This window comes from Lissotriton helveticus, chromosome 1_1 (genome assembly GCF_964261635.1).
Source record: "Lissotriton helveticus chromosome 1_1, aLisHel1.1, whole genome shotgun sequence".
In the NCBI taxonomy this organism is placed as follows: domain Eukaryota; kingdom Metazoa; phylum Chordata; class Amphibia; order Caudata; family Salamandridae; genus Lissotriton; species Lissotriton helveticus.
In genome coordinates, this window is record NC_136057.1 from 10,332,081 (window position 1) to 10,620,438 (window position 288,358).

Here is a 288,358-nt window from a genome sequence, read left to right on the forward strand (position 1 = left end):
AAATCACCTTGCACATTTATATGATGCATTGGACTTGATACTTTCTAGTGACAACCATGTTATGAATATTAAGTGTAACTTTTTACAATGTCAACAAAATTGCACTATTAAACCAAACAAAATCCTTAATCCCATGACGGTGTAAATGACAACACAAAGCAACAGTTAGAGCAGAGAGGCCTGTGATAATTGTTTTAAGATTGTGTGTTCTTGAAGGATCATTTAAATGTGACTTTTTGTTTTTTACAGAGAATACACACAACTGATAGAAAGGACCAGTCAGTGGACAACTTACAGATCACCAAAGAAAGGTGGGTAGAACTGCTTCAGACGCTGTGCCTATGGGTACCAGACAGGCCTGCGTAGATGTTCAGAATCTTTATCTGGCAGTGCCTATAAAGCCACCTGAGATACACCGCTTACTTTGAAAGCTTATCCTGCGACTATCATCCCGAACATTTAATCTTGCTACAGTGAAGCATATATTTTGTTTATTTCTATTCCAGCGCCTATCTGCCCACCCACGCCCACTATGAACTTTAACCTGAAATGACATGGTATTGATTTAAACATCAAGGGAAGGATGGATTGAAGTTTAGTCTGGAATCTCCTGTGGGTGCCAAGTCCATATAAGCATTGAGCCTTGTGTGAATACTGATATTTTGTCAGGCGCACAGCTTGGTTGTTTGCGGACAATGGGCTGTCTGACTGGCTGAAAAGGAAACAAGCATTGACAAAGCCAACAGGCCTGTCCTTAGCCACATAGCAACTGACTTTAGCAATAATTGTTTTCTTGGCCATGGTATATGTCGAAGCAGCTGGCGCCGGCTGAAGATAAGCTGTGAAAGGTTTATGGCGGTCTTCCATGTTGAGACACTCTTCGATGGCAAAGGATGCCCCCAACGAAGTACAGTTGACGTTGAAGCGACCACAGAGGTCACGATCAATGTCAAAGACCACATCTTAGAGAAAATAGAGGCCAAGAAGCCATTCCCACTCATCGGAGGTGCAGATTTTTCCATTGGAATCAGTAAAGCCAGGGTGTCGAGCACCAGTTAAACCTCCTGCTGACCCACCCGTGAATCTCTCCCCACATTGGCTGTAAAGTGTGTGCAAGTGGAGTGATTGTCCTCATGCTCAGACTTTTTACAGACCTACTCTCCTTACAGGGTCACTCTGCATGCACCATCACCAAAACGCACTCCACCTCTGCCATCCATCCTTCCAAAGAGACGTGTGCCAAGAGCCAGGTCAGGTACCAGACCTTGATGATCTCATCAGTCCAGATTGTATTATAGCAGGCATAGGATACATTCCTGGTCACCACGTTTCGTTCCTCCGTGAGGGATTAGTCGCCAGCACCATCAGAAATTCGAACCTCTCCTTAACATACAATTACGAAACGGATGATACCCCCATCAATACAGAATATATTGTCCCACTAGTTTATTCGATTATTAATCTTTTTATTTTATTTTACAAAATGTTGTTTTTTATTTGTTTCTGTTTATATAATTAAGATCATAACTTAAAAGCGTAATACAAAATCAAGCAGTGTATTTTAAAGCCCAAAGGGAAATGATTTGACTGTCTCACAAATGCACTCACTCGTTACCAGACAACCAACTGACAAACATACCACAACACAATCATACTCATAAAATTGACTCAACATGTAAATACACTTTTTAATTCATGTCATAATTAATTTTGTAATTCATTTAATGAATACATGCTATACAAACAGACCGAGAAAAGCGCTGACGTGCGTTTCGGGGTGAAGTGGATTCCCCACCAATCCTTCGTCAGGGCACAGACATCAATATATCACAAAGTGGTCAAAATAATTCAGGACCATTCAATTGCTTTTTCAGATGCGGAGCAATATGGGCTTTATATGACAACACTAGAATATTTCATATACAACTGTGGGGACAAGGAAAAAAGAATTCATGTAAGTTTTTGTTATCTGGTGTATATAATAAATAAAAAAAGTACGAAGCTTTGGCCAAAAACCTAGAAGAAGAGAGTGTCGCAAGTGATATGAGGAAAGGAAACTTGTGTTTTGAAATAGGTCCCAATTTCCCAACACTGTTTATAAAAAAGATAGTATTGGAATATAACCATAAACCTATATTACAAATAGGAGTACTATGTGGAATTGTTTCAGGGTCCAATAAACCAGAAGTAAATCCGTTCGGTATTCTGTTTATGCGGGTAAAAAATAAGGCAATGGTATAAAAATAATGATATACTTTTGGTTTACTAGCCCTTGAAACAATTCCACGTGAACATCATAGTCCACCCCAGTTGCTGAATAGAACTGGATTATGCCCTGACTCTAACTTCACCCCTACCCTAGACGAAGTGGGCCCTGAGGTGGGCATTTTGGAAAAGATAGTATACACCAAGATACCAAATGCAACCAAATTTGTGCCCACACCTTTGTATAATCTTAACTATGATGAATACATGGCACTCAAAACCCTGTCATCCAACAAAGACATCACAGTCAAACCCTGTGATAAAGGTGGAGGAATTGTGTTAATCAATAGCACTGATTATGAAGACCAAATTTTGGACAAGTTGAAAGTCCCTACTCATTATTGTAAAGTCACCTCTGACCCTTGTAATCGAATTAAGAGTGAGATCCTACTTATAACGCAGGGAGCCCTGGATAGAGGCTCCATTTGCTCACAAGAATTTGAATACCTCAACAAACCCTTTTCTTGTATCCCAGTATTACCAAAAATGCATAAGGATACCATCAAGCCACCGTATAGACCCATAGTATCCACTATTGGATCTATTAGAGAACCACTTTCTAAATACATGGATACGTTTTTGAAACCGATAGTCAGTGGTCTTCCAGCTTTTATTAAAGATACTGGTCACCTTATTGGAAAAATGTAAGGCCTGGCATTTAACCCCAACAATGACTTTTTAGTCTCTTTGGATATAGAGGCGCATTACACGAATATCCCCCAAAGGGGAGCCTTAGAGACAGTTAAAAGCGCATTAGAGAAGAACAACAATCAAGATTACATACTATTTATCCTTGAGTGCTTAACTATTGTACTGCAAGAAAACTATTTTGAATTCAATAAGTCAATCTTCAAACAAGTCCAGTTCGTTAGCTTGGGTGCAGCCTGCGCCCCAAATGTCGCTAATATTTATATGGGGGCTTTTGAATAACATTGCATATTCAACGAAATTGCCCCATTTTTGGAAAATTTACAACATTGGAACAGATTTATTGATGATATTTTCTTCATATGAAGTGGCCCAGAGGAACAATTACAGGAATTCATTCTTTGGCTGAACTTATGTGACTCTTATTTGAAATTTAGTGCCAACATAAGTGGTGAAAAGATTGAATTCTTGGATATATGGGTACAGGCCATTAAAGGAAATATTGAGGTGTCACTTTACACCAAACCTACAGCTAGGAATACCATTCTACAGTACCAATGTTTTCACCCATGCAGCCAAAAACACGTTATGCCTTTTAGTCAATTTTTAAGACTACGTAGGAATTGCACCAACATAGGAAACTTTGAAATACATGCTAACAACCTCAAAAGTAAATTACTCAATAGGGTATACCCACACAGAGTTATAAGAGAGGCTTACAAAAGGGCTAAATATTATAATAGGGATTCCCTATTAAAAGACAACCTCCACATAGAAGACAACAAATTGGTATGGGTGACACGTCACTCAAACTTTGACAACAAATTACGACAAATCATTTGTTCCCAGTGGCACATCCTCAATACGGGTGAACAAAAAAGGAAGAATACCCAAACCTGTATTTGCGTTTCATCACAACAAAAACCTACGCAATTCCTTGGTGAAATCCCAGTTTAGTACCACGAGACAATTCATTTAAAAATCCATTACTGGTGATCACTCGGTGACAGGGACCCACAGATGTGGCAATTTCCATGCCTGTAGCTCAGCCATAGTATCTAGTGAATTGGCATGGGGAAAGAAAAATATCACTTTTAACGAAATGACGGATTGCAGATCAGCCAATGTTGTATACTTAATCCTCTGCCCATGCTCAAAGGATATTTGGGTGAGACAAGCAGAGAATTTAGAATCAGATTAAGTGAACATGAATCCTCGATTAATAATAAACAAAGAGGGCATTCTCTCGTTGAGCATTGGCTTGAAAAACAACATTTGGTCACAGAGATCAAATGGATTATCTTAAAGAAAGTGCATAATCCTAAAGATAATAACATCGATGCCCTAAGAAAAAAAAAGGGAAGTATTTTGGATGTGTATCCTTCAGACAGTAAATTCTGGATTGAATGAGCACTTACCATGGGAAAATGCCTTACTTTAAATTACATCTATGTCTGCAATTATTTCCAAGTATGTTAGGGGAAGGTAGGATTGTTATTCCTTCCTTGTTATTTCAACGCACATTGGTTCAATTTTTAGTGTTATTCTTCTTCTTACCGTGCTTCCTTTCCTTGGTATTTTTGTAATGTACTTGCACCCCCTCAATGCTGGAAGTGCGATGCTTACTATTGTAGTGTCCTGCGGGACACTTTCTAGTGTTCCGCAGGAAGCTGTAATCCCAGCCACTCCCTCGAGGGCTGGACACACTGCACCCCCACACCCATCCATCACGGTGTCACGAGTGACGAGGCCCTGTCAATAAAAGGGCCCGGGTGCACGTGCTTGTGGCCAGTTACTGCACCGAATCTCCTGGTGTCCGTCTCAGTTACTCATGTCATGTGAGCCTGAGGCCCGACACCACAACTATACCTTAGCTTCTTGTATCCCCTTCTTTTACTTGATCATATGCTGTATTCATGCTTCAATACATGAGTCGTTTTTTAGGTACCTATTAGATATTTGTTCACTCTATATCCTTAGCCGGCAATATAGTTGTGTTGTTGCATTTTCAGGGATCGACATTTTAGGCATCGCAATATTTGTGTGTAAAAAAACAAACACATCCCACTTTTGTACCTTAAAAACATAGACTTCATCTTGCAATTATTATCTTTACATGCCTTGCCATGGCGTACCAGTGTATGTAATTTGTCAAGCTTATTCCATTTATATTTTTTATTTTGATATATCCGCACATAGCGTCCGCTCTTATTTTTAAAACCACTTCCAAGATGGTGCCCATAGTTTCTATTACATTCACTTAGACATGGCAGTTTAAAGCACCATTCGTTCTTATTGACGTCTACCGCAAGTCCACGCAATTTACGTCACACCATCTGATACGGATCTTCATGTCCGTTGAGCATTTATTTATACCTGAGGAAGTCAGCCGTGCTCACACTTACACTGGACACCGCACGGTATGGAGGCTACATCCCGCCCATATTGGCGAAATTCTCTACAGGTATGCTATACTTGAAATCTGAGTTGCAACTACTACTTGGGGCACGCTCTGTGTATCTAATTTAATCTAATGCCCCTCTGTTTTCATCATTCCGCAGTGTTTTCTACTTTATCGGTATACTATTCAAAGGTGGAGCGGGACCACATATCTTAAGGATTATTCTTTACATATATTCTTCTACATATGATGTAAGTGAGTATTCTGGCATTGATTGTATAAATGCATCAGACCCTCTGAGGAGGTTAATTTTTAAGTTTAGAAAGCTTTATTGAATAATGTAAACAATGTAAAACATAATGCCCCCAAAATATGGAACGCCATCCCCCCGCACATCAGAACTCTACCGTCCTATGCAGAATTCAAGAGCCAACTTAAATCCTTGTGCCTTATCCGCTCCCTTGGTTATGGATAACTTGGAGCTGCAAACGTCTCAGAATCCATGCGGTATTGTTGAATCCAGTACCGAGAAGCCCTGCTGTCCAAACTTTTCTTCTTTCCAAATTGTCTCTCGCCGATTGCTTTTATTGGGTTTGTTTCATGTTGTTCTCTTTTTCATGCCCTCTACTGTAAAGCGCTCTGATACCTTCGGGTCTTGTTAGCGCTATAGAAAACTTCTAAATAAAAAATAAATAAAATAATAAATAATTACAAAACAAGGAGCATTAAAATAGATTAAATGGAAAAATGCAAATTAACAATGTATAAAAGGATCCCAAAAAGGGATATATAGGCTATACCAAGGGAAAGAGCTTTTAAAGGTATTTTATATTATGGGAGGGAGAGAAGGGGAGGAAATAGAGAGAAGAAGAGAGAAAAAAAAATTTAAGAGTGGAGAGAGAAAAAGGAAAGACAACCTAAAACTCAAATTTTATAAAATAACATATCAGATCAGACACAAGAAACATTATAGATATTAAATACAATTGAAAAAAGGAAAAGGTATAAAAGATGAAATTCATGGAACATGTCTAGGAAGAAAATTAGTTAAAGGCAACCCTAACAAATCTTTTTTGATCAAAAGAGGTACAGTATTAGCAAAAGCACGATCGACTTTATGGTGATGACATAACAAATTCCACCAGGCACTATATGAAATCTTCGAAGTACCTTTCCATTTTGTTGTGATTATCTGCAAATAAATGGCTATACATAGATCTATAAATTTACGAACATTACATTGAACATTCCATATGGGCGATGAGCCTCCCAAAAAAATGTGTACAATAGCAAAGGAGTGATCTGTATTTAAAGTATCACTTAATTTGAACCAAATACGCGACCAAAGGGATTTAACTAACGGGCAGTGGAAAAACATATGAGAAAAATCACTATCAGCACATGACCAACATATTTTAGAGTCTTGTACTTTAAATATATATAAATCAGAGGAAGTAAAAAAAAGCCTGTTATAAAAAAAATATAGAGTCTGTGTGGTGCTAGCAGAGAGAGAAACTTTGTGTAATTTAGACCAAATAGAGTCCCGGACCTGAAGGGAAAATTCCTGAGATAAATCTTTTTCCCAGGAGAGTTCAAGTTTAGACTTGGACCTATCAGCAATAGGACGGGAAAGTAGTTTATAGATAAAAGCAGTTTTAAGAGGAAGGGAAAAGTCTGGTAGTGAGGAGTCAGTCGAGACAACAGTATTCAAAGAGCTATGTTGGGAAATAAAGGCAGTTAAGGCATGTCTAAGCAAGGGATATTGAGAAGAGTATGTGTTAGAAAGGTGAAAGGAGTTACGAATGTCGGAGAAATCCATCAAGGAATTATCCTTGAGAAGATGATCGTACATGATGATGCCTTTATCAATCCATTCTCTCCAGAAAAGTGCCCTGTTATTAATTTTTACGAATTTATTGTACCAGATTGGAGTAAGAAAATGAAAGCCTGCTTGTGACTGAAAAGAGCGAAATATGGAGAGGGCAAGAGCTTTTGAGTGCTTAAATGTGGGAGTGAGAAAACGCTTTGGGCGTTGGGTTAAGCGAGTAGCGGTAAGGAATGAGAAAGGAGAAAGTTGAGCAAGTTCAATCGTACTCCAAGCTGTCAAGGGAAGACAAGACGAATCTGTTAGGAAAGGCCAAATTTGTTTTAAAGTAAAGACAGAATGAAAACGAGTAAGGTTAGGAAAGTTGACCCCACCTGATTCTTTGGGTTGTTGAAGACAAGAAAGAGAAATCCTAGGTTTACGATTATTCCATAGGAATTTAGTAAGAATGCAGTTTATAGTTGTAAAAAAATAAAGAGGAAGAGAAATAGGAAGTATTGAGAGGTAAAAATTGACTATAGGAAGAAGCATCATTTTAATAGTTGCTAATCTCCCTCACAAAAATAAAAACAAAGGGGACCAGCGATCTATGAGCGAAGTGAGCTTTTTAAGGATATCTTTATGATTAAGTTTAATAGTCTCTATAATATTGTTAGTGTAAAGAATGCCTAAACAGTTAAAATGTTTGGGATTCCATTCAAAGCCAGAGCCATGGAACATGTGAGGAAGGCAAAATGTATTGAGGGGTAGGACTTCAGATTTATCTATGTTCAATTTATAGCCAGAGACTAATGAATATTCTTGCAATAAAGAAAAGAGTGCAGGCAGTGAAGAGGTAGGGTTGGAAATATAAATTGTAAAATATCATCTCCATAGGCAGTGAACTTAATATTGGTTTTCTGAAATGAAAAACCAGTATAGGATGGAGAGCGCCGAATTCTTTCTAAGAATGGTTCTAAAGCGAGAATGCAAAGAAGAGGGGAAGGGGTACAACCTTGTCTGGTACCTCTATGAAGAGGAAAATAAGTAGATTGGGATCCATTAACCCAAATAGAAGTAGAAGGAGCAGAATATAACAAATGAATATAATGAAAAATGGGGGGGCTGAAGCCGTGCCACCTAAGCGCTCCAAACATGAAGTCCCAACTAACCCTGTCAAATGCTTTTTCAGCATCTGATGTGATGGCTGCGACTGGAGAATCCATCTTGGAAGCAAGGTGAATGATATTAAGGAGAGTTCTTGAGTTGTCTGTGATGGATCTACCCTCAACAAACCCAGATTGGTAGATATTGGTAAGATCGGGAATAACTTTGTTAATTCGAGTGTCTAAAATTTTTGCATAATTTTTACAATCTGTGTTAATTAATGAGATGGGCCGGTAATTTTTACAAAGGGAGGGGTCCTTATCTTTTTTTGGACGTAAGCATAGCATTGCTTGTGTAAAGGAACCCTTTGATTCACACATGACAAGGAAGCTGTTGATCAGTGAAAATAAGTGTGGTATTAATATGCTCTTAAAGTGAAGATAGAAGCGAACGGTGAAGCCATCTGGATCAGGTGATTTATCCATGGGCAAAAGAATAATGGCATCGAGGATTTCTTTTTCCGGGATGGGAACATCTAGGGAAGAGAGATCTGTAAGATTGTCGGGGGATTTAGGAATAGATTGAAAGAAAGAGTCAATTTGATCAAGAGAAGGAGTTGATTCCGGAGTATATAAGGAAGAGTAATATTGGACAAAGCAGTCAAGAATCTTATCATCAGTAAACTGATGGTTCCCATGAATATCGCGAATGGCTGTGATATTGGATTTTTGCTTTTTAATTTTGAGATAGTTCGTAAGGGATTTGCCAGCTTTGTTACGCCCACCATACATTTTAGCATTACATTTAAGGAGGTTATTACATGCAGCATCCCAAGAGTGTTTGTTGTATTGCATTTTCGCTTTATTGAGAGAGGAAAGCGTGGCAGAAGAGTTTGTAGTGAAAAAAAGGTGTACAAGCTCTTTGCTCTGTTTAAGAATATGTGATGCTTGTGAGAGAGCTTTTTTTTTCTTCCGAGAAACAAAGTCGATAACAAATCCTCTGGCAGTAGCCTTGAAAGCATCTCAGATAAAGTGAAATTGAGTTGTGGAGTGAAGATTGTAATGGAAGAATTCCTCCATGAAAAGTGTGAAGTGTTCAGTGAATTGGGGATCAAGCAAGAGAGAGTTATTGAAGCGCCAATGCCGTGTGGTGGAAATATTCGATGGGCAATCAATATCCACTATAACGGCGGCGTGATCTGAGATAAGGATAGAACCTACTTCTGAGTTAGTCATGAATTGGAAAATGTGGTGAGTGAGGAAAATGTAGTCTATATGGCAGTGTGATGTATGTACAGGTGAAAAAAAAAGAGAATTCTTATGTATTAGGATGAGATATTCTCCAGGAATCTATGAGGCCTCTAGAGGAAATTGCTTTAAAAAAGGATTTTTGCATCCTATTGGGAACATATCTGGTTTTTGATTTTTGGTCTAAAAAGGGGTCCATAAGTTGGTTACAGTCACCCCCCACAATCAAATCATCAGTCGCATATAATGAGAAAAGTGCAGAAAAATCATTCCAAAAAGTTAAGTCTACACCGTTAGGTCCATAAACATTGCAAAGAGAACGTTTTGTATTATTAACAGTAACATCTAAAAACAACCATCTACCATTAGTATCATAAAACTCATTTTGTAATTGAACAGTTAACGACTTGTGAAACAGAATAATAACCCCACTTTTGATGCCCACTGCTGGAGAGCAGAAGGCTTCTCCCACCCAGTGAAGATAAATATTTTAAAGTGAGGTGAGATTCTTGCAGCATTGCAACTTGACATTTCAGTCTCGCCAAGTGAGATAGAACACAGGATTGCGTATACCATTGACATTCTAAGAGAGAATGCGAAGACTATTCATCCTTGGAAATTACATAAGAGTAGGCGGAAAGGTAGAGAGAAAACATTGAAGAGTAGGATAGAAGGAAAAAAGATAAAAAAGGTTGGGAAGATATAGAGAGTAAAGAAATGTCCAAAAGGAAAAAATTTAACCATGTGAACACCACAGAAATGGAAACAGGAACAATTTGGAAGGACAGTAGCAAGTCAGAAACTGAGTGAGAAAGAGAGAGAGATGGAAAAAGTTGCAAGTGATAAAAAGGTTGCCTAAAAGAAAGGGAAAAAAGAAATGAGTAAAGAGGCAGCAAAGAAAAGGAAGGAAGAAGAGAAGGGGGAAGAAAGAGAAGATAGAATAGAGGAAAGAAGAAGAGTAAAGGGGGGCATAGTCCCCCTAAAGAAGACTGCAAAAATAAGATGACAAAAAGCCAAGTGACTTTAGTCAAAGAGTACAACTGACCAAAAAACATTAATGTGGGAGGGGGGCAGCGAAGGACAAGACAACCGCACGAATAAGAGACAAGAATAAGAAGAGAGAGGGGTCAACATACAATAATAATAACAAAAAGTGAAGTGAAAGGGAGGCCCAAACTTACCAAACATTCAGGAAGGAAACAGCAGCGGAATGGGTTGCACATTACAGACATCAGGATAACACGAATGAAAGGGTTGTACAACAAAACTGTAAGGGGGAGACCTGTGAAACAAAGGATAGGAAGGACAAAGAAAATGTTATCATTTAATGAGAAAACATGGAGGTTAAAATTATCAATACAAAACAATAAACATTATCAAAACAACTATGATTTGCTCAGTTCCATAAGTTCTCCTATGTGAGAATGAATGAATTTCCGAAGGTCGGCAGGATCTTCAAAACTAAAAGTTCTTTATTTATAAGTTACTTTAAAAAAACAGGGATGGATTAGGCCATTGCGAGCATTCATTGATCTCAGTGAAGGTCGGAGGTCCAAGAATTCTTTGCGACGGGCAGCAGCTGGTTTAGAGACATCTTGAGTAAAGAACATTTTATGTCCATGTCAGAGGGTCGAGGACTGCAGTCCTGTAACTGACTTTTCCTCTTCCCTACTGGACTGGACTGGCCCCTTTAATTCCTGCTCCGCCTACGAGGCGGCCGGCCCCGCCTCCATGACGGGGAATCCTGTGCTCCAATCAGGAACGGCTTCAGGGAATAGAAGGGCGGATCAGGAAGACGCCGTCTCGCTGGTGTGGAGGGAGACTACCGCTACGGATGGAGGACGAAGAGCAGCAGAGGAGAACGCGGCGAAGGAGGCTTCCGTGAACGGTATCCACCGGGAGGATCTTGGAATTTCAGCGACTGCGTTGAAAGAAGGTCCGGAGGTCCGGAGGAGACACGACAAACCGGAGGAGCAGGAGGTCACCCCCGAGCGAGGACAGCAGCGAGGAAGGGAGCGGGGAAGCCAGGAAGCCAACGATATTGCCTATCGCCCAGCCACGCGCAGGAGGACGCGTGGCTACCACAGGTGCGTAACCGCTTGCGTAACCTGCTCAGCTTCAAGCGGGGAGGGACCGGGTAGGAGGGAGACGTAAGACTGTATGAGGCATCTGTCTACACGGCACTCTCGGGTCTTTTGAGCATTGGTGGTGGTGTCTATGCAATCACGAAACGTACTCCCTCACTTCCCCCACCCCCCATATCAAGTGTTTACAAGTGCTGTGTAGTAACAGCCACGTTTGTTTTCTTTTTGTGCTTTTCGGTTGGTGAGCTGGAAAACGGAATCCCGGGAGGAGCCAAGGAGAGGCCAAAGCCCCAGGACTATTCTCAGGAGAGACACTGTGTGCCCCTTCTTCTTGACTTAAATGGACTGTTGTACTGTGAATAAACAAGCATTGCCCATATAATCGTCTTGGCTCTGTCCGTCCTTGTACCAAAAGGTTACAAGTGGCGAGCCAGATAGGAGTTATCCATCTGCACAGATGGAGGCCATAATCACTAAAATGTCAGAAGGACAGGCCAAGCTTGAATGGGCCGTTGGACAGTCTAGTGAACAGGCAGATAATGACAGGGCCACGTTCACCGCCGCCATTCAACAGCAAGCGGACCACATCACCGAGCTTACAGAAGGACAGAATCAGATCCTCACTCTCCTAGGGCAGCAAAGAGCGGCCGCACCCCAAGGAGCAGTAGTTCCCCTACAGAAATACGTAGCAGGTTACGACCCTGTCTCATTTTTTTTTAACTTCGAGAGGGCAGCCCTTTCTAGTGCCTGGCCAGGTGAAAGGTGGCCCTTTTACTTAGTGCCCCTGTTAACAGGCGAAGCACAGGCAGCTTATCAGCTCGCTAACAAGGACGGTACCGCTGCCTACGGTCACGTGAAACAAATAGTATTAGACAGACTTGGGGTCGACGATGAAAGTCACAGAATAAGGTCTAGACAAGAGAGAGGACTTGCCAATGACACTCCTAAAACGCTCTTTTATAAAATGAAAGAAGCTGCTGACCGTTGGTTGAAACCACAAGATGGCAACCTGGAGGAGGTAATGAACAAGATATATTTAGAGCAGTTCCTTGAAGCACTGCCCTATGGTACACAAAGATGGCTCAGGCAACACGCAGGTTTGACCCTGGAACATGCCATAGAGATGGCTAATTCGTATGCCAGAGCCCAAATCCGTCCCACAGTTAGGGATGGCGAGAAGCCTACCACCAATAAAGTCTTCACAAGAACCGAAAAGAAACCAGTCAAGGGCACTCCTGATCCTCTACCTCCTCTTGTGAAACCCAGACCATTGAGACCTGAACCCCCGGTTATGACAGGACCCCAATGCTACGAATGCGGTGAATGGGGTCATATCGCAAGACTGTGTAGGAAACGAAAGGAGAAAGAAGAAGAGCCGATGGAGGTGGGATATGCTCCTCGTGCCATCCTCTATGCCCAGGAAACCGGACCGGCCTACTACGTAAGTGTTCTCCTTGATGATCACCCTATTAGGGCCCTGTTAGATTCAGGTTGCCGCCACTCGGTAGTAAAAAAAAGTTCCCTGACCGGTTCTTCCTTCCTCTTGAACCGGAACGTCAGGATAAAGTGTGTACATGGTGAAATACGCACGTATTCCCTAGCCAGGGTAAACATCGTAACAGAGAGGGGCACTCACCTACAGTGTGAGGTCGGGGTTCTTCCAGAATTACCAGAAGCTTTGATCATAGGGACCAACAATACATGCTTCCCCACATTGATGGAAGAAGCCTTGTCTAAGAGTAAGTCCACCAAGGCAGTTCCCGGACTACTAACCACAGAACCATGGGCCAATGACTCCAACTTCCTGGCTGCCCAATTGAACGATGCCTCTTTATCTTCGGCCTGACAAAGTGCCCAAGAAGCGCTGGGGCAAGGTACTACATACCCCTGTTTTCTGAAACAGAACAGACTTTTGTACAGGGAAGGTAGCCATACAGCTGCTCCTCAGTTGCTTGTACCAGCAGAATTTCGTGAGCAAGTTATGTTCTACGCTCATGCTCACCTATTAGCAGGTCACTCCGGGTCCGAAAAGACAACTGAGTCCATTGTGCAACACTTTTATTGGCCTGGGGTGCACGCACAAACAAAGAAATACTGTCAGGAGTGTCAAATATGCCAGAAACGCAATCCTTACATTCCACCCAGGGTTCCGCTTGTTCCCCTCCCCATTATTGGGAAACCTTTTGAAAGAATAGGAGTAGACATCATAGGGCCCCTGCCCAAATCACATAGGGGATATCAGTACGTGATGGTAGTGGTGGACTATGCCACTCGCTATCCTGAGGCGTTTTCCTTACGCGCTGCCACCACTAGCGCCATTTCCCAGAAATTGGTAGAACTGTTCTCTACAATGGGATTCCCTAAAGACCTTATCACCGATCAGGGCACCCCTTTCGTCTCCCGACTTATGAAACAGGTCTGCGCTATATTACAGTTGAAACACCTGCGCACGTCCGTTTACCACCCACAAACTGATGGGTTGGTTGAACGATACAACGGCCTGATTAAGACCACCTTAAAAAAACTTCTGTCAGGGGACGGAAAACAGTGGGATCAACTACTCCCCCTAGCCCTCTTCGTGTTACGGAGTCAACACCAGAGTAGCATGGGGGCCTCCCCTTTTGAGCTGTTGTTCAGGAGGAAACCCCGTACCCTACTGGAGATAACAAAAGACAGTTGGGAAAAAGAGGGAGCACAGGATGCGCAAGAGTTGATGGACTATGCCCAACAACTGAAAAACAGGCTGCACAAACTAAGGACCTTGTCCTATGACACCTTAGAAAAGGCACAGGCGAAACAGAAATTCTTCTACGATAAAGGAAAGAAATGGAGAGAACTAGATGTTGGGGATTGGGCTCTTGTTCTTCTTTCCACTTCCACCCACAAACTACGCAAAGAGTGGCAAGGACCTTACTCGATAGTAAGGAAGATAGGGAGAACCACATACGCACTACAGATGACTCCATCTCGGACTCAAATCTATCATATTAACATCCTGAAGAAATGGTTAGGTCCACCTCCCCGACCCTCGGTAGCAGTGTCCCTCGCCGTGTCCGCTCCACACACCATAGACCAAGCCGTGATAAACCCTGATCTGTCGGAGGCACAAAAGAAGGAGTTTGTGGATGAGATGTCCAAACATTCTTCCATATTCTATGATCAACCCGGCAGAACAACACTGGCAGTACATCACATCCACCCAGGCTGGGGTCATTGTCAAACAAAGACCTTATCGGGTACCAGAGGCCCAAAGGCTCTTGCTACAATCGGAAGTAAAGAAAATGCTCGAAGCAGGGATAATAGTGCCTTCCAAAAGTAATTGGTCATCCCCAGTGGTGTTGGTGCCAAAACCCGACGGAAGCACTCGCTTTTGCATTGACTTCCGCGGGGTCAACAGGGTGTCAAAACAAGATGGTTACCCACTGCCAAGGGTTGATGAGATGATCGAGCGCCTTGGTGAGGCCCAGTACATAACAACAATTGACCTCACCAAGGGTTACTGGCAAGTGCCTCTGTCCCCTCAAGACCAAGAAAAAACAGCTTTCATAACACCAGACGGGTTGTTCCACTTCACAGTGTTACCCTTTGGGTTACACGGAGCACCAGCAACGTTTCAACGTCTCATGGACACAGTACTGGCTCCATACACCCAGTTTGCCGCAGCATATTTGGATGACATAGTCATACACAGCCCAGACTGGGAGACCCATTTACAACACCTCGAACAGATACTAGATGCCTTGGAGAAAGCAGGACTTCATATAAACTCAAAAAAATCAAGGATAGCATTCACCCGTGTCAAATATCTTGGGTATGTCCTGGGAAGTGGTCAACTATACCCACAGGAAGAAAAGGTCAGAGCAATACAGGCTCAAACATTTCCTACAACCCGGAGGGATCTAAGGGCATTTCTTGGATTGGTCGGTTATTACCGCCGCTTCATTCCTCGCTTTGCTTCACTGTCAGCCCCTCTAACGGATATGTTAAAGAAAACGGCCACTTCAGTGCAGTTCAAAAACCCCTCTCATCAAGCCACAACTGCTTTCCAACACTTAAAGGATGTTCTCTCTTCAGCCCCCGTATTGGCAACCCCAGACTTTGCCAAACCTTTCTGTTTACAAACGGACGCCTCAGGGGTTGGTTTAGGCGCTGTATTGTCCCAGCCCGATAAGGAGGGTAGGGAAAGACCCATCCTGTATCTGAGTCGGAAACTGTTCCCCCGAGAGACTGTATATCCAACGATAGAGAAGGAGTGCCTGGCCGTGAAATCACCACCCCCTTTTCTGAATCGTTTTTGGCCACTATAGGTGTGGCAGGGTATACTCAGACATGAGTCCCTTGCTCACTGCTCCAACAGGATTCAAGCAAGCCGGGCCGACGAGGCTGAAATGCCAGAAACCGGTCCCCGGTAGCTTGTCTCCTTTCTGGTGAAGAATTGGCTTGGTAGTTTGGTCTGCCCTGTTCCCATGATGCACTGGGCCAGGGAAAGACTAATTTGCATATAGCCAGGTTCTGAGCTGGGATGGGGCAGTGAGCTAAATAACGGTGATGGATCAAGCCCTGATCTTTGGACTGGGTAAGAGTGGTCTGCTTAATTCAGACACTCTGTTCATCACCACCCCCTTTTATGGCCGTGAAATGGAGCATCGAGAAACTCCGTTATTATCTGGAGGGCCGTCACTTCACGTTGATCACTGACCATGCCCCCTTGACATGGCTCCACCAGAACAAAGGACGGAACGATCGTATAATGCGATGGTTCCTTTCCCTGCAGCCATACCATTTCGATGTGTGCCATAGAAAGGGTACCGAGCACTCAAATGCTGATTACTTCTCACGTTACCCTCTTTCCCCCAAACGGGAAAAGCTAGGGGGGGGAGGTTTGTCAGAGGGTCGAGGACTGCAGTCCTGTAACAGACTTTTCCTCTTCCCATCAGGACTGGACTGGCCCCTTTAATTCCTGCTTTGCCTACTGTGGTAAATAAATAATTAAATACCGGTACTATTTTTCTATGCATTAACCAAAACAGATAGCTCAATAAATAAGAGGCAGGATCCGTGATATCTGAGTCAGGATGGGCTTTAATCGGATGGCTCGAGCCTAAAGACCATGAAATGGCATGCAATGGAATGGAATGGCAGCTGCAATGTCTCATTAACATTTCATAGTATATATAGTAAAACAGTAAAGTTACATTACATACAGTAGGCGTAACAAGTGACAAACGTAAGATAAGAACATATGGGCGTACAAAGAAGGCGTGCACAGGGCGTGCACGTAGACATGTGATGAAAACGTCACAGAAGTGTCATAAATGGGTGGATACATGGAGGGGGCTACCTGGGCAGCTGGAACCTTTAACCTACTGGTGCGCGCAAACGGGCCATGACGTGTAACTGGGGAGAGCTGGGGCTCTGACTTCTGCACTAGAAGAGGAGACTAAAGTCTGGGATGTCAGGACGACATTTCTGATATCTCGTGTTTGGAGTACATGTTGATAGAATCTAAATGTCATCAGAGCAAAGGCTACTTGACACTAGGGCTGGTGCATGCATATATTTCTTAGTGTATTGCGTGTGCTATGAATCTTCTATGGATATGAATTCAGTAACTCTCTTGCATGGAGACAGGAAGACTAGACTATAGCTGAAGATGTTTATGCGGTTCGTTAGCTTAGGAATGTGAAGCCGGGGAGCTGAACTGATAACTAGAGGCATAACATATTCTTGGCAGACAGGCAGGCAGGCCAGGCCGGGCGCCGCGCTGCTTGGTAGAAAGTAAGCGAAGGGTCAGGGATGCGGGAGGGGCTGCATCGCTCCTCGGAGTGGTTTCAGGAGACTGAAGCTTGAATCTGGTGTCCGGGCCCCATGAGGCCTAGAAACGGGGACAACTCGATGAATTAACGTGCACAATGTAAAACGTTGGCAACATAGGCCTAATACTCGTTGCTTTCACGAGGACTGGATAACTAGCATACTAACGTTGGACACAACTATAATTGCGTCTTTATTCGGTCAAGGGGGAACATATGCATATTGATCATGCACATTTAACATATAATGGGGAACACGTAGGGACACATGACAAGGCAAAATTCAATTTTCCTCATTCCCTCCTTGTGCCCTACGTTTCCTTCAGGAAACATCAATATTCATGATACCATCTATCTGTTCATATAGCATCATTTGCTCGTCTCGAATCTTCTTGGGACGGGACTTAGGACTAGGAATACAAGAGGTAGCGCACAAGCCGCAAATCGCAGGGCCACATTGTAAACATAGACAACAACTGAATATGACCATTACTACTATTCCTAGGAATGACAATACTTTCCATCCCCAAGCAGATATTATACTCCAGAGCCAACCGGACCATGTCCAGGTGCCTGGATTCTGGTGTAACTGATGGGCTATTTTGTGAAGTCTGGTTATAGCTGAATAAACAGACGGTGCGTTATTAGGAATGAAAATGCAGCAACTAGATCCGATGACTCTACAAGCTCCGCCCCTATCGGCCAGTATGACGTCAAGAACAAGGCGGTTTTGAAGGACAACAAATCTCATAGCAGATTGTTCTTCGGTTAAGTTACCTAGAGCGGAAGTAGTCTCATTCACTACTGCTTCAAGGGTTCTGGTTAGCCTACGTATTAGCTTACTATTCTGGACAGGACCTATGAAGAAGAAGAAACCTTTATTGAAGTCTGTATACTGTTCTAAAGCAGTTTCAGTTTGATCGACAATTGGGGACTCGATCTCCCTTCTATGTCTGACGTGTACTAGATGTGTATCTCTGTGATAATCGGATGGGGCTAGGAAAACTGGTGGCAGTAGGAAGGCAATGTAACTTGTTCCATCCCAATCTAGGGGCAGACTTCATATGCGGTCTGACCACACACAAAATACGAATGACGTGAGGCTTTGAAATTAGATTTCCCACTGTCACTATACTCGACCACAGTAGTACAATCACTGTGTCCTAGATGTACTGAACCATTCTTTCTGACACATAATTCGCCTTTCACTGGTAGGACTGTAATAGCAGGCAAATCTGGAGTAGTCTCGGACTGAACATTCAAAACCATGAAATTCGAGGAATAATTACCTAGATCATATACTTCATTTTCTAGATCTAACCCTGTTCTATGGGAAAGTCCTTCCTTGTCTGGGAAACATGTTCTATTCAGAAGGGACTTATCGTCTGAGGATGATGTTAACGTAAACCATGCTCCACACGAACCATTGTTTGAAAACGGATAGGGAAAGAGTGGCAGTACTCCCTTCGGTGTCTGGAAAGGGGGGAGTCGACCACACACCCAACAATTAGTGGCATTGCTAGTCTGGTGTGAATAGTGTAACATACGGATAAAAGTATTGTTGCGCATGGCAAGTCTGTAGGATAACTCGTGAGGAGGTAGTTCACTAAAGGTGTGCTCTACTGTATCATTAGAAGACAAATGTACATGTGAATTAATAGGAGGAAAATATACATGTAAAACATAACTTATGCATGTAACCGTAAGACTCAGAAATAACATAAACAGTAACGTGATTACGCATCGGCTGCGCACATTTTTACAATAACGTATTTTCTTAGAGTTTCGTCTAACTCTCTCACTATGGGGGTCTATCTCATACATGTCAGGAACCTGTCTAACCGCTTCACCCGAGAGGGACTTAAACAATTAAACTGTCTGACTTGCTAGACCTCAGTTTTAGTTTATACTCCTGCTGCGGAGTTTTCTCTAACATGGGGAGTTTAGAGTCAGTATCTGGGCAGTCCTTGAAAAAAGTCTTTGGACGGAGTCCATGAAAACGTTTAACGTGACTGGAGTGGAGCCAGCCCTTGCGGCACTCCACTTTGACGGCGGTCCTTGTGGTCATCAAAACGAGCTTCGGCTCTTTCCAGCGGGGCTCCAGCGGACTTGAACGATCAAAATTCCGGATCAACACCAAATCACCTGGAACGACCTCGGGCGGTTTCACTTGCGTGTTGTCTGGAAAGGCAGCAGCGACCTGTGAACGACAAGAGAGTAGTGCAGACATCAAGGAAGCCAGGTAATCTGTCAGCATATTACTGTCAACATCAGTTATTTTACGTGGCATCGGGGTACCCCACATATTCGGGGGACGACCGAAAACAACCTCAAAAGGTGACAGACCAGAACGGGAGTGAGCGACCATCCTCATGTAAAAAAGGGCGACTGGCAGAGCTACCATCCAATCTACGCCTTTTTCTGCGCAAACCTTGGCAATGCGGATTTTCAGAGTCTGATTGTGTCTCTCGACGAGGCCAGCTGCCTCGGGGTGTCGCACACAGTGGAACTTCCACTGGTACCCTAACAGGAGAGATACTTGTTTCATGAGTTCGGATGAGAATGGCTGGCCGTTGTCTGAATACACGACCCTGGGCAAACCATAGCGGGGAAAATACTCACGAACCAGCTGCCTGGCAGTGGTCGCGGCAGTGTAATCTGGGACTGGATATGCTTCTGTCCATCTGGACAAAGCGCATACAACTACGAGGACATACTTGAAACCTCGGCATCGATTCATCTGAATATAATCCATCTGGAGGACTTCAAAAGGGTGGTCAGGAGGATGGAATCCACCTTGTTCCACCGGAACACCTTTACCTGGATTGAATTGACAACAGATCATGCAGGTACGCACTTTCTGTTTGGCTGCTGCTCGTAAATGCTTGTTAAACCAAATATTCTGGATGCTGTCTAACATGGCTTTTTCTCCTAAATGTGCTGGACTATGTGCGGTATTAATAATAACTTGAACCATAGAGTCGGGGAGAAACCATGTGGCTTTTCCCTTCGTCAACCATCCCTGATCTGTCTGGACCCCTCCTTGTTCAGACCATTTCTTGATTTCATCGGGAGTAGCATGTGTCTGTATGTCTAGTACATCTCGTGTAGGGTCTTTAACTGTCATACAAGTAGTCTGATCTGGAATAACTGTCTTTACCGTATTAACTGGAATGTCTGGAGTCTGGGCTGTAAGCTTGGCTGTTCGATCTGCTAGATCGTTACCTTGAGAAATGGTGTCAGTAGCTTTCGTATGTGCTTTGCACTTCATAACGGCAATGGCTTTCGGTAAATGTATCGCTTCTAACAGAGCTTGAATGAGGGGGCCATGCTGAATCTTGGCTCCATGAGAGGTCATGAAACCTCTTTCTTGCCAGAGGACTCCAAAGTTGTGTACGACTCCGAATGCATAACGTGAATCTGTGTATATGTTTACTTTCAGGTTCTTAGCTCGTATGCAGGCTTGGGTCAGAGCGATGAGCTCTGCTACTTGAGCAGACAAGGTGTCAATACGATGTATAACTTCAGTTTCAGTAGTCACTGCATACGCGGCTACTAACTCTCCTGTACTTGTTCTCATACATGAACCATCCACATAAAGTGTCAGGTCGGGATCAGGTAATGCAATGTCAGTCAAGTCTTGTCTTGGCTTTGTCATGATGTTAATAACTTCCACACAGTCATGTGTGGCAGGATTCGATGTAATCGAGGGTAACAGTGTAGCAGGATTTAAAATGTTGCAGCGTCTGATTTCTATGTGTGGCTGAAACAGTGTCAGTTCATATCCTGTTAAACGTGCAATTGTCAGGTGCTGAGTCTGTGTTCGGTTTAAAAGAACTTCCACGGAGTGTGGAACTTGTACTGTCAGGGAGTGTCCTAACACTATGGAATCACTTTGTCTGATAGCTAGAGCTGTGGCTGCAACTGACTTGAGGCACGCAGGCAGAGCCTGGGCTACTGGATCTAATGTGCTAGAAAAATAAGCACAAGGCTTGTGTTGTCCTGCTTGATCTTGTGTGAGAACAGATAATGCTGTACCATCACGTTCAGTGACAAAAAGTGTAAAAGGCTTACTGTAGTTTGGTGTCGCTAACACAGGTGCATTACATAAAGCTTTCTTTAATTCATTAAAAACAAGTGTATGTTCCTGGGTCCAAGGGAGGACAGTCGATGTCGCTGCCTCCTGTGTCGTTAACTGTATCAGTGGTTTAGCTAGATATGCGTACTGAGGAATCCATTGTCTGCAGTAAGAAGTGAGGCCGATAAAAGCTCGTACCTCCTTCTGTGTTTTGGGCTGTGGAAGATGTGCTATTAACTGGATACGGTCAGGTGTCAACTGTCTACCCCTCTTGGACAGTAAGTGTCCAAGGTATACCACTTGCTGGACACAGAATTGCAGTTTCGAAGGGGACACCTTGTGCCCCATCTCGGCCAGAAAATACAGGACTGTAAGTGACGCACGTTCGCAGTCACGTTCTGTACGGGCTGTGATCAATAGATCATCGACATACTGGAGTAGGGCAGTGTCAGTTGGCATGTGAATACTGTCTAGTTGTCTTTTAAGTGCTTGACTGTAAATACTAGGACTTTCTGTGAAACCTTGAGGAGCTCGTGTGAATTTATAGCTTCTTCCATTTAAACAGAATCCGAAAAGAAACTGGCTGTCTGGATGAATGGGGACACTAAAGAATGCGTTCTTGAGATCAATAACAGTAAAGAACGTAGCTTCAGAATCAATGGCTGTCAATAGGGAAGAGATATCTGGAACCACAGGGTACTGGGGTATGATACATTTATTAAGTTCCCGGAGATCAATCACTAATCGATATACTGGAGGTGCATTTGGATCAGTACGTTTAAGAATCGGAATGATAGGAGAATTACATACATTGGAGTCAGTTTCTACAACCACTCCCTGAGCAATGAGCTCGTCAATAATTTTCGATAAGGCTGCTACAGCCTCAGGTGGCAATTTGTACTGTCGGATTCGTGGTAATACAACACCTTGTTTCAGAGTGACACGATAGGGTGTAATGTGCATACAACCTACATCAGTTGGACCTTGCGCCCATAAATGCTGTGGTACATTCAATAATCTTGGATCAAAATCACGTAACACATAATGACCTTTAAAATCACGTAAAAACAATCTCACTCCTTCTGGAGAACAACATATTACCGCTCCTAATTCTTTCAATGTTTTAATACCAAGTAAATTCTCAGGACAGGATTTCGTGAGTAACAAGTCTGTAGTTCGGGACAATGGACCAACTTCTAGGGAAACTGGTTTCGATATTTCATTGACAATAGGCTTTCCTGAAAATCCCAGGGAAACGTTTCTTGAGCCTGAGAGTGGAGCCCCTGGAACCTCGTCATGACTGATGGTAGTCCTACTTGCCCCTGTATCAATCAGAAACTTTCTGTCTTTCCCTAATACTTGACTGTGTACATAGGGACCCTCTTGATCTACAGGAATCTCGATGAGAGGCAAGCCAACCTCCCTCTCTAGGCTGTTTCATGAATACTGCTGATATTCTGGATAGTCTGACTGTGCGTACTGGTACATCTGTTGTGTAACGTGTTGTGTGGCAGCTATAGGCTGCGGTACTGCTACTGTCTGTTGTGCGTTCTGCGGGGACTGGGCATTCTGCGGAACATGTTCTTGTCTAGGAGGACGTGGTCTCTCTTTCGTCTTACCTGTAGCTATGTTGTGTTTCAGAACTGCACATTCGTTTATATAATGACCTGGCTGTTTACAGTAATTGCAGGTCCCTTTAACAGGAGCTTCAAAATGACTAGTCTGATTCGGACCCCTCTTCTGACTATCTGGTTGAACAGACTGTGCAACTAGTACTTTCATTTTCGTGTCTTTCATACGTCTCCTTTCGTGTTCTTGCTCTTCCCTGATTCTATTCTGGTGATATTGTAGCATCTGGAGCATTTGAGATGGGGTATTAGCTTGCCAAGTACTCTCGACTTTCAATACTCTATTTTTAACTTGCGGTAAAGAATTCTCAACTAGTTTGGTAACAAAAAGATGTGGATACGATTCACTACTTGTTTTCAGACCGCTATTAATAATGAAACATTTCTCAAATCTGGAATAAAAATCACTAGTGTCTTCGTCTTGTTTCTGTTTACAGGCTGAGATTGCATCCCAATCTTCCTTTTTCGTGGCTAATAATCTTGGTAAGACTTGTATTAACAGTTCGGGCAACTCTTTGGCTTTATCCCCAAGACCAGTACCTGGGACTCGTGCATTATCTTCGGTCTCTAACGCGGTCCAATCTATCCTTTTCTCTCCCACCTCCCATTCTTTTTCTTTAAGTTTTTCATATATGCCCGCAGGCAACAGGACCTTTAACATTTTGATGATATCAGGATACGTGTATTCTCCCATATGGAGCATGTCTTTTAATTCTCGATGGAACCCTGCTGGATCTTTATCGTGACAGGGTATTAACTTTTTTATTTCTAGTAGTTCTATTTTCGTGATAGGGGTGTAAACAAATACTCGTTCGAGGTTACCCCCCGCTCCCTTAACTGGATGCACTTCTCGTAACGGATTCTGTCTGTCTATGTAGAACGGAGGTGAGACAGGAACAAAATGCGGAGTCAGGAATGTTCTGTATTTGTGGCGCTGTTCTAAAATGACGCTAATTAAATCGGTACCTAGACCTTTCCATCTGTTTAGGAGTAACTCGTTCAATACAGTATATAAGGGACCTGGATCAGAATGCTGACTCTCGTATAGTGTGATGAGGTGCTGGATCATGTACGTACCCACCAGTCGCTGCTCGCCTGGGGGCAGTTTCAGAAACATTTGGGCCACCACTGCGTCTGGAAACGTGGCAGAATCACTAACCCATCGGACTGCTGATCGGGCTAGTTCTTGTTCATGCATGGTACTAAGCTCACTGTAACCTATTCGTAGCTTCAGAACTTTATCGGTAGCCTGGAATACTTGTTCAAGAGAACACTGTTCTGGTACAGGAGGAGGAAAAGCTTTCTTGTAATCTAGACGTGTATGTCTATCGGAAAGTCTCGTTCTACCTACATACGCTATTCTGCTGGGATTCTCGGTGTCTACATCTTCGTCTGAAGAGTCATTCTCTTTCTCGGCTACCCTCATTTCTTCCTCCTTTTGGTGTATACTTATAATTTCTTTACGAATCCTTTTGTACATAGATTCTACACAATTTTGTGTTCTGTGTTTTCCTTCTGCTATATTGTCACTCCATCTTGTCAGGACTTTCATATCTTCCTTGTTTTTGTCAGGATAATCCTGTTCTCTTATTAAACAATTTATCAGAAATTGCAAAATCATGCCTTGAATCTCGACTTTCCTGTGTGCCATAGCTTCGTGAATACTTTCTGGATTCTCCCCTGTTTGAATAAAGTGGTATATTCTGTCTAGATGTGGTTCCATATTTGATATGGTAACCAAGAAACTTGCAACTCGTCGTAAACGTATGGAATATATTAACATGCTATCTTCACCTGGCACGGGATCATATCTACAATCAGGTCCGCACTCTGTAAGATACTTTCTGAGGGCGTCATACGTAGCCAACTTTGGCGTACGCTGTAACGCTACATCTCTCAGCGTCCGTCGCCGTGTTTGAGGCGGGGTGGTAGGAGCACCTCCCCCTGCTCCTCCTGAACTGGAATCGTCAATTAATATCGGATGTGCGGCTGCTGGTAACGTGACTGGTACAGTAGGGATACGTAACGTGGGTTGATCCTGGGGGACTGGCGCATGGACAGGACCAACGACTGGAGGCACAGGAATTACATTATTAACAGGGGGCTGGACTTGAACTTGGACTGGCGGAGTAGGATCTGTATTAGCATATTCTGGGACAGTGTCGTCTAAATAGGAAGAAAGAAAAATTTCGGCTGCAGTCGGTTTATGACGCAGCTTAGTCGGAACCAAGGGTGGCGGTAAATTATGGAGTGTTTCCGGGGTCGCCTTCGGCGAACCCTCGGCGAGAAGGGGATACATACCTTTAATAAGGGCATTTCTCTGTCTGTCTGACTGTTCTGCTCTAACTCGTTCACCTTCTTCAATTAATTCCCTTTCTTGGGCTTTTTCTGAGGATTCCCTACCTAATTCTGCTTTTCTGAATTCTTTCTCTGTTCTTTTATGAGATTCTTTACGCCATAACTCTATGGCATCTTTCTGGGATTGTCTGGCTTTCTTTTTCCATAATGCTTCTTCTACTCTCATGATGCACTCGGCATCCCATGTTCCTGAAACAGGCCATCTATATTTCTCTTCGAGATGTTTGGTGTAGTCCACCCATAAATCTAGATACAGTATGGCATCTAAGCCATGCTTATGATACATGAAATGTCCAGGACTGTCCCTGGGAGGGACAGGAACTGATTCTTCGAGTAACCCTTTTCTGGTTTTTATCTGACGTAACTTCGAAAACAGAGGCATATTTGAACCGTACTTGAACTTGAACACAATACACAATGAACACAGTAATGAATAGCAAAACAATCATTCATACCACAACATCAAGAACACATTAATAACAGTTCGAACAGAATACTACCTGATACATTGAAAACACAATACTTGAATTTCTCGAGAACGGACTTACTAGAATTACTGGATGCACTGCTAAAACAGTACAGAACATACCGGTCTCCTAAAGAGACACGTCATACCGTATCCACCTAGGTGAACACGTCGGACCGGATCTGTGTACCCAAACCCGTCGGACCGGGCACAAATTAATGAACACCCGTCTAGATACCCCCAGCAACGGTACTCACCGGGAAGCAAACTGAAGGCCTCGGACTGGACTGGACTGCTACGACGTCTGGTTACTGCTACACACTACGCATGCGCCTCGGGCTTCGGGCTTCGGTTACAGGTGGGCCTCCGGATACCTCGGACCTTGCTCTCTCTCGACTTGGGCTCTGGTCGGAACGACCCGCCTTCCTCACCGCCTCGTCTGGATGCCGGACCGCAGTCTCCGTCTCCTCCGTGGGCCTGAGGGAGACTTGAGCAGAAATATCTGCAGGTGCGCAGTAGAGGTCCGTCACGGCTGTAGAAGGGTCAGGGGGCCTGCGTTACATCGCCGGCGCGTGGGGAAGGGGCTCGTTCCTGTTCGGGCGCCATTTATGTGGTAAATAAATAATTAAATACCGGTACTATTTTTCTATGCATTAACCAAAACAGATAGCTCAATAAATAAGAGGCAGGATCCGTGATATCTGAGTCAGGATGGGCTTTAATCGGATGGCTCGAGCCTAAAGACCATGAAATGGCATGCAATGGAATGGAATGGCAGCTGCAACGTCTCATTAACATTTCATAGTATATATAGTAAAACAGTAAAGTTACATTACATACAGTAGGCGTAACAAGTGACAAACGTAAGATAAGAACATATGGGCGTACAAAGAAGGCGTGCACAGGGCGTGCACGTAGACATGTGATGAAAACGTCACAGAAGTGTCATAAATGGGTGGATACATGGAGGGGGCTACCTGGGCAGCTGGAACCTTTAACCTACTGGTGCGCGCAAACGGGCCATGACGTGTAACTGGGGAGAGCTGGGGCTCTGACTTCTGCACTAGAAGAGGAGACTAAAGTCTGGGATGTCAGGACGACATTTCTGATATCTCGTGTTTGGAGTACATGTTGATAGAATCTAAATGTCATCAGAGCAAAGGCTACTTGACACTAGGGCTGGTGCATGCATATATTTCTTAGTGTATTGCGTGTGCTATGAATCTTCTATGGATATTAATTCAGTAACTCTCTTGCATGGAGACAGGAAGACTAGACTATAGCTGAAGATGTTTATGCGGTTCGTTAGCTTAGGAATGTGAAGCCGGGGAGCTGAACTGATAACTAGAGGCATAACATATTCTTGGCAGACAGGCAGGCAGGCCAGGCCGGGCACCGCGCTGCTTGGTAGAAAGTAAGCGAAGGGTCAGGGATGCGGGAGGGGCTGCATCGCTCCTCGGAGTGGTTTCAGGAGACTGAAGCTTGAATCTGGTGTCCGGGCCCCATGAGGCCTAGAAACGGGGACAACTCGATGAATTAACGTGCACAATGTAAAACATTGGCAACATAGGCCTAATACTCGTTGCTTTCACGAGGACTGGATAACTAGCATACTAACGTTGGACACAACTATAATTGCGTCTTTATTCGGTCAAGGGGGAACATATGCATATTGATCATGCACATATAACATATAATGGGGAACACGTAGGGACACATGACAAGGCAAAATTCAATTTTCCTCACTACGAGGCGGCCGGCCCCGCCTCTATGATGGGGAATCCTGTGCTCCAATCAGGAACGGCTTCAGGGAATAGAAGGGCGGATCAGGAAGACGCCGTCTCGCTGGTGTGGAGGGAGACTACCGCTACGGATGGAGGACGAAGAGCAGCAGAGGAGAACGCGGCGAAGGAGGCTTCTGTGAACGGTATCCACCGGGAGGATCTTGGAATTTCAGCGACTGCGTTGAAAGAAGGTCCGGAGGTCCAGAGGAGCCACGACAAACCGTAGGAGCAGGAGGTCACCCCCGAGCGAGGACAGCAGCGAGGAAGGGAGCCGGGGAAGCCAGGAGGCCAACGATATTGCCTATCGCCCAGCCACGCGCAGGAGGACGCGTGGTACCACAGGTGCGTAACCGCTTGCGTAACCTGCTCAGCTTCAAGCGGGGCGGGACCGGGTAGGAGGGAGACGTAAGACTGTATGAGGCATCTGTCTACACGGCACTCTCGGGTCTTTTGAGCATTGGTGGTGGTGTCTATGCAATCACAAAACGTACTCCCTCACTTCCCCCACCCCCCATATCAAGTGTTTACAAGTGCTGTGTAGTAACAGCCACGTTTGTTTTCTTTTTGTGCTTTTCGGTTGGTGAGCTGGAAAACGGAATCCCGGGAGGAGCCAAGGAGAGACCAAAGCCCCAGGACTATTCTCAGGAGAGACACTGTGTGCCCCTTCTTCTTGACTTAAATGGACTGTTGTACTGTGAATAAACAAGCATTGCTCATATAATCGTCTTGGCTCTGTCCGTCCTTGTACCAAAAGGTTACAGTCCAGAACAGAGCATCTGTTTATGTTGTTTAGCTAAGTTGAGAACCGTCATAAGGTCTGAGTATAAAAGGAAATAAGCAATTATGCCTCTAAGTTTAGAAGTACATGTAGTCTTTGGTCCAAGACGATAAGCTCTTTGGATATTGATATCCATGTGTTTTGGGAGACCAACAATTTGAAGGACTTGAGATTTCAGGAAGTGAATGATGTCAGACCCTTCAGAACCCTCCGGAATACCATAAACGCGCAGGTTATTGCGCCTATTGCAGTTTTCCAAATCTTCTGTGGTCTTTTTAGGCTGACTGACTTCTTTAGTAAGGTTGTCAACTTTGGCCACAACATCCTGAACATCACTAACTTTTTGCTCTACGTCAGTAAGTCTCAGATCAAGACTAGACCATTTATCATCCAACCTCTGAACAGTAGCAGTCTTATCAGACATGAAAGGACGAATGAGGCGCAATTCCTCCATGACATCCTCAAGTGTGATAGGAAGCGGTGATTTCGATGGAGAAGGTGGATCCTTCTTGCAGTGCTTTCCAGAAGATGCGGTTGGTTCTTTATGACCTCCAGTACCGTGAGATTTGGTTGAATGTGGGGAGACCATGTTGAAAAAGATGTGAAAGGAAAGTTGTAGAATAGAGCAAAAATGCAAGTAGAAAAAGAACCAATTGTTGGTGACGTCGACGAGGAACAGCAATGAGAAAATTTAGTGCAAAACAGCACCCTGTTGTAACAAAAGATGACAAAAAAAGAGGAAGTCCGCTCAATGCAGTAACAGGCGAGGGAAAGGAGAGACCAGAAGGAGCGAATTAAAAATACAATAAGTTGTCGAGTAAGCACACCATGAGAGATGCGCCAACAGAGTAAGCAGTCTAAAGAAGATGCTCACATCCTTTGTTCCAGTGCATAGTTGGTGCTTAAACCTTTACTGATGTGTGCATTCCTGAGGTGATTTGAAAAAGGCACAGCAAAGGTGATTTGATGAATTCACCAACCCAGAATGACTAGCACAGGAAAAAGAAACAACAGGTCTCTATAGCACTAATGGAAAACAGCAGTTAAAAAGGCATAGAATAGCATTGCCGCGAGTAAAAAAAAAACGCTGCGAGAGTAAAACAAAAAACAAAATGGCGCCCGTTTTTCAGGAGAAATGAATTTCGTCCATAATATGCTCAAAAAAACGCATTTTTAATTGTTGAACTTGCCATTTGATGCCCGAACACTTCCGAGGACAGAATCCACTGTTTCTGTACAGAAACGCTGCCAGGAAGGCGTCCCTTCGTTCGTGAGCACTGCTCGTCCGAACGGAGATTTTCAAGTAGCGGCCATCTTGAAGCGCCACGCCGCGAACCTCCGGAGGAGATCACATTTAAATGTAAATGTTCTTCTTTCCGGTTTCCACAGAGTTACTCCTTCTGCAACATATCCAAATAGCCACCTTGAGCATTTACCCGAGTATCGATTATATGACAGCTTTATGCTTTTTATCGGTATGTAATGTATGTCTTGTTCTCCAAATAGTGATGTTTATCCTTACCTTTAACCTAAATACCAGTTATTGATGCAAGCCTTATTTTTATAGATTCTCTACACTGGTTACTAGACCCCTGACTTATTGACACGTAGTACTATAGGGATTAACGGTTGCTCTTTCCCTGGTAAGAAAATGTTTACATCATCATCTCTTAGGGGCTAGTACAGGACTATTAGAGTCACTGGCCTAACATAACAGTAGTCTTTTAGCCGCAGTTTGCATTGTTGCGTTAAGATGTTAACTAGGTACCGTGAACTAAGGTTAAAAATAGGATGGCTTAAAGATTTTTCCTGTTCCCTTTATACCAGGGTTGTGACATTAAACTTCAGTTTAGTTACTTAACAGGTTATCATTATTTGTATCCCATTGCCTTGTTTTTTACTAGCATAAACAGAATACCGAATGCATATACTTCTGGTTTATTGGACCTTGAAACAATTCCACGTAGTACTCCTACTGGTAATATAGGTTTATGATTATATTCCTATTATAAACACTTAGGCCCCCATTAGGATGACGGGCGGACTTTGTCCGCCCGTCATCCTACCGGTGAATGGGACCACTCGCCATAAGGGCGGGGGTCCTGTTGTACATATTAGGATGCGCCCACCACAGTGGCGGGTGCTTGCCGCATTTTTAGCATTGCGGCGGGCAGTGCTGAAAGCACCGCCCGCCGCAATGCTAAAAATGCACGTTGTGCATTTCAATGCACAAAATGACAGGCACCGCGAGGTGCCTGTCATGTTGTGCATTGAAATGCAGAGGGGTACCTGGCGGGGGCGATCCGCCCGCCATCCTAATGGGCCCCTTATTTTGGTGTTCGGAAATTGGGACCTATTTCAAAACACAAGTTTCCTTTCCTCATATCACTTGGGACACTCTATTCTTCAAGGGTCTTGGCCAAAGCTTCGTACTTTTTTGATTTATTATATACACCAGATAACAAACGCTTATATGAATAATTTTTTCCTTGTCCCCATTAGTTGTATATGAAATATTCAAGTGTTGTCATATATATTATATTATAATGCACCGCATCTGAAAAATCAATTGAATGGTCCTGAATTATTTTGACAACTTTGTGATATATTGATGTCTACGCCCTGATGAAGGATTGGTGGGGAATCCACTCCATCCCGAAACGCACGTCAGTGCTCTCTTCTGTCTGTTTTTATTGCATGTATTCATGAAATGAATTACCAAATTTATTATGAAATGAATTACAAAGTGTATTTACATGTTGAGTCAATTTTATGAGTATGATTGTGTTGTGGTATGTTTGTCAGTTGGTTGTCTGGTGATGAGTGAGTGCATTTGTGAGACAGTCAAATCATTTCTCTTTGGGCTTTAAAATAAACTGTTTGATTTTGTATTATATTTTGAAGTTATGATCTTAATTATATAAACAGAAACAAATAAAAAACATTTTGTAAAATAAAATAAAAAGATTTATAATCGAATAAACTAGTGGGACAATATATTCTTTATTGATGGAGGTATCACCCGTTTAGTAATTGTATTTTAAGGAGAGGTTTTTGTTTTTAATGTTCAAAATTGATCATACACATTCCAGTCCCTATTACATCGTCCTCAATCATCTTTGAGGCTCAGCACCTCAGAGTGGCATCAAGACCAATCTTACCTCTGGTCCCAGGTCTACCATAACTTGCAATGCAACTCTTCCTGACTCTGACTTCTAAGTGAGTTGCACCTTCACAAATCCTTAAAACATATACGTCTCTGGACGAGGACCTGCTATTCCTAAAGAATGATCCACCACCAGATTCAGTCATCATAGCGGCTGCTCGCAAAATGCATCATTCTTGAAAGTGGCCAGAGCTTCTGCCTTACTAGGGAGGTATGACAGGGCACTCTGGGACTCTCTTTCCCAATTCATGGAAAAGCTACCAAAGGAAGACAGCCAGGACTGCCAAGAAATCCTCCCCAAGGGTGGCCTAGTCTCCAACCAGGTCATCAGTACATCCACTGATGCATCAGACACGGCCGCACATGGACACTCCCACGGCATCTGTGCCAGAAGGTCCTCATGGCTTCACCTCACTGCCCTGAAACCTTAGGGACAATACAGGATTCTCAACCTTCTGTTTACAAGAAACTCTCTGTTTGTATCACGTGGACGATGAAATGGCCAAGAATAAAACTGAGCTGGATATGCTCATAGCTGTGGGCTTTGAAAAACAGAAAGAATTCCGACAAAGATACACCAGGCTCAATTACATTACCATCACTCCAGACCAGTTTGAGGAAGAAGAGCTCTTCGCCAATTTGCATCCTCTTCCAAAACACAAGACAAGCAATGAGCCCTCGTTTCCTCCTTCTACGTTACCTATTCTGGTTCGCAGGAAGTATCATCAAACACCTGGAGGAGTGCCGCTCCATCACAAGCAACAAGTGGGTCTTGAATATTGTTCAAAATGGTTACTCACTTTGATTCAAATCCCCTCCTCCCACTGTCTCACTTGCAAAAATATCATGTCATCAGCGAGTCCTTGTAGGAGGCTGGCTTAGTATATGGTACACACTTATTTAAGTGAAGCACTTTGCACTAATCCAGGCAACCCTTATGGTGATTTTAGTGGTCTTAAACAACCAGAGAAAGCTCTCTAAGTGCTAGCTGTTAAGAGCAGCCTTCAGGCTTAGTTCAGAAAGAGAGTTAAGCATCTTGTTTTACCAGAACTAATCATATAGTGTGGGTTAAAAGAAAAAGAACCACACAGTGTAGTTGTGTATCTGCCCTCTCCCCCACCTTAATGCCAACATGGACGCCTACGACAACCAGGGCAGGGGCGTATATCTCAACACTCTCTTTGTAGGAACTGACCCCCGCCTCCAACTTTTCCCCACTTACATTTATTATTTCCCTTTTTTGGTTCTCCTTCTTTCTCTTTCTCTCTGTTTTGTATGTTGACAGTGCAGCTTTTGACAGGAGGAGGTTGAGTTAATATTTATGCCAGTTACTTACTACAGATATACTGTTGTATAGCGTTTTAGGACCCTAGTGTAATTTTCCCGATTCATGCCCTTATAAATGTATAATTCACACTACCCTTATATAGGCATAGAAATCATACCCATATTTAGACATAGCCCGTGCAGTCCAAATTCAGACATGGATACTTCCACTAGTTCCAAAAAGCCACAACGATTTCTTGGAAAACTCGGCCTCAGCAGTCAGGGGCATCTCCTTTCTTAAATATTGATTTGTCCTAGAAATCATGGCGTTTTCAAAGAACTACCATTCCCTTGGGGTTCTTTGGTGACGTTATTATGTCCGACATTACGTCAAACCAGGCACCTTCAAGATATAAATATGCCCACACTTGCCCTAGCAAACACATGGTGGTTTGGAGCAGTGCGACTATCTACTTGCCCGACGCAGCTCGCTACAGCAAGTGCCGAAGGAAACCGACCCTCCAGCTGACACACTGACAGAGAGGCTGTCAGTGTTTCCAAGCTCCCCTTGCGGGGTGTTGGGAAATCGCGTCCTGAGACAGAGGTACCAGACCTCCTTTATTCTAAACCAAGGTACGGAGCTGATTAGACCCTAAGAGAAATATTGGATAGATTCTTTGCAAAGAATACTAAACCTATGCTACACCTCACTTACTTCTTCCCTCGTACTAGACTTAGGTTAGGTACATCGGGGTAGGCGTATTTTAGAAACACCAGTTCAGTACTTTTAGTCTTTGTTATTTATGTATGTATCTTATGACTTAGAAACCATACCATGCTTTTACAGTATTGTTTCATAATACTCTTCTTGCTGTACGCATTAGACTTTACAGCCAGTATTACGATTGTAGCAGTTCATTTCTTCTGCATGAGAAAGAAGACCATTTAATAAATACTTTTATTGAAAACGCCCGTCTCTCTATTTCTCCGCACCTCTGATGAAACAAAGCATGCACGATTGACTCAGTGAAATATCTATCTATTGTTTCCACGACTCTAGAGATACTTCTTATTCTTGGGAAACAAAGTTGTCATGTTTATGTGGTTGTCAGAAACTAATCCCTTCTTGTTTATTCAAGAAAGTTTCTAGTGACCTCTGAGCTAGCTGGCACTCACAATTAAGTCTAATATATTCGATAGAGACCTAGTCGACCTAAGTCCTACGTCACATCTATAGGATATATTATTCCAATGCGCAGAGCCTATTGGGAATATAGGAACTACACTACATGGCGCCCAACGTTTGGTAAGGCACTAATTTAATGCTAGATACTAGAGTAACTCAGTTGTGCTTTTCACAGAGACCCCTTATTCCCTTAAATACTCCAATAGCCGTCTGGAGTGGGTTAAAAGATAAAATATCCGCCATTACTGAGTAGGACGAAAATCCTATTTTATTAGTTTTTGGTATGTTCAACATTGAAGGATACAGTGTTCCAAAATATTGTGCACCTTATCTTTGTTTCCTTGAAACTTGCTCTGCAAACTTTCATTAAACAATGTCGCTTAACGGTGACAACAACGCAACCGGTGGAACTGCAGCAGCAGCCGACCAGGCTTTGACGTTACAGGGTTTAATGAAGAAAACGCGGATGCTATAATCATCCCGGAAAACTTAAGGAAAACAATCACTATAAAGCTTATAACAAATGGCCTATCATCGAAAGGTGGTAGGGTAATTTTTGTCATAGAGGCACACGAATATCGGCAGACAGTGGTATTCTACTCATGGATTGTCTTCCCAGAAGCAAATCCATTAACACATGTGTTCCATTTCTACAAAGTAGAGGAACCTCCAGTGGAATACATTCCATTCGAGGATATTGAGATTCCATTAACATACCAAGAGCATGCACTCTGGTTTAAAGGCGCCCTACAACATCAAAATCACATTACCAGGCTCGGTCCACTAGGTAGACAGGAGCAACATGGCCGGTACGAGCCAGCTATACACCACATCCTGCCTTTGAACGAATGACAGGTTAAGAACTATTAGTTCAACTAAAACACCTAATCAAAATACATAGACAATTGGTTCAATATGTCATGCAGACTCTAACAGTCCAACCTACTATCATGATCCCACAACAAACCCCTTACCAGGGGAAAACAAATAAAATTACACCACAGACTATACAATCAGGCATTGGTAAATTGCCCGCAAAAAGTGAACAAATTCCATTTTGGTTAGCTCAGAAAATTACTCAAATAGAGGCAGTATTTCCTGATAGTACACCTCATGAGAAACACAGAATTTTAACAATCTATTTACCAATGGGGATCGCACCACACCTGGAGGACTGCGACACTTGGGGTAAAGTCTTTGCTGCAATCTACACAAAAACTCATTGTGTTCCATCTATGGCGGTAATACCAGATGTCCTGAAACAGATTCAAAATGAATACGGGGCAGAGCCTGCTTTAAATCAGGGTATGAAGTTACTTGAAGATTTCAAACAGGTCTCAGCTATAATATTAGCTATTATTAAAGATGAAGCAGCATCCGTGGCGATCCGCCAAAAATTAAAAGAACTTGATGTAACTGAGCAACCATATGAACTGGCCAGAATAATAGAACAATCCTATGAAGAACTAGGTAGAGATAGTTTGGGTGGGAAACCAGTTCAGCCCCAACTAACAGAAAGTCCGTAAAAGGTCTTTATTAAAAACACTCTCACTACTCCTAAAAAGAAGTGAGAAAATAATAGACAGACACTTCCTAAAGAGAAGCGTTCTCATTCCAGAGGTAAGTCTCCTCAAAAGGAGTCCTCTGAAAAGAGGTATAACCTCAGGAATAGGGATAATTTGAGAAAACCTGATAGATATCAAGATACTGATACACGTTCCTCTCGTACCTTTCAAACTTCCTCACAGAAATTGGAAAGAAGAGGACGATCAGAACACAAGGAAGAACGCATGAAGTCCAAAGACGATCAAAACATTCCAAAAAATAAGAAAACCCAGTTCACCAAGAAGAAGGTAGCAGGTCTAAAAATAAGGCATGCCGAGGATCTTGAGGACACAACTCAAGAGAAGGGAAGTGGGCCCTGATAATGCTGGACAGCGCAGCAGAAGTTACCATAGCTCGCAAGATCCTGAAGGATCATCTGGAGACAGTGGACTTGAATGAGTTTATTCAAGTTGAAACTGCCGATACCAGGGTAAGTGTACCCCATAAGTAATATGAAGTAACGCTCCGGATGGATGGGGAGATAACTAGGAAAATAAGAGCACTCTTTTGGGAGAAGCTCTACAATGGTTATGCCATTCTTCTTGCTGAAAAAGACTGGCCACCAAAATTTGTCAGGGAGTGCCCACATGGCGAAGACATCATTATTAACCCTGGGCATAATACTACGCTACGCTACGCTAATTCGCAAATTGCACGTAGTACCACGTAGCTTAGCAGCTAAATCAACAACATACTCAGATGCTGTGAAAAAGCAATTTTACATGCTTAAAAGCATATAGCCAATTCACCAGAGTGAACTTTTACAATTAAAACATTAGGCAATGAGAAAGCTGATGATTTTGGGATCCCCCTAACCTAGGGGGAGGACCAAGCAGATGCCTTGAACACAAAGAGCATAAACAAAAAGCACATCGTGTTGAACTTCGGTGGTGGTCCCATCCTCTTAGGCCCCACCCCAAGCACAGTTATTGGCAAAAAAAATCCCAACCAAAGGCCCTGCAAAGCATTATGGGACGAGATTAGCAGTGGGTGGTGAATATTCAGTATCCAATATCAAAATAATTCTGGAAAGATCTGCAGTTCACCTAGTCATTACTAGATGTCCCTCACGAGTCAAATGCAAAGCATTGAAATTATTCTTACATCAAGCTGCAGTTCCACTAGTCGTTACTAGATGTCCCTCACGAGTCAAATGCAAAGCATTGAAAATATTCTTACATCAAGCTGCAGTTCCACTAGTCATTACTAGATATCCCTCATGAGTCAAATGCAAAACCATTGAAGCCCTTTCATCAAGCATTTGCATTTGACTTGTGAGGGACATCTAGTAACCACCAGTTGAACTGCAGCTCTTTGTAGAATTATTTTGATATTGGATACTATATAATATTCCCTGCCCACTGCTAATCTCATCCCATAATGCTTTGCAGGGCCTTTGGTTGGGAATGTTTTTTTTGCCAATAACTGTGCTTCGGGTGGTCCTAAGAGGATGGGACCACCACCAAATTATTCAATAAGATGTGCTTTTTTGTTTTCAAGGCATCTATTTGGTACTCCCCCTAGGTTAGGGAGGATCCCAAAATCATCACCTCTCTCAGTGCTTGCTAATTTTTTAGTTTCACTTGTGTGAAAGTACTATATGCACTTTAGCATATAAAGATGGAAATACTTATTTTATCAAAACTGGCACTGTGCAGGATACCATTTGCAATTATTTTGCTATTTTTTCACAGTACAGACAAGTACACAGTGTCATCAGCTACGCTACGCAGACTACGTGTACTACGTGAAGTTCAAAGTATACTACGTGAAGCTATGTGTAGTGCTGCTACGCAAACTACGCCCAGGCTTAATCATTATGCCAGCCTTCTCTAATCATATTCCAATTCACTTAAAATACACCTATACCAGAAAATGGGCAGTAGCCCAGGCTCCAGCATTATATAAAAATCATGTAGGATGGAATGATGATTCTCCTCACCATAAAATCCAGTTAAAAACTCAACCAACTGCTCAGAGGCAGTACCCAGTTAAGCCAGAAGCTAAAAAACAGGTCAGGGAGATATTCGATCAACTTGAATATCAAGGGGTGATTGAAACATGCACCTCATCCATGAACAATCCTTTGTTTCCTGTCTCCAAGCCAGACAATACCTATTGTCTAGTTTAGGACTACAGACATTTAAACTCTTGTTGTAAAACGTTTACAGTACAAAATGCACACAGTGCAGCACTAATGAATAACATTGTGCGTAAAAAATATAAAACCACATTAGATATTTCTAACGGTTTCTTCTGTCAAAATATCGCACCTGAAAGCAGGAACTTGACCGCTTTCTCAATGATGGGGAAACGGAGTCACTTCTGTTGTCTCCCCCAGGGATTCAAGAATAGTCCAGCAATATTTTCAGCCAGAGTAACAGAGTTACTACAAACGTATGATGAAGAGGCATTATCTTATGTCGATGACATCAATCTAACAGACGATGACTTGGACAGGCACTTGAACAGAGTGAACACGCATCTGAAGGGTATAAATTAAATTTTAAAAAATCAAGAATTGCCCATCTCAACGTCCTATTCTTAGGATACGAACTTTTAAGTGAAGGCAAAAGCCTGGCAACAATGCACAACCTCCAAAAACGCTGAAAAACTTACAGTCAATTCTAGGTTTCCTGAATTTCGGAAGAACTTACATTCTAAATTACGCTGAAAGGGTTAAATCTCTCTACGAATTAATCAAACCTGATTTTAAAACAACTAATTGGACTCAAAAACACACAGAAATTTTGCGTTTAGTGCACACAGACATGTTAGCAACATCATATTTACAGACACGCGTAAACGTACGCAACCTTGCAATCAGAATAATCCCAAGAAGATGCTGATTCATGTACTTAACCTTTAATGAAGGTGAAAAAGTACCAATTGCTTACAAATCACACTTGTACACACAAGCTGAAATGAATTCCACTTCAACAGAAAAAATTCTGACAGTGTTTCAAACTGCAGTAGCAACAGGGTGGACGCATAATGGTCGTTACTCCTGTACCTGCCTTAGAGGCAGTGACAAAAGCGAGCATTCCAAATGCAAAGGCTTTACATCAGACATGGATACAATGGGTTAACTCTCTTGCTGTAACAGACGTTCAATACATTTTTGACCCCTACTTGAAAACACAAGAATTTTTACAATATGAACAAGAATGTCCTCTGCCCGCTGAGATTCTGCCTCTGGAACAATATGAATGTATAATTTATACAGATGGATCAGCAGAGCCCGCAATTGGGGTTAAACAAGCTTATAGTGCTGCTTGCGTGATTGATAACCCCTCCCATGCTTATGACGTAACCCCTCCGTCACAAGCACAGCCCCCCCGAGGGGCGTGACGGAGCGGTTCCGTCATAAGCGCCGGAGCGCCACGCGCCCTCCCCCGCCCCTTAGCGCTGCGGCGGAATAGCCGCCGCAGCGAAGTGGTTAAAGTTTGCTGGCACGATGGTAAATTCAGACCTATGGTCACAAAAACTCGATGCCTAGGAGACTGTACAGCTCAGCGAGCTGAACTACAGGCTTTCAAGATGGCTCTGGAAAATACCGATCCCGAATTACCTACACTCATATTGTGCTATTCGTATTACTGCGTCCAATCTAACAATGAATACTTGCAGAACTGAGTTCAAAACGGTTTCAAAGATGCAAAAGGTGGCACAATCAAGCATAAGTTGCTTTGGGAACAAGTAGTTTAATTACAAAAAGAACTAGAAAAGACTCACGTGAACCATACACTGAGTCATCAGCGTGATGGCGTGCATGTTGCAGGGAATTCATTGGCTGATGAAGCCGCAAAGGCAGCTGTGCAAACGGCTTCCGTAGCTGCAATCACTCGTTCAAAAACAAAAATAGACAGCGAAATCATGCAGGCTGTTGCCGCTACCAATAAAGACAGCGGTAAAACGTTACCGAAAGGCTTTCCACTGCACACGCAGGTGTTTCCACTTTCCACTGCACAGGCAGGTGTTTCCTCCAAAGTGTCATTATTAAAGCAAAGATACTGGTGGCCGTGCATGAGGAAACAGACCAGAAACTATGTTTTGGAATGGGAAATCCGCCAGAAAATGAAAGTTTCAACAGTGAAACGCCCGGTGCAGACACCCGTTCTAATTTCAGATAAACCATTAGCATGTGTTTACCTGGACCACTGTGGCCCCTTACAAAGGAATGGCAACTATAAATATATCATGGTCGCAGTGGATTCATGCTCAAGATTCATTTGGATGTGGCCTCAGTGCTCGGCTGACTCCCGAACTGTTATAAAAGATTTGTGAGTCTGCATCGGCATATACACAATCGGCACGCTACATTCTGACCAGGGTCTTGCGTTTAGCTCTCGAGCTTAAAAGGAGGCCATGGCCAGCATGGGCGTTGCATTGCGGTACTCAAGTCCATTCCATCCTGAGGGAAATTCTGTAGTGGAAAGAAAAAAACGGGACATAAAGCAATCAATAACAGCTAGGGTATTAAGTTCGGGTGACGGGTGGGTCAAACATCTAATAAGTGTCCAACGTAGTTTAAATAATCTGCCAAGAAATTCTCTGGGTAGAATCACTCCATATGAAATTCTTTTTGGTACTAGAATGATTGTCGAAGACCTCAATCATCATACTATGTGGTAGAACAAAAACCCTTTGATATCAAAGACCGTTTGGCTGTTTTACAGGACTTAAATTAAACAAGAAGAAGCCAAAGCAACACATTACAGAAGCCCACGACCACTGAAGAATAAACACCTGTCCCATGCAGTTTTCCATCCACAATCAGCAGGATTGGTGGAAAGGTATAATGCTACCTTAAAATTGAAGTTGGCAAAAATACTGCCATCTACGTCCCTAAAGTGGCCCGATGCATCGCCTTTAGCACTGTTATCAATAAGATCAGTGCCACATTCACCATCAGGTCTGACACCGTATCAGGTGGTATTTGGAAGACCGATGAACATTTGGGGAGTTCCTAAACCACGTACCTTGTGTGTGAGAGCAGCATTATCCTTCGTAGGGTACGCCTCTATCCATTTTACTAAAGGCACATACCACCACTAGGACATATTTGAAATTATTGCAGCGTTCAAGTTGGATGTAATCCATCTGCAATACTTCAAAAGGTGCGGTTGGTGTAGCAAACCCTCCTATAGGAGTTTGTGTCCCTTTTCCAGGATTGTACTGCAAACGGATCAAACAGGACTGTACCACTCTTTTAGCTGTGCTGGCAATTCCAGGATGCTCCCAAACTTGTTTAAGCAATTTAGTTATTGCTAGAGCTCCAACATGTGCCAGCCATGTGCCATTTGAACCATAGATTGTAAATAGGCTGCAGGCAATTTACACCTGTTCATTTCTTTGTTTCGCCAACAACCCTCATCGTCTAACATTCCTTCTTTAGACCATTGTTCAAGTTCTTTCTCAGAGGCAGATCTCTGTATATCTAGTACTTCTTCTCTGGTATCATGCCAACGCTCAGCATGTGATTTTACTACAAACATAGATGTAGTGCTTCGCTGTATCACAGTTTCACGAGCTACACGATCTGCAAAGGCATTTCCCTGTCCTATTTGGTCAGTGATCTTCTAGTGTGCGCTACACTTCATGATGGCAACTTTCTTTGGGTATGTGAGTGCAGTCAAAAGATTATGTACTAATTCTCCATGCATTATCTGCATCCCGTGGGATGAAAGAAAGCCTCTTTCCTTCCAGAGTAGGCCAAAATTATGAACCACTCCAAAAGCATAGCGGCTACCGTGTAAATGTTCACACATAGATCAGTACTAAGCTCACATGCTCGTGTCAAAGATATTAGTTCAGCTGCTTGAGCCGACTTCTGTGGTATGTGAGCTGTTTCCACTACTGTGTCGAGTGTGGTGATTGCATACGCAGCTGAGGTTGTGCCATCTGGTAACTTCCAACAGGATCCATCAACCCACAGCTCCCCATCTACATCTTGAAGGGGCGTATCTTGTAAATCAATGCGACCCTTTGTCTGTTCCTCAGTAAGGAAAATACAATCATGAGGCTCCTTTGATTGAGGCTGAGTCACAGGATGTGGCAGCAAAGTGGCTGGATTCAATGTCGCACATCTTTTCAATGTGATATGAGGTGCAAACAATGTCAATTCATATCCTGTCAAGAGAGCACTAGTCAAATGCTGAGTCTTAGTCTGATTCAAAAGGGCATCTACTGCCTGGGGTACTAACACCAACAATTTGTGTGACAAACCTATCCCTTCGCTCTGACGTATAGACACAGCTGTTTCTGCAACTGAACGAAAACATCCAGGCAATGCACGAGCAACAGGATCAAGAACTGCAGAAAAATATGCACAGGGACGTTCTTTGTCATCGTGTGTCTGTGCTAAAACTGATAATGCACATCCATCCTTCTAGTGTACATAGAGTGTAAAGGCCTTCTTGTAATCTGGTGTGCCTAACACTGGTGCAGTGCAAAGAGCTTGTTTTAACTGGCGAAAAACATTTTGACATTCATCTGACCAAGGAAGAGGAATCGGAGTGTTCTTAGTCAAAAGTGCTAGCAAAGGTTTAACAATGTGTGAAAAAACCAATATCCATTGCCTACAAAACAAAGTCAAACCAATGAATGCACAGACATCTTTCTGTGTGGAAGGTACTGGAGTGTCTAAAATTGCTTGAATGCGATCTGATGTTAATGCACGTCCCTCCTTAGACAGAAGATGACCTAAGTAGGTCACCTTCGGTCTACAATATTGCAATTTCTTCTGTGATATTTTGTGATGGTGTTTAGCAAGAAAAGAAAGTAGAGACAAGGTAAATTTTTCACACTGCTCAGGTGAATCAGCTGCCAACAAGATGTCATCGACATATTGTATGAGAGCCACTCCTTCAGACAAAATGAAGGAATCGAGTTGTCTTTTTAAGGCCTGACTATAAATACTCGGACTCTCAGTGTACCCTTGAGGAACTCTACAAACTCTGTATGATTTATTATTTAAAGTGAAACTGAACAAATATCGGCTATCAGGATGAATAGGTATCGAGAAGAAAGCATTCTCTTCAAGTCTATTACAGAGAATGTAGTTGCTGTTGGAGGGACCAAGGTAAGTAATGTCATTATGTCAGACACTACAGGGTACTGCGGTACTACAATCTTGTTGACCTCTCTCAAATCAATAATAAATCTATATATCTTAGTGTCAGTATCTTTTTTCAAAATGGGAAGAATCGGACTATTGCAGACATTATACAGAACTTCTTCCACAACCCCCCCTTCAATCAGGTCTTGTACAATACGTGTGAGTGCTTCTTCTCCTTCTCGAGAAGTTTTATACTGAGGCAATCTCTGCAATATAGCACTCTCCTTGACACTAATATGTACTGGTGGAATAACCATTTGTCCTACATCAGTGTCTGAAGTAGCCCACAAAGTACTAGGAAGTGAAGCTAATGCAATATCCTCTTTAACAATACAGGATCTCTCAATCATGGGGTGGTTGTCATTTAAAATACCCGTACTCCTTCCGGAGAACATCGTATCGTGGCCCTGAAATATTTGAGCATGTGTCAAGACCGACAATGTTGTCTGGTGTATTTGGGGAAAGCAAAAATGACATGGAGCAGTGAACTTATCTACATGAAGTACAAATGGCTGTGATAATGGGCTAAGGGAGGATGTTCCATCGAAACCTATTGATGTAATCGTTAAGCCAGACAGGGGAGCCCTAGGAATCAAGTGTTTAGACAAAGCGCTACAAGTAACTCCTGTATCAACCAGAAACTGATCAGTAGAGCCCAAAACATGTGCTGTAACATAGGGACCCCTCTGATCTACTGGAACTTCAACTGATTCCTTACCCCATCCTAGGCAATCCTATGCATAAGCAGAATCTTGTAAATTAGCCGGTTCATAGTCAGACATTTGGTATTGATTCCATCTATCAAATGTATTAGCCCCCTCTTGTCCTCGTGTATTAGCATCAAACCTAGCACGATCATTCGAGTTTCCTCTAGGCCCTGAATATCCTGAATGATTTCTCATTAGCCCCCGACCACGTGAACCCTGCTGAGCACGTAGCACTGGACAATTAGAAATCCAATGTCCGAATTGTCTGCAATACGCACATTGATCAATAGACAAGTCTTCACGAGGATAGGGAGGAAAAGACGAACCATAAGATCCACGCTTACCTCTATTATTATTACCTCTAGTAGGTGGACCATAAGCTTGAACCATCATAACCTTAGTTTTCAATTCTTTAGATTTCTTATCCTGCTTACTTTTTGCTTCTAATTCTTGTCGTTCATAATACTGAGCCATAGTCAAGAGGGAAACCGGAGAAGAGGTAATCCATGAACTTTCGCTTGCCTTTAGGCGACTAGCTATTTCTGGCAGAAGGTGTGTGACATATTTATTGACAAACAGATGCCTACCCATGTCATCTGTCAATGACTGACCACTAAAGTCCAATCTATGTTTTTAGGAGGAATAATCGTTTTTAATTTAACCAAGATAGCTGCTGGAAGATCTAAAATTAGTTGACACGGTTTTCATGCAGGTTCTCTATCTTTATCTGATTGTTCTATATCCGCCCATAATGCCCCAAATACTGCGCGATCGTCAACTTTACGCAGTTTTCCACATATCAGGCAGCAATATTAATCCAAAAAACGAATCAATATCAGACAAAGTCATAGTGCAAGAGCCCTCAATTTCTTCATAAAAAGCTGTCAGATTCTTTCACGGATCAGGCAATGCATTTTTGAGAGCCATAACATCTGCTCTATACAAAGGAGTGTAAACCCAATTATAAATAAAATACCCTTTCGCGTCGACAGAAGTCTTATCATCACTTGTGCCTTTCTCTTTAAGAGGAACATATATAGGTGCGGCTTCCCGCATAGGTTTCAATTTTACAACATTCTTATCTGTTTCATGTGACAGAGCTCGTGCCATGTTCATTCGGGACGTTTGTGCTGCTGCGTCTGCTGCTTTTTTCTCCTCCCATAAACGGACTGCGTCATCAAGTACTTTAACCAAGCGTCTGATCGTGTCAGGCATCTGGGAGGAAACAAAAGTACCTTCACGTAATTGTTTACAATCAGCTGCTACATCACTTGGCTCTACTTTGTCCGAATACTTCCTAAATCGTACAAGAACTTCTGCAGCAAATATCTCGGTAAAATATTTTTGCTCCCTTTCTGACCAATTCTCAATACTCTCTAGAATTTCGGGAGCAGTATTAGTACCACGATCAGCTTTTCGTGCCACAGATCTAACCTGCAAAAACACAGTTGATGGACAGAATGTAGAACAATGTCATACATTCACCCCAGTACAAGGATCTGGGCCTAAATCCATCGTTTTTTTGCACTCCACACCACCCTGGGTTAGACATTGGCTATATGCAAATCAGCTCTGACCCTGTGCCTCATGGGAACAGTCCAGTCCGAACTACCAAGCCATGTCTTTCCCAGACCGGAATCAAGCATCCAAGGACCGGTTTCTGGCTATCAGCCTTCATCAGCCTGGATAGCTTGACTCCAGTGGTGTGGAGAGCCTGGGACTCACGTCTGAGCATACCCAGCCCACTCGGGGTGAAAATTGCAAAAAACACAGTTGATGGACAGAATGTAGAACAATGTCATACATTCACCCCAGTACAAGGATCTGGGCCTAAATCCATCGTTATTTTGCACTCCACACCACCCTGGGTTAGACATTGGCTATATGCAAATCAGCTCTGACCCTGTGCCTCATGGAAACAGTCCAGTCCGAACTACCAAGCCATGTCTTTCCCAGACCGGAATCAAGCATCCAAGGACCGGTTTCTGGCTATCAGCCTTCATCAGCCTGGATAGCTTGACTCCAGTGGTGTGGAGAGCCTGGGACTCACGTCTGAGCATACCCAGCCCACTCGGGGTGAAAATTGCAAAAACACAGTTGATGGACAGAATGTAGAACAATGTCATACATTCACCCCAGTACAAGGATCTGGGCCTAAATCCATCGTTTGTTTGCACTCCGCACCACCCTGGGTTAGACATTGGCGATATGCAAATCAGCTCTGACCCTGTGCCTTATGGGAACAGTCCAGTCCAAACTACCAAGCCATGTCTTTCCCAGACCGGAATAAAGCATCCAAGGACTGGTTTCTGGCTATCAGCCTTCATCAACCTGGATAGCTTGACTCCAGTGGTGTGGAGAGCCTGGGACTCACGTCTGAGCATACCCAGCCCACTCGGGGTGAAAATTGGAAAAAACACAGTTGATGGACAGAACGTAGAACAATGTCATACATTCACCCCAGTACAAGGATCTGGGCCTAAATCCATCGTTTTTTTGCACTCCACACCACCCTGGGTTAGACATTGGCTATATGCAAATCAGCTCTGACCCTGTGCCTCATGGGAACAGTCCAGTCCGAACTACCAAGCCATGTCTTTCCCAGACCGGAATCAAGCATCCAAGGACCGGTTTTTGGCTATCAGCCTTCATCAGCCTGGATAGCTCGACTCCAGTGGTGTGGAGAGCCTGGGACTCACGTCTGAGCATACCCAGCCCACTCGGGGTGAAAATTGCAAAAAACACAGTTGATGGACAGAATGTAGAACAATGTCATACATTCACCCCAGTACAAGGATCTGGGCCTAAATCAATCTTTTTTTTGCACTCCACACCACCCTGGGTTAGACATTGGCTATATGCAAATCAGCTCTGACCCTGTGCCTTATGGGAACAGTCCAGTCCGAACTACCAAGCCATGTCTTTCCCAGACCGGAATCAAGCATCCAAGGACAGGTTTCTGGCTATCAGCCTTCATCAGCCTGGATAGCTTGACTCCGGTGGTGTGGAGAGCCTGGGACTCACGTCTGAGCATACCAAGGCCCACTCGGGGTGAAAATTGCAAAAAACACAGTTGATGGACAGAATATAGAACATGAAATGGACATGATGGACAGAATGTAGAACAATGTCATACATTCACCCCAGTGCAAGGATCTGGGCCTAAATCCATCGTTTTTTTGCACTCAACACCACCCTGGGTTAGACATTGGCTATATGCAAATCAGCTCTGACCCTGTGCCTCATGGGAACAGTCCAGTCCGAACTACCAAGCCATGTCTTTCCCAGACCGGAATCAAGCATCCAAGGACTAGTTTCTGGCTATCAGCCTTCATCAGCCTGGATAGCTTGACTCCAGTGGTGTGGAGAGCCTGGGACTCACGTCTGAGCATACCCAGCCCACTCGGGGTGAAAATTGGAAAAAACACAGTTGATGGACAGAATGTAGAACAATGTCATACATTCACCCCAGTACAAGGATCTGGGCCTAAATCCATCGTTTTTTTGCACTCCACACCACCCTGGGTTAGACATTGGCTATATGCAAATCAGCTCTGACCCTGTGCCTCATGGGAACAGTCCAGTCCGAACTACCAAGCCATGTCTTTCCCAGACCGGAATCAAGCATCCAAGGACCGGTTTTTGGCTATCAGCCTTCATCAGCCTGGATAGCTTGACTCCAGTGGTGTGGAGAGCCTGGGACTCACGTCTGAGCATACCCAGCCCACTCGGGGTGAAAATTGCAAAAAACACAGTTGATGGACAGAATGTAGAACAATGTCATACATTCACCCCAGTACAAGGATCTGGGCCTAAATCCATCGTTTTTTTTGCACACCACCCTGGGTTAGACATTGGCTATATGCAAATCAGCTCTGACCCTGTGCCTCATGGGAACAGTCCAGTCCGAACTACCAAGCCATGTCTTTCCCAGACCGGAATCAAGCATCCAAGGACCGGTTTCTGGCTATCAGCCTTCATCAGCCTGAATAGCTTGACTCCGGTGGTGTGGAGAGCCTGGGACTCACGTCTGAGCATACCAAGGCCCACTCGGGGTGAAATTTGCAAAAAACACCGTTGATGGACAGAATATAGAACATGAAATGGACATGATGGACAGAATGTAGAACAATGTCATACATTCACCCCAGTGCAAGGATCTGGGCCTAAATCCATCGTTTTTTTGCACTCAACACCACCCTGGGTTAGACATTGGCTATATGCAAATCAGCTCTGACCCTGTGCCTCATGGGAACAGTACAGTCCGAACTACCAAGCCATGTATTTCCCAGACCGGAATCAAGCATCCAAGGACCGGTTTCTGGCTATCAGCCTTCATCAGCCTGGATAGCTTGACTCCAGTGGTGTGGAGAGCCTGGGACTCACGTCTGAGCATACCCAGCCCACTCGGGGTGAAAATTGCAAAAAACACAGTTGATGGACAGAATGTAGAACAATGTCATACATTCACCCCAGTACAAGGATCTGGGCCTAAATCCATCGTTTTTTTGCACTCCACACCACCCTGGGTTAGACATTGGCGATATGCAAATCAGCTCTGACCCTGTGCCTCATGGGAACAGTCCAGTCCAAACTACCAAGCCATGTCTTTCCCAGACCGGAATCAAGCATCCAAGGACCGGTTTCTGGCTATCAGCCTTCATCAGCCTGGATATCTTGACTCCAGTGGTGTGGAGAGCCTGGGACTAACGTCTGAGCATACCCAGCCCACTCGGGGTGAAAATTGCAAAAAACACAGTTGATGGACAGAATGTAGAACAATGTCATACATTCACCCCTGTACAAGGATCTGGGCCTAAATCCATCGTTTTTTTGCACTCCACACCACCCTGGGTTAGACATTGGCTATATGCAAATCAGCTCTGACCCTGTGCCTCATGGGAACAGTCCAGTCCGAACTACCAAGCCATGTCGTTCCCAGACCGGAATCAAGCATCCAAGGACCGGTTTCTGGCTATCAGCCTTCATCAGCCTGATAGCTTGACTCCAGTGGTGTGGAGAGCCTGGGACTCACGTCTGAGCATACCCAGCCCACTCTGGGTGAAAATTGCAAAAAACACAGTTGATGGACAGAATGTAGAACAATGTCATACATTCACCCCAGTACAAGGATCTGGGCCTAAATCCATCGTTGTTTTGCACTCCACACCACCCTGGGTTAGACATTGGCAATATGCAAATCAGCTCTTACCCTGTGCCTCATGGGAACAGTCCAGTCCAAACTACCAAGCCATTTCTTTCCCAGACTGGAATCAAGTATCCAAGGAACGGTTTCTGGCTATCAGCCTTCATGAGCCTGGATAGCTTGACTCCAGTGGTGTGGAGAGCCTGGGACTAACGTCTGAGCATACCCAGCCCACTCGGGGTGAAAATTGCAAAAAACACAGTTGATGGACAGAATGTAGAACAATGCCATACATTCACCCCAGTACAAGGATCTGGGCCTAAATCCATCGTTTTCTTTGCACTCCACACCACCCTGGGTTAGACATTGGCTATATGCAAATCAGCTCTGACCCTGTGCCTCATGGGAACAGTCCAGTCCGAACTACCAAGCCATGTCTTTCTCAGACCGGAATCAAGCATCCAAGGACAGGTTTCTGGCCATCAGCCTTCATCAGCCTGGATAGCTTGACTCCAGTGGTGTGGAGAGCCTGGGACTCACGTCTGAGCATACCAAGGCCCACTCGGGGTGAAAATTGCAAAAAACACAGTTTAAGGACAGAATATAGAACATGAAATGGACATGTGGACAGAATGTAGAACAATGTCATACATTCACCCCAGTACAAGGATCTGGGCCTAAATCCATCGTTTTTTTGCACTCCCCACCACCCTGGGTTAGACATTGGCTATATGCAAATCAGCTCTGACCCTGTGCCTCATGGGAACAGTGCAGTCCGAACTACCAAGCCATGTCTTTCCCTGACCGGAATCAAGCATCCAAGGACCGGTTTATGGCTGTCAGCCTTCATCAGCCTGGATAGCTTGACTCCAGTGGTGTGGAGAGCCTGGGACTCACGTCTGAGCATACCCAGCCCACTCGGGGTGAAAATTGCAAAAAACACAGTTGATGGACAGAATGTAGAACAATGTCATACATTCACCCCAGTACAAGGATCTGGGCCTAAATCCATCGTTTTTTTGCACTCCACACAACCCTGGGTTAGACATTGGCTATATGCAAATCAGCTCTGACCCTGTGCCTCATGGGAACAGTCCAGTCCGAACTACCAAGCCATGTCTTTCCCAGACCGGAATCAAGCATCCAAGGACCGGTTTCTGGCTATCAGCCTTCATCAGCCTGGATAGCTTGACTCCAGTGGTGTGGAGAGCCTGGGACTCACGTCTGAGCATACCCAGACCACTCTGGGTGAAAATTGCAAAAAACACAGTTGATGGACAGAATGTAGAACAATGTCATACATTCACCCCAGTACAAGGATCTGGGCCTAAATCCATCGTTTTTTTGAACTCAACACCACCCTGGGTTAGACATTGGCGATATGCAAATCAGCTCTGACCCTGTGCCTCATGGGAACAGTCCAGTCCAAACTACCAAGCCATGTCTTTCCCAGACCGGAATCAAGCATCCAAGGACCGGTTTCTGGCTATCAGCCTTCATCAGCCTGGATAGCTTGACTCCAGTGGTGTGGAGAGCCTGGGACTCACGTCTGAGCATACCCAGCCCACTCGGGGTGAAAATTGCAAAAAACACAGTTGATGGACAGAATGTAGAACAATGTCATACATTCACCCCAGTACAAGGATCTGGGCCTAAATCCATCGTTTTTTTGCACTCCACACCACCCTGGGTTAGACATTGGCTATATGCAAATCAGCTCTGACCCTGTGCCTCATGGGAACAGTCCAGTCCGAACTACCAAGCCATGTCTTTCCCAGACCGGAATCAAGCATCCAAGGACCGGTTTTTGGCTATCAGCCTTTATCAGCCTGGATAGCTTGACTCCAGTGGTGTGGAGAGCCTGGGACTCACGTCTGAGCATACCCAGCCCACTCGGGGTGAAAATTGCAAAAAACACAGTTGATGGACAGAATGTAGAACAATGTCATACATTCACCCCAGTACAAGGATCTGGGCCTAAATCCATCGTTTTTTTTGCACTCCACACCACCCTGGGTTAGACATTGGCTATATGCAAATCAGCTCTGACCCTGTGCCTCATGGGAACAGTCCAGTCCGAACTACCAAGCCATGTCTTTCCCAGACCGGAATCAAGCATCCAAGGACAGGTTTCTGGCTATCAGCCTTCATCAGCCTGGATAGCTTGACTCCGGTGGTGTGGAGAGCCTGGGACTCACGTCTGAGCATACCAAGGCCCACTCGGGGTGAAAATTGCAAAAAACACAGTTGATGGACAGAATATAGAACATGAAATGGACATGATGGACAGAATGTAGAACAATGTCATACATTCACCCCAGTACAAGGATCTGGGCCTAAATCCATCGTTTTTTTGCACTCAACACCACCCTGGGTTAGACATTGGCTATATGCAAATCAGCTCTGACCCTGTGCCTCATGGGAACAGTCCAGTCCGAACTACCAAGCCAAGTCTTTCCCAGACCGGAATCAAGCATCCAAGGACCGGTTTCTGGCTATCAGCCTTCATCAGCCTGGATAGCTTGACTCCAGTGGTGTGGAGAGCCTGGGACTCATGTCTGAGCATACCCAGCCCACTCGGGGTGAAAATTGCAAAAAACACAGTTGATGGACAGAATGTAGAACAATGTCATACATTCACCCCAGTACAAGGATCTGGGCCTAAATCCATCGTTTTTTTGCACTCCACACCACCCTGGGTTAGACATTGGCGATATGCAAATCAGCTCTGACCCTGTGCCTCATGGGAACAGTCCAGTCCAAACTACCAAGCCATGTCTTTCCCAGACCGGAATCAAGCATCCAAGGACCGGTTTCTGGCTATCAGCCTTCATCAGCCTGGATATCTTGACTCCAGTGGTGTGGAGAGCCTGGGACTCACGTCTGAGCATACCCAGCCCACTCGGGGTGAAAATTGCAAAAAACACAGTTGATGGACAGAATGTAGAACAATGTCATACATTCACCCCTGTACAAGGATCTGGGCCTAAATCCATCGTTTTTTGGCACTCCACACCACCCTGGGTTAGACATTGGCTATATGCAAATCAGCTCTGACCCTGTGCCTCATGGGAACAGTCCAGTCCGAACTACCAAGCCATGTCTTTCCCAGACCGGAATCAAGCATCCAAGGACCGGTTTCTGGCTATCAGCCTTCATCAGCCTGATAGCTTGACTCCAGTGGTGTGGAGAGCCTGGGACTCACGTCTGAGCATACCCAGCCCCCTCTGGGTGAAAATTGCAAAAAACACAGTTGATGGACAGAATGTAGAACAATGTCATACATTCACCCCAGTACAAGGATCTGGGCCTAAATCCATCGTTTTTTTGCACTCCACACTACCCTGGGTTAGACATTGGCTATATGCAAATCAGCTCTTACCCTGTGCCTCATGGGAACAGTCCAGTCCAAACTATCAAGCCATGTCTTTCCCAGACTGGAATCAAGTATCCAAGGAACGGTTTCTGGCTATCAGCCTTCATGAGCCTGGATAGCTTGACTCCAGTGGTGTGGAGAGCCTGGGACTAACGTCTGAGCATACCCAGCCCACTCGGGGTGAAAATTGCAAAAAACACAGTTGATGGACAGAATGTAGAACAATGCCATACATTCACCCCAGTACAAGGATCTGGGCCTAAATCCATCGTTTTTTTTGCACTCCACACCACCCTGGGTTAGACATTGGCTATATGCAAATCAGCTCTGACCCTGTGCCTCATGGGAACAGTCCAGTCCGAACTACCAAGCCACGTCTGTCCCAGACCGGAATCAAGCACCCAAGGACAGGTTTCTGGCTATCAGCCTTCATCAGCCTGGATAGCTTGACTCCAGTGGTGTGGAGAGCCTGGGACTCACGTCCGAGCATACCAAGGCCCACTCGGGGTGAAAATTGCAAAAAACACAGTTGATGGACAGAATATAGAACATGAAATGGACATGTGGACAGAATGTAGAACAATGTCATACATTCACCCCAGTACAAGGATCTGGGCCTAAATACATCGTTTTTTTGCACTCCACACCACCCTGGGTTAGACATTGGCTATATGCAAATCAGCTCTGACCCTGTGCCTCATGGGAACAGTCCAGTCCGAACTACCAAGCCATGTCTTTCCCAGACCGGAATCAAGCATCCAAGGACCGGTTTCTGGCTATCAGCCTTCATCAGTCTGTATAGCTTGACTCCAGTGGTGTGGAGAGCCTGGGACTCGCGTCTGAGCATACCCAGCCCACTGGGGGGGAAAATTGCAAAAAACACAGTTGATGGACAGAATGTAGAACAATGCCATACATTCACCCCAGTACAAGGATCTGGGCCTAAATCCATCGTTTTTTTTGCACTCCACACCACCCTGGGTTAGACATTGGCTATATGCAAATCAGCTCTGACCCTGTGCCTCATGGGAACAGTCCAGTCCGAACTACCAAGCCACGTCTGTCCCAGACCGGAATCAAGCACCCAAGGACAGGTTTCTGGCTATCAGCCTTCATCAGCCTGGATAGCTTGACTCCAGTGGTGTGGAGAGCCTGGGACTCACGTCCGAGCATACCAAGGCCCACTCGGGGTGAAAATTGCAAAAAACACAGTTGATGGACAGAATATAGAACATGAAATGGACATGTGGACAGAATGTAGAACAATGTCATACATTCACCCCAGTACAAGGATCTGGGCCTAAATACATTGTTTTTTTGCACTCCACACCACCCTGGGTTAGACATTGGCTATATGCAAATCAGCTCTGACCCTGTGCCTCATGGGAACAGTCCAGTCCGAACTACCAAGCCATGTCTTTCCCAGACCGGAATCAAGCATCCAAGGACCGGTTTCTGGCTATCAGCCTTCATCAGTCTGTATAGCTTGACTCCAGTGGTGTGGAGAGCCTGGGACTCGCGTCTGAGCATACCCAGCCCACTGGGGGGGAAAATTGCAAAAAACACAGTTGATGGACAGAATGTAGAACAATGTCATACATTCACCCCAGTACAATGATCTGGGCCTAAATCCATCGTTTTTTTGCACTCCATACTACCCTGGGTTAGACATTGGCTATATGCAAATCAGCTCTGACCCTGTGCCTCATGGGAACAGTCCAGTCCGAACTACCAAGCCATGTCTTTCCCAGACCGGAATCAAGCATCCAAGGACCGGTTTCTGGCTATCAGCCTTCATCAGCCTGGATAGCTTGACTCCAGTGGTGTGGAGAGCCTGGGACTCACGTCTGAGCATACCCAGCCCACTCTGGGTGAAAATTGCAAAAAACACAGTTGATGGACAGAATGTAGAACAATGTCATACATTCACCCCAGTACAAGGATCTGGGCCTAAATCCATCGTTTTTTTGAACTAAACACCACCCTGGGTTAGACATTGGCGATATGCAAATCAGCTCTGACCCTGTGCCTCATGGGAACAGTCCAGTCCAAACTACCAAGCCATGTCTTTCCCAGACCGGAATCAAGCATCCAAGGAACGGTTTCTGGCTATCAGCCTTCATCAGCCTGGATAGCTTGACTCCAGTGGTGTGGAGAGCCTGGGACTCACGTCTGAGCATACCCAGCCCACTCGGGGTGAAAATTGCAAAAAACACAGTTGATGGACAGAATGTAGAACAATGTCATACATTCACCCCAGTACAAGGATCCGGGCCTAAATCCATCGTTTTTTTTGCACTCCAAACCACCCTGGGTTAGACATTGGCTATATGCAAATCAGCTCTGACCCTGTGCCTCATGGGAACAGTCCAGTCCGAACTACCAAGCCATGTCTTTCCCAGACCGGAATCAAGCATCCAAGGACAGGTTTCTGGCTATCAGCCTTCATCAGCCTGGATAGCTTGACTCCGGTGGTGTGGAGAGCCTGGGACTCACGTCTGAGCATACCAAGGCCCACTCGGGGTGAAAATTGCAAAAAACACAGTTGATGGACAGAATATAGAACATGAAATGGACATGATGGACAGAATGTAGAACAATGTCATACATTCACCCCAGTACAAGAATCTGGGCCTAAATCCATCGTTTTTTTGCACTCAACACTACCCTGGGTTAGACATTGGCTATATGCAAATCAGCTCTGACCCTGTGCCTCATGGGAACAGTCCAGTCCGAACTACCAAGTCATGTCTTTCCCAGACCGGAATCAAGCATCCAAGGACCGGTTTCTGGCTATCAGCCTTCATCAGCCTGGATAGCTTGACTCCAGTGGTGTGGAGAGCCTGGGACTCACGTCTGAGCATACCCAGCCCACTCTGGGTGAAAATTGCAAAAAACACAGTTGATGGACAGAATGTAGAACAATGTCATACATTCACCCCAGTACAAGGATCTGGGCCTAAATCCATTGTTTTTTTGCACTCCACACCACCCTGGGTTAGACATTGGCGATATGCAAATCAGCTCTGACCCTGTGCCTCATGGGAACAGTCCAGTCCAAACTACCAAGCCATGTCTTTCCCAGACCGGAATCAAGCATCCAAGGACCGGTTTCTGGCTATCAGCCTTCATCAGCCTGGATATCTTGACTCCAGTGGTGTGGAGAGCCTGGGACTCACGTCTGAGCATACCCAGCCCACTCGGGGTGAAAATTGCAAAAAACACAGTTGATGGACAGAATGTAGAACAATGTCATACATTCACCCCTGTACAAGGATCTGGGCCTAAATCCATCGTTTTTTGGCACTCCACACCACCCTGGGTTAGACATTGGCTATATGCAAATCAGCTCTGACCCTGTGCCTCATGGGAACAGTCCAGTCCGAACTACCAAGCCATGTCTTTCCCAGACCGGAATCAAGCATCCAAGGACCGGTTTCTGGCTATCAGCCTTCATCAGCCTGATAGCTTAACTCCAGTGGTGTGGAGAGCCTGGGACTCACGTCTGTGCATACCCAGCCCCCTCTGTGTGAAAATTGCAAAAAACACAGTTGATGGACAGAATGTAGAACAATGTCATACATTCACCCCAGTACAAGGATCTGGGCCTAAATCCATCGTTTTTTTGCACTCCACACTACCCTGGGTTAGACATTGGCTATATGCAAATCAGCTCTTACCCTGTGCCTCATGGGAACAGTCCAGTCCAAACTACCAAGCCATGTCTTTCCCAGACTGGAATCAAGTATCCAAGGAACGGTTTCTGGCTATCAGCCTTCATGAGCCTGGATAGCTTGACTCCAGTGGTGTGGAGAGCCTGGGACTAACGTCTGAGCATACCCAGCCCACTCGGGGTGAAAATTGCAAAAAACACAGTTGATGGACAGAATGTAGAACAATGCCATACATTCACCCCAGTACAAGGATCTGGGCCTAAATACATCGTTTTTTTGCACTCCACACCACCCTGGGTTAGACATTGGCTATATGCAAATCAGCTCTGACCCTGTGCCTCATGGGAACAGTCCAGTCCGAACTACCAAGCCATGTCTTTCCCAGACCGCAATCAAGCATCCAAGGACCGGTTTCTGGCTATCAGCCTTCATCAGTCTGTATAGCTTGACTCCAGTTGTGTGGAGAGCCTGGGACTCGCGTCTGAGCATACCCAGCCCACTGGGGGGGAAAATTGCAAAAAACACAGTTGATGGACTGAATGTAGAACAATGTCATACATTCACCCCAGTACAAGGATCGGGGCCTAAATCCATTGTTTTTTTGCACTCCACACCACCCTGGGTAAGACATTGGCTTAATGCAAATCAGCTCTGACCCTGTGCCTCATGGGAACAGTCCAGTCCGAACTACCAAGCCATGTCTTTCCCAGACTGGAATCAAGCATCCAAGGACCGGTTTCTGGCTATCAGCCTTCATCAGCCTGGATAGCTTGACTCCAGTGGTGTGGAGAGCCTGAGACTCACGTCTGAGCATACCCAGCCCACTCTGGGTGAAAATTGCAAAAAACACAGTTGATGGACAGAATGTAGAACAATGTCATACATTCACCCCAGTACAAGGATCTGGGCCTAAATCCATCGTTTTTTGCACTCCACACCACCCTGGGTTAGACATTGGCTATATGCAAATCAGCTCTGACCCTGTGCCTCATGGGAACAGTCCAGTCCGAACTACCAGGCCATGTCTTTCCCAGACCGGAATAAAGCATCCAAGGACCGGTTTTTGGCTATCAGCCTTCATCAGCCTGGATAGCTTGACTCCTGTGGTGTGGAGAGCCTGGGACTCACGTCTGAGCATACCCAGCCCACTCGGGGTGAAAATTGCAAAAAACACAGTTGATGGACAGAATGTAGAACAATGTCATACATTCACCCCAGTACAAGAATCTGGGCCTAAATCGATCGTTTTTTTGCACTCCACACCACCCTGGGTTAGACATTGGCGATATGCAAATCAGCTTTGACCCTGTGCCTCATGGGAACAGTCCAGTCCGAACTACCAAGCCATGTCTTTCCCAGACCGGAATCAAGTATCCAAGGACCGGTTTCTGGCTATCGGCCTTCATCAGCCTGGATAGCTTGACTCCAGTGGTGTGGAGAGCCTGGGACTCACGTCTGAGCATAGCCAGCCCACTTGGGGTGAAAATTGCAAAAAACACAGTTGATGGACAGAATGTAGAACAATGTCATACATTCACCCCAGTACAAGGATCTGGGCCTAAATCCATCGTTTTTTTGCACTCCACACCACCCTGGGTTAGACATTGGCTATATGCAAATCAGCTCTGACCCTGTGCCTCATGGGAACAGTCCAGTCCGAACTATCAAGCCATGTCTTTCCCAGACCGGAATCAAGCATCCAAGGACCGGTTTCTGGCTATCAGCCTTCATCAGCCTGGATAGCTTGACTTCAGTGGTGTAGAGAGCCTGGGACTCACGTCTGAGCATACCCAGCCCACTCGGGGTGAAAATTGCAAAAAACACAGTTGATGGACAGAATGTAGAACAATGTCATACATTCACCCCAGTACAAGAATCTGGGCCTAAATCCATCGTTTTTTGCACTCCACACCACCCTGGGTTAGACATTGGCTATATGCAAATAAGCTCTGACCCTGTGCCTCATGGGAACAGTCCAGTCAGAACTACCAAGCCATGTCTTTCCCAGACCGGAATCAAGCATCCAAGGACCGGTTTCTGGCTATCAGCCTTCATCAGCCTGGATAGCTTGACTCCAGTAGTGTGGAGAGCCTGGGACTCACGTCTGAGCATACCCAGCCCACTCGGGGTGAAAATTGCAAAAAACACAGTTGATGGACAGAATGTAGAACAATGTCATACATTCACCCCAGTACAAGGATCTGGGCCTAAATCCATCGTTTTTTTGCACTCCACACCACCCTGGGTTAGACATTGGCTATATGCAAATCAGCTCTGACCCTGTGCCTCATGGGAACAGTCCAGTCCGAACTACCAAGCCATGTCTTTCCCAGACCGGAATCAAGCATCCAAGGACCGGTTTCTGGCTATCAGCCTTCATCAGCCTGGATAGCTTGACTTCAGTGGTGTAGAGAGCCTGGGACTCACGTCTGAGCATACCCAGCCCACTCGGGGTGAAAATTGTAAAAAACACAGTTGATGGACAGAATGTAGAACAATGTCATACATTCACCCCAGTACAAGGATCTGGGCCTAAATCCATCGTTTTTTTGCACTCCACACCACCCTGGGTTAGACATTGGCTATATGCAAATCAGCTTTGACCCTGTGCCTCATGGGAACAGTCCAGTCCGAACTACCAAGCCATGTCTTTCCCAGACCGGAATCAAGTATCCAAGGACCGGTTTCTGGCTATCGGCCTTCATCAGCCTGGATAGCTTGACTCCAGTGGTGTGGAGAGCCTGGGACTCACGTCTGAGCATAGCCAGCCCACTCGGGGTGAAAATTGCAAAAAACACAGTTGATGGACAGAATGTAGAACAATGTCATACATTCACCCCAGTACAAGGATCTGGGCCTAAATCCATCGTTTTTTTGCACTCCACACCACCCTGGGTTAGACATTGGCTATATGCAAATCAGCTCTGACCCTGTGCCTCATGGGAACAGTCCAGTCCGAACTACCAAGCCATGTCTTTCCCAGACCGGAATCAAGCATCCAAGGACCGGTTTCTGGCTATCAGCCTTCATCAGCCTGGATAGCTTGACTTCAGTGGTGTAGAGAGCCTGGGACTCACGTCTGAGCATACCCAGCCCACTCGGGGTGAAAATTGCAAAAAACACAGTTGATGGACAGAATGTAGAACAATGTCATACATTCACCCCAGTACAAGAATCTGGGCCTAAATCCATCGTTTTTTTGCACTCCACACCACCCTGGGTTAGACATTGGCTATATGCAAATCAGCTTTGACCCTGTGCCTCATGGGAACAGTCTAGTCCGAACTACCAAGCCATGTCTTTCCCAGACCGGAATCAAGTATTCAAGGACCGGTTTCTGGCTATCGGCCTGCATCAGCCTGGATAGCTTGACTCCAGTGGTGTGGAGAGCCTGGGACTCACGTCTGAGCATAGCCAGCCCACTCGGGGTGAAAATTGCAAAAAACACAGTTGATGGACAGAATGTAGAACAATGTCATTCATTCACCCCAGTACAAGGATCTGGGCCTAAATCCATCGTTTTTTTGCACTCCACACCACCCTGGGTTAGACATTGGCTATATGCAAATCAGCTCTGACCCTGTGCCTCATGGGAACAGTCCAGTCCGAACTACCAAGCCATGTCTTTCACAGACCGGAATCAAGCATCCAAGGACCGGTTTCTGGCTATCAGCCTTCATCAGCCTGGATAGCTTGACTTCAGTGGTGTAGAGAGCCTGGGACTCACGTCTGAGCATACCCAGCCCACTCGGGGTGAAAATTGCAAAAAACACAGTTGATGGACAGAATGTAGAACAATGTCATACATTCACCCCAGTACAAGAATCTGGGCCTAAATCCATCGTTTTTTTGCACTCCACACCACCCTGGGTTAGACATTGGCTATATGCAAATCAGCTTTGACCCTGTGCCTCATGGGAACAGTCTAGTCCGAACTACCAAGCCATGTCTTTCCCAGACCGGAATCAAGTATTCAAGGACCGGTTTCTGGCTATCGGCCTGCATCAGCCTGGATAGCTTGACTCCAGTGGTGTGGAGAGCCTGGGACTCACGTCTGAGCATAGCCAGCCCACTCGGGGTGAAAATTGCAAAAAACACAGTTGATGGACAGAATGTAGAACAATGTCATTCATTCACCCCAGTACAAGGATCTGGGCCTAAATCCATCGTTTTTTTGCACTCCACACCACCCTGGGTTAGACATTGGCTATATGCAAATCAGCTCTGACCCTGTGCCTCATGGGAACAGTCCAGTCCGAACTACCAAGCCATGTCTTTCCCAGACCGGAATCAAGCATCCAAGGACCGGTTTCTGGCTATCAGCCTTCATCAGCCTGGATAGCTTGACTTCAGTGGTGTAGAGAGCCTGGGACTCACGTCTGAGCATACCCAGCCCACTCGGGGTGAAAATTGCAAAAAACACAGTTGATGGACAGAATGTAGAACAATGTCATACATTCACCCCAGTACAAGGATCTGGACCTAAATCCATCGTTTTTTGCACTCCACACCACCCTGGGTTAGACATTGGCTATATGCAAATAAGCTCTGAATCTGTGCCTCATGGGAACAGTCCAGTCAGAACTACCAAGCCATGTCTTTCCCAGACCGGAATCAAGCATCCAAGGACCGGTTTCTGGCTATCAGCCTTCATCAGCCTGGATAGCTTGACTCCAGTAGTGTGGAGAGCCTGGGACTCACGTCTGAGCATACCCAGCCCACTCTGGGTGAAAATTGCAAAAAACACAGTTGATGGACAGAATGTAGAACAATGTCATACATTCACCCCAGTACAAGGATCTGGGCCTAAATCCATTGTTTTTTTGCACTCCAGATCTAACCTGGGTGGATTGTTCGGTACTTAACATTGAGCGAGTGCCTCAGGCTTTATCCTGGGCTGTAGGAGATTCCTCATCTGAGTCATCAGGGGCGGAGGGAAGAGTATATGGAGGTGGACAACGATCTAGTAAGAGAGAATCATCTTGAGGTTTATTAAGAATAGGATAAAGAGGCCTACGAATAGCGTATTGGCCATTTACCTGTAGCTGACGCTCCATATCTTCCCTTTCTTTAATTTCTTTAATCTCTTTATCTTTCATCTCTAATGCTTTCGCATGCACACTTTTACACTGTTCTTTTTCAATCAAGGCCTGTTCACGCTTCATTCGCTCACGCACTTCTTTCTCCCACTTTCGTATACAGTCAAACATATCTTGCCTAGCTTTTCGCTTGAACATTCGTTGCACCACATACTGACTCTTCCGCAAATCAAATGACCCATGCAGATTTCAAGAGTAGTTGACAGGAAGGTAGGACAGAGCACATGGCAAACAAAATGGCCGACAGAAATACAAAATGGATTCCGTAAACGGATAAGATAGTCTCTAAATACGAGATGTCTTCTGCTAATGCTTAATCTAATTATTGCTAAATTACCACATATATTGTACTTTCTCACACACTCTCATACCCCAAAGTCCAAGGCAACTGCTACTCTCTTTTGAGTTAAACTCTTTTTAGTCCTTGTACAGTCTGTTATCACTCCGTAGTTCATGGAATGTACATTCAGTTTATATGGAATTTGGATTATCAATTCCTTCTTTTCTTTGAATCCAAAATGCTACTTTTATCACAATATTTTCTGAGCTGAATAATATCTTTAAGCAATCCTCTGTGTGCACATGTAAAAGAAAATGGTCCCTTGCTTTGACGCTGCTTCACTTGAATTGGACTGTCTTATCGAAGATAAACTTCCTTCGTGAGGCGCTCAGTTCTCACACTTTTCACTTGAAGAGATAAATACCTGAACGAGTCTTCAAAAACGAAAGATTTCAAAATATAATCAAGGAAGAGAATTAACTGAGCGCTTGTAAAACTTTGAACTCTTGATTTACTGAAAATACTGACTGAGCAAAAATATTTTGCGCATGCTTTTTAAATGAGCTGCGCTCAAATACTTGTACAGAATAGAAGCGCCACTCCAAAATTCCAGTCAGACGTTACTCAGGAAATGCCTCACAGGAATTCCTTCAAAACGCCAATTCCAAGAAGCGACACTGCGCGCCTGGTGTCACAGTTGAGGTACGCTGTTCTCTACCAGAACAAGCGCATTAGTATCATGTCTCTCGCGCGCTGGAGAAACACTAGAGCGCTGACTCAGGGCTGATATCTAAAGTTTACTGGCAGCCATTAGTACATTTTTTAGACAGCTTGTTAAAACTCTTCGAGCAGGCGAATGCTGACGTTTCCAGTGAGGATACTTGGCTGATTCTTTTGAGTACTTGCTTACTTTTCTGTTCATAACACTCTCACAGCCACAGCCCTGACAGGTAACCCAGGAAAGAAGGGAAACAAAACAAGGAAAGAAGGGGAAGAGATCCCTCATTGCCACTCAGTAGCCACAGAATTTCGTCAGTGTAAAACAAAAGTATGTAGATTAATGGGAATCAATAAACACATTAGGTGGTATAATGGCACCCTCCTATTGTATTGCTCTTGTATGTCTCTGTCTATACCTTAATGTTCCCTTCTTCGTTAACGAGGGAGATAGGTAGAAAATGGTATTTGTAATGCATGTGTCTGGTCCTGGAAGAAAAAATGAGCTATAAATTAATGAAGAAACACTGGAGAAGGGGTTACTATAGCAGGTATTTGTCAGACTATGCCGACCTATGCACCAGACGTAACTTGTAGCAATCTTTTCCAATGCAGAAACAGGTTTATATCCAACAAAATGTGTCCTCAACTTCAGATATTAACAACCTCACTATTCCTGTTAGGCACCCCAAGTACACTGATGGAGCAGATTCCGACAACGCCCAGAGCACAGGATCAGGTAAGTGATAGGTTAAATCAAAATAACAGTAAAACTTTAAAAGTGCAGCGCAACAGCGCTGTTACCGCAACCAGGATAATGCAGGTTTGGTATTTTCTTCTTCTTTGCAGGAACCAGGAAAGAATCATGAGGGGGAGCTGAGGAGAAGTACCAGCCCAGAAAGCTGCCGCCAACGCCGACGAGGCAGTGGAGAATGCAACGAACCGGAGGAGAAACAAGGTAGGAGGAAACAAGTGCAAGAGCTGGAACGCGAAGCGCTGCTGCAGGAGGTCTGTTATCACTCCTTAGTTCATGGAATGTACATTCAGTTTATATGGAATTTGGATTATCAATTCCTTATTTTCTTTGAATCCAAAATGCTACTTTTATCACAATATTTTCTGAGCTGAATAATATCTTTAAGCAATCCTCTGTGTGCACATGTAGAAGAAAATGGTCCCTTGCTTTGACGCTGCTTCATTGAATTGGACTGGCTTATCGAAGATAAACTTCCTTCGTGAGGCGCTCAGTTCTCACACTTTTCACTTGAAGAGATAAATACCTGAACGAGTCTTCAAAAACGAAAGGTTTCTGTGAGAAGTTGGCCTGATGTGCAGTGTTCACTATTCTAGTGATCACTATATATCAGTCCAAACAACCCTTATTGATGATTGGTTGTAAGTCAACCTTATAGACCAGCTATCCTAGTAGCATGGATACGAGCAGTCTAAGGCTAAGACTCTAGAGGGCGTGTTAAGCCAGCTGTTTTACCATCACATTACCCCTTGAACGCCCAGTGAAAGGACACCACACAAGTGTTATGAAAATAAACAGTGTATTTATTAGAATCACAACAACCCTGTACTCTTTATGAGGACAGGGTGCTAGGCACACAACAAAACTCTTACGAAAATACTTAAGTTAGCACAGTATATACAAATGCCCGAGGGGCACGAAAAACCATATACTCTCAAAGTGGAATGCGAAATTACTAGCAGGTAAGTACAGTACTAATAGGCTTTGGAACCGCTAGGACTTGACTATGGAATCGTTAGATTACTTCTAGGAGGCCTAGGGGACTCGGGTGCAGAGTGTGCACTCTCACGCGGGATGCGGGACAAAGTCTATGATAGCTAGCAATGTTAAAGTTAGTGTTCACGGGCGAACCCGACCTGGTAGGGAGAAAACGACAGTGGATCCTGACCCTTGGATAGTGAGGCTATGCTGGGGCACCGAAATGCCGAAGTTACCTAGCCCAGGGGCTGCAGCTGCATAGGTCTCAAAAGACGTCGGGAATCCTCGTAGACGAACCAGGAGCCTGGAAGAAAGATGCTGGCAGGCGACCAGTGAAGAGAGTTCGAGTTGATCCAAGCCTGGATCTTGAAGATGGATGACACCTGAAAGCAGAGGGGACCAAGTTCGTGACTACTAGCCAGTAGTCAGTGGGCACCAGGAGGGCACCGTATGGTAGTCACCTCGACTAGGTGAGTGGGCGACACTGTGCTCTGCAGATCTCACGGACCAGGAGGCGTTGTCGGCGACCAGGATGGAGAGGCGAGCTGTCCCACGATGGATGAAGCTGTCGGCGTCGAAGTACCCAGGATTGGGCAACAAAGCCTTGGCTAATTCAAGCCCACGCGGTGGACTCAAAATGGCTTCTTGAGTGGACCAGGATGGGTCCGGGGTGCTCCTCTTCTGGAGGGGAGCAAGAGCCAGTCTGGAGCAACCAGACCAGCAGCAGTGATGTCGTCGGGCGTCGTTCAGAAGGCCACAAGCCAGCGGGCTAGTAGCCAAACAATGCGGTGAGCAGCAAGAAGCAGAAGGGCCCCGCGCCGATCGTGGAGATGCTGGGGGGCTGCTCTTCGGTGCTGGAGCTGCTCAGGGTTGGGGCTTCTCGGACCCCAAAGCACTCACCAGGAAATTACTCGGCGGGCTTGCTGTGCAGAAGTCGTGCAGTCTTGGCAATAGTCGGTCCCTTGAGGTCTCGTCGCACTCACGGTTCTCAGCTTGGCTGTAGAGGTGAGTAGAGGTCGGAGGTGCCAGGGAAGCCGGGTCTTGTCGAGCTGGGCAGTCGGATTCCGGAGGAAGGACTTACAGCAGACCGCAGTGTTCTTGCGTTGGTGCCTGCGGATGCAGGGTGACTACTCCTTAGTCACAAGGGAGAATCTTGAAGAAGGAAATCTTGAAGTCCTTTCGCAGAAAGTCGTGTCTTGATTCCAAAGATGATCTAATTTGGAAGGGGGCCTGCTCCTACCTTTATCTGGGAAAAGGGGGCTGGCACGCGACTAAGTCCTGCCCTATGGGTGGGACCAGGAGGGGGGTGGTTACACCCACTTCCTTGGCGGGCTTTTCCCCAGCTCAGGGTCTGGAGTGTCCCTGGAACTGGTTCAAGCCGGCCTATGCATAGTGAGCACCGGGGTGCCACTTGCAGTCACCTTCCTCTGAAGCCCTGCCTACCTAGGATACACAAAATCCTGTCTGGGACGGTGCTGGCACCGCCCCTGGCAGGAAACCCTTTGTCCTTATCTCCTGCTCTGGGAGGACTCCCAGCAGCAGGAGGGCAGACTTGTGTCTCGGTGGCAGCATCCATTTTGTGGAGCTGAGGCTCTGTTTGACTTTAACCGGGGTTAGAGGTTACATACATGTCGTGTCCCTCTAGAAGGGTGGAATGCTAACCCCGTCGCCAGAATTGGCGAGGGGTTAGTATTCCAATTCGTATGACACCTTACTCGACATGTTTTGATAAAGCGATACCAGAGTTGGCATATAACCGCGAGGATTATAATGCACTTAAGAGTATATGGTATGCGATATCCTGGAAACGGCTAAGGGATAGATCCCGAAAGCCGCAGACAGGCTCAGCTCATGTCAGAGCACCATCTCACACGATTCCAAGCACTCTGCCTTCAGGATTGTTAAGGCCTGCCATAGGAGTGACTGATAGGAGATCTGTGTGTCCATTTTAGGGTTAGATATAGGTATACTATATCTAAAGCAAAGGGTGAGTACACCACCTTGCCCCAGCTGTCGTGCAGCCAGTTGTGTCAGTTTAGTTAGTCAGTCCAGGGGTGGCACAATACATGCTTCAGCCCCTGGGAGACTTCTGGGTGCACCTCAGCCCTGGGTACAGGGACTTGGAGAGGGCCCAGTGCCAATTCAGTACCTGAGTACAATTTGGATAGAGAGAACAGCTAGGCTGTGGGTCTGATTAGCAGGCCCACAGCCAGGGAAAGTCGTAAACCAGTGCAGCAAAAAAAGCAAAAATCTGGGTGATCATAGGATTGCAGACCCTACTCTCCTACATGACCCCCCCCCCCAAACTTTGGGACAATAAACTAACCTTGACCAGGTGAGTCTTCTTGCTCTAAGTGGAAATACCTGGAGAGCCCATCAGCATTGCTGTGATCAGTACCAGGTCTATGCTCCACTGTAAAATCCATCCCCTGTAGGGAAATGGACCACCTAAGCAGTTTGGGGTTTTCACCCTTCATCTGATTTAGCCACAAGAGGGGCTTATGGTCGGTCTGAATGGTGAAGTGAGTGCCAAACAAGTAGGCCCTCAGCTTCTTCAGGGCCCGAACCACAGCAAAGGCCTCCCTCTCAATAGCTGACCAATTTTTCTCTCTGGGGGTCAACCTCCTACTAATGAAAGCAATAGGCTGATCATTACCATCAAAATTCAGTTGAGACAGAACAGCTCCCACACCCAACTCAGAAGCATCTGTTTGGACAATGAATGGCTTGGAGTAATCTGGACTCTTTAGGATAGGTGCTGTGCACATGGCCTGCTTTAGGCCATTGAATGCTTCCTGACAGCTTGCTGTCCACTGAACTTTCTTTGGCATCTTTTTGCTTGTCAGGTCATTAAGGGGGGTCACTATGGACCCATAATTTCTGACAAACTTTCTGTAGTAACCAGTCAGGCCCAAGAAAGCTCGAACCTGAGTCTGGGTGATTGGAGGAGCCCAGTCCTTGATGGCCTGTATTTTACTCTCCAATGGCTGAACCTGGCCTCCACCTACAAGGTGGCCCAGGTATACAACCTGTGTCTGCCCTATCTGGCACTTTGTGGCCTTGATAGTGAGGCCTGCCTTTTGCAGAGCCTCTAACACTTTCCTCAGGTGGACCAGGTGATCCTCCCAGGTGGAGCTAAAGACAGCATTATCGTCAAGATATGCTGCACAGAAGTCATCCAGCCCAGTGAGGACTTGATTCACCAACCTTTGGAAGGTGGCAGGTGCATTTTTCAGACCAAAGGGCATTACCACAAACTGATAATGCCCACCAGGGGTAGAAAATGCTGTCTTGGGTTTGGCCTCCTCAGCTAACCTGATTTGCCAATACCCAGCTGTCAAATCAAATGTACTTAAGAAGTTGGCAGAAGCCAATTTATCTATAAGTTCATCTGCTCTTGGTATTGGGTGGGCATCAGTCTTAGTGACTGCATTGAGGCCTCTGTAGTCTACGCAAAACCTCATCTCTTTCTTACCACCCTGGGTGTGAGGCTTTGGCACTAGAACTACTGGGCTAGCCCAAGGGCTATCTGAGGGCTCAATGACTCCCAGCTCCAACATTTTCTGCACTTCTGTCTTGATGCAGTCTCTGACATGATCAGGCTGTCTGTAGATTTTACTCTTGACAGGCAGACTGTCTCCAGTGTCAACATCATGGGTACACCAATCAGTTTGGCTGGGTGTCAGAGAGAACATATGTCGAAAGGATTGCAGAACTTGCCTGCAATCCTGTTGCTGATGTTCAGTGAGGCTGCCACAAAAGACAACACCATCTACTGAGCCATCATCAGGATTCTGAGTGAGCAGGTCTGGGAGAGGGTCACTCTCTTCCTCTTGTCCCTCATCTGTGGCCATGAGCAAGCTCATGTCCTTCCTGTCGACATATGCTTTGAGCCTGTTGACATGGAGCACTCTGAGAGGGCTCCTGGGAGTTCCAAGGTCCACCAAGTAGGTAACCTCTCCCTTTTGCTCAATGATGGTGTGGGGCCCAGACCATTTGTCTTTCAGAGCTGCTGGGGCCACTGGCTCCAGCACCCACACCTTCTGTCCTGGCTGGTACACAGTCAGAACAGCCTTTTGGTCATGCCAAGCTTTTTGGAGTTCTTGGCTGGCCTCAAGGTTTTTAGATGCCTTTTCCATATACTCAGCCATCCTGGAGCGGAGACCAAGTACATAGTCCACTATGTTGGTTGCAGGCTTTTTGAGAGGTCTCTCCCATCCTTCCTTCACCAAACACAGGGGTCCTCTCACAGGATGCCCATACAGAAGCTCAAAAGGGCTGTAGCCAACCCCCTTCTGTGGGACCTCTCTGTAAGCAAACAAGAGGCAGGGGATCAGGACATCCCATCTTCTCCTAAGAGTTTCAGGTAGCCCATGAATCATCCCTTTGAGGGTCCTGTTGAATCTCTCAACAAGCCCATTGCATTGTGGGTGGTAGGGTGTGGTGAACTTGTAGTTCACACCACACTCCTTCCACATTGCAGTCAGATATCCTGACATGAAGTTTGTACCTCTGTCAGAAACGACCTCCTTAGGGAAACCCACTCTGGAGAACACTCCAACTAGGGCTCTTGCCACTACAGGTGCTGTAGTGGTCCTAAGTGGAATAGCTTCAGGATACCTGGTGGCATGATCCACTACCACCAGTATAAACTTGTGCCCTGATGCTGTCTGGGGTTCCATTGGACCAACAATGTCAATCCCCACTCTTTCAAAGGGGACCCCCACCACAGGTAGTGGTATGAGGGGGGCCTTTGTTGTGCCACCTGACTTACCACTGGCTTGGCAAGTGACACAGGAGCGACAAAACTCCTTGGTATTCTCATTCATATGGGGCCAGTGAAAGTGTGAGACAAGCCTGTCCCAAGTCTTTGTCTGACCTAAATGACCTGCAAGGGGAATCTCATGGGCCAAGGTGAGAAGGAAACCTCTCAGAGACAAGGGGATGACCAGCCTCCTGGTTGCACCAGGCTTGGGGTCTCTTGACTCAGAGTACAGGAGTCCATCTTCCCAGTATACCCTGTGGGCACCTGTGGCATTCCCTGCAGCCTCAGCAGCAGCCTGCTGTCTGAGGGGTTCAAGGGAAGGGCAGTCTAACTGTGCCTTCCCCAGGTCTGCTCTGGAGGGTCCCCCTGAGCCCAGAAACTCAACTTGATCAAGTTCAAGCTCTTTAGGCTCAGTTTCCCTCAGCTCTCTCAGATCAGCCTCCTCAGAGACTTGATCCTCAACCTGGGGCAAGGGGGAAGGCAAAGCCTTACCCTTACTGCTCTTCTTCTTGGAAGGTGTCTGGTCCATAATTTCAGGATCCAGCACCTGTTCAGTGGGGCATCTTCTGGCCTGTGACCTAGTCACAGCAAGCACATGTGCTGGCAAGCCTAACATTTCCATGTGAGTCCTCTGCTCCACTTCTGACCATAGTGATGACTCCAAATCATTGCCCAACAAACAATCAACTGGGAGGTCTGAACTGACTACAACTTTCTTTTGTCCCTTCACTCCACCCCAGGAGAAAGCCACAATCGCCACACTATGACTAGTAGTGACGTTGCTGGCATTGGTCACCAGGAAATCAGTACCTGGCATGATCTGTCCAGGGTCCACAAAGTTAGGTGTCACCATGGTGACACTGGCACAAGTGTCCCTATAGGCCTGAGCCATTTTGCCATTAATCAAAGGTGTCTGCCTGTATTTGCCCAAAGTATTGGGACTTATGTCAGGGGATATATCCATATCCCCTGTACAGACAAGGACAGCCTGAGTGAGTGTGCCAACTAAGTTGTCAGACCCCTCAGTTCCCAAGGTTAACCCAACTAATGCCTTGGGAGGTACACTACCACTACTGACTGACTGTACTAGGGGGTGCAGTTGCATTAGGGGCTGTAGTGGCAGGAGTTTGTCCTCCTCTTTTGGTGCACTCACTAAACCAGTGAGACTTACTTTTGCAGTACTGGCACCACCTCTTTGACTGGCCTTCTTGAGTCTTCTTCTTCTGGGAAGCCTGACCCCCACCCTCTTTGGTTTGTTGGGGACCTGGTGAAGACTTCTGGTCATTTTGTTCACTCTTAGCATTACCTTTCTGGTCTGCTTTCTTCTGACCACCCTGGTTCTGGTTCTGGTTCTGCTTGATCCTTGTCCTGACCCATTTGTCTGCCTTCTTTCCCAATTCTTGGGGAGAGGTCAGATCTGAATCAACAAGGTGCTGGTGCAACAACTGGTTCTGACAATTGTTTAAAATTTGTTCTCTCATCATAAGATTATACAATCCTGTGTAATCTGTAACCTTGCTACCCAGCAACCAGCCCTCCAAAGCCTTAGTGGCACTATCCACAAAGTCAGACCAGTCCTGAGACTGAGTTTTCTGGGTGTCTCTGAACAGCAACCTGTACTGCTCAGTGGTTAAACCAAACCCATCAATCAGTGCATTTTTCAGGACCTGGTAATCATTAGCATCCTCCACTCTTGTAGTGAGGAGCTTATCTCTACCTTTACCATCAAAGGAGAGCCACAGTATAGCTGCCCACTGACTTCGGGGAATGCACTGCACAGTGCAGGCCCTCTCCAAAGCAGCCATCCATTTCTGGATATCATCCCCTTGCTTAAAGGGGGGCACTATTTTAGTCAGGTGTTTAGTGTCTAAACCCTTCTCTCTATCTCTTGGGAGATTGCTGCCACCAGTGGGAGCTAGCCCACTCATCTGCTGCTCTCTAGCAAAGGCAAGCTTTTCTTTGGCCAGGGCAAGTTCTTCCCTTTCAATCCTCAGAGCAGCCTGTCTCATCCTAGCTTCATGCTCTATTCTCTGAGGGGAAGTCACTCTCCTCTGTGGAGAGTTCCTCCTCCTCTGGGAAGAGGCATTAGAGTGCAGAGATCTATTGGAGTCCCTAGAAAGAGATCTATCTCTCCTAACTCCAAGGTTAGGCCCACTTCGGGTTAGTACTGGGGGTCCCCCCGATCCTAGCCCAAGTAAGTCTAAGTTGGCCCTGGTTAGCCTTCTGACTACCTCAAGACCTTTGTCTACCTCATCCCCAGAGAGTTCCTCCTGATCCTCCTCTCCCTCAACTGCTGTAGCAGTGTTGGGGAGGTCTGGATCCCCAGAGGTTCCCTCTAAGGCTGGCATGTTCTCATGTAACTGAGAAATCTTTCTGGCATCATATGTCTCTAAGAGACCTATCAGAAAGGGAATGGTGGGGTTAGACCCCTGCTTCAGTTTCCTGGAGGTACAGACTTGTCTCATCTCCTGGAAACTGAGAGCTGCATATCTTGAAGTGACCTGTGGAGGGTCAACACTGACCAGGGGAGTCTCAGTAGATTCTCCCTGGGTAGACATGCTTTTCTAGTGAGGTGTAAGTGGTGCACTTACCTACACTATATGTTTGCCTACTGATCCCTTGCTAGAGTTGTAGTTTAGGGTGTGCTAGGCCCTAGGAGCTACAACAGCTGGTTCAGTAGAACTCAGAGTATTCTAAGCTAAGTTATATGTACCTTTAGTACTTATGTGATCTTTCACAAGATATTCTTAGGATATGTGTGGTAAAACAACAGCAAGCTCAAATCCCAACCGCTGCTCACCAATGTGAGAAGTTGGCCTGATGTGCAGTGTTCACTATTCTAGTGATCACTATATATCAGTCCAAACAACCCTTATTGATGATTGGTTGTAAGTCAACCTTATAGACCAGTTATCCTAGTAGCATGGATACGAGCAGTCTAAGGCTAAGACTCTAGAGGGCGTGTTAAGCCAGCTGTTTTACCATCACATTACCCCTTGAACGCCCAGTGAAAGGACACCACACAAGTGTTATGAAAATAAACAGTGTATTTATTAGAATCACAACAACCCTGTAGTCTTTATGAGGACAGGGTGGTAGGCACACAACAAAACTCTTACGAAAATACTTAAGTTAGCACAGTATATACAAATGCCCGAGGGGCACGAAAAACCATATACTCTCAAAGTGGAATGCGAAATTACTAGCAGGTAAGTACAGTACTAATAGGCTTTGGAACCGCTAGGACTTGACTATGGAATCGTTAGATTACTTCTAGGAGGCCTAGGGGACTCGGGTGCAGAGTGTGCACTCTCACGCGGGATGCGGGACAAAGTCTATGATAGCTAGCAATGTTAAAGTTAGTGTTCACGGGCGAACCCGACCTGGTAGGGAGAAAACGACAGTGGATCCTGACCCTTGGATAGTGAGGCTATGCTGGGGCACCGAAATGCCGAAGTTACCTAGCCCAGGGGCTGCAGCTGCATAGGTCTCAAAAGACGTCGGGAATCCTCGTAGACGAACCAGGAGCCTGGAAGAAAGATGCTGGCAGGCGACCAGTGAAGAGAGTTCGAGTTGATCCAAGCCTGGATCTTGAAGATGGATGACACCTGAAAGCAGAGGGGACCAAGTTCGTGACTACTAGCCAGTAGTCAGTGGGCACCAGGAGGGCACCGGATGGTAGTCACCTCGACTAGGTGAGTGGGCGACGCTGTGCTCTGCAGATCTCACGGACCAGGAGGCGTTGTCGGCGACCAGGATGGAGAGGCGAGCTGTCCCACGATGGATGAAGCTGTCGGCGTCGAAGTACCCAGGATTGGGCAACAAAGCCTTGGCTAATTCAAGCCCACGCGGTGGACTCAAAATGGCGTCTTGAGTGGACCAGGAGGGTCCGGGGTGCTCCTCTTCTGGAGGGGAGCAAGAGCCAGTCTGGAGCAACCAGACCAGCAGCAGTGATGTCGTCGGGCGTCGTTCAGAAGGCCACAAGCCAGCGGGCTAGTAGCCAAACAACGCGGTGAGCAGCAAGAAGCAGAAGGGCCCCACGCCGATCGTGGAGATGCTGGGGGGCTGCTCTTCGGTGCTGGAGCTGCTCAGGGTTGGGGCTTCTCGGACCCCAAAGCACTCACCAGGAAATTACTCGGCGGGCTTGCTGTGCAGAAGTCGTGCAGTCTTGGCAATAGTCGGTCCCTTGAGGTCTCGTCGCACTCACGGTTCTCAGCTTGGCTGTAGAGGTGAGTAGAGGTCGGAGGTGCCAGGGAAGCCGGGTCTTGTCGAGCTGGGCAGTCGGATTCCGGAGGAAGGACTTACAGCAGACCGCAGTGTTCTTGCGTTGGTGCCTGCGGATGCAGGGTGACTACTCCTTAGTCACAAGGGAGAATCTTGAAGAAGGAAATCTTGAAGTCCTTTCGCAGAAAGTCGTGTCTTGATTCCAAAGATGATCTAATTTGGAAGGGGGCCTGCTCCTACCTTTATCTGGGAAAAGGGGGCTGGCACGCGACTAAGTCCTGCCCTATGGGTGGGACCAGGAGGGGGGTGGTTACACCCACTTCCTTGGCGGGCTTTTCCCCAGCTCAGGGTCTGGAGTGTCCCTGGAACTGGTTCAAGCCGGCCTATGCATAGTGAGCACCGGGGTGCCACTTGCAGTCACCTTCCTCTGAAGCCCTGCCTACCTAGGATACACAAAATCCTGTCTGGGACGGTGCTGGCACCGCCCCTGGCAGGAAACCCTTTGTCTTTATCTCCTGCTCTGGGAGGACTCCCAGCAGCAGGAGGGCAGACTTGTGTCTCGGTGGCAGCATCCATTTTGTGGAGCTGAGGCTCTGTTTGACTTTAACCGGGGTTAGAGGTTACATACATGTCGTGTCCCTCTAGAAGGGTGGAATGCTAACCCCGTCGCCAGAATTGGCGAGGGGTTAGTATTCCAATTCGTATGACACCTTACTCGACATGTTTTGATAAAGCGATACCAGAGTTGGCATATAACCGCGAGGATTATAATGCACTTAAGAGTATATGGTATGCGATATCCTGGAAACGGCTAAGGGATAGATCCCGAAAGCTGCAGACAGGCTCAGCTCATGTCAGAGCACCATCTCACACGATTCCAAGCACTCTGCCTTCAGGATTGTTAAGGCCTGCCATAGGAGTGACTGATAGGAGATCTGTGTGTCCATTTTAGGGTTAGATATAGGTATACTATATCTAAAGCAAAGGGTGAGTACACCACCTTGCCCCAGCTGTCGTGCAGCCAGTTGTGTCAGTTTAGTTAGTCAGTCCAGGGGTGGCACAATACATGCTTCAGCCCCTGGGAGACTTCTGGGTGCACCTCAGCCCTGGGTACAGGGACTTGGAGAGGGCCCAGTGCCAATTCAGTACCTGAGTACAATTTGGATAGAGAGAACAGCTAGGCTGTGGGTCTGATTAGCAGGCCCACAGCCAGGGAAAGTCGTAAACCAGTGCAGCAAAAAAAAGCAAAAATCTGGGTGATCATAGGATTGCAGACCCTACTCTCCTACAGTTTCAAAATATAATCAAGGAAGAGAATTAACTGAGCGCTTGTAAAACTTTGAACTCTTGATTTACTGAAAATACTGACTGAGCAAAAATATTTTGCGCATGCTTTTTAAATGAGCTGCGCTCAAAGACTTGTACAGAATAGAAGCGCCACTCCAAAATTCCAGTCAGACGTTACTCAGGAAATGCCTCACAGGAATTCCTTCAAAACGCCAATTCCAAGAAGCGACACTGCGCGCCTGGTGTCACAGTTGAGGTACGCTGTTCTCTACCAGAACAAGCGCATTAGTATCATGTCTCTCGCGCGCTGGAGAAACACTAGAGCGCTGACTCAGGGCTGATATCTAAAGTTTACTGGCAGCCATTAGTACATTTTTTAGACAGCTTGTTAAAACTCTTCGAGCAGGCGAATGCTGACGTTTCCAGTGAGGATACTTGGCTGATTCTTTTGAGTACTTGCTTACTTTTCCGTTCATAACACTCTCACAGCCACTCACAGCCACAGCCCTGACAGGTAACCCAGGAAAGAAGGGAAACAAAACAAGGAAAGAAGGGGAAGAGATCCCTCATTGCCACTCAGTAGCCACAGAATTTCGTCAGTGTAAAACAAAAGTATGTAGATTAATGGGAATCAATAAACACATTAGGTGGTATAATGGCACCCTCCTATTGTATTGCTCTTGTATGTCTCTGTCTATACCTTAATGTTCCCTTCTTCGTTAACGAGGGAGATAGGTAGAAAATGGTATTTGTAATGCATGTGTCTGGTCCTGGAAGAAAAAATGAGCTATAAATTAATGAAGAAACACTGGAGAAGGGGTTACTATAGCAGGTATTTGTCAGACTATGCCGACCTATGCACCAGACGTAACTTGTAACCATCTTTTCCAATGCAGAAACAGGTTTATATCCAACAAAATGTGTCCTTAACTTCAGATATTAACAACCTCACTATTCCTGTTAGGCACCCCAAGTACACTGATGGAGCAGATTCTGACAACGCCCAGAGCACAGGATCAGGTAAGTGATAGGTTAAATCAAAATAACAGTAAAACTTTAAAAGTGCAGCGCAACAGCGCTGTTACCGCAACCAGGATAATGCAGGTTTGGTATTTTCTTCTTCTTTGCAGGAACCAGGAAAGAATCATGAGGGGGAGCTGAGGAGAAGTACCAGCCCAGAAAGCTGCCGCCAACGCCGACAAGGCAGTGGAGAATGCAACGAACCGGAAGAGAAACAAGGTAGGAGGAAACAAGTGCAAGAGCTGGAACGCGAAGCGCTGTTGCAGGAGGGAAGCTGGGCTTTAGCTTGCCTGACTTGTCCTCACGCATGCGCGTCTACAGCTGGCGGCCATCTTTGTAGTACTGTGAGCCCGGCCTGGCAGTTGAGACACAAAAACAGGCAGGACAGGTACAGAAAGAGGGAAGACGAGTACAGATGGGGACAACAGGGGTGCAGAAAGAAGAAAATGAGGTGCAAAAAGCGGCAACAGATGTTCAGAAAGAGGGAAGAGAGGTGCAGAAAAAGCCAAGAAATGTGCACAAAGACGCAAAAGGGGTACATAAAGAGACAACAGGGGTGCAGAAAGAAGCAAGACCGGTGCAGAAAGAAGCATGGAAAGTGCAGAAGGAAGCCACAGAGGTGCAGAAAGAGGCACGAGAAGTGTAGAAAGGAGCAAGTGAGGTGCAGAAAGAGGCAAGAGAGGTGCAAAAAGAGGCAAGAGAATTGCAGAAACAGTTTAAAGAAGTGTACAAAGAGGCACGAGAATTGCTGAAAGAAGCAACAGGAGTGTAGAAAGAGGCAGGAAAAGTGCAGAAGAAGGCAAGTGAGATGCAAAAACAGGCAGGAAACAGGCAGGAAAGGTACAGAAAGAGGGAAGACGTGTGCAGAAAGAGACAACAGGGTGCAGAAAGAAGCAAATGAGGTGCAGAAAGAGACATTTTAGACGTGCAAAAAGAAGGAAGAGAGGTGCAGTAAAAGGCAAGAAAAGTGCAGAAAGAGGTAAAAGAGGTACATAAACAGTCAACAAGAGTGCAGAAAGAAGCATCACTCACGTCTTAGCATACCTGTCCCACTCGGGGTGACAAATGCAAAAAGAACAATTGATGGACAGAATGCAGAACAATACCATTAATTCACCCCAGTACAGAGCTCTGGCCCTAAATGCATTGTTTTTTTGCTCACCATGCCATTCCAGTTTGGACCCAACCATATGCAAATCAGTCTTGGCCCTGAGCCCAATGGCAGTTCGGGCTGGACTGTTCCCATGAAGCACAGGGTCAAGACTGATTTGCATATGGTCATGTCTGAACTGGGGTGGAATGGTGAGCAAAATAACGATGGATTAAACCCAGGAATGGGACTTGGGGTGAATGTTTTGTCAATGTGCAATATTCCGGCCATCATCTTGTGTGTTTAAATGAAAGACAACCAGACCAGGTATATATATAAAATATATGTATTTATTTCTAAACACACCCGCCTGGTTTCTTTATGAGGCTAGAGGTCAAAACACATAAGTTACACTTCAAATATTTCAGTAAAATAGCACAAATACACGTCAGGCCCTAGGGGCGAGCTAAACCATATACTAAAATAGTGGTATAAGAACCATGACTTAACTAGACACAAGGCCTAGAGCCTGTAGAATCGCTGGGACCCCAGGAAACCCCCCAAGGTAGTGGCACAGGGGACCCACAGGGGCCTTGTGCAGTGTGAGAACACAGCCGCTAGCTCCTGTTAGCTTCTATGGGGAAAGTTGCGGCTAGAGTTTTAAAGATCAAGGGCACTTAGAGATGAACTAGGACCAAACTCTCTTGGACGTAGGAAGTTCTATGGTCAACGCCCACGGGAGCACCAGAGTACCAGAGTTACCTCACACAGGGAAGCCGGGTGTGTAGGTGTCAAATAGTGTCAGTCGCGTCATCGGTTTCAATGTGAGCTGGGGAAGAAATGCTGCTGCCGGGAAGATGCGAAGTGTCCGAAGAGATCCAAGCCTGGATTGAAGTTGAGAAGAACCTGAAAGCAGAAGGGACAGAGTCTGGGTCACTTGCCAGTGACCAGGGGCACGATAGTCGAATGCCCACCGATGTCAGGTGCTTCAGGTGAGATATCAAGAAGCCTGACTCTTCAGCCACGAGGACCAGGAGGCATCGAGGATGACCAGGAGCTGGATTCAAGCTGTCCCAGAAGGTTGTCGAGTGCTGGAGTGTCAGGGTCCAGATTAAACACACCAAACCTTGTTAACAGCAACCCACGCAGGTAGAAGAAAGATGCTTTGGTGCAGACCAGCAAGGTCTGAGGGACTCACCACGTGGTGGGGAGTCAGGGCACATCTGGAGCAACCTAGAAAGCCTAAGGAAAATCAGTTTTGCCTTCACACGGACCCACCAGTCAACGGACCAGGGATCGCAAAGAAGCCTCAAGCGGAAATGCAGGAAGCAGGCTCACAGAACACTTGTGGAGTGTAGGCCTACAATCTTTGTTGCAGGTGGTGCTCAGGGTGTGGGCTACAAGTAACCCAAAGCACGATGTTGAGAGACATCAGGAAGTTGATGCACTTGCAAATAAGCACGGTGACCAGGGGTTCTGGTTCCACACTACTCACAAGGGCTGCGGGTCTCAGCATTGCTGGGGACTCGGGTCGGTCTCTGAGATGTCTGGAAATCCTCATCATGAGCTACAAATTCTTCAGAGTCTGGCAGAAGCTTCGGAGATGCAGACCGGCAAGATGCTTCGTTGGTGCCTGCCAAGGAAGAGACTCACTACTTGACCCCAAGGGTGATTCTTCAGTCTTCTAGTCTTCAGTAGAAAGTCGAAGTTCCAGGATTCAGCTTACTGAGTTTCGTCCAGGGATATATCTAAAGTCCTGTTACGAGAGGTTCCTTACTTGTACCTAAGGAAGGGGTTGGACTAACTCTAGGGACCCACCTACGGGAGTGTTTGGAAAGAGGGGTGGCTACACCAAATTTCCTTTGTCCAGTTTCACACCAGAGCAGGGGCAGTTAGCCCCTGCAACCGGTTTGAACTGGGCTAGTCACAGGGCACCAAGTGTGCCCCCAGTCCAGGACTTCAAAGCAATCTGAGAGTGCACCCACCCAGCCCCAATACACATCATCCTGTCTGGGAGGTAGTCACACCTCCCTATGACAGGAAACCTATTGACCAGGCCTCCCCTGCCGGAGTTTCGGTCAGCAGAAGGAGGCCAGACTCGTGTCTGTGTCTGCAGCATCCATTTTGTGATGCCAGGGATTTATTAGGTTGACACCCGGCATACCAGTGATTTCATGTCTCTCCCTCTAGAGGGGTGGGATCATACTCCCACACCAGTTACTGGTGGGGAGGTATGATTCCAAGGTGTTTGACACCAAACACAACATGTTCGACAAACTTAGCATTTATTGTGAGGTTATAATGAACTTAAGAGTATATGGTCAGGCTGCACCGTAGACAACCCCGGAGAATAGATTCCAAAGGCTGCAAGGGTGCTCAGCTCATGCATGGGTACCCTCTCACATATAACCAAGAACCCTGCCTTCAGGATTGATAAGACCTGCTATATGGGTGACTGATAGGTTTCTATGTGCAGTGATAGGGGAGATATAGTGAATCTATATCTCAGTAAGGGGTGCATGCACCACCTTACTGAGGCTGCAGTAGCAGTCCTGTGGTGTCATTTTGAAAGGCTTCCCAAGGGTGGCATAATACATGCTTCAGCCCCTGGAGTATCTATGGCCTGGGTACATAGTATAACATATACCAGGGACTCACAAGGTTACCCCAGATTCCAATTTGGAGTGTACCTAATGTACATGGAATCAATCAATGTTAAGGAGAATGCAGATAGGCTGGGGTCCTGTTAGCAGGATCCCAGTCCAACTAAGTCAAAACCCAGCAAAAGACCAGGAAAGAAGTGAGTGCAACCATGCAGTCAGATTCCACCTTCCTACAGACAGGTGGAGAAAGAAGCATGGAAAGAACAGAATTAAATGACAGGGGTGCAGAAAGAGGCACGAGTAGTGCTGAAACAGTCAAGAAAAGTGCAGGAAGAGGCAAAAGAGGTACATAGAGACTACAGGGGTGCCGAAAGAAGCAAGAAAGTTGCAAAAAGAAGCATGGAAGGTGCAGAAAGAGCCAAGAGAGGTGCAAAAAGAGGCAAGAGAGGTGCAGAAAGAGGCAAGAGAATTGCTGAAAGAAGCAACGGGGGTGTAGAAAGAAGCAAAATAAAGTGCAGAAAGAAGCGCGTGAGGTACAGAAAGGGGCAATAAACGTGCTGAAAGGGGTAAGAAAGGTGCATAAAAAGGCAAGAAAATACAGAAAGATGCAAAAGAGGTACATAAAGAGACAACAGCGGTGCAGAAAGAAGCAAGACAGGAGCAGAAAGAAGCATGGAAGGTGCAGAATGAAGCAACAAGAGTGCAGAAAGAGGCAAGAGTAGTGCAGAATCAGGCAACACAAGTGCACACAAAGGCAAGAGAATTGCTGAAAGAAGCAACAGTGGTGCGGAAAGAAGCAAGAAAAGTGCAGAAAGATGCAAGTGAGATGCAAAAACGGGCTGGAAAGGTAGAGAAAGAGGGAAGAGGAGTGCAGAAAGAGACAAAAGGGGTGCAGAAAGAAGCAAATGAGGTGCAGAAAGAGACAACAGGGATGCAGACAGAAGCATAACAGGTTCAGAAAGAAGCTTGAAAAGTACAGAATGAAGCAACAGGGGTACAGAAAGAGGCAAGAAAAGTTCAGAAACAGGCAAGAGAAGTGCACAAAGAGGCAAGAGAATTGCTGAAAGAAGCAACAGAGATGTAAAAAGAAGAAAGAAAAGTCAAGAAACAGGTAAGTGAGATGTAATAACAGGCAGGAAAGGTACAGAAAGAGGGAAGAGGAGTGCAGAAAGAGACACAAGGGTGCAGAAAGAAGCAAATGAGGTGCAGAAAGAGACAACGGGGGTGCAGACCGAAGCACATCAGGTTCAGAAAGAATCATGAAAAGTACAGAATGAAGCAACAGTGGTGCAGAAACATACAAACGAAGTGCATAAAGAGGCAAGAGAATTGCTGAAAGAAGCAACAAAAGTGCAGAAACAGGCAAGTGACACGTATAAACGGGCAGGAATGGTCCAGAAAAAAGGAAGACGAGTGCAGAAAGAGACAACTGGGGTGCTGAAAGAAGCAAATGAGGTGAAGAAAAAGGCAACAGACGTGCAGAAAGAGGGAAGAGATGTGCAGAAAAAGGCAAGATATGTGCAGAAAGAGCCAACAGAGGTGCAAAAAGAGGCAAGAGAGTTGCGGAAATAGGCAAGAGAATTGCTGAAAGAAGCAACAGAGGTGTAGAAAGAAGCAATAAAAGTGCAGAAAGAGGCAAGTGAGATGCAAAAACAGGCAGGAAAGGTACAGAAAGAAGGATGAGGAGTGCAGAAAGAGACAATAGGGGTACAGAAAGAAGCAAATGAGATGCAGAAAGAGGGAAGTGAGAGGTGCAGAAAAAGGCAAGAAAAGTGCACAAAGAGGCAAAAGAGGTACATAAAGAGACAAAAGGGGTGCCGAAAGAAGCAAGACATGTGGAGAAAGAAGCATGGAAAGTGCAGAATAAACCAACAGGGGTGCATAAAGAGGCAAGAGAAGTGTAGAATAGAGCAAATAAGGTGCAGAAAGAGCACACAGAGGTGCAAAAAGAGGCAAGAGAGATGCAGAAACAGGCAGGAGAATTGCTGAAAGAAGCAACAGGGGTATAGAAAGAAGCAAAAAAAAGTGCAGAAAGAAGCACGTGAGGTGCAGAAAGAGGCAATAAACGTGCTGAAAGGGGTAAAAAAGGTGCATTAAAAGGCAAGAAAATACAGAAAGAGGCAAAAGAGGTACATAAAGAGACAACAGCGGTGCAGAAAGAAGCAAGAAAGGAGCAGAAAGAAGCATGGAAAGTGCAGAATGAAGCAACAGGGGTGCAGAAAAAAGCAAGAAAAGTGCAGAAAGAGGCAAGTGAGGTGCAGATAAAGCCTAGAAAAGTATAGAAAGAGGCAAAAGAAGTACATAAAGAGACAACTAGGGTATAGACAGGCGCAAGACAGGTGCAGAAAGAAGCACGGAAAGTACAGAATGAACCAACAGGGGTGCAGGAAGAGGCAAGAGAAGTGTTGAAAGGAGCAAGTAAGGTGCAGAAAGAGCCAACAGAGGTGCAGAAACAGGCAAGACAATTGCTGAAAGAAGCAACAGAGGTGTAGAAAGAAGCAAGAAAAGTGCAGAAAGAGGCAAGTCAGGTGCAAAAACTGGCAGGAAAGGTATAGAAAAGGGAAGATGAGTGCAGAAAGAGACAGACAGGTGCAGAAAGAAGCATAGAAAGTGCAGAATGAAGCAACACGCGTGCAGAAAGAGGCAAGAGAAGTGCAGAAACAGGCCAGATATGTGCACAAAGAGTCAAGAGAATTGCTGCAAGAAGCAACAGGGGTGCAGAAAGAAGCAAGAAAAGTGGAGAATGAGGCAAGTGAGATGCAAAAACAGGCAGGAAAGGTACAGAAAGAAGGATGAGGAGTGCAGAAAGAGACAATAGGGGTACAGAAAGAAGCAAATGAGATGCAGAAAGAGGGAAGTGAGAGGTGCAGAAAAAGGCAAGAAAAGCGCACAAAGAGGCAAAAGAGGTGCAGAAAGAAGCATGGAAAGTGCAGAATAAACCAACAGGGGTGCATAAAGAGGCAAGAGAAGTGTAGAATGGAGCAAATAGGGCGCAGAAAGAGCCAACACAGGTGCAACAAGAGGCAAAAGAGTTGCAGAAATAGGCAAGAGAATTGCTGAAAGAAGCAACAGAGAAAAGTGCAGAAAGAGGCAACTTAGATGCAAAAAGTGGCAGGAAAGGTATAGAAACAGGGAAGAAGAGTGCAGAAGAGACAACAGGGGTGTAGAAAAAAGCACATGAGGTGCAGAAAGAGGCAACAGATGTGCAGAAAGAGGGAAGAGAAGTGCAGAGAAGCCAAGAAAAGTGCAGAAAAAGGCAAAAGAGGTTCATAAAGAGACAACAGTGGTGCAGAAAGAGCAAGACAGGTGCAGAAAGAAGCATAGAAAGTGCAGAATGAAGCAACACGCATGCAGAAAGAGGCAAGAGAAGTGCAGAAACAAGCCAGATATCTGCACAGAGTCATGAGAATTGCTGCAAGAAGCAACAGGGGTGCAGAAAGAAGCAAGAAAAGTGCAGAAAGAGGCAAGTGAGATGCAAAAACAGGCAGGAAGGAGGAGGTGTGCAGAAAGAGACAACAGTGATACAGAAAGAAGCAAATGATATGCAGGAAGAGGTAAGTTGGAGGTGCAGAAAAAGGCAAGAAAAGTGCACAAAGAGGCAAAAGAGGTGCATAAAGAGACAACAGGGGTGCCGAAAGAAGCAAGACATGTGCAGAAAGAAGCATGGAAAGTGCAGAATAAACCAACAGGGGTGCATAAAGAGGCAAGAGAAGTGTAGAATAGAGCAAATAAGGTGCAGAAAGAGCCAACAGAGGTGCAACAAGAGGCAGAAGAGTTGCAGAAATAGGCAAGAGAATTGCTGAAAGAAGCAACAGAGTTTTAGAAAGAAGCAAGAAAAGTGCAAAAAGAGGCAAGTGAGATGCAAAAAGTGGCAGGAAAGGTATAGAAACAGGGAAGAAGAGTGCAGAAGAGACAACAGGGGTGTAGAAAAAAGCACATGAGGTGCAGAAAGAGGCAACAGATGTGCAGAAAGAAGCAATAAAAGTGCAGAAAGAGGCAAATGAGATGCAAAAACAGGCAGGAAGGAGGAGGTATGCAGAAAGAGACAACAGTGGTACAGAAAGAAGCAAATGATATGCAGGAAGAGGGAAGTTGGAGGTGCAGAAAAAGGCAAGAAAAGTGGAAAAAGAGGCAAAAGAGGTGCACAAAGAGACAACAGGGGTGCCGAAAGAAGCAAGACAGGTGCAGAAAGAAGCATGGAAAGTACAGAATGACCCAACTGGCATGCAGAAAGAGGCCAGAGTAGTGTAGAAAGGAGCCAGTAAGGTGCAGAAAGAGCCAACAGAGGTGCAAAAAGAGGCAATAGATGTGCAGAAACAGGCAAGAGAAGTGCACAAAGAGGCAAGAGAATTACTGAAAAAAGCAACAGAGGTGTAGAAAGAAGCATGAAAAGTGCAGAAAGAGGCAAGGGAGATGCAAGAACCGTCAGGAAAGGTACAGAAAGAGGAAAGACGAGTGCAGAAACAGACAACAGGGGTGCAGAAAGAAGCACATGAGGTGCAGAAAGAGGCAACAGACATGCAGAAAGAGGGAAGAGAGGTGCAGAAAAAGGCAAGAAAAGTACAGAAAGAGGGAAAAAGTGCATAAAGAGACAACTAGGGTACAGACAGAAGCAAGACAGGTGCAGAAAGAAGCATGGAAAGTACAGCATGAACCAACAGGGGTGCAGAAAGAGGCAAAAGAAGTGTAGAAAGGAGCAAGTAAGGTGCAGAAATAGCCAACAGAGGTGCAAAATGAGGCAAGAGATGTGCAGAAACAGGCAAGAGAAGGGCAAAAAGAGGCAAGAGAATCACTGAAAAAAGCAACAGAGGTGTGGAAAAAAGCAAGAAAAGTGCAGAAAGAGGCAAGTGAGATGCACAAACAGGCAGGAAAGGTACAGAGAGAGGGGAAATGAGTGCCGAAAGAGACAACAGGGGTGCAGAAAGAAGCAAGACAGGTGCAGAAAGAACCATGGAACCTTTAGAATGAAGCAACTGGGGTGCAGAAAGAGGCAAGTGAGATGCAAAAAAAGGCAGGAAAGGTACAGAAAGAAGGAGGAGGAGTGCAGAAAGACACAACAGGGGTACAGAAAGAAGCAAAACAACAGGGGTGCAGAAAGAGGCAAGAGTAGTGCAGAAACAGGCAACACAAGTTCACAAAGAGGCAAGAGAATTGCTGAAAGAAGCAAGAAAAGTGCAGAAAGAGGGAAGGTACAGAAAGATGTAATAGGAGTGCAGAAAGAGACAAAAGGGGTCTAGAAAGAAGCAAATGAGATTCAGAAAGAGGGAAGTGAGAGGTGCAGAAAAAGGCAAGAAAAGTGGAGAAAGAGGCAAAAGAGGTACATAAACAGACAACAGGGGTGCCGAAAGAAGCAAGACAGGTGCAGAAAGAAGGATGGAAAGTGCAGAATAAACCAACAGGGGTGCCGAAAGAGGCAAGAGAAGTGTAGAAAGGAGCAAGTAAGGTACAGAAAGAGCCAACAAAGGTGCAAAAAGAGGTAGGAGAGGTGCAGAAACAGGCAACACAAGTGAAGAAAGAGGCAAAAGAATTGCTGAAAGAAGCAACAGGGTGCAGAAAGAAGCAAGAAAAGTGTAGAAAGAGGCAAGTGAGATACAAACACAGGCAGGAAAGGTACAGAAAGAGGGAAGAAGAGTGCAGTAAGAGACAAAAGGGCTGCAGAAAGAAGCAAATGATGTAGAGAAAGAGGCAACAGAAGTGCAAAAAGAGGGAAGAGAGGTGCCGAAAGTACATGAATTTTGCAGAATGAGGTCAAAAGAATTGCAGAAAAAGAAAGAAACGTGCAGAAAGAAGCAACAGAAATGCAGAAAGACCCTTCAGTTGTGTCCCATAAGACGATGTCCATTACAACTCATGAGGCAGGGGCTTACATCAGATTTACTAAGGCGTATGCTACCATTGTGTCCCGTGAGACGAGGACGCCTGTTACAACTCACGACGCAGGGGTTTACGTCAGATTTACTAAGGCTGTACGCTGCCGTTGTGTTCTGTAAGACGACACCTGTTACAACTCACGACGCAGGGGCTTACGTTAGATTTACTAAGGCCATCCGCTGCCGTGGTGTCCCATAAGACAACGCCTGTTAGAACTCACGGTGCAGGGGCTTACGTCAGATTTACTAAGGCCGTACGCTGCCGTGGTGTCCCATAAGACCACGCCTGTTAGAACTCACCACTCAGAGGCTTACGTCAGATTTACTAAGGCCGGACGCTGCCATGTGTCCCATAAGACGACGCCCATTACAACTCACGACACAGGGGCTTACGTCAGATTTCCTAAGGCCGTACACTCCCATTGTGTCCCATAAGATGATGCCCATTACAACTCACAAGGCAGGGGCTTACGTCAGATTTACCAAGGCGTATGCTACAGTTATGTCCCGTGAGACGACACCCGTTACAACTCCTGAGACAGATTTACTAAGGCCGTACACTGCAGTTGTGTCTCGTAAGATGACGCCCGTTACAACTCACGAGGCAGGGACTTACGTCAGATTCACTAAGGCATATGTTACTGTTGTGTCCCATGGGACGACACCCATTACAACTCACGATGCAGGGGCTTACCTCAGATTTACTAAGCCGTACGCTGCAGTTGTGTCCCGTAAGACGACGCCCGTTACATCTCACGACGCAGGGGCTTATGTCAGATTTACTAAGGCTGTGCACTGCAGTTGTGTCCCGTAAAATGACGCCCATTACAACTCACGATGCAGGGGCTTCCGTCAGATTTAACAGTCCACCACAGCCACCTTTCATGATCCTGCATCGCTTGGTAAATCCAGTGTAACGCAATGCAGCGTTTAATCACTGCCTTCCATTACTCTGCTTTGGGAAGATGTTCTCTTGGTTGAGTGTGGACTCTCCCACATACCGACCCATGTATTTTGGAGCATTCCCAGCGGTACTAACTGTACTAAACCTGCATGTGGCATAATGCAACGCTATCCCAGCAGAGGTGTAACTAGGAGAAATATGTTTATTTCACCTCGTTGTGTCCTCTTTCTGCGTATGCGGCATTGTGCAGCACACGTAGAAAGAGGAAAATGCCTCTGAGGATTGTTTCCACAAAACAAAACAAATCCTGTGTGTAAAGCAGGCCCCCTTACACCTTGGCGCAAGGGTGTTTTCATTGGCGCTAGGCTGTGCACAGTGTGCCAGTGCAGAGAGACAGTGGGAATGAGCCATATATTAGTAAATATGGCTCCTTCCTCCCCTCTCCATTTGACGACGCACTACAAGGTGTCTTGCTGTATTGCGTCAATTGATTGTATATTGGGCCCTGAATATGTTTGCAGAAGCCTCTCTTATGCTGTGTGCACAACGATTTTGAAATAATGACTTACATTTTCACAGGGCTTTCTGTCACAGTCACTATTCCTCACTCCACCAACCAGGATTCAGTTTTGTGATACACTTTAGTAACACACACAGACGTCATATTAATCCCATTAACCAACTGAGGTTTCATGATGTAAAAGAGTGCATTTCCCACTGGTTTGTTTAACTTGCACTTACATTTATTTAAGGCGTGTGTGTTATCTTATATGCATTTAATTGAAGCTGAAGGACTACTAAAGAAGTTACAGAATATTTTGTTTTTAGGTATGCATTTGACCGCTCTCCAGACTCACTATCTGCATATCCATTATACTCAGAATCAGGGAATGTTATGCATTTGAAAACCTGATTCAGCACTTGGCTGAGTTAGTCAAGCTAATACTTTATTCCTTTGCTTTACCCCTATCCAGCAGACCATTTCTTGGGCCACGCGTCAAAAAATGGAAGCCCCTTTAAAACTGATAGAAATAAGGTAAATGGAGGTTTTGAAAGGAAAAGCCAGCAAAAATGGATAGAAAATAATATGTTTTAGTTTGTTGAAAAAAATGGTATGCCCACGTTGTTCAATGAGCTCAACAATAAGTGGCTCCTTCAGAGAACCATTGAACAGCTCTGTATTCTCAATGGTTATCTGCTCACAGTTCATAGAAACATCTGCGGTCATGGACTTTCTTTATTGATAAACATCACTTCCTCTGACCAGTCATTAAGTGTACCTTATTGAGGCCATAATACTACTTCATTTAATAAATTCAAATGTAGAACATGATTGGCAATAGTATTCAACATGAATCCACATTATGTTTGTATTAAAACAATGTCCCCATAGAGGTATACATCATGTGCTCACGACTCGGATACATTCAGGGTTTTTAAAGTTTTTTTACTTGCCGGTACCCTCTTCTTTTGCTTTCTTATCCAGGTATTTAAAAATGAAGTTACTCAAATCCACATTCAATCGATAGTGTAGCCAGGGTTTCACAGACCGTAGTGCAAAAAAACCAAATGGGCTACCTGGCTTCTGTTTGAATGATAAAATACAATAATATTTAGGTTTCAATGGGACCCTTAGGCCCCTGTGCCGTGGTGCCAATGCACCTGCTGCACCAATGGAATCTACAACCCTGCGTTCAGTTTCCCTAATGAAATGCTAAAGCAGGTGTTAAAGTGGACAAAGAGAAATATGGGAAATAATGCTGCAAGTTACTCAGAGAAAAATGCAAGGCATGTATTCAAGTTTAAAAAGTTCAAAGGTCTGAACACACTACTTGAATAGAAAGCTGCACATTATGAATGGTATTATTTTTAACTTTTCTGTTCATAACACTCTCAGAGACACTCACAGCCACAGTCCTGACAGGTAACCTGGGAAAGAAGGGAAACAAAACAAGGAAAGAAGTGGAAGAGATCCCTCATTGCCACTCAGTAGACACAGGATTTCGTCAGTGTAAAACAAAAGGATGTAGATTAATGGGAATCAATAAACACATTAGGTGATATAATAGCACCCTCCTATTGTATTGCTCTTGTATGTCTCTGTCTATACCTTAATGTTCCCTTCTTCGTTAACGGGGGACTTAGGTAGAAAATGGTATTTGTAATGCATGTGTCTGGTGCTGGATGAAAAAATGAGATATAGATTAATGAAGAAACACTGGAGAAGGGGTTACTATAGCAGGTATTTGTCAGACTATGCCCACCTATGTACCAGACCTAACTTGTAGCAATCTTTTCCACTGTAGAAACAGGTTTATATCCAACAAAATGTGTCCTCAACTTCAGATATTAACGACCTCACTATTCCTGTTAGGCGCCCCAAGTACACTGATGGAGCAGATTCCGACAACGCCCAGAGCACAGGATCAGGTAAGTGATAGGTTAAATCAAAATAAGGTAAAACATAAAAGTGCAGCGCAATAGCGTTGTTACCGCACCCAGGATAATGCAGGTTTGGTATTTTCTTCTTCTTTGCAGGAACCAGGAAAGAATCATGAGGAAGAGCTGAGGAGAAGTACCAGCCCAGAAAGCTGCCCCCAACGCCGACGAGGCAGTGGAGAATGCAACGAACCGGAAGAGAAACAAGGTAGGAGGAAACAAGTGCAAGAGCTGGAACGCGAAGCGCTGTTGCAGGAGGGAAGCTGGGCTTTAGCTTGCCTGACTTGTCCTCACGCATGCGCGGCTACAGCTGGCGGCCATCTTTGTAGTACTGTGAGCCCGGCCTGGCAGTTGAGACACAAAAACAGGCAGGACAGGTACAGAAAGAGGAAAGACGAGTACAGATGGAGACAACAGGGGTGCAGAAAGAAGAAAATGAGGAGCAAAAAGCGGCAACAGATGTTCAGAAAGAGGGAAGAGAGGTGCATAAAAAGCCAAGAAATGTGCAGAAAGAAGCATGTAAAGTGCAGAAAGAGGCAACAGGGGTGCGGAAAGAAGCAAGACAGGTGCAGAAAGAAGCATGGAAAGTGCAGAATGAAGCAACAGGGTTGCAGAAAGAGGCATGAGAAGTGTAGAAAAGAGCAAGTGAGGTCCAGAAAGAGGCAAGAGAAGTGCAGAAACAGTTTAAAGAAGTTTACAAAGAGGCAAGAGAATTGCTGAAAGAAGCAACAGGAGTGTAGAAAGAGGCAGGAAAAGTGCAGAAGAAGGCAAGTGAGATGCAAAAACAGGTAGGAAAGGTACAGAAAGAGGGAAGACGTGTGCAGAAAGAGACAACAGGGGTGCATAAAGAAGCAAATGAGGTGCAGAAAGAGGCAACAGACGTGCAGAAAGAAGGAAGAGATGTGCAGTAAAAGGCAAAAAAAGTGCAGAAAGAGGCAAAAGAGGTACATAAACAGTCAACAAGAGTGCAGAAAGAAGCAAGACAGGTGCAGAAAGAAGCATAGTAAGTGCAGAATGAAGCAACAGGGGTGCAGAAAGAGGCAAGAGAAGTGTAGAAAGGAGCAAGAGAATTGCTGAAAGTAGCAATAGAGCTGTTGAAAGAAACAAGAAAAGTGCAAACAGTAGCAAGTGAGATGCAAAAACAGGCAGGAAATGTACAGAAAGAGTGAAGAGGAGTGCAGAATGAGACAACAGGGGTACAGAAAGAAGCAAATGAGATGCAGAAAGAGGGCAGAGAGGTGCAGAAAAAGGCAAGAAAAGTGCAGAAAGAGGCAAAAGAGGTACATAAAGATACAACAGTAGTGCAGACAGAAGCAAGATAGGCGCAGAACGAAGAATGAAAAGTGCAGAATGAAGCAACAGGGGCGCAGAAAGAGGCAAGAGAAGTGTAGAAAGGAGCAAGTGAGGTGCAGAAAGAGCCAACAGAGGTGCAAAAAAAGAGGAGAGGTGCAGAAATGGGCAAGACAATTGCTGAAAGAAGCAACAGAGGTGTAGAAAGAATCAAGAAGAGTGCAGAAAGAGGCAAGTGAGATGCAAAAACTGGCAGGAAAGGTACACAAACAGGGAAGACGAGTGCAGAAGGAGACAACAGGGGTACAGACAGAGGCAACAGACGTGCAGAAAGAGGGAAGAGAGGTGCAGAAAAAGGCAAGAAAATCACGGAAAGAGGCAAAAGAGGTACATAAAGAGACAACAGGGGTGCTGAAAGAAGCAAGACAGGTGCAGAAAAAAGCATGGAAAGTGCAGAATGAACAAAAGGGGTACAGAATGTTGTAAGAGAAGTGTAGAAAGTAGCAAGTATGGTGCGGAAAGAGCCAACAGAGGTGCTAAAAGAGGAAAGAGAAGTGCTGAAGCAGGCTAGAGAAGTGCCCAAATAGGCAAGGGAATTGCTGAAAGAAGCAACAGAGGTGCAGAAAGAATCAAGAAAAGTGCAGAAAGAGGTAAGTGAAATGCAAACACAGGCAGGAAAGGTACAGAAAGAAGGAAGACGAGTGTAGAAAGAGACAACAGGGATGCAGAAAGAAGCAAATGAGGTGAAGAAAAAGGCAACAGACATGCAAAAAGAGGGAAGAGAGGTGCAGAAAAAGGCAAGAAATGTGCAGAAAGGGAAGAGAGGGGCAGAAAAAGGCAAGACATGTGTAGAAAGAGGCAAAAGAGGTACATAAAGAAACACCAGTGGTGCAGAAAGAAGCAAGACAAGTGCAGAAAGAATCAACAGGGGTGCAGAAAGAAGCACATGAGGTGCAGAAAGAGACAATAAACGTGAAGAAAGAGGGAAGAGAAGTGCAGAAAAAGGCAAGAAAAGTGCAGAAAGAGGCAAAAGAGGTACATTGAGAGAAAACAGCAGTGCAGAAAGAAGCAAGACAGTGTGAGAAGTTGGCATGGCATATGCTGTCCACTAGTAATAGTGGGCACCTTGCACCAGTCCAAACAACCCCTTATTTATGATAGGTTAAAGTCACCCTTTATTGAAAGCTATCCTAGTGGTAGCTATGGAGAGCAGCCTTCAGGCTAAGTCTGGAAGGAACGTAAAGCAGCTTATTTTACCAGTCTATAATCTCTTGAATGGCTAAATGAAAGACAACCACACCTGGTAAATATATATACAATATATATATTTATTTCTAAACACACACTCCTAGTCTCTTTATGAGACTAGAGGTCAAAACAAATAAGTTACACTTCAAATATTATAGTAAAATAGCACAAATTCACGTCAGGCCCTAGGGGCGAGCCAAACAATATACTAAAATAGTGGTATTAGAACCACAACTTAACTAGACATTAGGCCTAGAGCCTGTAGAATCACTGGGACCCCAAGGAACCACCCAAGGTAGTGGCACAAGGGACCCATGGGGGCCATGTGCAGGTTGAGAACGCGGTTAGAGTTTTAAAGATTAGGGACACTTAGAGATGAACTAGGACCAAACCCTCTTGGACTTAGGAAGTTCTAGGGTCAACACCCATGGGAGCACCAGAGTACCCGAGTTACCTCACCCAGGGAAGCCGGGTGCATAAGTGTCAAATGCTGTTGATCGCGTCGTCGATTTCAATGTGAGCTGGCAAAGGAGTGCCGCTGCTGGGAAGCTGCGAAGTGTCCGAAGAGATCCAAGCCTGGATCGAAGTCGAGAACAACCTGAAAGCAGGGGGGACACAGTCTGGGTCACTTGCCAGCGACCAGGGGCACGATAGTCGAATGCCCACCGATGTCGGGTGCTTACGGTGAGATGTTGAGAAGCTTGACTTTTCAGCCACGAGGACCAGGAGGCGTCAACGATGACCAGGAGCTAGATTCAAGCAGTCCCACGAGGATGTTGAGTGCTGCAGTGTTGGGGTCCAGATTTGAAACACCAAGCTTTGGCAACCGCAACTCACGCAGGAAGGAGAAAGATGCTTTGGTGCAGACCTGCAAGGTCTGATGGACTCACCACGTGGTGGGGAGTCAGGGCACATCTGGAGCAACCTGGGAAGCCTAAGAAAAATCAGTTTTGCCTTCACAGGGACCCACCAGTCGACGAACCAGGGATCGCAAAGGAGCTTCAAGCGGAAATGCAGGAAGCGGGCTCACGGATCACCCTTTGAGTTTAGGCCCACAATCTTCAGTGCAGATGGTGCTCAGGGTGTGGGCTACAAGTACCCCAAAGCACGACTTTGAGAGGAGTCAGGAAGTTGATGCACTTTCAAATGTGCACGGTGACCAGGAGTTCTGGTTCCACGTCACTCACGAGGGCTGCGGGTTTCAGCATTGTTGGGGACTCGGTTCGGTGTCTGAGATGTCTGGAAATCCTCTTCCTGAGCTGCACCCAGCCCCAATACACATCATCCTGTCTGGGAGGTAGTTACACCCCCAGTGACAGGTAACCTATTGTCCAGGCCTCCCCTGCCGGAGTTTCGGTCAGCAGAAGGAGGCCAGACTTGTGTCTGCAGCATCCATTTTGTGATGCCAGGGCTCTATTAGGTTGACACCCGGTATACCAGTGATTTCATGTCTCTCCCTCTAGAGGGTTGGGATCATACTCCCACACCAGTTACTGGTGAGGAGGTATGATTCCAAGGTGTTTGACACCAAACACAACATGTTCAACAAACTTAGCATTTATCGTGAGGTTATAATGAACTTAAGAGTATATGGTCAGGCTGCATCATAGACAACCCCAGAGAATAGATTCCAAAGGCTGCAAGGGTGCTCAGCTCATGCCTGGGAACCCTCTCACATATAACCAAGAACCCTGCCTTCAGGATTGATAAGGCCTGCTATATGGGTGACTGATAGGTTTCTATGTGCAGTGATAGGGGAGATATAGCGAACCTATATCTCAGCAAGGGGTGCATGCACCACCTCACTGAGGCTGCAGTAGCAGTCCTGTGGTGTCATTTTGAAAGGCTTCCCAGGGGTGGCATAATACATGCTTCAGCCCCTGGTAGGCCTCTGGGGTACCTATGCCCTGGGTACATAGTATAACATATACTAGGGACTCACAAGGTTACCCCAGAATCCAATTTGGAGTGCACCTATTGTATGGAATCAATCAATGTTAAGGAGAAAGCAGATAGGCAGGGGTCCTGTTAGCAGGATCCCAGTCCAACTAAGTGAAAACCCAGCAAAACACCAGGAAAAAAGTGGGGTCAGATTCCACCTTCCTACAGACAGGTGGAGAAGGAAGCATGGAAAGAACAGAATGAAGCGAGAAGGGTGCAGAAAGAGGCAAGAGTAGGGCCCAAACAGTCAGGAAAAGTGCAGAAGGAGGCAAGTGAGTTGCAACAGGGAGGAAATGTACAGAAAGAGGGAAGAGGAGAGCAGAAAAGGGCAAGAAAGGAGCAGAAAGTGACAAAAGAGCTACATAGAGACAACAGGGGTGTCGAAAGAAGCAAGACAGGTGCAGAAAGAAGCATGGAAAGTACAGAATGAACCAGCAGGGGTGCAGAAAGAGGCAAGAGGGGTATTGAAAGGAGCAAGTAAGGTGCAGAAAGAGCCAACAGAGGTACAGAAACAGGCAAGACAATTGCGGAAAGAAGCAACAGATGTGTAGAAAGAAGTAAGAAAAGTGCAGAGGCAAGTCAGATGCAAAAACTGGCAGGAAAGGTATAGAAAACGGGAAGATGAGTGCAGAAAGAGACAGACAGGTGCAGAAAGAAGCATAGAAAGTGCAGAATGAAGCAAGAGAAGTGCAGAAACAGGCCAGATATGTGCACAAAGAGTCAAGAGAATTGCTGCAAGAAGCAACAGGGGTGCAGAAAGAAGCAAGAAAAGTATAGAAAGAGGCAAGTGAGATACAAACACAGGCAGGAAAGATACAGAAAGAGGGACGAGGAGTGCAGAAAGAGACAAAAGGGGTGCAGAAAGAAGCAAATGAGGTGCAGAAACAGACAACAGGGGTGCAGATAGAAGCACGACAGGTAAAGAAAGAAGCATGGAAAGTACAGAATGAAGCAACAGGGGTGCAAAAAGAGGCAAGAGGAGTACAGAAACAGGCAAGAGAAGTGCACAAAGAGGCAAGAGAATTGCTGAAAGAAGCAACAGATGTGTAGAAAATAATATGTTTTAGTTTGTTGAAAAAAATGGTATGCCCACGTTGTTCAATGAGCTCAACAATAAGTGGCTCCTTCAGAGAACCATTGAACAGCTCTGTATTCTCAATGGTTATCTGCTCACAGTTCATAGAAAAATCTGCGGTCATGGACTTTCTTTATTGATAAACATCACTTCCTCTGACCAGTCATTAAGTGTACCTTATTGAGGCCATAATACTACTTCATTTAATAAATTCAAATGTAGAACATGATTGGCAATAGTATTGAACATTAATCCACATTATGTTTGTATTAAAACAATGTCCCCATAGAGGTATACATCATGTGCTCACGACTCGGATACATTCAGGGTTTTTAAAGTTTTTTTACTTGCCGGTACCCTCTTCTTTTGCTTTCTTATCCAGGTATTTAAAAATGAAGTTACTCAAATCCACATTCAATCGATAGTGTAGCCAGGGTTTCACAGACCGTAGTGCAAAAAAACCAAATGGGCTACCTGGCTTCTGTTTGAATGATAAAATACAATAATATTTAGGTTTCAATGGGACCCTTAGGCCCCTGTGCCGTGGTGCCAATGCACCTGCTGCACCAATGGAATCTACAACCCTGCGTTCAGTTTCCCTAATGAAATGCTAAAGCAGCTGTTAAAGTGGACAAAGAGAAATATGGGAAATAATGCTGCAAGTTACTCAGAGAAAAATGCAAGGCATGTATTCAAGTTTAAAAAGTTCAAAGGTCTGAACACACTACTTGAATAGAAAGCTGCACATTATGAACGGTATTATTTTTAACAGACCATTGTTTGTTTAAGATAAAATGTTGTCCCAATCTGACCTTTCATATGCTGTAGAGAGTGAAGCTTGGCTCTCTGAGCCAAGATGTATTAAATGAAATCCTCGAAGGTTCGCGCACAGCCTTTTTAGGTCTCGCCTTGGCAGCAAATGCACTGCATGCGCTGTCTCAGCGAGACATAAAGTAATCTGTATGCTGGGTGAAAACTCCATGTAGTTTGTCATAAAGCTTGCAATGCGTTTAACTGTGGCATTGCTGTTCTTATCTTGCTTTCTGTTGGCTGTTGATCCGATACTTAACTTCTGTGTAGTCCGGAAGCAGCATAGACCAACTACAGTAAACTGACACTGAAGGGCGGTATCTTTCAATGTAAGCACCACTTCATTGTTTTTGTAGTCTCGCATAGGCAGCGCATGCGTGCACCGCAGAATGTCCTCTGTGCCTTGAACCGCAGCCCCCGGCCACTCCGTTACTGCCCTGTCTGCACCACTCGCAACGCTTTCCCCCTCCCTCTATCCGTGCTCTCTCGCCCCTCTCTCCCCTGCACTCCCGCAGGCCAGACACAAGAGCTGCTTGATCTGCGTTCACCCCCACTCGCAGCAGCTAGAGGATCGCCATGTGGGTGCACTACGGATTGCAAATGCTTGTTTTTCTTGTTTTAAGAGCGCTGGAACGTTGCTCTTTAACTTCAAATATTTCTTTTATTCGTCTTTTTGTTTCTTTTAAACATCAGTAAGACACATGGACTCATTATCAGCACGGCACCCTTTTACGAGCGCCGCGCTGTTCATGGTTTCATTGCTTCCTCCACCATGGCCTCCGCTCTCACTCCCCCCTCCCTTCTCTCCCTCCCTCCTCGTCTCCTCTTGACTTCTATAAATACAGAGCCCCTGCACGGATTCATCATCTCGAGTGCAATAATTCTCAGTCAAGGGTGTCAAGGTTCAGAAGCGTTCTTTCTTGAGCTCCTACAAAACTCCATTGTAGGCAGTAAGATGGAAGCGTTCCTTCTACGATTATTATTGAATCTGGAGTGTCACGTACAAGAGCTATTGACAAAAATTATGCTACCATTACTGTCTGCTAATCCTGCTGTATTTAGTCCCCTGCACTATAATTTGCAAAATAACTAGCGGACATGTTATTTCTGACACAAATTACTCCAGCCACTGCTGCCAGAGACATGTGGAAATTATCCGGATCCCTCTCTGGTATTATCATTACACCTCCTGGTAGTTGCCTGAAATGTTTGTGTTTGTGCAGAGCTCAGTCATGTAATGACCACACTTGACTGTTAACCTTTAAAGGTGCACAACCGGTAAGGCACATTAGCTGACATGATAAGAGAAGCCCTTCACTACAGACAGATGAGGATATGGAGAAGTAGGAGCATGTGAGAAAGGGTGAGTGGGGAAAAAAGGTAATTTCGTTCCTTTATGCATAATTAAATAACTCAAACATGTACAAACGCTGCCCAGCCTCGGCAACCTAGAGTATCCGCATGTGCGCTGAGGGTCATAATTCTATGAATTATTAACAGCAGGCGCTGCCATACACTCGGAATACTAGTTTCAGAAATCAGTTAGCTTCCTTTGGTGGTAAATGATATTGCACTAGGCTAGGCATCTGTGTCCCCGGCTTTAGGAACCAGGCGGTACATATCTGGGGGAGTTGGTTATAAGAACCGCTAATACAGAACAAGCATTTGCAATGCAATAGGTCTCGCAATTACACGAGTTTGAGCTATTGACATTGTAAATGATACTGCCTTTTATTTTTGTTCCGGTATTTCAAACATAAAAAAAGGCATTGTCATTTACAATGCCAATAGCGTAAACTCACGAAAATGTGAGACTTATGGCATTGCAAATGCTTGTTTTTATTTTCTGACTTTGAGTCCTGACTTAACGTAAGCAAAGGAAATATTTTACAGCAGCGCAGGGGCAGGCATAAGCGTGCCTCGTAATCTGTTTAACACTGTTATCTCTTTTCTATTTCTACTTGTGGAAAAGAAAGAGGTACAACAGTGTTCAACAGAGCAAGCTTTTGGGCAATGCTACTGGTGCTGATTTTGGAGCACAAATGCACCCCCCCTGACCACGGCACCTGGGGAGGTGCTTCACCGCTCGCCCCACCCAAAAGCCAGCATTGTTTCTATGTGTGCTGCTGCAGCACACATGAAAAGAGAAAAATGTCTCTATGGATTGTTTTCTTGCAGGTTGGTGCCACTTAGTGCACAAAAACAATCTCGCCTGTAACACAGGCACTCAAGCACCACTGTGCAAGGGTCCCTGTGTTGGCGCGAGGCTGCTGAAAAGGCGCCAGCGCAGAGAGAAGGACAGGAATATATTGCATTCATTCAAATACAGTGTGAGGCAGATTTACAAGCCCCTTGCAACACTTTTGCGCTGCCGTTGCGTCATTTTTGTGACGCAGCAGAGGAGTAAACAATGCCGCCAATTTGCAACGTGACACATCTAGGGAGCTGGGTCATGTTGTAAAGCCATGAGTCACTTTATACCTGCGTCAGGTATAATATATGCAGGGTTGGCGTTCCCCTGCAGGAAAGCCTCGTAAAAGTGACACCGTCAAAATCTACAAGATTTCACTGCGCCACTTCTAGGACGCCATTACGTGAAAACCTTACACCTGCTTGAAGCAGGTGTAAGGAGTGACGCAGTACAATAAGTATTTTTTAAATTTAGGCTAGGGATCCTACCTGCCATTCCACACTTACCACCATGGCTGAGAACGAACTATGGGATCAGATGCCGGCTGTGCGGAACAGGGGTCGAAGATTTAGAGCACCTACTATGTACTTGCTTGAAGCTGAATGAGGAGAGACCAGCTCTGCTAAAAACAGCCTTTAACGAATTGAGCATCCGCTCACGCAGACAAGCAGTTCTTGCTTGTTTCGATCCTGGTTTTCCGCCATTAAATGGAAAGCTGGTGAAATTCCTGAAAATAGTAGAACGGAAACAAATATGCCAGGTAGCCGGCTAAGAGGAATTCACTGGCTGCAACCAGCTGCTACGAACAATATGCCCCCCTCGTTTTATATTGGTTTTAAGTACTGTAATTTTATATATTTTTTTAATTTTCTTGTGGAGACTTGTTTAATGCTTTTTTTTGTAATGGTTTTAATTAACCTAAACAATAAAGAACTTACTTACTTACTTACTTACAATAAGTATAGGTCTCCCCATGCATTACTGGGGTTGTGTCGTGCTTGCGACACGACACCTGCAATACGTGACTTTTGGGCCAACAGATGCTTCAGAATTTCTGATGCGTCTCTCAATCCTTGCGCCACGGTGGCTCTTGGGTATCGCAGTCTGTAGAGATGCTTCAGTTTCTTGTAAATCTGCCGGTTTATTTATAGTCTTTCCCTGTAATGCTCTGCAGTAGAGAGCAACAAGGTGACTTGTTGCGCTGCGTGGCGTTAATTTGCCGTAAGTATGGCCCTTGATTCCGGTGACAGACTTCCTATTTTTGCAGCAAGGAAGGGCTCATTTCAGTTGTCTCACGCTTAAATTGCCTCTGCACTGGTGACAATACATTCCCTAACTTATATTTCCAAATTTCCCAGTTTCCTGGTCTAAATGTTCCCATGTATGGATGTGAGAGATTAAAATGGCTGAGAAACGTCACCATTTCTCACTGAACGTGATGGTGTGTCCACAGACATAGAAACTGCTGGCTTTAATATAGGCATGTCATCTATTCTGACGTCTCAAATATTTTCTTTCCAGGATCTGACCAGCAGGGAGAAGGAAAATCCATCAAAATTGTCCTCGTCGGGAAAACAGGAACAGGGAAAAGCGCAACCGGGAACAGCATCCTTGGAAGAAAAGATTTCAGTTCTCAAGCAAGTCTAAACGCACACACACAAGAGTCCATTAAAAAGACGTGTGTCCGGCAGGGGAGGGAGATTACAGTGGTGGACACCCCAGGGTTTATGGACCCAAAGACCCCACGGTTCAAAACAGTGAAGGAGGTGAGTGAGTGTGTGGTCCTGTCCTGCCCGGGCCCCCACGCCATCCTGGTGGTGCTGCAGGCTGGACGATTCACCAAAGAGGAGGAGGACACAATAACAATCATTCAAGACGTCTTTGGGAAGGAAGCAGCAAAGTACATTGTGGTTTTGTTTACAGGAAGAGATGGCCTAGAGGCGGACGGGCGGACAGTCGAGGAGCTTGTTGCAGAGGCGGAGGACGGAAAGTTGAAAAAGTTGTTGGAGAAATGCGGGCAGCGCTACTGCGCCTTCAACAACAGAGCAACTGGAGCCGAGCAGGAGAGGCAGCTCTCAGAGCTCCTGGGCATGATAGACAAAATGGTGGAAGGGAATGGAGGGGGGTGCTACAGTACTAAGACGTCTCAGATGGTGGACCGGTATCTTATGAAAGAAGAGGACACACTAAGGAAGACATGTCAGCAGGAAAAACAGGACAAGATAAGCACAGTAAAAGAGAAGACAAGAAAAGCATTGGAACTTGCAAACACGAAAAGGGAAGAGGAGCGCCTGAAAGCAGAATGTGCCGCGGAAGTAGAGCGCATAGAAGAAGAATATAGTAAAACGCCGGAAGAATTGCGAGCAGAGGCTGAAACTAAATTATTAGGCGTCATCCGCGGATTAGCAGTGGGGGGCTCTGTTGGAGCATCCATTGGAACATGTATTGGCATTGTCGGGGGTCCTATGGGCATGGCTTTAGGGGGAGCCGTGGGAGGACTATTGGGGGCAACCGTTGGGGGAGTAGTGGTGGCAGGGATAGGCACAAAAAGATCTGTTGCAAGTTTTTTAAATCACATTATGCATTAGAATGGGCTTTCCGTACACTCCTTAAATCAGTCATTCGCACTCCAGCCTCATTCTGGCAACTCACACCTTCTCTCTAATTTGGTGATTGTGCAATCTATAGAAATGAAGTGGAATGATGTTAATGAGCTAAACTTAAGCATGCCTGCGTCACAGGGAACCCTTCCTGTACATAAACAATCATTAGAGGTGATTTCCTCTTCGTGTGCTGCAGAATGCAACACGCATAGAAACAGGAAACAAAAACAAGGAGAAACATTTCTCCTCGTTGCGTCTCACTGCGCCACCCCTGGGGAGGCGCGGCATTCACACACATTTACAGATCTACGATTCCTCGTAAATCTGGAAATGTGTCTGGAACACCCACAGCAACACCCATGGAACCCCCCTTTCACGCAGAGTGCTGCGTGTGAAGTGGGCGTATTTACAAGCACAGGAAAAGCCGCGCAGGGTGGCTTTTCCTGTCCTTCTAAATATGGAACTGTAAGATACACCACCGGTACAACACATAAAGTGATTCACCGGGGGTGCAAGGGGCGTGTAAATCTGCCCCAAAGTGTTCACTTGTAACTTGCAGAGATCCCTCTGTTTGTTTTACTAATTATTCAGAATTAAGTTAGAAAGCTCACAAATACTGGTAATTGATTTCTTCATTAGTTTCCTGTTTTAAAGTTATATTTGAAAAGGCCAATAATCCTGACTTTCGCTTTCATTACAAGTAGTGCACAATGTCCCCCAGGGCCCAGCAGTTTTTCCTAACACAGACTGCGCCAGAGCTTTACACACTGCACTAGTCATGGGACTGTGACACCTAAAAAGTGTAATGAAATTAGATGACCATGGAACATTTGCAGAGGTGCGCACATGGAGGCATATTTACAAGCCACTATCTCCAGCACACCATCACTTTCAACGACATTGTGGTGGCGATACGGGCCTCCCCCTATTTACTAGGCAGCATTTAGCCACTTAAGATGGTTTACTACTGCCTTGTAAATAAGGCACTCTTTTACGCTGTATTTAGTGTGAAAGGGGTGGGCAGTGGATGTTGCAGTGGACATTCCACTGCAACACCAATTTATTTTTACGCTGCCCCCTATTTACAAGGGCATCGTAAACAGGAGGACCAGGGAAAACCTGGACTTTTTGTTAAGGTTAGGAACTTTATTGAATATGATAATCATATTAAAAATCAGTACAGAAAAATATGGCATAGAAAAGAAAATGTAAAAATATGAAAATAAACATATATGCAATTCAATCCCAAAAAGGGATATACGAACTACACAAACGAAAAAAAACTTTTAAAGCTGTTTTGGGAAGGAGGGGAAAGAAAGAGAGAAAGAGAAAGAAGGGGGAATGAGAGAGAAAGGGAAACAAAATACAGATTCAATAATGAATATTTCATAAACACTTAAAAGTAAAATGATAATTAATAATAACAATGGGATATTGAAAAGGAGAAAAGGGAAAATTCAAGGAACATATCTAGAAAGGAAATTGGTTAGAGGTAACCATAACAAACCCTTTAGGATTAATAAAGGTACTGAGGTGGCAAAGGCATGGTCAAGCCTCTGGTGATGACATAACAGGTTCCACCAGGCACTGTATTTTGAAGTATCCTTCCAGTAGTTTGTGATGATCTGAAAAGAAATGGCTATACACAGATCTATAAATTTACATACATTACACTGAACATTCCATAAAGGTGAGGAGCCTCCCCAAAAAATATGTACAATCTCAAAAGGAAAGTCTGTGGCTAAAATTATGTTTAGTTTTGACCGGATGCGAGACCAAAGGGATTTGGCTTACGGGCAATGAAAAACCATATGAAGAAAATCACTATCAACTTTTGAGCAGGACCAACATTTCTTGGATTCAAGTAATCTGAAGTTATGGAGATCGGAAGGGGTGAAAACGATTCTGTTATAAAAAAAGCATAAAGTCTGTGTGGTGCTGGCAGAGCAGGAAACGGTGTGTATTGTAGACCATATAGAGTCCCAAACTTGGAAGGACAATTTCTGAGCTAAATAATTTTCCCATAAGAGTTCTAGTTTAGACTTAGACCTATCAACAGATGGATGGGAAAGTAGTTTATAAATGGTAGCAGCTTTGAGAGGAATAGAAAAATCTGGTGGAGGGGAGAGGGTCAGGGCGCTGTTTTGAGAAAGAATAGAGGCTAGGGCGTTTTTCAGCAGTGGGTATTGGGAAACATGTCTGAGAAATCCCTTAGGGAGTTATCTTTAAGTAAATGGTCATAAGCAATGACACCTTTATCAATTCCTTCCTTCCAGAATAGCGCTCTATTATTAATCTTTAAGAATTTATTATACCAAATCGGAGTTTGGGAGTGAGAATCCATATGTGAGAGAAAGGAACGAGACAATGAAAGAGCAAGTGCTTTGGAATGTTTAAATATGGGAGTGGCAAAACTCTTCAGAGGCTGGGATAAGCGAGTAGCTGTAAGGAATGAAAAGGGTGAGAGTTGCGCGAGCTCGATTGAATTCCAAGCTGTTAAGGGAGGACAAAAAGTGTCTGTTAAAAAAGGCCAGATTTGTTTTAACGTAAAAGCAAAAAGATATAGGTTGAGGTTAGGAAAGTTGACTCCACCCAAATCTTTGGGTCGTTGAACACGGGAAAGAGAAATCCTAGCTTTGCGATTGTTTCATAAAAATGTTGTTAGGAGGCGGTTTATAGTTCTAAAAAAAGAAAGCGGGAGAGAGATAGGGAGCATCGAGAGCCAAAAATTAAAGATGGGGAGGAGCATCATTTTAATAGTTGCTGGCAGCAGCAGGAGGTCTGGCCTAGTATGTTTCAGTGGCCTTAAAAATAAAGATAGAAGAAAAGTGGAAATCAACCATTCAAACATTCAAGCAATTAAGGTCTGACCGTTAGCACAAGAAATAAGATCCCTTCTTTGAAGAATAATAAATGTATACATTCATCCTCTTTGCAGCAAAAAAAAGAAACAATAGAGATAATACTGAGCCTATTATTAACATTAAGCACGATGAATCCAGTCCCTTGGATAATCTTGACAGGGGATTTCAATATGAATTTCTTCCATGGGGCGCCTAGGGATCAAATATTGGAAGAGATTGATCAATTCTGGCATATCCCGGCAATTGATTCAACCAAACAACGATTTTACAAAATGGGTAGAGATACAGTGATAAACCTGGAGCATCACGGCCTTCGAGTTTTGAATGGCCGAGTTGATCCGGACATCCCAGCTCAGGCGACCCATTTTACGGCGCAATCCAAAGCTGTTATTGATTAAACTTTAGTGTCTCTCCCATTATGCCAATCAATAATAAGCTATAATGTGGGAAATAGACTGGAAAGTGATCACCAACCACAAATGATCAGCCTCAATCTTCATATTACCCGACACGAACAAAGTGTCCCTGAGTTAGGGGAACCAATGGGTCTGACCTATAGAAGGATAAACTGGACTGTAAATAATATACAAAAGATCAAACAGCACGCAAGAGACCAGTGGGAGGAAGAGTTTAATAGAATAGATCAAAATCCATTGACCCTCTGGGAGCAGTTCATAACTAATCTAGTGGAGAAGAATGCTGTGCGTTCAAAAGGCATGGTAACATCGGCTACATCTTTTCCCAAAAAAATGACTGTTCAACTTAAGATGGCGAAAAGGAAATGGAACAATGCGCTGAGGGTCCTAAGAAAGCAACCATCCTCTAATGGCAGGAGTAAGATATTACCAAAACTGAGGTCACTCTATAAAAAAGAAGTATGGATACAAACAAAAACTGAGCTTGATCTGTTCTGGTGTAAAATAAATTATGCAGCAAAACCAAAAGATGCACGTGAATTTTGGAGACTGGTCAATCAAGCCAATGGTGGGAAACAACAACAACTGATTACAAATACATCGGAAGAAGTCTGGGAGAAGTATTTGGGATCAATGACAGGTTACACCAGAAATATAACAAAGCCAACAGAAGTAAGTCCAGTAGAAAATACAAGGCTAAATGATAATGAAAGGAAAAACACTGGAAAAAATTATAAATTCTAGCAGACGGAGTAGTGCACCAGGGCCAAATGGCCTCCCTCAAGCACTATATAAAGAAAATCCGCAATATTGGGCAAAGAAATTGTCAAACTTGTTCAATTATGTTTTATGGAAGGAAGAAGTCCCAGACAAATGGAGGGGTTCAATTTTGGCTCCGATTTACAAAGCTGGTCAAGTCTCGGATCCTGCTAACTATAGACTTATAGCTTTAATGGATTGCAAAGCAAAGTTTTTTGCTAAGTGTCTGCTAACAGAACTCACGGCTTGGGTTGCTGCCAGTAATTTACTCCCAAATAATCAAACAGGGTTTATTAAAGGCATGGGGACGATTATTAATATTCAAATGCTAGTTCTTATAATGGAAATGGCCAGAAGCTGTAAGATGAACCTTCACTTATGTTTTATTGATTTTAGCTCAGCTTTTGATGCAGTGCACAGAAATATTCTTTGGAACAAATTAACGAAAATGGGAATCTCACGAGTTTGTTGAGAGCGATACAATTGCTATATACTAACACTTGGACGAGAGTCAGGTTGGGCCAAGGCACAGTTTTGTAAACTAAAATGGTGATAAGGGACGGGCTGAAGCAGGGGTGTGTTTTGGCCCCAACCTTATTAAACTTGTATGTAGCTGGGATTTCATCAAGGCATAGTGAAATTAATTCTCACTCTCCGACTGTTGCAGGTTTTAATGTTGCACATTTACTTAATGCCGACGATATTGTTTTAATAAGCTATACCAAGGTGGGTCTGCAGAGATTAATTAATGAAAGTGCACAGTACGCCTCCACTCATGGCCTAAAGATTAATTTAAAAAAGACAAAAACAATGCTGGTGACTAGAGGCTTGGCTGTAAGACCAAAATTGAGAATGGAAGGTGATGTTTTAGAATCGGTCACTGAATATAGATATTTGGGTGTTATAATAGATACTAGGGCCACGGGTAAAAACCAATGCGCTGCACTACAGAGAAGAAACAACTCATTAATTGCTGCATTTTCCATACTTCAGAATAACTTAAAAGGGCTTCCCCTTAACCAACTATTACAAATGATGTCAGTTAAACTTGTGCCAACTCTTGCATATGGAGAAGCGTGGCTCAATGGTTAGAGCGGCAGACCCTGATGCAGAGGTCTGGCTTGGGACCAGGGTTCAATTCCCGCCTCGGCGGCTCTTGGACTCAATTTCCCCGGACCTGATAATTCTTGCCTCGGTGCCTATTCTAATCATGGGTCCCACTCTGTGACTCTGGGCAATAGCTTGCTTAATCTCCACAATGGCCCCAGCAGCGCTCGGATGCCTGGCTTCACCTTGGGGGTGCCCAGGAGTAGACATTTCACAGGAAAGCCAGGATGGTTCCACAGCGGTATGAATACAGCGCTACGAGGCCTCCGGGTAGAAGTGTGCTATATAAATACTATACATTTACATTTACATTCATAGATGCTAGCCTCCCCCACCAGGATAAGAAAAGAGGGGACCAACCTTCAATGAGTACAGAGAGCTTTTTAAGTATGTCTGCATGGTTGATTTTAATAGTTTCTCTAATAGTGTTAGTGTAAAGGACGCCTAAACAAGATGCTATCCTACTCCAAAGCTGCTCTTATGTCCCTCAACTCCCCACCCACTTCCTGTTCAAAAGTTTTTCCTAAACCTCCCCGCTCCAACACCTGTTGCCCGGGCTGTGGCTGGTTACCTGACCTGGGCCGGATTGCCTCCCTCACCCCTCCTTCCGTCAGTACTCGCTGCTTGCTGCTGAATACTAGATCCCTAGCCAAGCACGCGCTTGATATTTTCAATCTCCTCACGGATTCTAAAGCCGATTGCCTGTTTTTGACTGAGACCTGGCTGGCAGAGGGTTCCGGCCCAGACATAGCCACCGCCATCCCCCCGAGCCACGTGATTTATAGGGCAGACAGAGCCAGTGGGAAGGGGGGTGGAGTAGCTCTTATTATTAATAAACGTATCACCTGCACTATTCTTCCCTCTGACAAAATTCATGGCAGTGAAACACTGGCTTTCTTCCTATCGCTATCCCCCCAGCAGTCCTGTATAGGACTGCTGGTCTATAGGCCTCCTGGTCCCATAGGCACCTTCTTCGAAGATCTCCACTCTCTGACTTCCTCTCTATGCCTGAGATCGAACCACTGCTTGCTCCTGGGCGATTTTAATTTTCATTTAGATAAAACAGATGACCCTCATAGTACTAAACTTAACGACATCACCTTACCCTTAGGTTTGGTCCCCCACCTCAAGTCCCCCACCCATTCCAAAGGCCATATATTAGACCAAGTGTTCTCTACTGTTCCAGTAGAGGTCACAGCCCTTGCCCCGGTTCTCTGGTCTGACCATTTCCTGGCAGAATTCACAATCTCTTCCTTTAGAAAGAACTCTGATTGTGGACATAGGGACAAGGTCCTGCCTTCGAGAGCCTTTCACCGAGTCTCACCAGCAATGACACTAAAGGAGCTCGAGGCACATCCTTGCAGGCTATCTGGCTCGCTGGATTCGGACCTCGACCTCCTACAGGGCTGGTTGACCCAACGCTTCTCAGACCTTGCCCCTCCTACATCCGCCAAATCATCTTCGGTAAAATCTTCTGCCCCTTGGTTCTCTTCGGCTCTGGCAGACAAACGCCGGCAGTGCAAAATAGCCGAAAGGAAGTGGCGCCAACACTACGACGCCACCTGCAAAGAACTATATAGATCTCTGATTAGAGACTACCATCGTGACATCACCACCAATAAAAAATTATATCTGGCCAGCCGTATTAAGGAGGCAACAAACTCCTGCAAAGCAATTTTCAGGATTGTCAAGGACTTTATTTCCCCTTCCTGGACGAACCCCAAAATCATGCACTCCGAGTCCTGGATCACCGAGCTGGCTGCCTTCTTTGCTGATAAAATTAAAAAAAATCCAACTTTCTTTTGATATCACCATTACGATTCATACTTCCTCCTCCGATTCTTTGGTTCCGTCATCTCCCACATCAGAACCTTCCCTCTGGAATTTCCCGGATATGTCTTTGCAGACTTCTCTGGATCTCCTTAGTAAGCTGAAATCCGGCTCTCCCTGGGACCCTTGCCCCGCCAAAACCCTTGCCCAACTAGCCCCCATCCTCAACCATCTCATCAACCCGATCCTCAACCTCTCTCTGAGCACAGGGGAAGTCCCGCAGTCCTGGAAATATGCACTGATCTTACCACTACTAAAGAAATCCAATCTAAATCCGGACTTGCACGCTAATTATCGACCCATCTCCCTTTTTCCCGCCCTCGCAAAAGTGGTTGAAAAACATGTCCACACCTCCCTGTCCCACTTTCTTGAGGCTAATGATATTCTTCACACTTCCCAGTCAGGCTTTCGATCGAACCTGAGCACTGAAACCGCTCTCGAGGTCACCGAAGTGATTAAGTCCACCTTGGATAAGGGAGGAAAAGTCATGTTGGTGATGCTCGATCTCTCGGCGGCCTTTGACACCGTCCCCCACAACCTCCTCCTAACAAGACTCTGGGAGGTAGGTTTAAGGGGGATGGTGTACAACTGGTTCCGTTCTTTCCTCTCTAACCGTCAACAAACTAGCTGGGCCCCACCTTTTTCCGCCGCAATGCCACCTCTGGAGGTCGTAGTCCCGCAGGGCTCTATATTGAGCCCTTCAATCTTCAACCTTTACATGACGCCTTTGGCGGCACTTGCGGAGGGTTTCGGGGCCCAGATTGTATCGTATGCTGACGATACACAGCTCCTGTTCACCTGTGACAAGGACCACGACTTTGACGGACCATCTATACGGGATTGCCTCGGGCGGTGTTTGACTGGTTCAACCGACACTGCCTCAAGTGCAATTCTGAAAAGTCGGAGGTCCTCTTTTTCGGCTGCCTGGCCGATCCCAGGTGGAAGGAGTGGTGGCCGGCCGCCATGTTCCCACCTGACAATGACTCTGTATCGGCGAAAAATCTGGGAATCCAGGTCGACAACTGCCTCTCCCTTAGGGGACAAGTGTCGGGCCTGGCCGGTAAATGCTTCACGATTTTAAAAATGCTGAGAAAGTTCCTGCCCCTCCTATCCATCGATCACAGAAGGACCACAGTGCAGGCCCTGATTGGCTCACGCCTGGACTACGCCAACATTCTATACCTTGGCCTTCCGGACTATCTTACATCTCGTCTACAGATAGTTCAGAACTCGGCAGCCCGAGCCATTTTCGGCCTTAACAGAAGGGCCAGGGCATCGGAGCTCCTTAGAACCCTCCATTGGCTGCCGGTTAAGAAGCGGATCGCTTTCAAGGCCCTGACCATCGCCTTTAAAGCTCTGCATGGTCTGGGTGCCCGGTATCTTCGAAAGTGGATCACTTTTTACCTTCCATCCAGATCCCTTCGCTCTCCGTCACAAGCTAGGGCAGTCACCCCTAGGATACATCGAGCTCGCATCGGTGGCCGCGCCTTCAAACATCTGGCGCCACAACTGTGGAACGATCTTCCTCTTGCGCTCAGGTCCTGCTCCAACCTCCTGACTTTCAGGAAGGACTTGAAAACCTGGTTGTTTCAGCAATAAGTCTGTTCCTCCCCTGATCTGTTTCTCTGGACTCATTGGGTCGGTTTTTTTCTCCATCTGCTCCCCTCCTCGACTTGGGAGGATCCTTCAGCGCCGGGACACTCCTTGGAGTAGCCGTGCGCTATACAAGCACCATGTTAACATAACATAACATAACAATTGATATTCCTGGGATTCCATTCAAAGCCAGAGCTATGAAACATATGGGAAAGGCAAAATTTGTTTAGAGGTAAAACTTCAGTTTTGTCAATTTTTATTTTGTAGCCAGAGACTAAGGAATATTCTTGTAATAAAGAGAAAAGAGAGGGTAAACAGGTGGATGGATTAGAGATGTAGAGTAGGATATCATCAGAATAAGCAGTAAATGTTGAGGAGAGTTTTTGAGTTGTCTCGAGTTGATCTACCTTTGACAAACCCAGATTGGAAGATATTGATGAGGTCAGGGATAACTTTGTTAATATAAATGGCTAAAAGTTTGGCATACATTTTACAGTCGGTATTGATTAAGGAGATGGGCCTATAATTTTTGCAAAGCGAGGGATCCTTATCTTTTTTAGGGATTAAGCATAGCATTGCCTGGGTGAAAGATCATCTGGACTCTCCTTTGATAAGAATATGGTTGATAAATGAGAGTAAGTGAGGTATTAATTTTTTTTTTAAAGTGGAGATAATATCGAACAGTGAACCCATCCAGACCGGGTGTTTTGTCTTTGGGTAGGAGAGTAATGGCATTAATTATTTCCTTTTCTGAGATAGGAATATCTAGGGATGACAGATCTGTAGAATCATCGGGAGATTTAGGAATAGTTTGAAAGAAGGAGTCAATTTGTGCGGAAGAAGGACTGGACTCTGGAGTGTATAGGGAAGTATAATATAGGACAAAACAGTCAAGAATGTTATCATCAGTGGATTGACGAACACCATGGTTATCAGCAATAGCTATAATTTTTGATTTTTGCTTTTTTATTTTAAGATAATTTGTGTACGGGATATGCCTGCTTTGTTCCGCCCACCATACATTTTTTAATTAAATTTGAGGAGGTTATTACATGCGGAATCCCAAGATGTTTGTTTTATTGCATTTTAGCTTTGATAAGAGAAGATAGTGTATCAGTGGAGTTTGTGGTGAAATATTGATGTTCGAGATCTTTAATTTGTTTAAGGATGAGAAAGGACTGGCAAAGAGCTTTTTTCTTCCTCCGAGGTACAAAGTCAATAATAAAGCCTCTGGCGGCAGCCTTGAAGGCATCCCAAATAAAGTGAAATTGGGAAGTGGAGTGAAGATTATAATGAAAGAATTCCACCATAGAGGTGTAAATGACTCAACAAACTGGGAATCTAAGAGGAGAGAATTGTTAAAGCTCCAGCGACGAGAGGTGGGAGAAGGTGAAGGGTAATCTATGTCTAAAATGAAGGGGGTGTGATGTAAAATAAGAAGAGCCTATTTCTGAATTAGTCATGAATTGTAAGGCGTGTTGAGTGAGAAAAATGTAATCAATACAGGAGTGGGATCTATGAACGGGGGAAAAGAAATAAAATTCCAGTGTGTCAGGGTGAGAGATTCTCCAGGTGTCTATTAGACCTCTAGAAGAAATTTTTATAAAAACTTTTCTGCATCTTATTGGGAACATGTATGGTTTGTGATTTCTGGTCCAAAAAGGGATCCATGAGTAGGTTACAGTCATCACCCACAATTAAGTCATCAATCACATGCGAAGAAAGAAGAGTGGAAAAATAATTCCAAAAGGTTAAATCAATGCCATTTGGACCATAAACATTACAAAAGAAAAGGTGTGTATTGTTAACAGTAGTATTTAAAAACAACCATCTACCATTATTATCATGAAACTCATTTTGTAACTGAACATCTAAAGACTTATGAAACAAAATAACAACGTCATTTTTGTTATTCACTGCCGGGGAGCAGAAAACTTCTCCTACCCATTGTTTACACAGTGAAGACAGATCTTGCAATTTGAGGAGTGTTTCTTGCAACAATGCAACTTGACATTTCAATCTCTATAAATGAGATAAGACACATAGTTTTTTAACAGGATTACGAATACCTTTAACATTCCATGAGATAACGCGAAGACCACTCATCCATGGGGTATGAATAAGGGTAGGCTTGAAAGTAAAGAGAAGTCAAAAAAGGGAAAGAGAAGATAATACAAAGTTAAAGAGAGGATGAAAAGATGAAGATAGCAAAGGACATCAAAAAGAGAAGAAATTGTACTATATGGCCACCACAGGAGCAGGATGAGAGAACAATAAAGAACCATGAGCTGAATTGGAAGAGAGGAAGATTTAGAAGGAAATAGAGAAGGAGAATATTGATAGAAAATCAATAGAGGAGGGCAAAACAGTCACCTGGGAAGAGTTAGAAAAGAAGAGATGAAAGAAAGCCAGGTGGCTTTAGCCATGACAATCCAAAAAACAAAAAACATTAATGTAGGAGGGGGGAAGGCAGAAAACAGGACGGCCACTCCACTCGGAAGAACACGGAGAGAAAATAAAACTACAATACCAAGACAATAAAGAGAGAAGGGAGAGAAACTCCGAAAATAAAAATGATAGACGAATGAAACAAGAAGGAAGGAAACTTACCAAACATTAAGGGACAAAGCAACTGGATGAATCAAACATTATAAACAAACGGGTGGTGCAGGGATGAATCTTCAACAACAGGTCAGCACAGGGAGAACCTAAAATATATGAATAAGACACAAACAAGGTGAATAACATGACATACAACATACGTTAAACCTAAGGGAGAAAAACGAGCATAGATAAGTTCTCCTCGTGAGCATGGATGAACTTCCTAAGATCAGCTAGATCCTCAAAGGAGAATGTTCTGTCTTTGTACGTTACTTTGAAGAAGCAGGGGTGTATAAGGCCATAATGAGCGTTCATAGATTTCAAGGCTGGTCGAAGATCAAGGAATTCCTTGCGTCTGCTGGCTGTTGGTTTAGAAACATCCTAACTAAAAAACATTTTGTGACTGGACGATAGCATCTGTTTATGTGGTTTGGCAGCATTGAAGATCGCCAGAAGGTCAGAATACAGCAGTCAGTCAATACCACTTTATTCGATTATTAAAAATCATAAAAGTATACTTTAAAATATAAACATGAGTACAATTTTATACAACTCCTATATACAATACAAAATTTCTCAAAGAAAAACAATTTCATTGTAATTTAAAAAATCCAATAAAATTCATAATTCTATCATTCTTGTGTTTCTTAGTTTCTTGATCCGAACAGCAGATACAAAAAAATTTGTAATATAAAAGATGTTCCGTGGGTTATCCAATAATTGTAAATGCAGTAAGGCTGGTTTAACCTGTAAAAACCCTTCGGGCCCGATTCACAGAATGAACTTAAGACTCAATCCTAAACTTACTACTATTTTGGTATTCACAGATTGCACTTACTACTTTTGGCATTCACAGAATGAACTTACTACTTTTGGTATTCACATAAGTTAGGATTTTGTCTTAAGTCTGTCTTAAGTCTGTCTTAAGTTTGTCTTAAGACAAATTTAAGACAAAATCCTAACTTCTGTGAATACCAAAAGTAGTAAGTTCATTCTGTGAATGCCAAAAGTAGTAAGTGCATTCTCTGAATACCTAAATAGTAGTAAGTTTAGGATTGAGTCTTAAGTTCATTCTGTGAATCGGGCCCATTATCTTTTAACAATGGGATTATGTACTTCTTTTGGATATCTGTATAAAAGGTACAAAAGAATGTAAAGTGCACAGTGTCCTGAATTGAATAACCATCACAGGTACAGAAAGTAGCGTCCTCAGGTTTACTCCACCCTGCAAAATCCCCTAAAATGAGGTGAATCTGGTTAAAACGAAATCTGGTTAATATCCAATGGTGGAACGGTTTTGAAACTATTTTTAAATAGGGCTGAATAGTTAAAGATGTTACTAATAAATAATGTGCCCTAACCAGAGTTTTTTTTAGCTCCACTACCTCACGTTCGTGTTCTCTAAAATTCAGGAAGTTAGTTTTAACCCACTTTTACTATTCCCTCAGGTACAAAAAAGATCTCAGGCCGTCCCAGTTTTGTAAACATTGCCTTGATAAAGGACAGCCACTGTATCTCATTAGCTCTCTCTAAGCTCACACAATCCTTTAGAATCTTATGGTTTAATGATAGCTCTGGATTCAGCCATGTTTTGATCCAGCAGAGTAGGGGGGCCATACTCGTTAAATCAGAAACATATCCCATCCCTAACTCTTGATGGATTGCAAAAGTTGCAGTAGACTGGGGGAGGGAGAGGAGTGAACGAAAAAATTTATTTTCCGCCTTCTGGATACATTCCATTTGTTTATAGCCCCAAATTGCGGCATCATATGTCGCAATTGCCAGGCATTTTCCCTTATTAATAGAAAGGATAGCCTTTCTGAGCAAAACTAAGTAAGGCAGAAGAGGATCTTCTTACGGCATTTACTCTAGCCAAAGATTGGGCAGCCCAGGAGCATTTATCGTCGAACAAGACCCCCAAATATGTAAAGGCCTTCACCCTTGTGACCTCTGCCCCATTGCAGTAAAGAGATCTAATATTATTCTTGCGCGAGTCCAAAGACATGACATGCGATTTATCGATGTTCACCACCAAGTCTAAAGAATTCATAAATTCCCCGAATGAATTCAGTAGTGCGTGCCAGTAATACTGCATCATCCACGTATAGGAGTACCGGGATGGTAACATTTCCTATACGCGGGATGTCCGGGGTAGCTTTAACCAGAGTTTTGTCTATAGAATTTATATATAGGGTAAAAAGCAGAGGGGCCAAGATACACCCATGGCGGACCCCTCTACCAGATTTAAACCTTCTTGTACAATTACCCTCCTGCGTCATCCTAATGGACGCGCACAAATCCCTGTGCAAATCAGCCAGATAATATACCAGGCAAGGATCAATACCCAGGTCAAGCAGGATATTCCACAGCCTTGATCTGTTCACCAGATCAAAGGCTGTGGATAAGTCCATGAAGCCTAGATAGATTGACCCTTTAGATGCTACAGTGTATTTGTTTATTAGAAGATATAAGTTAAGACACTGGTCCACGGTACTTCTGCCAGATCTAAATCCGTTGAGCATTCGTCAGGATCTCTTTTTCTGTAACCCAATCTGAGATCTTGGCTAGGATTACTTTATCTAGGATTTTGACAGAGGAATCTATTAATGATATGGGCCTATAAAACCTAGGGTCCCCTCTTTGCCCTTTTTTGAACACAGGAATAATAATAGAGCAAGACCAGGAGACCGGAAACCCCTGGACCACTAGAATTAAAAATATTAGTTAAATAATACAGCAGAAAATAGGCGATGATACCTCTTGGTTTGGTAGAAGAGGATACATTCTTAGGCCCCATTCTCTGTGCTCTTTGGATATTAAAATCCATTGATTTTGGAAGGCCAACAATCTGCAAGACTTGAGATTTCAGGAAGGAGATCATGTCAGAACTTTCGGAAGCCTCCGGAATTCTGTAAATGAGTAGGTTATTACGCTGTTACGCTGTTAACCATTTTTGAAGTCCTCTGTAGTCTTCTTAAGTTGGTTAACTTCTTTGATGAGGCTGTCAACTCTGGCAACAACATCTTGTGCGTCACTTATTTTTTCCTCGACATCAGAAAGTCTGGACCATTTCTCCTCAAATCTTTGGAGGGTAGTGGTGGTGTCAGACATAAAGAGGCGAATGAGGCGCAACTATCATCCAGCATAAGGGGAAGTGGTGATTTGGGTGGAGAGGTGGGGTCCTTCTTAAGTCACTTGCTGGTTTTAAATGTTGAGTCTTCACGACTTCCGGAAGACGCTCCTGCAGCCCCATGAGGCTGAGTAGACTGCGGACAATCCATGGTAAACAGGTGAGTGAGGCGAACTCAAAACTCAGCTTATGAAGCACCAGGAATAGACAACAGTCACCTTAGATATATATCAATGAAGAGCAAAGGCAAAAGGGCACAGAGCCAGCAGTCCAAACAAATATTGAAAAAAAAAAGAGAACCTCTTGTCAAAGAAGAATGCTGCAATATGACAGGTGGTAAAAGACGAAACAATCAGCAGACGTGTAAATAGTTTGAAGTACTAATGCAGTAAAAGATGATTAGTGACAAACGATTTATAGTAGGTCTAGACTGTGAGTCCACTAAATTGCTGTGAAGAGTCCAAGCAAACAAGGATTGTGTTAAGCGATTTTGCTATGACAAAGCAGAAATGCACCAGCTGACCGGAAATGATGCAGGGAAAGGAGCAGTGCAGCCCTTGTGCAGAGGAGAAAGAATTCCAAATAGTGAAGAAAAGAACGAGTTATTTAAAATGCTGAGAGAATGCCTTTCTTCATTAACATAGTAAATGCTAATGAACGAGCAGTGCCAAGAAGCTCAAAAATGCAAACGCTGAGGAGAGCAGCATAAAGATTAATTGTGTGCCGAAACGGGAGTGCGCAAAATGGCAGACGCCATTGCTGAAGGCACTGAAGTGAAGAAACAGGGATCACAAACAAAAGGGGTTTAAATGGTCATAAAGGCGGTCGGAAACTTGCCCAAGTGCTCCTGGCAGTTTCCGACGCATTGGCGCCCCTTCGCAAACAGCAGCGTTGCGATAGAAGTGTCCCTTCAGAAGAAAACATAGCTCGTCGCTACGGAGCTTCTCAGGTCGCGGCTATCTTGTTGCCGTCGCCGCGCGCCTCTCAGAAAAACTGGTTTAAATCAGGCAAAACGATGAGAAATGCTTTATTTCTCCTTGTTTTTGATATTTCCATGTGTGCTGCATTGTGCTGTACACATAGAAACAGCAAATTGCCATTGATTGTTTATGTGCAGGAAGGTGTCCCTTCCTGCACCAAAACAATAATTTTTTTTTAAATGGTGTTTTGCAACTTCTATGTGTGTTGGATTAAGCAGCACACATAGAAGTTACAAAGTGGCATTTAAAGAGGGGGACACTCCTGCACATAAACAATCTTCCCCTCAACACAGGCACCCTTGCATTATGGTGCAAGGGTGCCCGCGTTGGTGCTAGGCTGCTACATTTTGCACCGGCGGAGGGGGAAACACAGGGCTGCACCATACTAATGGTGCAGCCCTCATTTCCAAAGTGACGGAGCGTGTCGTTAGCCTCCTTGGCTTAACAACACACTTCGCCACTTTGTTATAACTATCCCCCCTGGTGCTCTAACACAGGTTCATAAAATAAACCACGCACAAAACACTGACAAACGTTCATGAAATAACGTAAACATGATACATCTACAGTAGTTATTGAAAGTAGAATCGCACAGTGTGCTTCAGAGGTTTGTAATGAAGTGTACTTACAGAGGTTGAATAATGGGTGATTCGCATTGGACACCCACAAAGGTTCTTGAAAACAAGCATTCACTATACACGTAAAGACGTTTTTCAAATAAGGCACACATGGCACATTTAGAGTGGTAAATGAAATGGTAACCAAAGGGTACACCTCGAGAGCTTTGTATATGTGATTCACCTGGAGCACTACTTGTATAGTTACATAAAATTGGTTGCACATGCTATACTTACAAGTGTACATGAAAAGGGGTGTGCATTGTACCCCAGAGAGCTCTACGAAATAACATGTACATTGTACACACAGAGAACACTATGAAGTAAAATATACATTACACACATACACAACCTATATGAAATAAAATGTGCATTTTACACTTAGAGAGATCTATAAAATAGCATGTGCATTACACACCCCACCCCACTCTCCTCCACTCCACTCCAATCTAGGTATGCCCCTCCACTGCACGCCAGCCTACTCCACTCTGTGCCATTCTTCGACACACAACTCCTCTCTACACCAATCCACTCTACAAAACTCTACTGCACTCTATGCATCTTTACTCTATGCCACTATACTCCACTCTACGACATTATATGACACACTACTCCACTCTACGGCATGCCACTCTATTCTATGACATGCCACTGCACTCTACGACACACCAGTCCACTCTACAACATTTCTCTCCACTCTACGACACTCCATGCACTCCACTCTGCATCATGCCTCTCCACTCTATGAACACTCCCCTCTATGACAGGCCACTCCACGAGTCATCATGCAACTCCACTCTATAACACCCCACTCAATGAGATGCCACTCCACTCTACATCGCACATGAACAAGGCCCGAGAGGAACTGATCATTTCCCCGCTTACCAAACTGATTCAATTCCCCTTACTGGGGGGGTTGCTGGGACAAGGCTTATCAGAAGAGGGCCCATGGAAACTCTACTATACAGAGGATGGAGAGTCGTCTCAGTTTTGACATTGGATATTTCTTTACTACCCTTATACTGGGTGGATGTGTACAATTAATGATGACCAGCAGAGAAAATATTAATGATTGATTTACCTGACACGGAAGCTATCTTTTTAGGAATATCATTTTTAGACTGAATTATCACCAAAAGAGAAGCTTGAGCCTTGAAAAAGTCGTGGGACAGTGTGCCCACCAGGCGACGAAACATGTTGGCTAAGTATCCACCAAAATAAAGAAAGGGAAAAAAAGAAGAATTGATTTGTTGTGTAATTGAACGTTGATATACATGTGAATAACCATTTTAGCGTGTACTAAGGTCTATGTTTTATTCGTTCTACTCTACATCATGCCACTCCACTGTACGCCACTCCACTCCACTCAGTGATACCTTACTTCACTCTATGGCATTGTACACTCTTCCCTTCTGTGGCACTCTGCTTCACTCTATCACAGTCTAGGTCACTCTATGATACTCTACTGCATTCCACAGTCCTCTGCTCTTTGACACTCTAATCCACTCCATGCCACGTCACTCTATGCCAGTGTATTCCACTCTAAATACAACCACATACCAATGTAACAGTGTTTTTCAAACTTACAATTTACTATAAAGCCATCGTAACGCACACCTTTAACTTCTCTTACACTTTATCTTTGTTTTAAATACAGTGTTGTATTTCTAATACCTCAAAAATGTGGTTAGTACTGGTACAAGCTTTTATTTTTTAGATATTTTTCGAGATATCTTCTCTGTGTCCCTCCACTCTATGACACTCTTTGACACGCCTCTCCACTCTACGATGCACCACTCCTCTCTGTGACATGCCACTCCACTCTACAACATACTATGCCACACTATGCAACTCTACTCTAAGACATGCTGATCCACTCTATAAGATGCCACTCCACTTTATGCCCCTCCACTCTAAGACGCCACTCTACTCTAAGACGCCAACACGCCACTCTATGGCATGTCACTCCACTTGACAATATGACATCGACTCCAATCTAAGCAACTCCATTCTACAACACTCTACTGCATTCTATGCCCTACCCCTCCACTCCACTCTACAACATTGTAGGACACACCACTCCACTCAACTCAATGACATGCCACTCCATTCTATGACAAGCCACTGTACTCTACGACACGCCAGTCCACTCCGTGACACTTCACTCTACGAGATGGACACTGTTGATTGGTGGATTGTGGAGGTGTGGTTGAAAGTCTGATGGGAAATGTAGTCTTTACAATGTTTTATTGTTTTTTTATTGGCTGCTCTTAATTTGAGTAGTAAAGATTAAGAAGCATAATCGGAGCTTCGGTCCTGCCATAGAATTACTGCAGTTTTCACACTGTGGTGTGCTGGACTCAACTATGACCCAGGCAACGAAGGACAAAATGGATGCTGTCTCGAAGTGATTCAGGCACAACACAGAGACTACTAACGCTTGATTTACAAGTAAGGTGATCTGATCGGCGCCGCTACGCCCCCGGGCGATTACCTGAACCAGAACAGCTGTCTGGACACATGTATGAACCGAGAAATCTTTGCAAAATAAAGGGACGCAGTGAAACCATCCCTTCGCTGCGGGGCTAATTCCCCAGCGGCATGGGGGGAGGGGGCCGCGTGCGGTGCTTGTGACGAGCTCAGCTCATCATGAGCACAGCTCCACTGTGCCTCATGACGAGCTGAGCTCGTCATAAGAGCTGAAGGAGTTAAAATGGTGGCCACCCACGAGTCATAGTGTTATTTCATGATAGCCTAATTCAATCCTAATGACTCATAACTGAAACCTGCTGCGGCCTACAGCGCATGGGGGGCACTGTGTGAACATAGTGAGCACAGGGTGAGGCTCATGATTGAAACCTGCTGAACCTTCATGGATTGCAGCGTTTGGAGTACGTGGTGTGAAACACAGTGTATAATCAAGATAACCTGATCCTCAGAGCAGAGATCTATAATGTTTAAGGGGCTACCCAAAGAACTACAGCATTCTTCATTTAAGATACAGCCCCTGACACTGCTTCTACCACTTCAGTTTACGCTAAAGCTTACGCTCTAGTCGAATTGTGCACAAAAAATGTAAGTCACTGAAATATGAGCACTAATGTTGTGAGAGGCTTCAGGCGTGTGTTGGGCCACCTTTGGGAAACAGTATGACAACATCTATTTGGTAGCTGTCTGTATGGTGATCACTGCAGCCCCTGTCTTCCATGAAGCTCTGAGTTTATTCTAAATCTGTATTTGTCTTCCATGAGCTGCCCTTATGAGCCCTTCTGGTTCTATCCTTTAAGCCTTTCAAACAAAGACCCTGTCATGGTGATTACATTTGCTTTTACACTGTGTTAAGTTAGCATGAGGTTATTAGAAGTTTAAACGCCATTTTTCCTCTCTGCTGCTTTTGCACATGGAACACATTATTATAAATGTTTAGAGTTTAGCAGAATATTTTGCTTCACACGAGAATAATATTTTTTTCCTATAGTATCAGCCCTGCTTGGTAAGCTATGTCTGAACAGTGAGTGCCGAGGCCTTCAAGGTTATTTCAACACAGTAGTTGTTGTTCGGTCTGATCAGCGCACGTTCTAGACATAACATATATGCAGCTGTGGGCACCTCTGATTTTTTGGCGCGTTTAATAATGCATTGCGCGGAGCATGCACACACAGTTTGGAGGAACATTCGCATGCAGAGAGCTGGAGTAGAAAATGATGTGATACCTTTCTACTAGGACCAGAGGTATGGGGCCGCCCTTGTAAACCCAAGAGACCTTCTGTAGATATAATATAATATACTAGCAAGAGAGGGTAAGACTGAGGTGCCATTTAGCCTTCATACCTTTAGCATTTTAACATGCTTTCTCCCTTTGTATTTTATGGAATTGTAACTATGCTGATAACCTTGTTGCTTATAATATGTTTGCTTGTATTAGCTAAGATACTGCGATTGAGAACAGAGCATTAGAAATAAATATTTCAAAATTGCACATGTCCTCATTTACTCCTCGTTTTGGACTGATATGAGAGTATAATGAAAGAGTGTACATGTGTTCCACGTTACCTGAGGTGTTCTAAGTTTATGTTCTGGATTGTCTAATCATTGGGGGTATCGAAGAACCAATGAGACACTGATTGCTAGTCTGATAGGGGATTTTGGCTACTAAGGTGAGTTTTGGCACACCCTAACTCACTAAGGTTCCAAGTCTCTGTGCACAGTTCTGTGTAGGAGCAGAATCCCCGTGACAACCCCTCTGACTCGCTAAGAAATCATCTCAAGAATCTTTCAGCCCATCTCGACCACTGGTATTGTATTTCAAGTTGCTTCCAGCCCATCACCAGTGATTAATTCCTTAACATATATCACTGATTAACAGTGAAATAGGGTGCAACCCTGGCTTTCAACCTGATCTGCCCAGCTCCCCGAAAAACATGGCAGATAAAGAGTCTAAACCAGGTAATAAATGCTCCAAGGCGGAACCACCACTCCCTGATTCACCTGTCAAAAGTAAGACAGAAACCAACAGCACCATAGATATGATACTAAAAAAACTTATGGAGGTACATGTTTTGGCAAAAACCACTAAACTTAACACAGACATGATGCAGCCAGAACTGGATGCTTCAGGGTTGACATTAACTCAATTAACATCAAAGTGTTTGAAGCAGAGGCACAAATTAGTGCGCTGCAAGATAAGTCAACCAGGGATATTCATAAACTGCAGATCATCACCAAGACCATGCAGAAGGGTGTAGCTGAATTTTGGAAGATATAAATCGTGGGGGAACCTGCTCATCTTTCGGATGTCCAAGGAGATAAAAGACTCAAAGGACTCTTGCATAATTTTACAGAAAAATGGATCTGTGAGACGTTGGCCTGGTATATGCTGTCCACTAATTAAAGTGGGCACCTAGCACCAGTCCAAACGACCCTTATTGATGGTAGGTTAAAGACCACCTTTATTGAAAGCTATCCTAGTGTAATCTATGGCGAGCGTCCTTTAGGTCACGTATCGAAGGAATATAAAGCAGTTTGTTTTACCAGATCATAACCTCCAGGATGACCAAATGAAAGGAGAACCACACAAGGTATGTATAAAATATATGCATTTATTACTAAACACTCTCTACTAACCTCTTTATGAGGTTAGAGAACAAAGCACACAATATACAATCACTAGAACGACAGTAAATAGCACAATACACAGTGGGCTCCAGGGGGAGACAGAACCAGCCTGACTCCTGCAGACGCGGTTGCTCCTCGCTGGCTCCCTGGCTATCGGTATCGTAGCGCTACACTCCCCACTGCATTCGTGCCTGCTTGCTCGCATTTGCTGATTTAATTTATTTGTGCCTGTGTTTGAGCTCGCATTTTCCGCTATTATTCATTCAAGGCTGTATTTAAGGATATCGCATCACCAGTCGCTTTGCCCGCATTGCTGCCCACTGCTGCCTAATTTATTTGTGCCTGCCTGCTCGCATTATGTTATTTAATAATTTGTGCCTGGGTCGTGCCCCAATCTCGTCCTGTCTGCCTTTGTTGTTGTTTGCTGCCATTTTGTTGACTCCAGCCCTTCCCCCCCCCGCTCCCGCCTCCCAGCTGCCCCTCCCTCGCACTGGTTAACTGGAACGACCCGTCCGGAGAAGCTCTGTGACCAGCCTGACTCCTGCAGACGCGGTCGCTCCTCCCTGGCTATCGGTATCGTAGCGCTACACTCCCCACTGCATTCGTGCCTGCTAGCTCGCATTTGCTGATTTAATTTATTTGTGCCTGTGTTTGAGCCCGCATTTTCCGCTATTATTCATTCAAGGCTGTATTTAAGGATATCGCATCACCAGTCGCTTTGCCCGCATTGCTGCCCACTGCTGCCTAATTTATTTGTGCCTGCCTGCTCGCATTACGTTATTTAATAATTTGTGCCTGGGTCGTGCCCCAATCTCGTCCTGTCTGCCCTTGTTGTTGTTTGCTGCCATTTTGTTGACTCCAGCCCGTCCCCCCCGCTCCCGCCTCCCAGCTGCCCCCCCCCCTCGCTCCGCCCACCTCCACTACCCATTTATGACTGATGCATTTACGTGCAGCGTTCACGCGCAGCAGTCGCGCCGAAGGTGTGCCAAAGGTAAGCCCGTCTACGCCCGTCCGCGCCTGGACCGCGCCCAGAGCCATACCCCCTGGTCCCCGCTTCACCCATTCTCCCCGCATTACATACAACGCCTCCTCCCTCCTTGCACTCAACCCCGGCCGATTCACTAACTGCGCCCAAGCAGCACCAGGACACACCCATGGACCCTTCACCTGCCACTCCTGCAAATTCACCTGCGTCAAGCCCCAATCCAATTCCACAAACACCAAACAGAGATCCAACACCAACTACATTAAATGCATCCTTCTCAACACCCGCTCGGTTCACAAACACGCCATCGACCTTTGGAATCTACTCGACACCATTTCTCCGGACATCGCCTTCCTAACAGAAACCTGGATGAATGCCTCTTCTTCTCCAGACATCACCATAGCCATCCCGGACGGCTACAAGATCATCCGTAAGGACCGCCCCATCCAAACAGGAGGAGGCATCGCCATCGTCCACAAGAACACCATCCGCGTCTCAACCAGCTCAGATGACAACCTCGCTATCGCCGAACACCTTCACTTCCAGATCCACACCGACCCCAAGACAACACTTAGGGGCACCCTCCTCTACAGGCCACCAGGACCCCGTACAAAATTCAGCGAAGACATCACCGACTTTATCACCCCACACGCCCTCCCTTCGGTAGAATACATTCTACTGGGAGACCTCAATTTCCATCTGGAAAAGAGCAACGACAGTAACACCACCACCCTTCTGGACAATCTCGCCAATCTCGGACTCAAACAACTTGTTAACACCCCCACACACTATGCAGGACACACACTCGACCCTATCTCCACTTCCAGCAAGCATATCTCCTTCACTCATACCACACCCCTCCACTGGACGGACCACAGCTGCATCCACTTTATTTACAATAAGACCTCGATCCACAACCACCCTCAACCAACTCTGCGAAGAAATTGGAACAAAATCACAATCGATCAGATCTCCACATCGCTTCTTCAAAAACCCCCTGCCTATTCAACGAACCCTAACCAAGCCGCCATCAACCTCACACAATGGTTAACCCAAACCGCCGACAAATTAGCACCCTTGAAGAAACATCAAATCAAGCAAGGAAGCAAGAACGCCCCCTGGTTCAACGATGACCTTAAGAAATCCAAGAAGCTCTGTCGTTCCCTTGAAAAAAATTGGAAAACAGACCCAAACACTATCACCCAAGCCGCCTTCAAAAACGCCACCCGCAAACACCACCAACTAATCCGGACAGCCAAGAAATCAGCACTGAAAGACCGACTTGACAACAACGCCCACAACAGCAAGGAACTTTTCAACATCATCAAAGAATTCACCAACCCCACCGCCAGCTCTAACGACATCACCCCCTCTCAAGTCCTCTGCAACTCCCTCGCCTCATTCTTTCATGACAAAATCGCCGACATCCATAACAGCTTTGACAGCCAACCTGTAAACCAGTCCACCCCACTCACCTCCGAACCGTTACCTCCTCCGAATATCCTTTTCGAATGGAACCCAATCACCACAGAAGAGACCATTCGCCTGATGAACTCCATCCACTCAGGTTCCCCTACAGACCCATGTCCCCATCACAACTTCAACAAAGCAAAACTCCATTATCGCACCCCATCTCAGAGATGTCATCAACTACTCCCTTAACTCCACCACATTCCCAGAAAGCTGGAAACACGCCGAACTCAGCGCCCTTCTGAAGAAACCCACAGCTGACCCCACCAAACTCAAAAACTACCGCCCCATCTCGCTCCTCCCATTCCCTGCCAAAGTCATTGAGAAAGCCATTAACAATCAGCTCGCCACCTTCCTCGAAACCAACAAATCACTCGACTCCTCACAGTCTGGCTTCCGAGCCAAACACAGCACCGAGACCGCCCTCATCGCAGCAACAGAGGACATTCGAACACTACTGGACAACGGAGACACAGTCGCCCTTATCCTCCTTGACCTCTCCGCAGCCTTCGACACAGTCTGCCATAGCACCCTGATACAACGCCTCAGAAACATCGGAATTCAAGGAAAAGCATTGGACTGGATCATTTCGTTCCTCGCTGGAAGAACTCAGAGAGTCCGCCTCCCCCCTTTTAAGTCAGAGGCCACCGAAGTCATCTGCGGCGTCCCGCAAGGATCATCACTCAGCCCCACCCTCTTCAACGTCTACATGAGCCCCCTCGCAACCATCGCACGTCAACACAACCTCAACATCATTTCCTACGCTGATGACACTCATCTGATCCTCTCACTCACCAAAGACCCAATCACCGCCAAAACCAACCTACACGAAGGGATGAAAGAAGTAGCCGAGTGGATGAAGCACAGCCGTCTGAAACTGAACTCGGACAAAACGGACGTCCTCATCTTAGGCTCATCCCCTTCCGCCTGGGACGACTCTTGGTGGCCAACGGCCCTAGGAAAAGCCCCCTTACCGACGGACCACGCAGGGAACCTGGGCATCATCCTGGACTCCTCACTCTCGATGACCAGACAAGTCAACGCTGTCTCATCTTCATGCTTCAACATCCTACGCATGCTCAAAAAAACATTTCACTGGATCCCCACCGAAACAAGAAAAACGGTCACCCACGCACTGGTTACAAGCCGTCTGGACTACGGAAACACCCTCTACGCCGGTTCCACCGCGAAACTTCAGAAAAAACTCCAACGCATCCAAAATGCTTCAGCCAGACTCATACTAGACATCCCCCGCACAGACCTCATTTCCGCTCACCTGAAAGACCTTCACTGGCTCCCCGTCAACAAGAGAATAACGTTCCGTATCCTCACCCACGCACACAAAGCCCTATACGAACTTGGACCTGATTGTCTCAACACGCGCCTTTCCTTTTACACTCCCACCCGCCAGCTACGTTCGTCCAACCAAGCCCTCGCCGCGGTACCGCGCATCCACAAAGCCACCATGGGAGGAAGATCCTTCTCCTACTTAGCGGCCAAGACCTGGAATTCCCTTCCCATCCACCTCCGCCTTACTCAAAACCACCTAGCTTTCAGGAAACAACTTAAAACATGGATATTCGATAAATAAACCTCCCCCCCCCTTCCTCAAGCGCCTTGAGACCCTATGGGTATGTAGTGCGCTATATACATTTTGACTTGACTTGACTTGACTTGAACCATAAAATAAGAAAGTGGTATAACAAACCTGACTTGACTAGACACAGTGCCTAGAGCACGTAGAATCCCTGGGACCTCAGGGAACCTCCCACGGTAGTGACAAAGGGGACCCACGGAGGACAGGTGCAGTGTGAGAACACAGACGTGAGTTCTGTACAACTCTATGGGAAAGTTGCTGTTGGAATTTTAAAGAATAGGGACACTCAAGAGAGGACTGAATCAAACCCTTTGCAACACAGAAAGGGGTCAAGTGATGTCGGAAACGCAAGTTGACTTCAAGTGTTGCGAAGAAGTGCTGCTGCCGGGAAGAGGAGAAATGTCTGGTGTGATCCAAGCCTGAATCTGAACTGTGAAGAACCTCAAACAGAGGGGACAGAGTCTGGGTCACTTGCCAGTGGCCAGGGGCTCAGTAGACAAATGCCCACCGATGTCGGGTGCTTCAGGTGCGAAGAGGTGAAGCTTGACTCTGCAGCCATGGGTACCAGGAGATGTTGATGACAACCAGAGTCCACAGGCGAGCTGTACCACAAAGGATGTCGAGTGCTGGGGGGGTCAGTGTCTGGATTGAACACCAACACACCTTGGCAACTGCAACCCATGAGGTCAGAGAAAAGATGCTTCAGTGAGGACCAGCAGGGTCCTGGGGACTCCCCAAGTGATGGAGAGTCAGGGCACATCTGGAGCAACCAGGAAAGCCCACTGACATTTAAAGTTGCCTTCTCAGGGACCCACAGGTCGACGGACCAGACAGAGTGAAGGTACCTCGAGAGAAATCATAAAGGGCCAGCTCACGGAACACTCGTGAAGTATAGGGCCGGCAATCTTCAGGTGAATTACTGCCCAGGTCAGGGCTACAAGTAACCCAAAGCTCAGCCTCAGAGGTCGCCTCCAAGCTGATGCTTCTGAAAATGGATCTGATGTCCAGAGGGTCGGGTTACATGGTCTCCATGAGGGCTACAGGCCTCAGACTTGCTGAGTACACAGATCGACCTCAGAACCCACCTCCTGGGTTGCACTATTCTTCGGAGTCCTCTAAAGCTTCGGAGATGCAAAATGTCAGATGCATCTTTGGTGCCTGCCAAGCAGGGGAGTAACTCCTTTACTCCAAGGGAGATTCTTCAGTCATCTAGTACAGTGTACATAGTTGAAGTACTTGGTTTCTGTAGCACAGTTTTGTCCGGATAAATCTAAAGCCCTGTAGTCAGGGTTCCTATTTCTATACCCAAGGAAGGGGTGGGACTATCTCTGGGGACCCGCCTCTAGGAGGACGAGGAGAGAGGGGTGACTACAGTCATGTCCTTTGTCCAGTTTCGCACCAGAAGCCCCTGCAACCGGTTTGAGCTGGACTATGCACAGGGACACCAAATGTGCCCCCAGTGCAGACATCAAAGCACTCTCAGAGTGCACCCACCCAGCCCCAGTACAGTAAAGCCTGTCTGGGAGTTGGTCACACCTCCCTGTGACAGGAAACCTATTGTCCAACCTTCCCCTGATGGAAAATAAAAATAATGATGTACTACATGAAAATGTGGCATAACTATTCATGATATTATTCACTCTTCTAAGTGATCCAGGCAACTAGTTTGAGCTCTTTTTTAACATATTAATTTATCAGTTACGACTCTGCATAATTTAAAACGCCAAATTATCATAAATAATTTTCACACAACATTTGCACATTTTTTATACTTTGAAAACACAACATCCTTGATAACTCTGTACAGCAATGGATCAATAAAGCTCTGATAAATGGAATATAAGCTTTCACAAGACCCTTACAGCACTATGCACCGCATCTTGAGAGGGATTGTGGGTGGAGGGGTTCAGCTATGTCTTACCAGTCAAATGTGTCTGCTGAAATCAAGCCTGGTGAGGCCAATGTGAAATCCGCAGAATGGCTACATTCTAAACCACTAGAAAAAGTATAACAGAAGTATATGGGGGATCATGGATATAGCACCCAAAACCCACAACACAATACAGCTGGTCTTCAATATCAATCTAGAATTACAGACCCAGAAGATCTGACCCCTAATGTGGGCAATAGAAAAAGGAAAAAGTCATGATTCCCGCCCAATGGCTTGTCCGGAACAAAAGTTCCAACAGTTGAATATCGATCCAGATAACTTAATACACCCTGGGTCTTTGTACTGGGTGCCTACTCCTGAGGTGTCCACATATCTTCAATCCAGATTCTAGAAAGGATTTGAAAAAGAGATAGGAATATACCTTAGAGCAGAATGCCCCAGACCTGTGCTCCCAGGCAAAGTGGTTGAGACTCCTGGCGTAGATCCTAACAAGGTCACGTTCATGAGAAAATGTTCAAAAGATCCAGAGAGGGCCATAGACAAGTCATGGCGATCTTGCGAGGACAAGCTCTTGGACTTTTTGGATCATCTGACAAATATATAGGAACTGGAATGCCAGGCCAAAGATTGTGGGACCCCTAGTTATCCAGAGATGACTCTTGGTCCACCTAGAACACCACACACTCCTGTACGACTCGCCATCAGGCATCTGACGCAACCACAGCACCTAAACAGCCCTCATTGCTGCCACAGACAACATGTACACTATCCTCAACCATGGACAAACGGCTGCCCTCATCCTCCTCGATCTCTTCCCTGCTTTTGACACAGTCTCTCACCACACTCATCACCACTCCACACACAACACAAATACAAAGACCAGCACTCAAATCCTTCAACTCTGGCAAAACACAATGAGTCAGGCTCCAGCTGTTCACATCAAAACTCAAGAACCTCATCTGCAGAGTCCCACAGGGATCATCACTAAGCCACACAATTTCCAAAATATACATGACTCCTCTTGCAAACATCATCAGATCCCACAGATCAAAATCATCTCTTATGCCGATGACACCCAGCTCATTTTTTCCCTCTCAGACGACACCAACACCACCAAGACAAACTTCAAACAATGCTTGACCAGCGTGCCAATTGGGTGAAAGAAAAATGCCTCAAGCCAAAACTGAAGTGCTGATCTTCAGGAATAAGAGCTAGCCTTGGACGTTCACTTGGTGACCACCGATCTCGGGTCCACACACACCTCAACACACCTCATGCTAGAAGCCTATGCCTCATCCTTGACACAAACTTCACAATGAAGTCCAGTGTCAATGCTGTCACCTCCTCCTGCTTCCACATCCTCAACATTATGTAAAATCCTAAAGTGGCTTCCACTGACCACCAGACATACCATCACGCAGGTCCTAGTCACAAGCAGATTGGACTATTTTTATTTATTTATTTGTGGATTTATTGAGCGCATACGAATCATCCCCGAAATGATCTCTCGGCGCTATATAGGAGAAAGAAAGTGAGGATAAGTCTTTAAAAGAGCCATGTCTTCAACAATTTTTTTTAATTGGTTAGTTCACTGCAGAACCTGAGATTTTGAGGAAGCATATTTCAGTGGCTGGCTGCCAGATGGGAGAAGGCTCTGTGATGTATTCCTATAGGTTCTATATCGATCCCCCTATTCCTGACCCTGGTCTGGTTAATAATTAACTAGCAGCCATCCCACGGTGCAAAAACCGTTATCTGATTAAGCCACACCACGGCACAGGAACGCGTTATCTGATTAGGTCATAACGCTTGCCATCTAATTAGGCAAGCACTATTCCTCCAGCCCCTGATAAGGCATACGGAGTTCTCAAAACAAATCAAACCTATGACAACCTGGGAAAATCCCTACAGCCATTGTTTTGATTTCACCGAGAACTTCAGTAAAGAATGTGCTAACGACCAGTTCGTATGACATCCTTATTGACGTATATATGTCCATCCTTACGTCAATCTCGGCACCTTACAGGTATAAATATTACCGACATTGCCTTAAGCAAACACACGCGGTGGTGACGAGATCGGAGCAGCGAGACTTGCCGAAGAGCCCAGCACAGAGCGAAGCCCACTGGCGCTGCCCCGCCTTCCTGACGCGCTGAGAAGGAAGCGCTGCCTTTCTCCTGCCGAGAAATCCAGCTCCGGCGCTTCCAAGCAGCCCTTGCAGGCAGCTGGAATATCAAGACCAAAGACGAGAGATACCAGCCCTCAACCATTCTAGATCTCAGGTACAGAACTGAATAACCCCTTGCAGAGAATTCTTGAGTCAGTCACTTGGCAAAACAAACTTAACTTAAACTGCTACTTATCTACTCCCGCCCACGTATTAGGCTTAGGTCAGGTACACCGGGGTAGGCGTAGTTAGAAGCACCAGTTGAGTACGATTAGTCAAATGTATATATGTATGTATCTATTTTATCCATTTTAAATATCTTATGGCTTAGAAACCATATCAATGCTTTTACAGTATTATTTTATAATTCTGCTTTTATTGTATGCACTTTACTTAACCATAAGTATTACAATAATATCGATTCATTTCTCTTGTACGAGAAAAGAGACTGATCAATAAATAACATCTTTTATTGAACACGCCCGTCTCTTCCTTTTCTCTACAATCTGGTGAAACTAAGAATGCACTGAACTGACTGAGTAAAATAAGTTGTCTTTTGTTTTCACACGACTCTAGAGATACACTCTTGATTAGGGGAGAGCAAAGTTGTCATGTTCTATGGTTGTCAGAAACTAAATCCCTTCTTGTCTATCCAGGGAGGTTAAAATCCTCCTTGCCTATTCGAGAAAGTTTCTAGTGAACTCTGAGCTAGCTGGCAAACACAAAACTTTAAGTCTAATATCGTCAGTAGAAGACCTAGTTAACCTCGGCCCTAGGTCTATACTATTGAAGGTATTATTCCAATGCGCAGAGCCTATTGGGATAATAGGAACTACACTACATGGCGCCCAAACGTTTGGATAGGCGATAAAACTAACGCAAGACATTAGAGTAACTCAGTCGTGCTTTTTCACTCAGAACCCCTTTTTCCCCATAATACTCCAAAGACGTCTGGAGTGGGTGAAAGGTCATATCCGCCAAACCTCGCAGGAGGAGACTCCTATGTATGCTTCTTGGTTTAGTCAACGTTGAAGGATACACTGTTCCAAAATATTGTGCATCTAATCTTTGTTTCCATAAGAAACCTGATCTGCAAACAAACGGAATAACCTTCCTGTCGGTAAAATGGTAGACAGTGAAGAAGAAAGAGAGACAGCTAGAATAACAGCTGAACTCATAGCAGCTAATACTACTCTGCAGGAAAATGACCCGGATATAATACTCATCCCGGTCAACATAAGAAAATCTATAACTTTAAAACTTATAGAAAATGGACTGACATCGAGAGGTGGTACAGTCATATTCGTAATTGAGGCACACGAATATCGGCAGACAGAGGTATTCTATTCATGGATAAACTTTCCAGCAGCAAACGCTGTAACAAAGGACTTCCACTATTACAAAACAGAGGAACCTCCTAATGAGTACACTCCTTTCGAGGAGGTGGAAGTACCACTTAAATTCCAAGAGCACCTGCTCTTGTTTAATGGCGCCCTAAAACATAATAATCACATCACCAGGCTCGGTCCACTAGGTAGACCAGGAGCAACGTGGCCGGTCCTAGCCGGATACACACCACATCCAGACATTGAAGAAATGCCTGGACCAGAACTTTTAATACAGCTAAAACAACTAATCAAAATACATAGACAATTAGTCCAATATGTAATGCGGACTTCAACAGTCCAACCAGCAATTAAAATTCCACAGCTGACCCCTCATCAGGGGAACACAAATAAAATTACACCACAGAACATACAGTCCTGCCTAGGTAAAGTACCAGCTAAACGGGAACAAATTCCATTCTGGTTAGCACAAAAAATCACTCAAATAGAGGCGGTATTTCCAGAAACCACTCCTCTTGAGAAACACAGGATTCTGACTATCTGTCTTCCAATGGGAATCGCACCACACGTGGAGGACTGTGACACTTGGGGTACAGTCTTTGCTTCCATTTACACAAAAACACATGGTGTACCATCCATGTCAGTAATACCAGATGTGCTAAAACAAATTCAAGATGAATACGGTCCAGAACCCGCTTTAACTCTTGGTATGAAATTACTGAAAGACTTCAAGCAGGTCTCGGCAATATTACAAGCCAACATAAAGGGAGAAGCAGCGAATGTGGCGATCCGCCAGAGGTTAAAAGAGACAAATATAGCAGACCAACTAGCTGAAATTGCCAGAATTATAGAAAAATCCTATGAAGAACTAGGTAGAGATAGTTTGGGTGGAATACCGGTAAAACCCCAACTAATTGAAAGTCCAGAAAAAATATTTATTAAAAATACTCTATTCACTCAAAAAAAGAACTGGGATGGAAACAAACAATCCAATCCTAAAGAAAAAAGATTCCAGTCCAGAGGAAGGTCTCCTCGGCGGAGAGAAAGATCTCCTGACCAAGGACGCCAGTCTCCCCAAAGTGAGTCCTCTGTGAAAAAATACAACCTTAGAAATAGGGATAATATAAAGAAACCTGATAGATATCAAGATAATGATACACGTCCCTCTCAATCTTTTCAGACTTCCTCGCAGAAATCGGAAAGAAGAGGACGATCAGAACACAGGGAAGAGCACGTCAAGTCCAAAGACAAGGAACCTGCTCATCCAAATAAAAAGTTACAATTTCCAAAAAAGAAGGTAGCCAGTATTAAAGTAATCAAAGATGCCGAGAATACTGAGGACACAGCTGAAAAACGGAGAATGGGCTCAGACAATGCTAGACAGCGCAGCAGAAGTGAGCATAGCTCGCAAAGTCCTTATGAATCATCTGGAGACAGTGGACACGAATGAATACATTCAGGTGGAAACTGCCGATACCAGAGTTAGCAAACCTCACAAAATATATGAAATAACATTACGTATAGAGGGGGATAAGACTAGAAAAATAAGGGGTCTATTTTGGGATAATCTCTCCGAGGGCTATGACATCCTTCTAGCTGAACGAGACTGGCCACCCGAGTTTGTCAGGGAGTGCCCTCATGGCGAAGAAATAATTATGCCTGCCTTCTCAAATCATATTGCAATTCATAAAAAATATACACTTGCAAGAAAGTGGGCAGTAGCTCTAGCTCCTGCTTTATATAAAAATCATGTAGGATGGGATAAGGACTCTCCTCCTCATAAAATCCAGTTAAAATCACAACCTACTGCACAGAGGCAGTACCCAATTAAGCAAGAAGCTAAAAAACAGATAAAAGAGATCCTAGATCAACTTGAATACCAGGGGGTGATTGAAACTTGCACCTCACAAATGAACAACCCTTTGTTTCCTGTCTCCAAACCAGTCAATTCATATCGTCTTGTTTTGGATTACCGACACCTTAACTCATGTTGCAAAACTTTTGCAGTACAAAACTCGCATAGTGCTGCGCTAATGAATAACATAGTGCGCAAAAAAATATAAAACAACATTAGACATCTCTAATGGATTCTTTTGTCAGAACATAGCACCAGAGAGCAGATATTTGACTGCGTTCTCGGTAAATGGCTCGCAAAAAAGTTTCTGCCGTTTACCCCAGGGGCACAAGAACAGCCCAGGATTATTCTCAGCGAGAGTAACAGAGTTACTACAAACATATGATGACGAGGCATTATCCTATGTCGACGACATTTACCTAACAGATGATGACTTGGATACTCACTTGAAGAGAGTGAAGACCATAATACTTGGGTTCGCAGCAGAGGGTTACAAATTCAACTTTAAAAAGTCAAGAATTGCCCATCTAACAGTCCTGTTTTTAGGATATGAATTATCAAGTGAAGGTAAAAGCATGGCCGACAATTTCCTAGAGAATTGTGCTGTAATCCAAGCACCTAGAACACTAAAAAACTTACAATCAATTCTAGGCTTCCTAAATTTCGGAAGAACCTACATTATAAATTACGCAGAAAGGGTCAAACCCCTTTATGATCTAATAAAACCAGATTTAAAAAAAAATCAATTGGACTCAAAAACACACAGAAATTTTGAGATCTTTACAAACAGACATGTTAATTAAAACAAAATTAGAAACACGTGATAACACACGCAACCTTGTGATTCGAGTCATCCCAGGAAGATGCGGATTCACATACCTGACCTCTAATGAGGGAGAAAAGGTACCAATTGCATACAAATCACACTTGTACACAGAAGCTGAAAAGAAGTTCAGTATTAAAGAAAACATTGTTCATGCAGTTCAAATGGCTATAGCAAGAGAAAAAGACAAAGCTGACGGTAGACGTATCACAGTCAGAACAGCAGAATCAGCCTTTGAGGCATTAACAACCCCATGTAATTTACCAACAACAGCGTTGAATCCAGAATGGATACAATGGGTGAATTCAATTACAACGGACAGAGTAAAATACTACTTTGATCCAGAATTAAAGGAATTAAAATATCTAGAATATGAAATGACATACCCTCTGCCAATCGACATTCTGCCCTTACGACAGTACGCCTGTGTAATCTATACAGACGGCCATGCTCAACCACCAGGGTGGGGAGAACAAGCGTACAACCCCACATGTGAAATCACAAAAGAAGTGTGGCACGGAGGGAAACTGAGACCTCTGCTAATAAAAACACACTCAGTAGAAACTAATTCAGAAGAACAAACTGAAATAATAGCATTGAAAATGGCGCTAGATAATGCAGATCGCGAATTCCCGACACTTATAGTGTCCGATTCATATTACTGCGTCAAATCATATAACAACGATTTGCAGAAATGGATTCAAAACGGTTACAAAGATGACACAGGTGCCACAATAAAGCAGAAAGTGCTTTGGAAACAAATAGTTCTTTTGCAGAAAGAACCACCAAAAACTCACGTGATACACTCACTGAGTCATCAGCGTGATGGCGTTCACGTTGCAGGGAATTCATTGGCTGAGAAAGCCACAACGGTAGCAACTGAATCGGCTTCCGTAGTTAGAAAAAAGCGTGCAGTAAAATACATTGACGGTGAAACAGTGCTGGCGGTGAAAACGTCATCAAAAGGCGACTGCTCAGCGCTACCGATCAACTATCCACTCAATTATACATACATAATCGATGCAAACTCCGTACCTTTTGCTCGAATCCCTGGAGTGGGGGATAGAGTAATTCCAAACACGGACAGGAGAGGCTTGTTAATAGCAGACGCACATATGGGTGAGGGTCTCAGACACCTAAAACTAAAAGATTCCCTGGAAGAATTACAATCAGTGTACTGGTGGCCAGGCATGAGCCTGCATCATCACATCTTTGTAAAGAACTGCCCAGACTGCAATAGAGATCGCAGTGGCGAGAGACACGGTATATTACCATGGCGTTTCACTCCAGAATGGATCAACAATAAAAAATGATGCGTCCAATTAACATATAAAGACTAGTTTCCACTTGTAATGTAGACCCCAGCACTCGGCTGACGTCTGGACTGTTATAAAAAGATTTGCGAGTCTATAATGGCATATACGCTAGAAGCATGCTACGTTTGGCTAATGTTTTTTCCTCTTGCCCTAAAGCGTGTGGAAAAACATGGCCAAATGAGCATAGCATAGCGGGACTCTTCTCACTTCCTACCTGAGGGAACGGGATGGTGTAAAGAAAAAACCAAAGGCATAGAGCAATCTATAACAGCGAAGGTATTAGGTTCGGGAGCTGTGTGGGTCAAACATCTAATAAGTGTCCAACGTAGTCTAAACAATCTGCCAAGAATTTCTCTGAGGGGATTCAGTCCGTACGAATTATTGTTTGGGACTAGAATGATGATCTTAGATCTTGACAGTCAGACTTCAGTGGTTAAAGAAAAAATCTTTGATATCAAAGATCGTTTGGCTATTTTGCAGGACTTAAACGAAACAAGGAAAGACCTGAGCAACATAAACAACAGCCAACAACCACTGAAGAAAAACCACCTGTCCCAGCAAGACCTGTTTGGATTCCAAAAGTCGGGGATCTAGTCAGAGAAAAGATCGCGGTAAAGAAGGAATTTGGGCCTTCTTACAGAAAAGCACTTCCTGTCTTGTCTATCAACGGGACAAGATCAGTAGTACTACCGCCTCTTGCTGGTAAAAAGGAGAACAGAGTTGTATCCATCGACCTGGTAAAACCACAATCATGTGGCCGATAACAAACAGTAGGCCAAGTGGACTCCTGATAAGTAGTAGAACACCAAGGTTTGCTACAAATACAGAGGTTCAAACTAAGAGGCTAATCACATTCGAAATGCCTACAGAACATCAACAAGGACTATGCAACAAAGCAATTGAACTTAAACCTCTAAAAACCCAAATAAAAACATTTAGTCGAGACACACCAACCTACAATGAAGTACCATATGACTATGCTGATGAAACAAAGGAAACTTCTAGAACAAAAACTAATCCAGAAGCAATTGGAACAATAGACAGAACAGCATCCGGCTACTTCATCAACTTCAATGATTCATCTGAAGATCTGAGTGAATCAAAGAAACAGACATCAACAAAAACTTTTAAAGATACATCTAAGGAACTTTTTCAACATCTGAAAGAAACCTATCTAATTTCTCCATGGATTGAATTTTGGGTGGCCTTAGGTGCATTTATCCTCATACTTTGGCTCATCATGGTACTATGCTTGGGACATTTCATTGAAGGAAAATATGCTAAAATGGACACAGCAAGCCAGAAAATCAACTTGGTCCTCAACCACACACATCTTCACACGTCGAGAAAAGAGAACTTTCTTCAGTCAACTTCACAGCCAATCCTATACCCGGTGGGGTAGCATGGGACAACACTGACTATGAAATTTATGGTCCGGTTGAAATCCTGAAGTATCCACATCAAATTAAGATCTCATTGAGTGACTTTGTAAAACCAAGCTCATTTGCTGATGATTGGGACTTTGAAAGTATTAATGATATGATGTCTGACCTAGTGATGTCTGCTAAATTTACAAAACATGATTATTTGCAGGGTTCGTCTAATTATGATAAGATGTTCTGCTATAATCACTTTGGTAACCATTATCTGCATAAATCTGCACAACCTAGAAATGTTTTAAATTATAATCAATGGGAACACTGTGCAACCCCTCCAAAAGGTAGCTCAAGAACTTTTTATGACAAATATTCATATTTTTCAGGGTTCAACACAAGTAATGCAGAAACATTTTATTTCAAATTGTCAAACAAGACAGGTACGAAGACCATGCTTACAGACACTAAATTGATATATTCAGACTCATTTTTTGAGCAAATGAATACATTTGGTTTTGATTACTGGGACAAAAATGTTGAAGTAAAAAGTGTTTGGGGTACAAAGGAATGGCAAGTACAAGGTATGGAATCATTGTTTAGAGCCTGCATGATCCCAGAACAAATTATATTTTTAAATGACACTATTCAACAAACTACCTGTCTTGGGTTAGCCAAAATCAAAGATTTAAACAAACCGTCTATTCCAAAGCCAACAATGAACAGTAATAGCTCTATAGATGAGGAGATAGACGTAAACCATGTATTAAGCCAAAACAGAACACATCCTGATTGGAAACAATGGTTGATCTGGCCCACAGATACTAATAACTGTCAAGACAGATTCCTGAACAAAATACAGGGGTTCACATTGACCAGGCCAGACCCTAGATATTCCCAAAGACAACACCCAGGGATAATTACCACGTACAGTGTGGGCAAGCTCTGCCTTCAATGGCTACAAACATCCACACTGGCAGAAATTAAGCAACACCTAACTTTACTTACTGATGGTGCTGACTTGCGTGATTTCATTATGGGACCGCGCAAACAGCGTCAAAAACGCTTCATAGCAGCCTCTGTATATGCAGCTTATAACGAAGCCTGGAAAATAACTCAAATTGAGACAGCAGAGAGAATACGGGAAATTGACCGTATTAATTTGGAAAAATCACTTTCTGTAGTGGACAATGGGTTAATGACTCTGTCCTCCAGAATATACTCTTTGGACAGCATTGTGTCTTCAGCAATCGACATAATATCGCAAGACTTACTGTTGTTACAACACGGTCAGTCCCAATTGCGTTCTATTGTACAGCTTGGCTGGACGTTACAAAATCTGCGTTCAGGCTATGTGCCTTGGCGTTTAATCAACACAACGTCACTATTCAATATCTTTAACCTTACTGATAAACAAATCAGTATGGCACAGAAGGGTGCTGATTATACAATCCTGAGCATTGAGAAACTCGAGAGATTATTTTATTTATTTATTTATGGGCTTGTAACGCGCCGGCATCACACCCGAAGGTGTATCTCCGCGCGGTGCTGTGAAGAAACAGGTCGGGCAGCGCTCCTCCTAGAATAGAGTTGTCTTTAGGCATTTCCTGAAAGCTAGATGACTCGGGCACTCTCTAAGGGAGAGGGGAAGACTGTTCCACAGACGCGGGCCCATGATGGAAAGGGTGCGGCCTCCCTGTCTGGTCTTGTTATGTCTGGGAACCTGAAGTAACAGCTGATTGCTGGACCTAAGATTGCGGGAAGGGCGGTGGTATACAAATTTCTCGGCCAGATAGTGTGGCCCAAGGTTGTGGAGACTCTTGTGCACCACACAGCAAATCTTGAATTCCACCCGTTTCCGGATGGGAAGCCAGTGGAGGGCCTTGAGGAGAGGCAAGGATGGCGTTCTAGGGGGGGCATTGGTCACCAGACGTGCCGCGGTGTTCTGAACCACCTGAAGTTTATTAAGCACTCCTTCATTGGCTGCTAAAAATAGGCCATTGCAATAGTCCAGGCGGCTCAGAACGAGGGCCTGGACCAAGGTCTTTGTGTTGTCAGGTAGAAGGGGGAACACTTTCCGAAGGAGGCTAATAATGTGAAAGCAGGATCCCGCCGTGGTGCTGGCATGATGGGCAAGGGTGAGGTCATGGTCTAGACGGACCCCCAGGTTTTTCACCACCTGTTTAGGGGAAGGGGCCTGACCCAGACTGGAGGGCCACCAGTCAGGGGTCCACAGGATTTTTGCCTCTCCGAATAGCATGACCTCAGACTTTCCCACATTACACTGGAGAAAGTTCTTGGCCATCCAGCTGGCGATCGCAGTCATGCCGTTGGAGAAAGCTTGTCTTATCTCCTGGGTAAAGTTTTTAAAAGTGAACAGCAGCTGCGTGTCGTCAGCGTAAGAGATGGGCATAAACCCGAAAGACCTCATAATGTTAGCCAAAGAGGAGACATATACGTTGAACAACGTAGGGCTGAGACAGGAGCCCTGCGGGACTCCTCTGATGATGCTGGCCGAGGTGGAGCTAAAAGAACCCATATTCACCTTCTGGGTGCGCTCGGAGAGAAAGCTGGTGAACCACGCCAAGGCAGATCTATCAATGCCAATCTCCTTTAATCTGGTAAGGAGGATGGCGTGGGATATGGTGTCGAATGCTGCGGACAAGTCCAGCAGCACCAACACCACTGACAACCCTCTGTCCAGGGACAAGCGTATAGCATCCGTGACGGAAAGAAGAGCCGTCTCGGTGCTATACCTAGGCCTGAACCCCGACTGAGAGTTGTCCAGACTGCCGGTCTGCTCAATGAAGCTGGAAAGGTGGTGATTAACATGCTTCTCCATCAGTTTGCCGACGAACGGCAAAAGGGAGATTGGCCTCAGATTGGTCATATCTGACCAGGGGATGGAGGTGTTTTTCCTGATAGGCTTGACCATGGCCTCTTTCCACTCCCGGGGGACCAGTCCCTCGGAGAGGGAGCGGTTGATCACCGTCTGAATGGAGGGACTGAGGACACTCCCAATGAGGTGCATGACACGGGCAGGTACAGGGTCCACTGGGCTGCCTGATTTAATGGTCCCAATCAGGGAGTTGACTTGGTCCAAGCTAATCTCGGGGATAAAGGACAGCGCAACGGGGGCAGCGCCGACTATTTCGGGCTGGAGGCTAGAAGAGGGGACCATTTCATCAATAGATGGGCTTGCTTGGGAAATGTTTCGATAAATAGCATCAATTTTATCGGCAAAAAACCCAGCAGTGTCCTCACACAGTTTTTGGGTCAACATTTCTGGGCTGTCGCAAGCGACGGGCTTGGTGAATGTGCAGAGAACCTGGTACAGCAGTGTAGAGTCATTGCCAGCCTCAGAAAGTTGGAAGACAATGTGGGATTTACGGGCAGCTCTGATGTTTTTATGATAGAGTCTCATAGCTGAGCCATAGCGGTCTTTATCGGCAGTACTGCGTGAGATTCTCCAGGATTTCTCCAACATCCTGCAGGCCTTTTTCTCCGCACGCAGTAAGTCCGAGTACCATGGTTCCTGCCTGCGGTCAGAACGCCGATTGCAGCGTCTTAAAGGGGCAATAAGGTTGACCGCAGTGTTCAAGGCATCATTGTATTTAGACAGGGCCGAGCTGGGGGAGTCAGAGGGGAGAAAGTCGGGAGGTACGAAAGCAGTTTTAAAAGTGTCAGCGGACACCTTGTGCCACTGCCTGCGCCATAACGGGAGGGGAGCAGGTTGGGGGCGTTCTTCGATGAGAGTGGGGAGGGAAAAGTTAATTACAAAGTGGTCGGTCCATTCCACCTGCGTTGGGGGATAACAAGTCAGGGAGTGCGAGTTGGACAGGATTATGTCGAGGGTGTGACAGGCCCGATGAGTCGGACCTCGGTTGCACTGTTTAAAACCTAGGGCAGATAGGTCAGCCAGCAGGTTGCGCGCTTCTGCATTGTCAGACAGTTCACTGTGGACATTGAAATCTCCAAGGAGTACAAAATTGGTCCCTATGCTGATATGAGGAGCTAGTGTCTCCAGAAGGAGGGTCGAGGCCTCGGCACATGGGCCAGGGGGACGGTACACCAGTGCTCCCTTCCAGCAAGCTTGTGATGTGGAACCAATTTTGAAAACCAGAATTTCAATGTCCCTAGTACAGCATTGGTCGAGAAAGGTAACAGTGAGAGTGTCTTTATAAATTACAGCGACCCCGCCGCCGGTTTTGACAGGGCGGTCTAGCCTAAGAATCTTGTACCCCAAAGGGATCCCCAAGGTGATCGCAGGGACCAGATGGGGTTTGAGCCAGGTCTCCGTACAGAAGCAGTAATCAGGGCGGGTCGAGTGAATTAGGTCCCAAACCTCCGAGTGATGCTTCGGGAGGGATCTTATATTACAAAGTATGCTGTTGCCCCTAGGGGGCCTGGGGCTAGGGTCCTCAGGGGTCAGTGGGCCTGAAAGGGGAGGACATGGGTATGACTGGTAATGGCAGTGCTTACATGAAAACGGGCCCCCGGGACATGGGCCGGAGTCCTGTGCGCAACCTTTCGGCGGCGGGTGCCACAGATTACGTAAGTCATTGGAGGAGTACCTGAGTCTGTCAGATCCGCTAGCGGGGGGTGCCACGGAAACAGGGGTCATGGCCCCTGGCCCCGTTCGGTCACGGATGGGCACAGACGGGCTCCTCTCTGGCTCGTCTCAGGCGCGACTAAGGCGCCCCCTGCGCGCAACCGCTGCGCGCTTGGGCGACGAGAGGGCTTAAATGCCCTGCCTGATGCAATCCGCTAGAGCGCTAACAGCGCGATAGTCTGGGTGGGGTCACTGGCTCTTCCTGTCCCGCCCTCCGCTCAATCGGCACTGGTTGCCGTGTCGGAACGGGGCGGGGCAGGGGAAGAATCGAGCGCAGGCCCTCTGAGAATCAGGAAGTCCGCACAATAATAACAGTAAGTATCACAAAAGTTTTAAAATGTTGTAGTCACAAATTAAAAGTTAAACTGTGCAGGAGCACACAAACAGGTACCGGCTAGTGGGGAGCGCAGAGCGCTGTAGCAATCACAGCAGATATTAAAGCGGGTCGGGGAGACTCTGCCACCGTCCTCCCTTCCGCAAGCTCCCGCTGCTCCTCGCCGCCTTAAATGCCCTGCCTGATGCAATCCGCTAGAGCGCTAACAGCGCGATAGTCTGGGTGGGGTCACTGGCTCTTCCTGTCCCGCCCTCCGCTCAATCGGCACTGGTTGCCGTGTCGGAACGGGGCGGGGCAGGGGAAGAATCGAGCGCAGGCCCTCTGAGAATCAGGAAGTCAGCACAATAATAACAGTAAGTATCACAAAAGTTTTAAAATGTTGTAGTCACAAATTAAAAGTTAAACTGTGCAGGAGCACACAAACAGGTACCGGCTAGTGGGGAGCGCAGAGCGCTGTAGCAATCACAGCAGATATTAAAGCGGGTCGGGGAGACTCTGCCACCGTCCTCCCTTCCGCAAGCTCCCGCTGCTCCTCGCCGCCTTAAATGCCCTGCCTGATGCAATCCGCTAGAGCGCTAACAGCGCGATAGTCTGGGTGGGGTCACTGGCTCTTCCTGTCCCGCCCTCCGCTCAATCGGCACTGGTTGCCGTGTCGGAACGGGGCGGGGCAGGGGAAGAATCGAGCGCAGGCCCTCTGAGAATCAGGAAGTCAGCACAATAATAACAGTAAGTATCACAAAAGTTTTAAAATGTTGTAGTCACAAATTAAAAGTTAAACTGTGCAGGAGCACACAAACAGGTACCGGCTAGTGGGGAGCGCAGAGCGCTGTAGCAATCACAGCAGATATTAAAGCGGGTCGGGGAGACTCTGCCACCGTCCTCCCTTCCGCAAGCTCCCGCTGCTCCTCGCCGCCTTAAATGCCCTGCCTGATGCAATCCGCTAGAGCGCTAACAGCGCGATAGTCTGGGTGGGGTCACTGGCTCTTCCTGTCCCGCCCTCCGCTCAATCGGCACTGGTTGCCGTGTCGGAACGGGGCGGGGCAGGGGAAGAATCGAGCGCAGGCCCTCTGAGAATCAGGAAGTCAGCACAATAATAACAGTAAGTATCACAAATGTTTTAAAATGTTGTAGTCACAAATTAAAAGTTAAACTGTGCAGGAGCACACAAACAGGTACCGGCTAGTGGGGAGCGCAGAGCGCTGTAGCAATCACAGCAGATATTAAAGCGGGTCGGGGAGACTCTGCCACCGTCCTCCCTTCCGCAAGCTCTCGCTGCTCCTCGCCGCCTTAAATGCCCTGCCTGATGCAATCCGCTAGAGCGCTAACAGCGCGATAGTCTGGGTGGGGTCACTGGCTCTTCCTGTCCCGCCCTCCGCTCAATCGGCACTGGTTGCCGTGTCGGAACGGGGCGGGGCAGGGGAAGAATCGAGCGCAGGCCCTCTGAGAATCAGGAAGTCAGCACAATAATAACAGTAAGTATCACAAAAGTTTTAAAATGTTGTAGTCACAAATTAAAAGTTAAACTGTGCAGGAGCACACAAACAGGTACCGGCTAGTGGGGAGCGCAGAGCGCTGTAGCAATCACAGCAGATATTAAAGCGGGTCGGGGAGACTCTGCCACCGTCCTCCCTTCCGCAAGCTCCCGCTGCTCCTCGCCGCCTTAAATGCCCTGCCTGATGCAATCCGCTAGAGCGCTAACAGCGCGATAGTCTGGGTGGGGTCACTGGCTCTTCCTGTCCCGCCCTCCGCTCAATCGGCACTGGTTGCCGTGTCGGAACGGGGCGGGGCAGGGGAAGAATCGAGCGCAGGCCCTCTGAGAATCAGGAAGTCCGCACAATAATAACAGTAAGTATCACAAAAGTTTTAAAATGTTGTAGTCACAAATTAAAAGTTAAACTGTGCAGGAGCACACAAACAGGTACCGGCTAGTGGGGAGCGCAGAGCGCTGTAGCAATCACAGCAGATATTAAAGCGGGTCGGGGAGACTCTGCCACCGTCCTCCCTTCCGCAAGCTCCCGCTGCTCCTCGCCGCCTTAAATGCCCTGCCTGATGCAATCCGCTAGAGCGCTAACAGCGCGATAGTCTGGGTGGGGTCACTGGCTCTTCCTGTCCCGCCCTCCGCTCAATCGGCACTGGTTGCCGTGTCGGAACGGGGCGGGGCAGGGGAAGAATCGAGCGCAGGCCCTCTGAGAATCAGGAAGTCAGCACAATAATAACAGTAAGTATCACAAACGTTTTAAAATGTTGTAGTCACAAATTAAAAGTTAAACTGTGCAGGAGCACACAAACAGGTACCGGCTAGTGGGGAGCGCAGAGCGCTGTAGCAATCACAGCAGATATTAAAGCGGGTCGGGGAGACTCTGCCACCGTCCTCCCTTCCGAACGACCTGTCATTGAATGGATAATACATGGGATAATTAATATTCCAATATCTACTTTCAGGTTTCAATACTGCCAAAAATATATACAGGCTGGCATGTACGAAAAATTGGGAAAAGGGTACATTAAGTCAACATGGAACCTGCCCTATTCACATGCATGTGTCAGTAATAAAGGCCAGAAAGTGTTTCTTAGTGGCAATAATTGTGCGATGTCACTAAGCGGTACACTTCTGTGTAATGGTATTAGTTTACATGGAGCCTGTGAAGGGTCCTCAAATAACCTTTCATGTCACCAGCTAGGCACACCTGCAACACAAATACAACCATTCTTTAGGAGACTATCGAACGGGAGTTACATTATGATTGTAGACCGCAGATGTTGTAGTTTGCTGCCCGGAATACCTTATCTCATAACTACGACTGCGAAGGTCATGTGCTGTGAACGGGTATTGTTCCCCAGCGCTTCACCAGACAGGGAGGCAAGGTTATGGCCCAAATTGAAAATTACTTCTATTCGAATTGATACTTTAAGCAGAATGAAGACAGTGCTCCTCCAGACGCCAACCAGGCTAACGTCATCAAAAGAAACGTATGATCTCCAAGTTGCAAGGACAACGGCAGAGATTCATTCATTGTTATCAACTAATTCCCCCATACATTTCGCAGAAATCCTGAACGAAATCTTAAATATTTCTGATACCAGTGGAGTCTCAAATGTATTAAAGACAGTGTTTTCGGGGGCTTTAACACCATTCAAAGCCATTCTGGGTATTTTTCCACACTTTGTCCACTCCATCTTTGGCGGACTTCCTCTCCTTTTGGGACTAGTGGCAGGAATCCTATTTTCGATCCTGTTAATTCGCTATGGCAAACCGTGTCACAGACAAAACACCTGCGACAAGGGAAGAAACAATCCTAGCCATTGGATACCGGGACCGGATATCTAAAATCCTTGGACTATCCCGGCTTAGAGACCTAAACATGACTTGGTTTCTTTCATTTAGACCAATGTGGCAACGATGTGTTTTACCTGTATTAAGGTGCTTGCTATGCGGAGAAGAATGCGTGTTGGACACCTGTCTGACACTACAATCGGATGTGCCAATGGACGCAGAAACCTTGTTGGGTCCGGTAACGGCTCATGCATTGTGCTGTCCCCAGCGGCTACCAATCCTGATGACGGCATTCGTGGAGACGTCACCACTACGATTGAGGGGTAGTGAAGTTCAAGATGAAAGCAGCATCGATCAGGTACGACCTTCTGTCAGCTATGCTGATCAAAACATCAATGAAGGCAATCATGCTCATGAATGCATGGTAACCACTTTTTCCGAGTTAGTGGAACTTTCACAGGAAGCTGTTGACAGTTTTTTCGACAGTCTAAATGATATGATGTTCTCACCAGAGCAGAAATAATGACTTTTGAGCAAGCTAGCACACGGCGTTCCCAACACCCTGAATTTGGCCTTCAACTTTGATAATAAAGTATCATGAACAATTTTTTCTCCAGTTTACAGACAGCGAAACATAATTTTTTCAGCGGCCCCAAAATCAATTTTTCGGGACACTTATCTTCTGCTTAAAGTAGAAACTATTCTTAGAGAACTAAAATTCTATTTTAGGAACTTTAGAGACATTAGCTGCCCTCTGGCATGTTCATAAATATTTTATTTTTGTGATGAAATGGACTCGCACCCTTTCTTCTGTATTAAGAGCCATTTCATGTGTTATTTTCATATCTTATTAATAATGATGTATGAATATGCGAAATTGATTTAGCATTACTATACTGCTTGAGTACATATGGTGCATATAATTATCTTTTCGTATATTTCATGGTTTCAAAATGCATATGAATGTATTTTGGGGTGGTACGGTATACACGTGCTCTACTAGTATATTTACTATGCCTAGATTTGTAATTATGGACATAGTCTGCGTGGAGTGGGTGTGATGTATTCCTATAGGTTCTGTATCGATCCCCCTATTCCTGACCCTGGTCTGGTTAATAATTAACTAGCAGCCATCCCACGGTGCAAAAACCGTTATCTGATTAAGCCACACCACGGCACAGGAACGCGTTATCTGATTAGGTCATAACACTTGCCATCTAATTAGGCAAGCACTATTCCTCCAGCCCCTGATAAGGCATACGGAGTTCTCAAAACAAATCAAACCTATGACAACCTGGGAAAATCCCTACAGCCATTGTTTTGATTTCACCGAGAACTTCAGTAAAGAATGTGCTAACGACCAGTTCGTATGACATCCTTATTGACGTATATATGTCCATCCTTACGTCAATCTCGGCACCTTACAGGTATAAATATTACCGACATTGCCTTAAGCAAACACACGCGGTGGTGACGAGATCGGAGCAGCGAGACTTGCCGAAGAGCCCAGCACAGAGCGAAGCCCACTGACGCTGCCCCGCCTTCCTGACGCGCTGAGAAGGAAACGCTGCCTTTCTCCTGCCGAGAAATCCAGCTCCGGCGCTTCCAAGCAGCCCTTGCAGGCAGCTGGAATATCAAGACCAAAGACGAGAGATACCAGCCCTCAACCATTCTAGATCTCAGGTACAGAACTGAATAACCCCTTGCAGAGAATTCTTGAGTCAGTCATTTGGCAAAACAAACTTAACTTAAACTGCTACTTATCTACTCCCGCCCACGTATTAGGCTTAGGTCAGGTACACCGGGGTAGGCGTAGTTAGAAGCACCAGTTGAGTACGATTAGTCAAATGTATATATGTATGTATCTATTTTATCCATTTAAATATCTTATGGCTTAGAAACCATATCAATGCTTTTACAGTATTATTTTATAATTCTGCTTTTATTGTATGCACTTTACTTAACCATAAGTATTACAATAATATCGATTCATTTCTCTTGTACGAGAAAAGAGACTGATCAATAAATAACATCTTTTATTGAACACGCCCGTCTCTTCCTTTTTTCTACAATCTGGTGAAACTAAGAATGCACTGAACTGACTGAGTAAAATAAGTTGTCTTTTGTTTTCACACGACTCTAGAGATACACTCTTGATTAGGGGAGAGCAAAGTTGTCATGTTCTATGGTTGTCAGAAACTAAATCCCTTCTTGTCTATCCAGGGAGGTTAAAATCCTCCTTGCCTATTCGAGAAAGTTTCTAGTGAACTCTGAGCTAGCTGGCAAACACAAAACTTTAAGTCTAATATCGTCAGTAGAAGACCTAGTTAACCTCGGCCCTAGGTCTATACTATTGAAGGTATTATTCCAATGCGCAGAGCCTATTGGGATAATAGGAACTACACTACAGCTCTATCGCCAAAACGTGCCTTCCGTATTTTCTGGGTACACAGAAAATTAGAGTTACTGGATCTCAGTTGTCGGGCTGGCTGATACCACCTGAGGATGTTCCTAAGGTAGGCCTGACCCTTTCCCTGTAGTGATCTGAAAACTACACAGAGCATCTTGAAGATAGCTCTCTTCCTCACCGGGAGCCAGTGTAGCTGATACAACAGTGGGGCTGATGGGGTCCTTGCCGGTTTGTTGAGGGCGAGGCGGGCCGCCATGTCCTGCACTACCTGGAGTCGAGATAAAAGATCTTCCCTTGCTCCCACCAGCAGCGCATTACCATAATCCAGCCGATTCACCAGGAGTGACTGGATAAGGGTCTTCCTTGCTGAAAGAGGAATCCATGGAAAGACCTTCCTAAGCATTCTCATGGTGCCAAAACAGGCACCTGAGACTGTCTTGACCTGTTCCTCCATGGATAGCCTGTTGTCTATCTTGATGCCCAAGTTTTTCACCCAACTCCTGGGTGCAGGGGCATCGCCCAGCTCGGTGGGCCACCACTCTGGGGACCAGATGGTCTCCGCCTTCCCAAACAGCAAGATTTCAGTTTTTGAGGAGTTAAGCTGTAAAAAATTCCTCCTCATCCAGGTAGCGATGTTGGCCATGCAGCTTCTGAACCTTGATTGTGTGGACATAATATCCTCCCCAATCGGGACGATTAGCTGGGTATCGTCCTCGTATGAGATGGTTTGAAAGCCATGACTCCTGATGATATCAGCCAATGGGATTACGTACACATTAAACAGGGTTGGGCTAAGCACAGATCCCTGTGGTACGCCCTTATCTACCTTAACGGTTTGTGATACGAGCGTATATAGCTGGATACTCTGGGTACGCCCTGAGAGGAAGCTTTGAATCCACTTAAGGGGCCTTCCCTGCACCCCAATCCCCCTCAGTATGCCTAGCAGCGCCTTATGCGAGATGGTATCAAAAGCTGCTGACAAGTCGAGGAGGACTAGGATTACTGGGGTCCCGCTATCCAAGGTCATTCTTATGGTATCCGTCACCTCCGTGCTATGGGAGGCACGGAATCCAGACTGGGTGGGATCCAAAAAGTTTTGCTGTTCCAAATAATTAAATAGCTGTTGGTTTCATGAGAGGTTCCAAAACCTTCAAGCAACAGGGGAGTTGGCCTGTAATTATGGCAAAGCACTCTATGCAGACATCCCAACCAATCTCCTTCACGGACTTCAAACCATCCAAAACAATGCCGGCAGAATCATCCTCAGCCTTCCACGCAAAACCCACACCACACCAATTCTCAGAGAGCTTCATTGGCTCCTCATCCAGAAGCGCTGCCAGTTCATCCTTTTCATACACGCATTCAAGTCACTAAACAACACGGGACCTGCATACCTCAATTACCAGCTTCACTTCTACCAACCCACCAGACAACTTCGCTCAGCATCACTCTCACTCGCATACACACCCCACAGCCACAGGGGCAGAACGGGAGGTCGATCATTTTCCTACCAAACCGCCAAATCTTGGACAACCTCCCCTAACACCTCAGAGCCTCTTCCTCACTTCTTGACTTCCGCAAGAAGCTGAAGACTTGGCTATTCATCTAGTCTTTTTGTGGGAACATCGAGACTGCCTTTATTTAGGCCCAGTCTCGCCGCACGCCTACTCTCACCTACTGTCTGGATACTCTCACAAGTGACAAGCAGCTCTCTACAAATTCACATTACATTTCTTTTTAAACCACGTTTTATTGGGGTTTTGCATACATATTTCAGAATCATGATACATTCATTGCATATCATTAAAAGAAAAGCATTGAAATGTCATTGGCATCTCCATTTCGCTCAACATTATTAACATTTCCAGCTTACCCTCCCCCACCTCCTTTGAGTCGATTCCGGCTTCTGCTTGTCAGCTTATAAGATATGCATGCACACTTTGGGGGTTGATAACTCGGTGGTGCATGTAGGCTATATATATGAGATCAACCAGGGAGCGCTAACTGTGTGACCCGTACCATTCTATATCCTCCTTGCTAAGATGATGGTAGTGGTGAGCGCACTGCTGCAGCAGCATCCATGCCCAGTGCTATTAATTCATCTACTGGCTCTCCCCAGCTCTGGCTGTCTACTCTGTACCCTCTCAGTTGTCAAACTACAATAGATTTCTTGATAGCAATAGAATGTGATAAGATGCTACATGGAAACATAATCCTTGGTTGTCCAAAGAGATCAACAAATTCATTGCAGTTTTTGTCGATCTTACGTTCTACTTTAAAAAGATAGATTTTAAATGAAATTTCCTTAAAAAAAGGTAAAAATTGCAGAATAGTAGAAAATGGCAGCAACTTTGTCGTGATGTATTGTCACATGGACAGACGGCAGAAGAACGCTTTTTCATTACTGGGAATGAAGTATCGGGTTCCGTCAGGCCTACATACTCTGCAAAACTCTCGAACACCATATAATAGAAGTTGGCACGGAAACTGGAAAATGCAAAAGACAAGTTTATTAAGACCCCATGGGGTGGTGGTACATTCCTACAGCACCCTTCGGTAATGCAAGAAGTATCACACCGAACATCGGTGTGCGACCTCTTTTATACAGTTTAAAAGCAATAAAAAGGTAGGCGGTATACATTTGAACAGTTTTAGGTACATATAAGGAAATTTTTGGAACACAGCTAGTATGTGGGAGGAGTTTGAGGCTACTGGTCAGTTTGGGGAACATTCCTAAGAAGTGACCACTCGTTAGTCCAGAGATCAGATGTACGCATGCGCGAGACTGACCATTGCTAAAAATAGCCTGTTGCTGGGCAGGGTAAAACCTTCATTGGCATGAAGGAAGGACGAAAGGGCACGCTGACCACGAGGCCGCATGTTCATACAAAATGGAAGCCACCAAATACAAAATGGCCCCCGAACATTTGGACGAGTTAACAGTAAAAGCTTGTGTAGCTGAGCTAAACGCTAACTCAGGTGCTGCCAAATTACGACAGACGACCCTTTTAGCGTTTAGCTGAAGCTACCTCATAATGGAAGTAATCCGGATGTTCATCATCAACATCAATCATCATAATTTTCATCACTTCAACATTACTCATCTGGTCACGTTTAGCAATAGCTCGTTTGGATGGGATACAAGCTGTAATACATACAGAGCATAAAGTAGGACCACATTGAATACATAAACAACAGAAGAAGAATATCCCAATAATCACGCATAGAACCGTTAACAGTTTCCAAGTCCAAAACCAACCAGAAAAGGTCCAAGTACCATTGTCAGGGTGAATTTCAGCAGCAATTTTGTGCAATTTGGAAATGGCATCATACACAGATGGCGGATTATCAGGGACATAAACACAACATTTACTTCCGATGATGCGGCATGCACCCACACGATCAGCTAACACTACGCCCAGAACCATTCGGTTCTGAAGCGTAACAATTCTCGTAATCTGGAGTTCTTCAGTTATATTCCCTAAAGCAGAGGCAGTTTCATTAGCAACTGCTTCCACAACACGTGTTAGCCGCCTTATTTTCCTGCTGTTTAAAGCAGCACCAACGAAAGAGAACAGGCCTAAATTAAAGTCCACATATTGTTGTAGTGAGGTATCTGTTTGGTCAACATCATCAATGTCCAATGTTCTCTTAACTCTGTTCAATAAAAAATCGTGATATAATACAAAATCATTATGGTACATAGGCGGGGCAATAAACACAGGGGGTAATACAAAAGATATATAACATGTGCCTAACCATCCAAGAGGAAGACGATGATAACCTTTATTACCGCAAATGAAATAAGTGTTTCGTGAGGCTACAAAAGAAATACCATTGGGTGTATCGAATGTGAGAGTAGTATTGCATTCACTCCTCCCTACCGGAATTGATCCTTTATTTCTAACGCAAAGATCTGCTTTTGTATCAATAACTGTAATCACATGTAAACTAGACATATTTGTAAGTCTCTGATTAGTGAAGATACGAGGTGTAGATACATTGTCCGGTCGATATTCTTCCCACTCGAATTTAGTTCCTTCTGCTTGTGGATAGCCATCTCGATCGTTGTAACAGACCTTGTTCAATCGGAAAAGTAGTCCACCTTTTGTTGGCCATCTTAAGGTAAAGAGGAGAGTGTACCAAGCATTACACGAATCATTGTGAGAAAAAGGAAGAGGAATAAGTGGAGTTCCTCCTTTCTTCTGATGTCCAGGCAACATCCCACATACCCAACAATTGGAGGTATTTGTCATATTATGTGTATGGTGTAAAATTTGAATGAAACTGTTATTCAAGTAAGTCTGTCTATGTCTTTCTTCATGATAGGGCAAAGTAAAATGGAAATGTTCGGATGGAATTGGAGTCGTAGGCAGTAAATATTCTCGTACAGGAAACAGTCTTTCTATAGTCCACGCTATTACTGCGATTACCACTATTGTTGTAGCATAAAGAACTGCACCCAAAATTCTTCTATTTCTCAATGTCATAGGTGCCATAGTACAAAGAACAAAGTCTCAAAAAACCAACCAAAAAAATAAAAATATAGTGCTGAGAACGGAGGCTGCCGCTGGTTTCTTCTCCGAGATTCAAGACGGGTGTCGCTACACTGGGCAGAACTGATCCCCCCCCCCTTGATATTCCCGGCTTCCGTTTTCACAAACCTCGGAACGGTTACTAACCAGTCACGAAAAATACAAAGAATATTATTTCCTTGGCCGCAGATTATACTTCACTCCACCAGAAACAGTGTGGTCCGGGAAGGCTCCCTCCGACTCGTGAGGCGTAACAGCTGGGCTCCTCTCCGCGTCCAGGATGTCTCGGTAGTCAGACAACACCGTAGGGTTCACCAGATCCGGAGAGACACGTCGGCAGTGCGTTGAATGTATCCACCGCTTCTTATTCGTGACGCACACAGCCGTTCGTGTTGCCAGCAGTACCTGTTCAGGGCCACGCCACCTTGGCTCCAAACTGCTGGATCTCTCAAACAGGGTTAAAGACAAAAATGGTTCTGTCGGGTGAGTCAATTGCTTTTACGTGAAGGCTAGGTTAGCTCATAACAGAAGATAACAAATATAAAGAGAAACAGAGAAAACCTCTCCGACAACAAATATAATTCAAAATTTGTATATGAAAGAACAAAGTTACATTAAAACACCGGAATTACTTCATTCCATTTCAATTTCAATTATAAGTGAAAAAGTGACTATTGGTGAACAAAGTGAATAGTGCAACAATTTCAGTGACACTTATTTACAAATATATACAAAGTTTATACAAGGAAGAATGGGCGAGGGGAAAGATTTTTGGCGGTCAGAGTTCTAAGTTAATACTCCAAGGAGACAGATGGTGACTGTGCCCGTTCCCGGAGGGTTCTTGACCAGTATTGTGCGTCGACGTTTCGATCCTAATGTGCCCCGGTTGGTGGTCACGCGGATCTTTATCAAGACAGGGGGGGGTGGGTTGGTCTGGAAAGAGAGGTAAGTGTTGTGTCAGAGAGGTAAGTAACAATTATTTGTAGTGATGCAGTGTGGTGAGTGCATTATACTCACACGAGGGGAAGGGGGGATAACTGGGTTGTATTGATTTTCGGATACACAGGAGGCGACAGTCACACACTGTGCGTAGGCCAATAGGTCAATCTGGGAAAAGAATAACTGAAATCAGTCCAAATACAATTATAGCCGAGTCAGTCACTTCGTGGGAACATGCGGTGCTTGCATGCAGGAAGTACACACACCAGGAAGATGTCCTGACCCTCAAAGTGTGGTTTATATCAATAAAAGGGGGCGGCACTTAGAATTACCATTCGACAAAACCAACGCTCAGGGCAAACTGTAAGAGTGGCACAGTAAGAGTGGCACAGTATACAGACACCCGACAGGCACGGTGATTAATTTAATCGCGCTCAGGGTTTTCAAGTTCTGACGCGAATCTATTTATGGACCAAAGAATAACTTAAATCAGTCCATTTACAATTGTAGCCGAGTCAGTCACTTCGTAAAACCATGCAGTGCAGGAAGTACACACACCAGGAAGATGTCCTGACCCTCAAAGTGTGGTTTATATCAATAAAAGGGGGCGGCACTTAGAATTACCATTCGACAAAACCAGCGCTCAGGGCAAACTGTAAGAGTGGCACAGTATACAGACACCCGACAGGCGCGGTGATTAATTTACTCGCGCTCAGGGTTTTCAAGTCCTGACGCGCACAAGACAACAGTGACACTGGGGCAGGGTTCGTGAGGCCAAAACCGAGTGCACCACAAGCTTGTGTTCCAAAGCGAACACTTTTCATGCACTTTCGGTAGCTTACCTAACATGGAGGAACACTTTCCAATAGAGCAGGGTACCGGCTTTCATTACTCGCGGTCGCTCGATCAAGCGAGATGCTGGGCGCGAGGACGTTAAGCACGTCTGTAGCCTAGCAACGCCGTGACGTCAGCATGGCGCGTCATGTTGCCGGCTGTGTGCTAAGCTTGGATTGGATAGGGGTGGCAGGCCCCTGGATCACTAGGCAACGCGAATGCTGTTTAACTATCGCGTTAAGAAATGTTACAAGAGACGGATTGTGATCAAGAAAGAATCGTGTGGTTTTAGGGAAGAGAACTTAATACTTCCATAATTCAGCGTGTAATTAGGACAACATTCAGTAGTAATGCTTCACTGTTCGGTTGAAACCATATTGTAAAACACTGCAAGTGAACATAGTACGGACAATGTTGCATTAAGAAAACATTCAATAATAAATCAATATTTCCCTATGTGATTGAAACCACATTATAAACACATTGCAAGTGAACATAGTATGGACAACGTTGCATTTGACTGAAACTGAAGAAATACACAAGAAATAGGACCACATGCAAGTTAGTTGCAGCATATCATAAAAGAGCAAGTAGTTCAGAGTTGGTAAATAGGCTCATACTCATAATAGTCCCATTTGTTTTGAAATCTCCTCATGTTCGTTTAACCCCTGACTTACAGAGTTCAGAACATGGATCCATTTACACTCCTTTCTATTGAGGGCTGAGGTGGTAGAACCACCGCGTGGGTTCACATTGATTTTTTCAAGTATGCGCCAGCGTATGCTGTCTGGGTCATGATTCTGGCTAACAAAGTGATCGACCATGGGGGCCCCCTGGACTTTACAGCGGATTCTGCTCATATGCTGCAATATGCGAGTCTTAACCTTCTGTGTTGTTTGACCCACATAAGGTTTGTTACATGGACAAAGAACGATGTAAATAACGTTCGAGGTATTGCAATTTGTCAAGGCGGGCAATGTGTATGTTTTGTTCTGGTGTGAAAAAGATGGTCCATCAATGCATAGAGGACATGCTTTGCATGTGCTGCATTTGAAGTGTCCTTTCACTGCAGGCAAGCCCAGTTGATCCCTCAAGGTTGCCGGTTTTGGGGGTGCCAGAAAAGCTTTTACCACGTTGTCCTTTACATTGCGGCCTCTTTTGAAGGCAAATAACGGGTCTTCATTGGTATTGATCTCTGATGCAACCAGATTCCAGTATTTCTTTATTGTTTTTTTCATGATGTTACTCCTGGAATGGAATGTAGTGACACAGACTAGATTGGGGGAGCCGACTTTCTTCTCTTTTGGGACAAGCAACTCTTCTCTCGGATAGTACCAAGCTCTTTTTTTGGCCCGTTTGAGTAGTCCCAAAGGGTAGCCTCTCTCGCGTAGGCGGTTGGTAAGTGTCTCACACTCTTTGAAGAAGTCTGTTCTTTTCGTGCAGTTGCGTCTCATACGTAAGTATTGCCCAAACGGCAGGTTGTCACGTAAATTACGTGGGTGGTTAGAGTCATACTTCAACAGGGTGTTTCTCTCTGTAGGTTTTCTGTATAGGTCACAAATGATCAATCCATCCTCAACCTTAAACAGGAGATCCAGAAAGGCAATGCTCTTTTCATTGTAGTTCATCGTGAACTGTATATCGTTGCATCTGGTGTTCAGCCAGGTGAAGAAGTCTTTTAAATCAGCTTCAGTGCCAGTCCATATCATGATCACGTCATCAATATATCTTTTCCATATTGATATTGAGTTGACGTATGGATTGCTTGCTGTATATAGATGTTGCTCCTCATATTGGTCCATAAATAGATTCGCTAGGCTGGGTGCATAGGTCGCGCCCATAGCCACTCCCTTGCATTGAATATAGAATTGTTGCTGAAAAACAAAATAATTGCGTTTCATCGCAATTTCCAAGAGATTAGTAAGGAAATCCGTTGGTATCCAGTGCGGTGCCGGCCGTTTATCCAGGGCATCACGTATGGTATTGATTGCTTCAATCTGGGGTATGGATGTATATAATGAGGCAACATCCAATGTCACCATGAGTTGGGTGGCTTCATCATAGGGTTGGCCTTCCAGCATTTGGATGATATGCATTGAGTCTCTTACATAAGATTTGGTTTCGGCTACCAATGGTTGGAGAAAATGATCTATAAATTGATTCACAGGTTTCAAAATGGATCCACAGCCGGAGATGATCGGTCTACCTGGTGGATTATTCATCCTTTGTGTACCTTTGGCAAAGTATAGATGGTAGGGATGCGGGGTTCCTTTTTCATTAGGAAGTCTCTTTCAGGCTGACTCAGGAAGCCATTTCTGACACCATCGTCCACCAAGGTCTCAATCAAAATTCTAATACTTGATGTTGGATCTCTCTTGGTTGGTTGGTAGCTTTCTTTTACGTCGAGTTGACGCTTGATTTCGGCCACATAATCATTGGTGTTTTGTAGTACCACTGCTCCTCCCTTGTCCGCAGCCTTGATGATGATAGAGGTATTGCTGCTAAGGCCTTTCAATGCAAGGTTTTCCTCCTTCGTGATATTATATTTGATGTAATGCCTTTCCTCTAAACTCATCATCACTTCTTGCATGACTATTTGTTCAAAGGCCAGTATTCGTTGGCTCATACAGTGGGCGCCAGGAGTGAAGGTAGACTGTGGTTTGAAAGGAGTGGCTGCTGTTTTCGGAGTGTAGTCATGCTTGGCAAAGTGGTATTTGAGCCTAATCTTTCGAAAGAATTTTTGTAGTTCCAATTTGGTTGTAAAGGCATCTGGTCTGCTGGTAGGAACAAATGACAGTCCCTTACTAAGAACACTTCTTTCAGCCTCTGAGATGCAGTGGTTAGACAAGTTAATGATGGGGTCTGTAGGGGGAACATTGGGTTGGACAGAGTCTTGCACCACAGCGTGCTGTTCAACAACCGTTAGTATAGGTTCTCTTCTAATTGTTGTTATGATTTCCTCTGAAGTATTCACAACATCTATTTCCCCAGCCGGTGTTTCTGCCATCAAAATGTTGGTAGTATATTCTTCTCTGGTTTGAGTCAACATATGAAGGTTCATTTCTTGGTGGAGAAGTCTTTCCCCAGTCGGCATATGTCCCCTCACTGTATTGGTGGTGGTTTCCCCTCTGATTTGAGTTACCACCTGTAGGTTTGTTTCCTGGTGGGTCTCTCAAACACTCGGATCATCACATGGTCGCCAGGAAGAAGATTGTGAGCCTCTCCAATGGAATTGTCGGGGAGCGCTTCTCGAACCTGTTGATGAATAGAAAGTAAATCATTTGTTAATCGTGCCAAATAATAGTTCATCATTATACAAGGCACATCATGTATCAAACGAGGTTTTGGAACTCCCCAAATATTCATGGGCCTTCCAAACACCACTTCATAGGGTGTGAGGCCAGATCGGGAATGTGGCACTGATCTAATAGACAGCAATGCCAAAGGCAAAGCGTCCGGCCATTTCAAAGACGTGGATGCCACGATCTTCGCTAACTTCAGCTTCAGAGTCGCATTGTACCTCTCTACCAGACCTGCTGACTGCGGATGGAATACAGCATGAAATTTTTGCTTAATTCCCAATCCTTTCAGGACATGCTCCACTACTTTCCCAACGAAATGAGGACCATTATCATTCCACAAAAATTTACAAACACCATAACGCGGGAAATACTCTTTGAGTAACACCTTAGCTGTTGTCAATGCTGTATTATCCTTCGTAGGGTAGGCCTCAATCCATTTACTGAAGGCACACACCACCACTAGGACATATTTGAGGTTATTACAGCGCTCAAGCTGGATGTAGTCCATTTGCAGTACTGCGAATGGTGCAGTAGGTGGAACGAACCCTCCTTTAGGAGTATAGGTCCCTTTAGCAGGATTGTACTGTAGGCATATCAGGCAGGTCTGCACTACTCTCCTAGCCGTGCTGGCAATCTCAGTATGCTCCCAAACTCGCGTAAGCAATTTAGTAATTGGAAGAGCTCCAACATGTGCCAGCCCATGTGTCATTTGAACCATTGCTTGCAAGTAAGCAGCAGGCAATTTCCATTTTTCCATGTCTTTGCTTCTCCAACAACCCTCATCATCCAGTACTCCTTCTGTTGCCCAGTTTGCGAGTTCTGCTTCAGATGCTGACTTCTGTATATCTAGAATTTCTTCTCTAACATCATGCCATCGCTCGGCTTGTGATCTCACCACATACATAGGGTAGTCATTTTGCAACATGGCAGTCTCTCTCGCTATGCGGTCTGCAAAAGCATTTCCTTGCCCTATTTTGTCTGTCACTTTCTTATGTGCACTACATTTAATTATCGCAACCTTCTTCGGACATAATAGTGCATTCAGAAGGTCACATACCAACTCTCCATGCATGATGTGTGTTCCGTGTGAGGTCATAAATCCTCGTTCCTTCCAGAGTAGGCCAAAATCATGCACTACTCCAAAAGAGTAACGGCTATCTGTATAGATATTCACACTTAGACCAGCACTTAACTCACATGCTTTTGTAAGGCTATCAGTTCAGCTGCTTGGGCCGATTTTTGCGGTATTCGTGCTGTTTCTACCACTGTTTTAAGTGTCGTGATCGCATAGGATGCGGAATCTGTACCATCTGGCAATCTCACACACGATCCATCAACCCACAGTTCCCCATCTACATTTGAAAGTGGCGTGTCCTGTAAATCAACACGACCCTTAGTTTGTTCGTCAGTCAGAAAAACACAGTCATGCCGGTCTTCCTCCTGGGTCTCAGTAACAGGATATGGCAATAAAGTAGCAGGGTTCAAAGTGGCGCACCTCTTCAATGTAATGTGTGGCGCCAACAGTGTTAACTCGTATCCCGTTAAACGGGCACTGGTTAGATGCTGCGTTTTTGTTTGGTTCAATAGCGCATCTACCGCATGGGGAACTAACACCAACAATTTGTGCGACAAGACTATTCCCTCACTCTGCCGTATAGCTACTGCTGTTGCTGCAACTGCTCGAAAGCATCCAGGCAGTCCTCGCGCCGCAGGATCGAGTACCGCTGAAAAATATGCGCAAGGCCTCTGTTTGTCTCCATGTAACTGTACTAAGAATGACAATGCGCACCCATCCTTCTCATGTACATACAGTGTAAAGAGCTTTGTATAATCTGGTGTACCAAACACTGGTGCAGAACAAAGAGCTTGTCTCAATTGTTCAAAAGCATTCTGACATTCATCCGTCCATTCAAGAGGAATTGGTGCAGTTTTGGACAGCAATGCTAACAAAGGTTTTACAATGTACGAAAATCCTAGTATCAATTGCCTACAAAAGGACGTCAAACCTATAAAAGCGCGAACATCCTTCTGAGTGCAAGGGACTGGTGTATCTAAAATTGCTTGAATTCGATCTGGTGTCAATGCACGTCCCTCCTTAGACAACAGATGACCGAGGTAGGTCACCTTTGGTCTACAATACTGTAACTTTTTTCGTGAAACCTTGTGATTGTGTTTAGCAAGGAAAGAAAGTAAGGAGAGTGTACTCTCCTCGCATGTCTCATGTGTGTCTGCCGCAAGCAAGATGTCGTCGACATATTGGATAAGAGCCACCCCAGACTGCAAATCAAAAGAATCAAGCTGTCTTTTCAAAGCCTGACTGTAAATGCTAGGACTTTCTGTATAACCTTGAGGAACTCGACAAAATCTATAAGATTTATTATTTAAGGTAAAACCGAACAAGTATCGGCTGTCAGGATGAATGGGGATCGAAAAGAAAGCATTTTTCAAATCGATCACCATAAATGTAGTAGATGTGGGTGGAACCAAAGTAAATAAGGTGGTAATGTCAGACACTACTGGATACTGGGGTACAACTATCTTATTAATTTCCCTCAAATCAATAATGAAACGATAGATCTTAGTATCTGTATCTTTCTGTAGGATCGGAAGAATTGGACTGTTGCAAACATTGTAGGGAACTTCCTCTACCACCCCTGCCATTATCAATTCATTCACAATGTGTGTTAAAGCTATTTCGCCTTCTCTGGAGATCTTGTACTGAGGAACACGAGGCAAAGTTGCTCCCTCCTTTACAGTAATGCGTACAGGAGGAATAATCATTTGACCCACATCAGTATCGGAAGTGGCCCATAACGTGCTGGGAAGAGATGCTAACGCATCGGCCTCCTGCATGAGGCACGATCTCTCAATTTCTGGGTAGTTCTCATTCAAAATAACCCGCACCCCTTCAGGAGCACAGCGTATTGTTGCACGAAAATGCTTTAGCAGATCAAGTCCCATAATATTATCTGGTGTATTTGGAGATAATAGAAACGGACATGGGGCAATGAATTTATCAACATGAAATGTTAGGGGTTGAGACAATGGGCTTAGAGAAAGTGTTCCATCGAACCCTATTGCAGTAATTGTTTCGCCAGACAGGGGAGCCGTTGGAACCAAGTGTTTGGACAGAGCGCTACGAGTAGCTCCTGTGTCAACCAGAAACTGATCAGTAGAACCCAAAACATGTGCTGATATATATGGACCCCTTTGATCGACTGGTACTTCAACCGATTCCACACCCCATCCTACGCAATCCTATGCATATCTATTGTCCTGAGACTCAGTATTCTCTCCTTCAGCTATCTGATATTGATTTCGCCGATCAAAAGTATTATGTTCAACCTGACCACGTCCCCTCTCTTCAAACCTACCACGATCATTCGCTCCACCTCTCGGTCCTGAATAATTATTCCGTGACCTTCCACTTCCTCGACCCCTCTGACTACGCTGTTCACGAAGTACCGGACAATCTGCAACCCAATGTCCAAACTGCTTACAGTATGCACACTGATCCTCAGAAATGTCAGAACGAGGGGGAGACGCAACATAGATCCTCGTCTACCCCTATCATTCCCTCTCGATTGCGTAGCATAAACCTGAGCCAACATCACCTTCGTCTTTAAGTCCTTCGCTTTCTTATCACTACATTCTTTAGCCTCCAATTCCTGTCGTTCATAATACTGAGCCATGGTTAATAAAGAAGCGGGCGTTGCAGTGGTCCATGAACTTTCACTAGCTTTTAATCGTTTTGCAATCTCCGGTAGGAGATTAGCCACATACTTGTCTACGAACAAGTGCCTGCCCGTGTCTTCTGTTAATAATTGACCACTGTAATCATGGAATGCTTCCTCAAAACGGGAAAATAAATCAGAGACCGATTCGTCCGACTTCTGTTTACAAGACGCCAATACTGTCCAATCAATTTTCTTATGGGGAACAAGCGTTTTTAATTTATTCAATATAGCTGTTGGTAAATCTAAAATCAATTGACACGGCTTGCATGCAGGTTCCCTATCGGAATCAGCTCTAGCTATGTCCTTCCACTCTGCACCTAAAATCGTTCGATCATCAAACTTACGAATCGCCCTCCACATATCAGGGGGCAATATCAAACCAAAAAAGAGATCAATATCAACTAATGTCATGATGCACGAAGAAATAGCGCCCTCCACACCTTCATAGAAAGCTGCTGGATTTTTACGGGGATCAGGCAAAGCATTCTTAAGTGCCATAACATCTGCTCTATTCCATGGCGTATAAACCCAATTATATATAAAATAGCCCTTTGCATCTTTAGACATCTTATCATCATCCGTACCATCCCCTTTAGGAGGAATATACAAAGGCGCAGCTTCCCGCATAGGCATAACATTAACCGCAACCCTCTTATCTGATCCATAGATAGGGCACTCTCTGGAAATTTCCGTTGATCCAGACGCTGATGGATCAGATGCCTTTTTCGCCGCTCGCAATCGTGTCGCCTCATCTCGCAGCAGAATCAACCGCCGGAAAAATTCATCTGCCTCTGAAAGATCAAAAATACCTTTACGAAAATTCTCACGACCAACTGATATCTCTTTAGGTTCCAACTCGGGAGATTGCTTCCTAAACCGTTCAACAACTTCATCTGCAAAATGATCTAAAAAATACAATCGTTCCTTGTCAGACCACTTACTCATAAGATCATCAACCCCTGAAACAGTTATAGCATTGATATTAAGTTTACGGGCAACCGAACGCAATTCTGTCATACGATCGGTAGGTAACCTGGTACGCTGCTTATCCTGATTATCCTCTTCCGAGTCCTCATCCGGAGCCGTAGGCGAAACATACGGAGGCGGGCAACGATCTAACAATGAAAAATCATCTAATTCATTAGTAAGGACAGGATAAAGAGGACGTCGAATAGGAAACTGACCATTAACTTGTAAATTAAGTTCTCGACTCTCTTTCTCTTTCTGTTCCTGCAATTCCTTCTCCTGCAGCTGTAAAGCTTTATCCCGAGCAGCCTTTCGCTGCTCTTTGTCCGCCAAGGCTTCTTCACGCTTCATTCGTTCACGCACCGCTTTCTCCCATATACGCACACAATCGAACATATCCTGTCTAGACCTGCGCTGAAACAAACATTGTTCCACATACTGAACTTTTCGTAGGTCAAATGACCCATGTAGTGGCCATTGCAATTCACGATCAGTTTTGGTGTATCGATGCCATAATGTACTATACATAATGGGCGGAAGGCCAAATTTAATATACATTTCGCGATTAGGAGTTCCCTCTGGGGGAGCCGGCTGAGATTCATTTAATCGATAATTGGTACCATTTCCAAAACAGCACATTCCTCGGAGTGTGCTGAGAACAGGCATGTTCAAATTATCACGAAAACGCGATATTACCACAAATGGCACTTAAATGTACTTTTACGCACGGTGTGCCGTTCAAACAAATTCAAAAATCAGAGAAATATCCCTACATGCCTGCCTATGTGAGGTGCACTCCACATATAATTCAAATCATAGGTCCAAACGTTAGCTAACTCATACAAATTCAAATTCAAATTCAAAAAGCCACAGTAAGTGTCAGTAGACTACCTTACCAAACATAAGCTTACCAAATATTTTCAGAAGTGTCCAGATTCCAACTGCCAAGTTCCATAACCGAATCAGCCAAACAGGCACTACACGACAAGCCAAACGAGCAGGATCTCAGTCGAATACCGGCGCCACCTGGAAGGTCAGATCAGAAGGAAAGGAAAAAACACCGTGGGTGCCAAGACTCGGGTCACTCAGTGGCAGCGTACGCGTCCATAGCGAGTTTCCAATCCTTCGTCGTGACCTCTCCTTCGGGCATCCGAGTCGCCGATGAGTCCCTTCGTGGTCGCCAATTGAGGTATTGGGTTCCGTCAGGCCTACATACTCGGCAAAACTCTCGAACACCATATAATAGAAGTTGGCACGGAAACTGGAAAATGCAAAAGACAAGTTTTTTAAGACCCCATGGGGTGGTGGTACATTCCTACAGCACCCTTCGGTAATGCAAGAAGTATCACACCGAACATCGGTGTGCGACCTCTTTTATACAGTTTAAAAGCAATAAAAAGGTAGGCGGTATACATTTGAACAGTTTTAGGTACATATAAGGAAATTTTTGGAACACAGCCAGTATGTGGGAGGAGTTTGAGGCTACTGGTCAGTTTGGGGAACATTCCTAAGAAGTGACCACTCGTTAGTCCAGAGATCAGATGTACGCATGCGCGAGACTGACCATTGCTAAAAATAGCCTGTTGCTGGGCAGGGTAAAACCTTCATTGGCATGAAGGAAGGACGAAAGGGCACGCTGACCACGAGGCCGCATGTTCATACAAAATGGAAGCCACCAAATACAAAATGGCCCCCGAACATTTGGACGAGTTAACAGTAAAAGCTCGTGTAGCTGAGCTAAACGCTAACTCAGGTGCTGCCAAATTACGACAGGAATGCCACAAGATGATGGGTGATACCCAGCCGTCAAAACAAAACGATGAGATGGTTTAGAGACAAAAGTTAAATAATCCTGAAAACCATCATTGAGGCCCAATTGCTGGTAAAACATAAACGTTGATTGGTCACCAATAGCTGTGAGACGGGTCTTTATTTTATATGTAAGAAAATAGTCTTTTATCTCCGATTTAGCAATTGAAGATGCATAATCTAATTCAGTCTGGGCATCATAATTAAAAAGGAGGCCATACCAATGGAGGATGTAATTTAGCCATGGAATTTTAAGGCAATTATCTAATCTCATACACTCTTTAATTATTGATTGGGTAAAAAAGGTCTCATTCGTAGCCCATATATATCTCCATAGCAGAAGTGGGCGAAGGGCAGCAAGATCTGTAATGTAATTAATACCCACTTCGCGATGTATGAGTTCCGTTGAGGCTGATTGTGAAACGCATAAAAGCTGTTTAAGAAAAGTATTTTCATCCTGCTGTAATAAATCAAATTGGCTATGACCCCATAGCCCTGCATCGTAAAGGGCAGAGGTAACACATCTTGCATTAAAAATAGTTACCATGTCCTCGATGCGACGGTTACCCAATTTTGTCGCAAATCTAAAAATCCCGTTGGTGTTCCTAATCATCTTAGAGTGTATATTTTCATGTTAACACACCCATCTCCCCTTGCCTGCAAAAGTAATGCCTAAGTAGCAGAAAGATTTTACCACTTGAATTTTTGTGTTTTTTATATAAAAAGTGCCAATGGTTTTAGGCTTCATGCCACAGGCCATAACAAATCTCTTTGTCTTGTTAATTAATAGTTTCCTATTTTCAATAAACAAAACAAACTCATCAATCAGACCTTGCAATCCAATGAGTGTACGTGATATTAATACAGTATCATCTGCATATTGTAGAATGGGTATAGCACTTCCCTCGACCATTGGGGCGTCCGCAGGTACCAATCTCAAGGCTGCATCCACATGATTAATAAATAAACAAAATAATAAAGGCGCCAGGACGCAATCCTGGCGGATTCCACTACTGACCCTAAAGGATGGTGTACATTCTCCCTTATACCCATAACGTACTTTGCTAGAGAGCGTTGCATAAAGTCTTGCTAAAAAGTGAATAATTTCTTTGGGAGCTCCAAGTTCTTACAGTATTGGCCAGAGTATAGAATGATCGACCAAGTCGAAAGCACTGCTGAGGTCAGCAAAGCAAAGATACAAATTCCCTCCTTTGGCAAGAGTGTATTTCCCTAACAATAAATCGAGATTGACACACTGTTCAAGGGTTCCTAGGCCCTTTCTAAACCCATATTGGACCGGGGACAGAATCTTATTGTCATTCATGCAGGTTTCCAGTCTCTTTAATAACACCCTACTCATAACCTTGACTGAATGAATCAAGCAGGGATATCGGGCGATAGTTACAGGCTTCAGTTTTTAAACCTTTCTTAAAGATTGGAATTATGAGAGATTGGCTCCAGGTTTTTGGGAAATCATTCTCAGCAGCAACATTAAAAACTCCGGCCAATATCGGGGACCACAAATCCATTTCACATTTATACAGATCTACCGGGAACGCATTTGGGCCCGGTGCTTTGTCTCCCTAACTACTAAGGCATCACGTACCTCCTCAGTACTTATCGACAGAGGCAGTGCCTGCCATACGGTTTCCAATAAAAATGAAGTGCATAAAACATACCTATCTGGTGGGTTAAAAATAGTAGTAAAATGTTCAACTCAGGCATTACAATTAACATGGGAAATCAATTCCAGGATATGATCCTCCTTCAAGAAGGGGGAATTAATTGTCTCCCACAACAGTTTACTGTTCTTCATATCAGATGCTAAGCATAACTTTTCCCATGCATTAGTTTGAAGCTCCGTTTTCCTAGCTTTTAATGCCAATTTATAGTCTAAACGAAGTTTCTTAATATTGGATGAATCTCTTGGATTCATATCTAGGGCTATTTTAAGGCTAGGTAGAGCATTAGAACAACTTTGGTCAAACCAGCCCACCTTTTGATAGTTATTCCCTTTAAAAGGTTTGGTTAACAAACCCTCTACTATACTATTTATCTCTAAATAGTTAGACATTAACAGCTTTGGACTAATGTCTTCTCTAAGGCAATAATCAATTTTATCCACTCCCAAAATTATAATTTTTCTTTGAAAGTTCCCTGGATCAATACCAGCCCACCTTATACGCATTCCATTAGGTCTGATTGGAGCAATATCGATGACATATCTCTCCTCTGCTATAAAATCACAGTCCCAATAAAATAGGGTCCGGGATATACTATTATGGTCACTGACAGCCTGTTCCGTTATCCAGGGGTTTGAATGCAAATTATCATTATTACAAGAAATCAATATGTGGTCGATATTAGTAGCCGCATTTCTACCTGTAAAAGTAGGGCGATTAACATTTTCCCCGTCTGAAAGACATGGAAGAAGGTCCAAATCGAAATTAGATATTAACATACTCAGTGCCATGCTATAATCACAGTGGGGGAAGTGTAAAAAATCTTCATCATCATAATCATTATTATTCCCCTTCCTAAACCCACACACATTTGTCTTAGCTAGAGGGCATAGCTGTACGTTAGAATCGCCCACCCAAACGATAATAGCTGGTTTCCTAATATATTCCAACATATTATCAAGTTCTTCTTCTAATGCATGGATAACAGAATCCCGGTTATTAACAAATATATTGTTATAAAAATTGCTCAAAATCAAATCACTACCTTCTTTAAAATGGAGCCACATAATCTGGCTATGGACGCCAACTGTAAAACACTTATTCATTTTAAATGCAGTCAATTTAATGGAAACAAGGGTTAGCAGTCCTCCCTTAGCTCTACCAGTTATTGACGCTACAGCAGGGAGTCAATAGGATATAAACCCCTCCACATAGATAGGTTCTATACACCAAGTCTCTTGTAGGCGTATAATATCATGCTTAGAGGCAATGAAAGCCATTCAGGCTGGGTTGCCCTGTTTCTTCTTAAAACCAGCTACATTCCAGGTAGTAATAGTATACCCCTTTCTTATAATACTTGCTTCTGTACCCATATGGTAGTAGATTACTCCATTATAGCGCTGTTAGGAGCTCCCCCTGTGCTGGTGGTAGATAGCCCTGCATATTGACTATCCAGACTAGGATCTACTAACAAAATGGGGTTCTCATCCGGTGACTGAAGTGGGGCTGAAGCCATATCCAACATATACACTGTCCCTTTATTATTCCCCATTTCCTGACTCACCTGTCCCTGTCTATCTGCACCCCTCCGTCAATCTATTGCACCCATATGACTCAGAACCTAAAATCTATTAAAAACTGGGAGGGCATAGATAGCACGGGGAATTGGGGTGGCCTATTAATGAAACTAGGTGCTGCATCATTGTGAGGCATAGTTGGGTGTCTATAAAAAATAACCTGAAGGCAAAAGGGTAATATTGTAATCTCTCCTAGATGGCAATGGGGCATTATTTAGTGAATTACGTGCCCATTTTGGTGAGCAAAAGTTAATAATTATACAGTCCCCCTCAAAAGGTTTTTATTAAGGGACCAATCCAATCTACTATCTCAGTTAGCAAAATCTGGTTAGCCCCAGCTATAGGGAAACCGCAATTTTTTGACAACCAATACATTATCTTATTTTTGAGCATATCGTGATTTTCCATCGGTCCTGGTCGTAATTTAGGCACGTTCACCAGGACAGCGACATATGCATCACTTTCTGGGGGTAAATTTATAAATCTTGGTACCCTTCCCTCATGATGTAGGTTTGTACCTTGATTAACCTTGTTCGTAGCCCCAGTACAAGGTAGCCCATCCCGTCGTTCGCTGCTATAATTTGGATCAGTAGGAATTACCCTTTCTGGCTGGGTACGGGGTTCATGTTGCTTTTCTTTAATCCCTGTGTTTAACACAGGGTGCGTTTCCCCTGGCATGCTACACGTCTTGGTTGCTATGGGGGTATTGTCATTGTCTTTAGAGGAAAAAACTAGTTTCTGACCTTCAGTCAGTTGGCCAGCATTTAATTGGACATGTAGTCTATTATTAGTTTTATCGAGAGAATCTCATCTCATGTACATCTTTAGCCAGGTTGTCCAATCTATCGTGAAGTGGTCTAAGCAGTTCTATCCTCATTAATGAGATATCCTCTAAAGTTAAAATGGGTTGGGGGAGACCTGCCAGTATCATCGTATTATTGGTCATGTCTGTAACCCTTTTTGTCGCATCTGCTTTCCCTTTCTTTACTTTAACCTTTGTGTTACCCTGGGCTACTAATTTCTTCCAACAACCTCTCTTCCCTTTAGGTGATGGGAGTGTGTCTGGAATGGACATTGTCGGCGTCATAGAAATACGAGAAGTATTTAAGTCAGGTCTACTGACATTAGTCATATTGCTGGAAGCCTCAATTGGTCCTTCAACCGTTATGTAATGCTCAGAGGTTAAACCCCTCGAACTAGCCCCGCTACAGATCATTCCGGACTCGTTGTTCTGTTCTCTCTCCAGGTGGCTAGACCCTAAAGATAAGCGTCTTTCTGTATGGTCTATCTCCTCGGTTAGCGCACTAACTGCTCTAACAAGATATGAATCTATCTTTGTGCAGGATTTTTCAATTGGCGCCTTAGTTGTTTTTCTTCTGGCCATATTTACTTAGTGTCTCACCCCGACTTAACCCTGCTGAAATAGTTAAATCAGTATATCCTTAATTACACTTAACTCCTTGACCACAAGGGAGGTTTCTTCCGTCTTCCAGTTGATATGGAATGTCGAAGGTCCAAGATATATGTATCAGAGTTTCGTCCAGGGTAATCTAAAGTGCTAGGGACTGGGATCCTATTCTTATAGCAAGTTTAGGGGTTGGACTAACTCTAGGGTCCCACCTATGGGAGGACCTGGGGAGGGGGTGGTTACACCCCTTCCCCGTTGTCCAGTTTCGTGCCAGAGCTGGGGCTGAGCGCCCCAGCAACCGGTTTGAACTGGGAAATGCATGGAGCACCTTGTGTGCCCCAGGCAGCGTCAGAAAAGCATTCACTGAATGCAACCCACCCTGCCCCAATACACTAAAGCCTGTCTGGGGAGGTGCTAGCACCTCCCTTGACAGGAAACCTATTGTCCAGGCCTCCCCTGCCAGAGTTTCGTCCAGCAGCAGGAGGGCAGACTTGTGTCTCTGGCAGCAGCATCCATTTTGTGATGCTGAGGCTCTGTTTAACTTGAACCGGGTTTACCAGTAACTACATGTCTTCTCCCTCTGGAAGGGTGGAATGCTACCCCTGCCGCCAGAACGGCGGGGGGGTCGTATTCCAAATTGTTTGACACCTTACACGACATGTTTTGATAAAGCCAAACCAAAGTTAGCATTAACCGCGAGGATTATAATGCACTTAAGAGTATATGGTATGGCTATATCATAGAACAGCTATAAGGAGATGGTTCCGAAAGCTGCAGAGGGGCTCAGCTCATGCTAGGGAACCCTCTCACACAAAACCAAGCACAATGCCTCCAGGATTGTCAAGGCCTGCCATAGGAGTGACTTATAGGTTAATATGTGTCTATATATATTTATAGATATAGGTATATATATACAATATCTAAGTAAGGGGTGATTACACCACCTTACCCAGGCTGCAATTGCAGACCTGTGGTGTCAGTTTGGAAGGCTAACCAGGGGTGGCATAATACATGCTGCAGCCCCTGGTAGGCCTCTGGTGCACCTATGCCCTGGGTACCTATGGTACCATATACAGGGGCTCACAAGGGTGACTCAGTAACCAATCTGGTATGTACCTAGAGTACATGGTATCAATTTAGAGAAAGCAGATAGACTGGGGCCCTGAATAGCAGGATGCCAGTCCAACTAAGTCAAAAACCAGCAAAACACCAGGCAAAAACTGGGGGTAACCATATAGTCAGATTCCACTTCCTACATAGGTAACAGCAGTCTATGAAACTGTCCATATTATTATGTCTAATTTGCTGTAGGAAAAAGGATAATATTTGTGCTCTAGATTCAGCAGGTAGATTATTTTCTACAAATGGAGTTTCATTTACAATTACGATACGAGTGAAGACTAAATAAACACATATTTCATAATCTATGTTTCCGGAGTCTATCAATTTGTGTGTGGTGCAATGTTGGAAAATGTATGTCAGTTACCGGAGAGCTTCGACAGTGTTCTGCAGGGCAATTATCGCTTTCACTATCCCTCCTCTGGCATTGTTCCTCTTCACTTTCATCTATGCTTCTAGGTTTTCCTTTATCGTTATAAATGTCCGTGTATACATCCACTCCTCCTCCTCTTGCTTACTTTCCCTTTCACTCTCTTATTCTCACCTTCATCTCTCTCCTTTCCCCTCTCTCTATTCATCACTGTAGTTTCTATTCCAACAAACATATTTCTAACTTCTACTTTTTGTAAAAATGGATCATTGAAACTTAAAGAGAACACATCTCTCACTGATATTCTTAACACTGAAAATAAAACACCACTCTTTTTTAGCAGTACCCATACAAGATCAAGATAGAGATATTTACCAATGGATGCATGTGACAGTGACATTCTTTTGAATGATTTATTCATTGATACTGGATGGTACAGAATAGAAGATGAAGTCATACAACATCTGGCAAAGACATTTTAAATCCCATTTTGTAATGGACAAGTCTTAGAAATCATTAAAGTTGTGATTAAAAAAAACACAATGTACAATTCCCCTACAACCCCACACCTAATACATGTGTACTCATATATATGTGTCCTACCTAATAGAACATGCTGTGCAATTAGCTATAAACAACTCACTACCTCAATCCCGTTCTGCATAAACACACTTATTACGGTTTTTATTTTACCTTTTAATAAATATGTTAATATATGTCTGTGTTTTGAACACTTAACGAAAGCGGTTTGCTTCTATATTCTATTTGTACAAACACCGCTGCACAACATTTCACTAATTCACTAACTTGCCACTCTTTTTAAATTTGGATTTTTTCGTTGTATACATCTAGTTATCTGTCTTGTACATTTATTACATTTAACAAAGAGCATACATTCCCTTGCCTTACAAGAAATATTCATGATGCGTTTAACGAATTTAAACTTTAAGTTGTAAAAGTGAGACTTTCTTCATTCAAATAAGCTGTCCAAAATTCAACATTACTTCATTGATGACTGCATTCATGCAACTCTTTTAACACTATTCTCAATTACTATAAAGACACCAGATTTGAAAGCCAGACCTTTGGCACTGCCAATGTTTACCTTTGCTACTAGCTCACAGTCTGTAGGTCGGGACTTAGAAAGAAGCTAAACTGATTATGTGTTACCTCAAACCATAACAGATCTCTTTTAATCATACACTGATCATGTTGACTGGCAATATTCAAAAGAGACCGTGATACACTTAAAAGAGGGATTTCCTAATCTCAGACTGTGCATATTATCAGATTTTTCGCCAAGTACCACAAAAATCAGGGCCTTGAACTGACTTTTAATGCTAAGTTGAAACAAAATTAAGGGTTGTGAAGCTGTCAGCTGCCAAGAGAATAGCCAAAGAACTTTTACTGCAAATTAGTAAGTTTCTAGCTTCTTTCTGAAGGCAAGAGACCATGCCTCTGTGCCGCGGGTTGAGCCAGAAGATTCCAGCCTGTTGGTATGTATGTGCGAATATGTGTACATACATTCAGACTGGAGCTGTAAGAAGCAAACTCTCTATATATAGCTGGTGGTTTCACTGGGGGACAGGGTGGGTGGAACGCCAAGCACAAGCAAAGCGGTAAAGTGCAAGCATGAAGAACAATGTATAATATCCCGCAGACAAGATGGTGGCTCAGCAGAGACCTTCAACAGTGAAATGCTGCTCAGTGAGCCAATGGAGACTCCAGAGGTCTTGGAAAATGGAGACGGAATTCTTAGGACTTTATAGTACTCTGATAGCAAAGCTTGACAAAGGTGGAGCTTGTGGACAATGTAGCAAAAGAACCCTGTTTAAGTAGTTCCCATCGCCAGCTAGGTATTGGTATTTAGTAGATTTACATGGACTAGAGACCAGGCTGACATATTGCCTTACAAAGTAGGTACAGCCTTAGATTACAGAATTAATATTATTTGTGTTGAGAAAGATCAGTGTAAATAAACTGTAAATAAAGTTCTATATGGTGGATCAATGCAATATATTTACAATACAACAAAATGTGTACCCAGACAGTTCCAAAGTCATGATCCCATAGTTGGGATTACTAACAACAGTCTGCACCAGACTTGAAGGCTGAATGCGAACATTTGCAAGGACTTTTGATTGGGAGAGTCAAAAATTAGCTAGCATTCGCGCCAAGAATTTTCAATTCTATTAAGGACACGGAGGCGAGGATTATGCTTCTCACTCTTTACTGCAAACATCACAGCAGCCAATGAAAATGCGTATTTTCATTAAATAACAATAAACAACTACATTTCCCATCATGACATGTACATAGGCACGCCCCCATAGTCCATAAGAACCCCTTGCGTGCGGCCATCTTCCTCTTTCTTTGTAGCGAACAAGTCCAAAATGACTTGAATAACATCATAACTCCTCCAACATGGAAGAAAGAACGTCCTCCTCAGGTTGAATATCCTGGCAGTCTTCGGCCTTTAGTCAGATTTCTTGTCTGATCCTGAATCAAAGGAGATGAAACCGTAACCACCGAAAACAACTGGGTGGGCAAGCTGTTACACATAGCCAAGCCGGGTGGGATAATCCTCGCCTCCGTGTCCTTAATAGAATTGAAAATTCTTGGCGCGAATGCTAGCTAATTTTTGATTCTATTACAGGACCAGAAGCTTCAGATTATGCTAGTTTAACGCTCATTGAAAACAACAGAGGTAATATGCCCCACCGGCTTATAATAGTACGTTTTAAAAGTGGACTCAGAGGACCAATCTGCGCTACGCATAATTTCCTGAATGCTGGAACCCAACATAAATGATTTTGACGCCATAGCGCCTCTTACAGAATGAGCACCGAATATGGTGATGTCAATGCCAGATTCTTTCATAATATAACAAAGCCATCTGGCGATGGTGGCGGCCGCCACAAGCTTTAAAAGGCTTTTGCAATGCAATCAATAATTGTGAACAGCCATGAGGCCTGATGGCCTTTGTGCATTCCTCATATGTCTTCAAACATTGTACCACACATAATTTCTCATTATCATGAAATGCTTTATAAATAACTAATATGACGTGACATTGTTTTGGTGCGTCCTGTAATGGTAAAGGAAACTCCTTCCGGAGTAAATACTCTACCTGTAACGTCGAGAGCTTGCACGTGCGACAAACGTCTGCATACTGAAAGGCAAAGTAGCATGGCCAATTTGGCCGATAATTGTTTCCTAGTTAAGAGCGTGTTGACAGGCCATCCGTTAAACAATGCGAGAACTAATGAAACATCCCACAAACCTGTACACTTGGGTTTAGGTGGGTTGGCCACCCGAATACCCTTAAGCAACTTGCACACCACTGGGTGCTTGCCTACCGGTTTCCCATCTATCTGGGCATGCCCCGCTGAAATGGTGGACCAGAAATTGTTCACCGATCTATAAGCCAATCCGTCCGCTGCTTTATCCAATAAAAAATTCAACACGTGGGGTAGCTCTGCCCCCACGGGATCCAACTGTCGTTCCACGCACCAATCCACCCAGTTTTTCCAGGCCGAGGAATACAGTTTTCTTGTGGATGGTGCCCAGGCCTGCCTGATAAATTCGGAAGTCCTGCTTGAAACACCTGGCAGTTGCCACTGTTCCCTGAAAGCCTCCAAGCCATCAGCTGAAGCCTGCCTTCCACTATCAGTGGGTGTCGCTCCTGATGAGGGCCCATTAATAGCAATTCCGACTCCGGAAGGAATCTGGGAAGATCGCAACTCCACTGTAATAACTTGGGGAACCACGAATGGGACGTCCACCATGGCGTCACCATGACTATCTCCGCCCGTTGTCTGATCACCTGCGACATTACTCTGGGGATCAACATGAAGGGGGGAAAGGCATATTGGGTTGTCTTCGACCAATCCTGGAGAAAGGCATCGGTCGCTGTCGCTAGCGGGTCCGGCCTCCAACTGAAGAACTGCGGGAGTTGGTATGTTAGTCTGGAGGCAAAGAGGTCCGTCTGGAATGGACCCCAAATATTCTGTATCCACTGAAAGACCTCTGGAAGCAACTTCCAGTCGCTTTAGTCCCTGAGGTACCTCGAGTTCCAATCCGCCACCTGATTGGACTGGCCCTGAAGATATTCCGCCACTACCGATATTTAATTCGTCAGGCAATAATGCCAAAAATCCTTGGCTATCTGTACAAGAAGCGACGACCTCGTGCCGCCCAACTTGTTGATGTACCTTACCGCTGACACATTGTCCATGCAAAGGAGGATACAACAAGAGGTCTGCCTCGGGGATAACGTCCGCACGGCGAACGACCCTGCGAGCAGTTCTAAGCAATTTATATGCAAGGAAAGCTCCTGTGGAGACCATCTGGCGCCTGTGGAGATGTCTCCGTAGCGTGGCCCCAGCCCCACCGGCTGGCGTCGGACTCGATTATGACTTCTGGTTGGGAGCCGAATATCGCTCTGCCGTTCCAGGCGTCTACATGGCCTAGCCACCATTGTAACTCGGTTCTGATAGAGGGATGACGTCTGAATAGGACAGTCCCTTCTGAAGGTGTCTGATCTTTAGCCTTTGCAGGGCCCTGTAATGAAGAGGGTCCGGGAATATCGCTTGGACAGATGAGGCCAATATCCCAATTACTCTGGCGATCACCCTGAGGATTACTGTCTGATTGCTCAGCAACTTCCGGATTTCCTTCTTGAGGTCCTTTAGTTTCGCCTTTGGAAGGCACAGCTGGGCTGACATCGAGTCTATCGTGAAACCTAGGAAATCTAGTACTTGAGTGGGAACTATCACTGATTTCTTTGGATTGATGACACACCCTAAGTTTTGAAGCAGCGTTGTCGTATGGGCGAGGTGCTGCAGAAGAACCTGTTGACTCTGCGCCGTTATCAGGATATCGTCCAGATAAATTATGAGACGTATCCCCCTCTCCCGTAGATGAGCCACCACCGGCTTCATTATCTTGGTGAAGCACCAAGGAGCTGAGGAGAGCCCGAAAAACAGAGCCAAATATTCGTACCATTGGCCGTTCCACCTGAACTGTAGGTACCTGCAATGCGGAGGGAAAATGGGAACGGAGAGGTCAGCGTCTTTGAGGTCCGACCTGACCATCCAGTCCCCTTCCTGTAGCAAGTCCGTTAAAAGATGGATGCCTTCCATCTTGAAGTGATTGTACGTTAGAAACCAATTGAAATTGTCGAGGCCCTTGGATGACTGGTGCTATCGCTCGCTTTTGCAGCAAACCAACGAACTCCGCCGCTATAAAACTGCGATCCTGTTGGGAAAAATGGAGATCTGCAGGCGTACCTGATTGAACAGGACGAGAATAAAACTCTAAGTGAAAACCCTGCACTGTCTGTAACACCCAGGCGTCCTGTGTTAAGTCCTGCCACTGCTGAAGGCAGTGTTGAGTACGACCCCCCAACGGAAGAAGAGAAAGGTCTGAAACGCTCATCTGTGTTTTGCTGAGCTTTGAAGTTCGCTCTGTTGTTATTCGACTGGAAGCGTCCCCTGTTGAACCTCCTGCGGGATGGGTAGAAGGTCTTGCCTCTGGTGGAGTCGTAGTCGTTTCGTCCACGACCAAAGTCACCTCTCTGGGAGCCTAGGGGACCTCCACGGTCTGACGAGCGGCCCCCGCCTCGCCCGGCCCTGTTAAAAACACCTTGGCTAAGGGCTCTCTTGATCCCTGCCTGCACCTAATCCAAAGCTGTGAAAGTTCCGACGTACTTAGAGACGTCTTTTACGAACTTGTCGCCAAAGAGCTGACCCGCTGCTAGGGGTCCTGGTTCCGCATCTGCCAATTCGGTCAGGTTACTATCCATCTTGATCAATAGAGATTTGCGCCTCTCGGAAGATATGGCGCAGTTGGCGTTGCCAATAAGGCATATGGCCCTCTGGGTCCATCCTGCCAATATATCCGGTTCTACTGGGGTAGAGGATTCTTTGGCCGCTAAGGCCATCTCCAGAATCTTGGCCAAGGGGCCCACCACATCCAGCATTTTGTCCTGGCATCCTCTCCATGCTCGGTCAAGACCGCGCTTAGGGTCCTTCGAAAATTTGCGGAGAAAGGTCAAGAGGCTAGCATCTATTTCTGGCGTTTCCGCCACCTTGTCCGAGAGTTCTGGCCGTGGACACTCAGATTTTAGGCGATTGCGCCCTTCTCTTGGGAAACTCTTCCTAAGGTTCTCATGCAGATATACTGCGACTGCGGTGGGAGGCACCCATTCAGAGGATCTGGGGTGCATGATATCAGAAGGGTCGAAGGTGAATGGGGTATTGGTAGGTGTCGCCCCAGTTGGCTGAGGTGTCTTCGCCTTTTTTTAGTGGAGGAGGCTCCTCTTATGTATGATTGTCGGTGTCCGTGTTCGTGGTGTTATTATCGGTATCTGTGTCGGCACGGGTCTTACGCTTGGCTTTAGCCTTGCCCTCTGAATATGAATGGTCAGCTGCCTCGCTGGCAGGCAACGCCGAAAGTGCTTGCGCATGTGGCCACTTAACAGTGTCAGACGAGCCTTGACCAGATGCAGATGCCTCTGCTTTCTTCTGCGGCTTGTCATAGCCGTGTCTCTTGGCGAAGCCCTCCAGCTGTTTCCTGATAGGGCGTAGGGCTGCCGCTAGGGCTTGTTAAACCGTTTGCGGGACCGTGGTCTCTATAGCCCTGTTCACTGAGGACTGGACCGAAGCGTCCAAAGCATTCACCAAATTGTCCTCCAAGACAGCTTCCTGCTGTCCCTTATATGTCTCCTCCTCAGCATACTCCTCAGGGTATTGCTCCCATTCAGCCATTGTCAGGGTGGCTTAAAAGAACAAATTAGTCACAGACTCTGAAGAAAGCATTAATATTTAACTGCAAACACGGTCACAAGGAGGGTAAATGGGGGTGGGGGGGTCAGCCCAACAGCACACTGAAAGATAGAATACAGCTTTGCTGAGGGGGTCTCTGTAGTGTAACAGGTCAGAGACCCAGGCCCAATGATCAGTATAAAGAGCGTGTGCCACTCTCAAATGGGCAGTATTTTACAACCTTTGCAGGCGCTATTGAGGCAGAGCTATCACCGATGCAAAAACTCGAGATTTGTAAGCTAGGGGATTCGCGCCGGCAACACGTCGCCGAACGCTACCGAATTCCGCCCAAAAAGGAGCCCAAATTCAGCGCGATGAGGAGCGTGTTCCAGCCGAGAGCCACCCGGACTGTACAGCGCCACAGCGTCACAGGGCGATCAGGAAAGCCGTTGCGCATGCGCGTGGAGCGCGCTATTGGGGAAAACTCGGGATTAAGGCTCGTGAAGAAACGATGAAGGTCTGCCCCCGTTCAGCGACCGAAACTCGAAAGCGATCGCAGTCTGCGACGCTCATCAAAGCCACAGAGGAAACTGAAGGCGGGCTGAGAAGACGCGTTACAGATCACGCGCTCGCCCGCCGAAATGCACCAAATTCCTCAATATCGATTACAGACAAGATATTATCAGCTAAGTCTCTAAATACTCATCACAGTCATCAAGTCAGTAGAAAAGGTCAATATCAAATTATCAATATATATAGCAATGTATTACAGCAAATTGGGAGGGAACAAGGTGCACTTATCTCTTGCTGTGAGCAGCAAAGAAAGAGGAAGATGGCCGCACGCAAGGGGTCCTTATGGACTAAGGGGGCATGCCTATGTACATGTCATGATGGGAAATGTAGTTGTTTATTGTTATTTAATGAAAATACGCATTTTCATTGGCTGCTGTGATGTTTGCAGTAAAGAATGAGAAGCATAATCTGAAGCCTCCGGTCCTGTAATAGAATTAATTCTGACATACAGTTAAATCGGGAAGATTCTCAAAGCTGATGTCTGCAGTGGGAATGGGATTGTAGGTTTTTATTTCTTTGCTGAAAGTTTCATAGGCTGGAACAGTTCATATATCAGTAAGGGTGAAATTACAGATTCTGGTGACATTTCTTGAGGAGACTTTTTCAGGGCTGGAATCTCAAGGGGGGTTTCTTGCCTCCTGATTTGTCGCAGTGCTCCTGGGTTCCAAAGTTTCTTAAAGAGGTATCTCTCTATGAGAAATGTCTGTTAGTTTGAGTACAGACCTTACTTCAATATACTGTTTGTAGTAATGGAGACGGTAGATAACAGAAAGACCAATGTCAATAATTAATTTGCATATAGGTATCTCTGGAGTCATTACATCATGGTCATTACCCCGGAAGTACCTTTATATCACTGTGGTTTATATCAGGAGTCCGATTTTCTTCACAGTTAGGTTGATAAGTATACTTTTTAGCCGCTTATATAAGCATGGTATATACATTATAATGTGGCAGTAGCCACACTGTAGTTAGACACAAATTAGAGTTTCCATAGGAAGATTGTATTTGTTTTGCTAATAACTTTGGCACAGGTTGAGAAATCATCATAAAACTTTTCAAACAAAAAGTTAACTCCTCAAATGTTTAGGGGCAGCCTGTCAAATGGGGGGGGGGGTGGGGGGAGGCAGAGAAATAGAGGTGGGTCCCAAAACACTTTTCTCCCATGCAATTTCCATAGGAAGAAAGCATACTTTTTCCGATTTGATGTAAATCTGAGCTATTTTGGAGAAATTTCACTTAAAAAACAGAGAAATCAAGACATTTGGTCGCATGGGACTGCAAATAAAACCAAATAGAGTATTTTGATTGGTCGCAATGGGTTAGTCTTCCTCCATCGCCGGCTTGGACCCTGGGACTCAGCAGTCCCATGGGACTCAGCAGTCCCATGGGACTAACCACTCTCACCGGTTGGCTGAAGTAAATGTTGCAGCTGTCATTACAGACCACATAAACTTGATACCCGTGTCCTGGAGCTTAAAACCAGAAAGTAAGGGCGTAGGGTAAGGGGGGGCCTGACTGAATGGCCTCTATGGGGTAAGGGGGGTCAAAATAAAACATTTTGACATCTCCCACAAGAGAACCGTGGGACCTGGTGTGGCCCCCATCATGTGGTCCAGCAGGACCCAGCACTGCCCCTCCCCGGAGCTCTTTAAGTGCCCCGCTAGACTGACTTTTTTTTATAAAAAAAGGAATATGGGAGAGGTCAGTGGCTGCTCCCCAATAGGGGCTTCTCTGTGTGGGGGGGGGGGGAGGATGGGGGTATTTGGACCCTGGGCCTTTGGTCTTTTGCGGCGGGGTATACCCTTATACCCTACCCATCCCAGAACCTTAAAAACTGAATAATACCCCTATACACTAGCTAGGCTTGAACCCTTAACACTCCTTTCTACCCCAATAGACTACCCAGCTCTGAACCCAAAAACCTCCTTACTTTCCCTACAAACGTTTCATAATTGAACACTACATATTGCTTGCTGTCCCTTAAGAGTACCCATCCCCACGCCCTAAAACCCCCAGAGTCCCCAAGTAAACGTATAAAACATAAAACGATATATTAAAATAAATTTTTTTTAATTGTTAAAATAATTCCTATCAGAAAATATTAAATAATCCCATTAAATATTATATGTGATCAAGGCTCTTCGGAGTCGAAACGTTATGGCGACTCACGAGCACGCAATGAAATAAAACAATCAGCATCGAATTTCCTGGTCCGTGTTTGCGGCTAAGAAGCGACGATTTGGCTGCTGTAGCGTCTTCACAGATATATATATATATATATATATTTTACCTTCATTTTATTATTTAACCTCACGTGATATTTAATTAAACAATTAAATTAAAAATACTAATATAAATTATTGAAACATAACTAACAATACACATGCCTATAAGGGAACCTTTCCTTTTTTGGTTATTCCTACCTTGGTTTTATTAAGTCCATGTTAAAACACCTCAAAGTTTAAACATGACAAAGAACAGGTGCAAGTCTTCATGATGTAGGTGTCCCAGCCATTCAAATCTCACACCACCTGTGTTTCCTCGCTTTCCAAACCACGACTTTTGCCAGATGTGTTGCTGACCTCATTGGTATCAACTGGAGTTTTCGGCATAATCCCTTTTTCATTTGTACTCTCGTTGTTTTGAGGTTCAACGTTGTCCTCTTGTTCCTTCACAGTTAGTGTCTCTTCGTTGAACACATGTGTCCGCTGGTGTCTGGTCAAACTTGACGACTGACTAAATCTCTTCGCACATTTACTACATGAAAATGGCTTTTCTCCGGTGTGTATTCGCTGGTGGTTGGTTAACGTTAATGCCCTGGAGAACACCCTCCCACACTCAGGACATGTATGTGGCTTATTTTTATTGACTGTGTAGATGCTTTGATCAGTAAATCTGTTTTCAGACTCAGACGGGGGGTTGGTTTCTCCAGGCTGGTGTGTTTGCTGGTCTTCAGTTACGTTTGAGTTACTGCTGACATTCGTCCCACACTTAGTGCTCGGGGTCAGATTATCCCCAATATGCACTAGTTGGTGTCTCCTTAAACTAGAGTTCCTGCTGTAGGTTTTCCCACACTCTGGGCACGGGTATCGTTTCCCTGTGTGCTTTCCTTGATGTCGCTGCAGGGAGGAGAAGTCCCTGAATCTCTTCTCGCACTCTGTACATGCGTATTGTTTCCGTCTGTTTTTTTTAGGATGTCTCTGGAGTGAGAAGTCATTCACGCTTTGCCCACTTTCAGCAGGCATTAGGTCTTGATCTGGGACTAGCGACTGAGATTCAGTGACATTAGTTTCATCATTTGCACTTGGGGGCAGCTCTTCTTCAATGGTACTTTCAGGTTGATGTGCGTCTAATAATTGTGGGCCAATCAAAACATTCTCATTACAAACAGATGTTTTCTTCTCTATGTTTATTTTCTGATCAGTGGCTGAAAAGTTTTTAAAATATTTTCCCAATTCAATAAATGCAGCGGAGTTATCTCCAATGCATGTTCGCTGGTATTTGATTAGCACAGATGGTTTGCAAAAACTTCTCCCATATTTAGTACAAATACTTTTTAATAATTTCTTCTTAGCTCTCTGCTTCATCATGTTCGGCCGGGCGGTGACACTTTGTCCACTTTCAGGTTGAAATTGTACATTTGCCGCAGATATTGGAATAGTCTCCCTTTTGCTGATTTGTTCTTGTTCAGGAGACTGAACAATTGGATTTTCACTGTTTTCTGAGAAGGGCACTTCCATTTCATGTCCTTCGGAGAAGCTGTCTGGATTTTCTACTGTCTTTTTAGTATATTCTTCCTGTGAAATGAGGGTTTCACATTCTGGGTTTATCAGGTTCTTGTGAATGTCCTTCTGAGGCTCCTGTGAGCTCACTTTTGTCTCCATATCGCAATCTGAGTCAACACGCCGCTGCACATGTTGTGGAAAGTTTGCTGGTAGAGCATCTTGCTGAACTCGAACCGCCGGTCTGGTGACATCAGAGCGTTCTTGAGAGCAGGCACAAGGTTTCCAAAGCATGCCACTTTCAGCTCTGCGGAGACGAGCAGCTAACCAAAGTCGTTTCATTCTGTGGTCCTTTCAAAAACTCAGGATATGCAAACAAGGAGGCTCAAGCCACTGTCAGGTGTGAAGAAGCAAAGTGTAACTATGCTACTATAAAGGGTGAACTTCCAACTGTGGAAAGAGGGACTGACAGACCATGTTCAAAAGTTATTTACATCCACAGTCTAGCCACATGAAGCTTTACCTTCTACCAGTCAAACGGATACGCAGTTTAGAGGGACTGCTTAAAAAGCGTCTTAGAGGCAGAAACAGGGAGTTACACTAATGTCCAGCAGTCTCTTAGGTGTAGACTAAAGTGAGTTTCTGTAACCTCTGGTTGTGACTCTTGTACACTTCACCCTGGGAGCCGTTGAGGCAATGCTCTGGGTTATACAGGCTCAGGACACAGAATAAACACAGAAAAGAGTGAAAAGAAAAAGCTTTGTGTGTTGCAGGATCTTCCTCATAGACATGGGAGAGACTGTCACTTACAACCACGGCGTACCAACACCCGGACCGGGTTTGTAATGTATGTCGGTGTCCATGATACTGTGTAGAGGGATTACAATCCCAGGTCTGCAGAGGTTCTCTCACCATCTGAATCACAGTTGCCTGGTTCTCGTGAACTCCTGACCATCTGTCTCACTTGAGAGCTCTGATGTCAGGGGTTTTCCTCTCTCTGAATACCAACCGTCTCTATGGCTGTCTCTCGCAGATGTCGGATGGTTCATGTATTTAAGCATCCTCTTCAGTTAAAATCATCTCATCATGGCTCCAAGGTTCTGTTCACTGTTGGATAGAAAGACATTTCATTGACCTTTACAACAGACTCTGAGTGAAACACAGAAGAACAATAATATAATAATAAAGTCAATTTTCCATGTAGGCACCTGGAATACGGAAAAATACCCTCTTAACCAACAGTAATTAAGGACAGTTTAAGATGCACCTCTTCAAAGAACACCAAATCACAATGCATTAACAGTCCACAACTTGGCTGCCTCTCCTATCACTCAATGACTGAATGCCTGCTTCTGACCCAGCATTTTTGCAAGGTTTGCGCTATATACATACCACATATGTACATATATTCCTACACACATACATGCATACACACATATTATAACAGGCAATACTTCTCGCAAATTAAACTAAATATATGCATCACATTTCTTCAGATTATCTAAGACTAGTTTAAAAGTTCACTGGATAACTGCTCTGCAAAGACGGCAAATGGGTATCTGTGAGAGAATATTTATCCCCTGAGCTATCTAAATTAGATTACAAATGTGACATCTAAAATTACATACTACGCTCTGGCATATTACCCATCAAAGCTACTTTAAGCACCGATACTGTGACCATTTGTTTGGCTACATCAGATAAACAAACCCACAAAAATTAACCACACTTCAGTTATATTCCCCTTTGAAATATAAACAGGATATAGCAACTGCAAGATGACAATACACACACCCTAAAAAGTTCAAACAGAGGCAGAATTGCGATGTTAAATAAAAAGAATACAGAATTTTTATAAAAATTGCTATTTAAATTCCATCTTCTGGCCCTTCCGCACAACCATGGCACACCCAGAAATGTGGAGCATTCTTCTCTGAGGAAGATGGCAACCCTACCTGCAGGCTTTCAGAGAAGACAGGGATTCCTGGTTAGCGCCCCCATCCAGAAGCATCACCACGGCACCAAGAGACAGGTACTAACAGCGAGTGTGATCAATGCTTCTGAAATAGGAGTATAAACTCCCTCCCTCACAAAATAGGTACAGCACACCATTTCACTCACAGAACCGGTGCAGTTGGTCACTAGAATGCGAGTTTCCCTCTCACACAAGGCAGAGATACCATGTACAGCATGGCAGAAGTGCAAACTTCCTACGTCCACAGAACAGGCACTGCACGCTAACAGCGGCGGAAGCTTCTCTCCCTGACACTACACCAGCAGTAAAAGCTTCATACTGTCCACAGAACAGGAATGGCATGGCAACAGCAGCTGAAGAGTCTCTCCCGAAAGTACATCAGCAGTAAAAGCTTCCTACTATCCGAAGGACAGGCACAGCACGTTAACAGCAGCGGAAGCTTCTCCCTGACACTACAACAGCAGTAAAAGCAGCGGAAGCTTCTCTCCCCGTCACCACAGCAGCAGTAAAAGCTTCCTACTGTTCACAGAACAGGCACAGTAACAGTAGTGGAAGCTTCTCTCCCCGACACTACCCCAGCAGTAAAAGCCCCTAGTTCTTCCGGCCACCAGCTCGGGGACCAGCTGGTGATTACCTCCGTAAATAGCATGATTTCAGTCTTAGTTGTATTGAGCTGGAGGAAATTTCGATTCATCCATGCCTTGATTTTAAGCATGCCTTCCGAAAAAATTTCACGGATGTTAGGAGCATTAGTATCATAGGCCAGGAGCAGCTGCGTATCATCTGCGTAGGAGACTGGGATAAACCCAATCTCTCTAAGCAGAGCAGCCAATGGAGCAATGTAAATATTAAAAAGCGTGGGGGTGAGACAGGAGCCCTGGGGGACTCCCTTAGTGACCACGGTGGTATTAGCTTTAAATGGGCCCAAGTTGACTGTTTGGGTCCGGTCCTTGAGAAAGTCAGTCAGCCATTCCAAGGCTTTATCCTGAATGCCTATTTTGCTCAATCTATCCAGAAGAATGGAATGCAAGATGGTATCAAATGCAGGGGATAGGTCGAGCAGTACCAAAATGACTGCTTGACCCCCGTCTGCTTGCAATCTAATATCATCCAATACCATGACCAAGGCAGTCTCGGTACTATACCTGGGTCGAAATCCTGACTGGGAATAGTCCAAGCAGTTGGAAATCTCAACAAAGGAGGAGAGGTGCTTGTTAATATGTTTCTCCAATAGTTTGCTATAGAGTGGAAGAAAGGAGATCGGACGATAATTAGTGATCACATCCGGTGGAAGTTTTTGATTCTTCCTTATTGGCATAACTTGTGCATCTTTCCATTCTCTTGGAAGTTTACCAGCATTAATGGAGCTGTTAAAGACTACTTCCAAAGGTCCGGCCAAAGTGGACGCAAGAGTTTTGGCAATTTTTGCCGGAATAAGATCTTTAGGAGAACTTGACTTGGCAGATGTGAGCAGGATTTCTGTTTCTCCTAAAGTAAGGAGGGGAAACGTTTTTAGGGAGGACTTGGCATTTTTCAAAGGATTCGATAAGAACGTGTCTGTTTCTAAATCCCGAGAGCTGCACGGGGGAAATTTAGCATAGATATCATCAACTTTGTTTGTTAAAAAGTTGGCAATGTTATCGCAAAGTAGTTGCGACGGCTCATCTTCGGGATGACAGGCTTTAGGGTTCACAAGAGAATTGAGGATCTGGAACAATGTTTTAGAAGTATTGTCAGCTTGTTCCAATTGCGAAGCAATGTATTTCTTCCGAGTGTTTCTAATGTTCTTGTGGTATATCCTCAATCTCTCTTGGAAGCTATCCCTGTCTAAAATTGTTTTAGTTCGTCGCCAAGTTCGTTCCAATGTTTTACAAATACTTTTTTCTGCTTTCAATTCTTTCGTATACCAAGCAGCTTGGGGCCGGCGTGCCACAGTGGCCGTCGTTTTTATGGGAATAATGGCGCCTAGAGTAGTAATGGTGGCCTCATGTAGAGAGTTCAGATGCTCCTCCACTGTTCTGTCAGCGGGAGGTAAGGAGACATTAAATGCCTCTGAGAAGGAACTTGGAGAGAGTTTGTGCCAATGCCTATATGTACGCACTCCAGGTTTTTTGTTCGGTAAAATTGCTCTTGGCCCAGCTAAATCAAAAGTAATCATATAATGGTCCGACCAGGTTAGTGGTAAAGTTTGTTGATATATTAGGTCGGGAGAATTTGATAGTATCTGATCAAGGGTATGCCCTGCGCTATGTGTGGGCCCATTATTTTTCTTGACCAGACCCAGGGAACAGATTTCTCCAAAAATATTTATGGTCTGAATCAAGGTTATCTTCACTGTGAATATTAAAATCTCCCAATAAAATACATTTATTAGAGGATATAACATGGGGTGCAATAAGTTCTGAGAGAGTATTAAGCGATGTGGCAATAGGGCCCGGAGGGCGATATACAAGTGCGCCTTTCCAACTGAGTTGCGAATGAAGATCCAACCTAAATACAATGACTTCTAAGTCTTCTAAGTCTGTGTTCTGAAGCTTCTCTCTCGGACACTACAGCAGCAGTGAAAACTTCCTACTATCCCCAGAAGAGGCACGGCACGGCAACTGCTGGGGAAGCCTCTCTCATTGACACTACAGCTGCAGTAAAAGATTCCTACTGTCCACAGAACAGGCACGGCGCGGCAATAGCAGCGGAAGCTTCTCTCCTTGACACTACGGTAACAGTAAAAGCTTCGTACTGTCCACAGAACAGGAGGTGCACATAACAGTAGCGGAAGCTTCTCCCCCGGACACTACAGCAGCAATAAAAGCTTCCGACTGTCCACAGACTGACTGCTTTAAAGATTTGCTGCATTGCTGTGCAGAGCGGTCGTGCTGCTTGCTGATCTCTGTCCTGCACAAGGAATGGACCCATCTCACTTGAACCTAGAGTGACTCTAAGGGCTTGCCCCCTGTTTTCTGAGGTCTCAGGGACATAAAATACTTCTTGCAATTCTGCTGGTGCCGCTGGACTCTACCATCTGTGAGTACTACCCTTGCCTGAGGTGCCCCCTCCGGTCCTGGGCCTCAGCAGTGGGTTCTGAAGCTCGGAACAGGCACAGTGCCCTTCGACACAGTGCTGATCCGAAGACATCCCTGTGCGGCTCGACGACGCAGCGCCTTTTCTGAGGTCCCAACTGCGAGAGGTTCTAGGTTTGCCACTTTTATACCCAGTGCCAGCTAGTGTACGAGAGACACTCCCTTTTCCTAACCTTAAAACTGGTTCTGAACAGTTCTTCACCTTCACCTGGCTCTAGTCTATCTAGGAAAACAAAGGGCAGGCAAGGACAGATGGGGACTACGTTTACCAGTGACAGGGCACGCATCTTCTGAAATCAGGAAGGGACTGGGTTAAGCCCTCAGACCATCCGTGGACACTGACAAAGTCATGTATTGGCTTGGGCAGAAGAATATCAACTTTATAAAAAAAGCCCTTTTCAAAATAGTACTTTAAAATGTGACTTTAATATCAAAGAGGATTTTAAATTATAATTCAAATGAGTTTAAGGAGCATTTCTCAAGCTGGTCCCAATCTGAAATTATCTCTTATTATATGTAATAAGTTAACCCAGTATTTATCTTTGGGAAAGTTAGCCCTGTTGAAGTGAAAAATGATTGGAGGTGTGTGTGAGGGGGTAGGGAAGAGTGTAGACCCAGGGCAACTAAAACTTAAGTACACATGTCCTACTTTTGGATACCCTGCACCCTACCCTCTGAGGTTGTACAGCCTACCTATTGGATGACATATATAACAAGCATTTAAAATGCAATGGTCTCGGCTTTATTAAAGTTAGAGCTATTGGCATTGCAAATGGCATTTTTTTCATTCTTCATTTTTTTAAAAACATAAATAAATTGTATTGTCATTTACAATGGCAATAGGTGAGCATTAAAGACAGGTAGAGAGTATTAGCAGACACAGAGCCACACACACACAGAACCACACACACACACAGACAGAGCCACACACACACACACACGCACAGAGAGCCCCACACACACACACACACACACAGAGCGAGCCACACATACACAGAGCAAGCCACACACACAGAGCGAGCCACACACACACACAGAGCGAGCCAAACACACACACACAGCGAGCCACACACACACAGAGCGAGCCACACACACACAGAGCGAGCCACACACACACAGAGCAAGCCACACACACACAGAGCAAGCCACACACACACAGAGCAAGCCACACACACACAGAGCAAGCCACACACACACAGAGCAAGCCACACACAGAGCAAGCCACACACACACAGAGCGAGCCAAACACACACACACAGAGCTAGCCACACACACACAGAGCAAGCCACACACACACACAGAGCGAGCCACACACACACACAGAGCGAGCCACACACACAGAGCGAGCCACACACACACAGAGCGAGCCACACACACACAGAGCGAGCCACACACACACAGAGCGAGCCACACACACACAGAGCGAGCCACACACACACAGAGCGAGCCACACAGACACACAGAGCCACACACACAGACAGAGCCACACACACAGACAGAGCCACACACACAGACAGAGCCACACACACAGACAGAGCCACACACACAGACAGAGCCACACACACAGACAGAGCCAGACACACACACAGAGCCATACACAGAGCCACACAGAGCCACACACAGAGCCACACACACATAGAGCGAGCCACACACACACAGAGCGAGCCACACACACACAGAGAGCGAGCCACACACACACACAGAGAGCGAGCCACACACACACACACACAGAGCGAGCCACACACACACAGAGCGAGCCACACACACACAGAGCGAGCCACACACACACAGAGCGAGCCACACACACACAGAGCGAGCCACACACACACACACACACACACAGAGCGAGCCACACAAGCCACAGACAGACACACAGAGACACACACACAGACAGACACACACACAGACAGACACACACACACAGAGCCATACACAGAGCCACACACACAGAGCGCGCCACACACACACACAGAGCGAGCCACACACACACAGAGCGAGCCAGCCACAGAGCGCGCCACACACACACACAGCGAGCCACACACACACACACACAGAGCGAGCCACACACACACACACAGAGCGAGCCACACACACACAGAGCGAACACACACACACACAGAGCGTGCCACACACACACACACAGAGCGAGCCACACACACACACAGAGCGAGCCACACACACACACAGAGCGAGCCACACACACACACAGAGCGAGCCACACACACACACAGAGCGAGCCACACACACACACAGAGCGAGCCACACACACACAGAGCGAGCCACACACACACACACAGAGCGAGCCACACACACACACACACACAGAGCGAGCCACACACACACAGAGCGAGCCACACACACACAGAGCGAGCCACACACACACAGAGCGAGCCACACACACACACACACACACACAGAGCGAGCCACACAAGCCACAGACAGACACACAGAGACACACACACAGACAGACACACACACAGACAGACACACACACACAGAGCCATACACAGAGCCACACACACAGAGCGCGCCACACACACACACAGAGCGAGCCACACACACACAGAGCGAGCCAGCCACAGAGCGCGCCACACACACACACAGCGAGCCACACACACACACACACAGAGCGAGCCACACACACACAGAGCGAGCCACACACACACACACACAGAGCGAGCCACACACACACACACACACAGAGCGAGCCACACACACACAGAGCGAGCCACACACACACAGAGCGAGCCACACACACACAGAGCGAGCCACACACACACACACACACACACAGAGCGAGCCACACAAGCCACAGACAGACACACAGAGACACACACACAGACAGACACACACACAGACAGACACACACACACAGAGCCATACACAGAGCCACACACACAGAGCGCGCCACACACACACACAGAGCGAGCCACACACACACAGAGCGAGCCAGCCACAGAGCGCGCCACACACACACACAGCGAGCCACACACACACACACACAGAGCGAGCCACACACACACACACAGAGCGAGCCACACACACACAGAGCGAACACACACACACACAGAGCGTGCCACACACACACACACAGAGCGAGCCACACACACACACAGAGCGAGCCACACACACACACAGAGCGAGCCACACACACACACAGAGCGAGCCACACACACACACAGAGCGAGCCACACACACACACAGAGCGAGCCACACACACACAGAGCGAGCCACACACACACACACAGAGCGAGCCACACACACACACACACACAGAGCGAGCCACACACACACACAGAGCGAGCCACACACACACACACAGAGTGAGCCACACACACACACACAGAGCGAGCCACACACACACAGAGCGAGCCACACACACACAGAGCGAGCCACACACACACAGAGCGAGCCACACACACACAGAGCGAGCCACACACACACACACAGAGTGAGCCAGCCACAGAGCGCGCCACACACACACAGAGCGAGACACACACACACAGAGCGAGCCACACACACACAGAGCGAGCCACACACACACAGAGCGAGCCACACACAGACACAGAGCGAGCCACACACAGACACAGAGCGAGCCACACACAGACACAGAGCGAGCCACACACAGACACACAGAGCGAGCCACACACAGACACAAGAGCCACACACAGAGCGAGCCACAGAGCCACACACACACAGAGCCACACACAGACAGAGCCACACACAGACAGAGCCACACACACAGACAGAGCCACACACACAGACAGAGCCACACACACAGACAGAGCCACACACAGACAGAGCCACACACACACACAGACAGAGCCACACACAGACATAGCCACACAGAGACAGAGCCACACACACACACAGAGCCACACACACACACAGACAGAGCCACACACACACAGACAGAGCCACACACACACAGACAGAGCCACACACACACACAGACAGAGCCACACACACACACAGACAGAGCCACACACACACAGAGCCACACACACACAGACAGAGCCACACACACACAGACAGAGCCACACACTAGCCAACATGCCGCATACCAAGCACAACACTATAAGAACAGTTGTGACGTCCTTCACTAAATTAAGCAACACAGAAACACAACGTGACACACTCTTTCTCTCTATAACAAAGACAGAGAACAATTCTTGACAGAACATTCTGAATCGTATTCAATATAAATTCAACACGATATTAAGGCACGCCCACCTCAGCAACCGATGTGGAGGCAAGTGACTCACAAACTCAAACAACTCATCAGGCACAACACCACACACATCCACCTAAAAGACACAGAACCACATACACACACGTGTAACACCCCTCATCCACCGCACGCAGACCCCGGCAGTGCACCCATTGTACTGCCACCTGCCAGCGACGGACATCTCACTGGTGTGGGGTGTGTCTACACAACCAGCAAACCCAGGGCCACACCTTCCCAACACACACTGCAGCTCCGTGAACAAGCCACCCGTGCGAAACTGAGAGCCACACCAGAAGCACCACGCCACACACTAGCCAAGCCTAGTGCAAGGGAACAGCAACCAGACGGATGCACAGCACAAAACTTTCCAGGGTAAAGCGCCTGGAGCCCCTACTCTCAGACTGCGCTAGGCAGAACTGTGACCGATCATGAGGTACTTTCTGTACTGCACACTACTGTAGAAAAAGTGTGGCAAAATACAAAATGAAGCAATAATACAATGGTTATAAAGTGAAACAAGCCATGCTTGCGTGTTTAAAATACTGAATTAAAAGCACCTTTCTGAGGTAGGGTACCTCTCAACCCACTTATCTAGCACTAACCCAACGTCCACTTTCACCCTAAACGCTTTGTTAATTCGCTCGGTGGTGAGCCCCCGACATTACCTGACCCTCAACACAACTACAGCTTCTGAACTGCGGGGACTCTCGACGTCCATATTGTTGTGGGCCAGGCTTTAATAAACAATCACATTAAGAGCCAACTGCTTCCGATCTAGGCCACTGGAAACAGAACTCTGAGCAAGGCATAATTGACACGCCCACAGACAAGTTTGCATACTGCCTGTCACAATACTCCATGCTTGTGGCAGGCAAGTGAGCCCCGAGATCCTAAGCAAGTGGATTTCCTTTTATGAACAACACTCTAAAATTACTACTCTATATGAAGGCAATTACAATACTCAGTGGGGGTGTGAGCTCTCCTCCCCCCTCCATCCCACCCCCAAAACTAGGGGCTTGCGATTTAGAATTAGTTGTTCGCAGAGCTCGCCGAACAAGGGAAAGTCAGGTAATGCCCTGTTGAAATCAAGCCCACTAATGGCACAGTACAACCAATGTAAGTGAAGTGTATGTGTGTGACGCGAACCTCGCTTGAGAGCAACGGTTTACACAGCCTCTGGGAAGATAGAAGGTCATTTATGTTTGTGGAATCTCCCCGGGAGTATTTTGCACTTCGTTCACAAATCTTTAGATTTCCATCTACTAACTTACTCTAAATAAGGCGGGTCATTTCTCTGCATGAAAACACGTAATATGGTGGTCCATTACCAGTTATGGATGCAAAAATAAAAACAAACAACAAACCTAAGGGGTTGCTAAAAGGCAAAAACCAACACAGACAATTGCAGAGAGAAATTCGCTACCTGCAAACCCTTTTTTTTGCGCAAGGATGTCATGTCACTGTGGAGGGAGGGGCACTGTGTGGAGTGCTCACTCCAAAACAGAAGCATTTCTTCAAGGGACCATAAGGAGTGGTAACCTAGAGAGACTGGGTTGGTTTTGAGCATCCTGTGGATCCCACCGGAAGCAACTGAAGTACAAGTGCTCGCCCACTCTGTCCTACATGCACTAGGAGTGGCTGCGCTGAGTTCTTTCACATGAAACATTCACAAACTCCCATTCAAGCTAACTCCCAGCCACCAATGTTAATTGTATAACACAAATCGCTTACAAATTGTACTACTGTGGTGGTAGACGTGGGGCTGCTGATGACAACCTGGTTCTTGGGAGAGAACATCAAAGGGTCAGGGTCTTCGTGATCCAGGGGGTTGTCTCTGCTCGGAGAGAATGGAACAGAGGACGCCGTAGGCACGTCCAAAGGATGCAATCTGCCAGAGCGTTGTCCACCAAAGTGAGGTCTGCAGGGTACGATAGAGGATCTGTGGCATTCCTGTTTAATGGAGAAGTGTGGCTCATTGAACTGTTACTGTCCGTTACAACCTGCTAGTGAAGAAAAGCATAATAAGATGTCCTATGATCCCTACGTGACCTATCAGGATACCCATCAGTCACCACTCGGAACCGCCCTTCATCATTTGGGATTCCTGTAACCCAGCTACTTGGAACACTGTCAGTAAATATAGAAGGTCAGATCTCATACCCTCCTGAAAAACCTGGCAGTGACCAGTGCGGTTTGAATGTTAGTGGTACGAGTCGGTAGTTAAAAAAGGGGTGACTGATTTGCAGTGCTAGTGGACATAGTGAGTGTTAGTGAGAATAAAATTGGGCGAGGGAGCAAGAATGAAATTTTATTCTGTCTTTTGCTCGCTCCGCCAAAATTAAAAGAGCAGCAATGGTAGGTTTGAAAATAACTACCTAAATGTAAACAATGGTCAACATGTTTCAGCAATTTAACGGACCAAAGAGTCCATTGCTTTCATCAGGACCAGAAAATTAAATAATGCTACTGCAAAAAGGAGAACGTGATGGGGTTATAAAATTTGTGACTACATAATAAACATACTGCGACATGAAAAAAGATCACCTAAGTTCCTAGGTGTAGTCTTGACTTGCAGTTGTATTTGTATGTCACATTGGTGTCGAAGTTGAGGGCCTCACCCCGCCTGGCAACCTTTGACACTTTTGTGTATCATAACTTTATTTAGGGAATGTGTCTAAGCATGGTCTTTAAACTCCCTCAGGCCCCCTTCAACCTTTTGTTTTTCATAATGGAGAAGTGTCCCATTCTTTATCTCCTTGCTTCCCCCCTGCGCCAGTCTCCTGTGGGTGCCTGTGTTTAGTTCTCGGCTTCCTTGCTTTGGGTGCTCTGGTGTCTCTTGTGTACCAAGTGCCCAGGCTATGCAAAAAGTCTCAACTCTTCGTGTGGTAAGAGGTAAGGAAACAGCGACATGATATCTCTATGAGAAAATACAATATATTCTAGCACTGAGAGACGGCTGGTTAACCGCACCATTAAACCGCACACACCAGACTAGAGATATTTAGAGTCAAAAGAACTTTTTTTTTAAAAACAGTATGTGTAGAAAACGTGTAAACACCCTCCACTCCCACCGATTGAAACATTAACAGAAGGGCACCCTTACGCAAACCTTAATATTATATAATGTGTTACAATGCATAACAAATAACACTTAGCCGCCATTCAAGTCCAATTTATTGTAGCCGTGGTCCTGTCTATGCTGTGAATATGGTCACTCACCCTGAGAACGTAATGAGCGCTCCACGGGACCCTCGGTGCAACCACCGAGTAAGTAATAGAGTTGTTGTGTAAACAGCCCCACTTACATCTCAGGCTGCGCCCTCATGCCGCCTCCATGGCTGTGTGCAATTCAGACAGAGCATTGCTTCGAGAATGTTCCTGTTTGCGCATTGCCCCGATGCTGTTATCTGTTAATCAGCACAACTCTCTTCTTTCATCTCTTCGGGAAAGTGTATGCATGGAAGCAGCCAGTGTACAAACAAGATGTCGCTTTGCGTGCTGGGAAGTCTGTGTATCCTGTTTAAGTCTGAGTGAGTTTTCTACTAAATAACATCATGAATATGTAAAGTTTTCCGAATCTACATTGTTTGCGAGGCTTTGTGATATGCATATAGGGGTAGCATCTTCCCTGGGGTCTTTAACATGCATAGGATTTTAGAACAAGCGGCACTTGTAAAACAAGCCGAGGCAGCATGGCCGCTGGAGAGGGAGGGAGGGGTAGGGGCCCGGGGGGACCGCAGAGCGCGACGGAGGAGAGCTGCGGCAGAGGAGGGGAGTCGGGGGGGGGGCGAGACGAGAGCGCGGCGGAGGAGAGCAGAGGGAAGGGGGGGAAGCGAGCGGAGCCGAGCAGCTCCTGAAAGCATAAGGGAAGGGAGGCGAGCAGCTCTGGAAACACCACCACGTTTCTCCGAGGCAAATCAGAAATGCCTCGGAGAAACACATGGCCAATTTCGGATTTGGGGGCGTGTTTTTGCATTTGAGTGACAAATGAGGTCACTGATTAAAAAATGCTAAAAAACACGCCCCCGAATCTGCTCAAGATGGGGCCTGAACCGAGTGATGCCCCTCTCCTCCAATGGCTGGCCAGCATTTACGAGGCCAGCCAATGGAGAAGCGGGGCAGGTTCAAGCCCCCATACTGCAAAACATAAAATCTCAGACTCCGCCCACTGCGTGGGACGCTACTCTGAGACCTAGTAAAAAGGAAGGTTTAGGCCTGGCAAAATAAAATGTCAGTTTAAAAACTGTACTAAAGGCTACAGTGGCAGGCCTAAGGCAGGTTTTACAGTGTTACTTTATGGATGGCACAATAAGTGCTACAGGCCCACAAGTAGGGTTTAATATACAAACCTAGAATTTGTATATAGAAACTAATGTTCATCCCAAGTCTCTGTTCCACGGTTTGGGCTCCGAACCCACCAGTAATTGATTAATCCCAAGGGAGAATGCGTAAAAGTTATGACGGAGATGTTTGTAACCACCTGCACTCAGAATGCCCCAGACTGGACAATGCAGATACAGTGGTGGAGATGCATGAACTGGATCCGAACTTGGCGACCTTTCTAGAAAGTTCCTCTAAAGACCCCAAAGAAAAGAATAGACTGGTCTGGGAAAACTTGTCAAGTCAAGGTCCTTTATCTGGCAAGGCTTGTTTGTAAAATACTGAAAATGGTAGTTCAAGCAAAAGAATCGGGTACAGCCATTGGCCCTGTTTTAGGAGATTGGGCACAACGCGCTGCTGGCCTACTAGATAACAAACCGCGCCCTATCATTCGAATACCTCAAATCTATTCTTATCCAAATTGGGCTCCCACTATTAGAATTCATGATAATGGAAGCAGGCCCTAGGGCAAATTTCAAGTTTAGTGACAAGTTTGCGAAGGATCTGGGCAAATTTGCCAACAAATTCACAGTTTTATACAAGCCCCAGACATCACTACAAAAGGAGTTCCAGCCACACCGCTTTGGCGGGCAACACAGAGGGTGATCGCCTGGCCGAACTATGCTACAAGGCCCTTCCAGAGACTTCCAAAGCAGACATCACGAATGGTCAGACTCAACAAGAGGCACAATCTTCCTCTCATGAAGCGAGGAGGTCCAGGCAGATGTGGAAGAGAAGGTTTCTATAACCAAGGAAATTTCGATCAGGAAGAGGTTCGACAGATAAGAATCATTCCAGTTTCTTCTTTGACCCTGGGGGCAGGACAACATCCTTTCTAGCCAATTGGGAAAATCTGCTGAACAACAACTCCTGGGTATTAGAAACCACGAAGGGCTTTAGAATAGAGTTCTATGGGTTTCCTGATCAAACCAGGTTCCCTAATACACATCTTTTTTCCTTTCAAGATCATAACTTTATAGACTCCAAGTTTATCTGAAAGATGTGATTTGGAAAACATCCTCAAACCCTATGGGTTTTTGCAGCAACGTTTTTGTAGTGACCAAGAAGGGTGAGAGAGGATCCAATGGATGGATTCTGTATTGCAATTTCAAAATGGAGTGGATCCATCTCCTCACAGACCTCCGAGACAAGACTGGATGATGCATCTCGACTTAAAAGACACGTACCACACAATCCTCATTTTTCTACCCCGCAGGAAATAGTTACAATTCTTCCGGAATGGGATTTGATACTTCAGACTTTCATCTGCCCTTTGGTGCTTCACCAAGGTGATGATGCCAGTATTAGAGAACCTCTGAGCCAGAGGAGTGAGACTTATTTATTTAGATGACATTTTGTTGATAGCTCAAGACAAAACCCTCCCGTTAACCCAGCTGATTTGGATGATTCATCTTAACAAAGACAAAGTGTCTCTGAGAGTCCTAAAAATTAGGTGTATCATTGCTGTTGAATTCCCCTAAGATGACCTCCCCATGAACCCGGATTCGGGGATACGTGGTCAGACAGGCCATGCGACCCAAACCCAAGCATACTGATTGATAGGTCACAGGTGCGGTTACACTTAGCCTGAAGACCACCGGGCGGAAAAGGAAAACCCAGTTCAACCCCACAGATAGGCAGCTACACCACAAGTCCGAGGAGATTGGCCCCAATAAAACACGTTTGGCCAAAGGCGCATGCGTTCCCAAAATACCACAAAGTCAGATGCCACATGTAGTTAGGACACTCAGCCAATCAGAACACAACATGAATACTACACGCAATGATCACACGTTACCCATGCTGAACACATGGACACATGCACACTGGCCCAAACTACGTCTCCACAAAGTCGAGAGACGCCTGTGTCCCTCCTTTTCAGATGGTTGTCTTTATGGATCATGACCAGGCCTGGATTTATGTCCTTTACAAGAATGTATAATCATGGTATTGTACCTCAAGAACTGTAAATAATACTGGCCAAAACTTCCGTACATTGAGACAGTCTTCTGACAGGACTCTGTTGATGCTCTGCTGGCCGCTGCATTTAATTAAACCAATTTCTTGCTATTTTCCCAAACGACTATTGGCTTTTCATTTTTTCCAAGGTAAATTCATTTTCGAGCAACAACCTTACAAATCGACCTGCTGTATTGTGCTCCAAATGGACAACATATTATAAGTCCAGCATATATATAGACTGGGGGAACCAGGTCCAGAGTCCTAGTGGAGATAGTAAACGAATTCTGGCAATATTGCCTTCAGCATCACATTTCTGTGAGAGCAGAATACCTCTCGGGTCACAACAATGTGGTGGCCGACTTGAACTTGAGAGACATTTGAGATTCCAGCGATTGGAAATTGAATCCACCGAATTTTAAATCTGTACAGTGTCGATAAGCCCATGTTATTCGTACCTCGTTGCCTCCCATCTGAATACACAATTGAAAAGATTCCGCTCATGGAGACCAAATCGATGGCCATCACCATGGCTGTCTTTCTCCAAGATTGGCACGGTCACCTATATTATGTGTTCACTCTTACCTTGTGATTCTTAAAGTACCTGCTCAAGCATGCAACCAACAGGCAGAACTGATCATGGTGACCTCTCTTTGGAAAGACCAGTCATTGTTCCCAGTACTTCTGGAGACGTCCTGCAACTCTCCTGGGAAACGTCCTGTGCTCCTGGATCTTCTGTTAGACCTCATCAGGATTTCAACATCTCTTGATACTGCAGGGACAATTACATCTCATGGCCTGGTGAATTTCAGGAGTCACTGGCTCTTGCCAGGCCTATCGGAACAATCTAAATCCTTCTTCATACAATCCTCGTCCGAGGCATCCCGCAAACAATATTCAGCAGCCTGGGGGAAATTGTTGGGTTGGTGCAACAATTGGAATGTGGACCCCTTGTGTCAGGATTTGTAAATTGTAGTACTTTAGTAAGTCAAGAGAAGAGGAGAGGCAGAGTTTGTTAGAAGGTGCTTCCAATGTCCAATAATCAATCATTGGAAAACCCTAGACAGTTAATGCATCTGAAAGGAAGTGCAAGATGGCTGCCATTTCAGTTCATGAATGTGAGGCATCGTTTTACTCAGGTTCTTAGAATTTTTAAGTTTAGCTTTGTAGAAATTCTAAACAGCACACTTCAATTTGGTATCGTGAAGAGATAGACGTCTAAACGGAATCTCCTAAATCTAGATTTGAGTTCTTGTCAGGGAAGGTTTTCCCTATCAACACCCGTCTCAGGGCAGTTCCTGGATGGTAGTGAGAAGAGTCTCGAGCACAGCGCCTCCTCAGTTTTAAGGCTACAGAGTCAGCCTAGGAGCAGTTCAAGAAAGCGGCATCTTCGTATTGCACAGCAGTTTACAAAATAAGAAGTTTCCAGTGGGTTCATCTATTGGGTGGAGGTCGGTGCAGAGTGACATCCCGTCAGCTCTGAGACTTCCAGGGAAGTAGCGTATTCGATCTAAGCATTCATTCCCGAAACCCGAAGTCTCCAGTGAGTCCGTCAGTTGAGCGGAGCACCACACTCAGCGACATTTCACCAGCCCTAATGCTTCGAAGAAGGAACCAAAGCTCCAAGAAGGTCACGCGAGTCCATTTCCTGTTACCAATTTCGAACAAGAAGTCACCAGCAGCATTCAAGGTGAGCCAATCATATTTAGTCAGCGTATTCTGCGGATCATCTTATTACCTAAAGAACAAGAGGAAAATACCTATGCAAAGACTCATTTTAAGATTCCTGTTTATAGTTCAAGCCGACGGTTTCCCTTTAGAAATACCTTCAGCGCGTTTCCCCAATCTTCCCTTTCCCCATCATTCCTTTCTTGTTCCTAGTAGTTTAAAATTAAAAGTGTTTAGATGGACTTTTGGCGACTGTTTACAGAGTAACACAGTACAACAGATGCTCCAAGGGAAGGGTAATAAAACTTGCCAAAGACCAAAAGAACGAACATATGAAACAAGAACGAGTTTTCAAAAGGCAAAGACTTGAAGGTCACGAATATGTGAACTCTTCTTGAGTCTAACATTAGAAAATGTAAAGACAAGAACGTCATATGCAGAAGAGAGGCAATAACTCCAAAAATCTAGGTAAGACGTACAAGTCAGCAAATATGCAGGTTAAAGAGAATTATTGGCTCTTTTAGAATGTTAATTATAAGGTTGTTATAATGTACACTTTAGGACTTCCCTCTCGAAGAAGACAGCTTAGAATGCAGAAGATACAGTGAAAGAGATGAAGTTGGTTTGAGGGAGTCCAGCTATCAGACGCAAGCTGGTTCTTCTCTGTCCCATTCCCCTTTGCTAGTGACACTAGACTAAGTTCAGGTTGGTGACACTGGGAGGTGGGCATTGGGAGCCAGCACCTGATCTGTCCCTGTGGAGACTTGAGGGTTCAGACACCTTGGGGCTCCAATTCCCTTCATATTCAACTTACTAGGAGAACTTGCATCAGTGGGACTCGCCTACACATCAGTGAACAACTACCGCTCAGCTAATTAAGCAGGTCATTCCTTGGTAGCGGGAGAATCTATCAGAGGGATTTATGCAAGGTATCAATCTAATCCCTCAAAACAAATATACACCCATCTATGGGATGTGAATGGAGTGCTAACATTTCTACAGGATCGGCCAGTAAACTCAGATTTGTCGAGGAAACATTTCTGCAAAACTAACAATGCTCCTCAGCATAGCATCCTGCAGGAGAGTATCAGATGTCAAAGCCCTGGATTTAACAGGCGGTGTTTTTCCCAGATGAGGTTTCATTTACCATTTGCACCTGTAAAGAATGATTAACAATTTGCCAGCGTCTAGGGAATGGAGTTCATTATTGTTTTTGAGTAATATATTTGGAGCTGGAATGTAGTCCTGCTAGAGTGTGTAGAGAGACAATGAACTTGCACGTTATTACATGGCCCTGAAAAAATAAAGTCTGGTCTTGAATATTAGATGTTGAAATTCACATCGGAAACAATTAAGTTGGCGTTCTTTGTGTTTATAATTGTCAAATAAAAGGAACAAAAAGCAACTTTTATCGCTTCAAATGGGAATGTCACCTTCAAAAATCGAGATCAGCTTTTCCTTCTTTGTTTTTGGTCTACACAATCCAGCAGTCACCGGGGGCATACACATTCCAGTTCACAATGTATGACTTCCCCCCAATGAAACCAGTAATTTACACAGATTTTGGTTTCGACAGTCAAGGATTCGCCGGTTTAGACACATGCCAGGCACCTTCCCAAGCAACCATACAAATTAACTCTTAGCTGTGCATCACGTCACGGCACCCAATTGGCATAGTGCATCTTCCTGAAGGGGTTAGTTATTATGCCCCAGTAATAACCCTCTGTTAAAAATGGGATCTCTGGCTGGCCACGGCTCGCGCCACAGTCAGTCAGAGACCACCACTCTAAGTCAGGGCAAGGGAGTTACACGCCAAGATAACCCCTGCTCACCCCCTTGGTAACGTGACACGAGCAGTAAGGCTAAACTCGGAGGCTATGTAAGTTAAGCGTTTGCGCGCGCACCCAGGACCAACACCCAAGGCCAACACAAAAGAAACTCCACACAAGGTTATATATAAAAATTGCCTTTGTATTATACCAAAACACATTAGATAAAAACACACACTTATGTACCAACAGGCACGGGCAGAATTTACAGGGGATATGTACAGGACAGAGACACGTGGACCACTGTCAGGAATTTGCACTTTTAGACTTAGTACTTGGTAAAATTAGCACTTGTAGGAATAGTAATTAGCACATAGAACACTTGTGGCATCAAATAGCAAATGTAGCACAAACTATAAAAAATGAGCACACAACCAGTAATCACTGGTAACAAATGTTTTCATTTGATAGCGCTCCAGGAAACATGGGCAAGAGATTCGGGTCCATGTCAATTGGAGGGCTACAAATGTTTTTTTAAACCCGCACAGGGTACAAACTCGGGAAGAGCAAAGGGAGGTTTAGTTTTATATGCAGACTTAGACCTGAAAGGTTCCTGGTCATATACCGATTGCCCCTCAGATAATTTACAAGCAGTTAGACTTACTCTTCAGGGGGAGTGTCTACTGTTTGTGAATTTCTACAATTCCGGACCGGTGGAGGGAAATTACCCAATCTTAGAGCAGTTGGAGAGCTGTCTAATCGAGGAATTAGATCAAAGGACGACGGGGATTGAACCAACTGTCCTGTTGATGGGGGATTTTAATTGCCATCTATGCCCCAAATTACTCCCCTTAAATTCCGATTGGTCAGCTTGCCCTCTAGAAAAGGGCCCCCACTTCTCACATACTAAAGAGGGCAGATTATTGATGAAGCTATTAGACAACTTTGCCCTCACTAAGGTCATGGATCTAGCCGCTTATAAAGCAGGTGAATCACCAATACCAACATTCAAGGGTAAAGGCGGGGGTTCTATAATAGATTATGTTATGATATCCACCTGGGCTAGGGAAAGGATCATAAATACCAGGACAGAGTGGAGTCCCTTTAGCGACCACAACCCTATTATAACAGAAATCAAAGGGAATGATTTTATTAAAGCACCAGGGGTGATCCAACAAGCAGAAATCCGACAGATCGAGGGAGACGTCTAAGGTGGTCAGTGATTAACCCCCAAGATTTTTATGCTAAATTAGTTAGTGAAGGGAAAGATCACATAGAGACCTGTCTAGATGTTACAACAGAGGGCAGAGGAGTAGTAGAGGCGTTTGAATCCTTAACTAAAATCATAGAGAAACTCCTGACAACCAAGAAGCCCGTAAACCTGCAATCCACGCCCAGATGGTTTGATGCCAACTGCTCTAAAGCGTTAAGAGACTTAAAACAGAGCTTGAAAATGACACCAAGGGACAAAAATGAAATCACTCGCTGTAGACTGAACTATAAAACCCAGGTTAAGATCAGAAAAAGCACCCTCCAAAAGGAAATCTGGGCAGACTTAAGGGAGGCCGGCGAAAACAAGGACTATATCCAGTTCTGGAAAATTATAAATAAACCATGTTTTCACGATTTAAGCTCCCCAGTCATCAGCTCAAACATTCTGCCGGAACAATGGATTGCCCATTTTAAATCCCTTTACAACCAGCAGGATGTAGACACTGGTGACGGAATATGGAGGGGGCCAAGGGCGGAAAAATTCGAATTATCCATGGATGAAGTTCTGAAGGCAATCCTAGGGTTAACACGAAATAAAGCCCCGGGTCCAGATGGAACCCCCCCGGATCTATATCTTAGCAACACGGACCTTTGGGCCCCAATGGTAATGAGAGTACTGAATGCAGCCATCAAAACGGGCCTGCCGAGATCATGGTCCACTGCGGTGATTGTCCCGATTTACAAGAAAGGCTGTAGGAACAGCCCGCAGTGCTATAGACCAATCTCGCTTATCGACGTCTCTGCCAAGGTACTGGGGAGGGCACTTCTCAATCGCCTACTGGACTGGACGGACACCCATAACATCTTGGTGGACACTCAGTATGGGTTCAGAACGGGGAGATCAACCACCGACCAGTGCCTCAACCTGTACCTGCTCACTGCTAAGTATACTAAGGCGTCTGAAGGCACCATGTATATGGGGTTCATGGACTTAGCAGCGGCGTTTGACAATGTTAACAGAGCCAAACTATGGTCGATCATGTCCAACCTGGGAATTGACCCGGATCTTATCAACATCCTGAGGGAACTTCACTGGAACACCACTGCCAAGGTCCGCTACAGTGCGGGGGGGGTGAGTACCGATCCCTTCCTGTGCTCAGGCGGGGTCAGGCAGGGGTGTATCCTGGCACCTTTTTTGTTTTCCCTCTACATAAACGGCCTGGAGAGCGACCTTATAGCATTGGGAACTGATTGCCCAAAGGTGGGCTTACGTCACCTGCCAGTACTTTTGTACGCCGATGACGCCGTCCTCCTAGCCCGGACGGCGGTCGGCCTGCAGCTCCTAATAAAGGGTTTCGCAGATTTCATGAGGAAATTGGACTTATCTGTAAACATGACAAAATCCTTCATCATGATAGTGGGGAAGAAACCTAAGAAGAAATTTGCATTCAAACTGGGGGATCATGTCTTGGACAGTGTCAAAACATTCCCATATTTGGGTCTTTTATTCGACGAGACGCTAAAGTTCGCCCCGCTGGTAGAGGAGAGGGCGAGGAGACTAGTCTCAGCTAATGGAGCCATATTAAACTTTGCTCGTCGAATGGGAAGGTGGTCCCCAGAGCAGGTGTTGACTTTGTACAGATCAGTCAGCATCTCAAAGACTATTTACGGATCTGAAGTCTGGGGCTTCAGAGATGCTCAACTAATCCAAAGCGAGGAAGAGAAATTTAAAAAAAAAACTGTTAAAACTTCCGCTGAGCACCTCCGCTGCAGTAACACACAATGAGCTGGGAATAACATATATAGCGGACTTGATTAGATTGAGACCCATACTGGCCTGGATCAAAATTTGGCTAAATCCCAATGCGGAACTATCCAGACAGATTATCCAGGATTGTTTGACGAAAGAAAAGTGCCTCCAAATCCCCTGGCTGAAATACATTAAAGATACCCTGGGGGAAATAGATGAACAGAGACTATTTTTGGATCCATCCCTGGTGGACATATACACCAGCCACTCGGTACAAGGGCAATTGCTGGACAAATTTAGTGGCAGGAGGAGGGAGCTTGACTCTATTAAATCCTCGGTAGTTGCTCACTCGCTAGTCTCGAATCAAGTTGGCATGGAACCTTACCTCTTTTTATTGCATAGTCAGCATGAGAGGTTTTTAATGACTCGTTTTAGGCTCAATTTGTTGCACCACAATTTAGCTCATCCACCAGGGTTTACTCCAACAATTGAGCAGAAGGGTGCCTGCGGTTGCGACAATAGGTCTCCGCAGGACACCCTTCATTTTGTATTATTGTGTCCTCGTCAAAGATTTTTAGTAGGGATTTTAAAAGAGTCAAAAATTATCCATGTCAAATCTGCATTACTGTATCTGCAAAGAGCCACTGAAATGCGAACCCTATGTGCCATTATAAGCTTTCTTAAAATCGCTTTTACATTGAGAAACACTAGGGGCTGTTGAATTGGTTGGCAAGGGAGGTTTTTATTATGTGATTCGGGGCTTCTGTATGCCATCTGCACTTTGGTCCTATTACTTTCAAAAACTCTTCTTTTTTAAATGTGATGCCCCTTTTTCCCTCCTTTTTTAAAAATAATTATATGTTGTTGAGAAAGTTTGTGATCATGTATTTTACTGTGATGTATTTTCATGATGGTTTTTAACCTTCGAAATAAATAAACAAACTGAAACTGAACACTGGTAACAGGTAAGTACCACCTACGCAACCCTAACCACCTTAGGAGAATATTACGCAGGGAACCTGGACTTTACTAGCAACACCTGTACTAGAAAGAACAACCACCTAAGTATCACCATACATTTAGGGGTATAAGCAAGAACATATTACACATGATCCATCATAACATTCAGAGGTGTAGGGAAGGAAAACACATGATGCATAACAATACATTCAGCGGTGTAAGAACAAGGCACATGACGCATCATCAACACATTCAGAGGTGCAGCACAGAAGAACAATTCACAGAAATCAAATAAGCCACAACCTGTGACTTGTCCCCAGGCCAACTGGCCTCTCTGGGGCTAGGACGCCCTGTGTCCCAAATGTCAGGGGCCTAAACGGAGCAGCTGCCCACTAAGTGCTGGGCAGCTGTGGAGATCTGATGGGGCCAACGTGGGAGCCTCGCAGGCTCTGAACACCTGACTGTCCCCTGAGCCTCTCTGGGCTCTAAAACAAAGCAATGCCCCTGAGCCCCTCTGGGCTCCAAACAAACTGATGCCCCTAGAGCCCTTGTGGCTCTCCAACCAGTGTGGGGCAAGTTGAGAGCGGCCCGCTGCCTTCCGGGGCCGCTCTACCACTGCGAAAAGGTGCCCCCTGAGCCTCTCGGGGCTCTAAGACCAAATGGGGCGCCTTGAGCCTCTCGGGGCTCTGGCACAAAGATGCGGAGAAATCGGAGGAGCCCCTCCCCCTTTGGGGACTCTGAGAAAGAATGCCCCCGCTTTGCTGGAGTCCCCCTCCTGGGGACTCAAAACGACAATGGGCCCTGGAGCCCCCGGGGGTTCCAACTCAAGGTGCGGCACTTCGGGGGGAGCGGCCCTCTGCCAAACGGGGCCGCCCTCAGTGACCACAGAACTAGGGGAGCCTCTCAGGCTCTACGGCCAGGCCCGGAGCTCTCCACCCGCCCGTCCACACTCACCGGGCTCTAAGGCGGAGGTTCAGACGTCGCGCTGGGTCTGGTCCCGTCTCCGGCTTGCCACTGGAGCTCGGACGGGCTCCCAGCGGCTCTGACGATGCAGTAACTTCTCTCTGAAGCCTCCAAGGCTCCCTCGCACTCCTGCCTTTCAGCAAGCGGGCTGGGGCCCTCCCTCGTGAGAGCCCCGCTTGGTACACCCGCGGCAGGTTCCTTCTTGCTCCGCGGTGGAGGGGCGGGACTTCCGCCTTCCGCCTCCAGCCCTTTCGGGTCACCGCAGGCAGCGCGGCGGCCGTCCCCCAGCACTCACCGGCAGCGCTTCGGTCAAATGAGGGATGGGCACCCTCGAGGCCGCAATCTATCGGGGCACTGCCGGGTGGGCACCGGCTTTAGCAAGTGAAGCGCTCCCAAGCGCTAGAGGAGAATAAATGCGCTACCAGGCGCTAAGAGCACAAACAAAGGTCCAAGTAAAAATAAAGCGCTCCCAGCGCTAGACACAAATCAAGCGCTTCCAGGCGCTAGGGCCCCAAACGTCCAGGGACCAGCACAAAGTCCTTCGGGAGGTGGGGGGGGGCAAGACTGGGCCCAGAGCCAGCTCACAGGGTCCTCCTAGGCAGGGAGGCAATCCCCAGTGGCGGTCCTCCTGGCGCCCAGCAGCCGCAGCCCCCCTCAGCAACAGGATCCAAGAAGAGCACACTTTGCCACGGGACACATCCCCTTTTTATACATTAAATCCCTTTGTCTCAGGGTGCAGGAAAAACCAGTCGCAGCTGGTTTTGGAGTACTTTGTTTTTCTCAGCCACCCTTTCCATTCACTAGGCAGGCTAGGGTCATTAGACGCACCACAGGGGGCGCAGAAGCCAAAAATTACTACCACTAAGTCACATACTAGAAGCAAAAAGGTTTGGGGTGAACCTGCCAGAAGGGGACAACACCCTCCCACCCAATACCTGGAAAAAGTAGTTTGTTGGCAAAGTTTTAGCAACATCACTCATCAGAGTTTTGCAAAAAGAGATGTTCAATAGTGACATAGTAAGAGTCTTAAGTTCTGAACAATTCAGCGGTAAGCTGGTGATGTAGTTTAGCCAGCACAGCCCTCCCGCGAGGCCGACATTAACTCTGCACTGTTCCCTATTCATTAAGATAATTTAAAGTCTTACAGACAAAATGTGCTTAAGCTGACAACTTTTTTATTTCACATTGACGTTCACATTCTTCCCATTTATGAAGAAAATTGTGAAATAAAAAAGTTGCAAGCCCTAGCACATTGTGTCTATAAGGCTTTCCATTATCTTTATGAATAGGGAGTGGTGCCGAAGCTTGAACAGAGCTTAGTGCTTTTCCTTTTTGTGCTCGAACCTCCAATTCACCTTGTGTGCTACATGTATACATATTTCCACAGTATTTTGAGCTTTGGATTTTTGTGTAAAGTTTGTTATTTTTTTGTAGTTCTAAACCACAGTTTTTAAAACTCTTTAACTTAGATGATTGTCTCCTCTCTTCAAAAAACATACTGCAGGAATGGGCAATTGTTAGAAATGGGTTTCTGGTTGGCTGAGACATGCGCCTAAGCCAGGCAGAACCCACCACCCTAGTCAGGGCAAGTAAGCTACACACCAAAAACAACCGGTGCCCGCCCGCTGGTAGCGTGGAGCGGAGCAGGCAGACTTATCCCCAGAGGCAATCTATAAACCCACTCACACCAGTAACACAATGAATACACACCACAAAAGACATTCAACACAATATTATATAAAAGAATATACTATGCATTGTATATAACACAAGACCAAATGACATGAACCATAGGCACTGTGCACCATGCATTTACTGAAATAGCACTCGTTATCCTGTCAACACAAGAATCAAAACAACATTCATTATAATATCAGGGCAACAGGTTGTGAAATACAAACATGATACATCACGACAGCAAGAACGCAAATCAGGCTATGAAAACGCACACTAATTACCAATTGTCACTTGAAACCCACAAATACTTGGAAGGTGATGCAGAATGTGTAGGGTACATTTCCCAACACTACAGTGAAAACATAGCCACAGTGCACCTGCGCTCCTATCACCAGTTTCATGGTAAATGAGCACCAGCACAGGGCACTGGGGCCCCATGCTACAGTAATTACAGTAATCCACAGTATTGAAACATACGGTCGCCTCTCTAAGAGTCTTTACGATCACCTGAATGCCTCAATAACTATCCGGCTATTTAGGGAAATCTCCTAGTGCCCGTGAATCGGTTGTCTACCTGGGGGAAAGTAAAGCGAAGTACTGCTAAAGGTATGTGCTAACACAGGGAGCGGGGATCAAACACACACACTCCAGCACACCAAGGGGAGAACTGGATGGGCCTCCCGCACCACACAGTGATGGCACCCTACTGACCGAATCAGGCGAACGGTGCTGGGCTTGCCTTGCCAAGGCAGTCTCTGGGGATTGATGCTGAAGTTGTGGCCATGCTGGTTCAGAAAGCAGCACTTGAGTGGGTCCCTGCTGGGGAGTGCACGTTGCCCTCGGACTGTTGGTTTCAAATGAAAAGGGAATTTGACAGTATTTAGGCACCACACACCATTCCCAGTAGCACCAGATACAGCGACAAACCGCTCTGACACAACGGAGTGTTGGCAAGGCAAACCAAGTAGGCCTCTACATGCGCTGATGCAGGTAAAGTTGAAAACATACGTTGCTCTCTAAACAAAAGCAGCACCGCCCTGGAATCCTTTAGAGATCCTTATCTGAATAGGGAGGGGGCCAACCCACTCGTCCCTGGAGAACAGGTGGGGGCATGAAGCGCAGGCATGACAGGCAACAGGCCAGTATACTGGATTCCTCAGTAAAATGGCAGTTACTCTAGCAGTCAGGCAGGTCAGCAAAATAAAGCAAAGTAATCCATGTGGCAGTGCCCCTGGCAGCACAGCAGTCTTCTGATGCAGTATGTAGAGCCACAGCATCTATTTACAAGCCCACAAAGTGTCTAAAAACATGGGTCAGAATCCCTGTACTTATACTCCAAAATATCTTTGCTCAAGGGGGAACTTCAAAAGAAACCTTAGAAGTGCACAACACCCCCTTTCAACCCAGTCCTGTCCCTAGACATCAGTAGGGTGTAAATCAGCCGTTTGTGTGAGGGCAGGACACAACCTATACAAATGTAAGTGTGAGCCACCTCTCTCTCTCCCAGCCCAGGAAGACTATTAGTATGCAGATGTAACCCTGTCACACTCAACCCTTCTTGTGTTGTGGCTATTTGAAAAGTATGCACAAAGTGCAGCTGTCACCCAGGCCTAGACGTGGATTGGAGTCTGTCTGCAAAGCAGGAAGAATCATAAGCACAGAGAAATGCTCAATTTCTAAAAGTAGCATTTCTAAAATAGTAGTTTAAAATTCAACTACACCAGTACGTAGGGTTTAACACCACTATTCTAAATATAGCAAACATGGCAACGCCATTCCTTTCAGATTAGGAATTACCACTTAAGCTATATAAGGGAATTCCTAATGGTAGCCTATGAGAGAAGTAGGCCTCACAGTAGTGAAAAACAAAATAAGCGGTTTGGTGGCTCAGTGGACTAAAGCAGCCACTGCAGGGGCCTGTGTTCGACCTCATGGTCACAGGTTCAAATCCCGGCGGGTCCACTCAGCCTTTCATCCATCTGAGGTCGATAAAATGAGTACCATTGCGTTGGGTAACAATAAACATCTGTTATTCAGCGCCAGATCACCTATGGGTAATCGTGCGCTTTACAAATACACGTTATGTCACTACCAGGACATGCCACACAATAAAGGGACATGTCCTACCTTTTACTTACATAGTACCCTGCTATTTGGGCTACCTAGGGCCTACCTTAGAGGTGACCTAAATGTAGAAAAGGGGGAGTTTAAGGCTTGGCAAGTAGTTTTAAATGCCACGTCAATATGGCAGTTAACTGAGAATGCAGACCCTGCAATGGCAGTCCTGAGACAGGTTTAAAGGGCTACGTCTGTGGGTGGCACAAGTAGTGCTGCAGGCCCCCTAGTAGTATTTAAGTATGTAATTTACAGGTCCTAGGCATATGGGATACCACTGTACAAGGGACTTACTTACAAGTAAATTAAATATGTCAAACAGGTGTACCCCTGTCATATTCTGTTCTGTGCCCCCACTGCTGCTTACTGTTCTCGTTCTGTGCCCCCACTGTTTTAGCCCTTCCATTCTGTGCCCCACTGCTTACTGTTTTCGTTCTGTGCCCCCACTGTTTTAGCTGTTTTTGCCCTTCCGTTCTGTGCCCCCACTGCTGTGCACTGTTTTCGTTCTGTGCCCCCACTGTTTTTGCCCTTCTATTCTGTGCCCCCACTGCTGTGCACTATTTTTCGTTCTGTGCCCCTTCTGATTTCCATACCCCTTCGCCCTCCCGTTTCCCGCTGATTTGTCCCATGCGGCCCCGCCCCTCTCGCTGACCATTCGCTTCCCCTCCCTCCCGTCTACTAGCTGCTCCTCCCTCCCACCTCCCCATATATGGCGGCCGCGCCTAAGGCAAGCCCATCTGCGCCCAGCACCAGAACCCCTGGCCCCTGCATCTGCCACGAAGACCGCCTCCGATACCACGCCAGCACCCTCCTCGCTCTCAACCCAGGACGGACCTCCTCCTGCTTCAAAGCCACCCTGAAACGCACCCATGGTCCCTTCACTTGCCGGAAATGCAGCTTCACCTACCTCGGAGACTCCGAGACTCCCGCCAAGAAGGACCTCAACCATCTCCGGTGCATCCTACTAAACACCCGCTCCGCACGCAAACACGCCATCGAGCTCTGGGACCTACTCAACACCTCATCACCTGACAGAGACCCGGATGAACTTATCCTCTGCACCCGACATCGCCACAGCCATCCCAGACGGCTACAAGATCACCCGCAGAGACTGCACCAACGGCATCGGAGGAGGAATCGCCATCGTCCACAAAGACACCATCAGGGTCTCGACTAGCACCGACGACACTCTCAGCACCGCCGAACACATGCACTTCCAGATCCACACGGATGCCAACAGCACCGAAAGAAGCACCCTCATCTACAGACCCCCCCGGACCCTGACCCCAGTTCAGCGACTCCATCGCCAACTTCATCAGCATGCACGCCCTGACCTCCACAGACTACATCCTCCTTGGAGACCTGAACTTTCACTTGGAGAACAACAACGACAGCAACTCCTCCACCCTGATCGACAACCTCGCCAACCTCTGACTGAAACAGCTCGTCACGACGCCGACCCACATCGCCGGGCACACGCTCAACGTCATCTTCTCCTCAAGCTCCCACGTCTCCTTCAGCCACACCTACGAACTCACCTGGACCGACCACCACTGCATCCACTTCACCTTTCGGAAACGCGCCGCACACCACCGCATCCTACAGATCCCCCGTAGATGCTGGAGCAAAGTCACCGTAGACCAACTCCAGACAAACCTCGCACTCAGCCCACCCACCAACCCCGGCGACTCCGCCCGCAATCTTAGACGATGGATGGACGACGGCGCCAACACAAAGCCCCCCTGAAAAAAACCACCTACAAAAACACCAGCAAGGGAGCCAGCTGGTTCACCCCGGAACTCCTGGCATCCAAGTGCACCTGCCGGAAACTGGAGAACTAATGGCACAGCGAGAAGATGCCTGACAGCCGCATAGCCCACAAAGACGCCATCTGCAACCACCACCACCTCATCAGGTCCGCCAAGAGGACCTCCTTCAAAGACTGCCTCGACAACAAAGCACACAACAGCAAGGAGCTCTTCAGCATAGTGAAGGAACTCTCCAACCCCAGCTCCAACGACAAAGACATTCCGCAGACGCAAGCCCTGTGGGATTCCCTCGCCACCTTCTTCCACCGCAAGATCGCCGACATCCACGACAGCTCAGACTCCTGGTGGCCCTCGTCACTAGGGGCACCACGACACCATCCGTCCGCGCACGCACGCAACCTGGGAGTCATCCTCGACTCAACGCTCACCATGACCAAGCAAGTCAACGCAGTCTCCTCCACCTGCTTCAACACCCTCCGCAGGATCTACAGGTGGATCCTGACAGACACGAGAAGAACAGTCAACCAGGCCCTCGTCAGGAGCAGACTCGACTACAGAAACGCCCTCTATGCAGGAGCCCGACCAAGCTCATCAAACGACTGCAAAGAACCCAAAACGCCTCTGCACGCCTGATCCTCGACATTCCACGCCACAGCCACATCACCCCCCACCTGAAAAACCTGCACTGGCTCCCAGTCGACAAGAGAATCTCCTTCAAACTCGTGATCCACGCGCACAGGGCACACCACAAGACCGGCCCAGCCTACCTCAACAATCGACGCTCCTTCTACGCTCCCAACCGTCACCTCCGAGACGCCAACCTCTCCCTGGCCACAGTCCCGCGCATCCGGAGAACCACAACCGGAGGCAGATCCTTTTCACACAGCGCCGCCAAGATCTGGCACACCCTTCCCCTCAATCTATGACAGACACAAGACCTGCAGACCTTCAGGAGATGACCAGTAGCGGCAACCCCCCCCCCCATCTCTCCCTCAGCGCCTTAAGACCCTCGCGGGTAAGTAGTGCGCTTTACAAATCTTGTAATTGATTGATATGTTTTTAGTGAGAGAGCACATGCACTTTATTACTGATCTGCAGTGGTAAAATGCCCCAAGCCCTAAAGCCAACATAAAAAGGTCAGAAAAACAGGAGGATTGGGAATAACCATACCCTAAGATGCCACGCTGGTGGCAGCAGCGTGGGCACTTTGGGCAATGGATTGGTTTTATGACAACCCCCATTCTTTTATCTTGAAATGCATCAAGTTAGCCTTCACTAAAAACTTTTTGGAGTACCAGAACCAGCTGTAACTTCAGGTGTCTGGTACTTCGATGGCGGCTGCATTTGCCCCGAGTCTGGCCTGCATTTATGTGGGCCAGTTCGAGGAAAATGTTATCCATCATTCTGCCAATCCCTTCAAAGAGAATATATCTCTTTGGAGGAGATATATTGATGTTGTCCTCTGAATCTGGACTGGATCATAGGACCGTCTGACTATATTTTTCACACGGCTCAATCAGGCTGATGACAGCTTGCGCTTTACCTGGTCCTACAGTAACACAACAGCAGTGTATCTGGGCGTAGACAACACAGCTGTCAATCAAGGTTTAGTTACCAATGTCCATCGAAAGCCAAGTGACAAGAACTCTCTGTTACATTATCGTTCCTTTCATCCCAGATCCCTCCGGGATAAACTCCCAGTTGGGTAATTTTTTCGTTATCGACACAATTGTTCCACGACGGAGAAATTCATGGAACAATCTGAGGAACTAGTGGTGAAGTTGCAAGCAAGAGGGTATCCTTGCAAAACCCTCAAACAAGCACGTAAATGGGCATTCAACACTCCCCGCGATGGCCTTTTGCAAAGAAATGTAAAATCCAAATCGGATTGCCTTCCAGTGGTTACTACATTCGATCCCCTCTCCACAAGAGTGAGGCAAATAGTGAGAAAACACTGGTCTATTTTAGACACAGCAACCAACAAGATGCCGCCACCACGGTTTGCGTTCAAGAGGGCTCCTAGTCTTAAAGATAAATTGGTGCATACACGTACCTTGAGTACACCATCTGGCTCAAAGCTTCGCTCTGGTCATTACCCATGTGGAGGTTGTAGAGTGTGTGGGTTGACCAAAGCTACCAAAAGTGTGATTATGGAGGGTGGGCGCGAATGGTTTTTAAACAACTTTAGTAACTGTAACACCAATAATGTTATCTCCAGATTGGAGTGCAACTGGGGACTGCATTACATTGGTTTAACCTCAAGGAAAGTTAAAATCCGGACACAAGAACATCTCAGTACCCTGAAAGTAAAAAAACTAACCACACGGTTCGTCCAGCATTTTCAAGAAAAACATCATGACCCCAGTGATCTGAGGTGGACTGTGCTTGAAAGGGTCTTGGGCAACACCCATAACATTGAATCAATTCTGGCAAGAAAGGAGGCCAAATGGATTTTTTCTGAAAAAGCAGACAAAGTGGGACTGAACGATCCAATTGAGTGGAACAAGGTCACCAGGTGTTAGAATGCTCACTTTGCCTTTGGTTTGAACTTGTTGTCCGATATATTTCATGCATCTGATCAAAATCGTGTTTTTTCCTAAGAATAATCTTGCGTGCCCTGCTGCCTCATGAAGGTATTCGGGCATTTAGATTTATTTTTTTAATTATATCCTTTGGACGATCAATTGAGGACCATGTGTTATTGCGGTGTTAAGTACTACACAGCACCTTAATGTGTGCTGATAATAGATTGCCCCGTGGAGCCCGAACTCTATGTACAGCTACATTAGCGGTCAAGTTGTTGATGCAGTAAAATATTAACATGATTGTTTTTTGTTTTTAAAGTGAGAGCCTGATAATTTTTGGTGGCTCTCCATTAATGTATCGGTATTGGGGAACTTTGGATGAATTTTTCGAGTAATCCACTACTATGCACGTGAAAAAGACAAAATGGTGTGATAAATCGGGATGGGTTTTTGATTAAGAACGTCATAATGAACATCCTGAAGGAGTGTAAGCTATCCCCTTTTTCAACACGTTTGTTAAGATATTAGGGGGCTGTTGAATGGGGAACTCACATCTTTCTCCCATTCCAATATGGTGTCTAAGTTGGACATGACCCGCGGGAATCACGTTCCTCATGTGATCAGGGAGTATTTACATGTTTCCGCGACTGGCGTTCTTTTGGCCGGATGATCTTGGGCGCCGGAGAGACTCGGTAGCCGTAAGCGGGCTTGTGTAGTGAGGAATACTGACAGGCATTGTGGTGCTACTCTCGAGCTGCCTGTTAACGGTAGAGCCACGTTTGCCAGGCTAACCGTAATACCACAGAGAATCTAAGGGTTGGGATGCTCGAGGGGTGTCTGTTTAAAATAGAGCTCCAAGGTAACAACAGAGTGTGGAGCCGGTTGCGGTTGTGACATGGCAAAATGCATCGTGATGATGCGAGTTGGCCAATACTATTGAGTGCCTACTATTTGGAGTTGCGTGATGTGGAGAGAGAGTGAAGAGCTTCCCATGTGGGCTAAGTGGGTTGACATTGTATTCTGAAATCTCCCTGTCTCTTTAACTCCTATAGGTGACAGGACCCTTTGGCGGTCACCAAGCGGGTACGCGATCAGCTGACGCGTGGTTCTCGCTTTTAATGGTTGCAGGTATGCAGTTTAGACGCAACCTAACGGTAGGGGCATTTTTAATATCTGGAGTGAAGACTGATTGTATCACTGGGATTAAGTGTATTTTACAGATGGCGTTTTCCCTTTTGTCTTTTACTACCATCACAGGTTTGATGTGAACCTCCCATGAAGTTCTAAATTGGAACCCTACGAGCCCTGAAGAAGTTGCTCGAAATTTGTTATGGCAACAAAACATGTTGGCTATAATGACTGACTATGGCTCTATAGGAGCCATTTTTAATTTGGAAGAGCTTACAGAGGATTATCTGTTTGTATTCTCACGGGGTCCAAAGGCCATGCATTTTGACAGCATGCATAGGTAGTACATTCACATTTCGTTTTTTTCTATCCTTGTTTGATTTCATTGGGTTCAGATTTTCCTTATAAGAGCACACACCTTTCTTTTTTCTGGAAAGAATGTAACCTATGATGATAAGCGGGCTTGCTGGAGAGTACCAGTCAGCAGCCCCCTTGGTGTTGCAACCGTGAGGTGCTTTCTCTCCTTCCCACACTTTATTCAGTCTATGGGTGGGTCTTCGATGGTAGTTTATTTGATTATATTTTAACTTGGATACACCACAGCATTGTGACCAGAAGGTCTTTGAGGGAGTTTTGGATAAAGTTATGATACCCCTCCCATGTTGGAATTGTAGGTCTTGGTGTATCTATTCAGGGACGGTCCTTTGGTTGATTTAGAATACCCGTGCACAGTCAAGGCCAGCACCAACAGCAATCTTGTTTCGGCGTTGCAGATTCACTGAAAGTCCTCACCGTCCCTGAATATCTGTGCTGATGAACAAGATAGAACACATCACCAGACACAGAAATTGGGCAGAAACAGGTAAGGACTGGACTGGAGGCCACCTTTGGAGGTTTTGTCTGCTTCAAGGAATGGCACCGCTCTGTCTGGATGGTATGGTAGTACGTAGACCTGACCGTCTGCAAGACAGAGAGGATACAGTAAGTATAATGTTACCAGCCGAGCAGCAAGGAACAAATAACAAATCATACCTGTTCCTGTAGTGTGTGGTGCTAGGATGAGCTGGGAGCAGACCGTGAATCAGGTCAGGACCACTGGACACTGGTGCGCCTTCCCTGGTAAGACTCTACAAAGAAATGGGACAAGACGCCGCACAATCAAATCATAAGTAGCGAAAGGGAGTAAGGGGAAAAATAACGGTGAAAACTTTGGAAAGTGAAGGGATTTAAAAAAAGGGCATAAACTATATATAGATTGCTGTCATGTATCTCCGTCCTCCTTGAGCGCAGACCTAATGGCTGTATTATTACTGTATTGCCTTGATTGTATGTTTGATGTATTATTTTTTCTTGTTTCAAATAATAAAAAGTTACAAAAAAAAAAAAAGAATAGGAAAAACCAATACAACAACGCAACACGTTGCTAGACACAGGACTAAGTTCCCCTGGGGTCTAAATACAGATCTACACGTGTCTTGTGAATGACCCCGACTGAAGAGGAGAGCACAAGTAAATCACTGATAGTTAGCGATCTAGTGAACCCTTCTCATCCTTCATCAATTCATCTTCTTATCCCTCCAGTGCCGGAAAGGTTGACATCTAGCCTGAATCCTGAAGGATCAGAGCTTCTGGCAAGTTTACGGTCCAACATTTTTTATCGATGTCTTTCAAAGATATGTTAAGAGTCATCTCTGTTTGTCAAGAACAGTAATTTTCTCACAGAGCTCCAGTTTGGTTTTAGAGCTGGTTAAACTATTAATGATACTCTGCACCTTGTGAATAAATGAGACGGCTGCCTGCTAATACTACTTGATATATAGTGGGGATTTCATACCTTGAACCGATATAAACCGCGATATATTTCTTCACAAGGTTAACATATGCCTCAAAGCCATTTAAATCCTAACTTCGTTTAAAATGACGAAAATAAACAGCTCTCTCTCTCTCTCTCTCCCAACCATTTCTGTTCCACAAACAGTTCCCAGAGGCTTTGGCTTAGCCTCCACACACTCCAATCGGTCCCGTCTGACATCAACAAAGTCTGACATACATTGGCATTAGTGTGCTGACGACACCGAGCTCTACTTGAAGGTCTCTTATCTTGCTGATATCTTCTTACTGGTATTGACTCTTAGATAACTGCTTATCACCTCATACTAAATTCTAACATAGCTATATATTTACATATCGTGCACCAAGTTCCAAAAATGGATGGATTCCACGGATATCTAAAATTGTTCTCCACAATTACTGAAAGCGCTCAACCACTTGGATTAATTCTTGACAATTAATTCACTCTTCACAAACACATCAACACCGCTAAGAATGATAATCATCAGTTCAGGTTAAAAGGGGTGAGTCAGGCGTATTTTACTGGTACACAACTAAAGGAAGTAGTTCAAGCCTTGGTACTCTCCAGACTGGACAAATACCTTTTTCTAGTATTCCTAAAATCCACCTCTCCCCACTCAAAGCTGAGTTCCTGCAGCAGCGCGTCTGATCTCTGGGCTTGACCAATTGGCCACATTACTCCTGTTTTGCACTGTCTGACTTAGCTAGTGTTGATCCACATCTAAATGTAAACCTGCTTGCTTGGCTAGTGCACAAACCCCTACTCTCTGACCGCTTTCACTACTTGGTCAGGAAGTTGTGGATCTCACGTGGTTCCCATCAGCTCCTTATTTCAGACATTATTACTCAAAATCCATTTTATATAAAATACCTTGAATTAGTCTTTCTCTGACTATATCCCACCGCACTACTACCGCTCTACCTGCATTCAAGAAAGATTTAAAATCGTTCCTACTTTTGTGTTTTCCTTCATTCCTTCCTCTAACTGATCTCTTGTTTGAATTTCAGTGAAGTATTTTGTAGGCCTGGGAGGAGTGACCAAAAAACTTCACCAAGCAATGCGAAGTTCCGCAAGCAGCAGAGTGCTATATGTTGCGCTGCTCACACTGACTTTAAGCGCCGTGTGTTTGTTCCACGCTATAAAATCACTGAGAGTGTCATCAGGAGCAGCACAAGAGGGCGCTGTTTCTTCTGCCACTCGAGTAGATGTTCTACTTGAGCCGCAGCTTCCTCAACGCAAGCGGAAGGTTGCTCAACTCGAGCAGTAGTGACCAGCCGTGACCGCCTGCACTGAGAAATCTCGCTGGGAGGTGGGCTGGAGTAAGATTTTCTTTGCTCATGCGCGCCAACTTAACGTTGGAGAGCTGCTGGAGAAGACAAGCTCCGCTCTGCGCCGCTAGGTAGTGTTTTCTGGAACTCTCCGCAAAGTGGGAATGCAAGAGCAGAATTTCATGCCCAGGCCCGTTTTGTATTTCAACCAATGCTTTGAGTATTCTATACTACAGGTCCTACACACTAACAAGTATCTGTTTTATATTCTTAGATTGCTGATATTTTTATTTGTATTCTGGCTTTTCACTTTTTGCCCTCAGGAAAAAGCATATGTTTTTATGCTTTAATAGTGTTCTTTGTAAAGTGCTGCAATGCTCTTGCTCTTGGTCTTTGTGTGAGCTATATAAAAAAAATATTCAAAAATAAAAACACAGGTACATTCTAGGAGGTAAAATGAAAGAGGTTTACTAAACAACAAGCTATAACCAGGATTGATAAGGGGCATAACGTTTTAGAAGAATTAATTAAAGATAACAAAGCGGCTGATTTATGGAGCAGGAATTACGAAGAACTCCGTGAGAACCATCAGATCAGTGTTTTGGGGCCGAGACAGATGAACTGGTTCATGGAGGAATCTTCACCCTCCTCCACCCCGTAGGCACCTCAAACTCGCTAAGCTCTGGAGCTTTGCTCGCAGAGCTGATCGCTAGAGGCAAATCAGCCAACCCTTCTTGTGCTCACTGTAAACTTCTCAAGTTCAAACCTTCTGCGCAGGCATGTCCATGTTTGCTTCACTAGGTTCAACTACTGGGAAACACCAGCTTCTCTCCCTCAAACTATAGCCCAGTTTCCCTCTCCCATATTTCTCAAAAAATGTATATTGGTCTGCTGTTAATATTTGTATAGTGTGGACCTGGAATGCCTTATGTTTAACCACCTTTCTGTATATTGCCAGGTCGTAAAACATTGATTCTTCTAAGTTGGCTTCCATTCTTCATTTATTACATTATTGAATATATGATTGACGGTGCCTTACCCTCAACTTTGGTTCCTGGTAATACCTGCCTTCCAGCAGCTGTTGAGGCTCTGGGTGTTGCCTTTCAGAACAGTTTTGAGCGACTGTTTGTTGTAAAAAGTATTTTCAATGCAGAATTACTACAGAGATTGATCATAAATAATGGATCAATGAGCTAGGTACACAAAGACGGTAGCAATTCACAAACTGCATTTTGTAGTACCTAAAGTAGTACGAACAATAGTGAGACTTGTCCCAAAATGCAGCTTAAAAACCTACAGGTGTAGAGCTCCACCTTCACCTCTCCCATCCTCTCGACGGGGTGTTCAGGTCTCCAAGCTTACCCGTAATCCGGGTTGTTCACAGCCCAAGGAACAGACGACTGTTTCTGGAAGCCACTGTGTCACCACACACTGCAATGTGTGGTAGGCAAATGCCCTCGCGAAACGGCCACCTTCTCAGGAGATAAAACTAAAACGACCAAAAAGACTCTGTAGATTTCAAGGTTTGAAGAAAGCCAAGAACCAGCACTAGTAGCAGCAAAGAGTCAGAATTAGCAAATACAGAGAGAGAGAGTAAACAAGTGAAGGAACAGAGCTTTGTTGCAAAGCACTCTTTAACCAGACTGAAGCCTTTATTTAGCGTAATAACTGGAAAAGGAAATTACATCAGAGATCACGTTACACAAAACATAAAGGAACAGGAAAATACAAAAGGAATCGAAGAAGAAACAACCATGAAGGAAAAGAAACATGAATGGACATTTGAACTAGACTAGCTGCGGAGGCAGCTACAAACCCACAGGAACAAGATTGTCATTTTGGAACAGGAGGAGCAAGGAGCAGCAGCTGATTTATTAGGGAGGACAGCCCTACATGAGTGGAACTCGCAGCACACAGCTGTAGACGTAATGCAGTGTGTCCTGAGACCACGCAACCGCAGGACCATGCAAGGTATCATGGTGATCAGGCACCCAGGCAGCAGAAATGCTGCGGTCGCACAAAAGGAGAGAGCTATGCACATGTAAGTGGTTTTAGCTTCCTCCTGTTCATCGTAGTTTTTATCCCCGCTTACCACTGTTTTCCCTTCACCCTCCTCCCACTCCCTATTGTTCGTATACACCACTCCCTCCCTCTCACCGTTGTTTTAAAACACCACCCCCTATTCTGGCTCAATTATATGTTTCAAACTTTCCTTCCTCATGTTGCTTGACACCCCCAATCCCTATGCAATGTTTTTAGGTCTCGCCTACGCAGCACGTATGCGCTGCTTAGGAGGAGACCTTTAGTAATTGATGCCCTTTTTCTGCCAGAAACGTGCACGTGTTGCATTGCTTTAACCGGCAAAGCGTGCACGTTTGGGGATTCCCTTGCTGGAGCGAGCTTTGAAACCATCTGTTAGTAATTAACAGATGGTTCCTGCTCGAACCCACAAGGGAAACAGGCGCAGGCCCCCTCCTCTCTCCCCTCCCCCTGCTGCCTCTCGTAAAACTTTTTTTTTTTACCCTGAGCGCGAGGCGCGCGCGCAGTTTTTTTTTTAAGCAGCAGTCTGCCAGCACAGCTAAAGCTGTCTCAAGGGTAAGAGTTAGAAAGTGTACTGGAATTGATTCAATGAGCAGGTTATGGCAAAATGATAGTACTTTTTTAATTAAGAGGCATGTTAATCTCCGATGTCTGTAAACGAGCATAAAAATGAAAAATAAGGAGACTTTCTCATACTGCACTTTTAGAAACAGAAATGGAGGGCCTCGATACAGGATTATTTACAGCTGACAATGGGACACTAGACACTGGGATAGCTTAGTGTGTTAAATGCTTGCAGCTAAGAAACGTCAGTCACCTTCAAGTCACAGGTTTAATTTCTGGCAGAGCTGAATTGCAGGGGCGTAATAGAGGCCTCTCACTGCTACCTGAAAGGGGAAGACCTTGGACAAGCCCGCTTCAAACAAATAAAACTCCCAGAGGCAGTATGGCAGTTAGGGAATAGGGCCCCTTACCTTGCAGGGGGGCAGGCCCCCTGAGGTTGTGTTACGCCACTGTGAATTGACATTTCACCCATCCCTGTTCAATAAACTGGACAGCAAAAGCACCAGCCGTTTATAATGCTATGAAATCGATGGTATGTGCTGAACAGAAACTGGCATTATTCTGGACTTCACATCATAGGACTTAAACTTATAAGTATCTTGATAATTTGTCTGAGGCGCATAGAAAAATTAAAGCAGTGTATCTAGAGGAACGAGACAGTCTATAAAACCCCGGGATTGACAATGCGTGTATTCTCCTCAGAGGTCACACAGCCAGACGGCCCTTGCGCGGAGTTGTGTCACGCTGCGTCACAGAGCACTGGGTTATGAAAGAGAAGCAACGCTTCTGATGTGACCGAGCTCTCGGGCGCGCTCCGGCCATGCGCGGCAAAACATCACTGAACTCAGAGGCTGCTGGCTAGGCATAGAACACAGCTGTGAGGAGGAAGAAACAGGGCAAAGAAAGACGGCGTATATTCTTAACTACAAACGCTGACCAGGAAACATGGAGCGAGCGGGCTTCCAAACTCAGGAGCCCATTAGGATGACGGGCGGATCGCCCAGGCAGGCTGGTGGTAGCCACCGCCGGCCTGGTGGGGGAGATCAGCCCGCCATCCTACCCTGAATGACCAAGACCGTCCGCCGCTTTTCCACCTTGGTCGCCTTGCGGCCGGGGCGGAAAAAGTTTAATATGGTGGCGGTGTCTATCAGACACTGCCAGCCATATTAGCATGGGCATTTTCAAATGCCTTTCCGAGGCGGCAATGCCGCCACGGAAAGGCATGTTGAGACACCCTGCGGGGCCCGTTGCGGGCCCCCAGGGACTCCGGGTGGGTTCACATGGGGGGTACCTATGGTACCCCCCAGCATTGCAAAGTACAACGTGGCAGGCACTGCGCGGTAACTGTCACGTTGTGCTTTATAATGCACAACATGTATCTTTAGCATTGCGGCCGGCGGTGCATTCAGCACCGCCCGCCACAATGCTCAGAATGCGCCTGCCACGGTGGCGAGCGCATCCTAATGCCCCCAAAGGGACCCCCGCCCTTATGTCGGGCGGTCCCTACAAACGACAGGATGACGGGCGGACAAAGTCTGCCCGTCATCCTATTGGGCCCCTAAAACTCTAAAGACATCCTACACCCTTCTTAAAACCAGTTCTTGTAACTTCAAAATAAGAAATGTCACCCTGAGACAATGTGGCGGGCCTTGAAGGGAGACGAGCCTTATGTCCAGAACAGACTTAGAGGCACATCCCCACCTCAGCCCCCAACCCATCAACCCCTCTGCCCATTTAATAAAAAAAGCATTGGCATAGGCAATAGGTCTCTCCTTTGGGACCTGATAAGTATTTAATTATGCAGCACAATATCCTTGGTGCAACATCAACTGTTGCATGGCTAAACACCTATAAGGTCCCAAAGGCGAGACCCACTGGCTATGCCAATGCTTGTTATAACATGTTGCACAGCAGAGCAAGGCGAAAAAAGCACTATTATGCAGCCAAAGCTGGCTGTGCATAGCACTTTTTCTAAACTTTAAACCATGTTGCACAGCAGCTGGCGCTGCTATGCAACATGTAAAAAAACATTGACAGAACCAATAGGATTTGCTTTAACATGTGTTCACTCCAAACAGTACAGACAAAGCCACGCCCCACACATAGGGAGCCGCTCCTGTATTTCTAAATTAGAATTCTAGGACAGAATCACATTCTTGGGGCCACAATGTTACTATAGTGCAACAGGTAAATAAATAGCGCCCAAGCTTCAATCTTCCTTTTTTGTCGCAAACATTAACAAACTAGGACACCAAGTCTCGCAACTATACAAACTATTACGCCCGAAAACCAACAAACTTAAGTATTCACGTAGATGATTGGTGTATATCATATGTCCCTTAGGGCACTAGAGAGTCGGCGGACATTCGAGTGTTAGGTAAACCTATTGCCTATTAATGGACAGATGTGCTGGACTCCAACCATGGATCTCGCCCTGTTACTGCCCAATGTTGACAAGGAAACATTATGATCTGTAAATTGTTCTCCACGGTGTGGCATGTTCATGCCATTCCCCATGGCCGTCTGTTTATAGACCCACTGATATTCTTTTTCATACAATATATGCTTTGTTTTGTTGTGCTACAAAGTTGTTCATTAACGGTGTACCCCAATGATGAGAATTTGCTTGACATCTTTCTGCAGCTTTGTTTACATCGCAAATTGCTTCACTGTTCACATATGTGGGATTTAGTCTTCCTTGACATCATCCCGATGAACCTAAATAAAGATGGTCAGCTGATCATGTATATAACTAGGACTGAATTACAATTACGGCTCCCTGTTTTCCATTTTTACGGATATTATGGCTTTTTACAGATACATTTATTTTTAAAAGTGGATAAATACAGAAAAGTGCGCTGCTTTCAAGCTGAGCAGATAGACAGCATGGGAAATTAAAAATCGGGATGCAATTTCTTTAAATACTGGCTAATGTCAATATACATGTGTGGTAGAATGCTAGTATTTACTGGTGGATATATTATGTAACACTTGACAGCTTAAATATCCAAAACACGACAGACATCAAATTCTGAGTGCCCGTCAATCAGTTAAATAAATACAGAAATGTACAGTTTACAACTTCTTTTATACTCATAACACAAAATAAATATGGATCAATACAGATAAAATGTCCTAAAAAGAAATATGGTCAAATACAAATGGAAATGTTAAAAAATACATACCATAAAACTGGGAGCCCTAATTACAATGTATGGTTCGAGTTGACTTCGGGTGTTTTATAAACTCAGCTCCAAGGTTTTGGTTGGCGATGTTAGGTGGCACACACTGCAAATGCTGAAGGGGTATTATTCAGTCATTTTTGGCAAGCCCAACAAGCAAGGTATGGATGTGGGATTGGTAATTTTCTGTAATAAACTAGTGTGTACTAGTGAGTGTCTGAGGCTCTGAGAAAATAAATTCAGTCGTGAAATTTGCAGTATTCAGTATTCAAACGTTCTTATTTATTCTCTTTTTCACTTGGTTAGATGTAATTTTGTAGGTAGTCATAAAAATGAGCCTATTCTCTTGAATCCCTTAGGGGGGTTTCTAGGATCGTTTCGCTATTAGTATTTGTTGATCTTTTGAATTATTTTCTCTGGGTGATGTCTTGCTCCGAGTTTGTTAGTCAGAGTGTCTGCCGGTCTTTCTTTTAAAATGTGTGATTACTGCCTTTTCTTCTCATTCTAGAAGTTGCCTTTAAGGTAGTTCAGCCGGTCTGGCTGCTTTCCCTTCACATGCAGGTCATAGAATTTGTGCATCCACAGTGTGTTTAAATGTCTGTTTATTCCATATTAGAAAGGAGACTGCATGGGAAGGGAGAGGGCTGGGCCAAGTGTAGTCCTCTGAAAACATAAAATAAGTCCTAAAGTATGACTTGCAAATCAAAAGAGTAGTTTGAAGCTTTATCAGTGCACACAGGACACTTGGTTTATAGTCTAGGTGTATTTATTATATTTGTATCAATTAAATAAATATACTTCAGTGGATTCATTATTTGTTTTACATTTCATGGGTTAATGATCTGTAACATTTCATTTTTTTGGGTTGCAGGTGTATAAAAAATATTTTAATTACTTTACATTTATACTTTGTATTAAAATATGTTTTAAAGAGTACTACACCTCAGTAATTTCTCCAATAATTTCTCAAGATGAGCTCTTTAAATGTGAACAGTAACAATGCAAGTCCTGTTGGTGGGGACGCCAGCAGAAGTGGAAAAGTAAGTCTATGCTTCGGTGTAAATCTACATGTGTGAATAGCAAAGAAGTCTAGATTACGAATAAGGGTTGTAGTAGGTTTACATGCGAGCACATGTGCGTGTTGAGTTGTCCCCGTGTGAGTGGGGTTTGGGGGGGGGGGGGTTCTCACAGGAGGGTCTGGGTGAGTGACAGTGATCTACAGATGTGATCTTGGGCGGATCCGCTGGGGTCGGTGATGCAGATGTGGGGTCGGTGATGCAGATGTGGCGTCAGAGGCCGCGCAGCAACAACAAGCCTTGGAAGTGGATGGACTCACTGGCTCGATTGCAAACACACGAGCCCTGAGCACCTTCTTCTTCTAAAGGACCGAGGCAGCAGCAGGGTTCAAGACTCAACATGGAGGACCCAACGCACCCACAGGCCTCGGCCACAGCCCCCCGGGACGGTGACACCACAGCAGGGGGCCTACAGGCTCCACACACACCCCGGCGCGAGGCAGACATGAGCTGCAGCCCCCACCCCTGGTCCTCGGTCATTGCCCCCCCCGTGGGTACTCACAGCTCGGACTCGGGGGGGCCTTGGAGCGGAAGAACTCTCATCCGGGTCCAGTCTCAAACGGTCCCTGACACGAACCGGAAGCAGTAACGAGCTCAGGCGTGCTGAGACCGGAAGTAGTGAATGCGTACGAAATACACCTCCTTTGTACACGCACTGAACTGACCTCGGCGCCCCGTGACCCGGAAGCAGTGACAGAGAGAAGCTCACGGCTCCTTCCGACCCCGAGTAAACCGGAAGCAGAGCCCAGGACACACACACAGTTCTTTCTGACCCGTGTGAACCGGAAGTTGTGACAAAGAGAGGCCGCAGCTCCTTCTAACCGCTTTAACTGGGCCGGTTCTCCTCAGACGCCGGGACTCTGAGGCCGTCACAGGAGCCCCAGACCCCTGAGGGCCACAGAAGCAGCCCCGGGTACGGACCCTCCATGATGAGCCTCAAGGGGCCCTCAAGGGTCCTCAGATCACAGGGCTCGTGTGAGGAGACGCCGAGACTCTGAGGCCCGTCACAGGAGCCACAGACCCCTCAGGGCCACAGAAGCAGCCCCGGGCACGGACCCTCCATGATGAGCCTCAAGGGGCCCTCAAGGGTTCCCTCAGATCACAGGGCTCTCTGCAGGAGACGCCGGGACTCTGAGGCCGTCACAGGAGCCACAGACCCCTCAGGGCCACAGAAGCAGCCCCGGGCACGGACCCTCCATGATGAGCCTCAAGGGGCCCTCAAGGGTCCTCAGATCACAGGGCTCGTGTGAGGAGACGCCGAGACTCTGAGGCCCGTCACAGGAGCCACAGACCCCTCAGGGCCACAGAAGCAGCCCCGGGCACGGACCCTCCATGATGAGCCTCAAGGGGCCCTCAAGGGTCCTCAGATCACAGGGCTCGTGTGAGGAGACGCCGGGACTCTGAGGCCGTCACAGCCACAGACCCCTGAGGGCCACAGAAGCAGCCCCGGGTACGGACCCTCCATGATGAGCCTCAAGGGGCCCTCAAGGGTCCTCAGATCACAGGGCTCGTGTGAGGAGACGCCGAGACTCTGAGGCCCGTCACAGGAGCCACAGACCCCTCAGGGCCACAGAAGCAGCCCCGGGCACGGACCCTCCATGATGAGCCTCAAGGGGCCCTCAAGGGTTCCCTCAGATCACAGGGCTCTCTGCAGGAGACGCCGGGACTCTGAGGCCCGTCACAGGAGCCACAGACCCCTGAGGGCCACAGAAGCAGCCCCGGGCACGGACCCTCCATGATGACTCTCAAGGGGCCCTCAAGGGTCCCCTCAGATCACAGGGCTCGTGTGAGGAGACGCCGGGACTCTGAGGCCCGTCACAGGAGCTCCAGACCCCTCAGGGCCACAGAAGCAGCCCCGGGCACGGACCCTCCATGATGAGCCTCAAGGGGCCCTCAAGGGTTCCCTCAGATCACAGGGCTCTCTGCAGGAGACGCCGGGACTCTGAGGCCGTCACAGGAGCCACAGACCCCTCAGGGCCACAGAAGCAGCCCCGGGCACGGACCCTCCATGATGAGCCTCAAGGGGCCCTCAAGGGTCCTCAGATCACAGGGCTCGTGTGAGGAGACGCCGAGACTCTGAGGCCCGTCACAGGAGCCACAGACCCCTCAGGGCCACAGAAGCAGCCCCGGGCACGGACCCTCCATGATGAGCCTCAAGGGGCCCTCAAGGGTCCTCAGATCACAGGGCTCGTGTGAGGAGACGCCGGGACTCTGAGGCCGTCACAGCCACAGACCCCTGAGGGCCACAGAAGCAGCCCCGGGCACGGACCCTCCATGATGACTCTCAAGGGGCCCTCAAGGGTCCCCTCAGATCACAGGGCTCGTGTGAGGAGACGCCGGGACTCTGAGGCCCGTCACAGGAGCTCCAGACCCCTCAGGGCCACAGAAGCAGCCCCGGGCACGGACCCTCCATGATGAGCCTCAAGGGGCCCTCAAGGGTTCCCTCAGATCACAGGGCTCTCTGCAGGAGACGCCGGGACTCTGAGGCCGTCACAGGAGCCACAGACCCCTCAGGGCCACAGAAGCAGCCCCGGGCATGGACCCTCCATGATGAGCCTCAAGGGGCCCTCAAGGGTTCCCTCAGATCACAGGGCTCGTGTGAGGAGACGCCGGGACTCTGAGGCCGTCACAGGAGCCACAGACCCCTCAGGGCCACAGAAGCAGCCCCGGGCACGGACCCTCCATGATGAGCCTCAAGGGGCCCTCAAGGGTTCCCTCAGATCACAGGGCTCTCTGCAGGAGACGCCGGGACTCTGAGGCCGTCACAGGAGCCACAGACCCCTCAGGGCCACAGAAGCAGCCCCGGGCATGGACCCTCCATGATGAGCCTCAAGGGGCCCTCAAGGGTCCCCTCAGATCACAGGGCTCGTGTGAGGAGACGCCAGGACTCTGAGGCCCCGTCACAGGAGCTCCAGACCCCTGAGGGCCACAGAAGCAGCCCCGGGCACGGACCCTCCATGATGAGCCTCAAGGGGCCCTCAAGGGTTCCCTCAGATCACAGGGCTCGTGTGAGGAGACGCCGGGACTCTGAGGCCCCGTCACAGCTCCAGACCCCTGAGGGCCACAGAAGCAGCCCCGGGCACGGACCCTCCATGATGAGCCTCAAGGGGCCCTCAAGGGTCCTCAGATCACAGGGCTCGTGTGAGGAGACGCCGGGACTCTGAGGCCGTCACAGGAGCCACAGACCCCTCAGGGCCACAGAAGCAGCCCCGGGCACGGACCCTCCATGATGAGCCTCAAGGGGCTCTCAAGGGTCCTCAGATCACAGGGCTCGTGTGAGGAGACGCCGGGACTCTGAGGCCCCGTCACAGGAGCCACAGACCCCTCAGGGCCACAGAAGCAGCCCCGGGCACGGACCCTCCATGATGAGCCTCAAGGGGCCCTCAAGGGTTCCCTCATATCACAGGGCTCGTGTGAGGAGACGCCGGGTCTCTGAGGCCCGTCACAGGAGCCACAGAAGCAGCCCCGGGCACGGACCCTCCATGATGAGCCTCAAGGGGCCCTCAAGGGTCCTCAGATCACAGGGCTCGTGTGAGGAGACGCCGGGACTCTGAGGCCGTCACAGCCACAGACCCCTCAGGGCCACAGAAGCAGCCCCGGGCACGGACCCTCCATGATGAGCCTCAAGGGGCCCTCAAGGGTCCCCTCGGATCACAGGGCTCGTGTGAGGAGACGCCGGGACTCTGAGGCCCGTCACAGGAGCCACAGACCCCTCAGGGCCACAGAAGCAGCCCCGGGCATGGACCCTCCATGATGAGCCTCAAGGGGCCCTCAAGGGTTCCCTCAGATCACAGGGCTCTCTGCAGGAGACGCCGGGACTCTGAGGCCCCGTCACAGGAGCCACAGACCCCTCAGGGCCACAGAAGCAGCCCCGGGCACGGACCCTCCATGATGAGCCTCAAGGGGCCCTCAAGGGTTCCCTCAGATCACAGGGCTCGTGTGAGGAGACGCCGGGACTCTGAGGCCGTCACAGGAGCCCCAGACCCCTCAGGGCCACAGAAGCAGCCCCGGGCACGGACCCTCCATGATGAGCCTCAAGGGGCCCTCAAGGGTTCCCTCAGATCACAGGGCTCGTGTGAGGAGACGCCAGGACTCTGAGGCCGTCACAGGAGCCACAGACCCCTCAGGGCCACAGAAGCAGCCCCGGGCACGGACCCTCCATGATGAGCCTCGAGGGGCCCTCAAGGGTCCTCAGATCACAGGGCTCGTGTGAGGAGACGCCAGGACTCTGAGGCCCGTCACAGCTCCAGACCCCTGAGTGCCACAGAAGCAGCCCCGGGCATGGACCCTCCATGATGACTCTCAAGGGGCCCTCAAGGGTCCTCAGATCACAGGGCTCGTGTGAGGAGACGCCGGGACTCTGAGGCCTCGTCACAGGAGCCACAGACCCCTCAGGGCCACAGAAGCAGCCCCGGGCACGGACCCTCCATGATGACTCTCAAGGGGCCCTCAAGGGTCCCCTCAGATCACAGGGCTCGTGTGAGGAGACGCCGGGACTCTGAGGCCCGTCACAGGAGCCACAGACCCCTCAGGGCCACAGAAGCAGCCCCGGGCATGGACCCTCCATGATGAGCCTCAAGGGGCCCTCAAGGGTCCTCAGATCACAGGGCTCGTGTGAGGAGACGCCGGGACTCTGAGGCCGTCACAGCCACAGACCCCTGAGGGCCACAGAAGCAGCCCCGGGCACGGACCCTCCATGATGAGCCTCAAGGGGCCCTCAAGGGTCCTCAGATCACAGGGCTCGTGTGAGGAGACGCCGGGACTCTGAGGCCCGTCACAGGAGCTCCAGACCCCTCAGGGCCACAGAAGCAGCCCCGGGCACGGACCCTCCATGATGAGCCTCAAGGGGCCCTCAAGGGTCCTCAGATCACAGGGCTCGTGTGAGGAGACGCCGGGACTCTGAGGCCCCGTCACAGGCGCTCCAGACCCCCCACAGGAGCAGCCCCGGGCATGGACCCTCCATGATGAGCCTCAAGGGGCCCTCAAGGGTTCCCTCAGATGACAGGGCTCGTGTGAGGAGACGCCGGGACTCTGAGGCCCGTCACAGGAGCCACAGACCCCTCAGGGCCACAGAAGCAGCCCCGGGCATGGACCCTCCATGATGAGCCTCAAGGGGCCCTCAAGGGTCCTCAGATCACAGGGCTCGTGTGAGGAGACGCCGGGACTCTGAGGCCGTCACAGGAGCCACAGACCCCCCAGGGCCACAGAAGCAGCCCCGGGCACGGACCCTCCATGATGAGCCTCAAGGGGCCCTCAAGGGTCCTCAGATCACAGGGCTCGTGTGAGGAGACGCCGGGACTCTGAGGCCCGTCACAGGAGCCACTGACCCCTCAGAGCCACAGAAGCAGCCCCGGGCATGGACCCTCCATGATGACCCTCAAGGGGCCCTCAAGGGTCCTCAGATCACAGGGCTCGTGTGAGGAGACGCCGGGACTCTGAGGCCCGTCACAGGAGCCACAGACCCCTCAGGGCCACAGAAGCAGCCCCGGGCACGGACCCTCCATGATGAGCCTCAAGGGGCCCTCAAGGGTTCCCTCAGATCACAGGGCTCGTGTGAGGAGACGCCGGGACTCTGAGGCCCCGTCACAGGAGCCCCAGACCCCTCAGGGCCACAGAAGCAGCCCCGGGCATGGACCCTCCATGATGAGCCTCAAGGGGCCCTCAAGGGTCCTCAGATCACAGGGCTCGTGTGAGGAGACGCCGGGACTCTGAGGCCGTCACAGCCACAGACCCCTGAGGGCCACAGAAGCAGCCCCGGGCATGGACCCTCCATGATGAGCCTCAAGGGGCCCTCAAGGGTCCTCAGATCACAGGGCTCGTGTGAGGAGACGCCGGGACTCTGAGGCCCGTCACAGGAGCTCCAGACCCCTCAGGGCCACAGAAGCAGCCCCGGGCACGGACCCTCCATGATGAGCCTCAAGGGGCCCTCAAGGGTTCCCTCAGATGACAGGGCTCGTGTGAGGAGACGCCGGGACTCTGAGGCCCGTCACAGGAGCCACAGACCCCTCAGGGCCACAGAAGCAGCCCCGGGCATGGACCCTCCATGATGAGCCTCAAGGGGCCCTCAAGGGTCCTCAGATCACAGGGCTCGTGTGAGGAGACGCCGGGACTCTGAGGCCGTCACAGCCACAGACCCCTGAGGGCCACAGAAGCAGCCCCGGGCACGGACCCTCCATGATGAGCCTCAAGGGGCCCTCAAGGGTCCTCAGATCACAGGGCTCGTGTGAGGAGACGCCGGGACTCTGAGGCCCGTCACAGGAGCTCCAGACCCCTCAGGGCCACAGAAGCAGCCCCGGGCACGGACCCTCCATGATGAGCCTCAAGGGGCTCTCAAGGGTCCTCAGATCACAGGGCTCGTGTGAGGAGACGCCGGGACTCTGAGGCCCGTCACAGGAGCCACTGACCCCTCAGAGCCACAGAAGCAGCCCCGGGCATGGACCCTCCATGATGACCCTCAAGGGGCTCTCAGATCACAGGGCTCGTGTGAGGAGACGCCAGGACTCTGAGGCCCGTCACAGGAGCCACAGACCCCTCAGGGCCACAGAAGCAGCCCCGGGCACGGACCCTCCATGATGAGCCTCAAGGGGCCCTCAAGGGTTCCCTCAGATCACAGGGCTCGTGTGAGGAGACGCCGGGACTCTGAGGCCCCGTCACAGGAGCCCCAGACCCCTCAGGGCCACAGAAGCAGCCCCGGGCACGGACCCTCCATGATGAGCCTCAAGGGGCCCTCAAGGGTTCCCTCAGATCACAGGGCTCATGTGCCAGGAGACGCCGGGACTCTGAGGCCCGTCACAGGAGCTCCAGACCCCTCAGGGTCACAGAAGCAGCCCCGGGCATGGACCCTCCATGATGAGCCTCAAGGGGCCCTCAAGGGTTCTCCCCACATCACAGGGCTCTCAATGTCTCCTAAGGCAGTGCAGGAGACCGGGGACGATGGTGAAGATGATGCAGGTGTGACCCCCCCTGCAGCTGCATCAGAAATGTCCAGGAGGGACACTATCCTAGATATTTTCTTCAAATGTGCGCGCTCAGCTCTAGTGCCCCAAACTCAGCGCACTGAAACTCCCAGACACTTCTGTACTTGCTCTGGCTCCCTCCATGTTGCTCAGCAGTTGACTCTGTTATGTTGGTGTTTTCTGTTTCCATTGCACTGGTGTCCACTGTTTAAGTTGTTGCCAGCACCAAGCACTCCGTGCGGGCTGGCTTATACTCTACTATTTTCCAGCACAGGCGTCACTGTACATGTGGCCCTGCCAATAAAGGGGCCGGGCGCAAGTGTCCGTAGCCAGTTCAACATAATATCTGCATGTGTCCCTGTGGTCTTGTTGTATGCATGTGGGCCCTGGGCCCCACGACATTGCATTGTGCTGTGTACAGCGGACGCAGACATGTCACCGCAGGCAGCGGGTTAGTGCTTGGACATGTAGCTGTGTTGTCACCCACTCAATTTATAAGGGGAGTGGACTGGGCTGTCATATGCAGAGCCAACGTGGGTGTGTGACTGATATGTGCATGCCCCTGGGTGTGGTTCTGTACTGGAAATCTGCATCTGCATGTATCTCTATGGCTGTGTGGGTTTCCTTTTTGGAGTGTAGGTGGTCCCTGAAGGGTAATAGACACCCACATAGGTGATCTAGTTCACCTTCCATGGGTTCGGACCACACCGCACCTGTTCGCCCACCTCCTTTTGGCGTTCTGACACCTGGCATTGGTGTGCCATGTGTGGGGCTGTAAAGTGTTGTGGGCCTGCCATGCTTGTGGGTGCTTCATGCTGTGTGGGCTATTGCAGGGGCTGGGTTCTCCCCTAAGTAGCTTAGCTGCCCTGGTCCTGGTGGTGGGTTGCATGGGATGTCCGTGGGCTGTTGTGGACATCGGTGTCGAAGGTGTGCTGGTCCTCTCCGGCATCACTGATGAGTTGTCTGTCCTGCTCTGCGTGTTAACTTTGTGTTGACATGTAAGTTGGAGCATCGTTCTTGTTTACATGCAGACTGTATGTCAGCTTACATTGTGGCTGTTTTGGAGGTGCTGGATTTAGATGAGGCACAGTGGACATTTGGACTACATGACGGATGTGAGGTTGTACGCGTACATTTCCATTTCACAGTTTCCATCTCTGTCCGATGTAGTAGGCCTGTTTCTGCGAATGTGCGGAGCCAGTTGTGTCCTCTATTCTGCAGTGTCAGGGTTGCACCTTGTACCACATTGTCATCAATGTGGATGTGCTGTTCTTCCTATGGCTGTGTGCTGCAGTGTGCCACGGGGATGAGGGACATGATCCAGGGTCATTGCGGGTGTGCAGTGTGCTACACATCATTGTGCATGTGTGGCATTGTGCCCATGTCTCCCCAGTCCCTGGTCGTTACTCACCCTGTTGTTGTTGTGTCAGGTCCTATCGAACTGTGTCCAGATTCCCAACTCTTTGCACCGTCTCCACACTGTTGACGGTGGCCTCCGTTTCCTCCAGCTCCTCCTGTGGCGCAGGACTCCCACCTTCTGTTGCCGTTGCTGCCGTCCTGTTGGCAGCACCTTTGTACCTTGTTTAGATTTTCACATCATGCCTGCACCTCTTGGCCTCCTCCATCGGCCTCCTCGACACTCCGACTGCATTCCTGGTGGTCTAATTGTGGGTCAGTTGATGGTTGTGTTCTGTCACCTCTGTGACGCTGATCTTGTTTTGCTGCAGACTGCACCCCGTCTTCCTCTCCCTCTTCTCCATGGCCTTCCCCGACTCCGTTGTTCCTTGCTGGTGGTCTGTAAGGGTTGTGGGGTTCGCCTCGGCCTCTACACTCGGTCAGGGTGCATCCATGTCGCTGCACACTTTGGATTGTTTCTGGTGTGTTGTTTTTGTAGCCTTAATAGTGCATTTTCCCGCCAGACGCGTGGGATTTGCAGGCCTGTCCCTGCTTTTTGCTGCTTTTTGTACCGCAACTGGCCTCATCGCAGGATATTTTGCGTTTGGGTTTTGCATTTTTGCGGCATGGCTTTGGTGTTAACACGGACATTTGATGCGTTATCTGGTGACTATTGCATGGTACCGCTGCGTTGAGAATGCTTCGTTAACACAGCCTAATTTTCTCACAATAGACTGTGATGTTGGGAGTTGTGTTAAGTTACTTTTGTGATGGTTATCACACGTTCTTGAGTATATGCTCCCTTGTGTGCAGAACTAGAGAAACAAAGTAAGCGTAAAGAACTCTGGGGCTGAGTTATATGTTGTCAGTCAGGGAACTTCGTTGCAATGGCGACAGTGGTTCCTCCTTGCCAGCATGGTGGTTCGCCCACCAGATTTATATGTTACTTCGTCTCAGTCATGTCCAAACTTCTCTGCAGGGCTATCAGAGGCTGACCTGTCATTACGCTCACCTAAATCAGTTTGATGGAATGACCGGTCAGTTTTCACTGTCTGTCACCGCCAGGAAAACCCTTGCAATAAGGAGCAGTGAAAACTGCTAAATACTTCTCTTGCCATGAGAGTGTTAGAATAGACCCGTGAATGTTTACGCAGTGCCCTATATAAGATAACATTTGCGGCACCATTTTCTGTTAAAGACGCCATTTTGAATGATGATCGAAACTAATCCTTTACTGTTTCTAAGAAAAAGCTTCTGTTGAGTTTAGTTTCTGCAATAATGAATTGTTAGGGACAGTGCATAGCTTTTGCATAGACAGAGGCCCTCTCCCACTTATCTGATGGCAGGCCCGGGTGAAACGACCTCGGACTGTGCTAGGTTGTGCAAGATAATGGAACTGAAACCTTTTTTTGGTATTTCACTGTCCAGCTGCCTATGCATGGAAAATTCCATTGTCGGCGTGCCTTCACCCGGGTATGAAATGTACATAATGTATTGTTTTGCTTGCTGATCTTTAGTTCCCTCTGTACCACTCTTCCAGACTGTGCAGACGGTGCTCCACTCTGAGTGAATCTGAATAAAACAATTATTGTTATATTCTCTACTGTTCCTCGGACTCTTCATTTGGTATGGAAAGCTGAGAGGTGGTCCGAGGTGACCAGGGTGGCCCCAAGTGGGTCACATTCTTCAGGAGAAGAATCCCATGGCCAAGGGATAATCGCATTTTTTTATTTTCAAAAATAAAATTCAGTTTCAGGGTTTTCTTTTTAAAAATAAAAAGAGAAAACTGTTTGCTACAGGGCTCGGCCCCACTGGTGGAGCTCTATATCAAATAGAAAAATGCATTGACAGGAAGCACCATGAAGGTGGTTCCTGCCCTTGCTTTATATGCCAGCTTTATTTATAAATTCATTTATAAATCTGGCGGGCAGTCCCTCCACCAGAGCGATGGAGTAATTTAATCCGTCTCCTATTGATGAAAAAAGGGTTCGGGCAGATCAGGTCGTATTACCCCTTTTCTAGGTTTGCCCGGCATTAGCCGCTTCTCACCCAACTCACGATTACCAAATAAAGAGGCAGGCGCTGGAGACTGGAAGGCAGGAAACAGGAGTTTATTTCCGACGGAACAGAACACGTCAAATCTGACAACAGGGTATCTTCTCGAGGTGCTCTAACAAGTTTCTCTACGGCTCTGTCTTTTATACACAGGTTTATGATGCACAAACAATCCTATTTGCAATAAAGACTCTTTGAAGTGCGGAAAAGGCATGTTTGGAATCCCAGCTTCAGGCCTATTCCCATACCGGTCGCTCTGATGTTGTTTTCCCCTCCCAAATGTAACATGTGATTGTAATCTGCAGCCGGACATTCCAACAGGACACGAGGGCAAGAGGGGTGGTCGGATCTAAGGTTGGGCAGGCGATAGGATCACGTTTCGCTATGCGGGCCGGGGGGTACATCCACGAGACCCAGTTTTATGATATGGGACTGGGTCGAGAGGCCAGGTGTAGCCGGGGGGGGGTCATCAGAAGAGAGGAAGGGTGTTCCTGGGAGGAATGCAGGGGTGTCGGTCAGATCTAGGGGTGTGAAGGCCTTGATTAATCACCGCTCCTCTGATGTGAGGCGAGGTCCTACTGTAGGGAGCAATAAACTGCATCTGTTGGGCTAGGTGATGGCCTGGGATCAGGCCGGGCAATCGGGCAGGGAGGAAGAGGTTACCAAAAGGGCCTGTTCTATGGATAGGATGAAAGAGCGACGGGGCAGGGGTTCAGCACGGAGACAGGGTCGTGTTTAGAGGGGCGTTTATGGTCCGAGCAGGAGAGACCGGGGGCTGTCGGGCGCGGGGGAATACTCGCGAGGCTGGGGAGTGGGGGAGAGAGAGAGAGAGACGCAGGTTATTGGCAGTGGGCAGAGAGGTCATAACACACAAAATGGCTACTATCTATGTTCGTGATGGGGCCTAAAAGGGGACAAGATGGCAGGGCCACTGTTACGTGACTTTCGCTTTACCTTCAACAGTGGCGAGGGTGAACACAAATGAACGCCGCTTATGTACATATACATTGTCATTTTCCACACTTTGTGGAATAATGGGCCCATATATAAGTAGGGCTCCCGGTTTTATGGTATTTATTTTGTTTGCCATTTCCATCTGTATTTATCCATATTTATTGTGGGTTTTGTGGAAAATTTAAACTAAAATGTGTATATTTCCATATTGTTTTAACCAATAACCAATAAATATGCACTCGTGCTTGAATGTCTGCCAGGTTTCAATGCTGTGAACACTAAGCATGGGCGTAAAATCCGCTCCGGTCGCGGATTTTTCGGATTTTCGGCAAATTCGCAATCCGCGAACTCTTGCGAATTTGTCGAAAATCCGTGCTCCGCCGCGCGGCGGATTTTTTGCTTGGTTGCGGCGCGCGGCGTGGTGCACGGCGTTCACTTTCCGTCATTTAGCGTTTGCCGAGTTGTTTTTCTTTGCGAGTGCTGCGCCATTTTGGATCTTGCTGCGTGATCCCGCGGGAGTTTGGCGCCCGCGAATACGTAATCGCGGCTTGCCACCTTGCACAGCACACCTCGCGAGAGTTCGCAATTGCGAACACGTAGTTGCGGCGGAAAGGAACAATCTGGCACTCGCGAAATAGAGCTTTTGCAATTCTGCACAAGAAAATCACCAGCAAACAGGATAAACCTTCAGAAAATTATGATTTTTATCAGAATCACTCCTCAGGTTGACATTTGCATGGCCTTTTTTTTTGCAAGGAGTCCATTTTTGGGGGGGGGGGAGGAAGGAAGTGCCCCACAGTCTCCAACTTCCTGTTCCTGTCCAGCAGGCTCCTCCCAGTGCTTTGTCCATCTCCTGGTCACTTTCATTTGGATCTGGAGCTGGAAGGATTACTTTTTGTGGGTGCTGCTGGATATTTGGATTTGAGGCCTTTTTGACTGTCTTTGGATCACTTTTGGATTAGAAATCAACTTTCACAAGTAAGTTTGTTTGGGGCATTACAGTTGCTGCAAGTACAATTTTGGAACTTTTTCAGAACATTAAATAAATTATATTGTGGGTAGCCACAGTATCCAGTAGGACCAGGGTTGGTTAGGGGTGCATGATACAACTGTTTTGTTGAATTTAAACACCATTGAGGCCATGGATGGGCTGGGATTGTGCTGATTTTTGTCGGTTTTTTGGGCCTGCTGGTGTGGCCCTTTGCCCAGGGGTGGTGAGTGTTGCATGGGCCTAGTCTTTCTGTGGGGTGTCTTCTTGAATTTAAACATAATTGAGGCCATGGATGGGCTGGGATTGTGCTTATTTTATTGTTTTTTGTCGTTTTTTTGGGCCTGCTGGTGTGGCCCTTTGCCCAGGGGTGGTGAGTGTTGCATGGGCCTAGTGTTTCTGAGGGGTGTCTTCTTGAATTTAAACACCATTGAGGCCATGGATGGGCTGGGCTTGTGCTGATTTTATTGTTTTTGGTCGTTTTTTTGGGCCTGCTGGTGGGGCCCTTTGCTCAGGGGTGGTGAGTGTTGCATGGGCCTAGTCTTTCTGTGGGGTGTCTTATTGAATTTAAACATAATTGAGGCCATGGATGGGCTGGGATTGTGCTTATTTTATTGTTTTTGTCGTTTTTTGGGGGCTGCTGGTGTGGCCTTTTGCCCAGGGGTGGTGGTGCATGGACTGAGTGTGCCTGTGGTGTAGTCTCACTCTCTTTAATGTAAACATCATGGATGGCATTGGATTGTGGTGATTTCTGGCTGTTTTTCTGTTTTTTGGGGGTGTACTGTTGATGTGGACTGGCCATGTGGGTGGTGGTGGTGGCCATCTTGAGTGCTGGCTGGTACAGGCAACATGTGCTTGGGGTGTAAGGGGCCATTTTGAGGAGAGGCAGTGTCTGAGGCCTGCACTTATTTTGCCTACTTTTCATCCATTATGCCCAGGGGTAGTGAGTGTTGCATGGGCCTAGTGTTTCTGAGGGGTGTCTTCTTGAATTTAAACACCATTGAGACCATGGATGGGCTGGGATTGTGCTGATTTTATTGTTTTCTGTCGTTTTTTTGGGCCTGCTGGTGGGGCCGTTTGCCCAGGGGTGGTGAGTGTTGCATGGGCCTAGTCTTTCTGAGGGGTGTCTTCTTGAATTTAAACACCATTGAGGCCATGGATGGGCTGGGCTTGTGCTGATTTTATTGTTTTTGGTCGTTTTTTTGGGCCTGCTGGTGGGGCCCTTTGCCCAGGGGTGGTGAGTGTTGCATGGGCCTAGTCTTTCTGTGGGGTGTCTTCTTGAATTTAAACATAATTGAGGCCATGGATGGGCTGGGATTGTGCTTATTTTATTGTTTTTTGTCGTTTTTTGGGGGCTGCTGGTGTGGCCTTTTGCCCAGGGGTGGTGGTGCATGGACTGAGTGTGCCTGTGGTGTGGTCTCACTCTCTTTAATGTAAACATCATGGATGGCATTGGATTGTGGTGATTTCTGGCTGTTTTTCTGTTTTTTGGGGGTGTACTGTTGATGTGGACTGGCCATGTGGGTGGTGGTGGTGGCCATCTTGAGTGCTGGCTGGTACAGGCAACATGTGCTTGGGGTGTAAGGGGCCATTTTGAGGAGAGGCAGTGTCTGAGGCCTGCACTTATTTTGCCTACTTTTCATCCATTATGCCCAGGGGTAGTGAGTGTTGCATGGGCCGAGTGTTTCTGAGGGGTGTCTTCTTGAATTTAAACACCATTGAGGCCATGGATGGGCTGGGATTGTGCTGATTTTATTGTTTTTTGTCGTTTTTTTGGGCCTGCTGGTGGGGCCCTTTGCCCAGGGGTGGTGAGTGTTGCATGGGCCTAGTCTTTCTGTGGGGTGTCTTCTTGAATTTAAACATAATTGAGGCCATGGATGGGCTGGGATTGTGCTTATTTTATTGTTTTTTGTCGTTTTTTGGGGGCTGCTGGTGTGGCCTTTTGCCCAGGGGTGGTGGTGCATGGACTGAGTGTGCCTGTGGTGTGGTCTCACTCTCTTTAATGTAAACATCATGGATGGCATTGGATTGTGGTGATTTCTGGCTGTTTTTCTGTTTTTGGGGGTGTACTGTTGATGTGGACTGGCCATGTGGGTGGTGGTGGTGGCCATCTTGAGTGCTGGCTGGTACAGGCAACATGTGCTTGGGGTGTAAGGGGCCATTTTGAGGAGAGGCAGTGTCTGAGGCCTGCACTTATTTTGCCTACTTTTCATCCATTATGCCCAGGGGTAGTGAGTGTTGCATGGGCCTAGTGTTTCTGAGGGGTGTCTTCTTGAATTTAAACACCATTGAGGCCATGGATGGGCTGGGATTGTGCTGATTTTATTGTTTTTTGTCGTTTTTTTGGGCCTGCTGGTGGGGCCCTTTGCCCAGGGGTGGTGAGTGTTGCATGGGCCTAGTCTTTCTGTGGGGTGTCTTCTTGAATTTAAACATAATTGAGGCCATGGATGGGCTGGGATTGTGCTTATTTTATTGTTTTTTGTCGTTTTTTGGGGGCTGCTGGTGTGGCCTTTTGCCCAGGGGTGGTGGTGCATGGACTGAGTGTGCCTGTGGTGTGGTCTCACTCTCTTTAATGTAAACATCATGGATGGCATTGGATTGTGGTGATTTCTGGCTGTTTTTCTGTTTTTGGGGGTGTACTGTTGATGTGGACTGGCCATGTGGGTGGTGGTGGTGGCCATCTTGAGTGCTGGCTGGTACAGGCAACATGTGCTTGGGGTGTAAGGGGCCATTTTGAGGAGAGGCAGTGTCTGAGGCCTGCACTTATTTTGCCTACTTTTCATCCATTATGCCCAGGGGTAGTGAGTGTTGCATGGGCCTAGTGTTTCTGAGGGGTGTCTTCTTGAATTTAAACACCATTGAGGCCATGGATGGGCTGGGATTGTGCAGATTTTATTGTTTTCTGTCGTTTTTTTGGGCCTGCTGGTGGGGCCCTTTGCCCAGGGGTGGTGAGTGTTGCATGGGCCTAGTCTTTCTGTGGGGTGTCTTCTTGAATTTAAACATAATTGAGGCCATGGATGGGCTGGGATTGTGCTTATTTTATTGTTTTTTGTCGTTTTTTGGGGGCTGCTGGTGTGGCCTTTTGCCCAGGGGTGGTGGTGCATGGACTGAGTGTGCCTGTGGTGTGGTCTCACTCTCTTTAATGTAAACATCATGGATGGCATTGGATTGTGGTGATTTCTGGCTGTTTTTCTGTTTTTGGGGGTGTACTGTTGATGTGGACTGGCCATGTGGGTGGTGGTGGTGGCCATCTTGAGTGCTGGCTGGTACAGGCAACATGTGCTTGGGGTGTAAGGGGCCATTTTGAAGAGAGGCAGTGTCTGAGGCATGCACTTATTTTGCCTACTTTTCATCCATTATGCCCAGGGGTAGTGAGTGTTGCATACTTGCATGTCCCTAGTCTTTCTGTGGGGTGTCTTCAATGTAAACATCATGGATGGCATGGGATTGTGCTAATTTTTCTGTGTTTTGTCGATTGTTTGGGGTGTATAACTGAACTGATGTTCCTCTGTCTTCCATTGCTTTTAGGTGCACAAGAAGACTCAAGAGAACCACCAGTGCCAGGAAGAAGTCCTGCAGCGGTGTGTGTGTGCAGCATAACGTCACGCGACGTCACGTCTGGACACAGAACCCTCTGCAACTCGTGCAACTGCTGCCTGCTGACCTGCTCTGAAGAAGATGGCCCCCAAAAAAGTAACCCGTAGCTCCTCTAGCAAGAAAGGTGCCAGTAAGGAGCAGAAGAAGCAAGTTACCAAGGACACTGGTGTGCCGCCCGCCCCTTTTTTTGGGAGTAAAAAAAAAGTATGCCTGCAGCAGCAGCGGGATCTGCTGGGGACCAAGCTGGCAGCAGCACCCCCGCTCCATTGGGCTCAGTGCCACCACCACCACCACGCCAACTTAAGTCCAAGCCCTTGAGTGCTGCAGAGGCAGCCAGTATAGTTCTTCAATCACCATCGACCAGTGATGTTGGCTCATCGCAAGAAAGCAGCAGCAATGTCCCTCAATCAACACAGGTTGTTGTAGCTCATCTGACTAGTGTTGAACAACCACAGCCGCAACAACAATCACATGTGCAAGTACAAGCCCAAGTACATGTGGAAGGAGAGGCAGCGCAAGGAGATGCGCAAGCAGAGGTGCATGGAGGGTCACAAGTGCCCACAATAGTTGTTCCTCCAGAAGTAGGGGCACATCTGGAAATCGACAATCAAGGCGAGGTATCATTTGAGGAAGCCACTCCTCCTGATGATCCTTCATTGTCTTCCACACCCCTAGCAAGGAAGAGATCAAGGGTGGTGTCTACATCTTCTTCAAGCACACCTCCTTCTGATGATACGGATCAAACTTGGGAACCAGCACCACAGCCGTCTGAGAGTGAGGCACACCATGATCCGACAAAGGTAGTTAAGCGTAAAAGGAAGCTCGTCCAAAGTCTCAGAGTTATGGAGTGTGATGAGGCTCAACAAGAAGTGGCGGATACTGCTGCTGATGAAGACTCTCCCAACGACGACCCAGTCATCATAAAGGTCACTGCAGCCCCAGCGGGCATGCAGCAAACAGACATTTTGACCCTAGCCCGAAGAGCTGCTGAGCGTGATGATGATGATGATGTTGTCGATGAGGAGGCAGTGGAAACACCACAATCATTGGAGTTAAGTAGTACACCAACTCGTCCCGCTTCCATATTTCTTTCTGGCAAGAAGAGACCTCCATCCACCTCGACCTTAATTAGTGGCGGTGAAAGTTCACAACGTACAAAAGTTGGGCAATCCAGATCCTCCACTTCATCTGGCATTAGCTTCATGACCACCACCACCAGTATCGCCGCCTCCTCCAGGTCCCACAGACACTTCAAGTCCCCAGTTTGGGACTTCTTTACTGTTTGTCAAAAAATCCAAAGTTTGCCATTTGTACCCTTTGTAAGGTTGCAGTTAGTCGTGGTAAGCCAGGTACCAACTATGGTACCGGAGGCTAGAGAGGTCATCTTAGGAGACAGCACACTGTCAAATGGTTTGCGCACCTAGATGCGATCAAGAAAGGCCGAATTCAAGGAAATGTTGATGTTTCATCTGATGATGACGAGGAGGAAGAAGACCTGTCAAACACTTCCCTTACACCCAGTACCCCTGTCAGCAGCACACCCAATGTGAGGCACACTAAGAGTGTTGGAGCGAGTGAGACACCAACGCACAAAAGTTCACCAGCGAGCAAAATTGGGTCAACGAAGTCATTATCAGCCCGTAAATGCTTGTTCCAGGGCAACATTAGAACAATGCTTACTTCAGACGTGCCATATGAACGCAACCACCCACTGACGCGTCTGTATAACACTAAGCTGGCTAAAATGCTAGCTGTGGACCTTCTCCCTTTTTCTTTTGTAGAAGCGGTAGGTTTTCTAGAATTAGTGGCAACGCTCTGCCCTAAATGGAAGGTTCCTAGCCGGTTCTATTTTGCCAGAGTTGCGGTTCCAGCACTACATGAAGATGTGCTGGAGGCGATTGGGGCAGCTTTGCAGAAGAGTGCTGTTCACACGATACATCTGACAACAGACATGTGGACCAGTGGCGCAGGCGCTGATTACATGTGCATCACTGCACACTGGGTCTCTTTTTCAGGTGTTAAAGCAAAGCTAAACGCAGGTGTTGACCCGGACAAAGTTTTCAAAGCTGCTCGGAAACATGCAACACTAGCCATGTTTGGCTTGGAGAAAAGTCACACAGCAGAAAACATTTTGGAAGAGTTTGACAAAAAGGTCTTGAAAATGCTATCCCCAAAAAAACGCAAGATTGGTTATGTTTCCACGGATAATGGCGCCAATGTAGTTAAGGCCATGTCGCAGGGTGGCTATTTCAGAGTGCCATGTTTGGCGCACTGTATCAACCTGGTAGTTCAAAAATTCTTGAGTGATAGAGACAGTGCAGCGTTCGCGGTAATGGCCACCTGCCGCAAAATGTGCAACCATTTCAGCCATTCTTTTAAGGCCCGGAAGCATCTGAGGAGGCTGCTACTTCAAAGTCGAATACCAGTGAAAGCACTCATCCAGGAGGTGGCAACACGTTGGAACTCAACCTTCTACATGCTTGAGCGTCTGTATGAGCAGTATACGGTACTCGATCACTATTTCTTCACAGAGGGTACATCTCAGAAGGAGGACCTGCGGATGAGTGCGGCGCAATGGGACATAGTTAAAAGCCTGACAGACATGCTTCGTCCTTTTGAGTTCTTCACGCGTGCAGTCAGCCAGGAGGACTGTAATTTGGGAAAAGCTATCCAATTGTTGTGCATGCTGGAGCATCAACTGATGGCGGTGTCTTCTGAGTTTGAAAAAGATGTACAAAAAAAAGACCATTTTATTTTGTCTGAGAAATTATTAGAGCGCCTACGTGGTGATGAACGTCTTCAAAAGATCAAGTCAGAACAGCATTACATTTGTGCTACTATTCTGGATCCACGCTACAAAAAGGCGCTGGCAGGCGAAGCATTCTTTCCTTTTGCTGATGCAGATGTTCAAAAGTACAAACATTGGTTAGCCTGGTCAGCCAAGAGGTTTGAAAAAGAACGGCAGGTTATTGAAGGAGAAGACAGTACATCAGCATCAGCATCAGCAGGCCATCCCCAGTCACAAGAATCCACTTCTGCACCTGTCGCTGGGGCACAAGTGACCTCTCAGCCGTTAAAGACACCGGCAACTGGATCATCTGCACCACACACAACACTAACAGTGGCTGCTGAGGAGGATTGGCTAAGTTTGCTTGGGTATGGTTCTCGAAAAAATGTCAAAGGCACAGCAAAAAGTAAGCAAAGTGGAGGAACCGTTGATGACCTTGAGTCGATGGTGCAGGGCTATATGAATGACTCAACAGAGGTCTTTCTTAATGATGAGCCATTGCAGTATTGGCATGGCAAAAAACAATTGTGGCCACAGCTCTCCAACCTGGCTATAAACTATTTGTCTTGCCCACTCGCAAGTGTGTCTTCTGAACGTGTTTTCAGTGCTGCTGGTGGCATTGTAACTCCCAAACGGAGCCGCCTCTCGCCCAAAAATGTGGAGCGGCTGACAATGATCAAGATGAATCAGCACCTCATACCACCAGATTACAAAGTACGAGAAAGCACGCCGCATGAAGACGAGGAGGACGGCAACGTAGATGAGGGGATTTGTTCTCTGTTCGGTGGCACTGACCTCATCCTGCCTGAATTCGCAGAGTATGATGACAAAATCTTCTTCTTATTCCCTGACACCGAGCCCTGAAAATGAGACAATGAATCAAGAACTTTCTTTTTCGTCCTTATTCACTTTTATTCCTGTTTGTCTCTCTTTCTTTGTTTTGCACAGTTAATTTAATTCAAACTTTAATCACCTAATCCCAAAAACAAGACCATCAGCAGAACTGTCTTCAATTGTTTGCCTATTGATTTGAAGGTGCCGCAGTCTACATTCCTCAGGTTCACAAGTTCTGAAGAACATGCTCCTCTATCCTCCTCCTCCAGACTGCGATTTCCCTCAAAGCAGAGTGCTGGATTACGCCCAATGAAGAAAGACTCAGCACTTGTGGGGGTGTTGTACTTCTTTGCGGGTGAGTTGACGGATTTGGGCCCATTGCTGTGAAGCTCTAATAATGGACAAAAGTGTTTTGGACCAAATATGAGGTGGAAATTTCTTGCCGTTTTTGCTGACTTGCTTGCCTTTGGGGTGCTCTTTGGCGGGGTTCCGGGTGTTTGTGGGTGATTTTTGGTGTCTGGGAGCACTGCTGCGACAGTCTAATCTTGATTGCATTTGCTTTTCAGGAAATCCGTGGTGGAAAACAGGAGTTATGATGATTGATGATGATGACCTAGCTGCACAGCGCCGCATTTGGACCGAAGGCCGAGAGATATTGTAAGTATGAGATTTAGCTTTTTCGCTGTTTGGGGGTGTTGTCGGGTGGTTTTTTCCGGGTGGGTTGGCGGGTCTTGCCTGGGGCATTCCTGGGAAGGTCTAATACCGGATAGAAGTGTTTTGGACAAAATCCTTAAGGAACAGCCTTTTTTTTGCTATTTCTTCTGTCATCTTGCTCAATGTAGCGTTTTGGGGGGCTTCCTGCTGTTCGTGGGTGGGTTGCGGCCGGGGTCTCTGTCGAAGCACTGCTGCGACAGTCTAATCTTGATTGCATTTGCTTTTCAGGAAATCCGTGGTGGAAAACAGGAGTTATGATGATTGATGATGATGACCTAGCTGCACAGCGCCGCGTTTGGACCGAAGGCCGAGAGATATTGTAAGTATGAGATTTAGCTTTTTCGCTGTTTGGGGGTGTTGTCGGGTGGTTTTTTGCGGGTGGGTTGGCGGGTCTTGCCTGGGGCATTCCTGGGAAGGTCTAATACCGGCTAGAAGTGTTTTGGACAAAATCCATAAGGAAACACCAGTTTTGGCACTTTTTGTAAGTTAGGGTTCGTTAGGGTTAGCCCTAGCAGCAGGATTGCATGTGTTTCGGGGGGTTCTATTGCAACGCAGTTCTGGTGTTTTAGAGCACTGTTGGAGCGATGCTGGCTATGGATACTTTTGGTTGCTTGCAAGTGGTTTGAATACAATCCACGGTCTGTATTTGGGCCTACTGTTACTTTCAAAGTACGTTTTGTCACCATTTTTCTGCTAGGCATCGTTTTTGGAGATCTGATTGGGGTTCTTCTACATTTTTGCGACTGGCTTTAGTAAGGGTCTTGGTGGGAGCATTGCTGGGAAGGTCAAATTTTGTTCTAAAACACAGTTTACAGTACACCTACCTTGAGAGGAAAGATCCGCTATAATATTTTGGCCATACTTATTTATCCTTAAAAAGGTGACTCAGACAGAGCACGCAATTTCAAAAATATTGTACTGTCTATTAGGGAAATCAAAGTGTCACTTTTTGAACCACACAGCGTACATACCTTTTATTTATTTATCAGCGGTATTGTAATAGCACTTCCTGTTTTCCGTTCAATAATTACAGGCCGGGTTTCAGTCAACATCCGCCAGGCAGGCAGTGGACAGGGTGTCTTCTGTCAGTGGTCACCAACATTGATGGACGAAGCGTCAGCTGGAATGGAGGAGTGCCGCCAATAAGAGGAATTGTTTGCTGCATGCAACTTACTTACCAAGTTCAACAGGACAACTCCAACAACATACGCAATACAGATACAGTATCCATTGTTTTATTCTATGAGTGTGACTGCATGTGCTTAGCTTTAGTTTGTACCCAAAGATTGTCTTTATCTTAAATTATTGTTTGTCCATGCTATGCTTTTTTTTTCTTCTCTCAACAAAACCTACCCAAAAAGAAACCCCCATTCCCATCCATTTTACAAACCCTAACCCTCTTCCCCCGGGCTGTGTTGTTTTGCTTGATGTCTGACTAAAATGACATCAATAATTCCACACACTTGCTGGGGAGGATAAGGTCATAGCAACAGGCTGGTGAAGGAATACGAGGATATCTTCTAGACTTACTCAGCTTCAGTACTATATCTTCTAGTAGTAGGAGCCAATGTCAAATAAATTCAACGCAAGTACTAGTTATACTTGCAAGCAAATACTTTACCATTTGTTAGGCTACATTATGGCACTGTTCTAGTGTACTGTCACCTGCTATATTCTCGATCGTACCATAACCGTTGTAATGCTACAGTAAGGACAAACAAGGTTTTGTTTTCTTTTTTTCCATAGGCATGCAACTGCCACTGTGTCACACCACTAGTACCACCGCAATGAGGAAATGTCACCCGCCCAGGATTGACAACGTTAATCCCCATTTCACGTGGAGCCAGCCCTGGGCCTAGCCCTAATTTCTAACACAAATTACAGGTAAGATAAGCGTTTGGTGGGAGGTAGTATAATGGAGTATTATTTAGGAGTAGACGAGAGATTGACGGTTGTACTACTAAAGTCCTACGACTGTTCAGGAAAACAAAGTTACTGTTACACCCCCGTCCCCCACCCACCAGACTGAAAAGCAGTAAAAAACAGGTATGGTCAGATAAAGTTTAAAAATTTATATTTATGTAGCCCTAACAAAATAATCTCCCTCAAGACCCACCCTAACCCCAACGATTGTCTTTGAAACGTCCCAAAACGATCCCAACTCCCAAATCCCACCCCCCAAAAGTCTATAAAAAAAGGGCAAGGGACACTCCACTACTGGAGGGTGCTGGTGCATTTTGCGGCATGGGCATCATACTCCTTGCGGAGGGTGGCAAGCTCGGAGCGGAGGCCCTTCACCAAGTTCTTATAGTTCTGGACCTCCTGCTCCAGGTAGGACATTCGGACTCCTAGGCGGCGTTGGCGTGCCTTGCAGCTCCTGTGGGGGGCAGCTGGTCTTTATGTTGCTTGGCGGTGGCGGTTGGCTTTGTTAGCCCGGCTCGGTCCCGCTGGAGCACTGCGCATGCTGGCGTCCCGTGGGGTCACGGAGGAGGATGCAGCGGTCCCAGTCGAGGATGTTGTTGTTGCACCGGTCGACTGCGTGTCCTCCTCCTCCTCCAGGGCCACCAGCCGCCGATATTCGGCGACAGTGGCATCCAGCCTCCGTTGCCGGGCCATTCTAGCCTGCTCCCTCCGTGTTGTAGATTTGGAAGGAGCAACTATATGAAGAAAGAAAGACATAGTCTGTAACCAATGCTCCTTAGCATTAATAACACAAAGTGATTGAGCCGAAAGTTGGGTCACAGTACAAGTAGCAAATTGAAAGCACAGTACATAACTATTGAGGACAGTATCTATGTAACCTCCCACTTCTGCATCCTTGCTCTAACATTAGTGGTAGTTTAATGAACAAATTCTACGACCACTATGGACTTCCATTACAGTCGACTATGACAGTACACCAGTCTTATTCTTCTTCTTCTCTCTTGTTTAGGAAAATTGGTACGTTATCTTATGCAAGCCGGCAGAATGACATTGACAGCACAGTGAACTTGCACCCGAGAAAAACAGTTGCACACCATGATGAGTGAGACAGACTTGCGTTACTGTACCGGTCCAGTACATGCAGGTGGTGAAGCTATTACTTTTCTATTACGGGTGGCACTGAGAATACTCTGTTACAAGGGCTACTGCTTAATTAATTTACCTTTCACCCTACAGTGCAAATGAGTACTAGAAAAGGAAAATGAAGAAGCTAACTAATTTGATTATCTATCACTTCACATGGGACGTATTTGATGACATATGGGATGACTTTAGGTGCTTTGCTTAATATTGAGTGAACAGTGATACACCCACACATGAATGACGTACTACAAGTAAACTAAAGTTATTAAGAGAGGTACGGAGTGTCCACCGTAATAACCAGATATATGCTGTGATTGCAGTCGCAATACAAAGTACTGCTACTATTCATGGTAGTATTGGACACATTTACAATTTCTTTTCCTTGCCTTCCCTGCACTGGAACGGACGTGCGGGTGCGGTGGTACATGCTCTTCAAGGTAACACTTAGTTCATCCAGCGACCATCTACTCTCTCTAGATACACATGTGCTATCTAAGAGTCAGAGAATACCATGCTCCAGGCATCCATTCATTCAAAGTATACGCACACATACAGTTTCTGTTTCACCCACCCAGGCTGCTGTCCTTCCACCCATCCTTGCTTCATCATTGACCCAGCCATGCACCATACCATATTCTTTCCTTCCCAGCCACCTCGGGGGCCAAGCAAACACATATCGTTCTTCTTTGCCAGCCATCATACAATTTCGCGTCCCACTTACTTACACACTTCTTTCGCTTTTCGTTCATCCCATCCATCACGTTCGTCTAAGAACTTATTGGGATTCTTCTCACCAAAAACTTCACAGCTAAGTCGAAGTACATTTCGAGGAGGCTACTACCTGGTTGATTTGTAATACACCCGTGCAGAAAGCACACTATGTAGAAACTAAATGGGGGGCACTACCAACCAGAATATAAGATCCTTAAGTATTGCCCGGCGGTGTCGCCTCTTGAACCCACAAAGAAGTTAAACTATTGAAGAGGCAGGCGCTGGAGACTGGAAGGCAGGAAACAAGGTTTTTATTCTCTCCGGAGGAGAACACAACGAAACGGACAGAAGGTATCGTTCTGAGGTGCTCTAACTGCATCCCTGAGGCCTGGCCTCTTATACACAAGTTTATCTTTTTATTGCATGTAACACATTCTCGTCGATACTTTGATGTACGGAAAGACATCCTTAGAATCCCCCCCTTTCCAGCCCGTTCCCACGCAAGATTACAGTGGAAGTCCCCGCCCCGTTCACAACAGGTGATGATCATCGCGCAGCTGGATATTCCGCCGATCCACGGAGTGTGTGGGTTTCGATCGGATCTCGTGGGATGGGGGGGGGGCTTTGATCATCTCGGGGGTCCTTTGAGGAGGGAAGCTTTCTATTGTACGGGGAGGGGCAAGGGATTGGTATCGGCAGAGCTGGGTGTCGGCCTGGGAACGGGGAAGACAAACGGGCACACGGGGAAATGGGGTTTGCATCAAAGGGCCGGGGATCATAAATGGGAAGAGGGGAGGTGTCGCGCTGGGAACAGGACGAGGGTCTGGGGCAGAGCAGCGCTGAAGAGGGGTTTTATGATTCGCGGCAGGTGCAGGCAGGGGGGTTGTCAGTATGCGGAAATGCCGGCGAAGTTAGGAGTGGGAGAGAGGCGCGCTGGCTCTCGGCGGGAGCAGGGAAGCCATGGTGTTCAAAATGGCGGCTGTTTTACGCGCACAAAAAGGTTAAGGAGAGCAAGAGGGCGCCGATAATGTTGACGGTTTCAGCCTACTTTCAACAGTCCTCCCTTTTCAACATATCTAGCCAACTTGCTTACTCAATGTCAATTTTCATCAAATTCCTAACTTCGGTATCATACAATGCTCTCATATGTTCGCTTCCAATGTCCACAGTTTTGGGAAAAATACAACTCGCACATAAAGAACACATAGGTGGCAAACATTGAATTCCTAAGCATAGGCCACATATTACAACTACAGGAATCAGGATAATGGTGAGCAGTCTCCAGCCCCAGCTTTTGACGGTGTCCCAGAACCAACCACCAAGCGACCATTCTTCTTGCTCTTGGTGAACTTCCGAAGAGAGTCTGTGAAGATGTTCGATGGCTTTGTACACTGAGGGTGAGTTGTCCGGTATGTATGTACAACAGCTGGACCCAATAATGCGGCATGCTCCTCCACGGTCCGCCAGAACCACATCTAGAACGAGGCGGTTCTGCAGGGCCACCAAACGGACCGCTTGGAGCTCAGCAGTGTTGTTGGCAAAGATGCCCGCTGTGATGTTCATGGTTGTCTCGACTGCCTGAGTCAAATGTCGGATGGCACGGCTGTTTGCCATCGGGCCCCAGAGGGGGACGAGTCCTTTCATAGCATCGAGGAACTGCGCCCCTGTTGAGTCGGCTTGTTCAATGTCTTTGGCTCGTTTTTGCCGGTGGTGATTCGCTGGGGCTACATAAGTTGGAGGAAGGACGAAGGAGATGTAGCAAGCGCCCCCCCAGCCTTTGGGGAGCCAGGTGTAGGCCTTCGTGCCGCAGATGAAATACATGTTTGGGGATGACACAAAGGAAGGTGGATCCGTGGAATCCAGAGTTCTGGTAAAGCGGCAGGCGCTGCGACCCACCAGCTGTGTCCCAAGTCCTTCTACACACATGTGGCCTGTGACGTTGATGACCGTCAGGGCTACAGTCAGAGTGGCAGCCGTTCGTTTCCGCAGATAGGAGAAGGTGGGTCTGGTTGGATTGTTGAACACCTGCCTTTCGATTCGTTCTTTAGCCGGGATGTCCATTTGGATCGAGTCGCTGGGGGTCAGCGGGCAGAAGTGTGTCTTTGTCTTGTTTCGCCCGGCCCCATGAGAAGAATGTGCTGCAGTTCTGCTGGAGGTGGCATTGTCCGTATAGCTCTCTTGCAGGAGGATCAGCCAGGCAAGGCAGGAGCCGTGGACAGAGAAGGGTGAAGGGATGAATGGTATTGAATGTCCAGTGGCATGGGGTAGCAACCCACAGATCCAGCAGTTGGTGGTATTGGTGGCAAGATTGTGCTGGTGAAGTAGCTGCACGAAAGAGTTGTTCCAAAACTCCTTTCGCCTCTCTCTTAGTTGAGGAGAGAGCGAAATTAGATAATGTTCCTTCATGGTGGTAGGCTGAGCAGTGGTTAGGAATGTTTCGTGAGCAGGTGCGTGTTCTTCCATAATCCAGAGCGTAGTCATGAGGAGAAAACAGAGGAGGATTACGATGAAGAGTGCAATTGTCTTTGAGCTATGGAGTCTGTCTATTCTCGGATTTCTGTAGTGGGTATTTCCTGCTGTCTCCGTCGGCTTCTTATTTGGCGCTTCCATCATCTTCTTATCTGGCGCTTCCATCATCTTCGTCTTCAAGGTGCTCGGTAGTGGGCAGGACCACAGACTTAGTTTTAGCTTCTCTCCAGGTAACCCTTGGTAGTTTGGGTCACCGTTCTGAGATCCTTTAACCTAGTCCGTGGCCTACTTAGCCGAAGCTCCCTCCTTTCGACGCAGGAAATACCCTTCTCGAGATGGCACAGTGGGATCAGGATGTTTTGAAAGTTCAAGTGTCTCAGTATCAGGGTAGCAGTTCAACGATGGTCGGTCCTGGTTCAGGAGCTCTTCTTGGGTGTTGACGGTGTCTGTCGTGGCCAGGGCTGGAGAGACCCTTTTGCAGTGATGAGCGTGCAGCCAGTGTTTCTTCCCCTCCACTCGAAGTGCGGTCCGAGTGGTGATCAGCACTTGCCAGGGGCCCGTCCACCGGGGTTCCAAACTCTTTGATCGCTGGAAATTTCGGATCAGCACGAAGTCCCCCGGCTGGATGGCGTGACCCGGACCCCTGGAAGCATCGGGGATGGCCTGCTGCACCTGCTGATGAAGGACAGACAAAGTTTCAGTTAATTTGTACAGATAATCAGACATTAGGATATCCGGAACGTCATGAATGGAAGTTGGTTTCGGGGCAGACCAGACGCTCATGGGTCGACCGAAGACAACTTCGTAAGGGGTTAAGTGATGTCGGGTGGGGGTAGAGCGCATCGATAGCAAGGCCAATGGGAGGGCGTCTGGCCATTTCAGGCCCGTCGTAGCCACTATTTTGGCCAGTTTAAGCTTTAGTGTGGCATTGTGTCGTTCGACAAGCCCAGCAGATTGAGGGTGGAAGACTGCGTGGAATTTCTGTTTAATACCCAGCCCATTTAGGATGAGCTGGATAACGTTGGCTACAAAGTGGGGGCCATTGACTTTCTTGACCCTTTTTTGTATATTTATGCCATAGTTTACTATAGGCTATAGCGGTCAATCCATGCTTCATGAACATGTCCTTATTAGGGGTGCCTTCCAGTGGGGCTGGATGGTCCATCTCTAATAAGCGGTCCGGGTTAAACAGGCTACTAATCAGTGGGGAGAAGACAGACATGACGGCTCGTAACGAGGGACTAAAAAGTCAGCACTGCCTATCTTATCACTAGGTGCAAAGACGGGACAGAATATTTCTATTCTACGTTGTTTGCAGGCAGTGAATACCTCATGGATCAAAATAACAAAAGACCAATAAATAACAATGGGGAGAATGAGTAGGTCCGCAAAGATCTGCGTTACCTACCCTTTTCACTATCTGCAAAAAGGGTGGTCTCTTCCCTGTTTGCAGACAGGGAATCTCCAGGAAACAATAGTTTTTCGAACAACAGTTCAGTTTCAAGTGTTTATTGAGTGGGGGAGAAAAAATAAGCACGGCTGCTGCCCTACCTATCCTCCACTGTTTGCAAAGAGAGAGCCCGTTGTTTCTCCGTTTGCAGACAGTGAATCTCCAAATAGATCAAGATAACAAAAAGACCGATAAATAACAATGGGGAGAATGAGTAGGTCCGCAAAGATCTGCGTTACCTACCCTTTTCACTATCTGCAAAAAGGGTGGTCTCTTCCCTGTTTGCAGACAGGGAATCTCCAGGAAACAATAGTTTGCGAACAACAGTTCAGTTTCAAGTGTTTATTGAGTGGGGGAGAAAAAATAAGCACGGCTGCTGCCCTACCTATCCTCCACTGCTTGCAAAGAGAGAGACCGTTGTTTCTCCGTTTGCAGACAGTGAATCTCCAAATAAATAAAAAGAGCAATACTAGTATTTTTAAACAAACAAGCAATCAAGCAAATATTTCGCGACTTGTCGTGGTTACACGACCTTACCCGGACCGCATGGACAGTTTCCTGTCTTCCGAATCCAGCGCCCGATCGTCCTCTCTTCTCCGTTATCCTCGCGGCACTCCTGATGGTTCCCAGTCAGGACCGTAGATCACTCGAGAGAGGTCTGTTCGGAACCAGTGAAGTTCGGATGATCGGCTGTCAGACGAGGGTCTATCGGACAGACGCGTTCCCGATCGTTGCAGTCGTTCACTTTGTCGTCAGGACCTCTCCCACTGGATCCATGGGTCGCTGATGGGCCCGACGTTGGGCGCCAATTGTAGAAACTAAATGGGGGGCACTACCAACCAGAATATAAGATCCTTAAGTATTGCCCGGCGGTGTCGCCTCTTGAACCCACAAAGAAGTTAAACTATTGAAGAGGCAGGCGCTGGAGACTGGAAGGCAGGAAACAAGGTTTTTATTCTCTCCGGAGGAGAACACAACGAAACGGACAGAAGGTATCGTTCTGAGGTGCTCTAACTGCATCCCTGAGGCCTGGCCTCTTATACACAAGTTTATCTTTTTATTGCATGTAACACATTCTCGTCGATACTTTGATGTACGGAAAGACATCCTTAGAATCCCCCCCTTTCCAGCCCGTTCCCACGCAAGATTACAGTGGAAGTCCCCGCCCCGTTCACAACAGGTGATGATCATCGCGCAGCTGGATATTCCGCCGATCCACGGAGTGTGTGGGTTTCGATCGGATCTCGTGGGATGGGGGGGGGGCTTTGATCATCTCGGGGGTCCTTTGAGGAGGGAAGCTTTCTATTGTACGGGGAGGGGCAAGGGATTGGTATCGGCAGAGCTGGGTGTCGGCCTGGGAACGGGGAAGACAAACGGGCACACGGGGAAATGGGGTTTGCATCAAAGGGCCGGGGATCATAAATGGGAAGAGGGGAGGTGTCGCGCTGGGAACAGGACGAGGGTCTGGGGCAGAGCAGCGCTGAAGAGGGGTTTTATGATTCGCGGCAGGTGCAGGCAGGGGGGTTGTCAGTATGCGGAAATGCCGGCGAAGTTAGGAGTGGGAGAGAGGCGCGCTGGCTCTCGGCGGGAGCAGGGAAGCCATGGTGTTCAAAATGGCGGCTGTTTTACGCGCACAAAAAGGTTAAGGAGAGCAAGAGGGCGCCGATAATGTTGACGGTTTCAGCCTACTTTCAACAACTATGCAGTCTTCAATCTCAATAAGTAAGGAATATATAGCTTACCTGTTTCCGCCACCACCGTTTGAACCCCCACAGGACCGTCCGCCGGCTCTTGCACCGCCTCCTCCCCAGAGTCCTCCGAGTCCTCGCCCAACACCGCCACCTCCGCGCTGGCCCCGTCACCAGATGTTACACCTACAAAGTACATTTAAGAATGTTAGAATACACCACTCACTACTATATAATATTTGGTCTAGGAGAAATGTTAAAAAAAAAGAATACAATGTAATAATTTGTGACTGTCTACTCTAAAGTAAAAATGTCCCTTTTTCCAGGGAAGGCTGTTGTCTTGCTGCACTTTTATGCACAACTGATGAATGCTTGCTTTTTATTTTTAACACGCACCACTTTTTCTCCTAACAGACAGAAGCTTGACTCCTAAGAACACGACCAGGATCAAGTTCAAACCAGGTGAGAGCTCGGCTCGACCACAAGAAATGTGTCCAATTAATCATCAGCACTAACCACTTTTCCGTTTTCAGTTAAATAGTTTTATGACAAAGTAGATTTTAATAAATGTGTTTACTTTTAATAAAGCTTTTAAACTTAAATAGACTCTGTGGTTTTTGGTCCTCCAGACTAGAGTGGATGAGCTAAAGGTTTTGGAATTTTTGCAAGCATGAGTGCCTCTGACACTTCTTGACTGTGCTGTGACTCCGTACTCTCTTGTCCTGCGTACGATAATCTAGAGATCATTGGGGATCAATAATCGGTGACTTCGGGAGCTGAATGACTCTGCCACACTATCTAGTCAGTAAGGAGACAATGCATAGAGCTAATGCTGAATAGAATGGGAGTCCAATGGAATTGCCAAATGTCCAATCTTAGTTAGCTACACAGACAGACTAATAAGAATAATCTAGTAATACCACAGGGAGTCATATTAGAGCCAGGATAAGAATTTATATCCAGTCTACAAGAAGATCAAAGACGATTTAGAAAAAATCGAATGAGGAACGCTAGGAAAAAATAGGTACTCTTTATTACAATTAAAACTTACTGGGGCCAGCAAAGGAGCCCTCGCCTGCCCGATCCTGGCCTGCATCCTGAACAGCACCCTCCTCCTGTGTCCTCTTGCCCTTGGGGGGAGCTGATGTACAACATGAAAGAAAGAAAGACCAGAAAACATGGATGAGATTTGTCAACCAAATCAACCATTTCAAAAGAACAATAACAACATTTTTTGGAGAAATAGCAAATAGATAGACAACTATTCCACGGGATCTATCTCATGTGGTATACTACGTTATTCGTATTGCCTGATTTGCGGACCGTTGACATAGAAAGTTCCTATGTAACTCAATAAACAGACTACTAAAGAGGTTTGCCTAGGCCTGGCACTGCAGGCAGCAGTCCGCAGCACGCGAAGTGACAGACAAAGTCCATCCTGCTTGTAGAACAGTGAATACTCAAACTATCAATCCACCCACCACCACCACTATTTCTTCTTATAGCCATGTGTCTAAAGGAAGGAGTGGACTCCAGTCTGTTGGGGCTGATTTAGAAGTCCCTTGCGGCTCATTTTCCTCCATTGTTGCGTGACTTTTGTGACGCAGCGGCAGAACAAAAGACTCGCCATGGTGTTGGTGCGGCGTATATATTAAAAAAAAAGAAATTATGGGCGATGCATCACGTTGTAAAGCCCTGCGCCATCAGGGGGCGTTCCGGCGCAAGGGAGGGCGTACCTGCGCAGGGACGAATCCTAAAAGTGGCTGAGGGAAATCTACAAGATGTCAATCAGTCACTTTTAAGACAATGATGCATGAGTCAAACCCTGCGCGCTTGAAGCCGACGTACGGCTTGATGCCGCATTGGGGAGATAGGGTACCCCAGAGCATTGCTGGAGCTGCGCCATCGTTGGCACGCAACTCCAGCAATGCGCCGCCTTTACGGCACAGATGCGTAAGGCTTCTGTGACGTTTTGGGCCAATGGGTGGTGGTGGCATGGCACACAATTACTGCCGCATCCCTGCTACTTTGCAGGGATGCGCCGGTAATTGAAAATATGACCCTTAGTGTCTAGCATTACGCAGTTCTTATCTTTACACTACACTCATACATAATTTCTCAGGCCAATGAAATGAACACAATGTACAAAACAAATAAGCATAGTAGCAAGCAAGGCTACTGAGAAGGAGAGCAGTGCACCTGAAATGCATAGAAGATTTTGAAATATAATTTACCTACAATGTAATCGGCAGCATTATTGCTCTTGGTAAAGAACAAAGATTTGCAAATAACAGAGCCGGATAAAACAGAGTAGTGATGAATAGCTACTACTACTCACCAAGCCCGGGGACCTCTACGCCGAGCGCGTCCAGCAAGTCCCGTTCCCAGTCCATGACATCGGTCCAGCGGTGGGTGGCCTGGTTATATGTGCGCCGGACCCCAGAGAGCTTATACATGGCCCGGCACACCTTCTCCCACCGCTTCCGGCGCTCCCGGATGCCATAGCCAGTTGCGATCTTGCCGCCTCCCAGGATCGTCTTGGGGAGGCGGCGCTGGACGTGGAAGATGAGTGCCGCCACTTCCTCCGCGCTGAAGATCTCCCGCGGCACCACTTGCTCCCCCCTCAAACGCCCGCACGGGAGCCGGGCACGGGGTGCGGGACCCTTCCCCTTCTCAGGGTGCTTCCCGGCTCCCTTTACCATGGTCTGGGCAGAAATAAACTTAAATGATAAAGAAGAAATAGAATAGTGAAGAAGAAAAGAAAAGAGTTTAAAAAAGTAGTTTAAAAGTAACTAAAAGTAGCAGAAAACACAAAAATATACAGCTAGAAAAATAGAGGGATAGATAATAAGTAAAATAGATTAAATAAACTTCAAACAAGCAAAGGATGGCAGAGATTCAGAGAGGATACAGAAAGCATGCCCAGAACCATAGCAATGAATGAGAAACAAGATGGCCGCGCCAGTTCACGACCGCGTGGGTAAGTTCGCGCGAGATTTTCCTCGCGAGCACGCGCGAAATTGTACTAGCGAGCAGCACAGTTTGCGAGATTACACATAGCGGCCGGAAACGGAATTACGTCACGCAAACAAGATGGCCGCGCCCGTGTACGACCGCTAGGGTAACTTGGCAAACGTATAGCTACAAGCACCTCGCGAACACGCGCAAAAGCACGCGAACATACACGTCGCAAAAAAAAAATAAGTGTATTCGCAAGCATTCGCGGCTCCCGAAATCGATCTCGCACGGATTCGCGCCCCAAAAAACGCGCGAAATTGCAGAAAAAACGATTTTTGCTAAACTGAAAGCAATGAGCAGGTGCAAAAGTTCAAACTTAACATTTGTAACATTCACTGTAGTGCTTCCTGAGGGGCCCCTCCAGAGTTTGCAACTATTCTATGACCCTGCTATGACCCAAACAGCAGGCTCATAGAATAGCTACAAGTAGACCATAAAGGTCCTGTGAAAAAAATTTTCACTGCAACAGAAAGCAAATTACAGATAAGGAAGGAAGCAGGTGCCAGCCAGACTGGAACTTTCTAAATAACTGACACATTAATCAACCCCCAATTAATTCATGGCAGTTGAAGTAGGGGAGGTGTGCTTTCTTTTTTCACCCCCCATAAACTACAGTGATAAACAAACCTAATGGGTGGCAGTGAGGATGTACCAGAGGGTGGCATGGGTGTCCCAGAGGGTGGCAGTGGTGAAACAGAGGGTGCTGTGAACCTGTGATGATAAACCAGACGTAGAAACAACATAGTCGCGGCCGTTGCGTGCCGAAAAGTAAGTTTGCAATTGCGAAATTGTCCCAAAATCGGCGCGAACGCTCGCCAACACAAAAAACGGGGAAATCCGCAAATCCGCGAGAGTTCGCGTATTTTCGCGGATTGCGAATCCGTAAATCCGCAATTTCGCGTACGCGAGATCCGCTAGATCCGCCCATGCTTAGTGAACACCCTCAGAACATAAATCAGTGCACTTATATGAAAATATGTAAATTTCAGTATCAACCGTGTGCATATCTACTGCTGTTAAAGCCTCTTTACTAACATACCTTTATTTTTCAGCCCCCTTATCTATCAATCCACACATCTATTGACTTGACAGTCATGGCAGGCAGTATTGGAAAATTACCTAAAAAGCAACCCCATTTCCATTTTTATCCACATTTAAAAATAAATACAGAAAAGAAAATGAATGTTTTCTGTCTGTATTTATCTGTAAAAATTAGTAAAAATGGAAAACAGGGAGCCTTAAATATAAGCAAGACCTTCTAACGGAAGGCGGTGTGGGCCTAGCGACTTGCCTCCCTGGAGTTGGGATAAAGCTTCCGCCTCGAAGCGTGCCTTCTTACCCTGTGAATGCAAGGGGATTGGTAAGTCTTGAACAATGCTGGTCTACACCAGTGTGTTGCGAGGGTTCCTTCTGGTGCATAGGGTGGAATAATATGAAGCAAGCTCAGCTAATGCCCACCATCCCATCTGTAATTGTGTATAATGGCAGGTACTTATGTCTGCAGAGCCAGGCGAACAGTCTAGAGGCCGTATTGGCCCATTGATAAACTACACTCTGTGTGGACAGCTATGCAGACAGCGCCATCCCCGTCAATAGTTAGCATTTCCTTATCACGAGGTGAGCAATATTATGTTGAAGCAGTGGGACAGGGGCCATAGGGCATTGCTACTCCAGCCTCAAAAGTGTGGCTTCTAGACCATTGATCTCGACACTCGCTTATTGCTCATCGCCAGGTACCTAACATACCTGATCCACATATGTGCCTTGAAGGCCTCCCATAGGGTGACCCGATACAAAACAGAGCCATTTTTTTGTGAGAAGTATTCATTCATTTTGGCGAGGAGATATTCTTTAAATGCTGGGGAGTTAACCTTCAAGCGGACAGTCGCCATCCGCCTCTTCCAAATTGTGGTGATCCTCTCATCGTTGGAGAGGACCCGAGCTGGGGTCTGTTCATCAAGAACATATCCTGTGTTGGACTCGAGGGTCATGTAATAACCCAACCGGGACCATGTACCATGAGGGGCTGAGTAAAAAGTAAAGCCCATCTCTCTGAGGTCAAACCTGCGCAAATTAGCAAATAGACCCATCTTGCTCATGAAATGCACCAAGAGTGCAGAGCCCAACGCGGCAATGTCATAAAAGCAGTTTAAACAGTTGGCACAGTGTCGAAATCAAGGGTGAAGATTGCTGAGGCAAATAGGATACAAGGGGCTTTAGCTCTGACCACCCGGCCCAATAGGTTTTTCTAAAATCCCCAGTTCTGAATAATAACATTAAGTTTTTGGCTAAAGCCCCTTGTATCCTATTTGCCTCAGCAATCTTCACCCCTGATTTCGACACTGTGCCAACTGTTTAAACAATCATTAAACAGTGGCTCTTCTTTACTGTGGCATAGTACTTGGTCCTGATAACAACTTCCTTCGTTTGAGGGGTAATCTCCTGATCACCTCTGAGAGAGCACAAATATGAAAAATGTATAAGTGTACCATATTTACAAGCACGTAGTTAGTTTAAATATATTTTGCACAAGAGTGTTTTATATCCAGAAGTGAATATACTGAGTGTATTAGTAGAGTAACGATAGCTATAGCAATGTGAAGACTAATGTAGAAATGTTAGAATGAATATGGAAACCTCAGGTCTCATGTTAAGTGATCATGTAAGAGTAAAGTGAAACCTTGCAAACCAGTTAAAATGTGTAGGCCTCATGGCGATTCACAGTAAATCTAAACGTGCTGCTAAAATAATGTGAGGTGGGGTTGACATTGTTCTTCTAAATGTATTATTGAGATTAGTACTGAAATATATGTTTTATAGATGTGTTACATTATAGAAACGTGTGTTAGTTAAGAATACTGTTTAAATGCAGTTAAATGTTTTCAGAGTGCAGGAACTCGCTTCATGTAAATCAAGTAGGCCTGAACAGATAATGTCGTTTCTTTGATCTGCAATGTGCTCGTTAGAGAAGAAGTCGAGAGGCGCCAAGTACAGAGTTTTACGTATGTTTTATGACCTATAGATATGGTGGAGTCTGGAATTTGAGGCCCACTGTAGGACGGTCTGTATGCAGGTGCGAGGGGTCCTAATCAGTTGAAATGAATGGGGCTTTGTTCAGTGGCGCTTGGCGCAGGCCTGTAGGAGTTTTCAGGAATTTTAGGTGGTATCAGCGCACTGAAGAAGAAGCCTGGGAACCAAGGTCAACTTTAACGAGGGTCTTGAAGAGTACCATCATGGAGTTTGCCGCTCAAAACTGCACCACGTGAGGGGCGTCCCAAGGGGCGTTCCTATCGGAAATGTGATTTTGTATTAGGGAAAGCGACCCGGGAGGAGAGCAAGGCAGATGATTTTGGGAGCCTAAGAGAGCGGTGGGGTAGGCAGAGAGACTGATCACAAGAGACCCATTTACAGAAGAGACAAAGAGAAGTGCGTGATCTTCTTAAGAAGTCACCTCAGCTGACACCTTTTTGGGTAAAGATCTTGTTAAGTAGGGATGTCACTTAGTTTAGTGTAGGGGCAGACTAACCTGAATTTTTCTTTCTGTAAATGACTCGGAAGTTGCAACTGATATCGATTCTCGCCACTTTAATGGTGTTCGAGATATTTTTGATAATTTCCTTTTGCCGGTTAAGGGCTTTCCGAGAATTCTTGTTAATAGTCATACCTGTATACCTTTTGAATTTATTACTGAGATTTTTGTATCTTCAGATACTTTTGGCTTTATAATAAATCTTTGAAACTTACTAGTAGTCAGTGGTTCTTTAGAGTGGTTTAAGTTATTAATTAACTAACCTGATAGTAGATTGCCTTTTACTCAATGACAGGTACCAACGATTCAGTCGACTTGATTTGGGATCTGGTAAGGTAACTAGAGACCAGAAATCCCGCGTTAACACCTCTATTGTTTTACAATTTATAAACCATAGTTGCGTTTACCATCTCAAGTAACTGCCCATTTGCCATCTAGAGGGACCGTCCTCATGCTTTGTCAGTCCCTTTCAGTAATTTAAGTCCCTTCTCTGCCTTTACGTAACTCCGGATCGTACCTACACCTGTATACTTTGTAGGCAAAATACCCGTGACGCTGAGTTGAGCTAAGTACCAACTGTTTGTTACTTTTCCTGCTGATATTTTCCTTCTCTACCTTTCAAGGATGTGCCGATTTCGCCACCACCCCCCTCCCGAGGTCCATGACGTGAGATTTTCTCACTATCTAAGTGAGAATTTTAATTTTGATTGTGTTTTTAATCCTTGACACTGAGTGCCGGGGTCCACAGGCCCTAGGCCCATTGATCCTGCTATGCACACGCGCCTTGCTGGGTCATAGAGTTAAGTGTCCACCGCCATTGGCATCATCCATTGATAGACTAAGCACCTAGCTACCCGCTCTTGGTGCAGAGCGATACCCACCCATTATTTGAATGTATAATGCACTGTTATTCATTTAGGGGTGTGTTTCTTTACGACCAGAACACTAAGTCACTTTGTTATCTGACCTACTAGGCATACCTCTGAATAGCGAAACCTAATTGTGTGTTTGTCTCTCCATGTGTGTCTTTGTCATCTTTCCACAGGTGCATTTTAATTTTTGAGCTCCATAATTGCGAGCACCCCTAAGGGATTATTTTTCCCTTTTGCATGAACTTTTTCACAAATTTTTCAGTTTCACGTCCCCAGGTCAGGGTGGGCCTTAGCGTGCCCATACCGCCGGGGTTTACTTCACGATAGGTCCTGACGAATGCCAGGTAAATTAACACCTACATTGGCAGAAACATCTTGACCACCTCTTAAGTCTATGGGAAACAACCAAACAATTTATTTGGCTTAGTTTCCAACACATTGTTTTTAAACATGTCCAATTGATCAATTAATAAATCTTCTTTTTGATACTTTTAGACATTTTTTATCCCACCATCAACACTATCACTTAGCACTCTCAATTTCACTTTTCCCGCTCCGCAGTAAATCTGGCGTTGAAGCACACTGGGGAGGCATTCGGCCTCTCCCAGCGGGGCCCGATGATGAAGCATGTCACCAACCAGGTCGGTGACTGAGGGCCTTCTATACAAACCCAACTGGTCTTGTATACTTTATTTGTTCTGGTTGTCTTATTGAGAGTCTCTCTACACTCTTTCCTTGTTTTGAACAAATGGTACAGCTATAGTCCAGCCCCATTCAATAAAAGAGCTGTTCCCACTCCAGCGTAGACAAACCAGAAGGGCAGCACGCCCCCTGTAGGGAGGGGCCACGGCTGGACAGCAGCCATGTTATATCATTGCATTTCATGCACGCAGCATCAAGAGAGTCCCTGCTAGTCATCAGTCCGGCGGGACATCCGTGTCCGTTTTAGAGCCGGGCACACATTGACCCCTGGCTTCCGAACTCGGAGCCCTGGCACACATTGACTCCTGGATTCTGACCTCTGAGCCCGGGCACACATTGACCCTGGCTTCCGAACTCTGAGCCTGGGCACACATTGACCCCTGGCTTCTGACCTCTGAGCCCGGGCACACATTGACCCCTGGCTTCTGACCTCTGAGCCCGGGCACACATTGACCCCTGGCTTCTGAACTTTGAGGCCGGGCACACATTGACCCCTGGCATCCGAACTCTGAGCCCTGGCACACATTGACCCCTGGCTTCCGAACTCTGAGCCTGGGCACACATTGACCCCTGGCTTCTGACCTCTGAGCCCGGGCACACATTGACCCCTGGCTTCTGACCTCTGAGCCCGGGCACACATTGACCCCTGGCTTCTGAACTTTGAGGCCGGGCACACATTGACCCCTGGCATCCGAACTCTGAGCCCTGGCACACATTGACCCCTGGCTTCTGACCTCTGAGCCCGGGCACACATTGACTCCTGGCTTCTGACCTCTGAGCCCGGGCACACATTGACCCCTGGCTTCTGAACTCTGAGCCCGGGCACACATTGACCCCTGGCTTCTGACCTCTGAGCTCGGGCACACATTGACCCCTGGCTTCTGACCTCTGAGCCCGGGCACACATTGACCCCTGGCTTCCGAACTCTGAGCCCGGGCACACATTGACCTCTGGCTTCTGACCTCTGAGCCCGGGCACACATGACCCCTGGCTTCTGAACTTTGAGGCCGGGCACACATTGACCCCTGGCTTCTGACCTATGAGCCCGGGCACACATTGACCCCTAGCTTCCGAACTCTGAGCCCGGGCACACATTGACCCCTGGCTTCTGAACTCTGAGCCCGGGCACACATTGACCCCTGGCTTCTGAACTCTGAGCCTGGGCACACATTGACCCCTGGCTTCCGAACTCTGAGCCTGGCACACATTGACCCCTGGCTTCTGACCTCTGAGCCCGGGCACACATTGACCCCTGGCTTCCGAACTCTGAGCCCGGGCACACATTGACCCCTGGCTTCTGAACTCTGAGCCCGGGCACACATTGACCCCTGGCTTCTGAACTCTGAGCCCGGGCACACATTGACCCCTGGCTTCTGACCTCTGAGCCCGGGCACACATTGACCCCTGGCTTCTGAACTCTGAGCCCGGGCACACATTGACCCCTGGCTTCTGACCTCTGAGCCCGGGCACACATTGACCCCTGGCTTCCAAACTCTGAGCCCGGGCACACATTGACCCCTGGCTTCTGAACTCTGAGCCCGGGCACACATTGACTCCTGGCTTCTGAACTCTGAGCCCGGGCACACATTGACCCCTGGCTTCTGAACTCTGAGCCCGGGCACACATTGACCCCTGGCTGCTGACCTCTGAGCCTGGGCACACTTTGACCCCTGGCTTCTGAACTCTGAGCCTGGGCACACATTGACCCCTGGCTTCTGAACTCTGAGCCCGGGCACACATTGACCCCTAGCTTCTGAACTCTGAGCCCGGGCACACATTGACCCCTGGCTTCTGACCTCTGAGCCCGGGCACACATTGACCCCTGGCTTCTGAACTCTGAGCCCGGGCACACATTGACCCCTGGCTTCTGACCTCTAAGCCCGGGCACACATTGACCCCTGGCTTCTGAACTCTGAGCCCGGGCACACATTGACCCCTGGCTTCTGACCTCTGAGCCCGGGCACACATCGACCCCTGGCTTCTGAACTCTGAGCCCGGGCACACATTGATCAATGGCTTCTGACCTCTAAGCCCGGGCACACATTGACCCCTGGCTTCTGAACTCTGAGCCCGGGCACACATTGACCCCTGGCTTCTGAACTCTGAGCCCGGGCACACATTGAACCCTGGCTTCTGACCTCTGAGCCCGGGCACACATTGACCCCTGGCTTCTGACCTCTGAGCCCGGGCACACATTGACCCCTGGCTTCTGACCTCTGAGCCCGGGCACACATTGACCCCTGGCTTCTGAACTTTGAGGCCGGGCACACATTGACCCCTGGCATCCGAACTCTGAGCCCTGGCACACATTGACCCCTGGCTTCTGACCTCTGAGCCCGGGCACACATTGACCCCTGGCTTCTGACCTCTGAGCCCGGGCACACATTGACCCCTGGCTTCTGAACTTTGAGGCCGGGCACACATTGACCCCTGGCATCCGAACTCTGAGCCCTGGCACACATTGACCCCTGGCTTCCGAACTCTGAGCCTGGGCACACATTGACCCCTGGCTTCTGACCTCTGAGCCCGGGCACACATTGACCCCTGGCTTCTGACCTCTGAGCCCGGGCACACATTGACCCCTGGCTTCTGAACTTTGAGGCCGGGCACACATTGACCCCTGGCATCCGAACTCTGAGCCCTGGCACACATTGACCCCTGGCTTCTGACCTCTGAGCCCGGGCACACATTGACTCCTGGCTTCTGACCTCTGAGCCCGGGCACACATTGACCCCTGGCTTCTGAACTCTGAGCCCGGGCACACATTGACCCCTGGCTTCTGACCTCTGAGCTCGGGCACACATTGACCCCTGGCTTCTGACCTCTGAGCCCGGGCACACATTGACCCCTGGCTTCCGAACTCTGAGCCCGGGCACACATTGACCTCTGGCTTCTGACCTCTGAGCCCGGGCACACATGACCCCTGGCTTCTGAACTTTGAGGCCGGGCACACATTGACCCCTGGCTTCTGACCTATGAGCCCGGGCACACATTGACCCCTAGCTTCCGAACTCTGAGCCCGGGCACACATTGACCCCTGGCTTCTGAACTCTGAGCCCGGGCACACATTGACCCCTGGCTTCTGAACTCTGAGCCTGGGCACACATTGACCCCTGGCTTCCGAACTCTGAGCCTGGCACACATTGACCCCTGGCTTCTGACCTCTGAGCCCGGGCACACATTGACCCCTGGCTTCCGAACTCTGAGCCCGGGCACACATTGACCCCTGGCTTCTGAACTCTGAGCCCGGGCACACATTGACCCCTGGCTTCTGAACTCTGAGCCCGGGCACACATTGACCCCTGGCTTCTGACCTCTGAGCCCGGGCACACATTGACCCCTGGCTTCTGAACTCTGAGCCCGGGCACACATTGACCCCTGGCTTCTGACCTCTGAGCCCGGGCACACATTGACCCCTGGCTTCCAAACTCTGAGCCCGGGCACACATTGACCCCTGGCTTCTGAACTCTGAGCCCGGGCACACATTGACTCCTGGCTTCTGAACTCTGAGCCCGGGCACACATTGACCCCTGGCTTCTGAACTCTGAGCCCGGGCACACATTGACCCCTGGCTGCTGACCTCTGAGCCTGGGCACACTTTGACCCCTGGCTTCTGAACTCTGAGCCTGGGCACACATTGACCCCTGGCTTCTGAACTCTGAGCCCGGGCACACATTGACCCCTAGCTTCTGAACTCTGAGCCCGGGCACACATTGACCCCTGGCTTCTGACCTCTGAGCCCGGGCACACATTGACCCCTGGCTTCTGAACTCTGAGCCCGGGCACACATTGACCCCTGGCTTCTGACCTCTAAGCCCGGGCACACATTGACCCCTGGCTTCTGAACTCTGAGCCCGGGCACACATTGACCCCTGGCTTCTGACCTCTGAGCCCGGGCACACATCGACCCCTGGCTTCTGAACTCTGAGCCCGGGCACACATTGATCAATGGCTTCTGACCTCTAAGCCCGGGCACACATTGACCCCTGGCTTCTGAACTCTGAGCCCGGGCACACATTGACCCCTGGCTTCTGAACTCTGAGCCCGGGCACACATTGAACCCTGGCTTCTGACCTCTGAGCCCGGGCACACATTGACCCCTGGCTTCCGAACTCCGAGCCCATGGCAGTGTGTCCATCCTTGTCCCCTGGGCTTCGGCTGTGGCCCACCATCCGCTGTCAGCCCAGTGCGGCCCGAACCACCGGGCCCCCTGTATTATACCTTCAGCAGCCCAATCCGAAGCCGCCTTAGGTGTACCCGAAAAGAAGCCCCTGGATTTCCAGGTGACCTTCAGTCTGGCTAAGTATTGCAAACAGTGGTCAAGGCGCATCGCCCACAGCTTTTGCTTGACCCCCGTGAAATGAGTGACGCTGCTCCTGTATCAACCTTGTATATTCAGGAAGGCACATCATTTTAGATGAATCAAGTTGACCCTAATCCTGAAGGATCTCATCCCAGTCCCTAAGGCGATCAAGGGTATGGGGATCCCTGACACCCGCTTGAGTGCTCCCGGCGGCCCCCATATTTGAGACATTTATTTCTCAAGGTGTCTTCTGAGTTGAAAAGCACATTTCCACTTGTGATCTTGGTCCAATGTTATGTTGCATGGATGCTGTAAACGTGTACTCTGGATCCACTCTTAGCAATCAGTTTATGTGCACTTTCCCATATCCACAGCCACGGTTATACAAGAAGAATATGTTTGTTGCAGAAAAATAAAGATGTCCATGGAAACAAGAACCAAGAGAGTAGCAGAAGAAGTTTATTCTCAGAGAAAAGTCCTTCGACCTCCAATCAGCTCCGGCCCAGCTTAGTTTTCAAGTAAAGACAGTGGTCATAGGCCATGGAATCAGAACTCAGTGACATAACGTCTGGCTGAAAGACTGGGCAACACGACACGTCTTTCCCCAAAACATAAAACAAAGCACACAAACAAAAACACAGATCAAAAATAAACATTTACAAACCATATAAACATGCTTAAATTCCATATGCGCCTTTCTTAGAGCTCCATCACACCGCTAAGCACCTTCATAACTCTGAAGCGCTTGCAGCATTTAGAATTACCGCAAAAATCACAGGAGAGTTCACCAAAATCATATCACCAACTTTCACTTTCACATCAGCAACACCTTTGCGTATGTCAGATGTAGTTTTTCGTTGCACTTGCCTCTTTCTTTCTTTCTCAAGAGAATGTTCAGCCACCGTGGGACCCATGCTCACTTTGCCACTGTATTCAAGCTAGCCTTCCTGATGACAGCTGATAGCCAGAAACTGGTCTCAGGATGATTGTTTCCGCTCCAGGGAAGTCATGGTTGGCTAATCGGGCTGGACTGTTCCCATGAGGCACAGGGTCAGACTGATTTGCATATGGCCATGTCTGAACTGGGGTGGCAGAGTGGGCTAAAGAATGATGATGGATTAAACCCAGATCAGTTGAATGGGGGGTGAATGTTTTCAATGTTCAACACTCCGTCCATCATCTCCTTGTGTTTTATTTGTTTGCCCTAAGTTGGCAGGGTATGCCCAGACATGGGTCCATTGCTCACTTTGCCACTGGATTCAAGCTAGCCTGCCTGATGAGGGCTGATTAGCCAGAAACCGGTCCCAGGATGCCTGTTTCCAGTCCATCATCTCCTTGTGTTTGCAATGTTCTGCTATTCCCTGATTGTATGTTTTTTCAAGCACTCCCATTCTGGCCTCTCTTTTCTTTCAACCAAAGAGGAGACACTATAGTATTGGGCATTCTTCTACAAAATGCCTCATACGGGGTTTCTCCAGTAGTGGTAAGTGCAATAGATCTATAAGCCTCAATCCTTACTCACAACTCTTCTTTGCAGTCTCTGCCACATCCCCTCGAAAATAAATACTCTCTTGGAGTGTTCTTTTGAGTTTCTCAATCATACCCTTGGTCTGGGGACAGAAGAGTGAACACTTTTTATGCCCTATTCACCTTTTCCTTCACAAATTCTTCCATTTCATGTGAAGTGAATCGAAGCCCATTGTGAGTCACAATGGTCCCCGATTGATTTTTTACTGAAAACTCTGTCCATAAATCTTATAACAGTGGCCGTAGTAATTTCCCTCCCCACAGCTACTTCTGGCCACGAGGAAACATATCTGTAAGGGCTCGAAGATAAGGGGCGTGGATCCTATCACTAAGAGTGCCAAAATGTCCAAAGCCACTTCTTTCCATGGCTCTTCTGGACGTCCTATACACGTTGTAGGTTGTGTCCTTACCTTCCTTATCTGTTCGCTCTGACGACACTCAAGACAACTTTGAATGACCCTTTCCACTTGTATATCCATGCCTGGCCACCAATACCTGTATCTCAGCCTCCTCTTGGACATACGCATCTCAAACTGTCCGACATGAGCTAAACCAATCATACACATTCTCAAAGCCACAGGAGCTTCCAACCCTGAGCCTCTCATGACTAAACCATCATGCGCAGAAAGTTAATTCTATACTCTACAGCACGCTGTCACTGCTTCGCCAGTGGGATCCCAATATCCACTCCGAGAGGTTTGTACCGAACGCTGATGAGGATAATAACCTTATTTAACGTCTCCATCCATTCTGGCTCCAAAACACAAACTTTTATTGATTTCTTCATCTACCCGCCAATCAGCGCCCAATCAGTTTCACAGCCTTCGTTTACCAGTCTCGAGAGACAGTCTGCAGCTTTGTTAGAGACCCCTGGTATGTACTTTACATCAAACTGAAACTCCGACAACACCACAATCCATTTGTAAAGACTGAAGGACTCTAAATTGAACTCTCTCTTCTCAAATATTTGATGTAACGGTAAATGATTTGAGAATATATTGAGGCCTTAATTTATGAGGCCCCTTGCGCCGCCGGCGCATCACTTTTTGAGACGTTCCGTGGCTCAGGACCCTGCTCCATATTTACGAGGTAGCACTAAGCCTCTTTTTTGGTTTCATTCTTCCTCGCAAATATTGTTCCCTTTAACACAGTTTTCTGCATTAAAGGGGCGTGTAATGAGTGTTACTAGGGGCGTGCCCAGCAACACCCATGACTTTATTGACACTGCCCCGTATTTACGAAAAATCGTGAATGTGAGGCAGCTCCAAAAACGTACGCCTCAGCAGGGGAGGCTCAAGGAAGGCGCAACGAGGAGAAATATATTTATTTCTCCTTGTTTTTCCTTTTTCTATGTGTACTGCATTCTGCAGCTCACATAGAAACAGGAAACAGCCTGTTCTGATTGTTTCTGTGCAGGAATGTTTCCCTTCCTGGTCACAAATAATCATCCTCGCAACGCAGGCACCCTGGCACGGTGGTGCACAGGTGCCTGCATTGGTGCACGCCAGCCTATCGTGCACCAGCGCTGGGGAGAAGGACAAGAATGCGCAGTATCTGATAGATAAGGCATATTCCTGCCCTTTTCTTTTGCCGTAGGGAAGCGCAGCAGGAAAGCCTGTGTCTCTGCCCCGTGGTGAAACCTCATAAATGAGGCCTGAATCTTTGCCCCATAACATTTTTTGATAGCCCACCGCACGTGCTTCTTTTTCAACCTCTCAGTATCTAACCTCTGATCCTCTTCGTGCTCTGGGGGCAAACATTACAGTTGTTTGCCTTTCTCCTGCTTTCTCTCTTTTCACCGAATCTTCTGTCACTCATGTCTGTACAGACAGAGCAAGGCAAACCAGGGACAAAACTACCCTAGTTCTGGCCATTCCTGAGACCACATGTGACACCGGAGAACTCTTTGCCACATTCTTCACTCCATGTAAAATTACTTCCCTTTTTCGACAACTCAAATAAAGCACCGGTTCTGGAGACAAAGGGGCATATTACCAACTATTAGCGATATTTATCGCTTACTAGGCTTAGCAACAAATTTTTTATCGCCGTGCATCGCCAGAAAATATCGCTGAGATAACGTGCTATTAGCAACGTTTATCTCCAAAGCGATACATTTTCCGGCGATAGTGTGAATATCGCTGAGAATACAGCGATATTCACGCATTAGCGACAAAATGCTCTTAGCCATGTTATCCACCTCCCATTGGATAACATGGCTAAGAACTGGTCTGAGCAGGCGTTAGTTTTTGGAGATATTTGCGCTTAGCGCAAATATTTCCAACGCTACGCCTGCCTTGTTATTAGGCGATAGCAACGTTATCGACTGCTTTCAGTCGCTAACGGGTTGGGTACGCCCACTTTGCATGTCATTAGCGATAAACATCGCTGACATGGAAAGCGGGCCCCAAACCGCTCGCTATCGCCTAAAAGCTGTCGCTAACATCAGTTAGCGACAGCTTGCTAATAGAGCGATAGAAATATCGGCGATAATTGTCTATCGCCCCCCCCCTTGGTAATATGCCCCCAAGTTTGGTACAAAGCGCGAGCTTGACAAACATTAACCAGACTTTCCTTTTTTTAACTCTTTTTCCAGGCATCACATGACCCAAATAGTCAATCTCCTCTTGAGCAAATTTACAGTTCTTAGCTTTCAGTGTTACCTCATTATCACACAATATACTAAGAACTCCATATGTGGCTTGGTATCACTTCCAAACACTTCTTTGTCATCATAATGATGCAGCAGAACATCGACCACATGGCGTACTGCACAGGGCACTGAAGCAAGTCAGACTTGTAGTCCATTCTGTAAACCACATCCTCAATAATACCTTCAGTACATAACTGTGAGAGGCTCGCTTAGTTTACGGTGCTCACTTACGTAAGTGCAGCCCCCTGCACTAATCCAGACAATCCTTACAGTGATTTTAGTGGTCTTAGACAACCTTAGAAAGCTATCTAAGTGGTATCTGTGGAGAACAGCCTTCAGGCTTAGTCGCAGAAGGAGAGTAAGGCGGCTTGTTGTACCAGAACTTAATCTCATTGTATAGGTTAAGTGAAAAATAATCTCACAGTGTAATTATAAAAATAGCTATTTCATTACAAGCACTCTCTAACACAATGTATTATCTCCTACCTGTTGATATAAACACAATACACACTAAACTTAGGAAATAGAGCACATAAGTAGAACAAATACATGGGGAGACCAAACCATATACTAAAATAGTGGAATGCAAACCGCGACTCAAGACAAGAGTGGACCCAGAAGACGTAGAAGAGCACGGGAACCACCCAATGTGAGTATCTAGGAACCCCACGGAGGTTGTGTGCAGAGTGAGAACACAACTGCGTACTCAATGTTTCTCAATGGGTAAGCTGCAGTTGTTGTTTTAAAGGAAAAGGACCCTTTCCAGTGGACCATGTAGACACCCCGTGGAAGATGGAAGGTTGGAGAGTCACCCTACCCATGAATACCCCAGGAACCAGGATACCTACAGCAGAGAAGCCAGGTGCATAAGTGCGAAGTGACGTCGGAAACCGCCGTATACCACAATGCAGGACTTCAGTAAAGATGAGGCTGGAGAAGAAGGTGAAAGTGTCTGGTGGAACCAAAAGGTGGATTCAAGATGAGAGGTACCTTCAAGCAGAGGGAACAGAGTCTATGCCACTTAGGAGTGACCAGGGGGCACAGAAGACGAATGCCCACTGATGTCGGGGATGCAGGAGAGGTTAACGGTGCCCTTCAAGATGCAGCTGTGTGGACCAGGTGATGCTGTGGAAGACCAGGAGCTGTTTATGAGCTGTCCCATGTCGAATATTGAGAACCAGGAGGTCAGTGAGCGACAGGGGCACCGACAAGCTTTGGCAGCAGCAAACAACTTAGTTGAAAAAAAGGTGCAGAGTTGGGACCAGCAAGGTTCAAGTGACTCCCCTCTACTAGGAGTGTTTGATTGGTTCAGATGCTCCGTCCATCACCACCCCCTTTTGTACCGCTTTGTTCGCCATAAGTTGGCAGGGTATGCTCAGACGTGAGTCCCTTGCTCACTTTGACACTGGATTCAAGCAAGCCGGGCTGAAGACGGCTGGAATGCCAGAAACCGGTCCTCGGAAGCTTGTTTCCGGTCCAGGGAAGGCATGGCTTGACAGTTCGGGCTGGATTGTTCCCATGAGGCACAGGGTCAGACTGATTTGCATATAGCCATGTCTGAACTGGGGTGGCAGGGTGGGCTAAAGAACGGTGATGGATCAAACCTAGATCTGTTGACTGGGTGTGAGTGTTTGATTGGTTCAGATGCTCCGTCCATCACCACCCCCTTTTGTACCGCTTTGTTTGCCATAAGTTGGCATGGTATGCTCAGACGTGAGTCCCTTGCTCACTTTGCCACTGGATTCAAGCATGCCGGGCTGAAGACGGCTGAAATGCCAGAAACCTGTCCTAGGAAGCTTGTTTCTTGTTTTTGTTTTTTTCACTCCTCCTTACCGCCGGGGTCTCAGTGGCGTAACGAACCTTGAGGGGGCCCCCCTGCAGGGTACGTGAAGGGGCCCTCTCCGGACTCAATCCCCAGTAGAAGTGCGGTGGTGACGGGGCCCCCTGAAGGGTCAGGCCCCCCCGCACCGCGGGGGCTGCAGGGGCCTGTGTTACGCCCCTGCGGGGTCTGTCGCGACGTGCTCACCACCTACATTTTAATTGGGACCAGAGTCTTCTACAGATTCGTCTGTTTGCCTGGATAAAATTAAAGAATTGTGGACCTTTTCGGTAATTAATGTCTATCTAATTTTTTCAAACTTATTTCATACTCATTGAGACGAGAAGTGGCCCCTTCCCTTTCATCATCTGATGAGTGAGTTAAATTTTCAGATACTTTTGGGCCTTCTGAACTTTTCCAATAAAAGAGAAACAAAACGTTTATTTCTGCGGAGGAATTAAATCCACATCCTTTTAAATAATTATTAAACCCTCTTTTCCACTTCGACCACTTTCATTGTGGTTCATCTGGTGTTAATAAGAAAAATGGTGGAGGAGATAAAATATTTTACATAATTTTGTGATTTATAATAAATTAATTTTTATTTAAAGACCCGAGCTGAGAAACTCCAGAATCTGATTTAGGAATAGAAACCTCTCAAAACCTGAAAAGGAAATAGAAAACAACCTGAAGAGTAATAAATAGTCTTTTGCATCCAGTAGATGGCAGTGTAAGACCACAGATGGGAAGCAAGAGCTCAGTTGAAGCTCAGAAGCAGTGTTCCTCAGGGCTGCCCAGATATAGGGTGAGTTCAAAACTGCCTAAACCGACATGAGAGGTATATTTACAATAAATTGGCATAAGGCAGCGTCGCGAGTCAGTTTAACACGCTGCCCTACACCAATCCCAAAGGGCCCGATTTACAGAACTAACTTAAGACAAAATCCTAAATTCATTACTTTTGGTATTCACAGAAGTTAGGATTTTGTCTTAAGTTTGTCTTAAGACAGACTTAAGACAAACTTAAGACAAAATCCTAACTTCTGTGTATACCAAAAGTAGTAAGTGCATTCTGTGAATACCAAAAGTAGTAAGTGCATTCTGTGAATGCCAAAAGTAGTAAGTTTAGGATATTGTCTAAGTTAGTTCTGTGAATTGGGCCCAAAGGAAGGAAATGCACGATATTTACATAATACGGTGCATTTCAGTCAGCTTCAGTGCAAAAATTGAGCCGTGCGCCAACGCAGGCACCATTGCGCCATGGTCAAGGGTATCTGTGATGTTGGCAGGATTGTTTTTGTGCTGGACGGGGCACCTATCTGCACAATCACAAGAGGCCTTGTCCTTGTTCCATGAGCCTCATCTACAAGGGAATGATGCAGCGCGGTGCCACAAGCGCTTTAGCTGCGCCGTGCTGCTCGGCGGCACGAGTTTTGGGAGCGGCGCCCCCCCCCTCTTACATGCGTCAAACGCAGAAATTGCCGCGCCAGCACCGGCCCCCCCCTGCTCTTCCATGCAGCAGCCAGGCAGCAAAGGCAGGGACAAAATGGCCAGGTACGCCCCCTGCATGCTGCGTCATTTCCAAAGCGCAGGGTTACATCGTATTACAAATGTGCTTTATCTTGCGCTGGCGCACAATTGGCTGCCATGTGCAGCTCGCAGGCACCCTTGTGTCATTTTGCCTGTGCTGAGGGTAGGATTGTTTTTGTGCAGGAAGGGACACCTTGCTGCACAAAAACAATCATTTATGTCATTTTCTGCTTTTTGTGCATGGTGCGGAATGCAGCACGCATACAAGGAGGAAAAGACGACAAATAAAGGTATTTCTCCTCGTTGAGCCACTCCTACGCCTCCACTGTGGAGGGGGGTCGGATTATGACGCATTCCCAGTGTTACAACATCTGGGAATGCATCCGGTGCCATGGATGTTGCTTGGGAACACCCACAGCCAACACCCATGGAGCACCCCATTTACGCAGATTAATGCGTGAAAGGGGCCCTTATTTACAAGGCCATGAAAAGTCAAACTGGGTGACTTTACGTGTCCTTGTAAATATGGGCAAGCCCATTGCGCCACCATTGCATGAAACAGAGTGATGCAAAAGCAGCGCACTGGGCTTGTAAATAAGACCCTATGTGTGCAGCAGTATGCAGCACACATGGAAAGAGGAAAAAGCGAGGAGAAATGTAAACATTTCCACCCATTGTGCCTGCTCTGGGGAGGCATACATCTTTAGCGCTGCCCCTGATTCATACTGTTTTATAAATCTGGAGCAGTGTCAAAATCCATGGGGGTTGCATCGGAACACCCACCGCTACGCCCACGGCACGACTCCCTGCCGTAATGTAAGGCAATGCAGCGACTTCTACTGCAGGGCTTTATACCTTATCTACAAGGCCATGAAAAGCTACGCAGGGTGACTTTATGAGGCCTTGTAGACATGGCTAAGCCCTGTGTACCAACGGAACAACACAAAAAGTGGCACTGCCGTGGCACAAGGGACTTTTAAATATGCGCTTTATTTGCTAGAGGCAGTGGATGCCGAAAACGCTCCGGATTGGTTGATGAAGGAAACGTCGCAATGTGGAATCTGGTCAAAGCCTTTATCAGTGCATAAGTGTCCCACACTACAGGAAGGCAGAACGCACACACGAGAGTAGCCACACACACACACACGAGAGTAGCCACCACACACACACGAGAATAGCCGCGCACACACAAGAGTAGCCACACACACACACGAGAATAGCCACGCACAAACGAAAGTAGCCGCCCACACACACGAGTAGCCACACACTCACGAGAATAGCTGTGCACACACAAGAGTATCCACACACACACACGAGAGTAGCCACACACACATAAGACTAGCCGAGCACACACAAGAGTAGCCACGCACACACGAGAGTAGCTGCACACACAAACAGGAGTAGCCACACACACACACACAAGAATAGCCGCGCACACACGAGAATAGCCGTGCACACACAAGAGTAGCCGCACACACACGAGAATAGCTGCGCACACACAAGAATATCTGCACACACACGAGTAGCCACACACGGGAAACATCCTTTACAACAAAACTTTTACCACGCAGTACCTTTACATCGCAGGTATTACAACGCAAGTCATTACAACGACTTGCGCTGGAGGGCGCTGTAGGATAGGGAATAGTTTAATTTACTATCCAAAACCTTCCCTACTATCCACGGGGACTGGAGTTGGAATAGTAAATTAAACTATTCACTAGCCAGCGCCTCCCAAAGCAAGTGGTTGTAACGACTTGCGTTGTAATACCTGCGTTGTAAAGGCATGCGTGGAAAAAGCATGCATTGTAACGACATACATCCGCCACACACACACGAGAATAGCCGCGCACACGCGGGAATAGCGGCGCACATCAAGAGTAGCCACACACACATGAGAATAGCTGCACACACAGGAGAGTAGCCGCACACATGCAAGAGTAGCCGCGCACACACCAGAGTAGCCGTGCACATGAGAGTAGCCTTGCTGCTGTGAAGAGGAGCTCTAAGGCATGAATGTAAAGTACTGCTGCTTTAATGAAGACACAGGATTGGGCCAGGGGGGAGGCTTTCCCTCTCTGCCAGTGCTTTGCAATAAAGTTCCAGAGAGTGGAAACTCACTGCTCGGGCACACACACAACATGGCAGACACACTCAGGCAACGCATCAGAAAATGTGAACAAACAGGAAAGGGCCGTGCAAGTAAACGGACAACAGAGATTGTCCCCAAAGAATTAGGCATCGAAACAGGAAAAGATCTGAGAGAAACAGAGGTGGCCTTTGGCGGAGATAAGCACATCAGAGGCAGACAGTGAGGTGTAGAAAGCACCTGCTCCATAGCGCCTTGTCTCTACTACCGGGAGATGTGGGCATTGAAGTCCACAAGGTGAAAGGTTCCCCTCAATCATCAACTTGTGGTAGATGAATAAAGGCGCCCGTGGAAGCGAGAACCAAGAGAGCAGTAGAATGAGTTTATTCTCAGAGTAAAGGACTTTAACCTCCAGTCAGCAGGCGCCAGGCTCAGTTTTCAAGTCAAAACATACGGGCATATTTACAATATCTATCGCCTCCAGAACACATGTTTTTCTAACGTTCCAGTGGAGATAGGGGCTTCGCCTTATTTACAAGGTGGCACTAAGTCACTTAACAAGGCTTAACACTGCTTTGTAAATAAGGCCCCCTTTCACGCTAAACTTAGTGTAAAAAGGGGTGGGCAATGGGTGTTGCGTTGGGGGTTCCGCCACAACACCCATGGATTTTGACGCTGCCCCTTCTTTACTAGGGTGGAGTAAATAGGAGGCAGCGCCAAAATAAAGACCAAAAAAAACCTGAACACATAAACAATCATTAAAAAAATGATGAGTTGCAATTTCTGTGTGCTGCACAAAGCAGCACACATAGAAGTTACGAATCGCCATGTAAGACTGTTTATGTGCAGGGAGGGTGACCCACAACACAGGCACCATAGTGCAAGGGTGCCAGTGTTGGCGCGAGGCAGGTGTAATTGGCACCTGTGCAAGGGAGAACACATGGCTGCACTGTATTGTTGTGAATACGGAGCAGCCTGCATTTCAGAAGTGGTGGAGCGTGGCTGTAAGCAAAGAAGGCTAACGTCACACTCCATCATTTTTCTTGTACATATGCCCCTGAGTTCATGACAATGGAATCCAAACTTAGGGGCTCATTTATAAGCCCCTTGCGCCACTGGTGCGTCACAGACTCTGACGTTCCATGGCGCAGGACCCTGCTCCATATATACGAGGGAGTACTAAGCCACTATATTTGGCTTAATGCTGTCTTGTAAATATTGTTTCCTTTAACGCAGTTTTCTGCATTAACCCTTTCCGTGCTGATGATGGAACCGCTCCGTTATCAGCTGCTGTGGCGCTGTGCTGTTGACGGAGCGGTTCCGTCATGGCCCGGCTGCCGCGCCTGCGTGGCGCGGATTCCGCGCCTTCGCTGAGCGTTCTATTGAGCGGGCGGGGCCATGACGGAACCGCTCCATCATCAGCACAGCTCAACCGAGGCTGGTGACGGAGCGGTTCCGTCACAAGCATGCGGCCGCCACGCGGCCACCCCGCCCCCTTAGCGCTGCGGCGTAATAGCCGCCGCAGCGATGCGGTTAAAGGGGCGTGCAACGGGTTTTGCTGGAGGTGTTCCCAGCAACATCCATGGCTTTTTGACCCAGCCCCAGATTTACGAGAAATTGTTAACTCTGAGGCAGTGTCAAAACGAACACCTCCCAGACAGGCGTAAGGGAGGCGCAACGAGGAGGAATATCTTAGTTTCTCCTTGTTTTTCCTTTTTCTTTCACACATAGAAAGAGGAAAAAGTCTCTTGTGATTGTTTTTGTGCAGGAAGGTTTCACTTAAATAATCATCTCCCCAATGCAGGCACCCGTGCGCCATGACGCAAAGGTGCCTGCGTTGGCGCACGCAGCCCATTGTGCGCCAGGGAAAAGGACAGGAATGCGCTGTATCTGATGGATACGGTGCATACCTGCCCTGTTCTTTCACTGTAGGGCAGCGCAGCAGGAAGGCCTGCGGCAATGGCAGAAACCCATAAATGAGACCCTTAACTCCTCAGTGGTTTCAAACCTTCACAGGTCCTCGGTAGCAGACGCAGGCCGCAGCAACAAAGAATCCCTTCTTAGCAAAGATCATACGAACCACGAGAAAAGCTAATCTGGGTCATTCCAAGATGGCCTCTGCGGTTCCAAATACGGTGCGTTTGGGTTTAGTTTCCATTTTCTTGCAGACTCGTTTTACTCCGATATGTAATAAACAGCAGACGTCAGACGTGGAAGGAAGGATAAAATGAGGAGCAGCAGACAACGCCAGGGTGCTCCTCCTGGCACTGATGGCTGTGATCTGCGCCATGCATCGGCCGAGCATAAGAAGCATCTGTTAGATGTACGGATGGATGTGCACAGTCTGTCATTATGCTTTGAAAGGCGCTTTATGTGTCTGAAGTGGGAGCTATGGGCCATATGTAGGTAATCACTATTTACCAATTTTTAAATAACGAATTTTACCGATTCGGTATTTGAAAATCGGTAAATAGTATGTAGGTAAATATTTGGTAAATTATATCGAATCAGTAATATTCAGTATTTACCGATTCGGTAATTCCCATTCATTCCTATGGGCCTGGAGACCCATAGGAATGAATGGGAAGACATTCACTATTACCGAATCGGTAATAGGGGGAACATATTCAAGGGAGGCAGGGTGTCACATTGACACCCTGTTGCACCCCTGAATCGTGCAAGTGTGCACATGTGGCACACATACGTGCCCTAAGGGCATGTATGTCTGCCACATGGCACTGAAAAAAATCCCCAAAATTGCTTTTACTAAGGTATTTGGTATTTACCACCAACTTATAGTTGGTGGTAAATAACGAATCCTGAATGCTACAAGCACTCACTTGAGTGCCTCCTACATAGGAATTAAGGATTCGGTAATTTACCGAATCGGTATTTTAAGAATTCGGTAATTTACTGATTCCTTAAATTACCGTTTCGGTAAATTACCGAATCCTTTAAACATGCCTCCTACATCTCTAATCCCTAAGTACCCTAAGTCGGTAACGGTGAAATTTACTGAATTTCACCGTTATCGACCGGTATTGCCTCACCTACATATGGCCCAAAGTGTGTATAATAACCATCAAGGAAACACATACATGTTTTCAATGTTACATTTAAACATTTTGGGGCATATTAGCAGGGAATTGCCCGCTTAGCGTGTTTTTTGTTATCGCCAATCATCGCTGGATATGTTAGCAGAGAAAACATGCTATTAGCAACGTTTTTCTCCGTCGTGCTAAAATATCCAGCGATAGCGGCGAAATGCGTGAATATCGCTGGATATCCAGCGATATTGACGCATTACCGCCAATGGGGGCTTAACCTGACAATCCACCTCCCATTGAATACACAGGTAAGTCACCCTATTAGCAGGCGTTAGATTCTAGCAATAACCTCACTTAGCGTGAATATTTCCATCGCTACGCCTGCCTTGCTAATAGGCGATAGCTGTGTTAGTGACTGCTTTCAGTTGCTAATAGTTTGGGTACGCCCACTTTGCATGTCATTAGCGATAAATATTGCTGACATGCAAAGCGGGCCCCAAACGGTCGCTATCGCCTAAAAGCTGTCGCTAACTGCTGTTAGCGACAGCTTGCTGATAGGGCGATAAAAATATTGCCGCTTAATCGGGAAAAAGTCCCACTAAAGCGGCGATATTGCCCTTGCTAATATGCCCTCCTATTCTTTTGTGCAGTTACATAAAAGTCCATCTTAGTCCAACGTAGTGGCGCTGAGGGCGCCTTACATTCAGGGGGAGTTGTATGTCAGAGCGCACAGATTGAGCAGGTACATTACCTCCCCTCTGCCTCAGGACGTTCGTCTGTCCAGGCAGGCCTTTCACAAGATTTGCCAGGAGTGGGGGGCGCCAGTAGCGGATTTGTTAGCATCAGCCCTGAATGCCCGTCTTCCCCGGTTCCGTTCGAGGGTGCGGGAGGAGAGGGCCAGGGCAGGAGATGCCCGGTCTTGTCCTTGGCCAAAGGGGATCCTTGATGCCTTCCTGCCTTTCCCTCTTCTGAGGTTCTTGATCAGGTTGAAGCGAGAGGATTCGGGGTGATACCGGTAGCTGCAGCATGGCCCTGGTCTGCTCGGTGCCATCTGATAAAGTACTCACCCTCAGACTTAAGCCAAGAGCAGGTCAGTGGTCTAAAAGACTTCCTATCACTGAGTAGTCACGTCATTCTAACAGGTGTAAACTCCCCACTCATTAATACTGAAAGTCCTCCTGCATGGGAACAGAAGACAATCAAATGCCGGTATATACCTATATATGGATATATGATCTATCACTTGAATATATATAGCAGGGCTTTGATTTGTCATAAAAGAACATGATAATCTGGTCCCAGGGATAAGAATCAATGAAGAAACTGGTTAGTAACTCATTAAAAAGTAAATTCTGTTTATGAAATGAAGAAATATATCCTATATATCTGATTGTAGAGTCCATTCACAGTTAGAACCTGAATTCTTTTTTTTTTGTGTTCAAAATATTTTATTGAAGTTTTCATCATAATAAACAATAAACAAGACATACAGAAAAATATAAGAAATTCGCAATTCCAAGTGTGAGAACAAGTTATGCAATGAAAAAACTAAAAAAGGGGGGGAGGGGAAAGGAGGGAAATATACAATATCAGAAAATTAATAGGCAATAAATCGAGCTACTATATACAGTAACCAAATAAGAACTAATCTCAAAACATAGAAAAAGTCGATAATTGAAATTAAAGCGATAATAAATATCAATAGGAGTCCAAAATAAATGATATAAAGATGAATTGTGACAAACCCCAGATAAAGATAATTGTGCACCTCTTCTTGTAAATATAACCCAGGACCACCATGCATGAAGGAACCTGAATTCTTGAGTTTCACAGTGTTACACAGTCATTGCACAGATGCCAACGGACTCAGTAGAGGGATTAGACATTCCTGTTCTAAAAAGAAAGGAGCAGAGTCCATTACCCGGCAGCGGGGAACATCCTTTACAACGCAACTTTTACAACGCACTACCATTCCGACGCAACTTTTACAACGCAAGTTATTACAACGCATTGCGCTGGGGGGCGCTCTAGGATAGGGAATCGTTTAATTACTATCCAACACCTTCCCTACTATCCACGGGGACTGGAGTTGGAATAGTACATTAAACTATTCACTATCCAGCGCCCCCCAACGCAAGTCGTTGTAACGACATGCGTTGTAAAACCTGCGTCGTAATGGCATGCATTGTAAAAGCATGCGTTGAAACGTCATACATCCCCCGGCAGCAGAACAAGCCTCATTCCGGACTGTGATCCTCTTACAGAGCGGTTCCACCAGTAAACATAATGGTTTGCCCTATAAAAAGAAGACTAATCCTTGTCGATAACGACAGATAGCGCCAGATTCTTATCTTATCTTTTATCTTATCTTACCACTCTTATAATCCCCAACCAACTGGATCCTTTTATCTGCTGGGAAGTGCAAAGGAGAGAACCCAATATCCTTATCACATGGCAATATATCAATTGATTCATTGAAAAGGACCACTTACTCTAACTTACCATTTAAGGATTTTTATTACAAAGCCAGGAACAACTGAACATAGAAGCACCTCATGACGAGTTTAAGAAATACATAGGCAGTAGCACAAAAAGCATCCTATATACCAGTCTGATTCATGGTAGCATGAAGAGAATAAGCAATCTTAAAAAGATTAGGCAAGCAACAACCGCTTCAATGTCTAAATTAGTCTTCATCTGCTATTACGAAAGGAAAAATAATCGGCTAACATAGGGCCCGATTCACAGAATGAACTTAAGACTCAATCCTAAACTTACTACTTTTGGCATGCACAGAATGCACTTACTACTTTTGGTATTCACAGAAGTTAGGATTTTGTCTTAAGACAAACTTAAGACAGACTTAAGACAGACTTAAGATAGACTTAAGACAGACTTAAGACAGACTTAAGACAAAATCCTAACTTCTGTGAATACTAAAAGTAGTAAGTTCATTCTGTGAATGCCAAAAGTAGTAAGTGCATTCTGTGAATACCAAAATAGTAGTAAGTTTAGGATTGAGTCTTAAGGTTATTTTGTGAATCGGGCCCTCTGTCCCTACTCTAGCACTATGGTGACATCCCTACTTAGCATTTCCCAACCAAGATCGAGAAAAGGTGTCAGCTCGTGAAGACTTCCTAAGAAGCACAATCACGTTGCATGGGTCAGTAGCCAAAGCTAAGTCTCCCTTCTAAGAATCGATCACTTCTCCTACCCTCCTAACCGTTCTCTGATCCCATCTGCTCTTCTCTACCCCTCCTCCCTCGGGGTACTGTCCCTAATACAAAACAATCAATAGAACACGCCCCCGAAACACCTCCTTTGGCTGGACACCTCTTGCAGGTAACTTTCCACAAAACTGGCATTTTTTCCAGCAACGGTTGATACGACCTTGGGTCTCAGGCTTCTCCAGCGAGCTTCCAATTAGCAACATTCCACGATACACTGTTGCGGGTCTCCTCCATACCTAACTCCTAAAACAAAGAGCATCAGTCTAACTAACGAAGACGATTGTCCTTGCACCTGCAACGGAAAGCATGTGAACAAAACAACCTTGCACGTACATGAAATCTGCCTGCTGTCTTCTACCGAGAGCTCTTCCAGGGAAACGCATTTCGGGCCTACATAATTCAGCTAACATAAGAAATAGCAAATAGACCTTTCACAACTAAACGTGAACATCCATTTAGGCCCTTACACAGCAAGGATGATACAATTGAAATAATGCACTTATAAGCATTGCCTTTCTTGGGTTTTAACACAATAAGCCACCTCTACACGTGCAAACTTTATGATGCACGTTTAAATCTAATGCATTTACATTACATGTGAATTAATTCGCTCGGCACTCTGCAATAGGTGATTACATTTAAATTTTGTTTTACCATTTCGACTAACACAAACTAAGGGGCATATTAGCAACAAAGTGGCGAAGAGAGGTGTTAGCCGCCTTGGCTTAATACCTCTCTTCGCCACTTCGGCCTGGCGTTTCCCCTGCGATGGCGATAATTTTACAACTTAACGCCAGCGCAGGCAGGGAAGGTTTGTTTATGTACAGGAAGGAGTTACTTCCTGCACATGAACAAAGCTTAAATGCCATTTTGTAACTTACATGTGTGCTGCTTCATGCAGCACACATGTAAGTTACACATTGGCATTTTTAAAAAGAGGTTTGTTTATGTACAGGAAGAGACACCTTCCTGTACATAAACAAACCTTGGCATTTTGCTTTTTCCATGTGTGCCGCACAAGACAGCACACATGGAAAAAGCAAAAACAAAGAGAAATTAAGCATTTTTCCTCGTTTCGCCACCTTAAGAACAGGTCTGACCTGTTCTTAAATTCGGCGCTGCCACCTATTAACGCCAAGCTTGATAATAGGTGGCAGCGTTGAAGTGAATGGGTGTTGTGGTGGAACGCCCACCGCAAAACCCACTGCACGCCCCCTTTCACGATGATTTTTTCGTGAAAGGGGCCCTATTACCAAGGCAGCGTTAAGTCAACTAACGTGGCTTTGCCTTTAAGCCACGTTAATTGAATTAACGCTGCCTTGATAATAGGGCGATGCAGATATCGCCGCGTTATTGGCAGAAAAGTGCCGATAACGCGGCGATAAGGGGCTTGTTTATATGCCCCCAAATTTGTAACATTACACTCACATTGTTAGTTATTACATTTACATTCCTAATGATTATCTGTTAATACAACTCAAAAATATATACAGGTGCAAACCATCAGTGATTATGATGCACCCCTACGATTTTCAGAACATCTTGGCGCTCTATCATGGCCAAGGCCCAACCAACAGAGTATGTGCATATTTAGGTAGGTATGTTGACCAAGACCCAGGGAAGACCCTCTGAAAGAATCTGGGGTAAGAGAGACACCAGAATGGGCACAATTGAAGAAATCTGATTGGTGAGACGTATTCACAAGTCGAAAGGTGCAGTTAGACAGCGTAAAGTCTAAGCGCAATGTCCAAAATGAGCCATGTGTCTCCATCAATGTGGGAAACAACCCACATTGCTCTGAGGTGCAAGGACTGTATTTCAAGTGGACTAGAAATCATGTGCTAATTAAGCAAACATTAATTAAAGTTTGTGGTGTGGTTATATTAATTCATAATTAGCTCTTTCTGCCATCCATGTGCCTATGTGGTAATGTTCCTTCATTCCTTGGGCGACGCAGGCGAGGGGTGCCACGTAGATGTTGAACAGCGTCGGGCTGAGGGATGAGCTCTGGGCTATGGCGCAGATGATCTCGGTGGTGGTGGAGCAGAAGGGGGGGGGCCGGACGCTCTGAGTTCTGCCGGAGAGGAAGGATGTGGTCCAGTCCAGGGCCTTCTCTTGGATCCAGGCGTCGTTTAGGCGTGATCGTAGGGTGCGGTGGCAGACAGTTTCTAAGTCGGCTGACAGGTCCAGGAGGATGAGGGCCGCTATTTCTCCATTGTCTAGCAGGGTCCTGATGTCATCCGTGGCAGCGATGAGGGCGGTTTCGGTGCTATGGGTGCTGTGGAACCCGGACTGGGATGGGCCCAGGATGCTGTTCTCCTCGAGGTAGCGAGTCAGTTTTTTGCTGACTGTTTTTTCGATGACCTTCACTGGGAATGGGAGCAGGGGGATGGGTCTTGAGGTCCTCGGGGTCCGCCTTGGGTTTCTTGAGTAAGGCCTTGATCTCAGTGTGCTTCTAGCTTTCCGGGAAGGTTGCTGTCTCGAAGGAGATGTTGATTACCTTCCAGAGATGGGGCATGATGGTTGTGCTGGTTTTGTTGAAGATGTGGTGAGGGCAAGGGTCTAGCGGTGATCCGGAGAGGATGGTGTTCATGATCTTGCTGTTGTCCTTGTCATTGATGCTGGTCCAGGAGAGCAAGCGGTTGGTGCAGGGGGTGGTCTTGGGGGCCGGGGTCTCGGTTGTTGTTGAGGCAGTCGAGGAGTTGAAGCTGTCGTTGATGTCGGCGATTTTGCAGTGGAAAAAGGTGGCCAGTGAGTCGCGCAGGTCTTGCGATGGTGGGATGTCATTGGTGTTGGAGCTGGGGTTGGAAAGTTCCTTCACGATGTTGAAGAGCTCTTTGCTGTTGTGTGGGTTGTTATCTAGGCAGTCTTTGAATGAGGCCCTTTTTGCGGATCTGATGAGGTGATGGTGTCTGCGGGTGGCATTCCTGTGGGCTGCGTTGATGTCCGGTGTTTGTTCGCGGAGCCAGTTCTTCTCCAGTTTTCGGCATGTTCGTTTGGAGGCCTGGAGGTCTTCGGTGAACCAGGTGGCTTTCTTGCTGGTGAGGATTTTGGAGGGTTTCTAGAGTGGGGCGAGGGTGTTGGCGCAGTCGTCGATCCACTGTCTGAGGTTGAGGGCAGCAGTGTTTGGATCGGTGGGGTTGGTGGGTGGGCTCTGGGCGAGGGTGGTGGTTAGCTGGTCTTCAGTGACTTTGCTCCAGCAGCAACGGGGGATCTGTTGAGTGTGGTGGTGCGCAGTGGGTTTCCAGAAGGTGAAGTGGATGCAGCGATGGTCGGTCCAATGGAGTTCGGTGGGCTGGTTGAAGGAGACGTTGGGGCTTGCGGTGAAGATGGGGGCAAGCGTGTTGCCGGCGGCATGGGTGGGTGTTGTCGCGAGATGTCTGAGTCCGAGGTTGGCGAGGTCGTTGATCAGGGTGGTGGAGTTGGTGTCATTGTTGTTCTCGAGGTGGAAGTTCAGGTCCCAGAGGAGGATGTAGTCCGTGGAGGTGAGGGCGTGTGTGCTAACGAAGTGTGGTCGGTGTCCGGGGGGGTCTGTAGATGAGGGTTCCTCTGAGGGTGGTGTTGGGATTGGTGTGGATCTGGAAGTGCATGTGTTCGGCGGTGCTGAGGGTGTCGTCGGTGTTGGTCGAGACTCTGCGGTTGTTCTTGTGGACGATGGTGATTCCTCCTCCTACTCCGTTGGTATGGTCCCTGCGGGTGATCTTGTAGCCTTCCGGGATGGCTACAGCGATGTCAGGTGCTGATGCGGGGTTCAGCCAGGTCTCTGTCAGGAAGGCGACATCTGGGGAGGTTGAATCGAGAAGGCCCCATAGTTCAACGGCGTGTTTGCGGGCAGAGCGTGTGTTGAGGAGGATGCAACTGAGGTGGTTGGGTTCTTTCCTGGGTGGAGGTGTGACGGGGTGGATGCTGCTGAAGCTGCAGTTCCGGCAGGCGAAGGGTCCGCTTCAGGGGTGGCCTGGTAGCAGGTGTGTTCCCGTCCAGGTGTGTTCTCCGCAGGTGTGTTCTCGGCCAGTGTGCTGGCATCGTAGCGGTGTCGGGCGTTGTGGTGTTTGCGGGGACCAGGGGTTCTGGCGCTGGGCACGGTCCATGTGTGGACGGGCGCAGACAGGCTTGCCTTAGGCGTGCCTTTGGCGCGCCAGCTGCGCAGCCGCAAAGCAGCTGCCAAAAGAAGGGGAGATGGGAGGGAGGAGCAGCTGGGAGGAGGGAGCGGACGAATGGGAGCGGGGGGCAGGGACGCAGGGGACGCAGTGGCCGGAAGAAGGACCGGCGAGGGAGACAGAGGCAAACAGCCACAAGGGACAACGAGGCAGCAGGACAGATACAATGATACAATATTCAGGCAATAAGAGGGCACAGAACCAAGAGCAGGGCACAAAACAAGCACAATAAAATTGGGCACGATGGGAAGGGGGGGGGGGGGGTGCCCCAGGGGACGCAGAGGCGGGAAACGGGACCGGCGAGGGGGACAGAAGGTAAATGGGCATAAGGGACTATGAGGCAGCAGGTCAAATACAACAATACAATATTAAGGAAAGAATCATTCTGGCTCGGACCCCCAATACAGCCTAACCAGAGATACACCCATTGCATGAGAAACCCCGCCTGGGACTAACCTCTAACTGGGCCCTGTGAGAGTCAAGGAGACAGTCGGCTGTTGAACCACGAGACGTGCTGGTGCCTACAGCACCACGTGGCATGGGGGACGCACCAGATTGGAGGATCCCCAGTCCTTGGCTCCCAGAGACCACAAAGAGACCACAGTTCTCCCCCTCATGGCACTCAGGGCCCTGCTCGCCACCTGAGCCCAACACATCTCTCTCCCACATCCGCTACCATGAAGAACTAGCACAACCGCACCAACAGGCCGCTCACATCAACACTCTGCCCTCCAGGGATAACTCCCACCCAGCTGTTAAGGACCCTTCAGAAACTGACTGCTGTTCACTGCCTCACAGGCTCTTCATTACTGCTGGCAGCAGGAACAGCAGCGTAGGTGATTAGGGGGCCACCACACCCCGAGGGCGAAGGTCCACTGGTAAGCATATGAGTACGTTTTCCTTGCAACTTCTCTTTATGGAAGCGCTCAAACAGCGCCCCAGCCTCCTCCACGTGAACCGAGACCATGGACTGCATCCTGCAGGAAAAATCGGCAGTGAGTCGACAGCTGAAAGGAATGGACGCTAACATCTCCACACTCACACAGGAGACAAAATCGATCAGGTCGGATATAGCAGGGTTCCAATCCCGAATACAAGGGCTGAATTAACGTGTTACAGTGCTGGAAGGCAGGCTTGACGAATCACTGGACAGGGACTCAGAGCTCCTTGTCCTACACAGCAAATTCATAGATTTGGAGGACCGTAGCAGGAGGGACAATGTTCGCTTTTTCAGTTTCCAAGAAACTGTGGAAGGATCGGACGCCAATGCATTTCTTAGGGCCACCCTCCCGGGCCTTACAGGTCTCATATTCGACTCACCGCTGGAAATGCAACTTGTCCACCTCATCAGCCCCCCGCGCAAAGACTCAGCGACGCATTCACGTCCCCTCATCTCCTGCGTCCTATACCATGAGCAGGCATGGCAGCTGCTTCCTACTGCCCACATGCAAGGCCCATTTACAAATGAAGGCCACGAGATCCAGGTGGTGGCGGGCTTCCCTAGGGAAACCAATGACCGCCGCTGTGGCTGTCTTGCTCGTTGGCCTCGCGTTTACCAAATGAACATTAAATATGGTCTTTTTGAGCCCGCACGCTTTCGGATTACCAAAGATGGCACCTCTAAGGACTTCTACGACTCAGAGGACCTACGCTTGTTCCTGGACACAGCTGGAGTGCAGGACATGGAAGATGGAAGTCCACTGCCCCACGGGTGGACAGGGACACAACAATGGAATTCCCCCTCCTGTCCCGAGTGGGAGGTGAAGAACCCTGGTGGATAGAGGGCCCACGGCCGAGACCAGGAAAGAGCAGCCCAAACCCATGGCGGGTAGGCTTTGGCCCTTCAATCAGTGACTGTCTTCATCCACGAGCAGAAGAGAGACAAATCTTGCTCTCCTTTAAAGCCTGCATTGGAGGCGACCAGAATGGGAGAAGATCTGGGGCGCCACACAGTGCTGGTGATGTACCAAGGGCCCGATGTAGGTAGCCCTTTACCAATCGGAATCGGCCGAAAATACCGATTTTCGGCCGTTTCCGATCGGTAAAGGGCTATCGAGATGTAGGGGCACATTTTCGGGAATTTTACCGAATCGTTATCATTTCCGAATCGGTAAAGTTACCTAATCGGTAATATTTACAGATTCGGTAATGATAACGATTCGGTAGAACTACCGAAAATGCAATGTAGGTAGCCAATGTTCCATCAGCACATGGCCTACAGAATCGGTATTTTACCATGGAATACAAATCCATGGTAAAAAACCGATTCCTGTGTACATGCACATCTGTGCATGTACACATGTGCCATGTGACAGACAGACCTGCCCTTAGGGCATGTCTGTGTGCCACATTGCACACATGCCCGTTTTGGGGGTGCTAGAGGGTGTCAAAGTGACACCCCCTGCACCCTTGTGAATTCTTTAATTACCGATTCGGTAAATACCGAATCGGTAATGCCCATTCATTCCTATGGGCTTCAAAGCCCATAGGAATGAATGGGCATTACCGATTCGGTATTTACCGAATCGGTAATTAAAGAATTGTTAAGGATTCGGTAACGAATCCAGATGTTGGGACCTACATCCCATTTACCGATTTTGGAATACCGAATCGGTAGGATTCGGTATTTCAAAATCGGTAAATGGGATTTACCTACATCGGGCCCCAAGTGCCTTGGGGCCAGATGTAGGTAGGCTTTTACCGGTCGGTAACGGCCGAATTCGGCCGTTACCGACCGGTAAATGGAATTTGAGATGTAGGGGGCATATTTTTACAGAATCTGTAAATTTACCGACCGGTAAATTTGATATGTAGGTGGGACTCTTCTGAGTCCCACAAGCCTTACCGAATCGGTATTTTACCATCAAATTCAATTTGATGGTAAAATACCGATTCCGGTGTGCATGCACACCTGTGCCATATGACAGGCAGACCTGCCCTTAGGGCATGTATGCCTGCCACATGGCACCTGAACCTGTTTTGGGGGTGCTAGAGGGTGTCAAAGTGACACCCCCTGCACCCTTGTGAAATTCGGTAATTACCGATTCGGTAAATACCGAATCGGTAATGCCCATTCATTCCTATGGGCTTCAAAGCCCATAGGAATGAATGGGCATTACCGATTCGGTATTTACCGAATCGGTAATTACCGAATATTACCGATTCGGTAAATGCACATCTGGATTTACCTACATCTCAGTACTTCTATTTTACCACTTCTTAAATACCGAATCGGTATGATTCGGTATTTAAGAGGTGGTAAAATAAAATTACCTACATCTGGCCCTTGGTGGCTTGCAGGCATCGGACAGCTGGGTACCACCTGTATTTTTCTCTGTATTGGTTGCATGTATAATTGTTCATATGGATTGAGGGTGGCGATGTTATGATGCTACTCTAATGGTATGCCTATAGCTGGTCTAAATGGACTGTTGTTTGATTGCTTGATTACTGTTATGCTCCTCATGACTTTGTTCTCCCCCCGGCACTCCCTCCTGGACACAGCTACATTGCAACACTTTGCGCCCCCTCTCCTGCTCACACTCCTACATCCTACTTTCCCTCCAGCTCTGAGGACGCTACTAGTATTCGCTTTTTGTCCTGACTGTTACTGTACAGCCATTGCACACTCTTCCAAGCCCCTCCACCACCCTCGCATACATACAGATGCTGTTCCCAGACCACTCACGTACTTTACGGGCCCATATCGGGCAATGTCCTGCCTCCAGGATGGGGACCCTCCCCTCAAAGTGTGGGGTCGGCGTGTCTAGACCTGCAGTACAAAGTTTAGAACCCGGGATGCTGCACTGGCTCCCCGTCAACAAGAGGATCACGTTCCGGCTCCTCACTCAAGCACACAAATCTCTCCACGACCTGGGCCCCAAGTACCTCAACGACCGCCTGACCTTCTACACGCCCACCCGCCAGTTACGGTCTACTAACCTCGCACTCGCCGCCATACCACACATCCGAAGAGCCACCGCCGGAGGCAGATCCTTCTCCTACCTGGCGGCCAAGACATGGAACTCCCTCCCCATCCACCTTCGGCTGACCCAGGACCATCTCGCCTTCAGGAGACAACTCAAGACCTGGCTGTTCGAGCAGTAGCGGACCCTTCTTCCAAGCGCCTTGAGACCCTTCCGGGTGAGTAGCGCGTTATACAAGTGGTATGATTGATTGATTGATTGACTAGATAGCAGACACCCCCCTTCCTGACTGACGCATGACCTCATTCCCTCATCTTTCAATGGGTTTCCCTCTCCTCCTCCTCTTTTGTAACATCTGCCAATCTCACCGCTGGCTGAACCACCAAACTCAGGGCCAGCTCTCTATAGGTGCCGGCTGCATCCATCTAACCTCTCCTGCATGCCA

General features: G+C 46.4%; 1 protein-coding gene across 4 annotated transcripts; it reads right to left on the minus strand.

The window, feature by feature from the left end:
• Positions 1–5,636: 5,636 nt before the first annotated feature.
• LOC144810163 (uncharacterized) lies at positions 5,637–222,440 on the minus strand. 4 transcript variants are annotated; one of them, XR_013606876.1, is made up of 5 exons: positions 222,349–222,430; positions 177,408–179,813; positions 110,078–110,175; positions 10,654–10,754; positions 5,637–5,991 (listed from the first exon to the last, which is right to left on the minus strand). XR_013606876.1 is itself a non-coding variant. In XM_078673771.1 (2 exons), exon 2 carries the CDS (start codon positions 179,046–179,048, stop codon positions 177,507–177,509), a length of 1,542 nt encoding a protein of 513 aa, XP_078529897.1. In that variant the 5' UTR covers positions 179,049–179,813; positions 222,349–222,430; the 3' UTR covers positions 176,812–177,506. The 4 variants fall into 4 exon arrangements, 1 of the variants encoding a protein (XP_078529897.1); XR_013606880.1 differs by lacking the exon at positions 177,408–179,813 and having other exon boundaries at positions 222,349–222,440; XR_013606879.1 differs by lacking the exons at positions 5,637–5,991; positions 10,654–10,754 and adding an exon at positions 44,649–44,726.
• Positions 222,441–288,358: the final 65,918 nt, after the last annotated feature.

What these genes read in the sequence shown, in the direction of transcription:
- LOC144810163 (XM_078673771.1), bottom strand. Translation starts at nt 179,048, where the DNA reads ATGAAACGACTTTGGTTAGCTGCTCGTCTCCGCAGAGCTGAAAGTGGC.